Source organism: Cyrtonyx montezumae, unplaced genomic scaffold (genome assembly GCF_038088225.1).
Source record: "Cyrtonyx montezumae isolate F1298 unplaced genomic scaffold, pur_monq_1.0 scaffold_2, whole genome shotgun sequence".
Lineage (NCBI taxonomy): Eukaryota > Metazoa > Chordata > Aves > Galliformes > Odontophoridae > Cyrtonyx > Cyrtonyx montezumae.
Genome location: NW_027071936.1, coordinates 54,867,688 through 55,156,045, shown reverse-complemented (window position 1 = coordinate 55,156,045; position 288,358 = coordinate 54,867,688). Strand labels below are relative to the sequence as shown.

At 37.9% G+C, this 288,358-nt stretch overlaps 2 long non-coding RNA genes across 2 annotated transcripts; both read left to right on the top strand.

Moving 5' to 3' along the window:
* The first annotated feature begins 133,538 nt into the window (after positions 1-133,538).
* LOC136048233 (uncharacterized) lies at positions 133,539-137,097 on the top strand. The gene is made up of 3 exons (XR_010622160.1): positions 133,539-133,664; positions 136,312-136,422; positions 137,057-137,097. It is a non-coding gene; the product is annotated as an uncharacterized LOC136048233 (long non-coding RNA).
* Positions 137,098-139,850: 2,753 nt separating this feature from the next.
* LOC136048235 (uncharacterized) lies at positions 139,851-144,275 on the top strand. The gene is made up of 3 exons (XR_010622161.1): positions 139,851-139,932; positions 142,533-142,576; positions 144,257-144,275. It is a non-coding gene; the product is annotated as an uncharacterized LOC136048235 (long non-coding RNA).
* Positions 144,276-288,358: the final 144,083 nt, after the last annotated feature.

Sequence of the window (288,358 nt, the reverse complement as noted above, 5' to 3'; positions counted from 1 at the left end):
ATCTTTGGACCTTTCACATCTGAGGAGGTTTGAAATGTGAATGTGATTCCATGGCTGAAGTAAGTTCAGGATGCACTCTGTGAAGTTAAGGTCACAGAGACTAGATGCTGAAGAGAAGGATGAGTCTGTTTGGGGTCAGTCTGTCCTACTAGTTCTGAAATATAAGCAGTGGTATTGCATCTTTTGCTTTAAAAATTTCAGCATGGAGCTGATGATTCAGTGCTGCAGAATCGGGAGCTATGGAAATATATGAGTGTGGGCCCATGCCAACTGTTTTACATCATTTTATAAAACTTGTATGTAAATGCATGGTAGGGTGTTTTCACTTTTTTTTTTTTTTTTTTTTTTTATGTTTGGCTTTCGGATGACACCCAAAGTGAGAGTCATCGTGCCTAAGTTTAGTTATCAAAATCTTGCATATCTAGCCTAAGCCAGTCACCTCATCAATGGAGAGGAAAAGGCACTCACAAGCAGCAATTAATCTAATTCTAAAATTGGGGCCTGAGATAAGTGATCTGAATGTCCCTCTAGAGGGATCTATCTGACAAAAGACAGAGCACAGAAAAGGAGTGTAGACAAAAGGCTTAATTTCAGTCCTTTGAAGTTAGGGGAGACAATTCCATTCAGAAATTCCATTTGGGGCCATTGATGATCAAATAGGTGTAGAAAATATAGATGGACCTGGATGTCAGTCTGTGTAAGAATAATTTCAGACTCAAGCAAAAACTGGTAACTAGAACTGGAATCTGAACAACCATCGTGCTTTAGACATCAAGAAATCTGTCCAGCATGCTTTGGAATTTTGAAATAGCTTATTGTCTTCAAATGACTTCGGATATCATAGTGGTTATTAGAGAAAACACAACTGGATGACATTTAATGCAAAAGATAGTGGAAATAGTGCCAAATTGGAGGTGGAAAGGCATACAACTTCAGGTAACCTAAAATACAGTTACTGAGGAACTCTTCCCTTCCATCTGTTGCAAGGGCCAAAAGTGTAAAGTATCTCACAAAGAGATCAGACTAACTCATGGAGATTCAGGCAACTCTTCCATAGGCCAATACAACAGAACTTGGGATGTACTGGAAAGCCAGTAGCAATGTCCAGCTCAAGAGAGCCCTAAAACCTTGAAGCTGCAAAAAGAAAATCTTCAGTTCAAATATTTCTTGTTTCCTCTACTCCATCCTGATCGCGTTCTGTGGTTAGAAAAAGCCTACTGAATTAGCTGCATCTGTAAAAGTCTTCTCATATCTTTTGTATAACTCCTTAGACTCTTACAAAGTTTATTATGTGGTTTATATTAATGTCTTCTGGAACAGGTTGCTCAGAGAGGTTGTGGAGTCTCCTTCTTTGGAGGTGTTCAAGATCTGCCTGGACGCCTACCTGTGCAACCTGGTCCAGGGAGCTGCTTTGGCAGGGGGTTGGACTAGATGATCTCTAGAGGTTCCTTCCAACACCTACAATTTTGTGATTCTGTGATTCTTTAGGCTACTTTTTGCAGATGCTGCAGGGAATCACAGAACATGCTTAAGTTTTCTTCTTTTGTTGGCAAAATGCTGCTCTGTGCAGCAAAGCACCTGTACAATGATCAAAATGTAATCTGTGTCATTGTCTTTTCCCATGCTGCAAAGTTGACAATAAAAGAAATCAAGATGATCTCAAAGATTTTATATCATAAGACATGCTCAGTGAATTTTTTGATATCCATTTGTAGCTATCAGTGTCTCCTAGCATTGCTTTTCCTTCTTGCTTTATTTAAATAGCAGATCAGAAGTTCTTTTAGAAATATACATTTGGTGTTTCTGGTCAAAGTTATATTTTCTCTAATACGTTATACATAAAAATATAAATCTCTAAATAAGTTATATTTTTTCTAATTTTGGAAACAGAATTCCCCATTTAGAAAATAGCAATAGTTGATTTAAAATAGTTTTGTCTGATCTTCATAAGCAATGAATCTTCTGAAACTTTAACTGAATGATTCCTCTGGTGTGCCATTACTTGGTGTTTATCTTTTCTCAAAAAGAATCTGAATTTGTATTTAGAGGGGAAAATACCTATTTTAAAATCCAGTCTTTTCCCTCACATATCTGTTGTCTATGAATAGCAGTATTTACTGATTCTTCTCTAACTAAGGTTTATTAATTAGAGTGGTATTTACGAAGTAGCATGGTGAATACACTGCCCTTAATTAAGATTAGAGTTGTCTACAAGTCATTTCATCTACAGGTCTAAACATGATTAATTTCCTATAGTTCTCTACACTATCTTAGTCTGACCATCCAGTTTCACCCAGCATTTCTCACTTTTCTCATACTGGGAAATGAAAAATAAGAATTTATATTTGTCACGAATGACACGCTCTCTCTGTTTTTTCATTTTTTTCAACTAGATTTCTGTTCATGGACCTGGAGCCACCTCACAGAAGTTACCAAGTTACCAGAAAGGAGCTGTTGAAAACAGTCAAGGCAGACAGAAAAACAATCTATGTAACCATGCAGCTTACATGCTGCCTCTGTCTCCCACCTTTTCTATAACATAAACCTGTGGTTTGACAAATGTCCATAAAGATGTAGAATTTTGAAGCACAAGTGCTTAAATTGGTAGAAGTATATAGTTCCTAAGTACGGACCACATAGATATTTAACTTTTACTGATATGCATTATTGCATACAAGGGTTCTGGCACACTAAGTTATTTAGCCACCTAGTTCTCAGTGACTTTTGGATGTTGAGTCTGATTGTATTTAAAGGCACTGAAACAGTTTTAAAAGCACAGCTCCTCTGTGGTTTTCAGACTGATCTATGGGAGAAGAGGGACCGGATGGGGAGCTCAGGGAAGAGGTAAGCCTGTGCCCTGCCTTACTCCAGCACTGGAGCGTCTCTGATCTCAGGCTGATTGCTGCACTGGGTACCTGGGAGGTCAAAGAGCTCCTCAGGGACACATGCAACACTAGAAGAAGCAAAAAGCAAAATTTAGGAGTGTTCAGGGGACTGCAGCACTTTGAAGTGCTGAGAACTGCAGCCTTAAAATTGAGTCAAGGGTTGGATCTCGGCTTGAACTTAGAGATTTAGCATCATATTTCTTCTATGTAGCTCTGTGTTCAAGACAGGGCTGCCCACCTGACCACACATGGACATTGGCTTCGTGACGTGCTGGGACTGGGTGTCCCCAGTGCCTGCCCAGGGATCCCAGCTCAGGTACAGGCATCTGCTCTGCAGATATCTGAGTTTCATCCAGCAAATCTTGAGGTCTGGCTTTATGCTAGGTGCCTGAAGTCACCCCTTGGATCACCTCCACAAACACATTTCAGGATAAAAGAAATCAACAAGGATCAAAATATGTGTGGAATTTTTTCTTTCAGCCATGCTAAGCCCTATTTATTTTACTCAGGTGTTAAAGATAAATCTATCAAATTCATCACAATTTGAAACAACCTGACATGGCCTGAGTAATGTGTGGTGGCCTTAATATAAGGAGTAAGGAGTGTGCCCACTTGACACGCTTGTTTTCGAGAACAACATCCAGCCTCATATGGCCTTCTGCCTTGTTGAACCTGCTTATAAGTGTATTTCTGCACCTCTGGCTTAATCCCAACCATGATTCAGAGCACTGGGAATCTGACACATTCACTGCCTGTCTCGGATGAGTAAGTCAAAGAATGACCATTATCTGTGAATGTAGGATAAGTGGGAGGAAATGGTGTGAGGCTGAGCAGCACTCAGACACTTATCTTCCACCTGTAGCTGTGGTGAGAAGTGAAATCAGGTAATGACAAGGAGCAGCTGCTGGAGACCCTGCACTATACCATGGTAAGAGCCGTTGTCTCAAAAACAGGTCTGAGGAATGAAAGCTGGAATACATTTATGCTGATGAAAAGGAAAAGATGTCTTTTTCCTCCTCTTCCCCAAATTTGGATAGGCTTTCTGGTTACTAAAAATAAGAAAAGCAGGACAAACTGAGAATGTGATCTGTAACTGAAGCCTGTAAGTGGAAAATGACTAGCATTAAATTGTAATTGTACAGACAAAGGCTTATTTATTGCCACTGACTACATTAAAAATCTGCAGTGCACACAGAAGCCAAACTTCAGATCTTGTCATGCTTAATAAAATATTGAATTAAGCAGAAGTGAAACTACCTGCCATATCTAAAAGATAGTCTCAATGCCCTTTCAATGCTTTATTTTAAGACCAAGTACAAAAGGTTTTCACCTTACTGTAATTAACTTTTTATCATTAAGATTCAGAAAAATTGAATTGTGTTGGACACAGGTCATCATAATGAGAATTTAATGGATCTGTATTACTATGCAAGTTAAGCTTTGAATATGTGCTAAATGCATTACATTACCATTGACCTATGCAAATTTCCATCTCTGTGACTCTTTTTCTTCACTGCTGCTGCATTAAGACCCCCTCTCTCTCCTCATCTCCTTAAACAATGATTTCCTCATTTTCATATTAATTGCATCAGTTAGCTGAGATAATGCTCCCACTGAAATGAGCAATAGGATGAATCAATGAAATGGTGCAGTTATTCTTTTTGCTTAACCAATTTCACAGGACCTTCACAAAGAACTGCCTTAATTTGACTTTATATAATTGCTTATCATTAGGCACAGCAGCCCCATGAAGTACCTTTATTTATTTAAGTCTCATCTCTGATTGATGGAAAATTAGTCACTTGCATATCTGAGGAACACAGATTGTTCTGCTACCAGGCAACTTCGTTGTAGAATACCCTAGAGAACTTCAAAACAAGCAGCTGCTAATGCATGCTGCATATAAAATACGGGGAAACAAAGTGCAACAGCTAATGACATCCAGGAGTTCCTGTAGAACAACTGTGATGTCACCAAATTGCTTTACCTGCTCTTACTAAATTTCCTACGTGAAGGGAAAAAGAAAGACAGATGTTGTTTAGGGAGAGGTTATCTATCTGGCTGTAGGCAGAGATAGACCCTGTGTGGCTTTAACATGGATGATGTGAGCACTGAAGATTATAGCATTCCTCCTTTTAACATTAACAAAGCACCCTACACGGTTTGGAATTCGGTCAGAAAGCTTTAATCCACTTCTAATTTTTAATATTCTTAAGGTATTTATGCAGGACAGCTCAAAGGAAATGTTCACACTTCTCTCCTTTGTAAGGAAAAGGGTATGTGTGGGGTGGAATTAAAATTTCTAAGGCAAATTATGCTGTTATCATCAACTGACATACTCAGAAAGGATCTAGAAAGGATGCCACCTCCAGCATAAGAAAAGCCATAGCACATTATCCTATCATGGGATTTGAGTTGAAGGATTGCCTCCAGGTCTGCTTGCAGCACACTGTGTACTTTTGTCCCTACGGATGAGACTACCTGTCACCAAGCTAGATATCAGCAGTCATTAAATCCATATAGCCATAATATTGTTCTTTCCAGACATCAATACTGTGATTCATTTCCCCCCCTCATATTAGCTTCCTCTCTAACTCCACACACACTCTCCCCCCGCCCTCCAGTAGACCTCAGCCAACCTTCCCCATCTCCGGGCTGCCCTGGTCCCAGCAGCGTAGCATCCTCCAATTTATGCCTCAAGTCAGCTTCAGTCACTGGTTCTGGACTCAGAGAAAAACCCTCCTAATGAGCTGAAAGCAGCAGCTAAGCATAATACTGATTATTTCTTCAGTGTGCTGTGCTTGGAGCTGTATTAAACACAAACTGAAGACAATACTGCCTTGGGGGCTTGCAGTCAGAATTATTAACCTAGCAGTGATCGCTGCTTTCAGCAGTTTGAGAGGGTTAAATTTTAGTTTAATTCTGTCCTGTTGAAACTCCAGATAAATGAAGAGCAACTTTGGCTTCATTTTTTTTCTCCTGTTTTAAGCCTACCTATGACCTTTCCCTCCTGGCACCTTCTGTAACACAGGATCAGAAAAAATAGCCTGCTGTTTGCAGAAAGGCTGAGGCATAAGAAATTAGCTTTCTGCATTTCTAATGAAATGTTAGTGCAACTTTCTAAACTTTTCATGAGGCTTACCTTGAATTATGTTTGTAGGTTCTTGTGCTGTGATACAAACCAGGGCACACCCCAAGAATCTCAGAGGAGGAATAGAGGTGTTCCATGAGTTAATCTCCAAGTTTGCAATAACCTGTGATCTCAGTCCAACAGAAGCTGGCAGACCATTTGTTCTGGCCATCCAAAGGTAAATTTCAGAACTAATGCCAAGAAAAAAGCCTCGCATGCTGCCTCCCCAAAAGATATGTTACTCAAAGTTCATTCAAACTGAAAATAAGTTTTCCTTAATATTTGGCAAATTATTTTGCCTTGTGCCAGCTGTGGTATCACACATCAGGAATGATGTATGAAGCCCACAGTCAGCACAACCAGAACGTGGGGGTCAGCCTGGGGGCGTGTATGGCTGTGACTGTGCTTTGTACGACAAAGGTGCTATTAAAAATTCTTCTCAAAAGTCTTATGCCAGTTCATCTGTCCGCATACTATCTGCCAAGGAGTGCACTGCAAGCACTGGCCTCCCTTATGAGTTTTCAGAGCTCATTTTTTCTTGTAAAACGATTTGTCGTATGAAAGTAGAACATTTCACAAACTGAGAGCGAAATATGGAGCTATTCCAAGAGGCAAGTATTTGCAATCAGGAGGCATCATAGTCTTAGGTACGCTTAAGTACCTCACTGTATACTGTCATTTATCTGTAGCTGCTTGTTTTAGTCCAAAATAGCTAAAATTAATACAGTTGCAGGAATCTTTCCCCTACAAACCCTCAACAGCAGCAATAATGAGTGTGTTAAATCAAACTTCATTGCAATGTAATGAAGCCTGACTGACATATTGCAGGTATGATACTAAGTAATTTCATAAATTATTAAGCTGTAATTGAAAGTAATAGTGCAGATTACTTTTCGACACGCTTTAAAAAAGACCTTGGCTTGAAAATAAGGACTGTAGAATGGCTGATTGGAAATAATGATCAATACCTTAATTTTAAGAATAGACATGAGATACAAGTTTAAAATCAGAACAGAATAAAATCTGAATTTTCTACCACTCAAGCAGCTCTGACACTGATTTCTGCTTTACTTTTAAATAAAGAGGACAAACAGAAATGTATCTTTTGCCTTACATAATGGATATCTCTAACAATTTGGGATCAGAATTGTTGAAATAATAAGGGGAAATGAAAATCTGGGGGAGAAAGAACAACTTTTCTTGGAAAATCTTTACTTTTTAGGAATTTCATTTTCTCTTTGAAAGTGACCTCAAAGAAACCAGTTGTACTAAAATGTTGATGTTACACAAAACTCTATCATTTTACATATCAGGACATTTTGTACTTCCCACTTCACTCTGCCTAAAGGTTCATTGCCATTATAGGGGTTTACTTGTACACGTCTTATGAAACCAACCTTACCTTTGTACCTCTGGTCAACTAATCATATTTACTCCAGACCTAGTGTCTTGATGCATTTAGGCAGGAATTTGAAAACAAGGTCAACAAACTTTTGGGTTTATTTTCTGGATTGGTTATTGGGATATTGTGAGTTTGAACTGCATGACAGTAAGGGTATTTATCAGATTAACTTGATCGTTAATATATTTCATGTGGTACTTGCAAGGATTTTTCAGATGAAGCAGATGTTAGTTATATAATGTTCTAAAGGACAAAGTCAGAATCAGTAATACTTCTACCAGCATACTGAAAATTCAGAGGAAGTGTGTGTGAGGGTGAAAGCTGAGCACTGCTACCCATTGGTTAGAATACTTGGATAGCTACTGTAGACCACAGGCAGTCTCTGATGTGAATCAGGAGATAGAGTCCCACCTCTCAGTAGTATACATCAAGCTGAAAACACTCATAGTTAGATAGAGACCTATGGTATGAAGTGCCTGAGTATTCTCACTGAAGACAGAAAAAAATAAAGCCTATTTTAATGCAATCATGCTTTGCAGTTTCCTGCTCACTTTATTTGGTTTCCTAAAGTGAAGCACTTTCAGTTCAAGGACATCTCCATCTTTAGCTCTTGTTTATTTTTCTTGTCACTGGTCTATTGCTCTCTGGAGAAACATTAAACATCTCAATGGCATGGTTCACACATGAAATATACAGTTGAATCAGCACAAAGGGCTTCGTTTTAAGACTCATATTAGTGGGTCCCTTATGAGTTGATAACATGCCATTTTTGTCCTCAGATCTTCTGGGGAAAGCTATCATCCAGTAAATTGCCTTAGTCAGATAAACATGGCCAGACAGATCTCTTCCAGCCTCTCTCAGCAGTGGGCTCTGCAGAAGGAAAGGTCATTGTTCATTCTCTTTTGCTTTATCCTTCTCAATTGTTTCTCATTGCACCAGGTCAGAGACTATTAGTTTTTACCAAGGTGAACTTACGAAGTAATAGTAACATAAACACACAGCTTAAGTGAACCAAAATATCCAGTGATTTGAGAACAGTGACTCTTCCAGGATCCATTCTATTCACTTTAATTCTGCTTTGATTTCACAAGTGTATAAACATTTTCCAGTTTCTTAAGTTCTCTATCTTCATTCTTCAAAGACCATTGAAAAACTATTTTGAATCTTTTCCATGAGAATGATTTGGCTTTGATCCATATCTGCCAAGAGGTCAATCCTATTTGATTGTCTTTTATAGTAAGGAAAGGACAGAGGATTTCACAAAGACAAAATAGAGTTATCAGTTTCTAACTGGGTCTAGTTTGTCCACCTGGATGTCCATAGGCAGAAGAGTTACCGTTAGCATAGAGACCAAGTTATGGCATTTTCTATTATCCAACAAAGGGTGAAAGGGAGTGGAAGAATCAGTTTTCCTCTCTGTTTTGCTGTACCACCACCTACTTGAACTCCAGCTTGCTTCCATCCTTGGGTTAGGCAGTATTCCTCTCTGTGATGTTTCTAACTGACTGATCTAAAAGACTCCTTGCCCATCTTGCTGGCTTAACCAAGACATCTCTCCAAGATGGTGCTGTGCTTCAAAAGTTCAGGACACTGTTGGTTCTTGGACTCTGGTGGCAAAGTGACCTGTACTTCACTCCTGTCAAAATTCAGAGCTATTGTTATGAAATTCCCTACAGAAGCACCTATTTCATCTGACATTTGAGGCAAAAATCAGCATCAGCCAGGACCTTGTTAAAGTAGCTGATGAGCAAGCAATTGCCTTTATGGTAGGCACTATTTCAATTTTATTTATTTGTACAGCAGCCAACAGACATGCATTTGAATATGCTTAAATGTAATTTGGATTGGATCAGTTTAACCCAGAGACTGGTAGACTGATTCTTTAATATAATCAGTGTATCACATAATGAATGCATTGCACCCTAAATGTCTCAAGTAAAGCTTGAGATTGCAGTGTGTATTGGAGTAACAGATGATGTGACCACTGGGTAACAACTATGCACTCATCCAAATAAAACAGATCATATCTTGGCAGGGCTTGCAAATGGGGAGGAATTACAGAGGCATCCTCAAATGAAGCCTTGAATATCTTTTACATACTCTTCTCAAAGATCTTGCAGAAATTAAGCTGATGAAAGGAGGGAAAGATTCTAAGCGGAAGCTTTTCTGGTTGCTTCTCTTTTTGCTCACCCTCTTTCACTTACTTTTGATGTGACGCTGCTGAAGGAGTCCCTCACAGTTGTTGTGCTCAGGGTCAACCCTGGGATGGGTGTCCCTTCTCTCTATGAGAACCTCCCCAGTAGCTACTCCCCAGGCTGTTTGGTTTCAGGATCCTAAAATGGAGGGAGAAAAGATCGGTAATTCTAGTTTTGCATTTGGCTGTGCAAAACTTACTGTAATTTTATTGGGAAAGACTTCATTATATTTCTTACCCTTTCCATCAGCTTTAACACCTCAGGCTTTAGAGTTCGCTGAATCTGTTTTCCTCAGATTTGCTACTTCTGGTTTTAGAAGCCCAAGCCCTGCAGAAAATGCTTTCTGAACATTTTCAGATCTTTAGTACACAAACAGGAGCACCAACTGATCTAAGATGATGCAAGGTTCTTTCCCACAGGCAAATCTCTCTGTGCTGAAAATCCTGTCTTCAACCATTTAAAAATACAACAAATTCTGCTGTTTCACTTGCAGCTGTCAGGCATTCACTGCTAAGCCTGACAGACAGAAGGACCTGACCTCAAGCAAACCTGCTTTACTCCGAGTTCTAGCAACTAAAGCAATCCACCTTTCCTAAGATTTTCCTTGCTTCTAAGAATCTGAATAAAGCTAAATAACAAAAATCCCTATGCAAACTCTTGGCTAAAACCAACATAAATTTACATGCTGTACAATGTGTTCCTGATAGCAACGCTTTTAATCTGTAGGAGACAGAGTATGAAGCAAAGTTGCCTGCAGAATTGCCCTCATATTTGCAAACAGATCCGACAGGGTTCTACTTTGTGGCTCTCGTTCAAGACCCTGCGGCAAAGTATGTACAGAGTAAAATGTTGCTAATCATTACCAACATCCATATGAATCTGCCTGCCCTGCAGCATGCTTCTAATGCAAGAGGGATGCTACGCTGGATCAAGTTGAACATTTACTAGTGCAGTGTTCTGACACTGCAACTCCAGTTGCTCTGGAAAATGCTGGAACATATAACTGTTCAGTAACAGAAGCTAGATGGGCTGGGAACAGCTTTTGTCTCCGCCTGCTCCACTTTTTCCTCACAAACTCTCATTTTTCTTTTCTAGGAAGGGAACAGACTTTTTCTCTCAACATCATGTTGGAAAGCTCTCATCTGTGTCTAGAGTTCAAGGTGGACACTATTTATCTCTTCCTTCTTGAGATGACTCAGAGTTTCCCTCAGACATCCTGGAAAAAAAATAAGACATTGGAACACTTGTCATCCATGTGAGGAGTTGAAATGAATTTTCTTTCATCACAATAACACAAGGTAATTGCATTGCATGGGCTTGTGTGGTCTTAACTGCAAAAGGTTAGTCAGACTCTTGTGCACCTCCTCAGCCAAGTCTTGCCAGGTCTGTGACAAATAGTTGTGAGAAGCCTTTCTGAACAGTGTTAAGCTGTTTTTCCTATGCCGAGGAAAATATTCCTACTGCACTGCGCCTCATAGCCTGCAATTTTCTATCACTGTCATAATTGCTGTCCTTAAAAACCTTTGCCTCTGCTTGTCTGTATATGTCCAGTTGAGAAGGCTCCTGATGCTTCTCACATAACTGCTTCAGCACCAAAATCCTGTGATGACCGTTATCCCTGTACTCATTTGCTATCACTATAGCAACAAAGACTAATAGCTATAGCAACAGAAGACTCAGAGTTTTGCCTTCCAAAAGGACTTGTTTAGGTGTTAGGCAGCAGAAGCACTGCATAGGCTGTTCAGAATTTTGTCACAGCACTGCAGCTGCCCACAGGGTCCCAAAAGTTACTGTGCATACTGCCATTATCTCTGTCTAGATCATGCAAAACTGCTGCTTAGTACATGGCTTTTGAGAACACTACGAAAAGAAGAACTCAGCTACTGATTATACATGCCTGAGTGCCTCTCAGAAACAGGTGATGCTACGAACCCTTGTGTTTTATCCTTTTTTTTTCCCAATGTGAGCAGGTAAGCAGTAAGACAGAAAGATTGCCCAGAGAGGTTGTGCAGCCTCCATTGCTGTGCTGAGATCCAGATTCTGAGCAGCTTGGTCTGATCTTACAACTGACCCTGTTGTGAGTGAGAAGTTGGACTTCAGACTTCCTGAGGTCCTTTCCAGCCTGAGTTGTTCTGTGAGAATTATGTACAGGACAGAAATGCATGAGTACTTGCACTGCTCAGGTTGCCCAGAGAGGTGTGAGTGCCCTGTCTATTGATACACTCAGTGTCAGGCTGGACAGTGTTCTGAGGACCTGTTCTAGCTGTAGGTGCCCCTGTTCATTGCAGTACGGTTGGACCAGCTGACCTTCTAACCTTTTAAAGGTCCCTTCCAACTCAAATGATTCTATGCTTCTTTGCTTCTATGAGAGTTGGTTAAAAAGGAGAAAAAAAATACTTTGATGCAGAATGAGAAAAGCAGTAGAGAGCAACAAGACTGTAGTATCCATTTAGTAGAGAAGCTGGGAAATACTAATAGCTGAGGTCATAAAATGTACCATTTATGTCATTGTATAGATTGTATAGTTTAAGTTTGGTGATGCAATCTATTTGGATTGCACAGTGTGCTGGCTGCAGATGAGGTCCCAAGCTGCTGGAGAACTAATCTCTCAGGTGCTAAATAGCGGGAAAATATTAGGGAATTAAAAAAGGTGAACATCTGCAGCACTGTACCATACAGCAGAGCATGATGCTGCAGTGATGAAGATGCATGTATTCTTGGTACAGTCTCAGCTGTCCTAAGACCAATCTAGAACAGTGAAAGCAGCACCAGAGACCTGAAAACTCCCCTTCCTGAGAGGGAAATCAGTTGAGTTCGAAGTCAGTTTTTATTAATTTTGATTGAACTATATTTCCTAGAAAATACTCATTTACTTTCACAGAAAGAAAGCTTGAAAGCTTTTATGTTTACTTTTGATTTATTTTTTAAGTAAGTAATTTTGGAAATTAAGATTTAAGTTATGATTTCAAATTATTATTGTATGAAGAATTGTTTATCACAATAATTTTCTCTTGATATGTTTTAAATTTTATCGCTAAAACATTAAGCGTTTATTTTTATGCTCCAATCACAGCATAAGCATATTTGAAAGCAGAGGTGAAAATTTCATTCTGGGCTGCATACATGAAAATCTTGACAAGTGGGCAGGCAAAAAGCGCCAACAGACAGTTGTGTCATCTTGGATGATTTTTTTTTTTTTTTCCCTTTTCTGCTGCCATCACAGTTGCTAATTTGCTGTTCATGGATGCATTTCTGAGGCTGCTCTTTGAGCTTTCTCTATCCCATGAAAGTTCTCAAGTTCTACATTCAGGCTTGTTTTGAAGCACACTTATTCATCTGTTGTTTTTTTTTTCCCCAACTTGAACCAGAGGCCAATATTTCCTGCCGTAGGCTGAATACCCAAAAAGAATAGTACCCACACAAAATAATGAAGATGGACAGCATATTTTTTTATGGCTTATCCAGATGGTATAAAGACAACTGGTGAATAAGGAAAGACTCACCTCTCACTGATGGTTGAGGCTCACCCAAAACAAAAGACCCTTCCTCAGTTGTGGTGAGCCCTTAAATGGGGTCTGGGAGAGGTGGAGCCAGACTCCATCCCATCTGGTCACACAGGTGAATTGCCTTCACCTGTGCTCCTGTGGCTCACTCAGTGCTTGCCTCAGGTGAGCAGTCAGTGCTTCAGGCTGTGATTCAGCAGTTCCCATGCCAATATTTCTGTCCCCTCCAGGTCATTTAGGATGACTCCCTTGGCCTCCTCCCTATCATCAGCAATGTTAATTATTAATGTTTAGCACAAGCAGCTCTCAGGCAGGCAGCCCAATGCTCCTGCATAGCCCCATTGGGAAGTCACACTGCCTGTTGGGTTAAGGTCCTTCACCTATTCAGTCCACAAATACCACTGTCTAAAGGAGCCCAGCTTTAACCCAGGCTGTCTAAGCAGAGCACCTCAGCACTGTGCTACCCTGATGGAGTCAGGATGTGGCCTGCCATTCAGTTATCAAATTCATTCTGCAGGTGATGGGGGCTACATCTTCAGTGAGGGCTTGCTCTCCATGAGCTAAGAGAACACATGGCCCTTTGACTCAGCCATCTTTGTGTGCATGGCTCTGGGAGGAGCTGGAGTAGTGTGGTTACCTCGTTGCTGAAATACTGCTCAGTATCTTCATGGCTGATGAGGAGCATAGGTAATTTATACTGATTTCCATTGGTAGATGGAAGATTGTGAGAAGATGTGTGCATAATCGGTTGGCAGAGCTTACCTGCAGTGGAAAGGTTGTTCAATAAATTGCCCCAAAACTTTGTGTATAGTATCACCACTGTATGTGTAGGTACACAGAGCACGTAGTTAAGGGTCTGTGCATCACTCCCATAGGCACAGGCGGACACAAGGTGGAGAACTTTGAAAGAGAGATAAAACATGCACTCATTTGAAATTTATCTGCTAAGAGCACAGGGTAATGCATAAAAGGAAAATTCATTTTTCTGTGTTTACAGTTTATGTTAAATGCCATTGTAGATAGAATCTCAGTTACAAAGGCAGACAGTTAGGTTCAGGGTGATTCGATTAGTGGCTTTTCTAATGGAAATGTCACTATTTCAAAGCAGCAGCACTGAGTATTAACTCAGGCATGTCATGTGGCAACAAGTTGGACTAATCTCTTTTGCTGCAACTGGTTTCGTTGCTCTTTTTCTCATTTCAAGTTTAAATGCAGCTAATAACGTTCTTAGCAGCTGTGCAGAGATGGAAAAGATGGGGCACAAAGCCTGTGCCCCCTACCATAGTGCAATGACGATAGGATGAACACGCAGGTGACAGATATGACATGATGTGACAGCATCAGCACTGCTCCACCAAGGGCTCTGTAAATCCCTGGTGGCAGGCTTGGGGAAGCAACTCACAATCACCTGGGAACTTGGTAAACTTTGATTGTTTTCAGGTTAGATATTAGGAAAAACTTGCTCTCAGAAAGGGTGGTTGGGAACTGGAACAGGCTGCCCAGGAAAGCAGTGGAGTCATCGTCTCTGGAGGTGTTCAAGAAGTATGTAGATGTGGAACTGAGGTGTGGGAATACAAAAAAGACTGTTCAGAGAAGAAGCTATGGAGCAAGATAAACAGCACTGAGTGACATAGTTTAGTGATATGGTGGACATGGGCTGCTAGTTGGACCGGATGATCTTAGCAGTCTTTCCCAGCCTTAATGATTTTAATATTATACAATCACTGGAAATTTTAGAGGCAAACACAATAAAATGGTGGATATAATTAGTGAATATTTCATCTGAGAGAATTTTCTAATATATGTTATTTAGTGAGGAAAATGACTTTGTCAGCCTAAAAGCTTGAATTCTGCATTTCAGCACGGAATATACAATTATAGCCTAAGAAAACAAAATTGTAACAATATTAAAAGTCGTAGTTAATGTGAATATTCACTCCTCTGGCAAAGCTCCTGGAAAAGGATTTTAAAATGACCTTTTCCTTTTGGGTTATAAATAATAGAATACCTGCCATTGGTAGTTTATTTTCATTGCACATCTTGAGATTTTACTGACTTCATTTAGGAACACATCAAGTTAACTTTTAAGGGATTTCTCAGGACCGTCATCATAGCAGCTCAGTCACAAGGTGCAGCAGGAAGTGACAACCTTGAGGGTCAGATGCTCCCCCTGGTCCCAGAGGCTTTACTTTGCACAGATATTACACCACATTTATCTTTCCTTCCTATCTCGAGATGTGATCTCCACTCAAATATTGGCAAGTGGGACCAGGCTGTTGTGATTGTAAACAAGTTTTTAAAACACTTTTGTATAGTTATTTTGTAACTCTTATCTATAAATCCATTCAATGAAATATCAGAGAGTTATTCAGCTGTGAAACTACGTAGAAGGGTCATTTTCCTTATCCTGGGTCAGCATTTTCTGACTTTCTGTAAACACTCCCTCACATGATGCTCGTTAATAGACTTCCTCATGCAGAAAATTCTTGGCAGCCACTGGAAAAGTTCTCCAAAAGACTGATTACTTTCCCTTTGCCTGAGGCCAGCTGCTGATCATGGCCCTTACGTAGCATGACAAACACAATTAATATCAGAACATGCATCCAGGGCTGAAGTGCTCAGTCATGCGTCAGTTACAGCCTGGCCCACCAGTGCCCCAGGAGGTATATTAATGTGTTGTGACCTGTTGGTACAGGTTACCAAGAGTTTAAAAATAGGTAGGGTTGGGGAGGATGGAGAGAGAAAAGAGTGGATCTAGCTGGAGCTTGCCCAAGTGCCAGCTCTTGTGGTCTGGTTTGGGTGGATCATATGCATTCTGTGGATTAGATTGTCTGGATGGACTGAATTGGTTGGTTGCATCAGACGGGTTGTATGAATCTGATGGATTGGATGGAAGAACTTTCTAGAGTGTTCCTTGCCTACCCTTTCTGATGGGATGGAGTACAGCTGGCAAGGTCCTGCCTTACTGCCCAGAATTTCCAGCCTGTGTCACCTTTTTGTTTATTAATGACCTAAGAACACAAATTGCACACCTGGACCATGATGAAGTGTGTTTACTTATTTCCTGAAGACTAGCTCTAAATAAAATAAATACAGGTATTTCTGGGAGCATGTAGAAGATTCTTAACTATCAGTAATAGTAATGATCCTACACAAGCACTGTGCTGCCCAGATGGATCCCTAAGCACTTTGCAGATGTTGTTACTTGGATAAACATAAAAAAGAGTTCAGTAGAGCTGCAGAGAAAAATGAAACACTAATTGTAACAATGGGCAGCAGCACTACAGTAACCCAGGACAAATGCAGCCCTCTGAAGAATGTGTGGGGCAGGAAAGAGGGAGGAAGGTGTTTAGAAAAGCTCTGTGGAATTTGACTAAAATAGCTATACCATATAACAAAAAATGCTTTGTAACTGTTGTTATAAAGTAATTCTCTCTGAATGAGCTGTCAACCTTTAAACTACCACAAAGCTGTTTGATGGAATGCTATCGTGAAATAAAGTACTTTGTCTGGGCCAAAAGTTAGGGAATATAAGGATAAGTAAAACAGTGGAAAACAACACTCAACATAGCCTTCCCAGATTTTTCAGCGAGCAATTAATGGGTGTGTGCCAATAAAGTATTAAAAGGTATGTAGGTGGTAGTTCCCTTGCAGAAAATACCTAAAATTAGAACCAGAAATCATGCTTTCAGTCATAAATTGGATCATAGAACAAAACTGCATTACTGCACACTGGCAAAGTACCATGAGTTCATATAAATGATGCTGTATGTGATAATGTCTCTTCACTGAAGTCAGTACAAACAAGTTCAAGATCTCTGTTCTGTGTCTTCCCAGAAGGACTTCTCTAGTGATTTTCTGGGCTTTGTTTATCATGGCTGAAAAGAAATTTAAAGTTTATAATGGTATAATAAGAACTTCCTCTAATCTCAATTAAAAAAGCTATCAAAGTTTACAAGGAAAGCAGTGGCGCAGACTAGATATGCCAGAGGAGACTCATTGTAAGGACAAAATTTCCTAAGCCTTTAAAAGCACTTTCTTACTTACAGCTCTTAGATACAATTTCCATGCACACACACAGAAGCTGAATTTCACCTTCTCCTTTATAAAATGACCAAAAAGTTTCAGTATCAATTTCTAAAAGGAGGTGATTTGTTAATATCTTAATGATGGAAAGCTCTTTAAACTTTGTTCATGTATTTCCCTGTTCCAATTTCTTTTTTCCCCCTCAAGGCTCTCTGTCTTGGCTTTGCTCACACTGATATTTCAGGAAGACACTTCAGCTTGAAGCAACAGTGATACAAGCTTCTTTGTGCAGGCTTTGGTGTACTGTGCTCCTAGTAGATACTGACACATTGCAATGAACTGAATATAACTACAAAGACAGATACGAATGAAATTGTAGCTTAGAGCAGCCTAGATGGACAATGAAATTAAATGCATACATGAAGACATCATCCTAATTTCATTCATAATTCGAGAGGTTCTGACCTAACCTTTAACACTTTGGAGAGAGATTCTGAGGGTACAGTTGGTAATTCCATGAAAGTGACATCTCAGAGCTTAGTACTGAACAAAAAGAATCACAGATGTTAGGAACTATTGGTAAAGCAATAGAGAACAAAACAGAGTTAATCATTATGCCTTTATATAAATGCATGGCATGTCTGTGTCATTGTACTGTTCTGTTCTTTTCATCTCAGAAAGAATATAGTGGAACTGGAAAAAGGTTCAATTGTCCTTGATTGTCAAGGGCTATCAATATATAGGATGTGTTCTGTGCAAGGAATAGCTAACTAAGATAAGATTCTTCTTTCTGGAAAAGAGACAAATTACCGGGGACATGCTGGAGGGCTATAAAATCAGGAGTGAGCTGGAGAGGATGGATAGGGGTTGATTGCTCACTGTCCCTTCTGCTATAAGTACTGGGGATCATCAGAGTAAGATAGAGGGAACAAGCTTCAAAACAAACAGAAGTGAGTTGTTTCTCATGCAGTGGGTAATACATCAGCAATGCTGCCTGCTTTCCTTAGTATTTAGTGAACACTAAAGGTTTAGGAGGGACAAAGGGGAGACTGGACATATGAATGGAAAAAAATGGATCAGGGCATACCAACTACACAGAAACCATGCTTAACCCCTGAGCTGGAAAGAGATGGTGGGTGGGAGAGGGAGATAGTCTATTCTTGCCTTGTTCTCAGTCCTTCCCAGGTTACTACTTATGGCAACTGTGACCTCCAAGTCTGACTCCTGCCAACTTTGGTTCTCACCAGTTTGGCTGTTCTTATATTTGATGTGCAACAGCACCTTAATGTAGGGGGATTCTTGGCCCTTCTAACTTGTGTACATGAATGCAGTTCCTAAACTGCATTTAGCACCTATTCACCTTCACACTAAAAATTATGCCCTTATGTAGCAAGTCAACAATACTCTGATTTGAAGGGTGTTGTGTCCGTCAGTATAAATATACAGTTTGTATTCATGTCCAGTTCTTTTCTTTTGTCTTTTTTGTATCTGTTCTTTTCAAAGCTGTGTTATGTCATTTTTATTGCAAAATAAAGAAAAGGCCTTTGTAATACACAAGGAAATGTAATTTGTTTTTCAGAGTGGACTTAAAGCCAGTGATTGATGTTTTTCAGCAATTAAACTATGCTACCTGTGAAATGCTAAATGTAAGATTTAGGAGGACAAGCAAATGGGTGAAAACAGAAAATATATTTGCAGCTTTCATGTCTTGTGCTACAGCATTCAGTATTCTGCATATTTTATGTTTGAACAAGTGAGAAAATTTCACATACATGAAGCGAATCTTGCATACTGGGGAGAGAGAACTGATAGTCATTCTGCCTATTGAGAAGGAATGATTGAGCACCAAATGTCAGTATGTATTGTCTCAGGAGAAAAAACAAATGAAAACAGTGGGTACTGGGCAAGTTAGAAGTCATAGGGCTGTTAACAGAATCATAGAATCATTAAGGTTGGAAAAGACTTCCAAGGTGTTCTAGTCCAAACATCAACCCATCCCCACCATGCCCACTACCCATGTCTCTCAGGGCCACATCTCCACATTTCTTGGACACATCCAAGGATGGTGACTCCACCATTCATTCCCTGGGCAGTGTGTTCTAGTGCATCACCACTCTTTCAAAGAATAAATTTTTTCATAGTACCCGATATGAGTCTCCCCTTGCACAACTTGAGGCCATTACCTCTTGCCTTATCATTGTTATCTGGGAGAAGAGGCTGATCCACACCTTGCTACAATCTCTTTTCAGGCAGTTGTACAGAGTGATAAAGTCTCCCCTGAGCTTCCTCCTCTCTAGATTCAACAATGGAATCCTTTGACAGTGATGGTGGATTTTAGCTCCCTGTAGCTATTAGATTTCTTACTGTTCTCAGCTCAGAGGTTCTTTACACAGCAGAAAGCCATACAGTGACACTGAAGGTAAGTCTGTCAGATAAGCACAGGTAGGGGAAAGCCCAACCCTGAGACTATGCTTCTATGTAAGCACTGGCATATCTTGCCTCTCTGTCTTTTTTTGGAAGTTTGCTAAGTGCGTTCTGATCACTGCTTTCCTAATAAGTAAGGCCAAGAAAGCAGCCTGTGACTCATTCTTTTTCTCATCCTCTCTGCAGGGTTTATTAGAATGTGTATGTATGCACTGCATTATTTGGCTATGCAGTGTAGAGTTTCTTTTACATATGTGAACAAGTTTGCTGGTCTGTGGAAGATGAATTTCAACCATCTGAGCTGCTTAAAGAAAGTTAGATGTATTTCCAAACTGTACATTAGCCAGAAGTCACCTAAAATTACATACTTGATGCAGATCTTGCTGCATGAAACCCTCTGACCAATTCTACATTGCAGACAGCAACTGGATAAGCAGGGAAATCCCTCCTTGCTTTAACATCTACGAATAGCTGAACCAACTAACTGTCTGAAAAAGAAGATGAGCAAAACAAATGTCAGTATGTGCAGTTAATTTTTAAGCACTCTTCTATTGAGCTGCATTACCACCAGCTAAGATCTTCAGCCTTCGTTTATATGCTTACCTAGCAACACATCATCTATGAAGCTCTGAGCTCTCTGGAGTCTTGGAGGTTGAGAGAATGTTTCTCTTGCTTTTGCAGTTCTTCACAGCCTGGTCAGCTTGAAGCAGGGGCATGTGCAGCCAGGCTGGAGAATGAACCCAAGAACAAAGCAGGGGAGGATGCAGTCTGCAAGCAGGAGTCTTCCCACTGTGCTAACATGTTTACTTTGTGGTACCGTAATTTTCTAGCTGATGAGCTGATCTAATTAAGGCCATTGCTATTAAATTAAAAAGGCATGATGATCTGACTGCATTTGGGAGGCATAACAACTATAATATCTGACATATGGGGATATGCACACCTTGGAAATACGGCATTTTATGATAAGTAGCAGTTAACAGCCAGGATGTTCTTGTTATGGGCAGAAGAAAGGCAACACCAAAAATATCTCAGATGTACTTGGAGTCATGACACAATCTTAACATCTTGTAATGTACTGTGCAAGTATTACTTTGAGATAAAAAGTGGATCTGTATTGCATTTGTTACTGAGCTCTTTGCTTTGACAGTGAAATTCAGTCATCAAGTGATTCTACAAAGCTGCTGTGTTTAAACCACTATCAAACAGAAGGTCAGCAAGATAAAAACATCACACTGACTTTTTCACAATGGCAGTGGCCAAAACAGGACTTCAGGTGTGGTTCATTTTTGAGATTGGTTTTAATTTCAAGTGTTCAGCTTCCCTTATTCACGACATGGCAGTTGTTCTACATAAGAACTCCTTAAATCTCTAATGTAGCCACCAGCTGCCATGGTTAGGTTCAGGCCAAAAATTATAATAAGAAATTAGTTAGTGGATAATTAGGAACGTCACATATATTACAGAAAGTTCAAATTTTCTTGTAAGATTTTCCCAAAATTTCTTTACTCCTTTCCCTTCTCACCGTAAAGATAAACAGCTTTGTGATAATCTGCTTCTGTTTTATTGCTTGCAGAGAGCAGTTATGTTTCTTTCCAATTTGATATGTGGAGTTTTTAACCCTGCTTAGCCGAGCAACAGAAAAATGTATTTTGGTCCTGAGTTTTGTTTCATGTTTGCTTATAGACCCATTTTATTTTACTTTATCTGTTATTTTTAATATCACCTTCTCAATGTCTCTACACTTTAATTGGTTCAATAAAAGAGACTTTATGTATGCCATAGAACAAGAAAGGTCACTTCTGATATATGTGAAGAATACTACAAGTCTAAACAATAAACATTTCTACTCATTTTTGCAGTTTGGATTAAAGAAACCTTCCTTTCAGTTTCTTTCTACTTGCAACAGCAGTTTCATATTATTTCTGCCTTCTCTCTATTTTATCAAATCATCACTACAGCTGTCACAGGTGGTACTGCTGTAATAACGATTATTCAAATGAGAGGAAAAATATTTTTGATCTAACAAGAAAACAAACAAATGAACAAAACTAAATAATATGAGAAGCAATCTTGATTCCCTTCCCAAAGAAAGATTACTCACATTGCATAAGCAATGAGGCAGGTCACTGAGCTTTTCCTTTAATGTTTTTTTCAGGAAGGATTTTCTGCCCAAACATTTATTTCATTTGATAAATACAGTGGTGAAAATTGGTTCTTGCTTTAAGAGGGAAGTTATTTCTCTGAGACCATTGCTCTCCTCTTGCTGGAGAGGAGTTCAGTGGATATGAGGTTCAGTTAATGGGGGAGGTTGAGCAGAAGCAGAAATGCTGTTGATTAACCATGCCTTTTACTCAGTACCTTGCAGGGGAAGTTCTCCAATGCATTGGTCTTGCCATTTGAAGACACAGATTGGTATACATAGAGGCAACTTTAAAAACCCACATGATTTTATGTAGAAACGTGAAAACATAGGAAACACCACCAAGAGAGAAACTGCTCTGAACCATCTCATCCTGAATATCTTTCTAGCCACTATGGAGTTTTTGTTCTTGTCAGCATTGCTACATTAACTAATTTTTCTTCTTCCCACACTGACCCATCTCCAAGGATCTATTTGTTAAATATAAATGCATTAAATGTCATTTCAGACTTTCTTTTTACCAATGTGAAGATGGCCAAAGACTTGGGTCTCATCTTGCTGCTCTCAGATCCTTGGCCAACAGCACTCTGGATACATTCTGGATAGTTCCATCTGCACCAAATCTTATGGTGCAACACCTGCAGTTCATGCACTACTGTAGGACTTCCTCTGAACCTCTGAGGAGGCCAATGGCATCTGAATGAGAAGCCTCAGAGTGTCATGGAGTATGGCAGTCTCAGTTTGCAGAGTTCAGGTCACATAGTGTGTGATTTCTCTTTTCCAAATTCCTTAATGACAATATATAATAAGATATGCTGACTAAGAAAGATGGTGGTATGTATTAAAGATGTTTTCTTAATGGCAAAACTTTTCAAAAATCTCCAAAAGATCATGGAAACCCAGGGAAAAGATAGATAGCTGGAAAAAAAAAAAAAAACAACACCTAAGTTTATGATGATACTTGCAAATCAAGAAGGATAAATTAGAGTACACAGAGAGTGGTTAATATGCCATCAGTCAAAGGTGAAACAGCAGAGAATCTGATGAAAGATTATCCTTGAAAAGTAGTAAGAGATAAACAATAAAATGTATAAATGCAAAACAGCGTGAGTTTATGGCAGTGAGGTATTCTGAAACAAACCTCATTGATTGATCCAGATAGCTGGAAAGATTTATATAAGATTTTTGGCTTTACAGCGCATTTAAAATTATTTACAAAATTGTTTCTTAAAATATCATTATTGAATAAGTGAAATTGGATTTAACACTGGCTAAATAATAGGTCTCAGTATATAAATGAGCAATAATAAATAATACATTTTGCTAAATTGTATTCTTCTGTGGATTTAGGGGTTTGAAAGTCTAAATTCCAAAACTGTTTTCACAACACACCAAAAAGTGCACTGGAGAACTGATGAAAAATGAGGAAGAGATTTAACTTCCACATGTTAGAATGAGATTAATGCTAGAGTAACTCTCTTTGTTCTGGCACATTCATTTTTAAAAAGTTGATTTGAGACAATATTACAGAGACACAAAAATGATGAGAGGACATGGAGCAAATGCTTCACATACAAAAGCTCAAAAACCTCAGTCTCTTCAGTTTATCAGACAGAAGAAGGAAAACTGACTCGGAGACAGTGTATAAATACTTTGCTACAAACAAACAAAAAAAAAAGGTTCTCTAAAGGGCTCCTCTAGAATCAATGCCTGGAAGCAGAAAGCCAAAAAATTAATCTTAAAAAATAAGTTACATATTTTTAATAGCAATTTCCACTTAAGAAGATTATTCACAGGATTTTTTTTTTCCAATCCTTAGGATGTTCATCAGGATTTGATGTCTTTGTAAAAAACTGCTTTTGTTAGAAGCAAATCATCATGCTCCGGGTAGAAGTGATCTATAATTAACCAGTGATAAAAAGAGCAGACAATCTGAAGGCCTTGAATATAATGAAGATCTGGGTGACTTAAAGAGAATTTCTGTGCCTATAGTATTCAAATATGTATATATTACCCACAAAAGAATATAAAAGGCTGAATACAACTCAAACAGGAAATGAAATGCCCCGAACTCTCAAGAGGATGTTTACATAGAAGTAGCAAGAAACATCAGCTTCTCTTTCCACAGTTTCATAAAAACCAACTATTCAAAAAGATGAAAAACCAGCATAGTCTATTGCTGCCACTGGGTGTGTGTTATACCTGTAGTACAGTGTCAGCTCATCTATCAGTCAGCTGAAAAGACCATCAAGAACAGTCTCGAGCAGACTGTTCATGTGTTAAAGAAACTTTTAGATGTTGGTCTAAGGGACATGGTTTAGTGGGGAAATATTGGTGGTAGGTGGATGGTTGGGCTGGATGATCTTGGAGGACTTTTCCAACCTTGGTGATTCTGTGATTCTATGAGTTCTAGGCATGCAAGTAGGGAGACCATGCCTCGGAAGACCATGGAACATCACTGAGATGACAAATGCCAAATTTACATGGAGATGCAGTAGGAAAAAAAGATAAAAAAAGACGATTAGATGAAAAGGAAAATGTCTTTGGAGGTATGAAATGACTGATTAAAATGAAAACCTTGAAGCCAGTTTAGAAGGACATTGGATTTAGCAGTAGAATTACTAAGAGTCAAACAAACTCGTATTTATGTAAAGATACACATCAGAGTGACTGAAGGAACATTTGTTTAAAAAAAAATTGATTTCATTTCCATCTTTCACCAGGAAACTATTCCTTATGAAGAAAGAAAAATGTGAGTCCTTTGCAAAATATGAGATTCATTCAATATCCACTCCCTCCTTGAAAGTCTTGTCACACTTTTTAGCTATTAATCAATGATCTGTAAGATGGCCAGGCTTTAATCAAAGGGAATGTTATTATTCTGCAGGTAAAAGTGATTGCAACATGCCAAAGGATGTTTGTTTGAACTTTAATGGATAAAGCCTAGAGAACAAGTTTCTTTACTGCAGAAAAAAAGCATTTATTTATCATTATGTGTGAAGCCATGAGTTTTCTTCATTGATCCTGACAATTTTCACAATTTTCAGATAAAATTATAGGAATAATCATAAAAAAGTCCCTGAAGCCTTAGAAAATTTCCTGTGAGGAAAGGACAGACTGTTTTTATCTGGTAATAAAAAAAAAAAAAAAAGAAGATAAAAATCTAGTATTTAAATTCAAGTTAAATAAAAATCTTCAAAGATTTTGTCTTTTCTGTGAGCACAAGAACACAGGGCATTCACTAGGAGATGTTTAGATTCTTGTTCATGAGCTTAGAGACCTGAACAATTGTGTCCCCAAAGTGGTAGCTTCCTGCAATATTAACTGAAACATCTAAAGCTTCCAGCTTGTGGAAGCCAGGCTGGATATTTTGGAAGAAAGATCTTTCTCCAGAGATTTCAGACACTTTCACTTTGGATCACAGCTATATCACTGACAATTTTATTTCCTCAGTTCCTGTGATGGTCTCAGTTGGTGAGTGCGAGTAAAACCCTTACCTACCAGATTATGAATTTTATGAAAAGTTTTGTTATATTTCAGTAGTGGACAAAGGTTCACAGAGAGCAATCAGAAATTATAAGAAATAAGTACTTACTGTGCTAGAATGTTAGAATATAATATGATGAATCCTGGTTGCAATTTAAGGAAATAAAAATAATTATGTGCAAAAAATAAATAATGCTCTGAAAAACCTGCTTATTTCATTGCATTTCACCTATTTCACTCCTACTGAAGAAAATCCTAGCACTATATTAACTGAAAATTACTTCTCAGACTCACTTGCATTTACCATGCTCAACTAGAGACTCGGTAATTCCCAGCAAAATGCTAATCTTGGGTCTCCTAAAACCAAAACTCATATAAATCCTCAAAGACTGACAAAATACTTATTTACCTATATGGCAGCAGTGCTACCAGGTGAAGTCAGGAGTTCTGAGCTATAAACATTGCTCACAAACAGAGAAAAAAAAAACACCGCACTCTCCAAAGTACTTACAGACGAATTTGTCAAGGCAGAAGAAATAGAAAGCTGCACGGAGAAAAAGGATCTGGGGTCATCAATCCACAGCCAGCTGAGCATGAGCCAACAGCATGCCCAGGTAGCCAAGAAGACCAATGGAATCCTGGCATGTATCAGAAATAGTGCAGTCAGCAGGAGCAGGGAGTTGAACATCTCCCTGTATTCAACACTGGTGAGGCCGCACATCTCTGTGTTCACTTTTGGGCCCCTTGCTACAAGAGGGGCCCTGGAGTGTGTCCAGAAGACAATGGATCTGTGAGGGTTCTGCGGCACTGTTCTTATGAGGAGTGGCTGAGAGAACTGGGATTGTTTAGTCTGGAGAAGAGGAGGCTCAGGGGAGACCTTATCACACTCTACAACTACCTGAAGGGAGGTTGTGGTGAGGTGGCCTCTTTCCCAAGTAACAGTGATAGCATTGGAACAGGCTGAAAAGGGTCACTGTCCCTGGAAATGAAATGCTCAAGAAATATGAAGATGTGGCACTGATGGAAATGGTTAGTAGACAAGGTGGGGATGGTGGAACAAGATGATTTTAGTGATCTCCAACCTTAACGATTGTATGATTTTACAAAATTATTGTACAAAGCAGTGTATTATTCTTATTTTGCAAATGAAAACCTGAAGAATGCAGAGAACTAAAGGGTTTGTTTTTAATATTGCTATTTATGTGATATTCATGTGAGTTCATCTGGAGCCAAGCCTGGCTTTCGTATAATGAATAACTATTCCAGCACCTCATTGCACACCCTACCAGCCCTGCTTACACTGAATTGCTGTTCAGTACCTGTTTATTTCCTGTTTCTTTCAGAAGAATGACTCGCCATTGTGTAAAAGGATATTGCCATCCAATCCGGTCACATGCAGCCCCTGCAGCAAGACTGGGAACTGAAAGCAAGCTCCCACCCCTGGCCAATCCCTCACACACAAGGTCATTTTTCCCTATGACACGTAGGAAAGACTAAATAGTAATGCAGTGGTGACTCAGGATAATAATGTTGGATGGCCTTTTGACCATGCTAAGCCATCACTGAAATTATCAACCCACTTACATGCTCAATTCATCTGCCAGTTTCTAAGGAATAGTTGAGCTTGATGAGAGAATCTTGAGCACCTTTACCAACTTAGATGATTCTTTGATTCTATATTTCCAAATGTTTGTGTGTTCACATGATATATCCCATCATTTGTTACTTTTTTCCTGTATCGAAAGCAAAAATGACAAACTTCCACTCCTTTCAGCCTTGACCTGATCTGACACGTCTCAGTTCAGCTAGCTCATTGGCAAAATTCTGCTGAGAACCCACAACATGTGTGCTGTGCTGTAAATGCTGAGAAAGCATTGTGATTTAGATGAAACACAGAGCCTGGGGCTACAGCAAGCTGCATGGATTATCTAGACCAACTGAAAATTCACTCTTAAAGGTGTGGCTATAAGCTGATAGCTGTGCAGCAGCTTCTGTTCTCTTCACTGTGTTTCCTCTAGTTTACCTATTAACAGCTGGCTTCTCTGTTAATGTCTCCATGGAATGGTGACCTGGGTAATGAAAAGCCCTACACCTGAATACTTTATACCGTTACTGGAAAAAAAAAAGGAAACTAAGAAAATTGCCAAAAATTAATTAAATCAAACTTATTCTCAAATGAATAATTTAGCATATTTGCGATAGATTTTTTTTTAATCTTTTCAGGCTGTAGGATTAATCAGCCCTGCTGGTGAAGCAACACCTCTCATGAAAAAACAAAGAACTAGTTGAGACACAAATTAATTAATTAATTAATTAAATAGTGAAGTAAATTTATATCAAACTTATGGCCCAGACATTAACAATGGGAGACAACTCTATATATGTTGAGATATAATTAAAGTACAAAGCTCTGGGTACATATACCAAATACATTGAGAAATGAATGTAAATTGGGCAAAATTCAACACTACATTCTGATCAAGCTTATTCATACCATGATTGCTCCCCCACAAGAACCTCATTCTTAGTTTTCTCCCACCAAAAGACCAAAGAAAAGGGTTTTGTTAAATAAACTGACACTCTAAAGTCAATACTAAACTTAGGCAAAAGTGTATTGCAGAACTGAAGGCATAGGCAATTAAACCAACCTTACTTAGATGATAAAGATGTAAAACTTCACCTTTTCATACAGTGAAGCCTCTTGTATTGTTGCCAGCTGTAGAACTGTATCTCCACGTTAAAAATGCTGTGATTAAGCCATCTTCCTGGAAGTGAAGAAGTTCCTGCCTGGCACAGACCTTGAATTGCCATCCACGTGTCCTTTTTTTTCCATATAGTTCCAAATCCCCCAAACTATTCAGAGTGAGTTGGGACAGGGAAGAAAATTGATTAAAACAGGGAAGACTGTGGGAAAAAACTGAGTTGGCCCCAGTAAGCCCTTCAGGTGTCCGTAAAATCACGGCCTGAAGGTTGTTCCACAGGCACACACACGTGCCAAGGAAGATGGATGTGCTTTAGCTCCTCCATGGCTCATACCTTGAGAAGCATTCTGTGGACTTGAGGTCTGCAAGAGCTGGGGTGGACTTTTCTGAGGAATAATAGATAGATGAGAGATATACCATGCCTCTGAGTCTTGTAGTCAGCATCCAGTTTCCTTCTCACCAGCATTTCAGTGTTATCCCATGACATTTCTTCACTGCAGTTTTGTTTCTGGTATGGAACATTACAGCCTCATGCAAAACTTTGCCCAGAAGAGCCTGCTTTACAGTGTGAAAACAGTCTATCCATCAAGGTAAAGTACCCCAGCTTAGTGCAGGAATCTTTTCTTAAACACAGGAAAGTGTCTTCCAGTGATTTAATGATTTAAAGGATTCAAAGTAGCCCTTTATTTCTTTAAAGCAAACAAAAGAATTTTGATTGTGTCTTAAATGACCCTCAACTTAATGGCTGGTAAATGGGCAGAATGCCAGACTATATTACAGATCATAAATGACTGTGCTTAATTTGTGCCAAAACTTCCTTTCCTTTCCCTCTGAGTATTATCCGAGTTCATTACTTTATTTAGCTATAGTTTATAAGCTATAACATTATTTAAGCTTGAAAATAAGTAGATGAAAAATGACTGCAACAATCTGGGTATTCATTCTGTTATCACCTGATGTACAGGTTTCATGGGCAATGCTGTTTACCTTTGGCTTCTTCTGACCACATTTAATATTAAAAAAAATTTACTGTAAAATGCGTATACCTGTAATCACAGTGTGGTTTGGGGGAACAGAGAAGGTCAGAAGTCACCCGAGGACATATCATTCCACTCATGGGCTTAAAAAAGTCAGAGATGCAAGTAATTTAATAAGATTACTAAGATGTTCAAAAGCTGAATATTTCACCATGAAAAGACTGCAAGAAACTTCCAAATGCATTTATGAAGTAAATACTGACACACATTGAAAAAGCTTTTTGAAGAAATTCACAGCTAATGCAAAAATTTAACCTTTTGCACAGGAAAGCACAAATACAAATTTTTGGAGGTCAAGAAATGGTCTAATTAGGAAAAATTTCCATTTCCTGTCCTTTTTAGTTTCTCTTTTTTCCTGTTAAATTGAAAGCACTAGAACTTAAGTCTCTAAACCAATTATCTACAGTACATCTAAATCATAGTAAGTCACGTAGGTGTTTGGCACAGTAACTCTGCTTACTCTGCAGTAAAAGCTTGATCCTGGATAGGATGAACTCAGTTGAACTGTTGCGTGAACTTAGTTGAACTGGAAAAGGTGAACTCAATAGCTTATGGAATTTGAGAGCTGTCCTTCAACACAGATCTTAAAGTATTTTCAGACAAGTTAGCTATGTCTGTAGGAAATGCTACTCCCTAGCCTTGAAGGTGCCTATGGGCAAGAAGTGAACAGCCATGGTGTGAGAGAAGCCAGGAGAAACACAATACGAGGTGTCTTGTGAAAAATCACTCTGCACTGCACCAAGTGCCCTGAGGACAGAAACAGTGTTACTCTTCTTTGACCATTTCTCTCAAGAAGTGTTTTTATTTATTCATGTTTTGTGCATGCTTATGCCCTAACTTTATTCTGGAGTTTCTGAATCTGACAATCCAATCCTTCTGGACAAAAAGAATGATTCCATGGTGGCTCCTACAGTGCACAGATCACAAAGCATTACTGAATTACTCCCTCTCCTCGACCGGCAACCTGTGTTTTGCTAATAGATATGTTTTATAAAAGTATCTAGCCCAGACATACAGAGGGATAAAAATGGATTTCCCTACCAGTTTGTTTCATTTTTGCTTAAAAAAAAGTATATATTTGAATGTTCTCATCCTAGTTTCAACAACAGTCAATGATTTTTTTCCCCCCTGCATTGAAGTACAATTTAGCACCAGGTACTTCTGCAGGAATACACTCACACATTCATATATCATAATCAAAGCTGAGTATACGATCATTTTCCCATATGGAATGGGGCTGGGTTTGAGGTCTGCAGTATTTGTCTATGACACCTGCAGACTTTCTCTCACTGGGTTAAAAAGTGAGTAGCAGTTAAGTGGCCTGGTATATGATATACACTCCAAATTCTGAAAATGACCTTCATGGATGACTATACAGAACTCATGACCACTGATGCAGTCACTGAAGATGAGGAGCTGCTGAGATTAGTAAAAAGATATTTCATACCCATATTCTGTATTCATTTTTTTCTAATGAGTTTTTCTTTCCCCATTTACTTTCAATCTCTTCTTAAGAAAATAACCTGAGTATGGTGACTGACACAAGCAGACTGGCATTCCTTAAAGCTCTCTTTATCTGAACACCAAGCTGTTTGGCTTCAGGCAGGTTTTGTGAAGCCTTTCTTGTTGCTTGACTCACAGTAACAAAAATAAGCTGAGATGTCCCCAGCTATGCAGGGTTTTGTGTCACCCTCTGAAGTGTAAGTGAAGGAGAAAAAAGTGTAAATGTTACATATAAAGCAACTTCTGCTCAGGTCATTGCAGGTAAGCAGACATGTGCCCAGCCTGACTTCCTGTGCCAACAAATGCAGGCTAACACAAAGCTGAAACTGCTCTGATGCTTGGCAATCCTAGACATCATTTTGATTAACAGGAAGCTTACCTTCATTGACTTAGATTATGTAGAATCATACAGTTCAAGGAGAATTGCAATGCAGTACACTTCATCTCCAGTCCTTTTCTTTGCCATTATGCAGAACTATTAGCATAAACTTGTGTATAGCAGTCACAAAGCTATAGAAAAGGTTTGGGGTGTGGGTGATCCAAACATCCCCCATTTGTGCAACACATTTTAAAGCATTTATAAATCAGTATAGATTTTTCTTTATGCATGTGTATGCCAATTTGAAGGTCCATCTTTAAATCCTAAGCATATCTGTGATGGAATAAATAGAGAAAACCATTTTTGACACTTTTTTTTCTGGCTGATGGCAGTATTCTCTCAGAGAAGAGGTTGTTTTTGACATAAGACCACTGCCACACAGATACATGGGTCATGTATTTAGAGATCCACTTTTTCTTGTGTAAATCTGTTTTCCAAACTGATTGCCAGGTTACAAGGGAAGATTTCAGCATGTAGACTTGCATCTGTACCTAGGCCTAGCAGTATCTGTTGTGAATGTAAAAATATTCATAGTCCCAGGTCCCATTTTTTTTCTATATGACTTTCAGGAAAGATACACTGCAAGTGTGCTGTCACTGGGAATTATTGGACCTGGAATGTCTGCTGAGAAGAAGACTTGCACCTGGACATCTGTCTGAGGCATCCTGGGCACTGATTATTATGGTACAAAGCATGCTCGTATGTGTGCTCAGTGACCCAGGACTTTCAGATACACAGAGGTAGCTCTGACTTGGCTGCTAGACATCTGGAAATCCTGGACACCTGACCAGACTTCAAATTCAACCTAAATAAACTATCAAGGGGAAAAAAAAAAAGAAGGTTTTTCAGATAAACCTGGATATGCAACACCTCCCTCGATGCTTCACCATAAAAAAAATCAAGGATACAGAAAAACACTTTTTAAATTTTCTTTAACATTAGAAATATATTCTTCCTACAAGAATAGCTTATCCTACTGAGGAAATTGGCATAAACTGTAGTAGGACTCCCCAGTGGGGCCTGCTGATATCAGCAAATCCACCCAAAAGCAGTCACTTAAGGAGTTCCTAGATATTTTCCAGAGTCATTTGAGCTTATGGGATTTTCAGTCTGGAAAAAGGATTTCAGACATCTAACCTCTGATTACCATACAGCCCCTGAATATTTTGAATGAAGAGGTTCTCCTGACTGAAGCTACTGGAGGATTTCTGTACAGCAACAGTAATCAACAGTTCTCTCAGAGCAAAATCTAATACTTGCCAACTGCTCTAGTGCAAGACAGTGTTTGTGTATGAATTATAACTACTGCAGAATTGAAAGGAATTGCTCTGTTCCCAGGTTAAGCACTGCTAGTGAAATTAGCAAATGTGATTCCTTTTTCCCCCTCCAGGCATGAAGCTGGAGAAAAAAAGCAGGAGAAGGAAGCAGCTTCTGCATTTTTCTTCTAATCAGCCATGCGTATTAGCGTATAAGGCAAGACAGGAAGGTAATATGAGAATCAGGCAAGCAGCCAGATGACATTGTGTAAGGCATCTTTGTATAACTGCCAGCTAGTGTCTTATAATATTGAACACTGAAGTTTCTATTTAGCACTGTTGATTGAATGGTTTGAAAAAAAAAAATCCAGGCAAGGATAATGTCTGTAATCAGCACTGCACGATTGCTATTGTCTATGCTTGGTATACTTAATGGAGAAGCTAATTACCATGTGTTCATTTTTTTTTTTTATTACATTTACTATATTGTATGGAGAAGTAATATATATATATATATTTTTTTTTACCACCCCAGGTTTACAGAAAACAAACAATACAAACAAAAACATGATGCCCCTCCCCCCCGCCCTAATTAATTCTCATTAGGGACACTGTTTTTATTTGCAGGAGGAAGTCAGAAGGCAAGGATAGCATGCCTGATGAGCTCTCTAACCTAGCCCAATGTGTGCTTGGATGGGGCTGCTGATGTGTTTGAATGTGACAGGAAGGAAACTGCATCAGTCCAATGCACAGTTGTTCCATTTAATTTCTCTGAGACACATTCATTTTACCTAGCACTTCCCATGCAGCTTTAGAAAAACAAAAGGGCAAAGTACTCCTGAAAGGTGGTGGATTGACAACTTCTTTTTGCATGCCTGGAGAGGAGCAATACTGTGGAAGCATGCACCCAGAATGACATGACCATACCCTAAAAATTTTTGACTGGATGTGAGAACTTTCATCCCTCTGTTCCTTGGACCATCCCTCTATGCTACTAAGTACAATCAATTGAGCTAGCAGATGGTCAGTGTGGGGCTCCTGCCACAGGTACCATGCCTATGGCAATGCCTTCTTCCAACCACTGACTCCATGGTTAGAGCCTTCTCTCAGGTTAAAACCTACTCCAGCTGAGAGACAAAATAGCCAACAATCTTCAATAGCTAAGTCTTCCTTGGTAGAACTAGTTTACTTTGTGAAGAATACTTGAATAAGTATTGTAATAAGGAGAAGCTTTTCCCTGAAGGTGAATCCCCTGGTTACAAATCTACTCATTGTTCTCCTGATCTCTCCCTTCCAGTGAATAATATTTAATGAAAAACCAGCATGTAGGGCCTTCTGTGAATTAGGTCCTTGGGGATTTATATCTCACCTAGAGTCAGTGTATGGCTATGCTCAGATCTGTGACTCTAGGGGTCTGATTTTTAGGCCTGTTTGGGAACAGGGAGATGTAGATGATGATACCTAGTGGGATTTTTCTAAAGTGCTTTTATGTTTCTAACTCCCATTGCAAAGCAGCTCCAGCTAACTGTTGAATCCTGCAAAATATCTGGTTTGCATTAACTACGCTGAGGGATAGCACAGACATTAGCATAACTTACCAAACTCATGTCATGCTATGGAGTCCTGTGAATTGATGAACAAGCCCTGGAAAAGGAGGTATTCTACTTAGGTCCCATTACTTCTCCTGGAAGGATGAGGTTCCATATTCACATTACATTTAGAGCACGCACAAGGTACAGTGTCCCCAGAGACCTGAAAAAACACACACACATACACAAAAACAGTCATCAGGTGCTGATTAGATCAATATTAATACCAAGGTAGAGGTAAAAACAATGTCATTCAAACTGAACTCAGCGCTGATTTTAACAAGCAGGTTTATGTAGTCTGGTCTTCCCACACTGGAAGAAATAGGAAGATGTTACAGTATTTATAGACTGCATTTCAAAAAGCAGAAGCAGCTAATGCACTCTCTTTATTAAGCACACTCCCTAGTGCCTGCAAATTGCTGTGTATTTCAAGCCTTATTTAATTTTTAATACAAAAATCTGTTACGTAATCAGATATATTTTGAGGGAAACTTATTACTGCATCTTGCAGTCTGACTGGTTTCCCTCTAAGAGGTTGGCAAGCTATTGCATGTGGCTTTTATGGGCAGGAACTCCTTTTCTACTACCGAACCTGAAGTTAGAACTCAATGCATGAGGTATGTTAAACACAAAGGAGCAGTGTCTGACAAGACAGTGTGTAAGAGGACAGGTGAGTTCTCTATCACACAGAGATTGAGTGAAAACTCCTCTGGTAGTGCAGATGCCTACATAAAAAAATGGGCAGCTGCCCCATATGGTCTTCTGAAGCTGCCACATGCTTTAGCAGTGTAAGTAGTAAAGATCACAAGAAGATAAAGTATTTCAGCACTTCTGAGGAGAAGGTTCCTGAAGAGTTTGCCTGCTCTTAGGTTTATAAATCTCAAAAATAGGAAAATTAGTTACGTGAGGACCCATGCTAAGGGTCCTACATTCCTGCCTTGCTCTCTTATGCTATGTGAGATGGGGGCTTTTGGAGGAATGGGTTTAAGGTTAATACACAAGGGGGTACAATTTCTTCTACATTAATTATAAGTAAGGTTATTCAGAAGTAATAAAGGATAAATACAAGATAAACTTACACCATCCCTCTACTTATGCACCAGTGTGTAGTACTTAACAAGGAGCAAACCTTCCCATGTCTTACTCTTTCCACTCCAAACAGAGCAAGACTGCAGAACAATTTCTGGGAATGCTGAGTACTTGCAGGGAGCAAAACATTCTACTCTTTCTTAATCTTCCAGCAGTATTTATTTGAATAAAACATGAAATTTTGTTGGAGCTCCACAAGGCATGTGGCTTAGCTCTTTACAGATCTTCTTGCTTAAACCCTCTGCATCTCAGTGTCTGAAGTCAGGACACTCAGTCAAACTCAGTTCTGGTCCTGTTTATACTCTGGGTGTAATCTACTTCCTAAATACCTTCTCTAATAAAAAGAAGAAAGTGAAATGTCTTTTCTGGAGATAGCACTTCAAAGTTTTGAAATGATAGATGTGCTCACATACAACAGATCTGCTTTTATTGATTAGGAAATTTAGAAAAAAAAAACCAACATTCTGTAGCTCTCTGTTTCAGAGCATTGACAACTTTCTCTGTGTTTGGACTCACAGTAATAACAAAGGACACATTGAAGAAAACAGCAACTGAAATTACAGAAGCAGATTTGTTTGGGCCTCTTGTGCAGGAATAAGCTTTCTGCTGACCCCCCACAGTGACCTTCCTGTATCTTCTATCAGAAAGGTGCTCTCAGCCTTTCTTCTGAGTTCTTCTCTAAAGTGCACGAGGAAAAGAAGTGACAGAATTGTCTCAGGAAACATTCAATGTATGATATAGAAAACAGCTTATAAAGCCAGAACAACTACCTAACATCAGCTAGCTAGATTGTTTCTCTTATACATAAGTTTAGAATAAGCTTGGTCTGCTTTCAACCACGTCACAGGATGCAACAGTCCCTTCACTGAGATCATCTCTGCAGCATTTTTTAATCAATGCTAATTTTAGACAGTATTCTTCACCAAGCATTTCAAGTTGATCTAGCCAAAACTTGAGGCCCCACCCTATGACAGTGGAGTAATGCTATAACAAAATGTAAATTATAGCAATAATAGCAGGGTAGCAAAATCTTCAGCTGTAACAAATGAAGTCAAGCCCAAATACAGTAGCCATAAACACAGAAATGAAAGAAAAAGAGCTACTTATCTTAGAGTGACCTTAGGTAGGCTGAGATCTCAAGTGAGGTACCCACACCTTCATTGCCAGCCCTTAAATGAGGTCTGGGAAGGGGTGCATCCCAGCTCCACCCCTTCTGGTCACTCAGGTACATTGCATGCAGCTGAACTTCAATGAGCTGTCCCTGCCTTCTCACCATGTGCTCAATTTCTGCCTCAGGCAGGAACTTTGCATTTCTGCTACAATTCAAAAATGAATACACCTTTCCCTATCCTCTTCCTCTTTATAAGATAGTTCCCTAATGTGATCAGAAAAATACTGAGATAGCAAAAAGATTCCACTCTGCAGAACTGCAAGTGGATATTATCTTTCTGACTATTCCTATCTGTATCCTTAGATATCTCACAAAATGTCGGCAAGGGACTATCTATTTCAGTAGGAATTAAATCAGTGGGAATTAAAGGCTTAAATGCCATTAGAATTGTATATTTTTTCTTTATTTTTTTCTTGCCTTGGAGCCAGACAACCTATTTCATGGCATAGAATGTCAGAAGGAATTGCTCTCTTCTGAAACATAATATGAGATTTTCCTGAAGTACACTGTAAAACAATACACTCTTAAATACACTCTGTCCAATTGGGTTTTCTGGAAACTGTGAGCATAGACTCTTAGACCTGAATTTCTGTTTTTCCTTACTAGAAGTTCACATACCTTCTTATCTTGAGCTATAACTGTATCGATTTATAGCTCTGCAGTGATCACGTGAAATCACTTCAAGAAACATTTTTATGGATGTTTTCTATGCTTAGACACCCACTTGTAGTCCTTTTTAGAGATGGTCATAGCGTTAATGGAGTTCGTTTATCTACCAACAAAAGATTGTAAATGAGTACTTGGAGAATTTACTGTGACATAATTGGTCAGGAATCTGGAGAGCACATATTAAGTTTAAAGGTGGAGACTTGGTTTGAGTCTCCACTCAATCCGTTAGGTTGGCAATAGAATGGAGCACTGTAATTAGACTTAAGTGCTCAAATGAATTATACATTTACCTCATTTTTTTTCAAGTCACATTTACATCTTCAGTAACTCTTCACAGGTGGGTTCATGGTACATGTTTTTTAAATACCTTTTCACTAAAAGACAGGATTGATGTAGCACCTGATGTGGGCTAAGAGCTAACAAACTAGTATCATTGATACTGTCATCTATTGGTGTGTGGTAGTATTTTAGACTGAAGGCTGCTTATCATCAGCTTCTCTGCTTTGTAATGCCCAGTACTCGTATTTCAGCAGAAAGACTTCTTCTTTGTTTCCCACAGACAGGAAGGCTTGGCTCTGAAGATGTATTAAAGGGATAACAGACTCTGATACCAAATAGAAAAAAAATCCTTCCTCATTAATAATAAAAAAATTACTCCAATTATAGATGATCCGGTCATTTGAAATTTCTTATGACCAAACTATTTTTGATTTCCCTTTCTCTGAGGTCTTGCTAATGCTGCAAGACATGTTTTTAATCAGATTCCAAAATAAATACAGTTTATGACAGAGCTGGTACCTCAGAAAGGATTAGTTCTGCTCTGGCACTTGTATATCTATTAAATTTTATTCAGTCATCATACATCCGAGTATACTGTGTCTCATGGATATATTTTAAGGCAGTAAATTAAAGCAGTACACACTAGTGGTCCCATTAGTGGAAAGTGGCAAATCCAGTGCATTTCTAAGCACTCCATTCTAATCTTCCTACCTCTGTACTCTATAGAAGACATTAATGTGTTCTTTTAATTTGAGACTCAGACATTCAAAAAGCTCTCATCAAGAACATTTTCCAGGCCTTGCAAGATAGAGGAGATAAAACAAAGCACCAAAAATAAATAATTCAAGACAAATTTTATTCATTATGCCATGTTTTGTGTAATTTTTTCCTACGGTGCCATTCTGAGAAGTATCTCCTTGTGCTTCTTGCTTCATGAAAAATGTTTATGTACTTGCATCTTATTATCAAGGTAAGTTTAAAATCTGATTGTCCTTGTTTTTTTTAACATAAAAAGAGGAAAAGACTACAACATGCATACAACATGCAGTCACTCTTGAGAAAGTAATCCTTAAGTTCTTTGCAATTTAATCAAACATATTTGATTAGTGCTATTCATATGACTTATGAGGAAAATGGAAATGCAGTTGTTTTTTTTTTAACTACTGTGAAATGCTGAGGTTGTTAGAAATCATAAAATTCTGGCCTTGTCTGACCTTTTCCCTTGAAATTTACCTTGTTAAGATCATAACTGCCCTGTCTTGGGTGGGAAAATTGCATGTATTTTAAAATGTGTTGGATACCACAGTTTTAATTTTTAAAAGTCAATACGTACACTGATCATAGTAAATCATAAATTAACACAAGAAATACAAAGCAACCCTGTCTTCTTCTGGAAGGATTGTATCTCAGATCCTTTTCAATGTTCATAGTCTTTTATGTTGTCCTATCTCCTTGAGACTTCTTGCCTTCCTCACATACTCTTGCCAGGCCATTTGAAGCTCTTTCAGACATGTAGAAATTACCACAGAGTAAGTCCTGTAGATAACGGCAGAGCTCATTAAACTTAAGCGTATTTCTTACCAGAAAAATAGCTAAAACTGACATTCCACAAAGACAGAACTGGAAATATTTAGTCAAGAGCAAGTCTGAAACATAAGAGTGAGGAGGGCTTCTCAAAGCTAGAACAACATGTGTCGCAGGAAGCAGGGCAGCACTGGAGAAAAAAAGTCAGAAAAAGCAAAATTAACAACAGAATTAGTCCTGACTGCACAGCAGGAAGCAATGACGAGTGTAGCCGCGGGTGAAGCTAGCAAACAAAGTTTCTTTTGGGCCTAGTGGTTGATGATGTGACCTGGATTTCTGCCCAAGACTGTTCCTCTGTCTGTTTATTTCCAATGCACTCTGAGAAACAGGACTTTGTAAGGGCCTGGGTATTAATTACATAGACCTAAAAGAAAGAATAATAGCAAAGAGATGGGGCTTTGTCTTAACAAGACAAAGGATAGGATGAAAGGGATAACACATTGCTTTGTGGCAATGCCACAGTAATGAGTTTGCTGCAGAATAAAAGGAAAGTGGGAATCTACAGCTTCTACTGAACAAAAGCCTTTATAAAGACAATCCCATTCTCATTACAGTTTCAACAAAACAGTAACTTTCACTGTCTGACCAGATAAAGAAAATCAAGCACTTCAAAAGATTTATCTGTAGCAGGTGAAATGGCATCTAACCGGATCCTGGGGTCACATTTAGGAAGCAATTAAAGTACTTTAGCTGAGAGCACATGACCTTGCATCAAACTCGATAGATACAGTGGAAATCTGTTATCTTCTTTGGGACACGCTCTCTATGGTGCTGATCCAAGGAGGAGTCCTGATGTCTGTGTTGTGATGGAAATGGGCAAGATGTGGTGCCATTTCGTCCACCATCCCAAGGCTTTTTTTTTTCTTTTTCACAGACACTTCATCTTTGATGAAATAGTAAGTTGGTCGATTTTTTTATATGGGTTAAAATACAAACACAGTCTCAGAACTTCTCTGTCTTAATTTCTTTACCTCAACTCAATAACTTGAGCAAAACTGCTCCCTTGGTATTCTGACTGAAGCATTTGATGGTCTTTCTTGGTGAACTAGTAGTTGGAATATAAATAAACTTAGTTACCTTAAGAAAGACACTGCTACTCTGCATCGATATCCACTTCCAGTATGGAACAGAGGCGGATATGCCACACTTTGCTCACAAAGCCTTCTCTCAGAATACTAGAGAGGGATTGGCAACTTAAGCCAGCATTCAAACCTCACAGTAATGTGTGAGTTTTGTTGCTACTGAAGAAGCTGATGACTAAACTATTGGATGGGCAAAGAAAGGGAAGTATGAAGTACCCCCATTTCCAGCAATGTCACACTCATTGTGCCTTCCTTCACAAATGCTGCTTAAGTACCATAGAGTCTTTTGAATTGTAAGGGACCCTTAAAGGTCATCTAGTACATCTCCCCTGCAATGACAGGGACACCTACAGCTCGATCAGGTCGCTCAGAGCCCAGTAGGTGGATGTTCACCTTGTTAATGACAGTGGTTATGGCTCTGATAGTTGCCAGTTGTGGCTTTAAAAGCCACTGGGGAGGAGAGCTCCAGATCTCAATGACAAAGAGGTCAACATCCTTACCTTTTAGTGGATGGTATGAAGGATGGTAATAGAAACAGATTTTCCTATAATGCCACAACACAGAATTTCTCACATGGCAATTTGAGAATTACTGTAATTTTCACAAAGACTGTAGGCATAACAAAGCACTAATTGGGGTTTCCCGGTCGACTTAGGATAGGCCTGCAGGGTGCAAGTTAAAATTTAGTTTTATTCTGTGATTAAACATAAAGGCATTTCTTAAAACAAGGATTGGGAAACCAGTGTGGAAAATCAGCATTAACATGTTGGATAGTGTAAATTATGAGACTTTTACTGTAAGTTTGTCATACAGAAGACAGAGGAGACATCTCTTCCATTTGTCCTGAGAAATTGTTACTTGGAATAATGCGTCCAATTTAAAAAGCTGTGGAATGCTGAGAAAAGAACAACACAATTATCAGAGAGTCAATCATCATGGCCTGTGAATAAGTTCAAAGAATTTGGTTTATACAGACTGCAAAAAGCAGGATTAATGTGGGATGTGTTAACAGTCTTCAAATATGCAAAAAGCTGTTATAAAGAGACAACAAAATACTTGCTATGCCTGTTGAGTAATTTGGCAGCAATGGAGATTTAAGTTGAGCATGAGAAATAAAACTGAAGAGGCCGCCAGGAGAATGGCCTTCGGAGGGGGCACGTAAAAGTGGGGTGTACACTTTGTTTAGTCTGGCCAAAGTGTGAGCTTAATCCTGCTTGCTGAGGAGAGAGTAGGTGGCCACTTGAGGCCCCTTCTCCCTGGCAGGTTTATGAGTCACAGTGGTATCTGGAGAACAGAATTAATGGGAACCTGCCAAAATTACATTTGAGAAGTGCTTTTCTTATCAATCATCCAGAAATATTATTGCTTTTTAGTCACTTTGGTACAGTTTTCTTTCTGTCATTGACAAAAGCTCTGTGTTTGCTCAGTTCTTGGAGGATGATAATCCTTATAATTTCAGAAATCCAAAGCAAGTTCTTGGTTAAGTTCCACAAATGCTTACAACTTGTTTTGATCTAGGTCCTGAAACAGCTGAGAAATGTCTCTCACAGGGACTATTCCTGGTACTTGTCAACCGAGGAAGTACAAGATGAATGGGACTAATGAGTATTCAACAGCAAAAGCAAATAAACCAATATTTATTACCACAATCTTAGTGGGAGGCAGTGTCCTAGGCCCAGATCTGCCAGGCTGATGTCTTGCATTCACAGGTAGGCGCTTCCGATAAGAAATCTGTAGTGTAGTAAGAAATACAGAGCCTCCTGGTTTGAATTCAGACAAGATCCCACTATGTGGGTAACACTGGTCTCTGTAATACTAAAACATAGCTGATTACTATATAACATTACATAGCAATGCAGATATTTAACCATGTTGTTTCTTAGGAGTGGCCCTCAACTGCAAATCTGTGCTCAGCTTAATGAAGATAGTAGCATTTTGCAGGATTGCAAAACTGGCAAACCTTTTATACACACCTGTGTACACTCATACCTTTCTATAGCCACAGCTGCATATACACAGAATGCTAGGCAAAGTATATAAGAAGATGTGAAGTATTATTAGGCCAGTCATTATAATTTGTAGAAATCCTCCTCACGAGCACTACATGCTTTCGGGCTCACCGGTTACCCTTTTTCAAGACAGTGCCATCGCTGTATTTTGAAGGCATTATTTTTCGCTTTCCCAGCTATTAGTTTTCTTTATCTGAAGGTTATTCAGACTGATAATATATGCTTGACCTTTTGTTTCAGAAGGGGAAAAATTGGCCCAATACTTCCATCTTTATTTGTCTACTATTAGCATTTCCTTGCTTTACAAATCACTCACAGGTCTAAAGCTGCCCGAACTGTTGAGAAAAGACAGGCTGGAGAAATCAGCGGGTGATCAAGGAAGCACTTAAAGGTGATGGGCTGCTGCTTCAGAAAGCACTTGCATAAATAAATCTGCAGCACAGGGCAGAAGGAAAATCAGGCTGGAGATCTGGCCGGCTGCCTGCAGTCCCCAGGCCCAAAACAGTGTTGCTGCTAAGTGAGAGCAGGCAAAAGCAATTGTATGTTTTTGCCTTCATCTTTTCCCTTTGGACATGCAGCAGGAAACCGATGAATCAATTCAATAGGAAACAGGTGAACACTGCCAGAAAGAGTACTCCTTTTTCCCAGGAGATCCCAAACATGACATGGTTAGAATCACAGAATCACAGAATTGTAGGTGTTGGAAGGGACCTCTAGAGATCATCGAGTCCAACCCCCTGCCAAAGCAGCTCCCCAGCCCAGCTTGCACAGGTAGGCGTCCAGGTGGGTCTGGAACGTCTCCAGAGAAGGAGACTCCACCACCTCTCTGTGCAGCTGTGCCAGTGCTCCGTCACTGCACTGTGAAGAAGTTCCCATGCACATTTGTGCAGAACTTCCTATGCTTCAGTTTGTGGCCATTTCCTCTCGTCCTATCACTATACACTACCGAGAAGAGTCCAGCCTCATCCCTTTGCCTCCCACTCCTTAGATATTTATAGATATGGATCAGATCCCCTCTGAGTCATCTTTTTCAAGGCTGAACAGACCCAGGTCTCTCAGCCTTTCCCCAAAAAGAACAAAGCTTTGCTCCTCCTCTAGTTCTGCTACTGCCATTGATCAGAGCTGGCATTCATATCATACCCAGTACATTCACAGATCAGGATCTCAGTCTTCCTAAAATATTTTCCAGGCTGATCATGATTCTGTATTTAAAGAAGAAAAAGAACAGGCTTTTTTTTTTTCCCCTGAGATTTGAAATAATGTAAAGTCATATCACTTTTTTTTTTTCTTTTTCTTTTTCTTCCATGGCTCCCTTCTGGATGACTTTTAAAAAATATTTTAAAAAGTGCTAGGGTTTAATGATCTAACACTGCCCTCACTGAAGTCGCTACTGAATTTTCCATTGGCTTCAGGCTTTGACTCCAGGTTCTAAACAAGCTAATGAATAGTGTGAGAAATAAGTACAAGATATGTGAAAGTAAAGCTATGACCAATGGAAATTTTCATTGCAGTTGCAGGAGATCAAGGTTTAAAATAATAGAAGCCAGGTTTCCCATTTACTAGTTGTCTATCTGAATACCACTTCCTTTCTATCCAGGACATCAGGTTTGGGGCTACATATTTACTTTATGCCAGTCAAAATAAAAGAGTTTTCCTGATTTTATAGGATAGAATGCAGCATTTTTGCAGTCACAAAAAAAATTGCCAGGATGAGCAAATAACCTCCACCAGCTCACACTTTATACTTCGTTTTGCTTTTATTTGCACTTGTCCTAGTACACTAGGTGAGCACATCCTTCGGGGCAAAACACCCATTGACTGAGGCCTTGGATAAAAGTAACATTTGGTCGCTCAGCGCCTTTCAGAAGCGTTTCTATGTATCCTTCTTGTCTTTGTCCCATAACACACACAATGCTGATTGTAATACATGTGAGGTGTGATAAAACAGAGGAAATGGAATTTAAATTCAGAACCTTTCTGAAAGCTCTGGATTTCTTATTTTCTAAGTGAGTGAGGTCTCCCCTCAATTTCAAAGGAAATAAATCTTACCTGCATATTTAATTTGCTGAAGTCTTTTGATTAGCACTCTCTCTGTCGAATGTTTTATATGAGAGTTTTCACAGCAGGTCTCATGGCTGGGTTTTGTAACTTCTTGTGACAACTATCCCCACTTTCCAAATGAATTTTATTCATTTTCCCCCATGCCAGCAACTTGGGATTTACATTGGTCACCAACATATGGTCATTTAAAGATACGATAACGATTAACAAATACATTTCAAAGTCTTAATGACTAGTTAAGACTATTAGTTAGATTCTGCACCTCTGCTCTCTCTTTATCTACTCAGATCTAATAAACTGACTGGAAAAATGTGCATTCTTCATTAAAGATTTCATGTGTCTGCTGTAAACCATGAATCAGGGAAGAAGAGAGTGTCAAGGAAGGAAAGTGCCTGAGGACATGAAGAAGCAGGATACTAAACAAGAGAAGGAATAAGTGCACTGAAGAAATTCATTAAAAATACATGCAGGGAGCATAAAAAATCAATAATTAACAGGCTGAAAAAAATTGCATGCAGAATTCACACCTGCTGTGGTTACCAGCTCACTGACTCTGTTAATGCAAAGTGTGATTTCTTTCTATATTACCTCTTCAAGCAACAGGCATTACTCGATAAGAACAACTCCAAAATGGAAAGCATGAGTGGAGATTTCACAGTGTTACAGTGCTAGAGAAGCATCAGCACCATTTTAAAAGTTTCAAAAAATGATGAATATTGACAGATGCTGGAAAGTGACATCAGTATTTTGCTGGTCAAGCAATGTCTGGTTTCCCTATCTGGCTTCAGGCCAGATTCAAATTCTCTGCAATTCACTGGAAGTCCTTCCATTCACTTCGCTGGATGGTACTTCTGGTCCTCAATGATCCAGCAACATGTGCCTGGGAAATGTGTTAGATTAATGATAAAAGTTGTCATGTATCCAAAGGGTCATTTACTTCTCTCTCATGTAAAGAGAGTGGTTTTCTGAACATGAATAGACTGGCCTTGTGAATATTAAAAATAACCATTATATGTTCCATAATTTATGACTCAAGTTGCAGCTTCAGCTATATTGGGTATGCTCAAGTAGCCTACAAGGCTGTGTGATTAAGTACTCAGAAAGTTAACTAAGAACTGGGCTTTTCATTTCCACACATTAGAGGGATAATTTACAATGTTAGACTGATTATTTATTTCTATAGTGTCTACTATGTCATAGCACCTTACAGTCTGAAGTTATGTACATGGATGTAAGTTAACTAATATTTAAAAGACACAAATAGGTATATATATATGTATGTATGAAAATTGACGAAGTGGAAGTTGCAGGCTGGCAGCTTGGATGAGATGAGCAAGGAACAATTCTTCTGGAACTGAGTGAACAACAATAGGTTTGTGAATCATTTGAGATCCTCAGGTGAATGACAGAAAACTTCTTTATGTAGCTCTACACCACACATATTGACAGAATCATCATGTTCCAGGTGACCCCACCATCCCAGTAAACTTAGCCTTCTCTGTACCTTAGGCAAAACTTAACCCAAACTTCTCTCTCAACTTTATGGGAAATGAACCTTGTTCATAAGTATTCACTCTATAACTACTCCATTAACACCAAGGCAAGGTCTAGAGTAGATATATTATTATCTTTTGTTATCATAATTTAATGGCCTGCTATGTCAGCATATCTGCAGAAGTCTTGTCCTGTCATAAAAGATTGAGATTTTACTAGAAAGAGATTTTTTTTTTTTTTTTGTCATTCCTGAGGGAGGTGTTCTTGTTTAGCTTGGAGAAGAGAAGGCTTCAGGGTGACATCATTGTGACTTTCCAGTACATGAAGTGAGCTTAAAAGCAGGAGCAAGATCAACTTTTTATATGGTCTGATAGTGATAGGACAAGGGGGAATGGCTTTAAACTAAAAGAGAGGAGATTCAGATTAGATATCAAGCAGAAATTCTTTACTCCAAGAGTGGTGAGGCACTGGCACAGGCTGCCCAGAGAATTTGCTTGTGGGTGCTCCATCATGAAGGTGTTCAAGGTCAGGTAGGACGGGCCCTAGGCAGCCTGATCTGGTGGGTGGCAACCAGCCCGTAGCAAGGGAGTGGAACGCCTGGATCTTTAAGGTCCCTTCCAATCTAAGACATTCTATGATTATCATTCTATGATTCCTAAAGCTGCTCACCATAAGTCATATTGGTGACAGCTTCCCACCTTCCTTGTTTCTCTAGAAAAGCAAGGGTTATGGATATTCCTTCTATTACTAACAACATCAAAATTCTGATGCGGCTTAAAGTGTACTTCGCTGAGACTTCCTTCTTCTGGTAAGATCTGGGTGAAAGCTAAAAGCACTTAAGTGCTTAATGAGGTTTAGCTATGAGAGTGATGTACTTGGCAGGATTTCAGGTATCAAGCTTTGAGCTGCATACGGAGAGTCTTGTTCTGAGAGACAAGGTACACCTTTATCTTGCTAACAACGTAATGGTAGCTGTGGGTGCTCGACTTCTCAACTGACCTCCTTTTGGAGCTGCCCTCTAGAAAGAACCAACTTGTCAGATGGAGAGAGTAAGTGGTTTTTATGGACCATTATATAGACAAACATATTATTTTGGCTGCAAAAAGGAGACAGTGGGAAGAAAATAATTAGGGTAGCCATGCTGAGAGTTCTCATCAAAGTGGAAAAAAATCAAGCCCAGAAATACGAAAGGAGGTTTTTAATTGTTATTATTACCTTTTTAAGTTTTAACCTTCAGACTAACAGAGAGGTGATGAGATAGCAGAGATTTATGTCAGCCTGGAAGTTCTTATTATCAAGTCTTTACCTCGAGTTTAAAAAATATCCCTACTACTTGATTCTTCACAGCAAACTCTGATTGCTAATTATTTTGCTAAATTTCCCACTGATGTTCCCTGAGTGAAGTCAGGCTTCCTGAAAGTTTCTGACACTTGTCAGCAGGAGAAGAGAAACTGGGCCAGCTTCATTCAGAAAGGACCATGTTTGCTCATCACTTGGGCTTCCACTCAACACACACTGTCACCAGCTCACAGCTTCCTGTTTATCCTCCTTTTTCATGGCTGTTTGAAGTACAGATGCTCAGACTCTTCAGAAAACACAGAACTCCAAAGAAAACAAAAACTGATGTCACCAATTCTTTACTGTCTTGAGAAAAGAACTTTCCTGTAAGAAAATTGTGACAAGTGCTCACACAGTGACTTTTACATGCCTGTCACCACTGCTCATGCGAGTCAAACCAAAAGTAGTAAATTACTCCTGCTTGGTGTTATTTAACCTTTTTAATGCATGTTTCCCTGTACAACACTATCTGAGGAACTGCCAGGGCTATATTTTCCACACTTCTGTAAAAGTATTATATAGGTATATGTACAGGCTATCATATCTGCAGTATTAGACAGAGGTCAGTTTTTCAGTGACACTGAATGTTAATTGCAAAATTACATAGAAGGTAAATTACAGAGGAGGAGAAGAAACTTGAATCTATGTTCTCTGATAGGGAGGGGTCTGTACAGTCACAGTCACACCTTGTCTCCTCTTTCTCCTTTTGAATATAATTCCCTATAATGTGGAGGTAATTGGAGGACACCTCTTGTTCTCTTCTCTCCATTCTATGTCAGCTAACATAATTGGGCTATGTTATGTTTATCCCTTCTTCTTAGGAAAAATAAGCATCAGTGTCAGCATCTCAAAGTCCTGTAAATGTTGTAACTACCATTTTTAAAAGAAAAGACTTCCCTCCTCAGTAGTTGGTCTAAAAATTGGCAACACAGCAGCTAACACCACAGCAGCTGTGGCCTGTAGAGCAGTATGTAGCTGTATACAGCCTTCAAGGCTGTATGTAACAGAGCTGATAACTGAACAAAGACATTACGAATCCCACTGAAACACATAATGCAAGGTAAAGATTTTTCCCCAAATCCAGCTGAAAGGAGATCTTTGTTCCCAAATACCTATTTTTGTGTCTACCATTGAGAAGGAACAAATCAGGAATTCTCAAGAGTTTGTTCCTGCTTCCTTCTTCCTAAGTGCCTTGCTTTTGGAAACAAACACATCATCCAACAGCCCAAATAATGAATGTGAGGTGCTAGCCACTGCAGACTGCAGAGTGAGTTGTTACCATTTCAGTGACCTGTAGACCAGACGTCAATCTAACCCACTATCTTTCCAACCCAAATAACATTGAATTCTCATTGTACCTGGGAAAAAGCCAAATACCGACGTGTATTACTCAGGTACCTCAACTGCCATCTTAATTTGCCTGCCATCTCACTACTATTTCTTTCTTGATCTACAGAGGTGAGGTTCCACCACATGCTTCACTGCATTTACAAATACATGCACATTCTCGGTGTGTGCATGCAACAACATATACATACACCTTAGAAAAGAACCCTGACACACAGCCAATAATGAATCAATATTCATCATTAATGCAAAAAAAAATATTCTAAGGAGAATTAGTACACTTGCAGTAGTTACAATATTACACAAATTTAACTATTGCTCATCCTGACAAGCTTTCTTCTACAGCTTCAGTAGAAGTTTTATGTAGGAATTGTCACGGTTCTCTGATTGTTAATGTGACTGTTTCACAGTCAGGAAGAGCAAATTAAGAAAGGAAGTTTGTCATTTGATCCAAGAGTAGATTTTAATTATTTTTAAACTGTCAACTGATCACTTGTGAATTTTTGAGAAATTTCTTATAGATACTTAAGAGCTTCCAAAAATCCTGTCCCACACTTCTGCTTTTTTTGTACCAGTTACATTAGCTAAAGCAGATAAAATAAGCAAAAAAAAATTATACTGCACAGAAAGTGTTTAGCTACTGAGGGGTGATGATACTGTGAATTAATGACTTAGTTTATTATGACTTTTCATTAGAGGGTCTAGCACTTTAGAGCCTATTTATTCTGATTGCATATTTTTCAGTGTATTAGGTTTAATGGACTTACTTCAAATGAGATTAAAGAAGTCATTTTTACAACAAAAAAAGTATATTGGAGTGGATAAAATATCATTAAAAAGCTAAATTACTTTTATTTATATGTTTTTTTTTCTGGCATGAGAATGGAAGAGTATTTGTAACTTAACAAGAAAAATATCACATATTTTGAACCTTTTTAAGTATTCTGAATTTCCTTTCAGTGCCATTAGTTATTTCTGGAGGAATCATATTAAAACCAAATACCAAAGCATGAAGTGAGTTTACCCTGTTTGCTATATGAATTTACTGACATTAGAGGACCATGGATGTAGGTTATCAAAAACTACTGAAAATTTCTTAACATAAACATCTCATGAAGGTCTGTTCCTGTGGTGAATTTAAATGTAACCTCTTGCAAACTTGGATTTCTGCAGTTCTGCCAATTTCTCATTTATCTCTGCCATATTTAAAACTAGCATATTTTTCATGACACTTGAAAGTTAAATGGGTAATTACCAATATTTGGCTCTGCATGAGGTGGATACTGAAATTTATGATTAAAGATCTTTCCTCTGGACATGTTTAAGGAGAAAAAAAGAAGGGGAAATAGTGATTTTAGGAGGTTGATTACAGAATGCAGGTTTCCACTATAATGTGGATAAAACCTAAGCATTAAAATTCACAAGTAGGTTTTGTCTTTAGGCTGCTTTCCGTAGCAAGATGCCCTAAGCCATAACAGAGGCCTTGAGCAAATTAAGTGCATTATTGCAATCTGACTTTGTATCAGGTATTGCATTCTTGAAAGTCATAATTGAGAATTAGTGGAAAATACTGCAGATAAGCAGTTGGGCTCAATGTTTACTGGAGCACTGTGGACATCTTGTTAAGCCACTGCTGAAAAAATCAATTTGCAAGACAGTGTGCTACAGTGCAACCACAGCTAAACACTGAAAGCACAGTCCCAGGGATAATCACACAGTTGGAAGACTGTTAGTAGTTTTTCAAATCTTCAAAACACATGCACTTGTTAGTTAAGCTCAAGGAAAAAGATAACATATTATGTGTCCTCATACAAAACATACCATATCCTTATGTGCTTTGTTGGTCATTTCTGCCAAGAGAAACTTTTTCTCTCATGTGTTTCAAAGCTGAACAGTCAAGCATGTGTGTATTCCTCCACTTTGTCCAGATAGTGCTGAAAGAAGAAGAAATATTTGGCTCACTTTTCCATCCATCCCTTTGAGGTGCTGAGTGCTGCCATAGGACTTGTAGTTCCTGGACTACCCTCAGGAACACCTGGAAGACCTGTTTGCTATCTGAAACACATTCACCCAATCAACCATTTGGCCAAAAGATGTGACATAGCACACTGAACAATCCTCTGATCCAAAGTGTGTGTGGCTCAGCTGTCCTGAATTTGTAATGTTCATTTCAACCATGGTCTCAGTTGTTTCTATAACGATAAGTCTGTCTCCCATGCCAGATAAGGATTCTGTACATGACTTTGTAAAGGAATTGGTAAGAAGCTACTTCTTTCGCTGCTACCACAAACTTTTAGTTTATTTCCTTTGGTGCCCGGAGGAGGTTTTGTTCCAAGCTAAGATCTCAGATCCCGTTATTTTTGTCCTACATTTTCCCCTCAGGGTTGATAAAAAACTCAGTGCCCAAGATCAGGAAAGCCACAGGGTGCTTGGCAAAGCTGGCCCAGCAGTCACTGCACAACAGCAGGGTGAGAGACGCTTGTTTGCTCATTGCTGGGCTGGTTACATACTGAGTCATGCCATTTGTAGCACATAGCAACTAGAAAACTATTACTGTATCTAAGAGGAGAGAGCTGTGAGTTCTTAATTTAAAGACGACTTTTTTTAAATTATTTTATTTTGTTTTAGGCATTTGACAGTAAGGATGAAGGACTGGAGCAGATAAAGTGTTGGACTGGTGAAAAAAATCATTTTGTAAATATGAAATATTTATTGGGCATATATTGTGTGAGTACTTGCTTTATGTGTATGCTGAGTTTCAAATGTTGCACACTCAAAAAAAGTTCAATTAGAAAAATCACTCACACAAAGACAGAAGTCAACAATCAGTGCTGTCTAGAGAATATGAAATATTTATGGGGATTGCTCTGAAAGTAATGCCTCTTATTTTATTACGTTGGCCCACAGCGTCGGAGTTGGATGTTGGTGGTATGGAAGTAGAGGTTGAACATTTCCACCAATATTCTGTTACATTTTGTTGCCATGTGACAAAAGGCAGCAGTGGGGCACTCTGACAAAATAGTTCCTCACATGGAAGTGCAGATGAAGGAAAGGAAAGGTGTATCATTGAATTCTTCCATGTGCAAAAAAATGGCACCCAGTGACATTCACTGATACTCGCTGAGCATCTATGGTCACTGAGCAGTGGATGTGAGCACAGTGAGGCAGTGGATGGTGCAATTCAGTAGTAGTGACAGTGATGTGAAAGGCAAGCCACATTCCACATGGCTATTCAGATTTTTACGAGCATGGCATGCAGGCACTTGCTCATTGCTGGTGAAAATGCACAGCTAATGGTGGTGTCTATGTTAAAAAAATGTTGTTTTATAGTTGAGAATTTGCTCTATCAAATAGTGTTATTGTGTTCTTTGCATTTGTTGTAATTTCCATGGAAATGCATAGGAAGCATTACTTTGGTAGTGATCTATGCATTGGACTTAGAGAAACTTCTATCTAATATTGCTGAAAAACGTTTTTGTGACCACTAGTTTTGTCTAAGAAGGATTTAAGACTATCTGAAGTATTGTTAATCTGCTTTTTTATGCTTAATTAATAGAGCTGATCTGACAAGTGCTTTCATTAGAATCTGTCTTCTACTCTTCTGTTTCTTTTTAGCTTTACTTCAGTAGAAATTTCCTTTGCAGTTCTGCAAATGAGGACATGTCTTTTTAGAACTACATAATTTACATGTACTGGCTCTCATTGTCATTACTTTCTGGCCCCTTTGAAACCTCTTTAAGACTTCCCTATATTATCAGAATGACATATAATAGTCTAAATGCACATCAGACTCAGAAAAGCTTAACTATGGAGGTGCCATTACAAGTACATTGATTTTCACTTAAGAAGAAGATTCATTCATTGCTTTTTATAAACAATGTAGGGCAACTTGCTCAAATTTACAGCTCTACCTGTTTCTCTCTCCATTGCCATAAGAATAGCTAAATAGCATTAAAACAAAGAGATGTAAATGTTGCAAGTCTTACAAAGAAACACAAAGAGTAGATTAAATACAATGAATATATTCTGGCAAATTTTTTAATTCATAGATCAGTAAAGATCACATTAAACTTTCATGAGTGTATATTTTTGTCCCTGTTGTACTAAGATTGATATAGGCTAAAGTATCAGTTATGCAAGTTTTATACACAAACAACCTGAATCAACCTTATGGCTACAATGACAGTAGAATCACTAATTTATAACAAGTTTGAATCTGCCTTTTTTGTCTCATTTGAAAAAGTTTGCCACCTTTTAATAGATTGTTGCAGTTACAGTGATGGTTATCTAGCAATCAAGATAAATATAAGTAAAACATAACAAAAAAATGGCAATCAAATGTATAGAGATGAGAGCTGAACCAAGAGAATATTCTGACTGTGGCTAGGAATAAGAAAGAGTTGGGTGAAGAGAGGGATGCAGAGAGAGGTGACCTCAGAGTTTGCTCTGTACCGTTGCTATTGTTGCTGACAATGAAAAGGAGACATTTGCACCTCCCTCTGCCATCATGCCCACTGCTCACACACTTCTGTGGGCTGGGGACATCAGGCAGGAATTTTCCTCCTGGAGGAAAGTTCTGTGCTGTTCTCCCAGAGGCAGCATGGATCCTATGCACATGCAGAAGGAATGCTTTATGCTCATTCTCCTGGGAAAGCCAGGTGGGATGTGAGCCTAGGATACTTCCTTCCACCACGTTTTACAATTGAAATGGAGATATGGAGCAGAGATGCCACAGGGCTGTACCTCTGTTAATGTTGGGCTGTCACTAAGCAAGGCAGGGCAATTCTATCTAGCTCATGTATGTTATTATTTCATCATAAATTCACAGATGAAATGACATTCATGTTTGTGACTTAAAAGTCATACTGAAAACAGAAAGTATGATGTATCCTTCAGGTCTGAAAGCATTAACACGATGCTTGAAATGAACATTCTAAAAGTTAACTCAGACCAACACAACTTAAGCCACCACCACACATTGCCCATTGCCATCTTAACAATGATGTCCAAAAGCATACTTTCAAGTAACTCGTTATTATAGCAAGCTGAGTTAAAATACAAAAGTGAAGAGCAGGAGAATCTGGTTGAAAGCCAAACACATTTTCCATTGAAATTTGGAAACACAGAAGCCTTCCTACACTGCTCCAAAGAGAATGTCACATGGGCAACTTTTCCTACCATTAGCATGAGATCAAAGTCTGCCAGAACTTGGGAGACCCAGTTCATTGTTTTGTTTTGCTATAGAATCTTCATAATCTCAGATGAAAAATGTAATCTTTGTCCCCAACACCTAATCTCTTCTCACCTCAATGTTCTGTCTAAAACTGGAGTCCTCATGGTGGTGTTTAGCTAAATAACAGTTTTCATTGAGATAAACAGACAAATAGGAAACTATTCCCAGAACCTGCCCATTTCTGTTTGGGATGTATCCTTTCCACCAAACGTGTTCCTAATGGTACCCAGTGAATTTGTTGTATATATTATTCCAAAATGGTTCTCTCTCTGATTTTTCCCAGATTTGAGACTTTTCTTCCTACTCTGAAATGAAAATGTTCTGTAAATTGTAACTTTTCTGTAAAAAGGAAATTTGTCTGCCAGCCTATAGCTATGGGGGTAAGAGTATTAGTGTGAAATGCCTACATACTGTGGAAATGAAGGTATCTAAGAATAAAGATTAATTTGAGACTGCACCATGTATAAACTCATTCATTAAAATAAAACTTGCAGAATAAAAAGTTGTCAGTATGACTGGCAGTAGAGACCTGCAAAGACCAATTACATCCTCAAAATTGCATGCAGTATCACGTCGCTCATTTAGATTGAAATTAATCAGATTTATTCCCAAATTCTTACCTTCAGTGTTGATTCCTAACTATGTATTATTTATATACTTGATTTTTCCATACTGAACTGAGTTTAGGCACTCAAATCCTCACATACTTGAACACACAATTCATATATGTAGCATATGTGCAGCATTTCTGATGAACATCATTAAAATGCTTGTTCTTTTGAATCAATTGCTCAAAAATCAATGTGATCTTGATCTATAACACTGTTCTCCCTTGCTTAGTCAGATAAAACTACATGGGGCAGAGAGTATGTAATTATTTACACGCTTATCCCAGAAATAATTTTCTAAAGAAGTTGCTATGTTATGAGAGTATTGAATGAAGTACTTTCAGCTTTTGTGTAATTAATGCAAATTTATGCAATGATCTAATATTTTAACAATCACTGGCTGTATTTAAATTTTCTATCATTTCTTCTTACTGAAAAAAGGTTGTTTGCATTATAATATTGACCAAGTTTAAATGCAGCTGTTTTGAAATTTGCAAGTCTGTGTTCTGTGGGAGGACCTAAAATTTGAAAACAAAATGAAACTCAGAATGAAAATGAGAATGTCTTTCAATTTCCCTTGGAAAAGAAGCCTGGATGGGGAGAAATGTCTGAAATCTGTATCTTTAGGAGTCTGGATGACAGGGCTACCTCAGACCACAGGTATTTTTCTTTTTGTTTTAGTATACATCAGCAGAACTTGGCATCAGTGGGCATACTGAATTGAGAAGGGTGCTTGAGGAATAACCCTGTGCCATATCAGAGCTGGTGGCTGTGCTCTGTAGTAGAGTGCAGCATGGGAATAATTTACATCACCTGTGAAACCAGGGTCTTTCAATGTGTGTGACTCAGAGATGGTTCTTTTTTGTCCTGTGGGGTCCTGTACCCCAAATGGGAGGCAGCCAGGGAGAACCTTCCTGAAGACTTCTTCTGCTGCTCCTTTCCCTTCTCTCACTGATAAATTAGAACCTTACAGCTCTGAGCAGTAATAGCAGAAGGGGATATAACTCCTAAGTTAATTGCTTCGAAAATGTCCTGTGGACAGACTTCAAAGAATTTTGATGATCTACACATAACTAAAGGTCTGTATTTTATAACAAAATTCATTACAAATGAATAAAAGTCTGACAGAAGGTGCAAAAGGACCAATTTTCAATTAGCTTTAATGAATGGGTTTACATGTAAATTCTCAGTAAGTACTATAAATTTAGCAATGATACAGTTTTTTTGTGCACAGCAGAGTGACTGAACTCCTTTCAGTACAAACTTCAGTTCAGCCTCAGCTTTGGAGCAATGCCCGCTATGTTGATAATTCTCCTCATTCCCTCTACCCACAGTGTGAAAAATAAGATGGATATACAGAAAGCCTGCAAGGAAACCTGATATATCATCAGGGAAAAAGTTGACAGATAAAGAACATTCCATGGATAATGGAACTACATTTCAATACATAAGCTGGAAGAAAGAAAGGGAAAAAAAACCTTGATTGTCCAATCATAAAATTATATGTGACTGTACTTCTGAGAATGTTCAGACAGCATCAGTGGAGGTTTCTAACTTAGCCTGATGGAATCCTGTCCTGCTTTTGTCAGTATCTCAGTGCAGATTTCCCATGCTGCCTGGCAGTGCTGTTAAAAAAAAAATGCATTAAAAACTCTTCTGGAAACGCACGTAACTTAATTAAACAAAATGAAGCAATAAGTTGAAAAATGCTATGTGTGGCAATCCTTTGGATTCCTTCCCCACCTCACCTCATTTTCAGGACAGTCTTTCAAAAATATTTTCACCAAGAGCACAAGAAATCATGTGCATGCATAAAACTGATTATCTTGCAGTTTTAGTATGTTTCTATATTTCTGACAGGCTCTGTATATTCTAAGCATTTATTTAATCTTTCAAACAGTAAACAATAAAAGATCAAATGCTTTTCCACTGTTGTGCACCTATTATATATGATGTTTAACAACATGAATGGAAGTGTGGTAGACTGCAGATTTAACAGATTTAATCAAGGACTACGCTGGACATGTAGCAGAGGTTGCTGTTTCTGTGAGAATCATAATATCATTTCCTGCTCTTTCAAGTATGTCACCATTATATTTAATTAATGTATGTCCTGACTGAGATTTTTTGTCATTTTAGCCTCATTTCCTAGGAAGATGCATTAAACCTCTATCCTTGTGCAGTGTCTGTGCTTCGCCATTCTCTCCTCCTTCAAATGCTCCCACCCAAACAGGAAAGAGCCACTGAAGGCTGAGAGCTAGCTGTAAACCCAGATGTTACACAAAGGGCAGTGTCTGAGCTGAGGGACAGAGAAAAAGAATGGTTGGAGGTTGCTATGATGCATCCATTTTGGCTGCAGTCAAATGAACGTTGTGTGCATCATTGAGCTGGCAGACACTGTACAGGTGTCCCTTGCCCAAGGGCATGCTACAGAAGACATGGAAGGATGAAAAGGGAGGGTAAGACTGGTGAGTAAATGGTGCAGACCTTGGGTGAAGCCAAGTTGCATTACTTCTTTTTTTTACCCACTGAATGACCCGTCATGTTTTGGGTTGTTAGCTCCATTGGGCTGAATGGAGCCATTGGCTTGTCTCAAAGCATTTAGGATTCCAGTGAGATCTCCCATCCAAAGAATTGCTAGATGCTGATCCACATAGCAGACTGGAAAGACTGGAGTCCTCCATGGCTGTGGGCTGTATTCTGCACTTAACAGGAGTTAAATATACATTTACTGTGGAGCTGCATTTTCTCACTATTATGAAGGGGTTAAAAAGAAACACATTTGCAGCACTGAGGCAGAACGACCTTGCAGGGAGCACCGTGGCGTGTGCCAGCAGTTCTTTCTTCCTTTGCACACAGCTTATAATGGAAAAGTACTGCCTGCCCTCTGTAAATTATTAATTTCTTCATGTTATCAGATATCGTTGATAAAAAGACAAGTGGCCCCTGTACTGACTGTCTGGGGTAAAATGAATACTTGCAGATGCCCTTTAAACTCTGTATAGGTTTTCATCTACTTTCTCCCGAGGTCGGCTTTGCACTGTGCAATGGACTGTTACACACTTTTAGCTGCTCACAAGTAACTCCCTCTGGAATAAACCATTACTGCTTTCATTTTAGGTGCTGACTTAGATGAATGACTTTAAATTACTTACAACCTTCAGCTGATCTAAGATGTCAAACAAACTTTAAACTAGTATATGTTCAAGGATGTGTGAACGTGAAAACAAGAAAAGGCGGAGGTGCTTTTTCATTAGCCATTGCTCTGTACAGGAGAGAAGGTCACTGCCTGGAGAGGCTGGGCAGAGGCAGCAGACAGCACCGCTCTTAGCCAGTGCTCTTAACTATTATTAATACAAACAACTCAAAACAGTACCTCTGATAAAAAGCTTGATAAAAGCTACTGAGATTAGGGATCATGTTAACTAGTGACGATAGCATAAATTATCAAGTGGAACAGTTCCAAATTGCAGCATAAAGAGAGCTATTTACAAGGGATTATACGTCAGGCTCAAAAAGAATGAGGAATTGATGAGAATAAAAGAACATACCATATCCAACAAGTGGTACCTTTCCAGGATTGCTGCATCTCGGATGGCTATATTTAACATTTCAAGATAGACGGTGGAAAGGAAACTGCAGAAGGCGAGACAATAAGTGTGAGCAGCTGTCTAAAAAGCTGTTATGTACTGAAAATGGCACTTAACGCATATTCATCAGGGCCAGCAGAGTATTCTCCACTGCAGTTAAATGCATTAGGACTAGCAGCAGACAGTCTAGCTGCCGAGGGTTGTCTCCATGTTATTCACTTTTATTCCTCAGCATCCTCTCAGAAATTCCTGTCTCATGTTTAGTATGCCATTGCTGAAAAGTGGGGTCCATTTCCAGGCCAAACTGAACTCATGAGCCTCTGGAGAAGACAAATGACAGGTAGTTAGGTTGCACTCATGTCTTCCAAAATGGTGCTTAAGAATGAATGGCAGATCTTAAGTGCAAACTGAATTAAGCTTTTGCTTGGGTTTATTTATAACTCTACCAAAAATACAAAGAACGAGGACAACATCTTTCACACCAAACTTAGGCCTATGCAACAAACTCTTGCAGTGCTGTTAATAATTTTACCATTCTCCCTTTAAAGCATGTCAGGTTTCTGTAGAACAACAACATGCATGCCTTACTTGCAACAACCTTACTAGAGCTATTAGTTCCTACTGTTTCTTGTCAGCGCTTAGTAGAACTGGATGCTCTACATTTCTGCAACCACCTCAAACACTGTGATAAAAATGAGCCATTTGAATATCACCATGGAGGACAAAGTCCTAAAGATATAATTCTCAGAAACAGGATCATCAGATTGATTGATGTTTATATTACTGATGTATACACTATGCCAACCAGGCATGGTCTGGGAAATTAAGTATGTTTGCTGACAATTTGTAAACTCATAGCCAAACCAGCTTTTTTAATAGATGAGTTGATGTTATTTTGATAGAACTATGAGGAGCAACTTTAGCATTCCCACAATGTCTGGTTTGAGATCTGAGTGAGAACTGGAGTAAAAAACTCTCTTCCAGCTGTTTATCTCCAGCGATGTTTAGAGAAACATGGTTTTAAGTGTTTATAATGTATGCAATCAACACTATGTAACTTTTTTTCAGTATTTTAATTTGGCTGTCCACTGATGATGAGGAAAATTCAGACTATCTTGTTGTATTGCTTCAACAGTAAAACTAAAGTGTTCTCTACCTAGTTTTAAACTTCTCATGAGCACTATAATACTATATTTGGTTATCTGTCAGACAAGGCTGATGATGTTGCAAGTGGAGGTATGTAGGCTAACCTTCAGACAAATTGGTTTGGTGTCCACTGCAGGAAGCAAACACTACAGTTTGTGTTAAAAGTGCAGAAGAAGGCTATATTGTCACCTTGATAAAACATAGACAAATACTACTCTGCCTCTGAGGAGGATCCCTGGAAAAGAAGATGAGAAGCTGAGTGCGTTACTGACTGTATCATGTAACAGATGGGATAGAAGCTGCCTTCACCTAGAAATACTAGAAGCTTGTAACTACCTTCTCCAATGCTCATCTGTACTAATCACAGGACTAATTAGTAATGAGATGATCTAGCCAGATGCTGCCACTAGTATCTGCTGGATTCCTTACCCCTTGATTTGAACAAAAGTATGACAGATTAGAAAGCAAAGGAGACCCTATTGGATCTGAGTGTCACTGTCATAAGACATTATTCTTAAATTGTTTATGAAGTTTAGAAAGAGAAAAATACATGACAGGAAGGAATAAATGCTGCCAACATTGATTGTTTCACATTTCAAGGGCAAATTTGAAACTGTACTTTCACAGTGACTGAGCATAGACTGTTGGAGAGATGTTCTCATAAACACCTGTGAGAGATGAAAATCTGGCTGCTGGCATTGTGTATTAATAATCTAGAAATGGCTACGTGCTACATGTGGGAGAATACAGGTTAAAGAAGGAAATAGAAATATAAGGAAAATGAACTAGTAGGGACACAGAGGATTAATAAGCCATCAGAAGAAACATAAATTTTCATAGCATTGTCCAAAATTTCCTATCAAAAGTACGACTGGAAGGAAACTCTGTAAGAGAAGTTCTCTCTTCTAATATGTGAGTGGATTTCTCACATTGCAGAATCCCAGATATGAAGATGGACTTGTTGCCCATGCACACCAGCCTTTCCCTTTCCCTTTCCCTTTCCCTTTCCCTTTCCCTTTCCCTTTCCCTTTCCCTTTCCCTTTCCCTTCTTTCCCTTTCCCCTTCCTTCCCATCTCAGCTCTCAGCTGAAGGACTTTGTTGACCTCAATACAATCACAGCAGAACTCACCTCTTTCCCCATTTTCTATTCCTCTTGCAGCTGCATTCCTAATGCTAAAACTTTGGTTGGTTGGTTGGTTGGTTTTTGTTTTTCTCATGGAAAGCCTCCCCATGACTGGTATTCTTTGTATATGTACACAGATAAAGGAGAAGTTTCCATGTGAGAACAAGTGTAATATATTCAAGATGAAAACAACAATTATAAAGGTTATTAGAACATTTAAAGGAAAAACAAAGAATTAAGGGAAAAGAAAGGAAGAAGGAAAAAGTAAAGAAAGAGAGAGAAAGAGGAGAATAAAAGAGAAAGAAAAAAGAAAGGAAATAGAGAAAGAAGAAAAAAATTAGATTTAACATTTCTCTCTCTGAAAAGCAAACAATCTACTAAGAAAAACATCAGCTGTTCATAAATCATTCTCTGTGGATTTTGTATAATCTTCACTGCAAATATTTCTGATTATAGCATACATTTCCTTGATTGCTGTATTTTTTGTTTGTTTGTTTGTCCTTATTCAAATCCACTAAAACCTTCCCTTCTAACACATAAGATTTGTTATGGAAGTTTCCTTGCTCAACATGCTGGGTCTGGCAGCACTTACACAAGCAGCCTTTCTGAGTTAATTATTCCAGGTGGATTAATTCTTCATGACAAATAATAGAAAGGTAGAAAAACAGTTATTATTTTTGTAACCCTTACAGAAAGTCCTTGGAACTATTAACTCTTGTGTAGCTTTTTGGATTTCATAGAATCATAGACTTGGATTGGATGGGACCTCTAGAGATCATTGAGTCCAACCCCCTGCCAAAGCAGCTCCCTAGCCCAGCTTGCACAGGTAGGCAGGTCTGGAACGTCTCCAGAGAAGGAGACTCCACCACCTCTCTGTGCAGCTGTGCCAGTGCTCCGTCACTGCACTGGGAAGAAGTTCCCACACACATTTGAGCAGAACTTCCTACGCATCAGTTTGTGGACATTTCCCCTTGTCCTATTGCCACATACTGCTGAGAAGAGTCCAGCCTCATCCCTTTGCATCCTGCTCCTTAGATATTTATAGATATTTATAGATATTTATAGATATTTATAGACGTGGACCAGATCCCCTCTGAGTCTTCTTTTCTCAAGACTTGGACACTTTCATCCTCCAGTGTGGTCTAGCTTACAGTCTGCAACAGGAAACTGAAAAAACACTTGTTCTGAAACCAATGGCAGACCTTCCATTGACTCTCTGACATGCTGAAGCTCTTCAAGCTAGTCAGTCCAGCAGCCTAGAGGTGGCTTGGCCATCGTCCCACCTCAATAAGCAAGCGCTTCCTCCCTAATGTCATGTTGTGACTGGTGCTTCCTTAACTGTGCCACCAGGAGAGAGTGTATTCCCCCAGGGGATCTGTAACAGAAGCAACCCAAATTCCAGATACATATGAGATCATACCTATACCTGTATATCCACAACTTGGATCTAATGATACTGGTGATCCAGTGATACTTCTGATCCATGCCCCACTCTCTCAGATTTTCTCTATTTTATTTTTTTAATTTGATCATCTAAAAAGGTTAGAAAAAAATGGCAGTTCAGTCCATAATTCACCACAGCTAATTTAAAAACAACCATTTTTTCCCCCAACATTTTTATTACATTGTTGTTCACTTCATTGTTGTTATTTTATACGTAGGCAATTTATATTTAGATTAATAATAGTTAAAAAAATTAAATGTGACACTACTGTAATGTTTCAAAATGAAGTTGTCAACTCAAGTTGACATTGCTTGAGATTCTCAAGATTAAATGCCAGAACAATGGTTTACAAAATATTTGTTTGTAATTGTTCTCTGAATACTTATGAAAAAAAAATAAATGTTGAGCTCATCAGCTTAAAACATATGATGCACTTAGTGATAGTATTGTCCTATTACCCAGAAAAAGTTAGTGTGGTTCAGATCTCAGATCATTATGGAATATTGCTGCTATAGAAAAAAAATGAAGGAGGCTTTGAAATAGGCCATGAAAAGAATTCAATACAGGAAGAATTTATGGGAGGCATCTGAACGAAATGAGGTAACATCTGAATCCAAATTTAGACAGAAATAATGAGGGATAAGAACCTTAAATTACGGAGGAACACAGATATCTCTTGGCCTAAGATCTACAATAACCAGTAAATGTGGGAGATAAGCCTTTGTAACTCTACAGTTAACTATTCAAATATTATTTTTACCTGATTTTAAATAAGCCCATATTAGCAGTTATCAGAAACAGGTCAGTATATTTGATAGGCTGCTGGCCTTTCATCATATCTAATCCCTGCTTATTTCACTATGGTTTGACGCACTCAGAAACCTCCACCATTTATCTTCATCTCAACAGAACACTTGTATTAGATGGTGATTTAGAGTGTCTAATGGAGCGTCTGTCTATGCATGACATTGGTGCTGTAACATGTTCCTTAGAACATGGAGAACAACTGCAAAGATAATAAAATTATGCTGGTGTGTAATAGCAAGTGACTCAAAACATTTATGATAACTGGTTATAACCTCTCACATCATAGCTTTGTATAAAGAAGAATCAATCATTAGGTGATCTTGGGAAGGCCATATCGATTTCCATTTCAGTGAATCTCAAAAAAAAGCAGGAGCTTTGAGCCAATCTAGACAATTGTATAAGACTGAATTTGAGGATTCTTAAGTTGTGGAGTGTGCCTTGTGCAGTGACAGACCATGAAGACAGATACATTTTTGAACAAGAGAGGTATTTCCAAGCAACTCAGAAACTTATAAGTCGTCTCAAGTTTTGGCTTAACTTCTGTTGGAAACTGTTTCGGCCCCCACTGAGAACAGAAAATGGAGAGCACAGCAGTAGGGAAAATCTGCCATCCTTGCTTCTCCCTCAGGTTTGTATTTCTGTAGAAGTCAGAAACTATCTCAAATCCATGCTAAATATCCTTTCCATGAGAGTCACAGAGTTGTATTAAATCTGACTAAATGTGAACATATTACACCAAAGCTGTTTTTCCGGATTCCTTTAATAAGGAATTCCATTAATAAGGAAATGTGCCATTGAAACATGCCATTCACACTGTCCCACAGCAAGTATCTAATGAAACCAGATTAATTGCATCCCAAAAATGCACATCTCTTTTATTCAAATATAAAGGTAGGTCATGGGGATGTATTGAGACATAAACATCTCGAGGACAGATATGTCAGTCTGGATGGTATAAATGCCATCCATAGGCACAGGGTTTAGGAAAATTATGGTGCACACATTCCACCTCAGGGCAATAGTAGTCTTTGTGTTCTGCTCAGTTTTTGTGGGCAGTCCCAACCTTGCTGTGTCTCTGTGATCTGAAGCTAAGAACAGCTAGGCCCTTTGACTTAGAATGACTCTGAGAAGAAAATTTGTTTTCTAGTTTTTGTTTCTGATGAAGAAAATAAGTAACAGGGGCTTCATGATGCACCTTGCTCTTACCTCATTACAAAGCGTTTTTAATGTGCTTTGCTTCTTTTTGTCCTTTTTGGTCACAGAAATGTAGCATGGAATAGCTGAAAATCCACATATAAAACTGTATTTGAATGCACTGCCACAGTCCTAAACCTCATTTGTTTTCTTTTCCCTTTTAATTAGGTTTTCTGCAGGCTCCAACCATTAACTCTGTTTTAAAACAAACTGTCCAAGGCTTTTCTTTGATAATGGTTTAATTTTAGCTTTTTCTCCAACCTTCGAAACACAATTAACTCTCATGCCTGGTATCTCTCATCAGATTTCCCTGCATCTCTTACCTTGGCAGCCCTCCAAAGCAGGTTCATTTAACACCCACAAAGTTCCCACAATTTAATCCCATCTCTACAGATCTCACTTTCTCTGCACATCAGCTCACTATGGAGAGCGTTGGCTTCCTGTTTCATTTACATCAAAGCCGTCAGATGCTGTGGGTAGCAGTGCCGGTATGACACTATTTAATCCAATCTTCAAAGCTAAAGTGCCCAGCTAGGACATGGAAGGAGACTGCTGCTACTTATTATAAATGAACAGCACCAATACATTGCCAACACCACCAGTACTAAGGTAACGGTGTTGGTTTAGGCTTGGAGTTAATTACTTTCCCTCTTCCTCCCTGTGCAGGCAAGGGATGAGATAATCATTGAGGCTGCCCAAAAGATCTTGACACAGCTTCATTACGAGGTGTTTGCTGCTGTTTGCAGCCAGAAGTAGCAATCACTGTGCTTGGATGGACAATGCATCACCAAACCAACACTGCTGCTTCAGAGGAAAACCAGAGATCTATTGGAGATGGGAATATTAATCATCATTCCCTGCATTTCTCAGAGAACCTTTTATCTGCGAGTTTGAATGAATATATGCTATTCCAACAGTATCACTGACATGCAGTATTTATGGCTTGCTGAATCAGCAAAAGAGTTACCATCGGCTCCAAGTAAATCAGATTTGTGTCACAGAATCGTGATTTGAAAAGGCCCTGTAAAGGTAACGTAGTCCAACTCCTATCCAATGAACAGGAAAACATACATCTGTATCAGGTGCTCAGAGTCCCATCCAGTCTGACCATGAGTGTCTCCATGGATGGGGCACACACCACCTCTCTGGACAATTTATATCAGCGCCTCACCACCCTTATGGTAAAAAAAACTTTTTTCATTATAAGCAATCTAAATCTTCCCTCTTTTAGTTTGAAACCATTTCCCCTTGTCCTGTTGCAACAGAACCTGCTAAGTAGTCTGTCCCTTTGGAGCTTGTGATTTCTCACTACTACGGAATGTAGAAGTAGCCTCCTTCAAGCCAAGCAGTTCTAGGCAGCAAGGACTGAAAATGTAGACCACGTGTTAGCTCAGGTACAGTACCAAGTTTTGACATCATGAAGCCAAAATCCCTTTGATTAAGAAGGCACATAAAGCCCCATTGTAGAAACCTGTGTGTAAACCTTCTGCTGAGGACCCATTCATCATTTCTGATCACTTTCAGTTCTAATTTAGGAAATTCATCACTCCAGAGCCCTGCCACAGCAGCAAACTTCATGCCTCTAGCCTCAAACAATCCTGATATTTAGCAGTGTTATTTTTATGGGGTTTGACTCCTTCCTGCTGATGTTGAAGGACTTGATGGACATATTTCTTCTCCGGACTTCTGAAACTCTAAAAACCCTGCTTATTGTAAGACTAACTTCCTCTCATTATTCATTGCAGAAACAAATAGAAAAAACAAAATAATACTAAAGAAAGGAAGAGAAGACTAGATAAAAGAAAATGAACACAGGTCCAAAATGCTACAGAGAATAGCATGACAGAATTTACAAGAGCATCTTTAGATATACACTTGGGCAGCTGCCATCATTTTTAGATGCCTGGCCACTTTAACAAATCTGCTCCAAAATGAGTTGAAGCATAAAATACTAAAACAAGATTTTTTTTTTCTTAACTCTGTAAAGAGTTGTTAGGCTGGTACGTTAATCTTTGTATATGGGTTTTGTATGCCTTGTACACCTATGTTTAAGTCTGTAATTTAAATCAGTCCAGTCCTGAATTGCTGTGTGATCTTAGATAAGTCTATTAATAATCCTTCTCTCTACATTTTGTGTACTTAGGTTCTAGTCGTGATGTGCTGGGACTCCTGACTGCAGCACAGTACTCAGTATGCTCAGAAGAATAATGGTAAAATTCTTACCATAGAATCACCAATGTTGGAAAAACCCTCCAAGATCACCCAGTCCAACCTCCCACCTCCCACTAATATTTCCCACTAAACCACATCCCTTAGTACAACACCTAAATGTTTCTTGGATACTTCTAGTGATGGCAATTCAACCACCAACCTCAACAGCCTGTTTCAGTGCCTGACCACTCCCATGTGTTACCTGTCTTATCTGTGTGTTTTTTCTATTCATCCTTAAATACCACGAGCATTAAAATGCCACCTTTGGAAAACAAGAGAATCAGGAAGTAGTATTTATGCTGAAAGGTGGTAGAGCTCTATTTCCTTGGAATGAAAACTGTGCCACAGAATGAGGGACAGAGACAGTGACTGACACAAAGACAACTCTGAGGCATGCCTATGCCTGTTGGTGCAGATGGAAAGAGCGAGCTCTGTTAGAGAAATAGGTTAATGAGTCAGTGTAGATGCGGTGATTATATTTGTGACTGGGAGATTGTAACAGAAGGAAAGGAGAACTTGGTGGATCCACAGAGGATTTTTCCTACTCTGAAGGCAGTAAAACTGAAGAAAACGCAAGCTTTCAAGAAGGCCACAGCTGGCAGTTTTAGAAGTAGCTGCCAGGCTTCAGAGAACAAGGCTGGAGTGCTGGGGAAATAGTAAGACAGAGAAAGTTTTAGAAAAGCTTTGTCAAAAGTGGTCTCACAGGAGTAAGAAAAGAAAGAACTGGACTAGAGGATGAGGAATCAAAAGAAGGTATTGGAAAAAAAGAATGAATAGCTGGGGTTAGGACTGATCACTGACATGGAAACAAATAGAAGAGGGAGAGAGATAGCCAGTGACATATAGGGAAAATAAAAATAGGTAAAAACAAACTGAAATGTTTTTGTGAATCTGAAATGAAAACTTTTTAGTGTTGTCTTTTCCATATTTTATTATATTTCATTCAGATTCAGAACAAAATCAAGATTAGAAACCACAAAATCCTTTGTGAAATGGAACATCTGTCTCCTGCACAGTTCTCATTGCAAGTCAATGAGTTCTGGTTAAAATTGCTTTCTGCTTCCCATGTTTATCTGATAACAGATTGCTAAATAACTAGAATATTCTGAAAACTTTCTGAACATCTGAAAACTTTGCACTTTTCTATAAACTGTTCTTGAAGAATTCTGAACCACTCAATGATAGGACAACTCTTGAATTTATTTCTGAATCATTCAGTGGCAAGGTGGAAACAGGGAGTTCTCCAATAAAACTTTCAGATTTGTAGGGGAGATTTTGTTTCCAGGAAATGCAGGAACAAATTAATTTCAATCTAATTGCTGGAGATTTCATTGAGATACCATGTATCACTTGGCACTTGTAAGCTTCAAATATATCAACGTGTACTTTTAAAAATATGGTATGTTCTTTTCCAGAAAGGCAAGACACTTTGCTTTTACAAACTCATCACATATCAGAGCAGTCAGCTTCCATTTTTTCCAAGAAAAGCTTCAAATCAGAGCAATTTTAACCAGCGATCTACTGACTTTCACTGTTGTCATGACAACATCACTGAGAATTTTACTGCACATCTTTTGTACACAGGTTTGGCTGGTATTTGTGCAAACAGTTCTCTTTTGAGATATTTCAGATGATGATATGAAGCTACATTAAAACATACTATTGCATCTCTAAAAATACCATCAAATTTAGGTACATGCAAACTGAAAAAAGCCATACGTTTCTGCTGAGACTTCCTGGAGAGAAACAGTATTTTGTTTTGTCTCAAGTAGAAATCAGAATATAAACTTTTATGTTACTCTCCCAGGAAGAAAGACGAGCTTTTCTGCAAGGAACAGATTCACATACCATGAAAAGAAGGTGTGAAAAATTCTTTACAGCCTTCTGCATTGCAAGTGACCACATTAGGTGACCAACTGTCCATAAATCTCAAAATTTATGAATTCATTTTTCCTTTGTCATAGGGAAACTATTCCTACTGTGAGGAGATGTCTATAAGGCATAGCTTTATGGCTGAGCAGCATGGATATCAGGAAGCAATCAGTGACCATTGTGTTGTATGGACAAGGCTATTGCCCACTGACCAGTGAGCAGCATGGGCAAAAGAAACAGCCCTTTGCCAGCGTGGTGAAACACAGACTGGTAGTGCCTCATAGCACAACGTCTCTTCAAATCCTCTCCTTTTGTCAAGGCGAGTGCTGGTTTGCACAACAAAAGACGGCTCCTAGTTTGTCACAGCACATTCATGTCTCCTGAAACGTGTTTTTCTAACTTCCGCACTCCTTACCTCCTAGCATTCTGCTACACTGCAGGAAAAACGCACTTTCAAAATCACTCTCCACTGCCAGAGATACATTGTTGAGCTACTTTCCCACATGCTCTTAATATGCTTTTTGCTCTTCATAGCTGGAACAAGAGACCTTTCCTTTTAACCCTTTCAATCCTCAAATCTGATGAAAATAGTTACAATTGGCAACGGTTTTCTGCTCACAGTTTTGCATGGTTCCTCATCATTGCTCAGATTTTTCTTCGTCAGATACAACATGAACTGGATAAAAGATCAAACCCACCATTTCCTAACAGCACAGCTCCTTTCCAAATAACACCCCACTTCCCTTCCTTCAGGACTTTTGGTAGTCCAGAGCAATGGCCTCTGATGCCTGCTAGTTTCTTGATATTTCCAAACATTTCACAATATTTCTAAATGCATTGACTCCTTAATTTATCAGCTCCCTGCGTCAGGAGGAGCTCTTGCTCCCTGCTGATTTTCAGTTTCCAGCAAAGTACTAACAAAGTTTCATATCTTCATTCCACTGGCAGCTGCAAATAAATGCTTCTATTTTCATCTGCTCTTTGGGGAACCTCATGCAACAGTTCCTATTCTATTCAACATGGAAATGCCCCAGTTTTCTTGCGCTCCCTCAGAAAGTGAAAAGAGTTTATAAGGAGAGGCAACAACTTTTATTAGATTAGTGGAGTGAGAAGAAAAATGCAGAGGAGCTTTAGAGCACACAGGCTTTTCTTCACCTTGCAAAGACAGCTGTGCTCATGTTGTTAACACATAGCCATGATAATTGCTAAGCTGCCACACATCAAGAAATGACTTTAAATATGAAAGAAGCAAGAGCTCATCCTGTTGGGACTGTCAGTGGAAGCTCTCCTGGAGGACTGAGGAAGGTGTAAGCCATTTCTAACGAAAACACAAATCCTCTCAGGTAACTGAATAGCACAAGTCTCAAAATAATGAATTTTAGAAAAAGTGATGTTTTATGTGAAAATTCATGGTCATATTCCCTTGTTATTCGGCTGTTTAAAAATCAAATAGCAGAAACTTAGGCAGCCAAGTCACACAACGGGAGTAATGAACACTGATAGCAGGAGTGAATAGTTTGTGAACAGTCTATAGCTCGAATGTTACTCATCCCGATTATTCAGAAAATACCAATGAATAACAAATGCTCAGAGAAAATAAGGGACAATTTAGTCAATGGTCCCATCTGCACTTCTCAAAGCTAGTTATTCCGAGGCAGCAGTGGCAGTGGTGGGAGTTTGACAGAATTGAAATCACTGGAATAAAATCTCATCTCAGAAGTAGTGATGGCAATAAAGGTAAACTATATGGAAGTGCAGATGAGACCCAGAGGAAGGCTCTCACTCTCATTAGAGATATACCATAGTGCCTTTGCTGTTAGTTACTCACTTCAGAATAAACTCAGAAAGCAGCTGATAGGTTACTCAACACTCAGGAGTCCTTTATGCAATCAACAAGAAGCAGAGAAAACTTCACAGAGGTTTTATAAAGGGATAGAACAATAATGAGGATGTATGATCATGAGCGTGTACACTGAAGTGAGGTAAAGAAATAATAGAAAAAAACTTCGGTAAAGTGCAGAAATGAAATTCTTGCCTGGGAATAATGAGGGACAGAGTCTATACAATTTCACAGTGAGTGAGATGCTGGGATCTTAAATAACAGCAAACCTTTGAACTCTGGGCCAAGAAACGACATAGCTACATCAGGGTGATGCAGCATTTCAGCTAGTTAACAGCATTAGACAGTACTGACATATTTATGCTGTTTACAAATGCCCCTAACTGCTGCTTTAGGTATTACACACACAAAAAAACAACAATATAGAGGAGTCAAGTACACAGCTCCAGCATGTGCCCAGAGAAACACCTTTCTGAGGGTGACCAGGGAAAGGGAGCAAGTTTGCTCAGAGAATCTGAGCAAGGCTGGGACTCTCACAAATTGAAAGCCCAGCTATTTTCTTTAAGTGACACAGCCTCCTTTGCATCCATTAGTCCTTGTGTTTGGAAACTAAATAGATGTGGTTCCTGCTCTGGGCATATGAGATAAAACATCTCAGTCTACCTCAAGCAATAGGCACTCCTGGATTGAAAAATGCCTTCTCCCACAGCCTAGCAAAACTGTAAATACTACCAGTTCTCTGGTGCTGGATTATTTAATCATGGAATCATTTAGGTTGAAAAGAAAACCCTTAAGATCATCAAGTCCAACTATCCTCTAACACTAGTCCACAGCACAAGCCCACAACAAAACTATGCCCCTGTTTATATCAACTGTACTTCAGCCTCCTTAGGAAGTAATGTATATTCCTCCTTTTCTTACTTTCATTCTATTTTTTTCTTGCCTGAAAACAGATTTATTTTTCTTGTCTCCCCTGCACAAACTAGTCCATAGAGACTTTATCTGGTGGCAAATCTAGAAAATTTAAGAATATGCACTGATTGTCCTCCTGTAACCAAGGTAGAAGTGTGGCATTTTTTAATGCCTGTTTTATCCTGGTGAATATCAGAGCTGCATTCTGCCAAGGAGGTGAGTAAATCTGTCCCCAGGCAGTTACTTTCTGCCTGGTGCAGAGCCCTGCCCTGGGGTCCCATGTAAGTGAAGCCACCTGCAAGGGCTACTGGTTTCAGCTCCAGAAAAACATAGGATTTATAACAGACTGTGTGCAACATTTCTTTTTACCTAGTACTAAATTGTTTTCTGCTCAGCTGGTCATCTGAATCACTAGTTTTATGAATCTAATTCTCTCTTGAGCTTTAAGAGGGAATATAAGCATCTTCCATAGAGTTCCAGTTTCCCTCTGAAGAGCAGGAATAGATTTGTGTCTAGCTTAGTATTTTATTGCAGTAGCTCTTTCTTAATACATAAGGTATGAGCTATCTTCACTAATCTAAGCAATTTTATGAAATCTATGACTAAAAAAATAATTAAAAGCTCTACATGAAGGGAAAATTAAGCATAAGACAAATACCACAATGAGTGAGGCAAGAAAATACTCACATAGCGCTCCTCCGCACCTTCCCCATGATATGCCCCCAGAAACTTCTCCAACCACTCACCTGCATAACCAGGTTATTCTTTTTTCAGCACGTAGCAGTGTTCATTTTTGCTCATAATCTGATAAATAATATGTTCACACAAAAGCTATGTCTGTCATGTTGTCATATTAGTCTTACAAAGTGATACACCAGAACTTTCTTACTTCATAGGAATCAATCTCTCTGCACTACCAGAGGCAACCCAAATCCATTTGAAAAGAAATGTGTAAGTATAGTCTCATGTACCAGAGAAGAACCTTGTAACAAATGACATTCATGTTTGTCTTCTAGTTTGCGATTCCAACATCTTGCTCAAAAAACTGGACAATAGCACCCACGTGAAAAATTGCCACCTTGATGGCCAAGAAGAAAATGTACATTATGTAGACATTATCTAGTCAATGGCACACAGAATGTCTGCAAGGCTTTATGAATTGTAGCCCCCAATTTGTACTCCAAACAGTATACCAAATATTTTGATCACTGCTGTTCATTAAAATTGTATCTTTAACTCCTCGTCCTATCTCACTATCAGCTTCCACTAAGCCCATAAGATAGATGAATAGAAGTAGGAGCCCATGCTGTTCTGAGATTAAATAAAGAGATGATGAAAGGTCTTACAGTGAATGAGGAAATAACCCAGGTGTTGTAGACAAGCAATAATGCAAATACTTGGGAAATTAATGAACTCTCATTTTCTGAGCTAGCAATGCTTACGAAAAAAATATAAAATGCTTGGATGTTCACAGATAAATTCTAAATTCTATTACTACTCATTTTAAGCTGGTGATTCCCAGTATGGTCATCTGAAGGATTATCTTGTTTATAAAGAAATTTCTTGTGAACACTCTCATAGAAATATCCATTTATCTGTCATATGAGTTTTATCTTTCTCACCCTGTTTCCCAATTACGTCTGATCTACTGAACTAAACACAGAGCAGTACTTTATCTTTTCAACTTATCTGCTTCTATAATAGCCATAATGATGTCCCTTCCCCCTCTCCCCCCAAAAACATTAGTAAAATACATAAATAACATAAACTGAAGACTATGTCATCTCTGTGATGATGAGAAAATAACTATGTAGAAGACACAGATGGCTCTTCTGTCTCAGCCTATTTGCATCAGCCAGCCCAGGTCCCCTGGTTCCTGGGTATTAAGATAGGACACTCTGTGTCCCATGGACAGAAAGGTTCAATATAAAGAAACTAAGTCCCAGATAATGAAAAGATATTGATGGATCTCATACCTCTTAAATTGAAAAGTAATCAGCCACCTAAAGACAGTCAAAGCATAGAATCTTGTGATTTTCCCAGCACTGCTGAAGTGGTGGGCCACAGATTGGAGACTTAAAACTTCTGTGCTACTGCTTTACCTACTAGACAACCAGCTCTAGGCAACAATATGACAATCAACACTGCCCTCACCCTACCCAGCACCTCTCTGCCTGGCTGCTACATTTTCTTCCCTCTTTCCACAGAAGGGGGGCAGCCCTAAGCACCTCACGCTGGTAGTTGACTGGGGTGATCTGTGCCTTACTACTTCTTCCATGGGGTGGTATTGCTCTGTTTAGCACGGTGACTTAATGACTCAATACTGGCATTCTATTGGAAGCTAGCTCTGAAAAAAATAAAATTCCTTGTGTTGAAATAGTGGTCTCCTTATAGAAGACTTCTTTTTCCCTTCTATTTTCCAAATAAGAAGTAAGAATCTGGGTAAGGCCCATGTTAAAATAATAAGGCATAACCCATGGATCTAGAAGCATCTGTTCTTTTGAGTGTATTTATGTAAAGACACTTTTCAGTTACAGCAGTTCCTATAGTATATGTTCCCATGCTGCCATTTTACATCTACTCTCTAGAACTCTGAGGAAAACAAAGTTAATTTTCTTTAAATGCTTTCTTTTGCACATATTCTCCCTTGTGAAAGGGCCTTTCTGAGGGCTCAATGTAGCTCCTGAGGAGTTCAGCAACAATAGGAAGACATTGTTAGTTTGTATACCCAGGATGTGGATCCATTATTTATAAAGTATTTCAATTGTCTGATGTCATTCAAATTTTCTCTTATTCAGTGCAGACTACCTACCTCTCTGTGGTGGGAGAAAGAAAACAACACTTCTTTGCAATCAAACTGTGCAATATGATTAGGTCTGCCCGAGTCCTTGGTGCATTCTCAGAACATTGAAATAGTGGTCTCTGAGGACCGGTCCATTGTGTATCATTCCTCTCAGTACAGGCAGCTGATAGAAGCCATAGCCTAAAGAAGTTGCACAATCTGAAAAACAAACACACTAGCAGGGGAATGAAGTGGAAAGCAAGAGCAAAGAAAAACAGCATGAAAGAAAAAGATATATAATTGGAAAGGGGGAAAACAGTCCAAAGGAAAAATAGATCAAGTAAACAGAAATGATTGAAGAAAAAATAATCTACAAAACTCACAAATCTAGAAAAAAGTCAATAAAACAAGGAAGACACGTAATGCTTGCTATAAAAATGAAGGAAACTCACAAAAAGAGTAAAAAACTTTATCTCCAAAATCAAAAATATAAAAAGAATAGAGCAACCAGGGAAGATAGAATAAACCAGAAGAAATTCAAGATTAAGAAGAAAAATATTTGTAAAATAAAAAGATGTCTAGAATGATATCTGAAATAGCCTGAAGGAGTTAAGATGCTACCATCCTTGACATCTTAAAAGAGATGTATCCTGCCAAATACATAGATCAGAAATTCACCATTTGTTAGCTGAGTTTCATATATTTTTGTCATTGAAGACTGATCCATTTTTATTGCACACAATTTATATGATTACATTTCTGTTTCTTGTTGGATAGTTTTACTCTTCAAAGCAAGCTTTAGGTGCAAATAATTGATCATGACTTTCAATCAACTCTTCTCTAGCATCTGGGAATGTAAAAAAAATAGGGCCACACTGTCTTCTCTGACTTCTGAGTTTTCACCTATAAAACTTACTCTTTCAGCAAACTTTCCCACCAACAGACAGATTTTCTGGAATATTCATGAAAAGTAAACACAGATAAGACTAACCCACAGCTAAGTTGAAGGTTTTTGAAACATCAAAAAGGGATTGCATTAGTTTTTTGCTACTTCACTGAGAGCTACCTGAGAAAATAAGCAATTGAAGATGTAGCTTTTTTTTTTGTACGCATTGCTTATTCTTCCTACCAATCAATGTGTTTTGGGGCTGATGGTTTTTAACTCAAAACTAACTTCAAAGTTTAGAAGTTCAGCAAGCAGGCCACCCACTAGAAAGATAATTTCCAGAAAAAAAACCCAAAACAAAACAAAAAATACCCAAAGGTATTGTACACAAGGAAACATGTTGTTGATACCTTTTAGGGACAAAATAATTTGAAAATAATTTTATTACTGCTGAACTGAGGACTTTGTGAGCAGTCATAGTAATACATTACTTGGTGCCCAAGTTACCATTTTTAGATACTGTATAGAAAGCCCAGGAGAGAGTCGTCCTATTGTGACAAGAAACACTTTGTTTTCAAATATACTATTGTAAATGAAATGATAGTAACTCATTTGGGCATGACCATTCCACCAGTTCTGACTGCTTTGGTTTAAGTATTCCCACAGTAACACTGAAGATCAGCACTCCAGCTGTAATTACCAAAGGTATCTATATTTTTCTCCCTGTAAGTAATACATTGGCAAAGTGGTCCAAGTCTGGCAGAGGGCAGCCCCAGTGGAGGAAGCTGGAGCATGTGCCTTATGAGGAAGGACTGGGAAAGCTGGACTGGCTCAATCCGGAGAAAGTGTGGCTTTTTGGGACACAGCAGCAGCCCTCAGTGACTAAAAGAATGACATCAAGGAAATGGAGCCAGGCTCTTCACAGTGATGCATGAAAATGAGGAACTACAGATACTGAAACGAGAGATTCAGAAAGGAGAAAAGAAGAAACTTTCCCCCTGAGGAAAGCCCAGAAGTAGTACATACTGCTCATAGATGCTATGCAGCCCTCATCCTCATATGTTTTCAAGACATCTCTGATGCAGAACTGAACAACTGGGGCTAAACTCACAGCTGCCCCTGTTTTGAGCAGGGGGTCGGTCTAGAGACCTCCTGAGGTCCCTTCCACCCTGAGATTTCCTGTGACCCTGTGCTTTAATGTAAATGTCTAGCAACCATATTACCATTGAGAATTACAATAGACTTAATAAATAACTGTGAACAAAGCTGCAGCACAAACATGCTTCTGCTTAGAGCAAAGATGACAAAGCCCTAAGTTTGTCATGCATGTTGATACCTATTTAAGACATTTCATGACTTGAATCGCCTCACACACGCAAAAATCTGCAGGACCTGCAGGTTGCAGCGTTCACCTATACAACTGTAATATAATAATCAACTCCCAGGGCTACAAGGATATCTGACAGAAGTGCTAAAATATTCATGAACGCAAGTATCACCAGGAAAAGAGAAACAATGAACAAAAACAACAAATTCAACTAGAGTTATACATCACAGTTACACATTATATACTAGCATAAGTAATACTTTATACAGAAGACTAGACATACAACCTTATGCCATGTTAAAGGTGAAATTATTTTAGAGTTAATATGAATACCTGAATGATCTATGATGTTCTATTTACCATTTTAGTGTTTTTTTTCTCAACCACATTTTATGTGCTCTGTTGCAAGCACTCTTCAACCCTCTCTCTAGCTTTAGACTAAGGACTGCTGACTTCTTTGTAGAATTCTTATGTAGAAAGGTTTGAACCGCAGCCCTAAGCTATTGCTACCACTCACAGTGAGGTACAACCTGCAAAGGGTATAAATCATGACATATTATAATCCATCCAGCTTCTAGGCTTGCCTCCAAAGAACCATGAGTGTTACAGTAGTCACCTTTGCAGACAATGTAATAACCTTTTCCTCAGCCTGTGTGCAGCTTAGCTTTCCTGGTAACCAACAGACTGGCAGAAAAATCACTTCAGCCATAACCATAATTAGGTTTCTCTTCTTTTAGTTTCTTTTCTAACAAGCAGCTATCATTGTCTTCAGCTGGGCACAGAAGGGATTATCACCTTTACTCCCAGTCCTACAACTGATGTAAAAGGGGACAAGCAAGAGCTGCTTTCCACCACTGTTAAGATGACACCAACCAGGGGCACTGTGGGCAGTTTCCATGATTTTTCTGTAGCCCGGGAGGCCAGTATTTACATTCACCCTCCCAGAATGTTGGTCCTAATTGTCCTTCTTTTAGCACTTTTTTTTTTCCTTTTAGAAGTAGCTTGCTGTCCTCTGTGAAAGCTCTGTGAAAAATATTGTCCATACATCTGGTTAGCTATCACAGATAATCTGCTATTTTTGCTAATGGATACAGGTCTCTCAAATTGTTTTGCATCTCTAGGCTCACTGAATAGAAATGTTGTTTACATTGTGCTCATTTTGTATTTTATTACTAACGTAACGGTACTGTTATGATGATTAACTGAGTCTTAGGGCCTCTTAATATAAGTAACCACACAGCAAAATAAAGAAGTTGGTATAGTTTATCTGCAATCTAAAAAATTCTTTAGATATTTATTAAGTGAGCAGTGGCATGAATGCCTTAAAAATTCCCACTGCGCAATGTCAGAAGAATGTCAGAAAAGGCAAAATGAAAAAAAAATATTTCATGAGAAATAGTTCATATGATACGAGCATTATACCTTTTTTTTTATATATATTTACACATAACTAAATTCACTATTTACAAACAAAGCCCTGTCAAAGACTCCTCTGATTTGTTCTGTGGTTCAGACAAGCATGCTTGGCCATCTAAAATGCAAAGAAACAGACCATTTCATTTCCTGAGGAACCACAGTACTCTCTAATGCTTATAAGCCATCCTTATGCCTAACACAATAACAGAAGAGACTGAGATTATGTATAAAACAATTAGAGCAGATGTGCCTGAGATGTCTTCCTGCAGCAGATCATGCTATTCACAGTCCCTGCTTCACAATAGTCAGGCTGAGCCCAAAAGCAGAATAGTTATGTTCTTGGATATATGCTTTTGGGTCCCCAGTAGCTCTTTGTGCCATACTTGGCTGAGTGTTGACATGCTTTTAGCTGCCTGAGATTTCCAGAAGACCTTACATCTTCAGGAGAAAGTACTGATGGAAAAAAACGGATCTCCATCACACAGTGCTCTTTTGACCTGCCAGGCCTAACTTTCTCTGTGAGTGCTCATTCACCAGGTGAAGAGGGACATTCCAACACAACAAGCAGTCCCCAGTCACTGGCTTTTGTTCTTCCTATTTCTCTGAGACTGATGTAGTAACAAATAGTCAAGGAGTTCCTGGCTGGGATTATAGTATAGCTTTTCAGTGTCATCAGCTATTTAAGGCCAGCAAACAGGCATTGGGGAATTCTGGTGGAGATGTCAATGTTTAGACAGTTATAAGGAAGCTGTTGAGAAACAAGTATGATGTCTGAATTTTCATGTATGATACTAAAGTGACAATCAGATACCAAACCCTTAATTCTTAATGTGTATCATTATTCTACACCACAAACTATACATAAATGAGAAAACACACACATTGCTAAGTATCCAAGCTAACATAGCTACGATGGTATACAGTGCTGCTTGCATGTTTTTTTTTTTTAAGGAATTTCAGTGTTATACAATCTTTATAGGAAGACTAAAAAGCAAAATAAATAAATAAAATAAAAATAAAGGGGAAATATTGAAGGGAAGCATTGAGATCCTAGTTTTCCCATTTGCAACAATATTTTTGGGAGACTGGAAGATTTGATATGCTATAGCTGGAACAGGGAACAAATGTCCACAGTTTTAATGTTGAACAAAGTGAGGAGCTCAACTGAATGGTTCAATTATAGAGAAGACGTGAGAAAAACACTTTAATTTTCCTGTCTGGATTCCCACTTACATCAAAGGTTGGACCTTTTATAAGAAGCTAAAATTAATATCCATATGTAATAGTAGTTGACATTTTTATGCCTAAGAACTCCACCTGGCATCAGAGGATCTGGTTATTTTGTTCTCAGTGTTCATGAAGGCTACATTATCTTCCTTTGCCTGTCTCATATTTTAAGTACTATAATGATACATCCTTATCATATCTTCATTACATACCGGTATTTCCATATACTGTGCATTCTCTTTCCTGAACCTTTGTCTTAGTACAGAGTCTGAGGCTCATTTAGACAATAGTAACTCAATACATTTTCATCTTTGCTCTTTATTGTGATTCCTACCTTTTTTACTCTCTTCTGCAATCAGAATAATTAATTTATTTTAAAATTGGAACTTATTTGTATATACTTACAGCTCTTCACAAACTTTATTTTCATCGTGCTACTAAAAGATGAGTAGTATCACATGCATTCTACAGTTGGTAAATAAAGATGCAGAGAACAAGGTAAAAGACAGAATAATTGTGTAATTTTCAAACACAATGTGATGCAGTATTTTACACGTTCAGAGGCCTGGTCCTGTTGATGTCCATTGCAGCTGTGAATATTCAGTTTCTTACTTTCCTGCCAAATTTCAAATGCCTTCTCTAAGGACAAGAGTTTATGAAAGAAGAGGTCATCATTTCTAACACACATGAACCCTGGCCTAATTCTGAGAAATGCAATGAAGTATCCTATTAAAAAAAAATCAGTTGGAGGCAGTTATCATCATACATTATTTCAGTTTTAGGATTTGACAATCCATACTCAAGTCTTATGGTGGTGTTTAGCAGCAGCTGATGCTTTCAGAAAGAGAGCACTCCTCTAAGAGATAGTTAAGTACATGATAACCTAAGGGTCATGTTGGCTTCTATTTCAGTCCTGAAAGGAATGTCTGGTGCTTTGAATCCTTCTCTGTTCCATGCAACCAGAAAAAAATACTGCTTCTCAGATCGGTAACAAGATGTCTTTTTATATGAACTTTCAGTTATAGACTAGATTTGGAAATTTTATTCCTCAAAATATTTCAGAATTTGCTTCCTGAAATTCAAGCACTTCAGCAAGAAAAAGACCAGGTTTAAATTTCTCCAAAATTTTTGTGCAAGTACGAACAAGATTGAGTAGTGTTTGTATTAGATTATTTTTTATGTGGAGCCTCTTTCCATACCGTGTTTTCCCCTTTTTCAAGGAGAAAAAATGGTCTTGTAATTAAGGCATTCAAGTGAGATTCAGAGCACATGAATTCATTTCCCTTGCTTGCATGGAAACTGCTCCATGTGGTGGATTTGTCCTGTCTTTTATGCATTTTCCCATGTCAGATGGCTATTGTAGTGTAAAGGCTGCCACCTTCCAAGTTCCTAACTGGCTTACAAGGATTTACTCTTATCATCTGCTGGTGAGGCAACTCAACCTGCCAATTTCACACCATTTATGACGTGACAGACTCAATGGACATATACTTAGTGGGTGACTTGTTTGTGTACCACAACTGCAGTGCAACTTAAATGCATCAGATACACATAATTTAGTCTTTCCAACACACCTCATGTCCACTGGAGATGAGTGGAAATGCAATACATGCTCCAATAACTCATGAAGGTTTCAGGTACTGTGTTGTTTTTTTTTTTAATTGTTAAAAGGATTGTTCCACTGACTTTTGAATTCCAGAATATTTATATTGCTGAAAGTATTTCTATATTTATATAAAACAAAACACTGTATCTCTATTAAAAACCTATGCTCCTTAAACTTAGATCACATTGTTTGCATTTTGATAAAAATCTCTCCACAGCATTTATTTATAACCATTCTAAAATCAATCTACACCACTTTTGTATGTACTGTATTGCACTACTGCTCTAACTTATCTTGATATAATCACCAGGAAGTGCATTACCTTTTCACTCTTTTGTGTTGAATGGATCCCAACTCACATTTTTTGTAGATAATGTAGACGCAATGAGTACTCTGACAATTCTCTTTATATGAGTCTTTCTTCATTTCTACACTAGAAATAATGACAAACATTTATACAATCCTAAATCTGAACTAAATAGATGAATTCATCTATTTCTGCTCTGAATTTCTGCTTACGAAGCCATGAATATATTTCCTGTTCTCTTTATTTCTCCAAAGGGATGCCATCCATTCTCTCACCATAAAAGCTGTAATCTAAAGACTGCTGATTGCAGTGTGATTGGTAGCACAATGTTATTTTATTGACATACAGGGTTAAGAAAGTATCATGGAAGTGAATAGATTTTGAATACATCTAGTTGGTTGATGTCAATTACTAAGAAGGACCAATTATAATGTGAGCAATTATGGACTTTTTTATTTGTTGCTCTGCAAAACAGGCTTGATTTTTCTTTCATTTATCCTGGATGTGTTCTGATTGAACTTCACCAACTTCCCTGAAATTATACTTTTTCAGCGTAAATTGACTCTAATCCTTAACTTACATTTGCAAGAATAAATTACTCTTGAGTGACATGACTTAAGTTTAGAGAAAAGGAAAGACTATCCTTTAGTATATATTAGATCAGGTTCACTTCAAACTTCACAATACTTCCCTGTAGAATTCTTGAGATAGCCTTTGAGAAAGATCATGATCTGGTGAGACCTTACAAGAACGCTTGGAACGCTGTGAGTCACAACTCACAAAGATCTGAAGAGCAGCCAAGAAACAATTAGCATTATGTATTAAGAAAGAAGAATGAGTATACAGTGTATTATTATCTGATATTAATTCTTAGGGCTGCAAGAAATTGGCTAGACTGTGAACTGTGCCCTAGACTGAGGGTTAGACAACCACACCAGATATAGAAAACTAGTGGACATGACTTGAGAAATTGTTGGATGTGACAGATAGAAGTCTCTAAAACTCACAGAGGTTACAGACAGTGTTGTGAGACATGGCCAGATTTCACAGGATTTAGATGGGAATTTAGAGGAGAGTAACAGGAGCCTTTTGAGAGCATTGCCAGGTCAACAGTACCTGTCAGAAATACCACATATGGCTGAGATGACCTAGGAAGCCATAAAAAAGACACACTTTTGACTTGATATGACAAAAATAGGGACAATGGTGAAAAAAGTTACATAAATTATTAATTATCAAGGAGACTGCATTGATAAAAAGAAGGTCCAGAGAGAGGTCTGAGAAACCAGAAAAAGGGATAAGGTGCAAATGATGAACCCTGGCTTCTCTGGGATACCCACAAGGCAGCTTGAGCACTGCAGAGTAATCAGGACAAATGATACCAGTTTCATAGACTGTGACACGTCTTTCTTACTGCTGCAGTCAGGACTAGGGTAGAAAATGGGTACTTTCTTTTATGTGCTGGGGACCACATGAATTAGGAGACTACAATGTGTCAGAGCCCATTCTAACCCTCATGGCATCAATGTCTATTCACCACTTTCTGTCATTAACATTTTATTAGATTTTTAATTAATATGTTTTGTTCAGTCAGTGAAAGATTGGTGAAGACTTTGACCAGAATTAATGTTGCAGAGCTTTAGGTGCTGTGTACATCCAAACATTCACATGGTCAGTGAGAGCCAGCAGTCATCACTTGCATCAAATGCATTATTCCTTTGCCTACCCTGGTCAAGCCATAGTTCATCACTAAGTTTTAGACTGTCTTTAGGGAGTAATGTTTATTGATTTTTCCGAATTCAATCCACATTGCAAAATAATACATTTTTTTTTAAAAGGTTGCTCAATAAGAAGTCCTCTTCACAGTTTAAGTGCCAGTGTTTAAAGATTGACTGTCCTGTGACCAAGTATTTTTACATTTAAAAAAATAATAATTCTGATTTCATGGCTCTGCAGTTTTTCTAGCTCCTTTGGAAGCAGACAGTGATCCAGTAGAGGGAGCAAAAGCTACCTTAAACATGACTAAAGAGCAGTTGAATTCTATTAGTTGAATAATTTATTGTACAACTCTTGTACCTTTTGAATAAATTATTCAGAAAATATATATTTCCATTATTCACCAGTGCCTGGTGCTCCTGGAATAATTCACAACTATATTAACCACAAATTTTACCCAGTGAATTCAATTATTTTGTGAAATAAAACATCCATGCCCCAAACTGTGCAAACCAAAATAAAGCAATATTGAAGGCAAATAAAGACATAATCAGCTAACTATTCAGATAACTTATATTTTAACAGAGCATATGAGCAACTACATACTGACTTTAATAGCAGGACAATAGAGCAAGACAAGCATAAAAAAATAATTATTAGAAATGCAAAAGAAAAAATAGAACAAGACATTGAAATAGCTGCTTCTAACAGCCATCCTTACTCAACAGAAGAAATACTCTACATATTAAGATCAAAAGCATAGCACAAAATGGTAATTGAAAAGTTTTAGTATTAAGTGATGTCAGCATTAGGAAGGAAAAATATTTCACAGCATTATTTGAGTTGGAAGGGACCCTTACACATCACCTAGCCTGACTTCCCTGCAAGGAGTAGGGACACCTTCAACAGGTTGCTCAGAGCCCCATCCAGACTGACATTGAATATCTCCAGAGACAGGGCATCCATCACTTCTCCAGGCTATCTGTTCTAGTGCCTCACCACCATTGTTGTAAAAAATTTTTCCTTAAATCCAATAGTTGATTTTTGGAAGCAGAGAAACAGCATCTGATAAATTCTTTGTAATACTGGGCAAAGCATCACACGTAATATCAATAACCATATGCAAGAAACAGTTGACTCACCCAGCTAGTAACAGGACTTCCAGCTACAGACCACCCCTTGTTAGGAAACAGCATTTATCCAGGACGTGTTTTCCTTTCTGAAGCTAGCCTTAAATCAGCTCAGGAAGGTCACATGGGAAGCACAGGTGAACTGCTAGTACCTCCTTCACCAGGTGCTCATCATCAGTTCAAGCCATGATATAACAGTTCTATTACACCAATGTTAATCTTCCTTCTGAAACCTTTTCCCCTTGTCCTGTTGCAAGAGAACCTGCTAAGGAGTCTGCCTCCTTTTTTATTATACTCTCCCTTCAGCTACTGAAAGGCCACTCTCAGGTCTTCCCAAAGCATTTCTGTGGCCCTCCTCTGGACACAGTCCAACAAGTGCATATCTCTCCTGTGCTGAGGACTCTACATCTGGATGTAGTTCTCCAGGTGATGTCTCACCAATTTGGAGTAGAGGGGCAAGATCACCTCCCTTGACCTGTAGATCATGCTTCTTTTGTTGTGGCCTGGGATACGGTTGGATTTCTGGGCTGCAAGTACACATTGCTGGTTCATGTCCAGCTTGCCAACCACCAGTACCTCCAAGTCCCTTTTAGCAGGGTTCTGCTCTGTACTTACATACCCCAGCTTGTACTGTTATTGTGGTTGCCACTAACCAAGTGCAAGACCTTGTACTTGGCTTTGTTGAACCTCATGAGGTTCTCCCTGGCCCCACTGCTCAAGCATGTCCTGGTTTAAATAGCATCTTAGTTGTGTCAGCTGCACTACACAAGTTGGTGTCATCTGCAAACTGCAGAGGGTGCAATCTATCCCACTGTTCATAGGTTCATAGGTTCATTAGGTTGGAAAGGACCTACAAGATTATCTAGTTGCTGTCATTGATGAAGATATTAAAGAGCATTTGTCTCAGAACTGGCCCCTGTGGGTCACCACTTATTACTGACCTCCATATGAAAACTGAGCCACTGACCACCACATTCTGGGTAAGATCTTGTAACTAGATCCTTCTCCACTGAACAAGGGTTTGAGGGCCCCCATTAGCATCCTTTCCCTCTAAACTAGATATGCTGTCTCACACCTTAACATGGGTGAATTTGCTATTATTTCCTCCCCCTTCAATTCTAGTTCAAAGCCCTGCCAACGAGCCATGCTGGTTTTTCCCCAAGGATCCTCTTCTCCCTTTCAGAGAGGTTCTTTCTATGTTGTTGCGAATTGATAGAAATAACAGTTATGTCTTAAATCTTCACTGATACTTGGGCTTGAACAGCTCATGTAATGAAAGCTGTATTAATCTCATTGGATGAGGGAAGGAGAACTGCAAGTAAAAGAAAAAAACATGCCCCTTTCTAGCTTCTTCCTCAGATTGATATGTGTCACAAAGAATGACTGAGATGTACAGCTATGGAAAATTTGAAACCCTCAGCCCAAACCAAAGGCCTATACTTCTAAAATTCCTGGAAGCAAACCTGTTTTGAGAGAATGTCATTTTCAGTGTGAGTGCTGTCAGTAATGGTAGGATATTAATTCCAAGAATCAAAATAACTACTTGCATAGCAGATATACATCATTAGCCTATACATCATTATCAGTAGACCAAGAGAATTGTTCTACATTTATTTAAACTTTGTTGCACTTTGTGGCAAAGCTAATTAAAACTGTATCGGATCAGCTTGCTTTAGTATTTTATATGTGCATTTATTCAATCACTTACCTTTGTGTCATGGCTGGTACTATTTTTTTTCCCAGGAAAACAATGTCAGCAGGCAGTTGCTATGAAGCAGAAGGCTCAGAAGTTCATGCAGGCAGGGGAAAAAAAAAAGGGATAGATGGTTTTCTTTTCTGATTTTGGATATACTAAATTTATGTGTTTCTGGCATACTGTAGTTTGGCTGAGGTAAATGAGGGTATTAACTCATGCTGAATTCAAGATAACAAGCATGTTTGCAGTACTCTCACTGAAATAACTAAGCTGTGTGATGAACAGATTTGGGCAGCACTGAGACTTTTTTCAGTATCATGACTAATACAATCTTGTCTTTCACCTGAGACAGATAAAATCTGTCCCAGAGTTGTACTTAACATGCTATCTGTGCTAGATCTGACCTTAACAGTGTCATAGACTGCTTTCCCTTTCATGCTGAATTTGGAGTAGGATAAGAACCAGTATGTCAGAGTTATTTACAATAGTAACCTGTGCAGGTAAGTGTTGTTTATTAAACACCCTCACCTACCCTATGCTGCAGATGCTGATGTTCTATTTTCTTCTGGTTAAAACCAGTGCTGATCATACTTGTCTTGATTTTGCTGCCCTTTCTCCAGCTGGTTTCTGTATGCAGGCTGTGAGAGCAGGCTCAGAAATCACAGATGCAAGATGTCGTCCTTAAAAAGGCATTGGAGAGAGGGCTGATATGCCTGGCACATTCCAGCTATGATGACCTTGCAGTAGGGCTAGCATGGGACTAGTGAACCAAGTCATTGTATTTCAGGCTATTGAACACTGCCCTTTCCTTCACAGTTTCAAAGGGGGAGATTTGTATTTTAAATGAAGCAATGACCTTTGACCTTGTTTTTTAATTAAGCACCTAGCTAGCAGGATTCACAAGCCATGTTATTACCTGTGGGTTTATTATTAGATATTAAGATAAAGCATTCAGAAAGTATGTGGTTTTGAGCCTTTCGCCTTAAAGCCCACTCTCTCTATCTTTAGGTTTAAAGATTTTATACCAGCGATAAAATCCAAATTAGAAAAACAATGGCTCATCCTTCTAGGAAAGTTTAATCAAATGGTACCAGTGGGACTTCTTTAAAGATAGTAAGCAAAATTTGTCCTGTGGCATCTCAAGGAAATAGGCAAATTAGAAAAGGCTTGGTCATTGAAAAAAGGCAAGCTAAATGAGACACCAGAGCAAACTTTCACCTGCCAAAGCCCTTCCCACATACAGAAGCTTTGAAGTGGAATGAAAAGACCAAGTGAAGCCATAATTATGTCTTATTTAATTTGATCCTTTAAACAGCTAACCTTTTAACATACTTTTCCACACATCTGTATATGGCAGAACTCTTTCAATCAGCATAGAGTTTAATCAACAGATGATTAAAAATCAAATCTACGCTTTATGTTTCTGCTTTACTCAATATTCCACATGTACTTAAAGTTAAGCATATGTTTAATGGCTTTTAGAAATCAGGACTTTTCTCCTTTTTCTTCAATATGTCTTTCTTTGGAAAATGTGGTTATCATCATGTACATTATGCCCTTGTGGGAAAGAATTAATCTTGAGCTGGAATGTATGGGGATCATTCTAATAGGATTTAACTGCTTTTTTTCCCCTTGCTTTTCAGTATTCATGGTGACTGGGAAGAAATGAGTTTGTGTGACTATTTCCTATATTAGCGTCTATTAGAAAGGTGTTCTAATGGCCATTTACTTCATGGTGATTACTTGAAGTGCAGAAAAAAGGATTAGTACTTTTGACTACATTTTAAAAGATAAATGACTTTCGTCATATTTTGGTGCTGAGTGAATTTTTTAAAGAACATTAAAATAAAATTATTCTGTGTAAAATCTCTTTAAATCTCAAAAAGAATGAGACTGGTTACTGGAAGTTCCTGACTTTTTTGGTTCCTCTAACTCCCAAGGGATCACTTTTCACAGTAACTGGAACTATCTGAACTTTGAGGTATTGAAATAGTGTTAGTAAGGTGCTGGGACAGGAGAAGAAGGTGAGAAATTAACTTCCAAGAAAAACAGCTTGGTATTTTGCACAAATCTGTATAGAAACTTCATTAGCATAGAGGGGAGTGATGGATGTGTACTTGGGTTAAATAAGCCTTGTCCCACTGACTGTGGTTCTCCATGCTGTACTCCTGGCTGCTGCATTAGTTACTTCTCTCACAGAGCTCTAAGAGCCATTTGCTTCTCTCAACTGAAGCTTCTGCAGCTTGAGCTCTCCCTGTAGTTTGAACATTACCAATAGCAGTATATCAGGCTCTCAAAAAATAATGCAATTACTTCACAGCACTCCCATTCTAAAACTACTTCTCACTGAATTGAATCTAAAATCCCCTCTCATCATTCAGCACTTTAGTCTTGCTTCTTTTGAAATCAGACAGATTTTTTTATTTCCAATTAAAAATCAGAGTTCCAGAGTATCAAGGGAAATTCTGACACATTTTCTGAGGCTCTGTGTTAAATATACCAGAATATGATGCTTGCAGTCTGCCCTGCTTATACCAAATTGCATAAACATGCACGACCTGTATACAAAATAATTCAGAGCCTAAGGAATGCATTCCTTTTCCTAGCCACCATCTCTTTGTCATCAGTGTAGCTTGCAAAGGTGAGAGGAGTCAGTGAATTAATTTGACTCAGAGAGAATTTTAAAAGCAAGAGTGTTTTAAAAGCACCCTCTCATTTTGGTTACTCTTGCCGACTTCATTAGCTTTTCACCCTGGCAAGTCACAGGTCAATCTCATACTGAAAACCTGCTCCCACACAGTTAGGCAATGCCCTTGGTGAGAAAATGCAATTAATAAATAACAAACAGTAATATGTATGAGACAGTGCATACCCTGAGAGGAAAGAGTCTGAGATTCTATAAACAGCTGAACAACTTATTTTCAGATTCTGGAATGGAAACTAAGACAGATCCCCTCTGTCCTATGTAGCCATATATTGCTTCACAAATTTATTGCAAGAAGTTGTTTTTTCCCCTCTGTAAACAATTCAGATAGATGTGAACAACTTCCAAATAGCAACATAAGTTTAATTCATCTGTCTCAAGTGACATAACATATGTCAGTACTGCCTGTTGCAGAAGCATGGAAGTCTGCTACATTGTGTGGTATTATGCTTTATAGCCATGCAAACAGTGTCATTAATACCAGAGCATTTTGAAAAAGAAATTTATGTGGCAACTACAGCAATCCTTTCTGCATGTATCTCCCTTCTGCAGGTTGTTGAATTTTGATTTTTTTGGGGGGGAGAAGGCGTTTGTTAGGAAAATTCAAACTCTTGAAAAGAATTACTTTTTTCTGCATCTTTTCTAGAATAAAAGCCCTTTTACAGACTAAAAGACAATGTTTTCTTTTTCCCTCCTTCCATTTTCTATTTGCTGTGAATATAAAACAAGATCTGAATGAGAAAAGTAAAGTAAACCTGCTGCTGATTCACTAAAATGTCTAGCTTCAGCTCTGGATATTCAAGCAATTTTCAGTATAATTTCTCCCACTTTACTAGTCTGCGTACTATAGTTTGGTATTTGATGATGTAATAATTTCAACCATAGAACATAAAATCTGGATTAGAGAGAGATTATAGTGATATAGTGGAGACATTTTTCAGCGGTGTCAATTGATGACGTAACCATTTGTATTTCTGCCTTAAAGAAATATAAACTCTGGCTCTTTAGTCATGAAAGAATAAGCTATGGACAGCTATGAAACCAAAGGCTTGCCTGACATACTTCTTTTCAGAGAAACCAAGTAGGTGGGAAAACCTTGGTCAGCCCTGATAGCATTAATTGTTCAGATTAATGAATCTTAATTATTAAAAATAATGCCACCAATTCTGTAACACAGTCAGCCAAGAACCCCAGTCTGTTTTCCAGCTCTACAAACAACAAAGGATTCATAAATTTGATCAAAATTTCAGAGCCTGCTTGTGCAGATAGTAATACTAACTCCCTAGAAATATCGTATCAAGAGTTTTACTAGTAAGTAAAGTCATGGCATGTGTTATCTATTATCTATAACACAGACTGTGATATTTTAACTTAAAAAGGTTTTCAAACAATTTAAAAATATTGAGACCGTGGAGTGGAAACAAGCCCGAAGACATGGCAATTGCACTTTTCAGAGTCAAACAAGGCACTGAAAAAGTAAACTCTCCATTTCACAATTCCTATACAGTGAGAGCCCCAAAACTATTTATCAGCCAGAGATGACAAAAACAACTCCAAAGAACATATACAACCTTCACATTGAACAGATGTTTTACCACTTACATGCTACAGTCCTGAAATTTTTAGAATTACTCAGATGCTGCAGAAGCTGTGAGGCCTCTCTGTTTATTGCTCCTGGTGGATATAAAATCAAATAATGATTTGTTTGTCATTTTATTTTATGGAAAGTTTTACACTGTCTAGTCCAGAACAACCATGTTGATCTTTCAAATGAAACATAAAACTTGAGGTTTTAACCACTTCTTTTCATTAATATCCCTTGAGGGTGTAAGGGGATTTTTTTTTTTTTTGCAAGATTAGGAGTATTAGCATCCTGACTAAATTACCACTCTGGTAATTACATTCTTCGTATCTACATATCCCCCTGCAGCTTCAATGGAATATGGTTTGTTCCTCTCCCGATATGTTGAGTAGTGCCGTTATGAGCTGTTGAATGGTTTGCTTAAGTATGCCCAAAAGCTGCCACTGACAACATGTAGCCTAAACTTGCTTATTGGGTACTTGTTATCCCTTCCTTTTCTGGCTATATGAGCTGAAGCAGAGCTAGAGACATTCAAGAGATGGGTAAGGTAGGTGTTGTCACCTCACATGTGAGCAGCACCTCTCCTGGATAAAGCCTTAGGAACGAATGTTCGCTGTTCGTGGAGAAGGAACAATTTTTATTCCTCATACTACACATGCTCCACAGATTTCAGAACTAAATGCTTGGATAAATGAAAACCTAGTGCAAAACCTTAAGGGAGAGCATAGGAAAATCCTCAGCCCACTGTACTGCAAGCTAGCAGTTTCTTAGTTTCTCTCTTTGGGAAGAGATTTTCAGAACACTCTAAGGAATAGAAGTGCAAAAATTACATTCGGTTTCAGTGAGAGCAAAGCACTTGGAAATCCAAGTTGCTGAATATAATAGCAGGGAGCAAAGCCAGAGACGCCATGTTGTCCTCTGGGAATTAGATTAATGCCAAACTTTTTTATGTACAAAACGTTTAGATACTGAAATGAAAAGAACAATAGAGTACCCTAGGCAGACAGATAATAAAGGATGATTAAATATGAATTAGTGTCTTTTTTGCCCAAAATAAAGGTCGATTGGTTTTGAATGATGTAAGAACATCATTGGCTCTGCTCTTGGGGCAGTGGAAACTAGTCATAAAACAAGGCACACATCAGAAAATAGTGTGACACTGACCAATAGAGGAAAACTCTGTTCTAAGAGATACTTTGGGACAAACAGAGAAGTCAACCCTACCTAACTGTCGAGTGATGACATATGAAGCTAAGGTAATGGCAAGGAGGACTGTAGTGGGGTTGTGATTAATTTCACTACAACTAAGAATTTGGCCAAGCAATTTCTGTCTTCCATTGTGGTGAAATGCTCACCGAGAACTGGTGCTACTTCTGTATTTTAAGCTTTAAAACCATTAGAAAGAGCTATCAATATAAACCAATATAAATATAAATTGGTGAAGACAATTAGTGGAGGGACATATAGCTAATTACAGCTATATATGAAGTATTCCACGCATTGGTGCAACTCTTTGTTCCCAGCGCTCTTTCTGTAGTTGCTTTGTTAGATGAATTTTAATGAAGTAAACATTAAGAACAAAAAAGTGTTGATTTCTCTATTGGTAGCTTCAGTTCTCTCAATCACAATCTTCATGGATAAATCACTTTACCACAGCTCATTTTGAACTTATGAATGTAGTAGTTACACAGCTGATATAACAGAAGAAAAGTAGTGTAGTTGTATCTGGTCAGCTTTCCTTGTGGAGTTCATTTTGCAATAATATAAATAGTATGATTAGGGAATAAAAGCTATTTTATTCTAAAATGAATGACAAATAAATGGTTGGTTGTACAGTATTATTTCATTTGGCCTGAACTGCTTTTGATGACATCATTACCTTCTACGTTAGAGGGATAGGAATGTAAGACAATTTTCCTGGCAAATTAAACATCACTGATATTGGAATGCAAATAAAAAGTTAAAGCAGATCCATAATTCATCTTTCTAAGTAAAAGTAAAATACAGCATGTTTTCTGTTAGTATAGTTTGGATAAGTTATGAGAAACTGCCTGCAAGTGGGTGATCCAAAGTTTTTTGAACTTTGTCCTAGGAATGAGGGTCATAAACTCCCAGACAGCATGTGGAACTAAGAACTGATAACCACAGAATGGAAACAGGATTGAGGGAGAGACTCTTTTGGAGAATTACGTGAACAAATGATGATTTGTCCAAGCATTGGCTACTGCAATTGTCAGTGAAACGAGGGAAATGGAAAATGAGGAGAGTGATGAGGTTAGGATGCTGTGCAATTGGGTCTCTGCTGGGATTCTTGGTTAGTACTAGGAAAGCAATGGGAAATTAGAAGAGCTCCAGAGAAATGTGACAGTGATTTTAAAAACTCTCTGGGAGAAAAAGATGCCACAACTAATTTATTTTAGTTTATAAAAACAATGTTCCCAGAAAGCTGAGCAGAATCTCTAATAGCTATGCAGAGAAGATAATTAGTTCTTCAATTTGAGAAGCAATAGTGGAACTAAAACGAAGAATTGGAAGATAAGGCCAAGCTAATATTGGGTATTTTCTATAAAATACTCTATATTTAAATCAAATAAATTGGATCTGTTACACTGTGTATGGTAAACATTAACAGTCTAGCACAGGTATCCCTTCTGGATTAATTAGACAATTAGGTGTCCTGGAAATCAACAATACTCCTTGTAATTTCAGTAGAAAGTGATACAAGCTCCTCATCAGGTCCCCACGTGCATTCTTAGCAGTCCTGGGAGCCCCTAACTATTCAATAAAATTTGGCTTTCAGTACTACGTCACTGTCAGTGGACATGAACTCTTTGCTCTTCCTTATGCATGATCAGTTCAGAAAGTAAATCCTGCTGTTCCTGGCACTTTGGTTAATAGCCTTATGCTCTGATGCAGAAAATATGCGAGCACAGTCAGATTTTACCTGAATTCACATAGGAACAACTTTCAGATTTGTTAAGATGCAGGAAGGAGATGGGCATGGGTTCTCAAATGCTGGAAGCAGATTTCCACCTGAGCTCATCACTCCATGTGCTGTTTTGATTCTGGCCTTTGAGAAAGAGTGGGTGAGCAGGCAGGCAAACTCCTCTTGCTCATCCTGCTGGTTGAATTGATTTTCCAAAGAAAATATTTGTGGAACAAACACTATTTGAGAATCTATTGCATGTGCTTGACTGGGGATTGTTTTCAGAAGTACTGTCTGTTTAAGAAAAGTTTTGTACTTACTAACTGGCAAGAGAAATTTTTTGGTAACTTGGGAGAGTCTTTAAAGCTTTGCACAAAAAACAACCAACCAACAGACCAAATGAAAAAAAAAGCACAGTTAATGGAGCAAGAATGAGTCTAAGCAGTTGAGTTAAGCAGAGTGAAAATGGGAGCCATTCAGATTCTGGCACTCATTCTCTACTGAGTATCTAAAATCACATAGAAGAATTCTAGGATAATATGGTTTAATAATAATAAAACAAAATAAATAATTCTGCCTGCAAGAGATGAGAGTGGATCCACTCTTCCAAGTAAATTAATGTTATTTCTTCAACATTATACTGAATCTATATGAGCCTCATAAATCATTCAAAATTATTTTCAATAATATCTTTATAATGATTAAATCTCTGGCAGCTGAGAAATGAAGTCAGCTACTTAACATATACACTAAATACTTGAGATTTATCTATGTGTTTTGTCTGGTGTCTGTAAAACTCACTGTTTCTGAATTTTATGGATTTGCCTGAAGCATATGTTTTCTATCAATACAATGGGATCAGATAATCATTCCAACGGGGGTTAGCTAGTAAAATTCAAACAGATGAGCTGCTGTATTTTAAGGACTGTATATTATGTCCTAGTACAGGAAAGTACTTACAACCAAATCCAAAAGGACTTTGATGCCTAACAAGGGATCTAGGCAGAATTTAGGTTTCTAAACAGAAAAATGTAGTCTTGAAAATCTTTTCTCAGCTTCTGTTTAACCCAGGTGGTATCAAAAATTCCCACAACAGCTTGTTATTTTAAAGTTTTCAAGGTATCTCATGCTGAATAATGCACTATGAACTGCTTTACTAGTGGGCCTCGTCCACGAGTTAATTAGTGCTTCAGCACTTAGTTCATTCCCCTAGCCAGCCTTAATCTTCAAACTGTGTTCCCTTGCTTAAATCCTTGGGAGTGAGTCAAGACAGTGAAGCAGCTTGACAGGACCAGGAGTTGTGATTATCCTATTTAAATGCAACACATATCTTATTTAAATGCAACACAAACAAGACTGCTATCCCTATTTCTTTGTCATTATTATTAATTTTCTGCCACAGTAATCTTTCAGAAAGTTACCAAATCAGCCATTTTTCTGTTCTCAAACTCTCTAAGAAGCTGGAGGACAGAAAGAGTAAAGGCTTTTTTGGAGACGCAAAGCAGTGCATGATCACTAGGAGGTAGTCTTTTGGGGAGTGGACGTGCTCCTCTCAGAGGAATTAAAGATCGCTTGGGAAAAAGAGAATGAGCAAGAAGGATCTTGATTATTTTCTGTAGGTTATAGACATCATTAACTTTATGTCTTATGTCATCAGAGACTTTGTGGTCTTTAGCGAGTTGACAAATCCTTCTTGGGACCAAATCCTTAAATGTTAAATATGAAAGCACATAAATATTAAATGCTTGGTTTATCTCTGTCTCCCTCTGAAACTGATAAACATCATTTGTCCAAGACATTCAGTAAGGAGTCCCCAGTCTAACACAATGCAGGTAACATTTGTAGGAGAGGATTCCAGACCATGGTGGAGTACTCAAGCTCCACCAAATTGTCGTTTCAGTTTACAAGATTCAAGGCTTCCATTATTAGGCTTTTAGCTTACCTGTGGATTCTCTCATACAATGAATGTAAATTACGCTTATTTCACAGAAGTATTGCTTTCCATTTATAATAGTAAAGCTAACAGCTAATGATCACACAGTCCTTTACATTTTCAAAGTGTTGAACAAATATTAATTCATTTTCCTCATAAAACCTTGGGCTCCTTGTGATATTAATAGGCTGGCTGAATCCTACCTTCATATTCATAAGCTATAGTTTCTTTCTCATGTTTTAGATTTAATACAAATTGATTTTGCAGTCTTCTATTTAAAAGAACTGCAGCATCTTGAAAGCACAGGTTTATATTCTTGTAGTTAACTTACTAAATGAAAGTTGTAACATGAAACTGACAAGATTTTTAAAATTTTATATAGGGTTGAAATATTTCATAACATCTTAGAAAACTGTTTAATTTCATTGTGCTGAAAATGTTTCTTATTTCACATTTTTGAAAAGGAATTGGAAAAAATCTATTCTAGTCTTTCAGTTTACAAAAAACAACAACACACTTCTCCGTAACTTATGCAGTAGAATAACCTTATGTAAAAGAAAACAAAATCAAATGCTAAACAACACGCCCTACAATGACTTAGAAGGAAGAATAAAGCAGAAACCATGCCAGCTTTTTATTGTAGTCTTCCATTTCAATTGATAACCAGAAGAGCAAAAATATGTGCCTTGCAGATGGTATATTTCCTCGAACAAATGACTTCACAATTCATTTATTTTTATTCAGAAATGTGTGAAAACACTAGGAATGGTTTATAAATATGGAGCTATGACTCAGTCTACTAGCGTCAGAAGGAGCCTGAGGTTTTATGAAGAAGTGAGACTGACTTCTTTCATCCTTTTCCAGTTTAAGTCAAGATTCAGCTCTGAGATATGCAGTGCATACAAACAGCTGTGTAACCTGAAATCTCCTTTGCTGTGTCACATGTAAGCAGGGCAATCACATTTTCAAACTCTATTGTAATCTATGCATTATGCTCTTCAGTCTGTAATCTAGCACTCTCTGCTCTTTAGATAAAACATGACAATTGCTTATTGGTTTTAATGTAACACAACTGTTGGCTTTCAGAACAAGCAATACACAGCATGAATTCTGACAGGACTGAATGATTATTCTATTTCACATTAGGAATGTTTTTATTCAAAATTAAACAGCTGTAAGATCCACAGATGAAAGAATGCACAACAATTGTACCATCTTCATTGGACTAGAAAGTTTTAACTAACTTTTGTTCTATTTGTCTATTGAAGAAAGCTATTCATTGCTATGGGATAAGGGAAAATTGGAGTTTAAATTCAGGTTTTGCACCCAAAGTTGTTCATGTATTCTATTTTATTCAATGGTTTTGGTTATGAAATGCATAAACAAGATTGTTCTCAATCCTAGGACAGTACCTACATCAAAGAGATGAGATAATCAGACTTCTTCTTTAGGTCTCTCTGGATGTAATGCCGCCTATTTATTTCAGGAAGCAGAGTCAGCAGTGTCCTAGACTTTCTTTCACCATATTGTACTTTGATTTTGCAGGGAAAATTATTCAAACTTTGTTGTGAAAAAAACAATCAAAATAGCTATGGAATTTTGTAGGATCCTTTCCATGAACTGCTCTAAAAACATTCAGATCTAGTTCACCTTGTACTCTCTGAAAAAAAGTTTATTGAAACACTGTTTTTCAGAAATTAAATCATTTAGATATAAATCTGGAAGGCAGAATAAGGAAGTTAGATTTCTTTAGCAATTATCTGGATGGTTGAAAGATAAATATTTAACAGCTCCTCGCTTGTCTTTTGAAGGAAAAGATGAAATATTTTCTGTTAAAGTTATGCAGCAAAGTTAACGTTTTCTGTGGTTCTTAAAAAAATAACTGTATGTGCTAAAGTCTCATTTGCTTCTCTTTGCGTGGATGTGTTTACTAGTAATGAAGTATACATTCAAGTGCCTGAAGTCTGTTGGAAAGCATTAATGTCCAGAAAGCACATTTATACCCTTTCAGACAAACACATCACATGAAACAAATCAAAGTGACATAACAGGCTTTGTAAAAAAGGATGAAAATATAGAGGAACATTTTACTCATTAACACAAAAGAACGTACGTAGGTTACTCTTAAAGCAATGCCTCCTATTTATTTCCATGGAAACTACAGTGGATACAAATGGCAAAATAGCACAACCAGACAGACAAATTCTCAGCTATGAAACACTATTTTTCAAGACAGTCATCACCATTAGGTGTGCCTTTTTACCAGAAATGTACAAAAGCCTGCATGTCAAACTCATAAAAATCTGCATGGCTGTCCTAACATGACTTGTCTTTCACATTACTGTCACCACTGCTGAAAGAAACCACTGCCACCTCAGTATGCTAATACCCACTGTTCCATCACTGTAAATATTCAGCAAGTGTCAATAGATGTCAATGGGTCCATTTTTTCTGCATGGAGGAGTTCAATGACACACCTCTGCTTCATCTGCATTTCTGTGTCATACACCATTCTGTCAGACTGCCCCTCTACTGCCATCTGTCACATGGCAACAAAACATAGTAGAATTTTGGCAGGAAGGTTTCAGCCTCTGCTGCCATACCACCAACATTCACCTCTGACATTGTGGGCCAACATAACAGAGTATGAAACATTGCTTTTGGAGCAGCGCTCATACATTTAACTTGAACTTTTTTGTCTTGCACTTCTTGCTGTTGTTGCTCAAGACATCCTGCTTTGTCATAACATATCATTAATAATACCACTGGCACTGTATTTTGCTAAGCTAAGGCAGTCCCCTGGGAGTGTGAGTATTTCCAAGGAGGGCAAGTAAATGTGGTGAGTATGCTAAATCTGCCTCATGGTCTATGTGCCTCAGTGTTTTCCTCAGCATCTCTCTGGATGAAATCTCATTGTTTTAGTTAGGCTCCATTTGCCAGAGGTTTGAAGAAGCATCTCCTTCCAACCACTGCTTCTTCTCATCATAAGATATTTCCAGAAGGAACCTGATGGATCATAGCCTTGTGGTTCCTATCCTTTGGGTGTGTGGATGCTTAATAAAATTCACAGCTCTCAAACGACAGTCAGAGGCTCCAGAAATGATGCATCAATTAAGCATGCATCAAAAAGCTGCTCCTAGTTGGTTGCCAGAAGGTACACACTATGCAGGAAGAGAAATATGTGACCTAAATGTAGTTTACTTAACCAGGGCTGAGGGGAGATGCATCCCACTGCTTAGGATTCACAATCTGCGCATGCTCCTGCATTTAGGTGCCTAATGCCTTCTTTCAGTCTGCCACTGAGTCAGCTAGAGCTTTGGAAGATAGCATAATTAGTCCCATGGTCCCCTTTACTTACTACAAGTAGAATTTTCCCAGTTAAATTATTCACAGAAGATGTAGGAAACACATCTTCCTCTTACTGAGAGTGTGTTCAAACCTTCCATATTAAGAAAATCTGTGGATGGGAGCATTCTTGCTTCTTTGCTTTGAAGATAGTCCAAACAGCATGATGTAATTAAATACCCATTCAATCAGATTAAAAATAATAATAATAAAGCTTGAATATAAGTCTCTAGCTATCTTATTGGGGCATTCACCTTGGCAGAAGAAATTTTGATTTCATTCTCTGCTCCTAGATGCTCCTAGATGCATGCAATAAAAACTAAGATAATTGTCTTTTGACATAGCACCTAGTAGACTTGTGTTCTTTATCCTGTTTCTGTAACTTTCACTGTTAGCCAGGATGATGGTCTCTTCCCATTTCCTCCCTGTACCTGTCCAAATTAATACCTTATTTATTTATTCATCTCCCAGACTAAAAGGAAAGGTTAAAAAAGAAATGTAGGGATTTTAAACTAGTTTAGTTTAATTCTGCCTGCCAGAATGATACTTCAAAAGCAATTAGGTGACTGAGGAGCCTAAATTCCTCTGAATTTCCTAATCAGAAATTATTTCTTTGGGGCTTGAGTTGGGCCTCCTTTACCACTCACAGGAATAAAATACAGCTTAGCATGCCAGGATTACCGCAGGATGGCCTCTAGTTGAGAAGTGTTCCAATTAAGCCTCCAGAACATTGTGTGAGAGAGGAGACATGTCACAAGACATGACACAGCTGGCAGGTGCAGGGGCTTTGTATGAGCTTGCAGGGTACAATGGCAATCCAAATCCATCAAATTGAGATGAAGAGCACAGATACACTGTGACTCACTGAAATCACATGAGCAGCCCTGCCACAAGCCTACTCATCATGAGGAATACCTGTTCGAGGACTTATTGCATCCTCTTTTCTCCCCCAGGATTTTTCAAGAGCATCTGAGCTGCTGGAGAGGAGTTCTGAGGAGAGGGACCTGGTGAATGACAGGTTGGTCACGAGCCAGCAGCATGCCCTTGGCCAAGAAGGTCAATGGCATCCTGGGGTACATTAAAAAGAGTGGCCGGCAGGTTGAGGGAGACAATCCTTCCCCCCTACTCTGACCTGGTGAGGTCTCACCTGGTACAAAAAAGACAGGGATCTCCTCTAAAGAGTCCAGTGGAGGGCCACAAAGATGATAAAGGGCCTGGAACACCTCTCTAAAGAGGAAAAGCTGAGAGACCTGGGTCTGTTCAGCCTTGACAAGAGAAGACTCAGGGGATCTGATCCATAAGCTGATGTATCATTAGATTCAAGTGCGTGGATATACCTAAGGATCTCAGTCATTGATACTTTCAGAAGCATCCAAATACATAGAATAGGATCACGCTTCCCTGTCTCATAGTCATGATCTATGTTCTAATGATGCACTCAGGTGTAAGACTGATGAAGCAAACACCTCCAGGAGCACCTGTATTCTCCTCAACAACAGCTGAGGTTCAGTAGGGTTTTTCTCATATGAAGCTCGAATTTGGGTTGCTTCTGTTACAGATCCCCTGGGGGAATACACTCTCTCCTGGTGGCACAGTTAAAGAAACACCAGTCACAACATGACATTAGGGAGGAAGCACTTGCTTATTGAGGTGGGACGGTAACCAAGCCACCTCTAGGCTGCTGGACTGACTAGCTGGAAGAGCTTCAGCATGTCAGAGAGTCAATGGAAGGTCTGCCATTGGTTTCAGAACAAGTGTTTTTTCAGTTTCCTGTTGCAGACTGTAAGCTAGACCACACTGGAGGATGAAAGTGTCCAAGTCTTGAGAAAAGAAGACTCAGAGGGGATCTGATCCATGTCTATAAATATCTAAGGAGCAGGATGCAAAGGGATGAGGCTGGACTCTTCTCAAGCAGTGTGTGGTGATAGAATGAGGGGAAATGTCCACAAACTGAAGCATAGGAAGCTCTGTACAAATGTGTGTGGGAGCATCTTCCCAGTGCAGTGACGGAGCACTGGCACAGCTGCACAGAGAGGTGGTGGAGTCTCCTTCCCTGGAGATGTTCAAGACCCACCTGGACACCTACCTGTGCAAGCTGGGCTAGGGAGCTGCTTTGGCAGAGGGGTTGGACTTGGTGATCTCTATAGGTCCTATCCAACCCTACAATTCTGTGATTCTGTGATCACGGATGTATTACTGTAAGCTGCTAAGGTGTCAGGCACTGTGATAGGTAAAAGACCCATAAGACATTCCAATTTAATGATCCTATAGCTTGCTCAGAGAAGACAGAGAGATAGAAAGGCATACAAATATTAATCACAACATCTACAAGATATTTGGCTGATTGTTACAACTGATATTGTTAGATGCATCTGGATGAACTTGATGTTACTTGGTTCACTTTTTCTAACTGATATCTGAACTTGAACCTCTTTGAGCCAACATTTCTTTCCATATTTTAGGTAACACAGGGTATATCACAACAGTAATCTACCTCAGGCCTTGATGTGCTTTCTCAGTGCACATAACTGGCACTAATCCCATTAGTTGTTCCAGTTGATCCCAAACTAGGGATCTTAAGAACTACCAGCATATTTAACCTTGCATAAATTCATCCACCACTGACGCGGTTTCTGGGCTGCATGAAAATAACTGCAAGATAGTCAGAATCAGAAGGTTGATAATTGCTATATTAGTCTGTCCCTTCTGGAAACTTTCTATTGGTATTTTACTTCCAATATTCCTTATTGTTCTTTCGTTTCACTCCAACATCTTAAAAAGCTTCTTTTAAAAAAACAGAATGCTAGAAAAGCCCAAACCTCCTCTCCTTCATTGGTTGTCAGAAGGTACTTATATTAAAAACATCTGCTTAGGACTTGGAGAACCAGGAAAACATTTATACCTCCCTTTTCATGTACCAATCCTTGATATTCCTTGAAGCACAAAAATATTCCCTACTGACTTTGCCTTTTTAAAATCTTTCACTATAGAAGCTCTGTTAATGCCAGTATAAACAGCTTAGATGAGAGACCCACTGCGGTGTCTAGAAAACTGTTTCTGGGAGGAGTGTACACTTAAAAATCATCTTGAATGAATTTATTACCTAACATATGCTAAAACTTAAAACTGCCAGTGCTGCAAAGAAAACTGTCTGCAGCATCCACTTGCTTTTATAAGACCAAAAGAGATAAAATTTTATTCTAATAAAGTGTGGTGCATTTGCAGCTGGGAATGAGGTAGAATCAAGATACATCAAGTAAAAAAGACATTAGAAGTACAATAGAACAGATGGATGCAAATGTGAATTTTTATCATGATGATCCATTAGTATTTTGAAGCTAGGCAGAGAAAAACAGTGACCTGGAACAAATCAAGAAGAATGATGCTTGACTTATATTTCTTTCTGCAAAGTGTGACCCATAAGCATAGTTTTTAATTAGGAGTATAATTCCTTTACGGGACGATGAGCTAGTTTCTGTCCATTTTTGTAATTCATTAAGTACCTAGGCTAAATTACAAATAAATGAGGGAAAAATAGGGTAGTTGTTGGATCAGTTACAAAAAAGCTTCCCTATTAAATAGAGAAAGTGATCAGCACGTTCCTGAGTGCTGACCAGTTGCATAAGCCACAAGCAACCCCATCCAACCTAGAGTAAATTGTGCTATCAATATTTAAAATAAAGCTAGCACTAACAGTTTTTTTGTTTGTTTATTTTTTAAATCCTTAGCTTGTCATCTAGAAGACTGATTTTTGTCCCATAAATAACCTCTGGAATAAAAAACACATGCACAGCACTTTCTTCTGCCAGTGGAAAGATGTTCTCCACATGAAGGACTTACCAACACCATGAAGTACATTGACTTTAAAGTCCTTTCAGGCAACTTCTGAGTGAACACAGCAGTGCTATCCAGAAAGATAAAGTCCATGGGGCCAGATACCCCAATTTGAAAGAGTTTCTGTTACTGCTAATTTCTTGTCTAATCTGATATCAAACACAGTATCTGGTTGTAATAGCTGATCTGCTCAAGCACAATGCCAATTGCCTGACACTCTCCCTATAGTGGGACACAATTGTCTACAATTTGTAAAGTGAATCAGTGCCCACAATATGGTCACAAAAACCTTGACATTGCACTGTTTAGATAGGAAGATTGAAGTCTGCACCAAAAGTGCAATGACACTGAATGCTCCATCGCCCATGCCATGAGTACAGTCCTGTGCACAGTCACTAGGGCCTGTGCTGAAAGACTTTCATGTCTGAGCAAGCAATACTATTTATGTTCAGGTCTTTTGAAGGTCTGCAAAAGCAAGACCATTCTTCTTATCAGTTCACATGCTAAGTGTACATCAGAGCAAGCCGATGTTAATCATACTGGTGACATAGGATCAGTGCAAGGTCTGGTAAAAGTTAAATGGTGGTGAATGGTGAGGAGAATGAACCAGAAGATGGGCCTTCACTGAAAGAATGAAGTCTGTAGGAACTGTTAGAGAGTACAGTACTGTGATTTAATGTTGTGAAAGAAATGCTGGATCTTAGCGAATGGTTGCTGACTCTCAAGGCACAAGGCAGCGCTTAACAGACTAGAGCTGACATGGATCTGATCAAGTGGACTGAGAACTGGCATTACCCAGATCGCTATGAGGGCAAGCTGAATCTTACATGTCCTTAGGATAAAGGATCAGTCAGAGTTCACCTAGGTTTTTGGGGAACAGTGCCAGCCTAAGCTACAAATATACCAGCTTCTTGATGGAGGCTACCAATGGATCCAGTCATCTACTTTATAGATATTGTAGATTGTCACAACCCTTCAAGAGCTCTTTAATGTGAGTTTTAAAAGTTTACTTTGCCAGAGATACTTGATAGGAGCTACATAATGTATTGAGAAGTATTGCATAGGCTTCATAAGCATTATTTTCTTCATATGAATGGATATATAAATTCCAGATGTCAACAACAAATTTTATGTACATATATTTTACTATTCAGATTCCTCAGCTCTTGAATTTTTTCAAGATGCTGTCAAATTATACTCCAGAATCCTTCCTTTATAGTCCACAACACATCCTCTGCAGCCCAGTATCTTGTCAGCTTTGCTCATGCATGTGCTGAACTTTCCTGATCCCAGCACTGAGGTCGGTCACTTGACCTAATCTGTTTCAGTATTATCCAAAAATTTCCGTGACTAACTTTAGGTTTCCTGCTTAGACTTTGTGTTTGTAGGCTATCCTGAAAATGTCATAGACTACCATTCTTTTTTGTTCTACTTTTAGTAGCTTTCTATGTTTCGGTGTCAGTTTAACACAGACATGGCCAAAGCAAATTGATTTATTTGAACACAGTCTGTTTGGAAAAGGTCTGACATATACACATTGGATTGCTGTAATTCCTACTTTGAGTGGAAAGGGCGTGGTTGTTTTTTCTTTTTTTTGGCCAAGAATAGTGGATATCCAAAACAGTCTTCCAAGTTCCAGCAGTTTTTCTCTACAAATCTTTTCAGTGTGAACTAACAGTAACCCAACAGCAGATGGCTTGTGATGCTGGAGCAGGTTAGGCTGAAATCAGCACCCAGCTACTCCATTATCTGGTGAAAGGAAAGTGGATTAGCAGTCTGCTCTCTGACTGCAGAAATAACACTTAATCATGTGAGCCTAAGTTGTTGTATATGTAGAGATTGGTTGACCTTGACCTTTATGCATTTCTATGATTGAAAAAAACAGGTTTCCTAAATTGTCAGCAATATGAATACATTACTGTTTAATCACCATTCACTTGAAATGGCAACTTTAATTTAATGGCAATGCTTTCTGTTCTAGACTCACTAGATGTGTCAGAAATCCAAACTCTAGTGAACAAACCCTTCAAACTTGACTGGAAAAAGCTTTTGAACTCATTGCCTGAGATGAAAAACAAACCTTAAAGCTGCCAATATTTATGTTTTGAGGGAACCAGTTGAAAAAGAGAAAGAGATTTCCTGAGTCAAGAACAAAAATAGTCCATTAAAAAAAGTTATTTTGTCTTCTTCCTTTGAAAATTCTTTTTTCATTTTAATTAATCTCTCACAGGATTCATGATGTTGGCAAGCTTTCAAAGAAACAGAAAACTTGCTTGCCAGTTTTTTTTTTTGGTCTTATTTTTTGAGTATCTCCTCTCTTCTTCCACCAGCTCTAACAGCTCTACTTGTTGCAAATATTTATCTGCTCTGAGAATAACATTTGAAGCAAACGAATGGCTGGAAGTGTTCAGAAAACTCATGTACAGTAATTTTAATTGCAACTTCTACAACTTCTACATATCACAGATAGAAGAGCTCTCAATATTCTTCTATTGTAGCTAATTGATCCAAACTGCAAAAAAAATGTTCCTTTAACTTTGTGTTACTTTATAGTTGCTAACCTGGATCACATAAGCTTGATTTTTCTTTTAGGACTAGAAGGATATAGCTGTTGCAAAAATAAAATGATTTGTTATAAATTCTGTGCTGCTTTGGCCTCCATCCTACAAACACCAAGCTGGTCATTTCAGATATGGGTTTCCTGAGGGGCTGACAGAGGCTTTATCTCCTTCCCAATAGCTTTGGCAGCTCCTCTGTTCCCAGGAGAAGATCATGACTTTTCTCTACATTTCAGAGCTGGGTACTGCATATGTCCAGAGATGCTCAGGAGGCTGCTCAGCACTTAGACTCTTGACTCTGGCCAAGAGCACTTTATCTTCTGAGCCCTGAGCTGTACTGCTGGGTTCTGTCCCACTTTTTGTCCCCTGTCATGGTATGCTTATATACCATGCATGAAAAAGTTCTGAACTCTCTAGTGTGAAAGCCACACTTGCAAAGTACATGAGAGACCTGAAATACAGATTGACATCCAGTAAGATGATTCAAGTTAAGCATCCCAAGCATCAATTTTTATATCTAATGTTACTTAGACATAAAATATTTGTTATACAACAGGAAAATTGATCACTGCATCAGTTGCTAACTGTATAAACGCTCTTGCTCACCATTTCTAGTATGACATTATAAAATAAAAAATAACAAAAAAAAATCCACAGCATAAAGCATGCCTTTCTTCTGTCTTATGACATTTAACTGAATTTAACAGAGACATATTTGTAAAAGTAAAATTTGGCCTAATTAACCATTAGAAATATGTACCTGACACATAAGAAGTCTCTAGCTTCCTCAGTTCTCAAGGCACTAAAAAAAAAAAAAAACAGCCAATAGAATAGTATAATCACCCTCTGCCAAAGAGAGGAAATAACAGAAAAAAAGGTAATTAAATCACCCACCTCTTCAGATTCCATTTAATTGTTCATATAACAAGAGTTGGTTTATTTCAAGATAAGGGAAAAATCAATATCACATGGTCAGTTTATGAAAATGTAGGGTGAAATAACTGCTGGATATAAAAATTGGTATTTGAAAGTGATCTACTTATGTCTTGCAAAAAGAATATGCATGAAAGTTTTATACCACTAAAGCTTAAGTTTCCAAAAAAAAAAAAAAACACCCAACATATTTTGAATGTTTTTCTTTCCAAAGATCATAGAATTGAAGTAGTTTGATGTAACAAGCATGAAGGAGTCCAGATACCAAGAGCTTTATCTGTTTGAAGTTATCCCAGGCTAGATGTTGGTCTTACAAAATGAGAAGGTATAATATGTTGAATGATTTCAGGGCTTGAATGAATGAATCCCCAGGGAACCCAGTGCAATACCACACCTGACCCTGCTCTGGGCAGTATGTTGTAGTAGATTTCCCTCAAATGGTTCTATCACTCAGCAAAATTTGGCCTTTAGGATGGCAATCAAGCACGTGCTCAGGTTTCTCTTTCTTCAAAATATGTCCATATGCATTCATACTTTCAACTGTACTTTCTAAGTCATTTCTCAATTTGGATTATTATTAATATTTGTGTTCTACAAGATCTAAAAATAAAACTTTTTTTTTGCCAAGATGGAAAGACCTTCAAGCACTCTTAAGCAATTCACTGTGTGCTGCAGCAAATAAGTATTGACTGAAGAGTATGAACCTCCAAACAGACCTCAGAAACAAGAAGAATAGAGCAGCAGAGCATATTTACTGGAGTGCTTTTTGTATGGGTGAACATTGTTTGAAATATATCAAAATGTACTGCTGCAAGTTTCACACTTCTTACCAGCGAGGGAAAAATGTATGCAGTACCCTGCTTTTAAGAGTTGCAAGACAAATAATGGGAGATAAAACTCCTCAGAATATTAAAATGAGGTTCAGAAAATGCATATATATATTTGGCAGCTGAATGATATGCCAGCAGCAAACAAATTGGAGAGAGGAGGCTGAAATTAATTCCTTTTTCTGCTAATACACTGTCTATAATAAGGTCCCAGTTTTTTCCCCTTTGTTTGTTGTTTAGCAGTTCATCTGAACAAATATCTGTGCTTGCATAGCATTCATAAACGACTGCAGCCCTTTGTCTGAGCGTTTGCTCTTTGGAATTTGCTCACTGCCCAGGCTGGTTGGTCACCTAAGGACACGTCTGTGTTACACAATGCTGTGCCATTGGAGACATAACCAAGATAGCCCAGGAAGTACAGTACGTCTGCATGGCACACTGCCACTCTGCATACTCACTTGGGTTCCAGAGGCTGCATAAATGAGTTAGTTCCATTCAGTTGGCACAGCTCTGTGCTGACCTGGCTGCCTAGATCCCAAGACTGGAATTTCCACATTTGGAGGTAGGTCAGCATACACAGATTTTCTCTCCTTTGTTTGTCTGACATCTACTTTGCTTCAGAAGTTTATTCCCCAAAGTATTTTTTCTCATTGTTTCTTTGTTTCATAACTAAAAAAACAAGTGCATTCAGCATTATTTTCCATATACATTTGTGTAAAAGTATATTTTCTGGGTTGGCTTGCTAGAAAAATTGAACAAAACTGGTGTGAAAATAGCTATTCAATCTGCAATTAAGAATTTACAAACATTCTTGGAAATACATTTTCTCTCTGTTCACACAAAACTATTACTTTTGCCAAAGTCAGATGATATCTTTCATTAATAAAAGTACTGCAATTAAACAACATAAGATAATTATGCTAGTTATGAATTAAGTTCATACACTACATGACAGATACCTGAATTTCTTGCATTTTCCTTTCTAGGTTATGATCCTTCCATAATCTCACCAGTCTAAACTAACTGGAATTATTTTTTTAACATCATAATTGACACTGTACAAAGAGTGAACTGTTGGAATGCTCTGTAAAGCATCTCATCAGACTGTTCTAACATCTCACTGCTCCTGGTTTAAATGATTTACACAGCTGTCCAATTATTTGTATATCTTATTGGATGGTAAAAGACTGTATGAGAACTGTGAAAGAATGTATAAAACAGAGCTAATTTTATTAGTGGTCATGAAATTACAAATTTTGGTGGGCTTGAACAGTTTGGTACAGAAAGTGGCCTTCCTCATTGTCAGATGGATAATCATGTAGGATAGGAAGATCTGAGGCCCTGTGTTCTCATTACTGATGATCAGTGTGTGTGAAGATGCCACCTGGAAGCCTACCAAGAGCTTTCTTTTTACCCTACACTTCTGCTAATAGGAGCCATCTGCATAAAAAAAGAACCCAACATAACCACATTAACAAAATATTTTGAAAATAGTATGAGAAAATCTCAGACTATTTCTCTGGTCATAATCTGTGATCCTCAACACAGAAAACAAGAAGCCTAAACAAAAAGCATAAGAACACAAAGTGAAGGCATGGCAATAAGAGAAATATTACATAAGATTTGAATAGAACAAAAAAGAAACATTTCAGAGCACAAGCTTTCAAAGAAAATTCCTTCACATTCTTCCAAGAATATCCAACACAATTAATGGTGTACAGCACAACTGCCTTTTACTGCAGGACAGGAATAAGTAATTCAAATGAGAGAAATTTGTATCCTAGGAGGGAGGGATATTTATATTCTCCCTGAAATCTCATGCTGTAAATGTTCACAGAACTGTTACTGAATGGGCTAACAAGCAAGAGGAAGGAGGTTGTTAAGAAATGGAAGCCTAATGAGAACATGCACAAACCAAGAAACAGAAATGGTAAAAATGAAGAGCAAAGCCATAAACACTACATCTCTGCTTCTCTCCATGTATGAAATTAAGTTGATGGTTTCATGAACACTTCAAGATGCAAGAAGAGTTGCTACTGCTCATGACTGTGTCTTCCAGATGCACGGACTCACTAATAATCAGTAACAACAATACAAGCCTGTGCCCATGTAATTGTATTAGGGCAATGCTGAGTGAACAAACAAGCCCTGCAGAGGAGCAGTTATAACATTCAGTGAGCTCAGAACATGTGCAAGATGAGCTCCCACCTACCACAGTGTGGGTGTAGGGTCTGTCTGTACTTCATAGCTCTGAGTGAACATGGCCTAAGGCAAAAAAGGAAGGATTACGTACAGAAAGAAAAAAAGAAAGAAAAAGGAAAAGAAGATAAAAAGGGGGAAAAATAATATGTATACGTAAGGAAAATTAATAACAAAATAATGGAATGAACACTCTCCCTTCCCTCAGTCCTAATAGTTTATGTTTTATATCACCTTGAATATAATGCACACTAAAGGGATTAAAATATAACATGCACTCATGGACTAATGCAAGGCCTTTTCCAATGAGTAAGTACCAAAACAGCTGGAAAGTAAAGGGTGATGGACTTGTCTAGTGTTAGCTCCATTGTTTGCAGTTAATGTTGAGTTATATTGGAAGTGAACTTGGACTGTTTGCAAACACTTCAGTGTCACCACAGTCAGCATTTTCTCACCACTCTTGCTTTCTTTCCTACATTAAGCAGTAAAACAAATAACAAAAAGTAGTGATAGACAAAGAAGCCACCTCTTCTCATTGAGAGTTTGACAGGCACAAATTGCTGGACTTCAGCTAGCAGGTCTGTTGGCATCTATCCACCCTTGCAACGTCAGTCTTTTCTTTGTTCCCTCCAAGATTTGTGATTTTGGAGCACATTTTCCAGGGCCCAGACTCAGATCTCTCAGATGTAACCAAGCTCTCCCTCAAAATGGTTTGTTTGCTAATGTGTTTTCCTAAAGACAAGCATGTAGTGTGCTGAGTAAGACTGCTTTATAACACTAGGAAAGATGCGTTATAGCATAACTTGGTTAAACTCTTTTTTTTCCCCCTCAGGAAAACAACAACAAAACCAAACAAAACCAAGATGAACCAAACAAAACAGGACCCTTGGTTGCTGAGACTTCTGCAGCCTTTCTAGCAACAGTTGAATGACAGTTCACACTTCACTACAGAGACATTTGTCAAGCACAAATATCATTTAATCTATGGGAAGCCACACAGCATACGAGGGCAAATAAAGTGTTGCAGCTTTGCAGCTGGTGAGCAAGTATTTCAGGACAATAATAAGACCATTATTAAACATCAGTATGACTGCACTGTATAATTCTGGATCACAAATAAAAAAGAACCCACAGAGCAGATTCAGCATTTTGCCCGTCGGAAGCAGTACACAACAGCTGAAAATGCTTTATTTTTAAATCCCTATCAATAGAAGTCTGAGTAGCTGCTAACAGTTTTGCATCCATGGATTTACAGCTGCAATTAATAAAAAAATCACCTACCACTGTCCATTGTGTAACTCTAAAAGATCTGTTGGCATGATATCTTAAAGGTTAGGCCTTTTCAATTCATTCCTGTTATACATGTGCATATATCCCCACCCATCTTCTCCCAGGCAGGAAAAAAATTAATTTATAATATTAAATTCAGTACCAATCTCTGCATTTAGGTTGCTCATCAGTACTGATTATAATGGGATTGTTGTGGACTTTTCATTCTTTCTCTACAGCTATCCAGCCTTCTGCCTTCAGAATACAGCAGCATCTTTTTCACTTTCTGTGACATTTCCTTTTTGTAGTGAAGTGGCTAAAATAGTCATTTCCCTTCTGCATGTTGCTGACTTAGGGCAACTTCAGATATTCAGCAAAACAACTGACAAAACACAAACACCATGCAGTTAACTTCCAAGGCCACAGATATTTCTCAGTTGTCTTGCACTTCACATCTCAGGCAGAAGTATGTTACACAGAACAAGTCAATCCATGAAAGACATTCTCATTGCCACTGTGTAAGGATACTTTTGCATGTTTAGTTTTCATGTAAATGCACATCCTCTGAAAACAGAGCCTTGAAATACCTATTTTCAGTCTGGATTAGGAGAAGTAGAGAATCCCACTCTGAAAGTTATTTGCTTTCTTTTCAAACTTTCCTGTACTTTTTGTCTGCTAAAACACAGATGTTTCACTCCTCAAATATCTCAGCTTCGTCCAAGGTGTGACACATATCCTTTACATGCTCTCTTGTGTAAATATGCTTTTTAGCCATAGTAATATCTGCTAAAATAAACATAATAGGGTCTCATGCACATATGCAATTAAAAACAAAATATTTATTAGTTAGATGCTGAAGCACTTTCCATCATGCTAAGAAAAGCAGCTTAATAATCCCTGCTGTTTCTTGTCCTTGTGTATTTCTAAAAATGAGACATGATAGAGAGGAAGTTTTCTCTAATAAAAAATGAAATCATAATATTAAATGAAATGTTGGTATTTTCAGCACAGCCAAGTATTAATTTTATTTCAGCATAAAAGCCACACTGTATGAACATGTGTATGTTTCTCATTGCATATCAACATTCAAAGGTATCTAATCACCAAGGCACTGTCTTAGTCAGTGAAGCACTGAGTATGGCACCTATTACAGGAACCTAACATCACACAGAAGTCATGCAGGACAGGTAAAGGTGAAGCCAATCCTGATAAGGGATATAAAAAGAGCCTGGTAAATTACCACAAGTTTCTGTTCTCATAGTGGATGAGAGTCTGAGAGGTGGTTTCATCAACCACAGTAACAACTGTGCTCTTTAAATAATCAATGCTCAATTAAAATGATGACACTTGCTGCACAGCTTTATGCCGGCCTCTTCAACAAAGACCATGAATCAATGAACACGAAGGTAAGATAGAGGGATTTTAGACAAGCTGGTGGAGACAAAGAAGGAAGACTGAGATTCCAGTGAACACAGGGAATCAAAAGGTTTTCTGAAAATAAAAACAATCAACAATTCTACTGAATTCTGTGTACATGAAAAGAGAGATGAGTACCAGTGCAGCTGCACCACATTTTAAGATCTTCTCTGCATTACTGCCTAGAGTATTGGTTGGTAAATACAGGAAACATTATTTTAAACTAGAAGAGGGGAAAAGACAGACATTGTTGTTTAGCTTTAGCCAGAAATATCCTTGAAAGAGCTAGAAATTTGCTGTCCGATCATGAAGAAATCTATGCTAGGTTTTGATAAGGAGTTGATAACCACTAGTGTAGAGCTGTTCTGGACCAGTGGAAGAGGAAAACACAATTATCTCCTGATGAAACTTAAGTATGAAAAAGATGATGCAACCTACTGTTCCATTACAGAAATTACTGGAAGATTTTTTTAGGTAGCATTTTGTGATCTTTACCAGGTTTTCAGATAAAGATATTTGTGAAAACTGTATTAAAAACTCCTTCAACTTTATATAATTATATTAATTGTCTAGATCTTTATGGGCAGGGGTGTTGGACTAGATGATCTCTAGAGGTCCCTTCTGACCCCTACAATTCTGTGATATCATATTAGATCTCTAAAATCAGAGATGGGGTCTGAAGTTGCACATTGCATGTAAATCTGAGATAAGATGTGTAAAACCAAACACTGTTAACTTCTTGAGAAAATAAATTTAGTGATGGATGTTGGAACCTAGGAGAACAAATACGTCCACTGAAAGCTCAGCACTACACAATACTTGTGTCAGTGTGGTCAACATTATGGAGGAATATGAGAAGAGCAATGCGTTGTCTGACAGCATGGAAAAACTACACAGCTCTGCAATGGAGTACCCTTGAACTCTGGCACTAAAAAATACATGCCCTTCAACTGTTTACCAAACAGCTAACTGTCTCAAAGCCACATACAGAAATTGCAGACGAGTCTTCATTTTGCAGATGGTGGTACTGGCTGAAGATGGTGCTACCCTAGTTGTCTGTCACTGCAGCACTACTTCCTTTCCCATGGCTTAGCTAGCTGAAGTGTTGTTAAGCATATCTTACCTGACAGTCAGCCTGCAGCATTAACTGACCAATATAAGCGAGACAGCTGGCTTGTCTCAGATTGGGTAGGAAGCATCCAAGGAGCCTGGAACCAGAAGAGCCACAGGGCAGTGACTGCCATGTGGAGAGATAGGCACTGAGCCATCTCCCATCAGCAGAGAGAGACCTGGAAAACATCTGACTATGACCTTGCAAACCCCATGAATGCATGCGTACAGCATGGCTTGCTGTGTACCTGGCAGAAACAACTGCTAGAAATACTTTGATTTGTATGAACATTCATGACCTATGCTTCCTTTCCAAGAAAAGCTATGAATTTTAAACAAAAATGCCTCTGGTTCTACATTCCACATTCTACTACTGCAAGACCCCCCCTGCTCAGTTGCTTCTGTGAATTACTTTGTGCTTTCCTACATCACCATGGCAAGGGCTTATCTTCTGAAGAGAGTTAAGGACTATATTCTGTTATTTTAGAACAGCACAAACAACTCATGATGCAGTTTATAAAACTAAAACAGGACATGCCTAGACTTGATTGAACACATTTCAGCAAGCCAGAACCTGTGTTCTCACAGTTGATCTTTTTATCATATTTCTCACAAAAATGTCTGCGTTCCAAGACTGCAGGTGCCTTTCTTTCACTACCACCATCTTGCCTTATAGCAATGGACTACTTCCAGAAGATGATATAATCAATAAAAATTCACCTTATTTAATAAAAACATTTTAAAGTATCAGATGTAGACATTAGAGCATGCAAACACCACACACTGAGTTTGAAGACTTTGTGATTTCCAGCTTCTTAAAAGAGAAGACAAGAAATGCTTTAATTGGTCTCCAGTCATGTTCAGTGTCCATGTTATACTTTTTTCATAGAACCACAGAATGGATTTGAAGGGACCATGATGATCACCCATTTCCAGACTCTCTGCCATGGGAAGGATGGCCAGCTGCTAGATCAGGCTGCCAAGGCTCCATCCAAGCTGGCTTTGAGCATCTCCAAGGATGGGGTATTCACAACTTCTCTTGGCAGTCTGTCCAGAAGTACATTTTTTGTAACATTTGGTCCACATATCTAACTTAGGAAGGCCATTTTTGCAAAGTTTCCCAGGCTTCAGTTCTGAAAAGAGCTTGGGTAATAGACCAAACCAAACTCAGTATTCTAAAATAATTAGCAACTAAGCCTTTGTGCACAAAGCCTCATTTGTCATTCTGAGAAGAAATATAATTGAGATCAGCACAGCTTCTTAAGTAATACTTCAGTGTTTCTTTGTCTTGTAATATTTATTCACACTTCCCAATATTTCCTGGACAACAAAACTGCAATTATTTGGCATTTCTTAAGTTTGACAGTTCTTGTGTCTTTCCTGCTCTGCATAGACATGCTCATTTTTCTTTTGTGCAGATCATCCTGCCTCATATACATCCAATATTTACAAAGCACAGAGGTAAAAAAAAGTTTGGCTTCTATGCATTCAGTGAAATTTGTTCTCTGCAGACTGTTCTCTGTTTCAGCATCCAGAAGGTAAATGCCTGTGTCTCTAGTATTTTCCTCTGGAAAAGAAGTGGCCTGAATCACCCCAGGAGGAAGCAAGGTCTCAGACAGGCTGCTTGTGCTCCAATCCCTGCACTCTGCCACTGGCTGGTTGAAAATCCCGCTACCAGAAAGACAGCTAAAAACTAGCAGTCCTGATAAACTTTGCTGGCTATTTAAAAATCATTTTCTCTAAAAAACTACTGTTCTCCCCCCCAAGTGAATTTGGGTGTGTGGTTGCTTGCACAATCTTGTATCAAAAATAAGTCCCCAAGAGCTCCCTCTGAAGTCACTCATCTCTCTTTTGTAAGTGGCCACTACTGAAACTGCCAGGAGCTGAATGCTGTGGCTTTTTTTAGGGCCTAGATACAGAACTGTGAGAGAAACAGATTCTCATCTCTCAGCTAAGCCATGTTTTCATGGACCCAGGAGCCTCCAACAAAGAAGTTCTCTCTTTTGATATTCTATTGTTGATTTTTTCAAAGCCTCAGCTCCTAGTTGGCCTGAAGGGAGCAGCTCAGTTCTTAAGCCCTAGAATTCTCAGTTCTGACACGGAGGAGCTATCTGGCTTGTTGCTATCACCTTCAGAGCTTCTGTAGAGAACTCAAGATTGACAGCTACACTCACTGATCAGGGTTGTGATCTCCACCTTGTTTCTAAGGATTTTTACAAGTGGGATGCGCTCTGTGCTTATCTTCTGCAGATTTTTCTTTTGTTTCCTGAATATGTGTATTCCAATCATACCCAATTGATTAAGTGTCTTCTCAATTTCATTGCTTTCTAAAGCAGCATCCAAAGTCACCCACAATTAATCACATTTCACACACAGAATGGAAACAGTTGCCTTCCCTATAAGCCCTCCATAAAACAAGAAAACTCCATTTGAAAATAGTTCCTTATGCCAAAGATACTAGCGGTTGAAATGCTGAATCCATACTCACAGGCAAAATGAACATCACGTTCTTATTTTTTAAACTTTATTTTCTCTGTAGAGAAAAGTTTCCCATAGTTCCCTGACCTTCAAAAATGCCTGAAAATGGATACATGTTGGAAAAGTCCTTTAAGCTCCTGTCAGTGCTGTCTTCTATTCCTGATGCTGGCTGGTTGTGGGATGATTACTTCTCCACAGCACTCCTGCAGAGGGTCTAAGCAGCAGACTAAAGCTTTCAAGTTTTCAAAGCTGATATTTTCACTAGCCTCTCCAGACACAATAATGCCTTCAATTTTTATGCAGGCCATTCAGTCTTCCTTAGTTTGCTCACCCCGCTGACACTAATGTTCTGATCTAGCAGAATATAGCTTGTCAAGTCCTCTCAATAAACAGTGTGAGGAGGCTCACAGATGTCACAAAAGCTGCATGAAAGTTCAGACACTACTCTGTAACAGCTCTAACAGATCGCATAGGACTGAGTGCATATAAATAACAAGAAAGTAGCTCTGAGAAAATAGTCCTTCCAAAAACTTCCTTGAGCATATCTCCCATATATAAACTATTTGCAGATAGTATTGGAAGACAGCTAGAACAGGCATAATTCAAGTAAGGCATTGAGGCGAGCATCAAACAGGTTTAGCCCCACCTGAATTTTTCCATTAAGGAATTCTGAAACAATATCACAGAAATCTTAGACAACGTAATCATAAATGACATTATTTGTCACAGAAATAATTTAAATATTATAAATATAATAATTACATATTGTTTTGTTTACAATGCAGAAAACCCTGACCTTTCCTGCCTTCATTGAAGATCTACTGCAATGTTCTTGGTCAGCAACTGGCTGTCCTTAAGAGTGAAAACTGAGGCTTCACAGGCTGTTTACTTTTTACTAACTGTAGAAGTTGTACAGAGGCTCAGGAGTAACTCAGTTCATTGAATAGATTACTAAGTGTCCAAGATAGTATAGCTTAATTTTATCTTCACAGAATTTCAGGCATGTAAAATCACGACTATAATTTTCCTTGCTGATCTTGAGTTTGTTCCACAGAGGAATAGCATTACTTTTTCCAGAAAGACCTTTAGGACACCAGCATGGTCAGGTTAACCTGCAGCATCCCAGTCATGTTGCACAAATTCTACATTCTGAATAAATCAGCTTTCTCCTTAATAGTTTTTAAAGGTAATATATTTAATAGCAGAAAAACCTAGCCTTATGACTAGCTTTCAGTACAGCTGATAAATGCATTCATGGAAGAATAAAGCTAGTGGATAAATTACAGAGTCTAAAACTTTGCCAATGAAGACAATGTGAAAACAAGAGACCTATTGACATTCCAACAGCAAACTCTCACTGAATATTTACAGCAAGTAAATAGCAGCTACCAAATAGCCTGGGCAGAATCTCACTTTTTCTGCCTGAGGTAGTTATCTGGTGAGAGAATTTTCCTGGTTGAGGGGGTAAAAAAAATGTAAGTGTGAAACCAGCATGGAAATCTTTGTCCAAGGAAAACCTCGGCTTGTTTTCTAAATACAGCTGCCACAGTCACTTTCATTGCTTTCTGTAGAGGATGCAGGTTTCTCAATATTTTTACATCCTGTTGGTTGCAATGAGCCATCTCTTTTTGGAGGTCAGATACATTATTTTGATTAGCTTAACACCCCTTCTGAAAACCTAACTTCCCAGCATCATACAGTTAACAGCATCCAGCACCATTTCAGGCATAGTCCCAAGACACTTGGCTTTTCAAAGTGTTAAAAATGTGGAAAGCAGCCTCTCAAAAATCCATAATTTGTGTCATTTTCCTGAGCTTTATGGGACTTAATTAGTCAAAAAATCCTCATACTTGTTAGTCTGCTTTCCCAGCTCTGGGGTTAGCATCCAGGTTTTTAACCCAGTTCTTAATGTGGAAATCCACACCTTAGTCATTGGCATGGTAAAGCCTCACATCCAGAAAAGTTTTGCTGCAAAGATTTTGGCCAAGTTTCTAAGATATTCTTAGCTCTTAAATTTTCATGAAACCTTACCTGGAACTAAGTTAATTCATGTTTGTTTCTCACTTATGCTCAACATCCAGAAAAAATACACTTCCCTGTGATTTTTGGATGCCACCTATTTCTGTTATCCACTGCAATGGCATAAAAATGTGTTAAGGTCCATAGCCTTCCTCTCTTCCTGCTTTATACAGCTTCTGTTTAATCAGCCTAAGATCATCTTAAGAAACAATCAAACATGACTATGACTCTGAAGACTGCATTTTCTTTTTTTTTTTTAACAAATTCCTTGCCCTGCTTAAAAATTCTTTTTGCTTCATAACGTCCATATTCAGTGTTCAGTTTACCAATACAGATCTTATTTCCCCCCACAAATGCATATATTCTTCATTTTCTGGATCTCTCTTTACTGTAGAGTCTTTATCTGTCACTATTTACTAAAGAGAAATAAGATATATAATAAAGAGATTTACTCCTGTATTTTCTACTTTTTTAAATGAATTTTTCTATGAATTCACCATAGAAGTTGGGGTACAATTTGTACTGGACAAAAAGAGAACCAAAAAGTTGCATTAGCATATTCTGTCCTGCAACAGTAAGATATTCTTAGGTAGAAGCATGCTTATTTTCCTCTGTGGGGGATGCCTTAAGTCTTTCATCTCATGTAGGGAAAAATATTTCATGAGCGTGTATCTCGGCAGCATCAATAACCTATCAATTAACTTTAAAAAGAAGCATATGAGGAAATTTTCTTTCTAGAATACAGCCAAAGCAGTACATAATACGCAGTGTCTCAAAAAGTTAATAATCACACACTTAAAGCTAAAATTTACTGAGAAAAAATTTAACATAAGGAAGTTAGCAATTTTTTTTCCTGCTGAAGTGGCTACAATGCAATAGATGTGTGACATCATTAGATGAGATGATGGATTGGCAGAGAAAAAATATTGTTATGTCTAGAAGTCTAAAACAACGATGGAATCTTCATATTCCCATGGCAGTAGTCATTGTTCCAGAATGCTCTGTGATATAAAAGTCTCAAGAAATAAATTAAAAACCAGGTACAACAACATGCTTTTGACCTGTTTCTCTTTTGTTCCCCCCAACCCAATCACTGTCTTCCAAATACCTGTAATTTTGCACACCCTATCTGTATTCTGACTTAGGAATCCGAGCAAGTAAATTTAATCTTGAAATCAGGTTGGTGTTTGACCAGGAGATCTCTGTTAATACCCATGTATTCCTTCAAAGGCAAGAAGATCTTTAATCTTGCAAAAGATGTGTCTTTTTAAGTCAAAGACCTCTGAATCTGAGAAATGTTTTGTAGATAACTAGTGGGCAGACAATGTCAGCAATTCATTTTACAAACTGTCATGGCTTCTTTGGCTGAACCTTCATATTTATGAAACTACTTAGTGGAACTATATTTGAATTCTCTACAGATATTGACTTTTAAAATTCAAAGATTTGTTACTTCAGAGACACAGACTTCAGTGAAGTTCTTGCTGATTATTTCAAAGATGACATAAACCTTGAATAGTATATGCCTTGAAAAATAATAGTACTACATTGTCTCTAAGCATAAGAGCCACTTAGAAACTTTTTATTTGAACTCATGATCAAGATTCTAAGGAAGTAGTATGCCTTCAGCTGGGAAGAAGCTGTAAAGATTTGACTACTACGTGATGAAGGATTTGCTGGTTGGGTGGATTCACTGTCATATTCTCAAAAGACTTTCAGCATTTGACATACTTTTTAAAAATGTTCAGAATAAAATGCTGCAATCTAAAAGTGTAAGTTCCTATTTCACTATCTCTATTTGGTTCTCAAGTCTCTGAAATTTTGTTTATTCTAGTCTCATTAAAGTGAATAATCTGTGGCATTTGTAGGTTCATTTCTCAGTGTGGAGCATGAAATAAAACTGAAAGGTTACAAATTCAAGGCAAACAGACACAGATGCAGCTTTATAAGATGACTAACAAACTTTAGCAGGAGAATACTTAGGACACTAATTCTGTTAAAACATTAATTAGTCTACTAGATGAGTTCACTGAAGAGATGTTTCATAAAATATAGGGAGAGTATTCTTAGGCTTTCACTGCATCTTCCTCTTTATATTTCATTTTGTATAAGTATACTTATACTTGATCCTCATAGTCTAATATCTATCCTGTTACTGAGTTTATTGAATTGTCTCTTTCTCCAGTGAAAATTATTTCTACTTTGCCACTCTCTTTGTTTTAGGGTCACACCCACTAAGTTGCTGCCTTTCCTCTCATTCTTAATTAGTTTGGCCTTATTAGTTAGAAGAGAATGTTTTCCTTATCTTTCAAGTATATATTAAAAATGTTCACAGTGTACTTGAAGAGCTTGCTGGACACTTTCTGCCTTCCTACATTTCTTCCTGAACAGATGACAGGTTAATTAAAATCCCCTTCTTTCAGTTTGTATGCTTTAATAAATAAGCTCTTGTGTTGCTTACAGAAAGCTTGCACTAGCAGATCTTTTGGGGTAGGATGTTTACCCTCAGTATTAACTTCTTGAGTTCTTTCATCTTTTGAAATAGCTCTTGAACAACACATTGCTGGAGATGTCATTAACATTTTGTCATACCTTATTAATCCTAGTCTTTTTGCAAGCACAGGTAAGCCTCCAGCTTCACACATTGGATGAGATTTCACTTAGAAGAGCTAAATGACCTTCAAAACTTAGATACTTTTGGGTACCATGTCTTATGTCCAATCCTATACCTTTTTGTGGTACAAAAGTTATTGGCAACCTCAAAAACAGAGTAATGGCACAGATTCTTTTCTGGCTAAACTTTAAACAGTTCATTCAAATTGCATTCATTTCATCTGGAAAATCAATTTAATATAAAGTTTTGATGGTGCTAGCTGTTTTTGTTGGCTTATGATAATGTTTCAGGATGAATCACAGTGAATGCTGCCAAGTGTTTTCTTGAAATCTTAAATTCACTAAGTACTTTTTGCCACTCAGTGGCAATCATCAATGACTATACTTAAGGTGAAAACCTGGTCAACATCTTACATTTTGAAATACAGGTTCCTCTACACTGGGGTTTTCTGCTTAACTGCTTTCTTTGTTCTAGGTATGCCCATTCTGTGGAAGATTTGGTTACTCAAAGCAATCTCAGTGTAAACTGAAAAATTATTCTTGCTTAACGAAGATTTTGTTTCAGTTGCTATGGTTCTCATCACTGTTAATTCATTACCAGAGAGAAGAGAAATATATAATTAGAATACTGTCGTCATGGAATAGGTAACAAGAATCTAATGGGAATATGAGACCAACAGAAAAAAAAAAACAAATAAAGGGCAAAATACTTGGTCTCATGTATTTCTGAATAAAAAGTTACCAAAATTCTTATTAAGAAAACAGAGAAATAGTGTAAATAGTTACTCTGGTAGACTAAGAAAATTCTCTAATTTGTTGGTTAATATTATCAATGCTACTGGATAAATAATATCTGAAAAAAACCAACAACCCTATTTTTTTTCCCAGAATACCTTGGACACATTCATCTTCCTCCAGGACTCCAGATTGTTAATAACAAACAGAAGAGAATATAAGATATGCTGCTTTCTTACAAACCTTTGTATAACCAAGACTGACCTTAAGTCGTCATTACAGTAGTGGATTAGATTCCTTTCTATTTTGACATATAAATGTCATAAAATTAATTTGTGGTGGTAGTGATACTGTTTCTGCACTCCTTGTCTGCAACACCTAGAAGTTGCAGCCAAGCGTGGTTGTCATTGCATCAAACAGTCAAACAAAACAAACCATATGATATCTCCCTTTATGGTTCTATTTAAAGATTACAAGCCTCAGTTCAGCAGGAGAAACAAAAGATGAAATGAGGCACCATTTTAAACTTCACTGGTGGCAGCTTCATTCCTATTGGCTTGTATTCAGTTAAAGATTGTTCTCTCTGTTAAAAGACTCTTTCCTTCAGTTCATTTGAATATGTTAGAAACATACAAATAAATAACCATTGAGCAGTAGTGTTTTTGTAACCAACGCACAAATTTAACCTTAATTTTTTCTCATAAATCTTCCCACAGCAGGTAACACAAACATCATATCAAACCTGTCCATTAATACTTCTTGACCTGGCTCAAACAAAACTGAAATAGCCTCTAGCACCATTTAGCCATATTCCCTCCACTTTTGAGATATTTACTCTCTAATATTCACTTCCTGATTTAAACTACTGCTTGTATCCTGCTCATACCTGCTGCTTGCTAGTCTGAAGTTTGGTTGAGTAGCCCTCATGGGAATTTGAGCAAACCTCTTCAGTCAAAGGTGGTACTGAGCAGAACGCAATTCTTTGGTCCTTGGTAAGCATTCTGATTTTGTCTGGTAAACATCACTGGCTCAGAAAACTTCGGTGAAAATAAATAATTCTCTTGCTTATGTAGTCTATTTACTGTAATGTAAGTGGAGAAAACCTGTATTTTGCTTATTTTTAGGGTATATAAAATTTTATCACCAGATATCTTCACCGAGGTATCAATTTTTTTTAATGATGTCCCTGTAGAAGGGGAAGATAAGAGTAGAAGCAACCCCAAATATGGAAATGTGAGTGCTCAGCTGAGAGACATGGAAATCAGCTAAGACCTCAAAATCTTGGGAGAAGACATTTATCTGCCTTATAAGGGACAAGAAATAGCTGTTCACTCTATTCTGTTGTCCCACTTTTCAGGATTTCATTGACTTCAGCCATTTTTTTTTTTTTACCCAGGCTAACGAATCCTAGTCTATTTGCACACACAAGAAAAAAAGTCAAACCTTTTAAACAAGTTGAAGGGATAAGAAAGAAATGATAGATGCCATGAATCTCAGGAAGTCTTTTGATACAGTTACACATAAAACTTGTTTATAAACAAGTCCAGAAAACTAAATGAAACTTATACAGAGTTTATTCAAAACAGTTTTAAATTTAGTATCAGAATAAAAAGATGTAAGTAGATTTCAGCCAGTTTGTTCTGGGTGCAGACTATATTTCCAATTATAATTCGGATGAAGGAATAGAGTGGAAATTTATTAAATCTTCAGATGATCTGGAACTGGCCAGGTTGTACTTAGATCGAAGAACAGGATTAAAGTGCAAAATTATCTCCATAAACTGAAGAAATATTTTGAAAACGGATGGGATTCAATTCAATAAGGACAAGTACAGAGTTTTAAATTTCATAAAAATTATGAGCTGCATAAATACCGAATATCATCTGGCTAGAAAGTAGCTCAGGAGAGAAGGATGTGGTGAAAACAGTGAGCAACAAGCCCAAAATGTCATAGCTCCCTTAAAAAGCAGTATTGCTGCTGTTGAAGGTGCACAAGGAAAACTTGTACTATAACGAATCTCCCAAATCTACATAATTTCTATATTCTACATTGATAAAGCTGCAGTTGGAGTAGAGCATTGACTTTGGGACCTTCGGTCCAAGAAAGACAGAAGATGCAAGCACATTAACAACTGCAATAGTTTGGACCACATCACTTATATTTTTATAAGCTTTCCTTTAAAAAATGTACGTTACGCAAATATCCATCAGCATGATTTGAATAGTCTTGGTACTTTTTTAAAATGGTTAGATGTGATTCGATGACTGCTATCTCACATACTTCTCATCCCTGTTTCCTTAAAAATTTATATACATTAGTAGAAATCTACCAGGTATCAGGGAATGCAGAATAAAATAATGATACAAGCTGACAAGTCTTGGCTGTATTTATCTGCTTAGATAAGATATGATAAATATCTGCAGTGTGAAGTTCCAACTAGAATATTATTCTACCTTTAGTACAAAACGGATATGAAAGTTGACAATGCACCCAAGAAATAGGCAACTGTATTTATGTCCCCTATGTCTTAAGCAATAAATAGATTGGCTTGATAACAAATGCTACAATTTATGTCAGCAATGAGCTACAGCATGAGTAATATTGCCGCTTGCTCAATAACAATTTAGTACACAAGTGATCTAGACTCAAGTTCTACACTTAAGTTTCCAACAGATCTCCATTGTAACCAGAGTAACCACTTAGCCACCAACACCAAACTAGGCAGTTCTAGGAACTGAATCTTGGTTTAATACATTCAGAGGAAAGATGACAACCACAGGGTAACTAGGCGTTTTAGAAACTTGTCAGACAGGCTCTTCTCTTTCTACTAGGGACATGTTTGCTCTGAGAACACATCCCTTGATTAGCTCTCAGGGATAAGCTGAAATGCTTTTTCTGAGAAATCATCACAGCTAACAGAGCTCCAAGCATCTCAAGACTTGGACAGTTTTTATCCATGTTAAATGTCAGAAATTTACTCAGCCATAAGCAAGTTTAATATGGGTTTCCCCTCTGATAGCTAACTTAAATACCTCTAGCAGCTCAACATTAAACTTGTCTTCCTAAACGAGAATTTGGACTCCAAAACTCCTGAGAAGCCATTCTGTAGCATAGAATTGCTATAACAAATTCTAAAATATCATTCCAACCTACAGGTGGAAAGGAAAGCAGGCAGTATGCACGCTCGCTCTTTTTTAAGATTGCAACCCAGAAAGGCAAGACAACAGTATTAAACACACTTTTCTTTCCTCCTGTAATGACAGAGACCAGTGCAATAAGATAACGCTACAAAAAGGAACACTCACCCAACTCTGTAGAACTAGGCTTGTAGAAAAAACTCCACAAAGAAGAGATCTCTAACGAAAGAACTTTTCCTAGGTGGCAATCAGCACTTAAATGAGGTCCAAAAGTGAATGAATTGTCTTCACCTGTGCTTCCAGGGCTGACCGGGTCTTTTCTCCAGGTGCTCCATCAGTGGTTCAGGTCATCACTCACCAATTCCCATAATCTCCTTTCCATGCTTGAGAAATACTGTGATATAATATTGTTTTCTTTCTCTATGAAAATCTTTACAAGATGTCACAGCCTTTAGATATTCTTTCTTCTGAATTGACTTCAAATGTTTTCTAGTTTCTTATAATTCCAAAGCTACTGTCCTAAGTAAGGGCACTGTGCGCTGCAACATAGAAGCATGAAGTAGGGTCTTGCATCTGTCCTGGTTGAGCTGAGAGAAAAATATACATGTACCATTATAAGCAGTAGACCAATATGAAGCCTCTGAGAAAAGGCTTCAGTAATAAGTATTCTTTGCTTTAAGGAGAAGCTTAAATCGTCGTCATCAATCAACTCTACATGCATAGATTTAAATACAAGTATTTTCCATGAAAACAAATAGGCATTACTTTCAGAGTGACCTACCTAGAAGGCTCTGTAGTCAATATCCATACACCTGCCTACAGACAAACAGATTAATGACTCTGTTCTGTCACACAAAGCTGCACTTAAACCTAATGACAGCAGAAACTGAGGAGACAAGAAATTAAGGAATAGGGCATTTTTTCTAGTTTAAATCATTCTAGCTGACAGCTAAGGGGCTTATTGATGCTTTGTCTGATGGATGGATTGCCCCTTTATTTTCAAAGTTTTCTACTCAGGTTAGGAAGGCTATGATGACATAAAACTGATCCAGCTCATATTTGCCATATAGCAAAATTGTTCTTATAAGATATCAAGTACATACACAGCAGATGGAGTTTGTTCTCTTTGCAGAGGACAAATGCAACAAAGTTGAAACCATTTGGCTCTCAGTATGGCCAGCATTTAAATTTATAATTGCTGAATTTTTATCTTGTTTTTTGGATTTCAGCAATATTCATTCTCAAAAATCTTACAAGGATACATCAGCAATGTCAAATGACAATTTATCACATCAGAGTAAAACAGAATTTCCCCATCACAGCATGCCTTTTTGTCACATGTGCATTATGGGCTGAATCTTAAAGATCCCCTTCTGCTGTTCCATATTGTGATTTAGTGATCTATGTCAGACACAAACTATTACCCTATTTAATGCTTTTTGAAATTTGCTCTACAGATATTCAAGATCATTTACCCTTGTTACTTTGTGAGAGGTCATGATAATATGCCTTCCCTTCTCCCACAACATCTCACACAAAACAGAACTTGCAGTTTTAACATATCAATCATTTGAATCTTGCTGGATTTTAATACCTGTGACTAAATCAAGTACGTGCTACTAAATAAGCTATTAAAATTCCTCCTAGTTATTACCTCAGTTATTACCTGATGTCTTGAATAATTTTTGTTGTTCAAATTTGGCATTAAATAAATATTTTTTCTCTGCTCTTGACCTCTCTGGTACCTTAACTTTTTGTTGGTTTAATGCTTTTGTCCGGCCTCTTTCCCAGTGGAAAATTTTTTCCATACTCTAATGGACACTGCAGTTCTTCTTGTGCTGCAGCATCCCTATGCAGTTGTTTAATATGAGTGTCTTCAAGGATAGGACACTGTTGTGAATTTCTTCACTGCCAATGCCCTCCAAATTGTCCATATGTTATCACATACAGAAGTGTCATTTGCAGTAATGTGCAGTATCAGCAGTGGAACTTTTCAGTCCAGCCTCAGAAAGCCTTCCCAGAATGAAGTCATGAGACTTGGCTCAAAGAAAGTAGCATAGTTTGTTATTGTCTAGTCCCAGTTACGATCTGTTCTTTCCATTGCTTTCAGCATAGTAGTTCTGAATGTATGAAGAAGACTTGGAAAGGGCATCAGCGTCTGTTAGATGGGTCTGGAAGCTAGTCTTGTGCTTCTGTCACGAAGTTCCCTGTTCCCTGAACATCTGAATCTTCAGAGAGAGCCTCTCTAGTTTCTACTGGAAACTCAGTAGTACTTTGATATTTATAAGACTATTCAGTTCCTTTTGGGTATCTTTTTAGGGAAAATAATCTTCTAATTTTCATTTGCATCCAGGATATTCAGTACCATCCATTCTTTTTACCTCCAAAAAGTAATGAAAACCTTATCCTCTGTTTTATATTCCTTTCTTCAGATCCTTTGTTCCCCCTCATGCTGGTGACCAGACTAGTATCTTCTCTAATGTCTTCTAATTTTAGTGCCTGTGCTTCCAGTCTCTTTTCATTCCTAGAAGAGAGACCAAATTTAACAACATAGGTAGGAGATACCTTCTAGTTTCAGGAAACAAGGAAAGCACAACACAAATTCTATCTCTTTTCATCATGGCATTACATATTAACTGTATAAAGGCCAAAATATTCTGATATTTCCTAAAAGTCTTTCTAAATGTTTCTGTCTACAGAGCTTGTCCATCTGGTTAGGGTTAACAAAGCAGCTGAGAAGAGCTCTGAGGCTCACAGGTTTGTTCAACACACTATTTGCTTCTAGCAATTAAGAAAATACAGATGTAAACCCCAGTACTGATACTATACCCATAGGATCTAGCAACATTAACCTTAGGGAGAAACCCACACAAATTGGTATGTTTTCTTCATCCTGTTTAGAATCTATAAAACTTTCACTGTTGGCAAATAACTCTTGCAATTTCACTTGAGGGGAGATTGTATTTCAATAGGGGGTAGGGCAAACGCTTATTTTTTTGTTATTTCCTGAGATGTATTTTCACATTCCAGATACATTATTATGTGACATAAACACTGTGCATGTGTACTTCTACATAGCTACCGGAATCATGGAAATATGAAAGAGATGCACATAGCTGTAGTTTTTTGTAGATACAAGTAGCTATGCTGTTCTATGAAAGTCTGTCTCATAACTCGTAGTATTTGAGGCAGATTTTTTTGTCCTCCAGATTGAAAAATACATATAATTATCATAAGAGGCACCACTATTTCCATTGCATCTCTGTGAATAAATATCAATTAATTCATGCATCGTGGAATGATAATGAAATATTACAACTTCATCTATGATAACAGTGTAACTTTTCATGCCAGTTCACTTGCGATCATCCTCTTTAGATTGCTAATTATATGCCTCAAGCTGTACTTAGTAGGAAAGATTGAACCATTTGTTCTTTTGTATATTTTGTCAGAATAAGAATAAGCCTGGATGAAATATCTTTGAACACATATATCTTTGAAATATCTTGTTCACACAGGACAAAATTCAGCTCTCTAACGTACTGCATTGTTTATTTGGCATAACTGAAAAATATCTTACTTCCATGTAAATGACACTCTGGGAGAACATGGGTCTTCTAACCACACACTGGGCTGTTCTTGTGGATCTTTGAGCTATTATGCTGCAATTATGTCATGACACGGATGCCTACACACTGTGGCAAGTCTACTAATGAAATAGAAGCATACACAGATATTACAGGTGTTCACAATTTTTATTCATGAATCGGTGTCACAGAATTTACATTCTCCCATCTCCCACAGCATGGACTTTAAATCATATTTTTTCCCTAAAAAAACCTCAACCAAACACAGAAGCAAAATATTTGTGCACAGGATATATTTTATTTGTGCTGTCTTTTTAACAGTGAGTAAATCCTAAATGCCTTGGTCATCCTATATTGCACATAGCTACAGCCTTGTTTGTCAGTGCCCTCACTATGAAGGTCCAGGTTTGAGTCTCAAGCTTTATCTGCAGTGATGAAGCTCTGAGTTTAGTGGTATATCTGTCTATATGGAGACTTCTATAGAAACTGTGTTACTTGTGTTACTTGCAGTGTTAGAGAAGAACTGAGGTTGGACCCTGAACTACAGCTGGGCAGGAGAGATGGAGGAGGCACTGGCAAAATCCTGTGGCCCTGGTTACACAAATGGCACGAGAGAACATACATTAGATTTTGTCCACTCACACCTTAGTGTTTTTATATTTTGCTGAGACCACTTCAGTGGATATGCATGTTATTTGGTCTTCCTGTTGAAAGAATCTATTCTGAGGGATGGATTTGGTGGCAGAGAGAAGCATTTAAGGACTGTTTTCTGATGTAGCTACTTTTATGAGACAGCTGCCAAAAATGTGAAGTTCTTAACAGGACAGAGATCTCTCTCAAGTATTTTGTTTTGGTAAGAAAATCTTATAATGTCAGGTGATTCAGAAAGCTTCCAAAGTATCTATTGTTTCAGTCTCAGTGGAAATGTGTAAGGAGATCAAGTTTCTTGAACAGGTAACAATCTTTACAGGAGGGTGAGCTTTCGCATCAGTCTTCTTACAATGGAAATTCATGCATTTATGGCTCATAACATAATTTTCTCTGCACCTTAAGTGCTCTCAGCAGGTATAAATGCATATTCAATAGCTCATGTTGATCGATATTAGCCAGCTTGTGCAATATGAAAATGATGAATGCATATTTCCTAAACAAAGCAAAAGGCAGAGGAGTGGAAGGCTTATGTGCATGGTTTACAGATTTTGATCTTCGCTTGTAAGAAAAGTATTGTAAACCATGTCAGGAATGACTGAAAGTAGCTGTCACCTCTTTAGAATCTGGCTTCCCATAGGGAAAAAATCTGTGATCTTTACCCATTTCCTCAACATTTCCCACTACAGCTGGCACCAAGCAGATTATCTGGTGTTTTTTTAGCCACTTCATCCTACATATTGTGGAGGGCAGTATTAATCCACTTGTAGGTGGTTGCCCCTTTGTGCTATGCTCACAGCATTAGGAAGAGAAGGTGTAAGAACCCTTATAGTTCCCTATTCCTGCTGCCTTGGCATTGTGAGCAGGCAGTATCACTCTCCAGCCCCACTTCTGCATGAGCTCTACTAGCAATGAAAAGAGGGGCAACAATATTAAATATAATCACTGAGATATGTGCAAAGGGAATCTGTGCAACCATTTAGCTGGCAACTCTAAAGGAAAGGGAAAGAAAACCCAATCTTGTGGCAGCAGCAGACCTCTTTGAAAGCCTTTTTTTTACTTTTACCTGCTGATTTTGAGCAAAATAATTTTATTCTGAGCAGGCTGTTCCTGGAAATGGCCTCATAATTGCTAACTTTATCTTCTGCTGCCAGTGTCTATTTAATCACCTCGTTGCGTTCACAGCCCACACACTGACGCAAAATCTCCTCCTGTTCTGATCCCTTACCTATTAGATCCTGGGCCCAAATAATGGGTTCTCTAATGCTGAATGAGCAAACACTGAGTCAATGTAAAAGCCAACCAGGCATAACTTGCTGCAGAGAGGATTTCTGTGAATATTCCCCCTTTGCATCTCAAATATAGTATAGCCTAACATTATGGCCTGAAGGATGCTGGAATTCAATAGATGCCGAGCATTTTCTAAAAGCAGACACTTCTAGCTGTTGTGCTGATATATCGACAATGCAAATGAAACTAAATTTAGATAAGGAAAAAGGAATCAGAATGAGATATCAGAGCTTATGGCTTCCACTGCATAGGTGCTGAACACCAGCAAATCCGTGCCGCAATGTACAGACACTGCTGAAAATTCACTGTTTTACAAGTGTTTCATTGCAAGGTGAAGGTTGCTGAGACCTGAGTTAGGTTCTGGCATATCCAATTATGCCAAATCTAGGGCCAGTTCTGGATAAGCGTGCAAGGAGCTTCAGGCACCTGGAGAATTTCTAGTCAGAAAGTAAAGCAACCCCAGGTTTTCTGTAACTCTAGGGATAGAAAATAGTTGAACAACAACAATTTTCAATGGTTTTGTGATCATTTGGCACTCAGGTGCCAGAATTCCATCTGAAGTCCACTTTAGGTACCTAAGCCCTTGTTTAGATAGGGCCTCAAAGCTTAATTTTAGGCATATTGGAATTTTGGCTTGAAGCCAGCACTTCAATGTGGCGGAGGAATTTCTGCACTAATCCAAGAGATAAGACAGTGATACGCAGCCTGGAATTCACAGGGACATGCACTTTGCCAGCACGTGGCTCTTTTGGAAGACATGCGTTGCCCAGGCACTATGGGACCAAGCATGGGGCCAGCCTCCTTTCTGGGACTTGGGAACTATGTGGGAGGTTGGCAGAATGGGAGCTGGATGTTACGGCTGCCAGAAAAACAGATCAGTAGAAATCATTTTGGTACGCATCTGTGCAAAACTGAGGCAATGCAGAGGGAAATCAGGCTGTTGTGTTTACCACATGTGTACTTTAACTGTGTGTGAACAAGCTGCGTTCCATTGTCTTGCTGCAGAATGTGTTATTTCCCCAGGAAGAGGGTAAATACTATATTTCCATGCAGGGAAGCAATAGTTTGCTGGATTGGTAGGGACGGCTGGCATGTGTCTGTTGTGGCAGTTTCCCTCTGCGCGGATGTCAGGATGCAGCACAATGCTGGCTGCTGGAGTAAAACAGAATTTTAATGAACAAGCTGCAGGGAAAGAAATAAAACAAATTTGTCTCTATCCAAATGATCAGCCACCAAACATGCACATAAAATTTAGACATGGCACAATAGCATGTAAGCGTCTGTGATCAGTTTGGGATTTTCCTTTCACTGACTTTGTCATATAAAATCTTTCCTGGTGAATCTACATGAATACAAATTTACCCTGAAACTATGCCTAAATCCCAGCCCATTAGTAAACAGCTTACCGCTGCTGCTAGCACTGTCTGTTGCTGTTGCACATCTCACTTTTTTTTTTTGTAGTTACTTTAAAAAATGCATTTTATGTAAACAATCAACTTATCTGGTGCAATGCATTCTAGCCTGAAATTCAGGATGCATTTACAGTCAGTGTAGTACAGTGCGGTCTCCACTTTTCTCTCAGAAAAGCAGCTCACACTTTCCTCGGAGAAAGCAGCAGAGCCTGAGGTTGCGTTCCCTTTCTGCACAGCCCAGCAGTGCCAAGGTACAGCCCCTGTGAGAACACCTTGGGAAGCTTCATCCATGGGTCTGTGGTGGGAGGTTGGCTTCAACTGACATTAAATCAAATGATTAGATTTTAAAATGAAGCACTGGATTTATTATTTTTATTTTTATAATTACTAATGTTATAGCAATATGCAAAAAGAGTTGGGGGCACTGTACTGTACCGCCAGCACTGCCTTATACTCACTGCAGCAGTGGGGCCATGGGGACCATGTCTGGGGCAGTTCAGAGCCACAGTGGTGATGGGGCAAGTTAGAGAGAGGAAAAGCCCAAACACTGGGTTTTAGTGCTTCTTTTTACTGCTTTGGTATTATGAATTCAAAATGCCCAACACGACCTATGCAGAATGGGAACAAAGCTGAGCTGAAGTGGGAGGATGCAGGTGAAACCCAGAGCTGATGTAGTTACAGTAAATTTGTCACAGACCAAGAATGGGCAGCACACTGCAGATCTGCTTCTATTCCTACGTGATAGCAGTGCTATTCACTCACAACTTTTTTTTTTCCATAAGTAGTGACAGTGGGCATCATAAAATAAAGCTGAGCCAGGAAGCCGAAGTACAGGAGGGCAGAAGGGAAACCTGATGCATTTTTCATGTTGACATTGGGCTTTTTAGTTTGTTCTGATTTCAACAGATTTCATAAAACTCGCTAGGAACCAGGCACTGAGCTGTTTATGCCTTTCAACACTGCAACTGCAGCCTTAGAAAAGTAACAGCTCATTTGTCCTTCTGCTCAAGTTCCCATCCCTACCTCAGGCCTTTTCCTGGGAGCACCTATCTCAGTCCTTTGGATCTCATGACTTTCATTTCCTGAAGCCTGTATATACTTTCCTAGGAACACTCAAAGGCAATGAGAAAGTATTGACATTTTGATAAGAAAAGTGCAGAGGTATAATATGCCCTACACAGCAATATGCAATCGTCAGTCCACCTGGCATGGAGGCCACACTGCCTTCCGAAGGGGTGACTAATTTCTTTTCCAGTAGCACACAAAGCGAAAACGAAAGACCTGATCCAAAGTTTATTGATGAAGCACAGAGAAACCTTCTATGGCTTTGCCAAGGATTTTGACAGTAGTTCAGCCTCTAACATTTTCTACCTTTCTTCATTTCTACCCTCCTAACAATTTCTGCCCAGTCAGAAACACTGACTGCTGTTAGTCACGGTGACAGACTCTTTTCTTTGCTTTCTAAACTGTAATTCTTCTTCAAATTGAGTTGTCTGTAAGATAACTAAGTTAACACCAAACTCTGGGGTGGCATTTTCTTTTTTAGAGTGAAATCTTGTAATGGAAAAAACTTACAGCAACTTCTCCCTCCTCTGTCTTCAACTCATACACAGGCTCCACAGCTTCTTTGCAAAATGTGGTGGGCTTGCATTCTACCCCATGAGCTTACATGCTCTCTCATATTCCAGTATTTTCTCAACAATTCTTAGTTATATTTAGTATGTGCAGGTAGGTGGATAGACAGGAGTACATCAAAGTCTAAGTCAGGAATGAGCCTCATTGCTCCCAGATGTCTACTTTAATGAATGGGTCTCTCAGAACAATTGTAACCCTATTTTGTGATGCTGTAGGACATGCTGCACCAGCTGGTTTTAGAGCAGGGGAGGTCAAGACCTCTTCAAATTCCTTTACTTCTTCCTGTAAATTTGTATGTGGAAAGCACAGTTTCAGCTAAGGATGATAAGCTACAAGGAGAAAAGGGGAAATGGTTTTCTTGGTTGCAAAGACCAGTAAGAGATGTGATCCAAGGCTCAGTAGGAATCTTCTAATACTAATACTCGTTATATGAGGGCCTAAATTATCTGTGCCTCTGTTTTTTCAAGTGATGTCTGATCCATATCCTTCACAGGGGGATGATTCTTTCTCAGGACAGGGCATTTTATTAAAGGTTTTGCCAAGACAAATCAATTTCTTGCACAGTTCATCTTCTCCAAGACTTTTGATATATCTTAGTCTAAACTTCAGCTGAGTGTATTTTGCCCTCTGTTTGGAGAACTTGCAGAAGTTGCACACCCACCCACCCACCGGGATTTAGACTCCGCGATAGCAAAAAGAAAGAGTACAGGAAGAAAAGAATAAGGAATAAAAATGCCTCTATGAAAGGTACTGAATTCCAGTGTTCCCTCTCTGTTGTTCATGTCTTGCTGTGCTATCTCTGATGTAGTTTATAAACTACTCAGTGCAGACACCTGACTGCTTTATTTGCACTCATAAGACGTTCCTTGAATAAATTGCTAGCAACTAGAACAATAATGATTTTGTGCAACTGTGGTATTTACCATTGCTAAAGTAGACAATGGGGAGTTCCTCAACCCAGAGCAAAGATGTAGGAAGGATCTTACAAGCACAATTGAAAGTTGTTAATATCATTAACTATTGTTAACACCTGTATCTCTGTAGCAGAAGGAGATACAGGTAGATTCATATCCCATTGCTACACAGTACAAATGTATTATAATCAAATGTATTATAAAATCATTCCTGCCTGGAAAAAGAATATATTGAAAGGTTTTACTCTTATGGTGTATTTACAGATGAGGAACAAACGTACCTCTGAAGAGCTGCTTGCAGGACATCTAGACAATGCAGACAGAGGTAGAATAACTATTCCCTTTGTACAGATGGGAACATAGAGTTTTACATCAGCTTGCAAAGAAAACCTGCAGCAGAGCAGTGAATCCAATTCCCCTGATGCCTAGCTCTATACTTCACCACATGGCTGTCCTTAAGTTACTGCTTAATAATATCAAACATTTCCAAAAATTTCTTCAGTAATGAATCTTACAGTCATTCAAAACTGAGCAATCTAAATTTAATTCTCTTGAACTGATTTCATTTTCAATTTCCTAAAAGTTTAAGATATAAAACATAATACTATGTCTACAGAGAGAAGAAAAGAGAAGTCTAAAAGATAAAATTAATGAGACAAAGATAGAAAATGATAGTACAAACTTTCTAACCACCAGCTTAATAAAGGAAAATTTTCTGGTACACTGAAAACTGTACCAAAATTCTCTAATGGATCAAATACCGTGTGAACTGCAGCACATACGTGACTCTTCAGGTGACAACAGTTCTTGGCTTTTGGGAACTCTTTCCCAGAATAATTTCAATTATCATACATAATATTATTGTATATATAACTTACCACATGTAAAAGGAAACCATTTTCACACTGCTCATTTTCCTCTGCACAATAAAGACATTTTCTACCTCTAGCTGTAATGTATTTAATCATCTCATATTGGAAAGTCTGCTTACTTTGCTGCTTGTTCCACACTGTACTTCCCCTACACTGGGTAGGAGTGAATTTATTTCTGCAGCACTGTCTTTGCAAACTCACAAATTCTGAAGTGCCAGCTTTCTTCCCGCTGCATTCCCATTGACGTTACACTCATCAGAGGTCTGTGCACAGTACAAAAGCAGTCTGTGAAATTCCTCCAACTCAGTGTCAGTGTTTGCTATGCAGTGGTCTACATCTAAGTCCCTTAACAGTCATCTTACTGGAGAGAAACAGGAACTTCTACGTAACAGTGCAATTTCTCTTAAGCAGGTAAAATAAATCAGACAAACCACTATTAGAAAGTGTCACACAATATAACCTGATTCCTAGATAACTTGTTCAGTTACTGGCATCTGTATTGTAGATATTCACATTTGAATGAGTTGAAACTCATTCCCTGAGCCCATTTAAGGTATTTACTCTCCTAATCAGCTGTTGTCATGTTGCAGCATAGGACAACTGTTGATGTCCACTAGCATGCTTTGAGTTCAGCGCCCAGTGGTTTCCTTATGAAGTTTTCAATGAATTATCATAATCCCACATATCTTTCATAACCCCAAATTAATCAGATTAAACAATTTTTCTTTCAAAAGTACAGATGATAACTCATTTCCTATGAGAGTTAATTTTTCTGAAGACCTACAGGCAAATGGTTTAGCTTTCCGGTTATTGAACAGCACAACTGATATCAGTCTTGCTTACGAAGTTGGGCTCCTTCAGCGGAAGAAATAAAAGATTTCTGGGCACAGATAATAAGCAGAAAGTCACTAGTTCCTTCACCACCAGGGTTATACAACAGCTAGAAGTGGTTATAGATGTAAAAGCATCTCTTTTCTTCCCCAGATGAGCTTTGTGACCCCCTTTGGGTGATGCCTGCCATGTCAAATTTCAGCTTGAACAGCTGAAGCTTGGCAGAGAGTAAGCAGCAGAAGGTGGGATTTCTTCAGGGCATGGGCTGGAAAACATTAATAATAGACACTGCTACCAGCTCTTTTCTAGTTGCTCCTTACTGATAAGGCCTTCTTTGTGGTCTTTCCTATGCTCAATTTAAAAAGAGAGATTCCTCATAATTGTTAGTGATTTTCTTGTTTCATTTAGATCAAGGAAGTTAAGTTGCAATCTCACTAACAGTGTTTTTTCTTTAAAAGAGATCATTTCCTTCCCTTTGCTTTGACTTACAGTGTCATATTTTTACCTATGGAACTTATGAAGAACCACAGGCAGACTCAATCCTTGTAGTCATAAAAGTGAAATTACTGAGTTCTTCCTTTCCTGTTCAAGTCCTGAGCAGGTGAGTAGTACTGAAACTTTCCAGCAGGACCTAGATAGTGCAAAAGGCTTGGGCTATCCCTTTGTGCCTGTGTACTTTTCTCTTTACGAACCTAGGATTGATCAGTTTTTAATTCTTAAAGGCTGGCAAACAAACAGTCCAGTGCCCAGTTCTTCCTCTGAATTTCATCAATACAGTATCTCCAACCTCCGAATATCTTTGAAAAATCCTCTGCTAATCCTGACTTTTATTTTTTATTTTTTATTTTGCAGCTATATGACTGATTTATAACAGTTTCAAAGGGAAGTGAGCACCCCACCTATTATCAATCAAACCTCACCTCTTGCTAAGCTGTGGAAAGACCATTCCAGCTGTAAGGCTGTTACTCACCAGGCACCATGTACTAGTCTAGAGATTAGAGGTCTTGAACTTTATGGAGCACATTCTCAGAACTCTCACTGAGTTATGTACTGACACCACAAATTCCCATGCATCATGATGAGAATATGCTATGCTTATGCAGGATATCATTATTTTCAATCAAATCCAGGGATGGGGGAGGTGGGAGGGGTGGGAACTGATAATATATTTTCATGCTGCTCTATTACTTGCAATACTGCATGTATGAAGCAGCTGGAGAAAGCTTCAGAAACTAAGGACTTCCCTGGTTTCCATAAATGACTTAGGGTAGAATTCATCTTATGTGACTTCAATCTCAAAATCAAGCATTTATTCCAAGGTAGTTTGGGAATTTCTGTGGCAGGTGGGATGAATGTCTCTCTAAAGGTGCTTGTTTCTGTCTGTAGACCACAGAGGGCACCTAAACAACAACATAGATTCATGCCTAACATTTAGATGGTTGAAACCAGATGAGATGAATCCCATTCTAATTGTATGGTGACACTCATTATTCCCTAATCTATGGAAGGAAAGAAAGGTCAGTATTAGAAAAATGAGTAACATATCAGTGTCTCTTATACTGACCAGTATCTAACCAATGTATATTTAAAAAATGGAGTATCACTGCTTGTTTTGGTAGTCCAGTTTACTTTTTTGCTTAGTCTTTCACAGCAAATCAAGAAATAAGGAAGAGTTTCCTTCCGGCAATGAGGAAAGGGATCTGACAAAGCATAAAATCCCAGATACATGTAGCTCCATACTCAACTGCCTTATTCCCACACCACTGTGCTACATAAACCACAATTCCACCTATTATCCTACTACTTTTAATTGGTCCAGTGTTGGTTCCTGTTAGAAGGCTGCAGAGAATTACAGGTGTGCATAACATGTGAAGATGAAGAGATGGCAAGTAATGCTTTCTTAGTCCCTCTCTTGCAACTCTCTATGTGATATAACATGACACAGTGCTGAAATGATAGAACTGCAGCAGAGTTCTGTGTTTTCTGTAAGCGAGCCAAACCTAAAATGACCTTACTGAAACAAAGCATAAATTAAAAAATGCAGTTTGTTCATTTTCATACTTGTAACCACCCATTTATTTTTCCTTAGAAAGCATTATTTCATCAGAAAAAAATGACAAATTTCACTTGAAATTTCATTTTAAAGAATGCTTTTTTAAAATTCCTTTTTTTTCTTCTTCTTTTCTTAATGAAATAAAAATTCCAACTTGCAGCAACAGGATCCGGAGATTTCCTGGTGAAATCTTGCAGAACAGAAAGTACTAGCATGATTAGTCTGAAACAAAAATTGCACAGTATTAATTGTTCACCATTTTATTCACGTGCTTTGCCATATACAGACTCAAGACATACAGGTACAAGCTCACAGACCAGCTTCCCAGAACTCACCAGCTGCTATGCAGTGACTGGATTCTGCCTGAGTTTTCTGCCCTTAACAAATGGAACTTGAGTAATAAAGCTTATCCCGAGCTTATACACTACATTTAAATGCAATGTGGAAGCTTATTTTTGTTACAGGACAAATCCTGCTTGATTAGTCTGCTGGTAAATTTCATTGCTTTGAACAGGATTTGTCGTTTGGAAGAGCTATTGGACAAAGAAGAAAGCGCTGGCCCAAGTGCAAACTGTTACCCTCCTCTTCTCACCAGTAAAAATGAGTTTTTGCAAGCAATCAAAACAGGTTTCAATGACATTTGACTCTAAATCTTTCTATGATAAAGCAAACCCATAAAACTGCACTTTCCCCCGCCTTCTCCCCTCTTGATTTACAAAGGTGGAAACTTTCCGAATGTCTGAGCTGGAGACAATAAAACATTTTTCAAAAACACATTAAGAGTGTCAAAAACCACCTTTGAGATGAGTAATATCTTTTAAAGTAATGGGCTAAATCAAACCAAAACCTTTGCTGACATTTTGATTGCATTTTTGTTAGTCGCTATAATGAAAAATTAACTTTACACATAAAAAATTTATTTTAGCTTCTTTTATTGCCTAGGAAGGAAAGTTTAGTGTAGCCAACTGAACCATGCCTCTTCATGGGTTGTCACTTTATGCACTTTATTATTGTAACTTATGGGGATGTTTGTAAGCAAAGGAATGTTATTTATTCTGCAGTACTCCCATTTGCTCACTCGTTACACTCATCATGGCTCTCTGTAATAAACTTTGTAGTATCACACATTAATGGGGTTATTTAAACTATAACTGCTAGAAGTTAATGTGAGAATGCCTTGCAGTTTTCCCATGTTTACTCGCAATCTTGAAATAATGTTCAGGACGTGCTCTGATTCTGGGACAAATCACACACTTTTGTGCAGTTATATATGGGGAAATGTACACTTATTTAATAAATATTGAAGAGCTGACATTAATATCTGTGTATCATTGGGAATATCTGTTCATTAAAATGATTGCTTGCTACTTACTTGTTGCAGATAAAAAAATACATAGTGCCAATTCATGCAAATTACTCTGATAAAGACTTGCCCAAACCAGTGCAAACTTTGGAAATCACTGTTGAAGACTTCCTCATTTTCCTAAGAATTATCAGAACTGAGGAGCAGCCAAACTGCATTTGCCTGAAGGCAAGAAATCTGGAGATTAACTTTATTACTGCTTACTATATATTTTCTTTTGTATCCCAACCAGGTCCATAGGTCTGTAATTCTTCTGCATGCTCTCTGCCTGAAGGGTCTCTTGAAGCAAGAACTTGAGTCCTTAGGAAATAAGTCCCAGAGAAATCATTTTTATAAGAAACAGGTATTTTCTGATTGACATAAAAGCTCACTTCGTATTTTTATTCTTTCTTTAAATGAGAATGTTCATACTTCATCACCGATGTTGGGAAAAATATCAGAGTATTGAAATCACACAGAATTTCTATTGCCTAACAGAGATAATCAAACTTCCCATGATAGAACAACTCTGTGCTAAATTTGATAAACTTAAACCTGATTTTTCATAATCATAGAATCATAATCATAGAATGCCTTGGGTTGGAAGGGACCTGAAGGATCATAATGTTCCAATAGCCCTGCCACAGGCAGGGCTGCCAGCCACTAGATCAAGTACTAGATCTGATTGCCCAGGGCCCCATCCAACCTGGCCTTAAGCAGTTCCAGGGGCAGGGCATCCACAGTCACTCTAGGCAATCTGCTCCAGCACCTCACTATACTCTCAGTAAAGAACTTCCCCCTGACATCTAAACTAAATCTCCCTTTTCAGATGATAATTATTTTAATTCATGAGTTACAGACATTTTAACAGCTCTTTAAATATTTTTAGTCATCTAACGGAGTATAAACAGTGTGTATTAAAAATTTGATCCGATGAAATTACATCACTTTCAAAAGCAGATGTTCCCATTATTCAAAAGAAGCCGTTGATTTTTCAGAGTACTTCCTGATCCTCCTGAGAACGACAACTAGTGATGAGGAAACCTCTTGGTAAATGCCAGTGAGGTAAGTTTGAAACACCATTTTACATGACAGATGATAGCTATTAATTTGCAAAGAGATGTGTGTGCTTTAGTGCATATGCCTGTAAGTGAAAAGTCAAACATCAGAACAGCTTCAAGCTTAACTAAAGAAATAAATGGGTGGAGGGGATGCCTAGTGTGCCTTGAAGGTCAACTCCTCTCCGTTTTAAGTAGCTATCCCTGGCTTGCTTGCAACTGCACTGCTTCAGATTTGTGTTCCCCCCTGCCCTTTCATTATAACAGATAAAAGGACAGGATCTTCTGTTTCAAAATGACCCTGAAAAGTTCAGACCAAAGCCCTTTTAAATTCCATTATCTGAAATGCAGAAATCCTCTATGAAATTCTGCCAAGCATTGCCATGGCAACATTATGTCACCCAGTGACAGAACAAGCATTGTAGCATTTAGCTGAGACCGTGTTGCTGCCTCCATAAGCAAAAAGGTGATTTAAAAAGCAGGGGTCCAACTGGGCTGAGGAACATCTGCCATCTAAACATCTCCTTTCACCTTCAGAGGGTGAAACATTGCCTCTGTTTGTCAATTCTGGACAGTGAGCAAGGTCCAGATCACAGAATTTCAGGATGGCTGAGTTTGGAGGGGACTTCTGGAGTGTTACCTGCTCCGAATCCTGCCCAAAGCAGGGACATCCACAACAGGGCATCTAGGTCTGCTTGGAGATCCTCAAAAACAACCAGGACATGAGCATGGGCAACTTGCTCCGGGTGGCCCTGCTGGAGCGGGGCTGGGCCAGATGGGCCCAGAGGTCCCTGCCAGCCTCAGCCATCCTGTGATTTTCCCTCAAGCTTTTATTAATCTTCAGAGCAAGATAACAAGCGTAGAAACTAACCACAGAATCTGCTGCAGGATGGGAAAAATAAGATATTTTCACATGAATTGGAAGTGAAGAAAACTGGAAAGATGTCTGGAGAAGTCTGACTGTAGTTCACATACATTATCTTTTTTTTTTTTTTAATATGCTTCTGGCTTCTGTAATGCCTCCAAATTCTAGAACCCAGGGCAGCTGCTCAGAGGTATCAGGCAGAGCCAAAACCATGCAATGCTTCACTGCAAATATTTTGCAAATGTGCATGTCAAAGTTCTCACTAGTTTGAATCTGAGTTCACAGTCCTTGAGGCATCAGTGAAACTAACACCTCATAATGAAACCCGGGCAAAACTGCAAGGCAAATGTGATTTCAATATTTACAACAAATCGCAAGCACATTTCAAAGCTGTGAGCCAGCCCAGCTTTGCTGGATTTTACTTGGTTTTATGATGAGAACACTTGGAAAAGTTATAATTGGGATATTCATTTCTTCCATTCCTTCAAAAATAGGCGAGATTGCTTCACATCGGTTGTAGTATAAAGAAAACAATGTTTGACTGGCAAGAAACTAAAAACCACATTTAGAAACACTTGAAATCATGCAAGATTTTAAGTATTTTTAAGGTTTCATTCTTTCTAGAGAGATCTTAAAATGCCAGTTGAAGTAGTTTAATTCTGGTTTAATTAAAAAATAGTGTAATTAAAAATTATTGTATTTGTTGACCTAATGCAGGATGTCCAATCTCTTTACATCTCTCTTTGCTCTTCTCTGTTGATTTAAATACAAAGTAAATAATCTTCCTTTCACTCAGTATGAGTGAGGTCTGTGAGTCCACCACATCCACATTCCACACCATCTTGCTCATTTTGTAGGCCTACTGAACTCCAGTTTAGTTGCTACTATGGTGATTGGCATACCCTTCTAATAATTATCAATGGTCTCCTAAATTCTAGTCTATGTGTATTCACATTTTTCCAGCTTAGTTCTTCTGAGATTTTTCACCAAGACAGATGGAATTCAAAGCTTTCTCTAACCCTACCATTGACAATCTTTCTTGCCTGACTGTAAAAGTATTTTTTAATAAACAATTTGCTGCTATACATTTTAAAAAAGACATCATCCATAGTTGCATCCATAGATGCATGGCTAATTCTGTGTCTGGACTTCAGTGGAAATTATTCTGCAGCAAAGCTGAGTTATTTTTTCCAGGACATAATATATTTTCACACCACAACCATCTAGAAGTCAGTGAAGGATAACCTTATCCCAGTTTTCACTTTGGAGGATACTTTTTCCTCTGGAATCAATTATGATTGCTCCTCACTTCTTGAGGATACAGCTAAGATCAATTGCTGTTCAGCATCTGTCAAGTGCAGGTTTTGTATGAATATACTGAACCTTGGATGCAGGCACAACCTTTAAAATCTCACCTGGAAACTCTTTTACTGGGGATCTGGTTCTGCACCTCATATGGTATTTGTAGTGATATGTTCAGTTACAGTGGAAAAAGTGAATGAATCAGGTAGCTGAGATCAGGGGTTGATCTGTCCAGCTGATGCTAATGGTACGCTGCAAGTCCTGTTCCACTGGGCATGTGTTAACTGTTTAGCTGCAGTCATATTTCACAAGACAGTCAAGTTAACATTACATGAATTATACATGGTTTATAAAATGATTATTTAATCAGTGGAAAATTAAGTTCATAGATGTTTTCCAAATCTGAACTAGGACATTCATCAGTGGAACTGCTAAATTTTTAATCAACTCTGCTGTGCTTGATGTAGCTATCATTCTAAATTTCCCTCTCTATGCTTGTCCTCTTGTTGCAAAATGTATCTTGGAGTTATCCATTCTCATTGCTAATTGATTTTTTTTCTCAGATCAGATTTAATGCAGGATGGCACACCACCCAGTATTTTCTTCAAAGGACAGCTTTACTTTTAAAAGAAGTACTTTAAATATTAAGGTCATTGTGTTCAAATGCTGCTCAATGCCCTTCAGTTTCTTCTAACTGCTTGAGGGTGTGGATGTGGAATAAAAGATATAGTTTATTGATGAGTTTCAATAAGTTGGGTTGACTAGTGTTCGACCTGTTGATCTCTGAAGTCTTTTCCAAACTGTATCATAGACTGATAGAATCATAAAGCTTGGAAAAGACCACGAAGATCAAACCATTTAACCATCAACATTGTGCCCACTAGACTATGTCCCTCAGTGTCACAAGTCTATGACTCAGTGATTCTATGACTGAGCTCTATGACAGGTCTAACAATGAAGCGTGTGAGTGCTTTGTAACCTCTGGCTCCCAGCAATCTGGGCTACATAATACCTCTACATATTAACAGTGAAAACTTGAGTATGTGTCTCATTGTAACACCATGTGAAGTTATGGTTCTGGCAGTGCAGTGTGTGTTTATGCACTTGCAGAGACCCTGTATGAACACCAAGCAAGTTCAAGAAGGCAGTCCTCTAAACCTGTGCTTAACTCTTCTGTAGTTCAGCCCATGTGGCATCTGGAGGCAATGGCTGTGCTTCTTCAGCTGGTTCTGTGCATAGTTAACACCAATAGGCAACAGAAAGTACATCAGAAATTGATGGTTTCTGAGGCACACTATATATTAGAATAGGAACAAGTCATATTCTGGATGTTAGAGATGATGAGATGGATGTAAATTTTGCTATCAGGTTCCATGTAATGATCTGCACTCCTCAAGTTTTCCTGTTGTCCCTATTCTCTTAAATTGTTGTCTAACATGGCAATATAGGGCAGGACAAGGGAAATCTTTCGTCTTTGTAATCCATTATCTGTTTTGATATAATTCTTTTCAAGCAATATATTTTGAATACCATGATCATTTTATGAACATATTTCTTCACAGTTTTGTTATTTATTTGACTAATATAAAATCAGTGAAAATAAGGACCAGATGCTCAGCTGGAATAAAATTTACACCAGCGGAAGATCTATTCGGAATTATAAAAACCTCCCATGGTGAAACACAGATGAAAGTGTCAAGCCACAAAATGTTATTTCATATCACTCTGAAACCACGCAGAAAAAAAAAAAAAAAAAAAAAAGATCTGCATGGGTTCAGTGGAGAATTATAAATATACCTTCACCTATTCAAGACATTTCACAAACCATTTTCATCTCCTGACAAATCTGAGTTTTAACTTTCTAACAAACCTATAATGGTTTAAGGTTTGGTAACAAAATATTTCTATTGGATTTTTTTCTTTTCTTTCTTTCTTTTTTTTTTTTTTTTTTTTTTGAGGTAATGATCCAAGCTTAATTTCAGATTCTCATCCACTTTCCTACACTTGAAATCTATTCCAAATACAGACAGAATATATATATTTATATATATGTATACCTAATGTTGTTTGTTCCTACTGAACATCTCAGATCAGATGGGCTCAGATTAAGAAAAAGTTTTCAAATGAATTAGCTTAATCACTTCCATATTCTGCAGGTCTATTTTTGGCAATAATACTAGACTCTGTTTTGCACATGTATTTATTTAATGATGGTCTCTGTTCCTCAAATTGCCGATTGTATTGCTGATATTCTTTTCATGGTAATAACTCAAGTTCTTTCAGAATATTTGTATTAGCTTGTCACCAGGGTTGTTGTTTTCTGTGTTAGTGAGGGTGGGTGTTCTTCCACTTTTTACAGGGTGTTCTTCACTTTTGTTACATTTCATAGAACAGGCAGTTATAGAGATTGTTGGTTTTTTTTTTTTTGTTTTTTTTTTTTTTTTTGTGATCAAACCTTATTCCTGCTAAGACTTGGATTCATGTTCATTACTTTACACATAATCTGGCCCACCAAGTCCAGAGAATTAGCACTGAGGACAAATGTCAATTTTGTCATTTAGGAACTTAAAAGCATTTATATATACATGTGGGTATATATGAATTAATCTACTGATAATTACATCTTAAACAGATAGTTTCAAAGTGTACAGTCAGTTACAGAAAGATTCACCTCCGCACAGAGTTCTGAGCTGGGCCATGCAAGGTCTGGGACAAAAACAGGTTCTTCCACAGCCTCATACAAGAGTTTGAAGTAAATCACTGAAGTTCAGATACCCAAAGTCTTTCAGCTTCCTAAACTCCCTGGTTTGAAATGTCTCTGATTTTGATTCCTAGATGTTCTTGCATAGATAGACAAAATGTCTTACAGCTGCTTACAGCAAGGCAGAGTGCTACTCTTGTAAATAACACCCTTCTCTTTGATGTATGCATGTCTATTCCTATGCTTCAATTTTTTACCCTTTAAAAAAGAAAGAGCAAGGCTGGGCCCAGGTAGATCCTGAGTCTGTCAGAGTAAGGTTCACTGCCTTTATATTTAAAGGTGCTTACAGACACCGCCTTTTTAAAGATAGCTTTGATTATATTTATTCTAGACACTATGTAGACTGGTCATGCAAGTTAATAATTAAAACAAAGAAGAAAAATGTTCATCACTGTTTAGATACTCTTTAAACTTGAGCTATCCTCTATATCCTTTTACATTAATATACCTTCAGAAATACTGGGTTCATTATACTATTTGTATTTCAGAGAATTTTGGGAAGTTGAAGCAATGTTTCCTGAGTTCTCCCCAGGTATGTCCTCAGCCAAACAGAAGTCAGAGCTGCACTGCTTATTACAATATTATTAGCATAAGTTGCCTTAGCAAAGTAGTAAATAATTCATAAGAGAATCTGCAAAAGCAAATGTGTTTGTCTTTTCCCCCTCTTTCATTGGGTTTGAAAAGAATTGTTCACTGTCTTCAAATATTTGATTTAAAAATGCAGTAACAGTATATTGTTTCCCACCTGGCTTCTGTCATTTTTCTTTTCTGAGTAAAATGTTTGAAAAGTTGTTGCAATAGCGAAAGCAAGGAAAGTGCACAGACAACTGATGTTCTCACTCTGTTCTTAAAAGACAGTAGGACATATAAGTTGGAGTGTATGTCTTCTTGTGAGTACCTGGCGCCAGGTCTGCATGGCATGTAAACAGTTAATTTCCTCTGAAGCTTCATCATATGCTTGCACACTGGTTTATAACATGGAAATCCCTGCACTGTGGTTGCACAAAGCAATGAAATGTTACACAAAAATTAATGGGAGACACTGTCCACCAAAGTCTCCCTTTGCCTCTCACCCCCTCTTACTCCCTCTCTCACCGGTTTTATCCAAATTCTCTTAATCTATTTTCTACCAATCTAGCATTCCAGGCAGGTACACGGCTATAGAAGAAACCCTGAAATGTCAGCTTAGAAGAGGTCTGTATCCTCTAATGGAAGAATGCTCTTATTTTTACAAAGTTTCAAAAGGTTATAGCATTTCCAAAGAGAAGAGATTCCTCCAGACCACTGAGTTTGACAACCTAACATATGTCCAGCCTTTCTGCAAGCCTCACACAACATGTTATCCTTCTGCAAAGGAGGAGGCAAGTGGCACAAGCGAACTTTAAGTAAGCAGAGTGGGAGCAGATGATATTAATTCCAGAGTCCAGTCATGTTCCTAAATTTGGTTCATATCAGGAGGGACAAACACAAAGGATGGCTGGGTCAGTTTGCAGTGTTATTTTCTAGAGGCGGTTCATCAAAACAGGGATGAACCTTTCTGTTTCAGTTTGAAACATCAAGTTTAACTAAACCAGTGTTAAACCCTGCCATAATTGAGTCCAAGTCAAAGCTAGAAGAGGAATTTATTCTGCCAATGAGACAGCCAGTTTCATATTGGCTTTTACATACCAAATCCTCACTGTCAACAAAAGCATGAAGAATCTGGGAAGAAAAATAAAAATGATGTTAGCATTTTAAAAGACTAATGTATTCAGATTCCACCTGACATGAGAAAGAATTTTTAAATGCTGCTAAAAGCAAAAATAGCTTATGGGAAGGCATTTTTAAAATGGAAGTTTAAAAATTGCCAGAGAAATTAGTAGTCAAGGGAGGACTCTTCTCCTTTTTTTCTAAAATCTTCTACTGATTTTAGAAGTTGAGAAGGTAAGCCTCCAAACTAGGTTGGCTGTCTAAGCTCTCATGATGATGAAGAGAGAAAAGAGTCTCCTGAGGTAATCAACCCCACTCACGATGTGACTTTGGCTGGAACCATGCCTCATAAAGCTTCTGTTTCTTTCTGCTGACTCTGGAAATGAACCACAGTACTGTATCACTCTAGAATTTATTACATGACCAAAAAAAAGAAGTGTGTTTTACCCTCAGTAGAAACTCTCTATTCTAATTAATAAATCAGACTTTCATAAATACAATTTCTGTTCTGCTATGTCCTCAGATGAAGCCTTGTATACATCTAAGCTGAACTTCACGGCTTGAATCTTTGATGGCTTCTCTTCCATTGTAAGTTCGTACAGCATAAAGCACACTGCTATCAGACAAATAAAAAGAATAATAAAACTCAATCATGCTTGTATATATAGAAGGCCAATCAATGTAAACACAGGGTTTCTCTAAACAGGAGAAAAGCGGAAGCCAGATGGCATGAAATCATTGATAGCTGTTTCATAAACTTTTCCTGCAATCAAATCTAATTGAAATAACACTAGATTGTAGGCTTTAGCAGGTGGGCAGCACACACAGCTGTTTCTGCTAGATGTTTTCCAAAGAATACATACATAAAACATTTCACTGGAACTTACATACGGGAAAAAAGGTTTGCCCAGATGGAATGCTCTCTTACAGGCTTTATTTTACTGACAGATTTCTGAAGCTTGCCACTTTAAAAATATGAAAAGGAGCATTTCTCTGATATTGCTGAACCAATTAGTCATATATAATGTGGTTGGGAGCTATGGCTTGGTCATGCAGTTCCTTCAGCTCTAATTTATATCTCGAGGAAAGGCAGAACAGAGAAGAAACTCCTAGTGTCCAGTTCAATGCTTTGCACTGAGGTAGGATGAATATATCTGAATAATTCCCAAGAAGTATTTGTTTCATAAAAATTCCCAGGGAAAAATTCCACCAGCTTCCTAGATTGTTTACTGAGGGCATTTCCTGAACTAATCTTTAAATATTTTCCTAACCTCTACTCCACTTTTTAATACCATTAAGCTAATGTCCACACAGAGTTAAGGAGAAGATGTATTTTTTTAATTGTTTACATATTGGAGGAATTATCAGTCACCTCTCCTCCTTCCATCCCTTTCTGTAGACTCCCACTGCAAGACACACAGATGAGTTATGAGAACTAGATGCGTCTTCACTGTGAAGTCTGGTGTCATTTCACTTTTGACTTTTGTTTGCACTGAAAACTGAAACTCAGAGAAAATGAGAAGAAAGCAGGGAAAAATGGCAAAGATCAACTTATGTGGTTCTAATGGGAGCCTCTGGGAAGGAGAGTTAACTGATATGAACTATATAGGTCATTCTAGCTAAGTGACAGAGTAAGGCTTCTACTCTTCACCAATAATTATTCACACAGCTCATGATCTTTATAAAGATAAGCTACATAAAGACAAACATGTTTTCTTTTTCTATTACTATTTGCATCAGAACCTGTGTTTCTTAGGGATCAGGAGCTGCCACTCTCTCAGTAAAATCCATCCAGAGGAAGATAGCATAAATGAATAGCAGGATTACATGCAAAATATGCTATCTAGTAATAATGATCTGTTGGAATACAGGAGTCTATGTGGATACTCCTTTGAAAATGTTCATTCTGAGGTTAATAGCAGCCAACCTTCCCCTCCTGCCCAGGATATTATAAATATACACTGCTAGTATATTAGTCAGGCCAGGAATCAGGAGAGAAAACATCATTATATCACTGCACTGCATTTAAAACCCTGGTTTTAAATGATAGGCATGACAGTGATGCCCCAGCTCAGAAAGGATAAGTTACAATGAAGGGCTGAGAGGAAGAGGTTTGAGATGGGCTCTGTCCAAAACGATATTAAACAGAATAGCACTTTTCAACACATTAAAAAAAAAGAGTTTTAAAGAAATTGTGAGTTATAAAATGATGAATGGCAAGAGGAAAGGGAGGGAATGATGGCTATTATAGCTCATAAGACAAGAACACGGAGGCACCAAATGAGGCTATCAGACTGCAGGCTTTACAGAAAAAGTATGCCTTCACATAATGCACAGCCTGTAAATGCCATTACAACAGGATGCTTTGGAAGCCAAAATTATAAATGAGTTCAAGAAACAACCTGAGAAACTCAAGGAACAAATGTCTGCTGTGTGCTGATAAAGATAGGAGTGTGGGTCACAAAGACCAAGGTGTCCTGGGAATGCCACCAAGGGCCAAGGACATGGTGCCACACAGACCCTTGCTTTTTCTTATGCTGCTGCGAACATAGCCTTTAGGTTTCTTCAGAAATCAGGTGCAGTCTTACAGTGAAAAAAGCATTCTCCTTGGAGAGGGAGCAGGAAACCAGCAGTAGCACCAAGCAGCGTGAGTAAATGTGCAAAGGGCAGTGAGAATCGGCTGTGGGGTAATGTGACTCTGCAAGAAATAAATCAGTATGAAGCAAATTATTTTAAAGGCACTCATTTCAGCTCTGTGATAGACAAACCAGGAACACTCAGAAAGTATCAGTGACAAAAGATCCAAAAGAGGCAGTTGATTCCCTGCAGGGGAGATAACAAAGTGTTTACAAAGATGCAGAACAGTAAATCATCAAAGTGTTCTCTTGAAGATATTTCAAAAGTAATGTTCATTCCTACTTTTATATGGAGACACAATAAAGATAGGAAAAACATACAGCCCTTGCCTTTAAGGGCATTTGGACTGAAGCAGATATAGCATGTCAAATAACAACAGAAAAACAAGGAGGAAAAGAGGAAGGACTGCAGAAGAAATAGGGTATGAGGATTATACGTAGTTTTATAGGATTGTTTTGGGTTGCGGGGCAGAATCTTCGTCAGCTTGTTTATTGACTTGTTCTCTATCTCTTTACTTGCCTTAAACTGAAGTGATTATTTTAGGCTGCTTATTGCATCTGCTTTGAGTGCAGTCTCCTGAAGGTTGAGTATGGGAATAGATTTGTGGGAGGAAAGGAATGATGACAAAAGGAGAAGTGAAGATAAAGAACAATAGATCCTATATTGTCTGAGGGGGACTTCAAACAGATCCTCACACCACTGGGTAATAATAGCTGGTTTTCACATGGAGTTTTTCAGGCATAGATTTTAAAGTGTTTTAAATTGAAGAATGAGTCATTTTCCTAATATTATAGCTGAAGAAATGATTTGCTCAAGGTCACTCAGCAGAAAAAAAAATGCACTGTGCTCAAGTACTCACAGCCCATGAATACTACTGCCATGGTGCCCATGAGCCACACTTGTTGACTTGGACTTGTCATCTGAGACATGAAGGTGATGTATTAGGAATGAATTCATCAACTTCTCCCTACACAAAATATATGCTGAAATACCTTATCAGCCCATTCATAGGGAGAATTGACCTTGGTGTGGTCATTCATACCATGCAGAGATTTACTAGGAAAAATGAAGATTTAAGCTCTCTTCTCACCCTTATTATGAGCTGACAATATAAAATGGGTACCCAGACATGTAATATTGTTGCAGCAAAACTGAAGGTATATTAAGATGTACATATGCTGTCTGTTCTGGTCCGTAGCCAGGCCACCTTATGTCCATTCTGACAATGATATGCAACATAACCAGAGAGAATAGCTGAACCCCAAAGTCCAGAGGTTTATTAACTTGCTGGCATGCTTGGATTAAGGGAGAGTAGAAGAGTGCCAAACTCGTGAATTTATGAAAAGTGATCTCTTGGTGTTGTACATGTGCTAGCAAGTTGTTACACATGATTTTTTGAAGGGCATTTTAAATACGCAAATTCTGTTGACTCCTAAATCATACAGAATGTTTCCAGACCTAAAACTATCATCTAAATTATTCCATGTGTTAGTGTTATCACTACATAATAGTTTGAAAGGGTAGAGAAACAGTTTGATTGTGCACAATACCCATTAGCACTTTTTCTTAACAAAAAAATGCCAAAATTTTAATCACAGATGTAGTTCAATACTTTTTTCTAATAATGGTGAAAATTTGTGGTTATAATATTTAATTGTCATCATGGAAAGGTTATTTATTTTACCAGCTAGATAATGTAATTAGTCTTTCATTTGTCCTTCCTTCTAACTAACACAATTATATTATGACCTCAAAGGGTAGCATCCTCACAGAAGAAGTAATAGTTTTATGCAGCTCTACCATGTACATTTATGGTAATAATATTACCTTAATTCGTTCTCATATTACAACAGAATTTCTGCTTGCCTGGTTCATTGCAAACTCAACTCAACAGCTGCCTTACAGATGTAGGCACACACATATATGCAATTGCTGTTTCCTAGAACAACTTGGTCTTCTATACCTTGGATGATGTTCCTGTTTGTTTTTCAGAGTGAAATCTTGCCTACTTTAGATCTACCAGCTTTAAATGAATAGATCTATAAGTAGCAAACATTAAGTTGCATTGCTTATACAACAAATTAATTAAATTGATTTTATTGGTCACAGTAACAATTTAAAAGTCTCTTTCTTTCTACTGCTGATGCTACTCCTATAATGGAGCAGTTTATTAAAGGGTATCTTTTAATAAATGTGAAATATCAATGGCTTGAAACCTTTTGAATTATATTTGCTTTAACATCATGTACTAGAAGCAGGAATTTTCTAAGTATTGCATGAAACTGTTTTGAATAACTATGTAACATCGTCATCATCATCATTATCATTATCATCGTCACATCATTCACTGCTAATCAGAAAACAAGTAGATGCAGCAACATACAGCAAACATGAAAGGCGCAAAGTATAGAACACCTATTGTGTGGAGCAACAATGATTTTCCCTCTGTGCTTATCAAAAGGTAATTCTAATGTGTTGGCTAATGAATTCCACCCCAACTGTGCTTGATCTTATAATTACATGGTTCAGAGTCCACATCAGCTAATCAAAGAGTTTCTGAAGTCACATTTTACAGTGATTTAGACCACAGCTCACTGGAGTATTTACCTAAAATCAGGAGCATTGAGCGTCCAATGGATCGACCTTCTCTTGTTGAAATGGATGTCTGAATACATACAGGATAATTCCCATACTCCTCTTTAAGCAGATCCTGGTGTTAGTTTGATGAACAAAGATCATACTGTGGAAACCAATTGATGTATTCGGAATTAATGTATTGATTTCTGCTAGTAATGATTATTTAACATATGGTGTCAGTGGCACAAGACCTTATTTCAGCACATGCAGTGTATAATCCAAAGAGAAAGAAAATGAATGAATCAACCCCCCAGAGCTAACAGCTAGTAAACTGTACTGTAGATAAAAATTCCCAGTCAATAGCCATTTTTTTCTCTAAAAGCTATGGATTATTGTATACCTCTGGATTCTTGTTTTGCTGTTTTGTTTCCAGCTCTCTCCTTGTAAGAAAATACAGGAATAATGCATATCTGTGCATCAGCCATTTAGCTGTTAACAAACAGAGATAATGGCTAGTGGGAATGTAAAAGCTAGACTGTTTGGCTGCCCTGACAAATGAAATCCAGGAGTAATGAGTCACACTAGATGTGATCCTTTAAAAAGAAACATTGGCAAACTCTCAGATTTTAAAATAACTTTGCTGAGATCAAGTGGTGCTGTCTTCAGCCACGATGAAAAAGCTAAAAATGAGCATCTGACTGCGCACATAATTCCAGCAGCCTGGCAGCATTTGTTTGCGAAGCAGCCCGGTCTGATAAGATGCTCATGCTGATGCTAATGAGAGTTGGACAGAATGGATACATATTGCATAATCACCACATGCATGGCACCTTCGTTCATACACCATCGGCTGTGGTTATCAGCTCAAAGATGTGATAATGTGCGTGTCTATGAGGCAGACTCTGCCTGGGCTTTGTTTTGCTCAGCAGCTCTGGGCAGACTGCAAAGTACTCATTTTCCTGAGGAGGAAAAGCCATCTGAATGCAAACCAAGCCCAGCCACCACTCCACAAGTTTGCAAAACAATTTTTAATGTGAGGCAGTTGCTGGAGGAAATGCTATTTTTCATTTCTGTGCACCTCACTGACAGCTCATCCCCAAGTTGTCTGTGATTCAGGTATATAAAAAAATATATTAATAATATAATATTCCTGTCTGCAAAAGTAGTGCATGCAGAAGTTCACAGCCACAGAAAGACTTGCTTAGTTTTCTGGATCAGCAAGAACATCTCAAAGAAACAAAGTTCAGGGCTGTAGGAAAAAAGCCTACCTGTCATACCATATATCTTTTAGGCTTTGAGGAACCACGCATTAATCAGTAGGAGCAGGGCAGTGAGCAGAAACAAGTACTGTGAAAAATCCCAGACACATTCCCATTTTGTCACAGTGGATTTCTTACAAAGTTCTCTTCAGGCAGACTTTCTTCTGGCTCCCAACTGAATGATCACTGCTGGATGAAACCAATGTTTGCACTTCAGTGCTCTGCTTCAGCAGTGTGCAATGCAAACCACTAACACTGCTGTCTGAAATCATGTTACGAGGCAACAGAGAATTTTCAAACGCTTAAATTAAAATTGCAGCTGTTCACGGTTTTCCAGTATGATATATATATTTTTTCTATCAGTGAAGAAATTGCAGTCCTGTGATAGTGCCGGGCAGTGTTGTGTAAAATATTGGTATTTTACAGATACGTCACACTGCAGAGACTTATTTGGGATACAGAGAAGTGAATGATGTATAAAATGCAAAGCAGAAATGTCACTGATCACTGATATAACTGTTATAGTCAGGAGCAGGCAAAGATACCATTTTACTGTCAGCCAAGTTTGCAATACTTCCATTTTATCTAGGCTACCCGTGCTTTCTCAGCAGAAAATTCACATTAAATAACATTAAGCAGAAGAGAAGAGAGTATGCGGTAGTGCAGTTCTGTGTAAAGGTTTTATCACTGGGAGACTGGGATGCCTTAGTCATTTATTAGCTGGAATAAGGCACACTTTTCAAAGGGAAACAAATGGTAGCAGAAATATTATTCTTAAAATATTCTTCCACTGTTTTTTTTTCTTTTTTCTTTTTTCAGAAATAAGTCTCTGGATTCCTTTATTATTATGGATCACAAAGGCAGAAACCAATGCATAGTCAGCACAGAAGGGAGATTGCCTATAAAGGGTATGTTTCAACCTTGCTGAAATCAATGGAGACCGTCCTTTGATTTCATAGACTTTTACATTTAGTTCGAATTCATTAAGAACATTTTTAACAGACTGGGGTATTATGTCGCTAAAAAGGGTTCTCTGCATCCTTTTGTAAAGCTGAGGATAAACCCCCTGTGTGACCATAAAGATAGCAGTATGATCACCGGACATCAGAGTGAAGGTTTTAATGGCAGATCAGAGGCATCTCCTGTGTCTCTAACTGAGATGTTACCTGTTGCCCACAGAGGGGAGAGAGGATATACTTCCATAATGAGTGTTCTTTTGTTTGCTGGATACAGATACCTTTTGGTAACCACTACTCAGCTGACTGGATTGTGAGAGATGTCCCCAGAGAAACAGATGGCAGACTGAAGGCAAGGAGAGGATGAAATGATCAAAAGCTCAAATCCATCAAACGTATATGAAGTTTTTAACATACATTTATAATTAATCAGGAAGAAATGGATAAAGCTATCCTCTGATACATCAGGCACATGTCAGATGAGATAGTTCTTTTGTTTTGGACAAAGATTTGATGGGAATGAAGATATTTCATTGTGTTTCAAGTACAGAAATATTAAAAATCCAGTGTAAGGCCGTCTCAGCTAATGGAATACAAATACAGTCAAATGTGAGTGTAATCTTGGAAATACAGATAACTAGAATGGAAAATAACTCATGGAGTCATCCACTCTGTTGTCTACTCTGAGACTGGATGATCTATTATTATGCCATTCTTGATAGGAATTTCTCCAAACTGCTCTTAAAAATTTCTCAGGTGGTATTTCCAGTGCAGCCTTGAGTACTTCTCCAGAGCTGCATTATCCTTCTTTCTTGTGCCTGCATTTGTCTTACTATAACTCAAGAGCATCTGTTCCTATCTGACAGGCAGACAAAAGGAAGAGCTTGTTCTCTTCCTCCTTTAAGGTGTCTGTTATGTAAAATTTCTCTTCTCATTATTGAACCAAAAATAAAGAACACCTTCATTTTTCCCCCAGATGTCCATCCTTAATCTTTATCATTTTCACTACTGTCCTTTGGTGTCTTTCCAGCAGCACATCCTTCTTGTTCTCCAGTACCAAGCTGGCCACGGGACATGCTGAAGACATAACCTTACTCAGAAATAATGCTGTTAAAACTGCTATTTTGAGAACACCCACATGCACTTGTTTGCCTTTTTAACAACTTCTTTTTCTTTTTTTCTGGTGACTCATTTTAAATCCCTTTTTTTTTTTCTGCAGATTTTCTGCCTTACTCTTATGCTTTCATGCAGTTCATTCTTTTTTCTGTAAAAAGACAGAACTTTGCATTTTTTCTGTACTGAATTGCAATCTATTTTTCCAGACTACATCTTCAATTTATCAGCTGTTGTAATTGCAGTCTTGTATTCTCATACACATGTTGCCCAGATGGTGAAGTTAATATGTGTATTGTCCAACTTGTCTTGCAAATCGCAAGCAGAAGCATTGCATAGTCTTCAGGATAATTCCTGTAAACACCCACTTAGTTCATCCCTCAAATTTAATCATGTATGAAAAAACACCTACTCATTTAATATATTTAGTTAAATAATACACTCATCTAATATTTTTTTTCATATAGTCCATATTTCCTAAATTTACTCATGAAGATCAAGCTGTGCAGTTAATTCATGATATGAGACATTTACTGATTTTCTACCTACCCAGAAGGCCTATTATCTTGTTGTACGATTATTCTTTTAATTATCAAAATAAGTTTCATTGCAAAAAATGTATGTGACTAAATTTCATTGCTGAGATAACCTGTAGAACAGCAGTCTATGAGAAGGAAGGTACAGATCTAAATCTGTGGTTTACTCCCCTGTACTCATGCTTTCAGAATAATTGCTAAAACTGAGTTGTATTGTCTTTCCTCATCATCAAACACAATTTTTGCTTGTCGAAGCAGGGGATGTACCTTCTTAACGTGTTTTGTGCAGCACAGTCTTGGAAGATCACACACTGGTTTGGAAGAAAAAACTACAACTGGAGGACAAGTTGACAGCAGGTGTCCTCCAATATCTGGTCATAGCTGTGAGTTTTCCCTCTCTTGCCTTCAGGTGTTGGAGCGGTTATACTTAAAATGTCTTTTGGGAGTTTCCACCCCAAACCCATTATTCATAACAGCAGGCCAAATTTTTGTCTTTGAAGTTGGCTCCTTAAGGCTCTTAAAAATATCATGGTGTATGTGGGGGTACCTGTAAATGGTGAAACATCTGTGGTGATTCTTTCCTATATCCCAGGATCAGCAATCTGGCATGAAGAAGCAGTGAATCTGTGTTTTGAGGAGTACTAAGAAGGATAGGTGTTCTACCTCTGTCTTTCCCAAGTGTCAACAGCTCTGGTGTTGAGTCAACAATTTCTGGGCATTTTTCCTTGTGTCAGCACAACTCCTCACAGATGTGTCATGTCAGTTCAGCTCTGCTCATCATCTGCAGAGGCTTTGATCTACTCCTAATCTCAGCAAGAAAAAATATTTTCCATTTTTAACAAGCAACAAGTACAAAGCCTTTGCAGAAGGGCTATTCTTATGGTTGGATGAAGCCCCCTTTCTCATCCCTCAAATACATTCTGCCACATCTCCCGAAGTAACCTCTTCAGCTGAGGAACATTTTATGTTTGTCTCCTTATTACCATAGAGGGAGAATAGAGTGTAATAAAGAATACAGTTTTCAGGTTACAAAAGAAAATAAACAAGAAAGTGGCTTTGTAGATCTTGAGATATAACTACTCCAGGTGAATAGTGAGAAATAGGAATACAGAAATATTTGGAAAACTTTTGCAGTCATCTGTAACACTGTATCCATATAGCAGATACAAACCAGCCTGCATTTCAGAAACACTTGCTACTTTGCCTTACATTTGAATCTCAACTCCCTAGCTTGCTCAGTGCTTCTGATTAAAGTTGGTTTTCTTTCTACAGTTCTCTCCCAAAATTACTTCTTAATCTCCTGAACTGAAAATAGTGCCAAGAGTCATAAGATTTGGAGCGTGTCCATCGTATTTAACCAACACATCTTTGGAATGAAATATCTATTGAATTACTTCTTTTTCATAAGCAGATTAAGCTTGCCCATAAGCAAACTTTTTTTTGGAAAGTATTGGAACTGACCATTGCTTAAAGTGCCAATATTTCACAAAACAACAGAAACCATAGAAGTGAGGATATTCTGATTTGGGGGCATTAATGTATTTTCACAGCCTTTCCTCATACCACCTCTTCTCTAGAAGCCAGACAGGTTAGATAAACACAAGGTCCTCTCTGCAGCTGTTTTTTCTTATGTTGAAAGCATAACCGACACCTCCACAGCTCTGCGGTCCATTGTATCCTCTTGGGCATCAGAGATGATTCCATTCGACAGCCCAGAGTGAGGGGGTGAAACAAATCTATTACAATACAGAAATGGTACTACACTGTGATTCCACTATCAAATATTCTTCTTTCTTTTTAAACAAGCAAAATCTTCATTTTCCAAATACATTTTCAGTGAAGAAAAGAGGCTCCTCTTTCTGCTAATGGTAATTATGACCACATACCATGGAGTCCCTAAAGAAAGGAAATAGCGTACCTCCTCACTTTTGATGTATTTTAGATCCATTACACCCTTCTACACCTAATGATGGTCTATAAAATTATCTGGTTAAAAGTAGGTCAGTATGACACTGGTGGTGCTGGTCTATCTTTTGCTGGTAGTAAAGATATTCATATTTTCATTAGTTACTCCATGAGTGCAAATATACAGATATCAGAAGTAGCACTGTTATTACTGGTTACTGTACCACCAGAAAGGCATCTCTGAACATATACATTAAATATCTTCACTATTTCCAGGGATAAAATAGCTGAAAACTGCTTTCTGTATATCAGCTGTTGACTCTTGTGGGATTATGGCAAGCAGTAGTAGATTTTAATATTCAATGACCAAACTGAGAAGTGAATTTATGCTGGTGAACTTATGCTGTGAAGATTCAAAGAAGTGAGATATTGCACATTCTTAGTTTGGTTCAGTAATATTAGACTGTTATTCAAAAAAGGGAAAAATAAATGTCAAGGCTGGGGTATTAGATGACAGGGTGTGTGTTTGGGAGAGTTTATTGTTTTTTCCTTTTAGCCAGTTCCAAACCCTTTGTGCTTTACTGTAGGAATTGCAATCAAACTTTACTCCTCTCAATTCTTTCCCAAATGATTCTTCACTGCAGCAATACAAGATACATTTTTCAGTTTTGTTTTAGGTTGACAAGGTCTTTTTGCTCTTGACAGCTGATGACATATATAATAACAACAACAAATCTCTAAGACAATTCTCCCACACTCTCTGGTTTACTGACCAGCCCTTGAGGAATACAGGAGAAGAGTCAGGAATATAAAATGGTTTGGCCACATAGCAGCAGCCCTGGATCCATTTGCTCCTGAGACTTTTCTCCAGTGTGCCCTTAGTGAGGGGTTAGAGCAGGCCCTGAAACACCGGGAAAGACTCTCTCCAAATTTTTAATATACACAGGCTGTCCACTTTGCCAGGACAGTGGGAAATAGTGGGATCGCAGAAGAGGAGATTTTTATGATAGTCTCCCTTTGGGGAATGAAAGGAACATGATTTTCTCTTCATGATCTTGAGAATCCTACAGAGAAGAAATAATGAAAAATAATTACTAAGTACCTTTGTGTCCAAAGTTCCTTTTTGTAATTTTTAGAAGCATTACTTATGGCTCCCTCCTCTCCAGCTGATGTATTTATGCACACTGGCTCTTTCAGATGGCACTGTTTGCTATCTTCCTTGAGGTTATATCAACAGTCTGATAGAGAAATGCATGCCAGTAAATATTTCTTCTTGGCAACGTATTCAGGTTTCCTCAGGATCAAGTCATCTCACAAACTTTAGTTGCTATTACTTGGGTAAAGTTTAAAGGGACCTGCCATTGCACTAAAAAAAGTTTCTAACACAGAACTAAATGTCACCTACCAGAAATCCTGCTGACAGCGGAAAATGAAAGAATATACTCTGTGGTATACCTTCCTTGTTAAGGATGAAGAACATCTGAAGTGAAGTGAGGAATTTTATTTTTGGCAAAAAAAGGATCATAGGCTGTTCAGTTAAATATTTATCACATTGCAGCTTCTCAGTCTGCAACCTGTTAAGAGTTCTGGGTAGTGTAGTCTAAGTTAAGTCTTGGACTAATTTTATAACTCCTTACAGAAAACACTGAAAACACTACTTCCCAGATTTGCCACATGAAGAGGTTAAAAGAGAATGTACATCTAGTGCAGCAGCTGTTGGGAATCACAAAAGTCCTGGCTAGCTCATTCTGGAAAAGTTAGTACAAGGCCTTATATAGAACATAAAAGGTATGAAAACCCATTCAAGTTGCTTCTTGATAAACTCCTCAGGATGCAAGAAAAGTTTTACATTTCCAGTCATGGGCATAGACAAATTATAGTAAATAAAAGCTTAAAGAAAAATTAAGAAAAATATATTTTCCTGATATATGTGGCTTCCCACATTAAAGATTGTTTTAAAGTTTCAAAGGTTTTTACAAGATTCAAGACAAGCATTGTTATATGACCCCAGCTGAAAACCTTTACTTTCCAGGTAACTTCAGATTTTATGAATATAAATTGCAAAGGTCTGTGACAAAGACTCTATTAACTATAACTTTAAGTTTTGTTTTGTGATGAGTCAATGCCCTCGGATATTTTAAGTGCCAAAAAAATAGTTTGAAGAACAGCAGCACTGACATTTTATATTAAATATCTGCAACAGGTTTAGCAGCTGAAACTCATGGGATTATCCAGCTTTACGATCCCTGCTGAGTAAGCTGAGCAAGTAGAGAGCTTTGTTTCTGATGGAAAAGGTGCCACTGCAGCCCTGCAAATCAAACATATTAGGATTTACGTTCTTGCCTGTAAGCTAAATGGTCACTCACTGCACTACATAAACAGCAAAGAAAATACTCTTTTGGCAGATGCCCTGACCTGTGTGAGTGGAAGGCTACATAAAAGCTTCTGAGAAAGACCCGATTAAGGTTGATCACAGAGAAATTTTCCCTTGGAGACTGTATGTGTCAGCAGTTGTGGATAATCTCTGTCATATTAGAGGCATTTGTATTGTATTCATGATTTGCATAGTTTAATACAACATTAAAAATGAAAGCACTATCTAAGTGGCTACCATTCTACATCTGATATCTCCATCCTGCTACAGACATTTACAAACTATTAATAAAAATGTGAAATATTAGATTTTTTTTTTCTGATGAATAAAGTGGAAGTAAAAAAAGTAGAGACTTAAAAAAAACAAAAATAAACGAAAAAAAAACCCACCAAAACCAATGAAGACTCAAATAGATTCCGAGGGGAAAAAAAAAAAAAGTATTTTTACAGTTGAGTGGTACATAGGAGCACAGGCTTTTGTCAAATTGTCCGCTGATTTCTTTCACTCTTCCCAGAGCTCATAAAAGTCTATGCAATATGACCTGAGTTATGGAATGGAACATACACTTATTAAATTTGCAGCTGACATGAAGCTAGGAAGAGCTGCAAGTAAATTGGAGGGTAGGATTCAAATTCAAAAATCATCTTGACAGGTTGGAAGAATGGGCTGAAAAGAACAAGGTGAAATTCAATAGAGACAAATGCGACTCTCAGGCAGAAATTACCAACTGTGGGAACAGAAGATGGGAAACAACTGGCGAGGTAGCTGTTCTGCAGCAAAGCAGAAAGGCTGGTTGTGAACTATAAGTATGGTCAGGTCTCCTCCAGATATGCCACAGGTTTGCTTTCAGGCAATAACCTTCTAGAATGTTTCTGATCTGTTGAAGAGTATTCCAGAGATGAGATAGCAGTCAGTAGTCAAGGAAACATGACCTCGAGATCAAAAGGGTCTAAAGAAAAGGATAATGAGGGTCATGATAACAGTTTTCAAATGTATATAAGGTTGTTGAGAAGGGGTGAGGAGGAACATCTGGTGCTCATGGCCACAGAGTGCAGAACAAGAAGCTTCGGGTTGAAATAACAAGAAGAAAAATACAGGTCAGACTTCATGGAAAGTACTGACAACGTAGGGCTAAAAAATCAATAGAATGGCTTGGCAGAGGAAGGCCAGGGGATCTCTAATATTAGAGCACCTTAAGCACATCCTATTGTTGCAAAACAGCCTGTCCTAAGAGATCTCCCTCTGGAATGACTATTCTGGGGAAATGGACTAAATGTCCACCTGAAAGCCTTCAGATTTGTATCCTTCTGTATGTCTATAATTACAAGAAACCATACAGCTATTAATGTTTCATTACTTTAAGGGAAGGGTAGCATATCTGTGATTTCAGAAATGCAAAAAAACTTATCAGTGACTTTTAATGATGCAAGTAAGTAAGAAGGGGATAGTGCTGGAATTTCTGGCATCTTTTCATCACTGGCTCTGCAGTCGTTCCCTCTGCAAAAATAACGCAGTTGCTTATTCTCTTGGTATCAATCCTCTACCTTTTAAATAGCTATAACTCAGTGTTATCATGAGGCTTCAGTTAGTGAATGCTTACACTGCATACAGAAAATACTGTACGAAAAGGTTATAAAACTGCAAGTAGCTATCTCTTATTTATGGTTACCACGCTTCAGTAAATGTTAGTTGGTTCTAGTTTTGTTAAGTAGCTCTGGTTCCTGATATTACAAATTCTGGGTAAACTGGAAACCAAATACAACAATTTTTGTTCTTCAGAACAAAAATGTTAGTAGCACTGTGATTTCCAGGCTTCTGCATGAAGCACTTTGTTTGCAAGGATTAGCAGCATGTAGACCAGAGAGCTGGAGAACCCTGACCTCTACAATGATGGAGTCATAACTCCTCACTTGTCAGATGCCCCCTCTCCTGTAACAACCTTCCACCTACAGCAAACACATGCCATAGTGCACGTTTGAGCAGCTGTGACCTATGCTGGAGGTCAGCTGCATTCCCAGGAGCTCATAGGCCATGAGAATTAATGACAGTGCAGTCTCATTCTCCCCACTCAGTGGTCTTCTGTGGGTGCAGTGTCACACTGTCTTTCTGCCATCCAGCAGATCTCAATGTTGCACACCTGTTCTTGACCCTACCATTCTGTCACCTACAAGAATAACTTTTGTTCCATAGGTTTAAGTGCAATTGTGTCTGTGTCACAAATAAAACTGTTTATTTTCTTTAGCTGTAAGTCTTAAGGATGTAAAAGTGCTCATGATTTGTACTATGTATGATGCAGAGCACTTATTTACTTTTGTGATTTTTACAGCAAAGACCTTTATTTTAAAAGAAAACAAAAACACATAAAAATATAAGATAGTCTTCAAGGAGACACTTTGACACAGAATAGATAAATTATTTGGCTTTCCTGGGGCTGAAACCTATAGCACTAGGTTTCTAGCACTACCAGAGGTAGATTCCTCAGCTTCTTATGCAATGTTGAGGAAAAATATGCTACATTATATAGGCTTTCAAATAAACTGCTCTTTCTGCAAAGAAAATCCCTAAGGCAAACACACTGAAGAGGGAATTGCCTATAATGACACAGCAGGAAAACTTTGGGAATACAGCCGTCTCCTAAATACAAGTTAGTGTATCTGCTCAGAATCTGTTGAAGCAAAGAGCCTGTGACCTTTCCTAAAAGAAAGTGAAATGGTTTAATGCTTTATCCTGTGTGTAGAGATAGGAATAATATTCCACTTTTCTTTAGTTGCTTCAGGGTTTAGGGCTTTAGTCTAATACTGATGCGCAAGCAGAATAGATTCTCACCTGTTCTTGAAAGAACCTGCCAGTAACACCAAGGCAGAATAGGATAGTAACTCCCATCCCATGGCACAGAGTTGACTGCTTTCAGCCTCTTGAACCTGAAGCCATACCTCTGTGTTACTCTGGCAATCTTAGAGGTGCCTCTTTGAGCAGGAAGTTTACCTACAGCAGATTTGGCACCACCAGATTTCAGTGTTCCAAATACGAAGAATATCGAGTATGCTCAACTACTTAAAAGCAGTATGATTGCTTTTAACAGAGGTCACTGCTCCTCTAACCAACCTCTTCAATAACATTCCTGCTGATAATTCATCACTTGAGTGTACTGATAGCCAGTGTTAGTAGCCCAGATTTGGTCTCTATGTTCACCTCTTCTGTAAATATTAGGTTATAAAATCCATTAAGATGGAGCGGTGTTCTGCATTTTTTTTGTTCAAAACTTAGCTAAAACACAGTGTGTATTTTCCATGGAATCCAATTTGATATGTTTATAGCCAGAGCCTTGATGGAGAAATACATATATCTTCTTTCTGGACCACGATGAATTTGGTTATAATAGATAAGCCATGTTACAGAACCATCAAAACTACAGTGCTTCTAGGAATGGGCTCAAGAGAGTTCTGGATGCCTGGCAGATGGCACTTGGGTGTCCATAGAGTCTGAATTGCCTTCAGGGATAAGTAACAGCTGAAGAGAGGGCTCAAGGTTATAGCTTTACAACGCAGATACTTGTTCTACATCTACACTCAATTTTATTCAATTTACTTATTAAATCAGCCCCTAGTAGCGTACTTTCAATTAAATTTATCAGATTGGGAAGTCAAGGCAGAAGTGGGTACGTAGCTTTCTGAAGACCAGTGTATTTAGGCAACAGCTTCCCAAGCTAGTCAGAGTCTCATTGGATTTAGATTTCTCATTTAAGGATTTAGGCCTAAGGATCTTGGTGAACAAAGCTCAGAATAATCAAGAAGCTCTTGATCTTTGAGCTAGCATTCTGTTACCCTGCTGGTACCACTGCATGGCATCCCTGCAAAGATCACATGAGTGGAACCTCTCTGGGAAACTGAACTACTAGTATACATTCACAGTTTAATTTCCAGGAGCAGGATCTAAATATAAAACACAAACAAAAATTTACCCTTACTCATGCAATTTCCATGAGAAACCAATTGGTTTCCCATGGTCTTCTTCACATAGACTGCACATGACAATACCAACATACACAAATTAAGTAGATACTTGGTATTTAATCTTTAAGGAAATTAATTTTCATAAACTATTACAAAGTATTTTATTGAATTAACCCTTAAACATCTTTCCTGTAGTGTCCTGGTCCTTGTCACCTTCACAGAATCAAAGAATTGTATGGGTTGGATGGGACTTCTAGAGATCGAGTCCAACCCCCCCTGCCAAAGCAGCTCCCTAGCCCAGGTTGCACAGGTAGGAGTCCAGGTGGGTCTTGAACATCTCCATAGAAGGAGACTCCACCACCTCTCTGGGCAATGTGTTCCAGTGCTCCGTCACTGCACTGTGCACTTTTTCAACCCACAAATAATGAAACTGAGCACTTACATACAAGTAACACCTCCTGCATCAAAAAGCAGAAACTAATCTGTTGGTGCTTTTCTGTCTTACTTTGGAAAGTCTGGGCACTGCTGAGGGAAAAAGGTGGTATTTACCTTTAGTAATATGGGTAAAAGGAACAGTGAACATTTCACAGCATTCCAGTTGCTCACTTTGCTTAACCTCCTAAATATTTTATAGACTCCTAATGGGGATGCAAAATGTGGAATTTCCAATTTTTTTTTTTAACCTACTGCTGTTGTAGTCACTAATGAGGAAATATCAGTATTTATTTATGGTACTGCAACACTATATGGTTCCTTCATGAGTTATGTAATTCGAGTACTTTTTACCTCATTTAAAACTTGTTTCAAAGAGACCTTGGGTAAATTTTGCAGAGCTGCAGCTGTGAACACAGAGGTGAATCTACTGACATAGCTAGAGCAGATGCTTTTACTACTGTTCATTAACTTTAGCTCTACAACCATCAAAATTATATAAGGAACATAAAGGAAATTAAAAAAATAATGACTCATGCAATTTGATTTCTGCTGTGTCATTTCCCTCTTCTTTGCTCTTTGTACCTCAATACTCTGGCAATCAAACAGACCGTTGAGGTCATGGTACAGAAATGAATGGCAAGGGTTCAAAGTTGAAAATGCAATTATCTTTTCCACTGCCAAATAGAATTACAAGAGGAACATCAGTGAGGTTATAGCAGAAAACTCCTTCCAGCTTTTATTCTGTATTGATTTGGCAAAAAAAATTCTCCTTTCTTTTTCCTTTCTCCTTACCTTTTCCTTTTTCTTCTCCTTTCCTTTTATTTCTCTCTTTTCCTTTCCCCTTTTTTTTTAACTTTGTTGTGAGATTTGGTCACATTTATTTCAGAAATGGGATATATTTCATGTGTTCTCTTTGAAGCCAATTAATCCCTCATTTTATCTTTATGTCACGTGTTCTACTTCAATCTTCAGATATTTATTTTCTCTAGTTTTATAGATATTCCCTTCAACTAGAAACACAGTTAAACTTTCTGTTCTTCTACAGGATAAAATATCAAACACAGTAAAACCAGCAAACAACAGAACCTATCCTTTTACTTTATCCTACAGTGTTCAAGTTTGGGTAGGAATTGGTAAAACTGGGGAATGAATACATAACATTTTATTTGTCCAGTACTCATCTATATGCAGCAGAGCTACCCAGTAAGTACTTGTTTGTGTCTGAATAACAAAGCACTCATTTGCCCATTCACCTATTGGATTATCATAAAAAAATGCAAACTGAAGCTTGCAGGTGCTTCAGTAAGTGAGGTTTGAGTACAGGAAGACTGCGAGTGTTCAGGATGACTCTAATAAATAGATGATACAAGAGATAAGAGGAAAGTTTTGGATTGAGTTTACTAGAAAACAACATTCCAGCACAAGTTGATACTGTTCTTGGATTTAAAATGCACTTCTTTGTTACTGTCTTTACATTGATTAATTTTTTATTATTTTCCTCTCCTGATTTATGTTTTCCTATTTGTTTTTGTGTGAATCTATTTACAATGCATTTACATTCCTTCAGCAAGTCTCTCTCAGATGTTCATTAGTTATTAAATTGCTTTTCCTACATCAATCAAGAGCTAATTGCACTTATTCTGAAAGACTTCATTTAATGCAGTTATGACTGAACTACATCAAATCTAGTTGGAATTATTTCTAGTTTATTTCGGTGAATTTGCAAGGACAAGCAGCCAACAATCTCTTTTTGGACCAGGTAAACTGAAATACGTGGGTGCTTACATGTTAGATATTACAAAATGTAAATTCTCAGCATAAAATTCAATTTTGAAGCCAGGTGTTAGGACATAAACTCTTTACAAGAACACATGGAAAACTGCTTGAGAAGAGTGTCCTGTAAAAAAAAAAAAACAACAACAACAAAAAAACAACCTCCAAACTATACATGGGATTAGAAAAATTTTTAACAGGAAATAGTAAACATGAAAGTGTATATAGCCTGACCTTACCTCTGAAGGTTCAATTCATTTTGCAGAACTGAGGATGCATAACTTGAAATAAACTCAAATGCTTTTATATGCAGCTATTAGAGGAGGATTTGTTACAAAAAAGGCCTAAAATAGAGCATGATCTTATGAAGATCTTGCTTCTGTTTCTTTCTTCAACTGAAAATTTGAATCAAAATTCATGTCAGAAAAACAATTTTCTTTATTTTTCAATAAAGAATAATCAAGAAGTTAAAAAAATAACGAATGTTTTAGCATATACTTCAAAATAGTCACATTTAGAATAATCATCTTCCTTTCAAGGAAGAAAAAGTTGTGGATCACCTCTCAGGGTCATAGGCTGACTTAGTACTAAAAGATTAACAGTGTTCATTTAAAACATTTTGGCTTTGCCAGGTATTGCTATCAGCTTCACACTCAGTGCCATTGAATTTCAAAACTTTATGTTCAGCTAAATCATTTGCAATCACCTTGGTTTCAACTGTACTGCTACCCGTGTGGCAGAATAGAGACATATCAAATAAATCACCATATCTTTCCTTTCAATCATAGCTCTCAGGTTCTTAGGGGACACACAGATGGAAAATGAACAAGTAAAAGGAAAGAAGGAGAAATAAAAAATTCAGGTCTGTTAACACTCATAAATCCTCAGGCTTTTCTACAGATTAAAGGCTCAGGCTAAGGGGATAAAGTTAATCTTAAATTTAAGGCAAGTCACTTTTCTTTTCCACATCAAAATATTTTCTGTAGCAATAAACAAACATTCTTTCATTTGTTCCACGAAAAATTTTCTGTGTTGAGTGATCTTTGCAGAGCATTTGTTGAAAATCTTTTTAATTGTTATTCTCAAATTCCTCATACAAGTCCATGCTCTAGAATATTCAAGACACACCACACTATATGATAGGCAGAAGACATATAGACAGACAAATTAGTTATTTAAAAGTAACTAGCATTTACTATTGCTGCTCAAACTTCAACAAACTCAAATGTGAAGTAGCTTTAATATAGATTGCATGAACCATCAAATTTCTGATAGCTGATCAAAAGAAAAAGCAGAGAAATCAGGTTATAACTTTAAAATTACTTGGTATAAAAAACTGCAATGAATCAAAACATTAATAATTGAGTTAATTTGCGGACATGGAGGACACTTCGGTGAAGATTTCATTTCTGATACAGCTTTCCCTTTTCACACGTGCCTTTTAAAGTTATCTTACTCAAAATGCAAAACACTTTACTCGTTATATTTAAATTTATCTCCTCCAGGATGATTTTAAATTGCACATTAGTTTGGACTGAAAAATGCATATCTAAGTTCTGAACCACCATACAGATCTAATTTTACGTTTGAATTACATTTCCCAAAAGTCTGGGCGTGTTAAGTTCTGAGATATTAGTGCTAGCATATCCCCAGCCTTTTCACACCAGGGAATTTTAGGACAAAATTCCCAGCTGTGTTAGCGTTGGTTCAGCTGTGTCAGCAGAAGCTTGATGATTTGATCATCTTTCCGGTTTTAATATAGAAGTGAACTGTGTGAATCCATACTCATTAAAATGTTCTTTTCAAGTGCAGATATTAAATGCATTTATGTTTGGTGGGTATTCAAATGCCGTCATTAAAATGTCCTAAAACTCCATAATATTTTTTCAGATAACCCAGATAATTTCATAAGGAAAACCATTGTTTTCTTCACGAGACTGTTATTTTTATGGCTTCAAGTTTTGCCATTTGGTTCCATCTTGGAGGTGGAGGAGTCATCAGCCCTGTAGATATTTAAAAACAAGATGGTGCACTGAAAACATGGTAGGTTAGCATGGTAGGAATGGGTTGGTAGTTGGACTAGATGATCTTAATGGTCTTTTCCAACACTGTTGATTCTGTGTTCTTCCTCTATGATGAATCATGGTTTCTTTTTCAAAAAGTCATTCAATATAAGGACTCTTGGGAGCAAAGAATTACCAGAGATTATGTAAGTAATAGAGAATGAAGACCTACATGTCTATAATTTCCTGAACCCTCCAGGCGTATCGCTGAAGAAGAAGAGAGGACATTTGACTATTTGGCATCCTTTTCTCCACAAAAATCAGAAAACCAGGAACTATTAAAAACATTGGTGATGGAGAATTTTTAGCCACCTCTGAAGACCTTATATTCTAACACATCCAAAACAATGATATTATGAGTTTAATCTTTTCTCACAATTTTCTGACCTACCCAAAGCCAGTGATATAAACTATACCTATAAACACTTTATAGAACTAAATAATGCAGGTTCACACCTGCTTTCATTTTAATCCAGCCTCACTATACAGCTTTACAACAAGAAAACAAGAAGGAACAAGCATGATCTGAAATGCTGTTTCCCAAACTACACCAAGTGGACCAAACTGAAGAGTCAAGAAAGATGACCCTGAAGTTCAGGAACTTCAAGAGGAAAGGCACTGTTCTGGTGTTGCTCTGCAATCACATGAAGCCAAGAAGTCTTGACATGAGTCTGACATGTTCACTGCTGGAAATCTCTCTGTTCAGCACTGAATAATGTGAGCTTTGGCAAAGCAACAGTCAATTGTGGGAGCCTTGTGGTAATACCATTCTGCGCAATGATAACGCAGTCTGTGAGGATGGCCCTGGAAAAACAGAAGCCAGTGCCTGTGTGCCCCATTTTGCTATCAGTCTGATGTTTTATCATCTCATTCTACATGTATACAGAGGCTCTGATTGACAATACAGAGCAAAATTGAATTAAAGATCAAATAAGCAGGCTGTGTGGGAAGAAGTTTTCTTCAGAATAGTCTTTCCTTATGTCTTTAATTCCAAGAATATGTTCATTCTTTTCCATCGTGTATCTCTTAATTTCTCTTAATGTATGTAATCATGTATCCAAATCAACACCAATCAGCCTGGAGAGACAAATACATTAGAGAACAGTACACTAATCAGAGGCTCAAAGTAATATGTACGTGTTGCTTTTGCTGTTAGCAAGCTCTGCCATTTTGAGCAAGATGCTGCTTATATATTTTGTCCATCTTAAGAACACTTACCCAAAGAAATCTCTTCTCTAAATGCAAATAGTTTCCTAAACTGCAGTGGAACATCTTGAAGTTAAATGTGTTAGCTGGAGGGTATGGGTCTTGCGATGATTGCTAAATGCTTGTATTGTTGTTTATTTCTTCATTCAGCTAGCACAAATTGTTGTACTCTTAATAAGGCAACAAATAACAAATTAATAGAAGAAATGCATGTCTAAGACTCAACAAAGTTACAAATTCTTACTTTTATGACCATTCCGTTTCATGCTAGCAAAGTGACATGGATAAGGGCTTTTTTTTTTTTTTTTTAGTCTAATGGGTATATCTATGCTCCTGCCAAACACACTGCATGCCAGATGAACTAGTGCCAGGTTATAAACTTCGAAGGACTTGTTATCCAGAGGAATAAAATAGTTTGTTCTCAGACTACAATTTCAATTTTATAACAGCTTGTTGCTGCCTTATAGAGCAGCTTCACTGGTAGAAGAGCACCTTCAGTGCTGTTCAAATCTCAGAGATGGATCCAAAATTCACTGGTTACATAAAGGTTCCAGTTTCACCTCAGATGGCTCTGGACAAGATCAGTGTTCTATTCTGGATCTAACACCATGGCTTTGCTAGGAAGGTGGCACATTCATGAGCACGGGGAACTAGCTGTGATTTGATCTGACAAAATAAAGGAAGAGAAATGCAGTCTTCTGTAATTATATGAATTAGAAATTAATTACATATATAAAATGTAATGAAAAAGGACAATATCTTGTTTGGACTTGGATCAGTATGGGAAAATTTTTAAGAACATGCATCCTACTCTAGACACTGTCTCTCTTTACTAGAGACATATTTATGAACTGAGATCATAAAGTATTCAGACAGCCATTTACAATCAATGATAAACATGAATGTAGGACTCAAAGAATCTGCCTGAAGAAGTAAATTTGAAAAGAATGTCCTATAAAATACATACAAGTTAAAAATGCAGTGTATTTCAGGTCAGTCTCAAATTATTTTCAGAAAAGAAAAGATAAAGTATTTTACATTCTAGAACTTTTTTACATGTAACCTCATATGTTTTAGTCAACTTAAAAATAAAATTCAATGACCATTCTGAGCTTTTTAAACCATTCTTAAAAATAGTTTTGAAAGAAAAGTTGAGCAGTTTGATAGGTCAATTGTATTGAAAGTTCATGATTTTTTTAAAGCATTCCCTGGTATATACCTTACAGAAAAGATAGACCTGAATTTACTTAAATTTTCAGTGGAAAATATTTTGAAAAGCTAACATCACCCCATGTCATTGAGAAACTTTAGTATATACAGCTGATATGGAATCTACATAATCAGTTAACTTCAAATCACGTTTTTATGAAGTAGATTTTCTTAAGAAACAGTTTTAGGAAGTATTCACTGATGTCCTACAAACATATCTGCTTCAAGTCATATCTTTAGGTATATCTATCCTCAGGATAACTCATCTTTTCTAAAGTATACACTATCCTATGGGATATACTGTTCTTCATATATGTAAAAGCTGTATCAATTTTATTATTTTAGCAGTCACAAGTTTTGTGGGAGATGCTGCTTTGATACTACTCTCCTGTGTGATTTGAAGCAAATCAGCCTGCGGTGCTGTTTTTCTGCTTACAATAGCAGGTCTTTGAGAAGAAATTGTCTTTCACATATTATTTATATATTGCCTCTCAGCTGAGACCTCCAGATGCTACTATAACACATAGATTAAATAGCAGTGCTATCTGTTAAATAATGAATCCTGAAAGCATGCCAATGAGGCATCCATTCGGGATGAGAAGACTAAGCAGAGAGATTAAATAAGTTTCCCAAGGTCATATGGTTCATTATTGCCAGAGAAAGGTTCACAAGTGCAAGAGCCTTGCATTCAGAACAAGGGTGCACTGGAGGACTCTGCTTAGCCTTGCAGTCTTTATGCTGGAATAACACACTATTGCTGTGTCATATCAGTTATCTGAAGATGGTGAGAACCTCAGGCCAAATGGGATCTAGCAGTCACCTGAGAAGAACATATGCAGATTTGGGCCTCCACCTCTCTACAAGTGGAAACCTAGACTAGAAACACAGAGGAAGCAGTGTCATGGTAATCTGATATTAGCAGTATCTATGCTAATATACATGCTAAGGAGCATTCCTGGGCACTAGGCATCTGTTGTTTAACTCTTGAAAAGCCCAGTAGACTTGCAAAAGGTTCTTGACCAAGGCTCATGAGCTACCAGGAGTCTTTCCCACTTCACAGTTTGCCTACCAGCAAGTACCCACTTCTGGAGGATAAGAGGGGTGTAACAACACATACCATCACATGTCAATTGAGCCCAGTGACAGAGATCTGCCCCAGGCATGATAAAGCTTCTCATTCATCCACTAGCACTAAGAAAAACTGATGAACTCAGTCCTGCATTTATGATACTTTAAAATTCAGGCCATATTTGGATGCAAAAAGCTTTTCTTTTAGGCTCATTGTGCTGATTGGTGAATTGCTACTCCATCTCTCTCCAGCTGGCCTTCAGCGGCTCTCAAAGAACACTCACAACCAAAATAGAGCTACTTGCACCTCGAGGCCAGATCTGCTAACTGTGCATGGCAGTGCATGGTGGTAAATCAAGCTGCCCTTTTTTGCAAAATACTCCTTCAAGTGAGTGCTCGTGCATGCTCTGGCTGCTTCCAAACCCAGGCAGTTGCCTGGCAACATCAGCAACTTCAATATTCCCTCACTGAGGGTTAGGTAATCAGCTCACCAATAGGTCTCTAGCCAGTTAATATCCTTTGCCATTTGCAGCAGAGGATAAAGGGAATCTGTAGTATCTTAGTGATATTTCTAAACAACTACAAATTGAATTCCTCTGTTTCATCTAACAGGTCCTTTAACCCTAGTCAGTGCTTTTGTGTTTGGGAATAAACAGAGTGAACACCTGAGGAGCTGCTGCTTCTATTTACACATCAACATACCAAGCAGAGCGCTATCTTGTAATCAGGGGCTACATGCCTGATGTTGCACGGGATGCAAATTCCAGTCAGTATTTGCTGGACAAAGACAAGCAGTGCAAACTGTACTGTGCTAAGGGACAAGTAACTATCATATTTCCTGACTGTACTGATGGTATTGTTGGAAAGAGTGACACTTTGAGAATTACAGGACATCTTCATCTAATGAATGGAAGAGAGTCTGAGCTGGCAGACTCCCCTCTAGCCCCCCCCCCCCCCAATCCTCTTTCCATAGAAAAGGATTAGATCATGTTATCAATACCTACTGAACTCATTTCTGTGAAGTGGTAAAATGAACTAATTGATCATCCTGTAACCATTTGCAAAAAATATGGCTTAAAATCACACAGAGTGCTCTGTGATCTCCTGCTGTAGGTTTGAATGGGAAAATTTCATTATGTCATAAGTGGGATTTTGTGCTTAATGGTAATACTGGATAATTCAATCCGCTCAAGACACACAGATAAGGACACACAAATAGGCAGAAAGCAAACTTCATATAAAATTAAGGAAACCAAATGAAGGAGCAATGGATTGGAAGAACTTCATATAATAATCTAGCCTGAGTTACTCTTGCTTTCTTCGTAAGTCAGTGGATAAGCTGAATGATGTGCCCTAGAGTGAAGGAGTCTGTCTCTCATTCCTGGCCACAGAGGGAATCTAAATGAGGACTTCAGCCTGCACACCTAACCTTGAGCAGCTAACATTAGCCAAGTTGAATTCTCTCCAAATTTCTGTAGGCAACATATCAATCTTTGGTTGTGTCAAACTAGTTTTTTCAACCAAGGTCAGTAGAGAAAGAGTAAAGTTTTCTGAAACATATGCTGTCTATGTCTGATTTCATGACTTCAGCAGAAACAGATATCTGGAGGTATGATGAGCAACGTATTTAAATTGTGTCAAATGGATCAACACTTGTGGTCTGCTGTAAAGTCTGGGTTCTGTTCAGACTTTGGGTCTTACGTATTTGAATGATGCACACAAACTTAAGGACTGCTGTAGTGAGTCAAATTAAAGTCCACTGATTCATGTTTCCTCTTCCTAGCAGTGACTAAGAGCAGGCACCTAGGAAAATGATGCAAGAGTATGTTAGTTATAATGCCTGACAGCTAGAAATTTAAGGACTTACTTGGTCAGAGGTTCTATCCTTATGTTTATGTTTAGGAATTATTGATGGTCTTTTCTTCCAGAGCAATTTTTTTAAATTGTAATACCATCTAGGTTTTGTCAAAAGCCATTTGGGATTTCCCAATTTTGAATGCTACACAGATTAATGAGAGAAAAAATGCACATGGATTCTAATAGAAAAGGTAGTGAATTCCTACCAGAAATTGTGCCTATCCTGCAGGGTGTTGGCACAGGGAGCTCCACTCTGTTGGGCCTGTGGGTATCAGAGTTGCAGAGCTTTGTTTAATCATCTAATTTCCCACACAAGGTGGTGGACAGCAGGGTAGAGATGGAGGTTCTGAGAAACAAAGAGGAATGCTGATGCAGAGGTAGATGTCCACATGGTCACCCCTGAGAACACTGTGCACAGCAACCACCTGCCAGTGATTAACTCCATCTTGTCAGGTATGTAGTCTGATTTTTGGGTGATCCTTTGTGGAGTCAGGAGTTGGACCTGATGACCCTTGTGGGTACCCTCCAACTCAGGATGTTCTATGATTCTATGATTTCTGTCTACTACTTAATTAAAAAAAAAAATAATAATAAAAAAAATTGAGGATGCAAGTTGCTGTGTAAATGTGAGTCATTACTAATACTAACATAAATATGCCATTGTGACAGCTATTTATTATTCAAACTAATCACATGAAAAATGTACTGCCCAGGATTTCACTAACTATGCTGAACAGTGCCTGCTGCATAAACCAGAGTTACTGATGCAGGCATAAGGAGCTGTGGTAAAGAAAAGAAAGCACCACCTTTAAATACTGATTTTCAGGCGTGTGTTGCCAACACAGATTTTCTTTCCTGATGTTCAAGGAACATAATTCAAGCCCACAGAGGTGCTAAGCTTGAAAGGTGTAGCTACTTCTGAATGAAGGTTACTTCAGAGCTCTGAAGTCTTTGATACACTCTGACTACAACCCAGAGCAGGAAGACAGTGCGCCCCTACCAGTGCAACGTGTATCTAGAGAGATCTGTAAAAGAAACAAGTTTCACAGACATCCCCAGTAGTGGATGACTGAGTATCATTGCTTGTAGAAGATGAAGGGAAATGTCAAGCCCCGTCAGTGCTTAGCTTATGAGGATGGACAGCAACCTGTGCCTGTGCAGCCCAGCAGAAATGAAGTGTCATTTAAATCAGTTACATACAGAAATGAGCAATGCTGTCAGGAGCTACTTCCTATCTTTCAAGTACCCCACCACATTTAGAAACCAAGAACCAGCTTTGATAACAGATTTACAGCCACAGTTTCTAATTGCTTCCCAAGCACCCACAGATGCATTTACATTTGTCTCACATAAAACCTACCCTGGAGAGTATTACATATAACATATTAGTTAGATTCACTGGGATGGCAATGGGAATATATAATATTTTTAATTTATTAGACTCAATTTCTGTCAGAAAACAAGAAAACTCTTGTTATGCAGGACTTTACTTGTATTTGGAAGGACAGTAAAGGAAAATTATTAACAGAAGCAAAAGGAAAGTGTATAGAAGAGGACAGAGGGTTGAAAATGACAGTTAGGGCATTCGTATTGGTTGAACACTTTTCAATGACATCAAGAATGGCATCTATTTTTTTCCACAGGGATATCAAACTCATATCAGTAGACAATACAAAGTGTCATGAACCATAAGCATCCTGAGAAATCTACACACAAACAAAGGTAATAGATTCACTACAGAATTTTAATTTTTCTGAGTTTTGTTTTATGAACAATCTCCTTTAACATTATTTTTAGCATAGTGTTTTCAGAACAAATAGTTACTGAAATGTGAGATTTAACAGTTGAAGTATTTTGTTTTGGGAAATTCTTACATCCATTGTCTATCACTGATAAAAAATGCCTTTCTTTCTAGAGTAAGGTGTCACCTATTTCCACTGCAATAAAATAATACAGTCCTTTTACAAATATAATAATAATAATAATAATAATGAAAAATTGAACTACTTTTTTCATTAGCAACTTTGGGTTATTTTCAATAAAATGGAAACAAGCATATATTTTTGCCAGTAATTCTTTCCCCAGTAAAATGATTTTACATAACTAAGCTTTGGAAGAACAGCTTTTCTGATGACAAAGCCTTTCTTGAGCTGGGAATGGAACTGGCAGTATTGCCTAATATTAAAATATAACATAATTAATGCAACACTTACAGAAATGAAAGTGAACCATTAATTTCACTTGCACAGAGAAATCACGTACATTCACACATACAGCACTGTTTAAAATGTAGAATCAAGTATACCTTTCGGAAACAAAGGGGGTGCTGATTTAGCTATAAAGTATTACCATACTCATATGCCAATCATATATTCAGATCTACTGTTCTCTATCAAGACTTGCAAAGGAAGATGTAAAAAATATTCCATACCACTTGGGAATCTCTCCATGTTCTTATAACAGGAAAAGTTTTTAATTTAGGCATGTTACAGGTGAGCACTGAGTAATAAGAAACACAAAAATCAGTAGAAAGAAAACTGCTGTTTTACAGGGCATGGAGAATTGGAAATTTTTGATTGGTGACAAGTTATGGAAACTCACTGCTCCTCAAAAATCATGTCTGGAAAAACATACATAAGTTGCTGACTCCTGCTCATATTCTTTGCTTCTATTATAGCTTGTTAATTAAATGACTTGGAAAATTCAAGTAAATTAAATAACTGATAAATGAGAGGTCATAGATATATTTATCAGCCTTCAGAAGAATGATATTGACAAACAGCTGATAAAGATTAAGCTGATATGTTCCAAAGAGAAAAAAGCTAAAACCAACAAAAACTTCGTCAGCTGTGAGGGTAAAGTACTTTGGAGACTTGCAAGGCACTCATATGCACGAACAATAAAATGTTTCTTGATGATAGCCTGCCTCACAGTTCATTTGCCTGAAAATCTCTTGGCAGCCATCTGGATCAGGTTTAAATAAAATGTAATACTAAGCCCCTAATCTGACAGTGATAAGCTGGTGACAATGATTATTCATGAGTTTACAAGGAGAGTAGACCTTGAGAGGCAGATGTGAGTGCTTTCTTTCAGGCCCAATTTTAGTGCTTTGAATGTATTGGAACCACTTCAGAACATAAGGTTTGTTTTATTTAAAGGAAAAAAAATGCTACTTTAATTAGCTTGACATCTAATTGTTTCCTAATTGTCAGAAGTTACCCTAAAAAAAAAAAAATTCCCAAGATCTGCTGCACATGTACTCTCATAAAATATATGTCATTTCTTTTAAAAATCAATGGTCAAAAATTATCGAAATTGCTTGGCCTTGTTTCAGAGGATACTGTTCTGAAGCAGAGAATGCTTCTATTTCAATAAAGAAGTAAACTTTGATAGGGTGTTTCAGAAGCATTTAACTTTGACTGAACTTTGCTCTCATGAATTAATCTTCAAGGCTTGGCCAATGTAAAAAGCCTTTTAATCCTCATGGGCCTAATTCAAAGTCCATTCAGTTCAACAGGCAGTTTTCCATTGACTTCCTTGCCTTTTGGATCAACCTTTAAGCTTCCTCATGTTAAGATGGAAATTAGGAAATGGGTTTCATAGGAAGTATTCTAATTTCACCAGTGCTAATCTATCACCTGCTTCTAGCATCTTCACAGTGGAGTTCTAGCACTGTTCCACATTTCTACTGCAAACCAAGTACAGCCACAGAAGCCATGTCATTCTGTAAATGTCCTTCAGAAGCCTGTGATCTCTGTATAAGCATAGTGCTGTTTTTTTTTCCCCTCCTCAAAAGAACTTCCAATTGTTTCTGAAAATGTACACACAAGGAGAGCTTCAGCCCAAAAACAATTGCAACATTTGCAGAATCTCCTGTTTGATCCTACTGCATGGATTCCATGTGTCCTCTGGACAAACTTTATTCTCCATGGTACTAAGAATCTGGAAATGTATGGATAATTAAAGTGACAGTGGTCCATGGGAGCAATTTTTACTTAACTAGGAGGGGGAACATTCATACTGGTTAGAGAAAACCCTTGAGGAGAAAATGTCTTCTCAGACTGGAGGCTGTGCACACTCTTATCTAACTCCAAGCATTATCTCTGATAATCATTATGTATTTTCAGCACAGAGGCATCCAGATGATCCAGTTAAGAAGAGGAGGTAACAGTTCCACATATTGCAATAATACCCAGAAAAATACTTCCTGCCTAAAGATCTTCAAGAAACTCCAGGCCTAGACATGCTCTCTGTGAAGATGAGGTAATCAGTTTACTGTCATTCAGCTGGGCTAGGATAACCCCTAGTAGAATCAAAATGACCCTAGTTGCTATATTCTCCATTCACGATACTTCCCAGCTATGCTGACCCTTCCTTTGCTTCTTGAGTTTCCTTTCTCCCCTCTTTCTGCTTGTTTTACTTTAGGACCCAGAGGTAAAAGGCAAGAGCTAAGATGAAAGTTCAGAGTAATCGAACATGCATTCAAGGATATTTTCTCAACTGTTTGCAAATGTGAGAATAAGGGGTTACAGAGTCTAAGGCAAAAAATGTTCTCTTGGGCTCTAGGAAACAATGGGAACATGTCTGGATTCAGGCTGGATGTTTTCCTCTAGCAGATGAAATTATTGTCACACCATGTAAATACTCTTATCACTGGAGCTAATGAAGGACAACATCTCTTTTGGCCTCCCTAGCAAGTCCACACATACACTGGAATTACTTCCCCCCCCCCCCCCCCATCACCACAGGATTTGGGTTAAGTTTTAATCTCACTCTGATGCATGAGATTGATAGAAGTTCTGTCCTGAGCACTCTGAATATTAGCAATACTAATGAAATTACTCTGGAGCTATTATTTTTCACCTTTGTATTTCTCCTGACCACCTTCCTGTGTTGCTGATCTGCATTGCAGTTCTTCTCTTTGCTCCCAAGGATACAGACTTTGCTTTGCAGTTACATGCCAAATCAGGAATGGCCTGAAGGCTCAGGCACAAAAGTGTCAGCAGGGCACTGAACTTTAACACTCTGGGAAAGAAATCTTCAAACCAAACTTGCTTCTTTAATACAGAGATGGTTGGGAAATTATGCAAGGTTACTAAGGGAGCTCGGTTAAGTCTAACTAGATCACTCCTCTGAGAAACTCTTCATCTACAGTTTCCCATAAATTTAGTCAGTTTGAGAGAAGTTCAGCTGGAACCAGTACCCAGAGACAGCTGGCTTCAAGATTGTCAACAATCTGTCACCGGTTTGCGGGACAGTTCGACCCGGTACCGTGACAATTGAGGCAGGGGACCCACAGGCCCACACCCCGGGGAAGGGGGAAAAGGAAAAAGGAGAAGGGAGATGGGCCTAGGAACAAAACAGCGGCAACAATCTGAGGAGGAAAGCTAATTTACTAAATAAGATATCAGAAAGGAAAATAACACAATATACTATAATTGGAATTGAGGCAAATGAATCAAATAAAATGAGCAAGAGAGAGAGTGTCCAATAAACCGAAGGCCTTACACTAACGCTGAAGGCGGATGGCTGCAACAAACACCCACTGCCGAGCTCGGTCCTGAAGGGAAGAGAGTGTCCCGTGACCGCAGACAGTTTTTATCTTTCCCTCTGGGCGGAAATATGTAAAAATGCAAAGCATCGCAAAGTCCTCTGGGAAATGTAGTTCTTCTCTTCTGAGACAGGTACACCCAGAACTATCGAAGATCCACAGAGCTGGAGCATTAACTCTTTAACTCCCGATACACCACATGATGCTATGATGTGGAATATCAATAATACAACAAAAATCATAAAACCATAACACAATCATAGCATCAATTCAACTACACTGAAGTAAGACAGATTAATAGGGATCAGGATGAGCATCTTCCTATGTCTATGTGACACCTCTCACTTTCATAGGTCACTTGTATGAGCGCAAGACTGATGACAGCATAAAGCTATTCCTATTATTTCACCAGAGAAACAGTAGCTGTTTTTCTTGGTTAAATACTAATTTTGACTTTTGACTTCAGTCTTATAGCTTTCTTGGATTTATTCCTTTGAGTTCTGCAAGGATCCATGTCATAGGCATCCTAGGAAGGCTAGTAGCTTGGAGAGAAATTACCCATTAGACTTCAGAGTTGTTGTAGCACTTTTTTTTAATAAGGGCAATATATAAATTTCACAATCAAAAATAAATAAAGAACATGATTCAGAATGAGATAAAGATAAAAGTGAGAATGGAAAAAAAAATGCTACCTCTATCGAGACTAAGGAAAATGTTTACATCCGTGGTAGAAGATTTAATACTTGCATACTTCAGCTTATTTAGAATTTTATGTAAATAATTAGGGAAATTCCCTAAAGTAGAAATAGAGGCAGTGAAGAGACCCTGTATGTTAAATGCAGTATGTGCCACGGTGCGTGCAGCCCTCCCTTTATTTAGCGCTAAGCACACTGTGTGCCCTGTAGCACTTTGCAGGAAAGCAGACCTACCTGTCTAAACAATATAGCTTTCTCCTACAGATACTGCAGACGACACCAAGTTGGTTGGAAGTGTCCATCTGCCTGGTGGTAGCAAGACCCTACAGAAGGATCTAGACAGGTTGGGTAGCTGGGCTGAAGCCAATGGGATGAAGTTCAATAAGACCAAGTGCCAGGTCATGCACTTTGGCAAAAACCCTAAGCAATGCTATAGGCATGGGGCAGAATGGCTGGAAGACTGCGTAGAAGAAATGGATCTGGAGGTATCGGCCAATGCTTGGCTGAACATGAGCCAGCAGTGTGCCCAGGTGGCCAAGAAGGCCAATGGCATCCTGGTTTCTACCAGAAACAGTGTTGCCAGCAGGAGCAGAGATATAATTGTCCCTCTGTACTCAACATCGATGAGGCTGCACCTCAAGTACTGAAGAGTAACGAAGCTGGGGAGGGGTGTGGAGTTCAGGACTTATGACAAGTGGCTGAGGGAGCTGGGACTGTTCAGTCTGAAGAAGAGGAGCCTAAGGGGAGATGTTATTGTCTACCTGAAGGGAGGTCGTAGTGAGCTGGACATCAACCTCTTCTCTCGTGTAACTAGCGACAGGACAAGACAGAGTGGCTTTTAGTTGCACAAGGGGAAGTTCAGACTGGACATTAGGAAATATTACTTCTCTGAAATAGTGGTCAGGCACTGGAATGGGCTGCCTGGGGAGGTGGTGGAGTCACTGACCCTGGAGGTATTCAAGGAACATTTAGACATTGTGTTGAGGAACATGGTTTAGTGAGAAGGATTGGTGATAGGTGGACGGTTGGACTGGATGATCTTGTAGGTCTTCTCCAACCTTGATGATTCTATGGTTCTGTGATACTCAGCCACTACTTGGCACTATTATGCTCTGCACTGATTTGATCATGAGTCCTCTAGAACAGATTTTTTTGTACTGCTCAGGCATATAGCATTATCTCCCTCAGCCTAGAAACACATCTCCAAAGCTGACCTCACTGCAGAGTCACTCTGGGAACATCATGGAGTACTCATGGACAAAAGTAAAACTTGCTGCAACTGATAAAACAAATATGAGGTTGGTTTTTTTATTAATATTATCATTTTTCCACATAGACCCACAGTTGGAACTCTGATCTGTCATTTAAATTGGTAAACTAGTTGTAAATCCCTGAGCTGGAAGGCTGAGCAATAGCAGATTCTAATTTGTCCAATTCAACAGAGAAAAGGGACAGCCCAGGTAGACCAGTTTCTGTAAAGTTAATTCCTGTTGCAGCTTTAACATGACAGATGATTACTAATCCTTGCTATAATATGTATTTAGAAGATATTGGGATGAAGGTTTCTGATTGCAACCAACTTCTGATGGCTACAATGCAGTCACATAAAAAAAAGATGGAGCATCAAGTTATGTGTTGCAGTAATGGGTATGTACACCACTAGAAGGGTCCCAATAGTTACTAAAATTCTTGTTGAAAAAAAAAAAAGAAAAAAAATGAAGAAAAAAGAAAGAAAGAAAGAAAGGAAGAAAGAAAGAAAGTGAGAAAAAGATCTAATTTTCTTGTCCTCTGCCTACTTTTAAACTGGCACACTTCCAAGAATCAATTGGAACCAATGGAGCTGGCTATGATTAAAGAGCCCATACACGCACACACACACACACAAACAAAAAACAGATTACACAGTGGAAGAACAAGACCAAAGACCATTTGAAATGGATTGCTTACTCAAAAGGAGCTACTTCTTGGAAGGGACATAGCTGTGCCATTTAATCAGTACTGTTGAAATAGATGTCTCTATCAGAGCCTGTTATTTATTTTGCATCAAGACAGAAATAGCACCTGTTGAAGTTTGGGAAGAAAATACAACATTGCAAATAGCTTTTCTAGAAACGTAGAGAACAGATTTATGGTGGAGACTGCTCCAAAAAATGCACTGCAATATAACATAAGGGGTGAAGGAAAAAAGAAATGTATGTGCAATATTGCTGACTGTACTGCTGACAGGGCAGTTGTTCCAGAGGAAATAATGTTTACAGTGTATCTAAAAAAAACAAACCTGGAAACCAATCAACCATCTCTTGAGACACTGGTTAGAATACAAGATCCTGAACACAAAAATACAAAGGAAATTTTTCTATGGCTACAAAGACAGAAAGAAAAGAAAAAAAAATAATTAAGTACAACAACAACAAAAGCTCAAAGCGAACACCACCATCAACAACAACAAAAACAATGCCAAAGAACAACAGAAACTAAACTAAAACAAATGAGGAAAAAAAAGTAAAAACAAATGGGAACATTAAAAATGAAATAATAAACCTTTACTATGAAGCCTCAGGTCATCCATATGGCATTACGTCATTAATAAAGAGCCCTAGCTTCCTCATAACTACAGATCATTCTCAGATGAAAATTTAGATGTTCATTCCACTCTTGAAAACAGTTCTTTATTCATTGTCTCTCTTATTTATTTATTTAAATCCCAACCCTAACTCCCTTCTTTTACTTCTTGAGTTTTCTAGTGTCACAAGCTAAAACATCCCTTAATATCTATTACTCCTCAACCAAAAATTTATTAGAAGGAAGACAGAGGCAATAGGTTGTTACACTAAAACTCCATCACACTGGTCACAGCCACAACTGAGAAGAAATTATTTTTGGACTCTATAATTGTAAATTATCACAAGTATTATCAATACAGTTTGTTTAAAACACTTGCTTTACTATGCTTTTTTATCCCCCCTCCACTGTATAGCTACGTTTCTTCAATATATAAAAATGTATTACCATGTTCTGTTTAGCAATGCTTTGAACTTAAATTTTCCAATTTAACTTTTCAAAACTTGAGTTCACCTAAAATGAAAATGAATCAACGAATATATTTTTAACAAAGTGAGAGCTGCTTTTCTAGGAAAAGAAAAAGATGAGGTAATAGTAAGGGTTTCATCAATTCTGGATCACTTGTTAAAATCAGCAATTAAAGTCTTGTTAAATCCTTTGAATGCTGTATAGACAAGATGTTGAAAAGACTTCCACAGGCAAAACAAAAAAAATTGCTTACCATGAAATTTTTTAATTCAGTACTAACCAAACTGGGAATTATCAACAAATTCATGTAAAACAAAGAGACCTTTTCTTAGAATCATTAGGCTTCAAAAAGACACAAAGTCTAGGTCAACCATCAACACACCTCCACCATGCCCACTAACCACATCTAATCATGTTTCTCAGTGCCACATCCACACATCTATTAAACACCCTTACCAATTCCCTGCGCAGCCTGTTCCAACGAGTAACTCCTTTAGAGAACAGGGGAAACAACACAACTTCCACCCCTGCTAAACTGGTTTATTTTGGTGAAATATGGAAGATCAAAGCACAGATCCTGGCATGAAGTCAGAGTGGAGATCAACTGCAGCATTTTCAAACTCTTATTGTAACTCCCAAGTTTCGTAAAAGTAAATACGCATTGCAGTGGAGCCTGAAGTGAGACCTTAATCTTCCAAACCTCACTTGAATACCTACTTATGGAAGGATAAACCTCTGCCATAGGTTTGGACAGTAATTCTAGTTTGGTGCTGGGTAACCTAAAATAAGATATCTTTTCATACAGATGTGTATGAGCAGTATTATTCTGGAATCCTGTGCCCAGTTCTGGCCTCCCCAGCTCAAGAAAGACAGGGAAATACTGGAGAGAGTCCAGCAGAGGGTCACAGAGATAATGAAGGGCCTGCAGTACCTCCCTTATGACAAAAGGTTGAGAGACCTGGTACTGTTCAGCCTGGAGAAGAGAAGGCTGAGAGGAGATGCTAATAAATATCTAACGAGTGGATATCAAGTGGATGAGGTCAGGCTCTTCTTGGCAGTGTTCAATGACAGGGGGAAAGGGCACACACAGGAGCACTGGAAGATCTATATGAGAAAACATTCTCTACTTTGAGGGTGACAAAGGACAGACTGCCCAGAAAGTTTCCTATGGAGTCTCCTCTGAAAATATTCAAGACCTGTCTGGATGATTTCCGTTGTAACCTACTGTAGGGAATCTGCTTCAGCAGGGAGTTGGATTAGATGATCTCCAGAGGTTCCTTCCAATGGATGAGAGTCTATGATTCTGTGATCGTAATTTGAAGGAAAGACATTTCAAGAAATACAATCAGTCAATTTTACACAATTATTGTGTACTCATGTAACCATGTCTATTACTTGTTGCTTATTAAGTTCCAACGACAAGTAATGCTAAAGCCTGGGGTTGAGCTATAGAAACCACTGTGCCTGAGAACACATTACCCTCTTTCCCTCCCCTAGAAATTATACACTTTTAAAAATCTACTTTTTAAGGATGACAAAAAAAAATTGCTTAATGATTTCAGGTGAGATGAATTTACTGAGAGTTTGTATTCCCCCCTCCTTTCTATTTTTACTGTACTTAAAAATCTTTTTTTTTTTTAATTTAGATATAAGATTTTTTTAAAATACCTTTGAATAAATATGAACTAATCCACAGAATTTTTTTTTCTTTCTTATCAAAACCTCATATTAAAAGAGAAAATCTCTACTAGCATCTAGCATCTTTCACCAATGACATTGACTAGCCAGGTTCTCATATTTGTCAGCCTGTGATTAGCAATTTCTGTATTTCTCTGTTATATTTTTCAAAACTGCAAATTAGTTCTGGTAATACCAGCATAAGCATACTCTCCATATTACAATGAGAGGAAGATTCAGAATAAGCTTTAGTTTCAACAGAATCAAAAGCAGCAGACATTTACTCAAATTATTTTTTGCCTTTCACCTTTCTCCCACTTCTCAAAAAGTACCATGGCCTTGGACATGCACCACCTGCACATCATAGAGAACAGCTCAAAGAATATGATCTTTGCATATTGTACAGAGAGAAGAAAATTCAAGGATAAACACTCAAAGACTAACAGAAGGAGACAAAAAAAAAAAAAAGGAGAGGAAAGGAAGTCATGAAGAAGAGCAATTATGAAATACAAATTGAAAATACTCAATACTCCTTAGTTCCTCATTAAGAGGTCACCACAATCAAGGTATCAATTAGAAGCAAGACATAATTCCTAGCATGTCTGAAATTTAGCTGGAAATCTATATATCACTAACAGCTCTGAAATTAATTATAGGTAGGAAAAAAAACCCTACAAGTCTGCGTATCCTCAAACTCAACAGGGTACATTTGCTGCTTTAAAAAAAAAATCAGCCCTTTATTAACTCTTTCCTTTAGTTTATAAAAGACACAAGACTGCAGTACACTTTAAAGTTTTCAGGATCATGAAAAAGGCAGAGGACTGCAATGCAGGGAGCGAGCATGGGCAGCACAGAATGAAAAGCAGCCATGGGACACCTGATTCCATCCCATCCAAGCATGGGCTGCATTTCAGCATCTGCCTGTATTCCTAATAATTCCCAGAGACACCTCAAGTTGAGGCATTTTCTTGCTGAGGACTTTGGATGCTTTGAGCAAAAAGGTCTGGACTGGATGGATTTTTTTGGAGAAAGGGGTAATAAAGCATGAAAATAAAGATTGTCAGATAAGAAAATCCAATACAACTTGAAAAAACAGCCTCTACAGCCCTTCTGAGAGAAGGCTTTCAGAAACAAATTGAAAAGGATCTATTTGAAACAAATTTGCTGCTTATAGTTGAAAAACTGCCTTCAGGATGTTTGAATCTTCAGATTTCTGAAGATGGAAGTCTTTTCTAAATATCTAACATTTCTCATCATGGGAAATACTATAGATACTATTAGAACCTATCCCCTCTCTTCTATTTGCCACCAGATTCCAGCCCTGACACTTATTGTACCTCTCTCCCACCAGTCCCCCAGGGTGAGGAAACCTCACCCACACTTCCCTAGACTCCCAAGGACTTTATTTAGTTGGGTGTCTGAAAATCAGTTATTTTTTCCTTCAGTGTCTACTATAAGAACATTTATGCCTTTCATTATTGTAGAAAAATGTCAGATTTAAACTTATAGTATATTAATTTAAAGCATGATGATTATTTTTGGCTAAAATATTTCTTGGGTAAAATAATTCAGTAATCAGTAAGTATATCAGCTACCCATCTTCTGATTTTGAGCATAAACTAGTTATCCTAAAATATGTGTTGATAATTTCAGAAAATGAATGGTTATGTTTTCTTCATTCAAAATATTATTTCACTTAGAAATTTTCTGACAAATTATTTTAAAACTGCAAAAATTACTGAATACAATTTAAGCAATTAATTTTGCCACAGATGAATGAAGCAAGTAATTTGAGCAAATGTGATTTTGTTTCTCAACACTTCCTTCATGCTCAATGCAGAAGCATTCTTTCTTTACTTTTCAGAATTACCAGCAAAACAAAAGATTCACTATTTACACAGCTGCATTTCTGACACATACACCCCAGTGTCAGGACTACATTTCTTATTCCTGGCTGGGATTCCCAAGAACATTCCACTAGTTAATAGGAATAACATGGGTCAACTCAGGCTTGAGATAGGTAGATGATGTATATTGGATTTTTGACCACATTCATTAGGTCTAAATTGCTGCCCCTTTATAACTATCAGTTTCTCAAAACTGGGATAAGGTTTCAGGCAGCAGTCTATTCTGTCATTTTGAAGGAAAAAAAAAAAGTAGTTAAATTTAAATTCTAGTAAAAGGAAGTGCTAATAGACATTTTTCTTCTTCAGAAGGTTTTGTTTACTTCCTTGAAATTCTCATTATTTTTCTTTTTTCTTTTTCCTCTTCTTTTCTTTTTATAATCACTGTATTAGAAATCTTGGCCTGGTTTACTTTAACAGCCTTTCACATCCTAATTTTTGGAAATCCACTGCAGTTTTGGACTGCTGTAAAGTTTGCCCACAAATTTTGCTTAGTGTGCTTTGGAGAGGTACTTCAGGTTGTTTTTCCATTCTGGAATTTACTTCTGCTGAAGCTATGGAGTTGACATTGCTTCACTAGGGCTTAATCTTACATTAAATAAGAGACTCAAAGTTTTCTTTAGCATTTAAAGATTTTCACACCAAAAATTCTCTTCCTCTTTGCATCCTCACAACTAGTCCAGTATTTACTGTGTTTTCTCTTTCGCACCTTTTCATTTTTATGTCCTCTGAACACTAATTGTACTCCAGTAATTCTTACATTTCACTTCCCTACTTACCTTCTCACCCTTTATTTCATCATTTTCCCTCCATTCATCCACTCCACATGTTTCTCTGACAGCATTTTCCCTTCCTGTCTCACTGAACGCTTTCCTTGGTTTGAAGTTCTCTACAAGCTTCCTATGCTTTCCCTGTCAGCACACATTTCTGCTTCTTGGACCATGAGGAGGGTTGAGAACAGGCTGACTGGCAGAGCTCAGTGGGTTGTGATCAGTGGTGCAGAGTCCAAGTTGGATTCCTGTACTTAGCAGTGTTTCTTAGGGGTTGGTGCTGGGTCCAGTTTGTTCAAAATCTTCATCAATTACCTTGATGAGGGGACAGAGTTCACCCTTACAAACTCTGCTGATGATACAAAACTGGGAGGAACGGCTGGCATGCCAGAAGCTGTGCTACCATTCAGCGAGACCTGGACTGGCTGGAGAATTGGGCAGAAAGGAGCCAGATGAGGTTTAACAAGAGCAAGTGTAGAGATTTGCACCTAGAGAGGAATAACCGCATGCACCAGTACAGGTTGAGGGATGACCTGCTGGAGTGGAGCTCTGTGGAGAGGGACCTGGCTGCCCTGGTGGATAGCAGGTCTGTCACGAGACAGCTGTGTGCCCTGGTGGCCAAGGCCAATGAGATCCTGGGGTGCATTAAAAAGATCATGGCCATCACCTCAAGGGAGGTGATCCTTCCCCTCTACTCTGCCCTAACAAGGCCTCATCTGGAGAATTGTGTCCAATTCTGGGTTCCCTGGTACAAAAGAAAATAAAAATTAAAAAAAAAAAAAATCTCCTCAAAAGAGACCAGCAGAAGGCTGAGAGACATTGTCAAAAGAAAGACTCAGAGGGGATCTGATCCGTGCCTATAAACACCTAAGAAGTGGGACGCAAAGGGACAAGGCTAGATGCTTCTCAGTAGTGTGTGACAATAGGACAAGAGGAAATGGCCACAAACTGATGCATAGTAAGTTCTGAATAAATGCGTGTGGGAATTTCCTTACAGTAAAGGCGATGGAGCACTGGCACAGGCTGCACAGAAAGGTGGTGGAGTCTCCTTCTCTGGAGACATTCAAGACCCACCTGGATGCCTACATGTGCAACCTGGGCTAGGGAGCTGCTTTGGCACGGGGGTTGGACTACATGATGTCTAGAGGTCTCTTCCAACCCCTACAACTCTGTGATTCTCTAAAGGGTCTCCTAACAAAGTTTCATGGCTCTGTTATTTTTACATTTCTTCCATGTTTGTCATACTGGTGTGCCTTTTCTCCTTATTTTCTCATTCTGAACCCCTTACACACAGAATTTGTTCAAGGTCTCCATCTCTCCCCTTCCTGGTAATTTTATGCTCATAACAATCACCAGATGCACATATACTAACATCACCCTCTTTGACCAAAAGTTAGAGCCACTTCTTTCATGAGCAATTTGAGTAATAAAGAAACAAGATACCAGTCTGCCTTTGTTAACTATTTTGTGATGCTTGTTCTCAACCTTTTCTGCCTAACAATTATTTTATTGAGTTTATAGATCAAGAAAGTGGCTTCAACAGCACTGCACTGGAAAGGAATTTTGAATAATAAGCTTATCTTTAAGATATTCTTCCTGCCTCTCATCAGAAATGTGACTTTGTTGCCTCAAGGGGCACAAAAATGTGAAAGGATTTCTGCTCCCAGAGCCCATGTTCCCCTGGCTTTGCCAGGCCAATCTCCAGGTTCAATCCAAGTGATTTTACACACTGCATGAAAACAAGGACAGGACCATTAAGTAGACTTAGAGTGTACAATAAAAAGATGCAGTGGTGAAGCTTAACTATAACTTCACCATGGTAAGTAGTAAACTGTTATTTACATGCAACTATTGAAAGGAGGAACTTGCTGTATCACATAAAAAAGGGGGAAAATGTTAAAAAAAAAAAAAGATACTGCTATGCTACAGCTTCCATCTGTTCAGACATGGAAGGACAACTTTTCATGACATTTCAAACAAATATGATGCTTGTTTATCCAAAACAGAGACTATCAAGTTGTGTAGCCCATTCCTCAGGCACATCTTGCAGAATGCCTAAGCCACAGGATACTACTCAAAGGTGACCTCATTCTGAATGCTGAATCTAAAGGAACAAAAAATATATATTTGTTTCTTGAAATGTGTTACAACAGCTTTCAAAAAGCAACACAGTGAGACTTGCAGAAGAGGAGAAAAAGAAAAATCTATTTCAGTTACTCTTCAACTCAGTATATTATGCATCAATCTAGGACTCCTTCTGCTATGGCTCTAAATTATTTTAAGGGGAAAACAGAATGAATAAAATACATAATATTCCTACAAAACTGGTTTTTGATCTCACAGCAGGCTAAATTCAGAGTAAATCCAATGAAGTCAATGGTTTTCTAATAGCGTAAAAGCAAACAAATTGAGCTCTGAAGCTTCTCATGTTTTATCTGCCAAGTGTTTTCATGTTATGCTGGCAAATGGACAGTGACAGGATGTACAGGTTTTGGGAGCCCTTTGGCAGGCAACAAAGAAGCCCTATTATATCCCATGACAATGCAGCCATTTGCAAATGCTACCAGAACCAGACTTCATAGCCAGAAGCATAGAAGTTCCTCTCACTAGTTTGTTATCCTCACATGCTCACTTGCTGTATTTGTAAGGCAAAAAGGCATCCTGGATGTTCCTGGAAGTGGCAACTGCGGTTGAATGAGAATTTTTTCACTGAATTTTAAATATGAAGGAGGAAAATGAAGCAGAATGTACAAACCTCTGTCATGGGCTCTTTTCATCCTCCCTTTAAACATGGGCTCTCGCTCTCCTCAAAACCCTCTAACATGCAGGATCACAGATCTTTTATTCAGTCAATACAGATCATTTTCTTTTGGAGATGAGCTTTCAACCTAACATTAATTTACTTGCATTATTTATTAATGACCTTTATATTTGCTGAAAAAAAATAGAGTCATTTGTCACGTTTAATTTTGTTTGTGCCTTGTAAAAAGAAGAGTAGATCCAGATCCAGAAAGAAGCCTTTAGCACCTTACATAGTTCTTCTAGACAAGTCAGGCTCCTAAATTTGTTTACTGGCCTGGAAGCCAGACTTGCTTCTCAACATAAGGGCAGTGGTACTACCACATTACCTCCCTGTAAGGTTCAGAGAGCCCTGGCTGTCACGTTGCCCTTTCACCTCTGCACAGAGACTACCCAGCCCAATGAGAAGGTAATATCTTGGCAAAGCAACCTGAAGGCCTCAGCAAAAGAGTAGTAAGTTTTGCCCCAGTGGTGTCTGCCTGCTCCTTCTAAGACAGTTGCACTGTGAGTGCAACTGAGACCAAATGGTTGGTATGGAAAGGGGAGCATTCAAACAGCTGGAATGTACACAAATGTCCTCCCTACAGGTTTCCTCCAGCAATTGCAGTGTAATAATATTGTTTTAGCCACTCCATTGTGATTTCAGGCAACCACACCCCTAGAGCACCTCATGAGACAGGCAAGAGAAATTTTGCTGTAAGCTACGTGCTTGCTAAGTTGCTGCTCAGGAAACCCTGCCAGCTGGCTACTGGCAAGCCAAACAGTGAATTGAAGAAGAGTCCCAAACTTATTATCACTGAATAGGTCTCTTTCTCTCCTATGAGGCCTCAGCTATTTTTGAGGCCCATCTTGCCCATTAATGGCAGGTGAAGTTGGTCAAGAATGCTCAGAAGCTATTGGAAGGGAAAAGAACAGCTTACTTACCTACAGGTGTATAAAACCTCACTCCAGATCAACAAAGTCAAAACATCCATAAGACATTTTCTGTGCTATTTCTTGAGAAAAAACACAAGAGATGATAATCATTGAATGTCCTTTCTCTCCCAGACCAATCTCTCTACATAACTAAATTTTCAGTGGGGATTCATGAGGAAGGCTAAAAGAGGGGAGATTATCAGCATTAACTCTTGTTACCATATCTGGGCAACAGCTTATCACTTGCTGTTAGTGTACTGAAACACAGAATAAAGCTGCATTTCTGAAAGAGATATTGGGTGCAAAATTGGACAGAAGAGTGTCAGATTGCAGTTATTCCATTCTTTCACACAAAATGTGAAATAACATGTTAACTGCCTTCTGGGCATACAGTAAGCATCCATTAAAATAATCACCATATGGCACTTTTTGGGACACAGTAACTTTCACGTTATTTCACAAACCATTCAGAGGAACAATTTCACAATGGACCCTGCAGGACCTTGAAAGGATTTTATCAGGTTTCTGGATTAAGGATTTGATAGAGATTCTGAGGAAAAAGCAGGTGGAAATAACAGCTCACACAGTACCTCTGCAGAATGATTACTGGGCTATATTCTCTGTTCAAATGGGAAAAGGAAATCCCTTGAAATAAAAAGTCTGTCTGCTGCTGATTAGCTGACAAGAATGAAATTGAACAGTATGCGCATAAAAACCTTATATGTGCTACCAACTGATGCAATTTATTTTCTTATGGTAGCACGGGCTTGGAGAGGAATCCATTAAGGTCCAAATAAATTAATAACAGAGAAGAGAAGCATCCCCTACCTTGCATGACACATGGCACACAGGTCTAGATTTGGGTTTGTATTTTATTTTCATCTCTTTCTTACTCATTAATTTTACTGCATGATATAGTCAGGGACTAAATTATTCTGCCATCTTCTGTTACCAAAATATACCTTCCATCACTTTCACTAGCTATAGAAATAGTGTAATAAGAATATTCTATATGGAGTGGATATCTCTACATCTTTGAGAAACTACATTTGTACCTGGAGTTTCTAACAAAGCTAAGGCCATTGATTGAAGGCAAACTATAGTTAAGGTTCATCTAAGAAAATTGTACCAAATTCTCTCTTCTTTTTCTCCCAGTCTTTATCAGCTTTATCTTTTTTCCTGCAGTTTTACCCCTTGCAGAGTCATTTAAATGCATTGCCTGTTGGAGGACTCCAGTTGTGGTGGTGATGGTACGTTAGGTGGCAAGTCCCATGAAGCATGCTAATATGCGCTAATCTTTTAATAATGATGGATATTTGACTCTTTGTAATGGGGGTCTTTCTTTTTTAAAGAGGCTTTCCACAAAAAAAAAAAAAAAAGAAAAACAACAAAAAATCATCACAATAGTTGTCACAAGTAAGCTTCCCTCTCCTTTGAAAGAACTGACTGTAGTGGAAAAGATAATTACTTAGTTCCTTTATCTCCAAATTATTTGTAATAAAACCTGAAATCGCACCACAAGGTCTTTCATGAGGATGTCATAAATTAAGATGCATCGATGTATTTGGTGCATCTGTTCAGCTCTGCACTCCTTTGTCTTCTGCAAATAGCGCAGCAGCTTCAATACCCAGCAGACAGCATTTACGCAAATGATGTCGTGGTCTGTATCATTAATATTCAGCGATTGTCTGTCATAGACACCTTACTGTACATCTGTTATGCAAATTTATGTTAATTTTCACTCACTGACAGCTGCCTTGGTTCCCTCCCTAAAATGATCTTTTCCATTTTGAAGTTTGCAATCTGTTCCCAAAAATGTTAATCTAACAATTAACTGAAATTGCTAAACAGAAATTTTACGTGTTATGTCCAAAATAGAAACCAGTGTTTTTAAATAGATGGTGAATCTTCTCTTCACATCATTTGTTTCATATGTGATTCAGAGAAGGGTAAACATTGATCTTTGCACAGCCTGTGTTGGGATAAGTGACAATCTCCCTATACAGTAGTAGGTTTTGCAGGAAATGATGCCATCTTGTTTTCACACAGGCTATGGTCATAAATTTTACCTTCCGATTAAAAGTTGATCTTTGCATGATTATTTTCTATTTGGACATTTGGGAATGGAGAGGCCACTCTTTATTAATACAGTAGTTATCTAAATTTTTATCTTAAGTAATATAAACATATTTGAAATAAAGACAACAAACATTGTTGAAATATTTCAGAGCAAAGCACACATCACAACAGCATATTGTATCATGAGAAGTGAGATGCAGAGGCCTCAGAACCTGGAGACACATTGTTGGACAAGAGACTTCAGCCTAGCACGCCCAAGACAGGGCTTCTGCTTCCAGAGTCATGAACCAATCAAGTTACACCAAATATCCCACATGGAACCAGCAGACATTTGGACAGGTGGTGTACAGGACAGATTTTAAGGTTTAGACTTCTGGGAGCATATGCGAAGAGTGCCTAAATGGAAAACAGTCTTCAAGTTAATCCAAAGTGGAACCAGATTGCTGGCATAGAACATTTACAAGTTCCTCACAAAGTGAGGGAAAGTCTGACATGTGCCAAAGAGAGCTCAAGTCAGGCAAAAGTGCAAGAGATGTCAGAACCAAAAAGGTAACTGTGTCCCAGAGAGGATGGCTTTGAAAATGGGAATGAACTAAACAGGGTCAGGTTGAAGCCACAGATCAGGCTATTATGAAAGGAAGTTAAATAAGAAGAGTCATATTCTCTACTTTGCTGGTGGGAAAACAACAACAAAAAAAAAAAAAACACACCCCAACAAAAATCCCACAACAACCCTGCATGACTATGCAAGGATGCCAACAACTCTGAAGAAGAAACTAGTTAACTAGGCTACCTGGTAGTGTAATAGGGTCACCCTATAATAGATTTTTCAGAAACTATGGCCATAGAAGAATTTAACAAAATATAGCACCTGGCTATAACCATATAGAAAGAAAAGCTGAAAGACATTAAGTTGTAGCCATTAAAAATAGCATTACAATGTACCACAGATTCAATATCAGTCTTCACCACAAAAAAATACAGCAGAGATACCTATCCAAGCTCTACTCTTATCAGGAAATAAAGTGCAGCCTATGTCAGGCTGAGCTGTCAAAATAAGAAGAGTAGGAAAATTAAACTGATAAATTAAAGAGCAGCATGTCACCTGACTGATGGCATACCTCCAGGAGATCTCTTAGAAGCAAAGCCGCAGTTTCTAACAAAGAATACAGAAGAGCTCATTAAAAAACACAGAATGTCTGGGTAGCAAATATCATTCTTTCCTTCCAAAAAGAGAAGCAGGGGAATTCTGAGTTGTAAACTACAAATCTTCAGAAAAGTTTTTGGAACAATAATTAAGACAAAAGTATAAAATCACCAAAATGAGAATTCTATGAGACCAAGCTGGCAGGGCTTTTATTAAGGAAAATTGTTTGTCTCTAGTCTATTGTAATGCATCAAGTGTGTTAAACAATGGATGATGAAGACCATTTGGTAAATAAGTTCACTTGAAAGCTGAAGTACTTAATTGAAAAAGTATTTCCTGAGGAACCAATTAGGAGAGAAAAGTAATCATGTAAGAAGAGTGAATATTCTGTTGTAGTTCAGAAAATGATTGACAAAATCAGAGCAAATAGAAGGATACAACTTATTCTTAAATTAGGAATTTACTAGAGAAAAACTGCCAAGCCATTTTAGCAACTGCAATTAATAAGATTATTTATAAAATGGCTGAACAGTCATATCAGTATTTGCAGGTGTCAGCACTTGGTCCGGGTTTGTCTAGACAAAGGGGAGTGCTTGACAGACTTACTAAAATATCATCATTAAAAAAAAAATCACAAGGCAGCACTTGGACAACTAAAATTCAGGGTCAAGTGCTAGCTAAATCTAGGGACAGAGGACATAACATTGAGGAATCCACTGAAACATCACATTATACTTTTGAATATTGCAGGCCACTGTATCATATAAATATTTATTGTAAGTTTACAAAGCTAAAAGTTTTGTTCTAATCAGAGTTATCATGTATATCTCTGGTTATCAGTCTCATCAAAACAAATTTAACACTGTTTATAGAGACACTCAAGAGATTACAGCTAAAGAGAATAATTTGTAAGTGGATCCATTTGTAAGTAGATCCCTAAAAAGGAAGGCTTGGACTTCTGTTACCTTTTTTTTCCCCCACCTCCATGAGGTACTGTTGCTGATAACTGTCTAATGTAAAACTTGAATAGCTGTGGGACTATTACACTAACTCAACAGAAGAAAAATCCCACACTAAGGCTAACTTTCACTAACTGACATTATTTACAGTGAGTCATTCTACAGTCACCCCATGCTGTTTCCTGTGAATGTACACTATAAATAACACATTACTAATTACAAAAAACTTGAAGCACCCTTCTAAGTTTTTTTCTTTATTTCAGGAGACACATGATAGCACACCAAAGGTTGTCCCTCTAACACCATCTGTAATGTTGGAGTAAAACAATGAGATGACAGCCGAAGAAACTGAGAGCAGTGTACCAGGTCACAAGGTTACTGTACCCACCTGGCAGCCCAACCAGAATAGCCCTGCCTGCTGGATGCTCCTCCTTAGTCCCAAAATGCAGAGCTCTACCTGTGCTGTCTACCTACCCCAAGACCAGGGAAATACACAAAATTTAGGTCTACAAATAGATACAGTTTTAGAGATAGTTTCCATTGTTTGTAAAAATATCACTCAGTGTAATTGGAAGAGCAAAATGCCAAAGAGCAGCAGCTACAACATAACTAAACATAGAGCTCTGTTGGTCAACAAAGCTCCCACCAGTGATTTTTTTTCCCCCACCATACCATTTTTTTTTCCTGTTGTCACTGCTGCTTTTCTTCTTTAAATACAATGTCACTTTAATGTCACATGGCCAAGTCAACCATAAGGAAAAGGAACGTGAAGAATTACATTACTTAACTTTGACAGTATTTTTACACTGTGCAAGCCTCAAGTTGCTGCATCAGGAAGAGCACAGAGTGTATGCTAGAAATTTACACTTATAGGAATGAGTTGAGGTAAAGGAAGTTTTCCTTTTTGATTTTCTTCTTCACATTTCAGAATGTAAACAGGCACTTCAGTATTTACTGCTAAAAATGTCACAGTCGTGACAGTCTGAATAGCATATTTTTCTTCCAGAAAACAAATATTGGAATATGGATTTCAATTCTGTGGCAATTTTAATTGTATAGACAAAAAAAACTTCATCAGAAAGAGAATCTTAAAATGAAAAATCAAAACATTTTGCTCTGAAATTGGTAAAGCTTTTTGGTTTTGTTATTGAAAAAGGTGTTTTTCCAGATTGATAGAAGGAAGAGTAACAATTATTTCATTATATTTAACCATTTCATTGGAAGAGGTGGGAGGCATCTTTGAAGAAAATTTCTTGAGAAAGAGCCAGAAGGAGAGGAACAACAGAAGGTAAATGCCAACACTGCCACTTTAAGCGTTATCCGCCTTTTATCCACCTTTCATAAATGCAGACACAAGATACTGGACAAGAGAAACCTTCTCTGTAGGCTTAGGATTTCACAGCAGGTAAAGAAAATATCTCAATTCGATCCACAAAGTAAATGCTCAGATTAGGAGGGGAAACAAAGCAACAACACAACACAAAACAACACAACACAAAACAACACAACACAAAACAACACAACACAAAACAACACAACACAAAACAACACAACACAAAACAACACAACACAAAACAACACAACACAAAACAACACAACACAAAACAACACAACACAAAACAACACAACACAAAACAACACAACACAAAACAACACAACACAAAACAACACAACACAAAACAACACAACACAAAACAACACAACACAAAACAACACAACACAAAACAACACAACACAAAACAACACAACACAAAACAACACAACACAAAACAACACAACACAAAACAACACAACACAAAACAACACAACACAAAACAACACAACACAAAACAACACAACACAAAACAACACAACACAAAACAACACAACACAAAACAACACAACACAAAACAACACAACACAAAACAACACAACACAAAACAACACAACACAAAACAACACAACACAAAACAACACAACACAAAACAACACAACACAAAACAACACAACACAAAACAACACAACACAAAACAACACAACACAAAACAACACAACACAAAACAACACAACACAAAACAACACAAAACAACACAACACAACACAAAAAATAAATAAATAGAACACATACCTTCAAGTTTACCAACAATTTGTGTGCCTACCTGAGACCAAAATTCCACACTCTCCTTGGCAAATACAAATACTGAAGAAGCTATTGGGCATCTGCTCTCCACCTTTAAAGGCTACAGCTGTGAACTATAACAAACCAATGGGTGAAAGGCCCTATCCCAAAGAAGTGCTCTGTCATCAGATCTCTAACTTCTTTTTCCAGCTTTCCAAATATCATGTTCACAAATGAAAGACATTTAGTCTACTGTGTCATCATACAAAACATTTCACCCTGGAAAAGCATTCTCTTTGGTTGAGGTACTGCTAGAAGCTTCTCTACTTCTCAGCAGTACCTCTATCTCATATATCAACTCTCTCATTTCCAAAGGCATTTCAGCTACTGGAAATGTAAAGCCATAAGTTTCCAAACAGACCTAGTGAAACAGTAACTATGGTAATAGAAACAACATCACTATAGATTGCTAATAAATGATAGTCTGTGAGAGACTTTTGATCCGTAGATTACATTAACCTCTTCTATTCACTCAGTTTCACTTAATCTAAATCCAATTAATCAACCACACTTTTAGAGAAAACTCACGTTAGTCCTGCAAGTATAAGTGGCTCATGTGCAACAGTATTTCATATGACGTTGTTCTGTTCCTTTAAAAATGCTATAGTGATAGAGAACATAAACAAAATAGAGTCAGCATAATTAATTATGTCTGGAGAAAGCACGATAGCTTAAATTCATGAATGTGCATATGCTGATACTTACAGAGATCTTGCTGAAAATGATACTATTGCAGTAACAAAATGAAAAGCAAAATGATGTGAGTTCATTCAGTAGTCTAGAGCAAGATATGGGTATCTGCTGAGGACACATCACCAATGCTGTGGTGTAACTGTGGGTGTGACTGCAAATAACTGAGACTGAACCATGAAAAATGGTTCCTGTAATATGAGGACAAAGCAGCTTTAGACACTCATTTTAAGTCTTTCTGTATTTGGGCTTAAAATAACATAACATCTTCCCATACTCACTGGAAAAAACTTTCATTAACCTGCATGAAAGAAGAAGTCAAGCTCTTAGCTGAACAGCAATAAGTGACATTTTGATCCAGGTAATATGAGGCTATACAAAGCACGAATGGAGTTAATTTAGGTATGCAGCAGTGTATGTAAGTTCAGAAATTTGCCTAGCTATTTTTATTAAGATGAAGTTCTTTTCAAATGCCAAATATTCCTTTGGGAATAAGTAGAGGTGCCACTTAAAAAGAAAACCAGATAAACTTCAGGCTGAATTACTTAAGCAGGTGTGCAGGTTAGAGAAACTCACCTTGAAAAAATGCATATATTCACCTTGTTAGCAGCCTGAGATACTACATTCACATATCTTTGGTCTTTGTTTTCTGTTAATTCTAGTAAATGAGGCTATTAGTATAATGTTAAATAAACTTGCATCTATAACAAAAAGAATAAACCTGAAAAGCTAGATCACTGTATTTAAAGCTCACTCTTGGATGTATTCCAGCATGCAGACCCTACAAGCTGTGCTCAGTGCTTTGGGGAGGGAGCGTTTGGGCATACTGTGCCTGGAGGAAGAACACAGCACTCTCCAGCCATGTGCATGTTTGTTGCTCATGGCCATTTTCACAAAACTCATCAAACTTTCAGCTGAATGCAACTTGACTGAATTCAAGGCTTAATGTAGATGTCTTGTACATTTCCATCGCCCATATTTACATTGAAAAGGTCATACGCTGAACTTTGTAAAACATCGTAGATTCAATATGGTGAATCACTTTTGCATATGACTAATCATTGTTGACTAATCACTTTCACATATGAATACACTTAGTTTTCCTCAGTGGTGTTTTAATACAAGGCTTGGGGTAATATCTAGCTGGCACCCCATCTGCTGAGCCAAAATCAGCTTCAGTGAAGAGGATACTTTGTTTTCCCCAGGACCTTTCAGTCACACTATCCTTCTACACGGAACAACTAAGTATTTCCACAAATGTATCTGCTATCTTCCTCTCTGCAAATTTTTAGGCTTGGATTTCCATGGTCCTGGCAGCTAGACTTTCCCAGGTAGACTGATTTGGGCGGCCCTGCAGCAAGTAGTAAGAAACAAAATCACTGACGAGGTGGTCCCACATTTTTTCCCATCCTCTTTTTGCGTGGCAAGATATGAATTTTCAAGGTATTCATTCCTGTGACATTCGAGGACCTGGATATAGGCTATACACTTTGACCTGTCAAGCTACTGAGAAGTCTTACTCACTATAAAAGATTGTGAGCCTCTCCCACATGATGTCTTCCTTTTTTTCTTTTTCTTTTTCTTTTTCTTTTTCTTTTTCTTTTTCTTTTTCTTTTCCTTTTTCTTTTTCTTTTTCTTTTTCTTTTTCTTTTTCTTTTTCTTTTTCTTTTCCTTTTTCTTTTTCTTTTCCTTTTTCTTTTTCTTTTTCTTTTCCTTTTTCTTTTTCTTTTTCTTTTTCTTTTTCTTTTTCTTTTTCTTTTTCTTTTTCTTTTTCTTTTTCTTTTTCTTTTTCTTTTTCTTTTTCTTTTTCTTTTTCTTTTTCTTTTCCTTTTTCTTTTTCTTTTTCTTTTCCTTTTTCTTTTTCTTTTTCTTATTACCCATCACTCAAAATCTCTGTATTCTCTGTTAATTCTGTTCATGTGGAGATTACAACCTGGAAGCTGTTCTGTAGAGACATTAGCAAAATGAGCATTGCAAACAAGAGATGTTTTCCATGTGGAATTTTTCTACTGTCAGCTCTAGGTATTGTCACAGTTGCATTACCCACCATGCTGTGCAAAGTGTCAGACATAAAAATAAAGTAGAAATCTGTAAAAATGGTTTTAAGCTAGTAAAGAATGTCAATTTTGGGGCAGTCTTTATTAATCCTGTTAACAGCACTACACTGAAATACATAGGATTTCATAAGGCTCATAATACAAACAGTGTTTGAGTAAATGTAGATGCAGAGAAATGCCCACAAATACACAAACACACAGAAAGTTAAAGAAATTACTCAGTGACTGGCATCCAATTATGTCAATGCTGATAAAGTTAAGAAGACTATATGCTATCTTGTTAGACTAGTTAACTTCTCCTTGGTACCATAAGAAATTTTAATGTCAGTAGTTTCATACAGTTGAATAATACTGTCTCCCTCATCTACAGGATGATCTGACAGGATGAGCTGTTTCTCCCTCTCCATAGCATGTCATACTCTTAATGAAAAACTTCTGTTTTCATCAGGAAAGATCTTATCCACCTAATCACATGTAATTACAAGAGTATTGTGCACAGTCTGTGAAGTACCTTTCAAAATATTTTTTCTCTGCTTTCAGAATTGCTCTTTTCTCTTTTTACTTCAGGTGTTGTATTCAGATTTACTATTGCTACAAAATAATTCAGCTAAAGTAATAACTGGCTTAAGGGGTAGAAAATAAATATTTTTACAATAAATAAAATCTGAAGAAAATAGAAGAAAGTACTCCATCTCTTCAGCAATGTACAGGGAGTGCTCTGAAAGTAATGCCTCCTATTTTATTATATTGATCCACAATGTCAGAAGTGGATGTTGTTGGTATGTCAGTAGAGGTTGAACCTTCTAGCCAGTATTCTTTTAGATTTTGTTGCCATGTGACAGACGGCAGCAGAGGGGCAGTCTGACAAAATGATGTCTTACATGGAAGTGTCCATGAATTCGTCTGAGAAACAACTGCCCCCACTGGTATTCATCCACACTTGCTGAATGTTTATGGAAACCAAGTGGTGGATGTGAGAACAGTGAGGTGATGGGTGGTGTGTGTCAGTGGTGGCAAGAATTATGTAAAGACAAGGGCAAATGCAGAGTCCTACACTTGGAGAGGAATAACCATATCATCATTACAGGTTAGGCCCTGATGTAGGGGAGCTCTGCAGAGAAGGACCTGAGTGTCTCTGTGGACAGCAGGTTAACCACGAGCCAGCAGTGTGTCCTTGTGGCCAAGGAAGCTAGTGCTATCCTATGGTGCATTAAAAAAAGCATCAAGAGGTCATGGCAGGTGATCCTCCCCCTCAACTCTGCTGTGGTGTGGCCACATCTGAAGTGCTGTGTCCAGATCTAGGCTCCCCAGTTCAAGAAAGACTGGGAACTACTCAAGAGAGCCTAATGGAGGGCCATAGAGACCTGGAGCATATAAAAATCTATTGAGTGAGAATCCAGTGGATGGGGCCAGGCTCTTTTCAGTGGTGTCCAGCAGCAGAACAAGGGGCAATAGGCACAAACTGAAACAGAGCATGTTCCATATAAACATGAAGAAAAACTTCTTCATCTATGAGGATGAGAGCACTGGAACATGCTGCCTAGAGAAGGTATGGTGTCTTTTTCTCTGAAGATATTCAAAACACACTCAGAAGCTTTCCTGTCTGACTTAATATAGGAAAATGTTTTAGCAGTGGGGTTGAACTAGGTGACTTCCAGAGGTTCCTTCCAACCCCACAAATCTGTGATTCTGTGAGTGATATTTCAGTTTTGTTATAGTCAGATTCATAACCAACATGAAATAACAAAACTTAGTACTTCAATACTGCTTTTGATATAGGAATGATTTGCTTGTATAACCACTGAATTATTCACTTATCCACTGCTCGGCTCTGACTAACAAACAGCTTTATTTTATTGCTGTAATTTCTGGCAATCTCACAGACTTTAAAAATACAAAATTAAACACTCATTCCAGGTGTGGTCAAAAATATTACTACGTCCATACAAAACTGCAAGTGCTAGATTTCTTTCACAGTTGAAAATTAATTCCTCTGACTGTTTAGAGATACACCTATTCCAAAACAAAATTACAACTTTAGGTGGTCAGAAAATATCCATGGCTTATGTCCTTGCCTGCTTTCAACTGATAGGAGAGATAGCCTTTACAAAGAAATTTCCTGAAGTTTTCATAGAAATATCACCCACATCACAGTGCAGGTGACATTGTTGGGGTGCAGGACATTAACAAAGGAAAGAGACAGTTTTCATTAACAGGGTCTCAATTAAATGAGATATGCAGGTTTGATACTAGGCATGTTGACTTCCTTTGTGCTGTCTGCTCTGTACAGAACTCCTAATAGAGAGGACTTCCTTTGAGGAGGAAAAGCTCTTCCTGGAGAACGATAGAACTTCCAGGGAGCTTAGTGACAGTGAAGACACCTGAAGTCTATAAGGTCCACAATAAACATCAGCACATTCAGCTAGAAGTGCAAGGCATAAATCTTTCCACCTGCCTTCTCTAAAGAATATGCACATTTAAGGGGAAAAACAAAAAGCCTCACATACCTTATTGCCCGCATAAACCTACATAAAATATTTAGACTCTCTGACAGTCATGGTGATAGGAACAGTGAAGGTAGAGGAGCTCCATGGTGTGCAGTCACACAATGGGTGCACTGTGGCTGAAGATACCTCCTGCTCTGAGGATCCCTCACACATTGTGTAGACTTCCCTACCTGAGCCAGGGCAGAGAAACTAAGTTCACCAGCCAAGCTCAGAAAAGGAAAACCTAATAATTTTGAGCTTTTTGATAGCTTGATCACTTTTTAAAAGCCCTGGGAATTCTCTTCCTAGTTTCATCTGCCGAGCCATCATCACTGATTTGGGCGATAGTACCGACTGCAGCAATGAGAGTGACAATTTGATCGTAGCTGTAATAGATATCCTGTACTGTACACCTTGTGACTATCTCTTAGAATGGGATTTGTGCTGTTAATTGAGCTCATATACCCCCAAAAAGAAGCCAATCACTGCAGACAGGAAAAAAAGAAAAGCAACAAAGAAATTGAACACCAAAACCCCTACACTATTTACAGTACTTGAATCAAGATGTGAGGAAAGAGAGGGCCTAGTATAGAAAACAAGCCAACCACATTTCTTAGCTTCCAGGAAAGCAGCATATGTAGTGTGTTAGGTGCAGGAAGACAGACTCTGGCAGCCTCACAGCCTGACCTCCTGAGTCACCAGCTCTGTAGCATGTATTTGGCTTCCCTGCCCTGGTGTGAAGGTATTACCTCAGTCTCGCAGCAGCAGGCCAGTCAAGATGGACCTAATCAAGTCTCCAACCCTCTAGAGAAAAAGGATTGGTAAAATTGCACACTATGCAATCTAAGAAAAATAATCCTTATTAATTTTAAGCTTACCATCAGGAAAGGAAATAAGAGTGAAGAAGGCAAAGAAAATTATCACAGAAAGTATTTCACTGCCATGGCCAGATGAGCTTAAGGCCATGCATGCTTTCACTGGTTTGGTATGTTCTAAAAGAGGAAGAAGGTTCCAAATTTGTTATGCTCACTGCGTGACCCGGCGCAGGCTGCTCCACCCCACCTCACACAGCACAAGGCTGCCAAGTCTATTGCTGAGATTCCCTCACCATCACCTTAGGGATGGAAAGGACAGAACAGCTTCTCCATTTCTCTCCTCTATGGGTTGTCAGCACCATGATATAGCAGTTATTTTATTGTTTTTCTTTTTCTCTGTATCCTAAGTTACTTCCAGCTCTTCCTTAGAGGATATATAAATCCATTCTAAACAGTTTATTCCTCAAGCACTTGGGACAACCAGATAAAATAATGCAAACTAAGGAATGTAGGCCAAGTATCTGTCCCAATACTCAAAGTGAGTTTCACCATGGACTGTGAAGGGACTCAGACTTGGCCCCATTTCCGCAGATATGGAAAACATTAGTGAAGCTTTAGGACATGCCTGGGATTCTGTCCTAACCTCTACTGAGCAGCCATAGGAAAAATGTAAGAAACATAAATTTATCCTTCGGTCACAAGCCAGGACAGATGACTTGTCCAATGAGCCATTTGTCTGAGCACATTTTGAAGATGGACTTTGTTTTCCAAGCTACCAGAAAACTAATATATATGCAGTCTTCTACAGCAACTACAGACCTCAGGGAAACATGGGCTTCTCATGGAGGAGGATGGCATGGCCCAGAAGTGGCTGCAGCCAAGATACAAGGTTGGGGTATAGTCAGTATCTTCAAGTCACAGACATATTAGACCATAATTTTCTGTACTGCTATAACAGCTAAACAGTTTATAGAATTCATAATTACCAATAGTGATTTCTTATCTCATTATCAAAAAATCTGATGAACGGAAAGGTCATTAAAAGGTCCAGATTTTTTTCAGATTGAAAGACTCTGGTTTGTGTATTCTGCTATGTATTTGGAGTAGAGCTCCTCAGTTCCAAAGTTTGAGCAGAAGTGGACTTGGCAAAGGAGAGGTTCTAATCAACTTCATTTGTACTTTGCCTTCTCTCACAGAAACTGGGAACATATGTCAAATCCAGCAACTGCAGAAGTGTCCAGGATCGTGGTTTTCATTTTTCTGGAAAAAAAATGGAACAGATGGAGGGCCAAATAACCACATCTATTCATTGTATGTGATTTTTGATCATGGGTGTGTAAGAGGCTAAAGAGTTTAAACACCAGTCTTTCTCCTGCTGTTTGTCAATTCAGGTTTAAGGATTTTTATGTGGAATTATTATTAAAGACTTCTGCATGAGAGTGAATAAAACAGATAAGAAATGGAAAAAAAATCACAAAAAACAGTACCACTTGAGAAGTACAATGACTGCAAGACAAAGAAGTTTAAAATTACTATGGAGTACTGCAATTTTGCTATAGGAGGGAATTTAAAATCTCTCCATATGGCTTGGACTTACTATAGAATAATGCTTATAGATACTGTAATTTCATACTCAACAAGTGAAAAGGTGATTTCTGCATAACAATATGTCACTTCCTTCTATCACGGGCTGTTCTGTATTCTGAGCATTCTGGCATGACCTTTCTGGTGCTGAAATCAAGCAGCTCCCTGATAGCACATGTGAAAGGCTTAGTTATGTTTTGTGTTCAATATAAAGATTCAGGCGTGTCATTTTGCCATGGCAAATTTAGAGCGAAAGAATGGATTAGTCATGGCAAAAATGCTAAGTATAGATGAAATTCTGCAAAAGCCATGGGCTTGTTATCTAGCACTTTGGTGAGGGTTGTGTCATTCTATATATTGGAGAGTTTTTTTTGCTGATTTGTTTTCTGTCGTTTTGAATTAAAAAAAAAAAAAAGTAGCTGAGAGTGTGCTGGATGAGATAGTGCTGCAGCTGAAGGGGAGTGAAGACCACTGTAAGAACATTGGCTTTCCATAAAGAGAAATGATTTATTATTTACATCCATGTTGCCTCAGAATTCTAGCCACTGTCAGGGGTTCTCTACATTTCATGACTGATAAAGCAAAGCCCCTAGCATGCTTAAAAACTAATTACAAGATGATTGTAGGCTATAGGTACAGGGTGATACAGAAGGAGTGGCATGGAGGCCATTCCTCAGTAGTATTTCCAGCAGCCCAGCGGCCTGCTCTTCAAAAATGCTGGGAGGCAAGGAAGAGAAAAATGTGAAGGACGATTGTGACTGATAATACTAAAGTATAATGATATGAGTGATCCTATTTTAAAGTATGAATTAGTTAGAAATAGCTCCAAACGTATATAGATCACACCTAGTGAATTTCAGCACAGAACCTAGGACATGGCACTGAGCAGTCGTGATTGCCTTCATCTGATATGAGGGTTTCCACTAATGCATGTTTGTTATATTATCACAGACAAAACAGATTGATTTCAATTCAAAACTAAAAGACATGAGTTTCTCATACTCACCAATAATTACAATATTTTTCTCCTTGTTTTTATTTTTATTTTCCAAAAAAAAAAATTTTGTTTTCAGGTTGAGGTTTTGAACACTCAGAAGTCTAAGCTATGCCTAAGAAATTCTATTGTTACCACATTAGTATTATTATACATACCAATTAAGGATACTAAATAAATATAATGACTACACAGGGAAATATCAATTCCTATAGAAGGAATCTCCATACTGGCTAATAAGAAGCTGTTTTCTGAGTTTATGGTTTTATATGAATAGAAACACATATGCAAATAATGACATTTCTCCAAATGAAAAGCCTTCCAGTTAAATTACTTTATAAACTTTTTATTGCAGAACTTTCTATTTTTCTGGCTACATTATCCCTGACTTTGGACTTAGTAGACAATAGTCCTTTACCCAAAAGCTGGAAATCTAAATATAAAAAAGAATTCCTTCAAATTTTAAACAATGAGATAATTTATATCACAGTTACCTTTGGCATAGTTCTGCAAATCTGATTGAAAACCTTGTGCAGCAGTGAAATTTGTCTTTTACTTAAAGCAAAATCTTACATATAAAAACATGTTAATACTGAACTGGTTAATTTGTCTAGTAATATGCTGTCAGTTTATCACCCTGTACCTAGAACGAGGTGCATAACTATATTAAAAAATATAAAAATCACAAAAATAGAAACACAAGCTTTTAACAAAGAAACTGTATGCATAGGATGCTGACTAAATTGGAAAGTATCAATTATATATGTCCATACCTGAGTTACTTACCCTATACCTCTTTCACAATCATTGGAAAGTAGCAGTTGTTACTAAGATGTTATTGGGCATCTACATGAGGGAGGAGACCTCCAACCTATTCTTTCCATTGACTTTGAACACCCAGTGTCTCAGACACATTGCTCAACTAGCATACTGTCATACCTTTCTGGTGCTGTTTTTGAGAGCTTCCGACATATATCAGGTGTACTCCTTACTCTCTCAGGATCATAATCCTGGAGTAGATCATTAGGAAAGAACTTGGGATTGTACAGCATCTCCACTACAGCCATTTCTCTCAAAAATTGGACGCCTTTCTCCACAGTGTCCCATCTTTTCAACTTAGGCTCCAGATTGTCTTTGTAGGGATGTCTCTCCTTTACAGCTACTAGTATTCATTCCCAGAAGGTGGCAACTCCTTTCAGACATCTACTAATCCCTCTGTCGATAGCTAGGTCTTGGGCAATGCTTCCTAGCTGGCGGGCTTTGTTATCATCTAGGGGCACACTGCTGGCATGAGGCAGGTAACCCCTTCAGTGCACTAAAGTAGTTGTACACAGACTACGACTATGGTACTGAACATGAGGAACTTAAAAAGAAGCCAACATGTTCTAAGGTACATAGAGACCCTCTTCACACTAATTTTACAATGGAGTATAGATTCAATATTGCCCGCATTCTCTACCAATAACTGTCAAAAAAACTGCACCATTGGTGGCCACATGGGGGGGAGGGAGGGGGAATGGTAACTTCACTAAATCTAATAAAATTGAACAATTGAGAGTGACGAAGTTTCCAAACCAAATCTGAGAGCTTATGTTAGGGAGCAGGGGAAGCACACATGCTAAATGTCTGTGGCAGCTGAGAGAGAGCGGGCCTAGCATCTGGTGCAGAGCTACAACCCTCTGCCGCTCCCCAACACACCAACTCCTTAACTGCCTGCATGATGTTCTGGTGTGGAATACCGGCATCAAAACCACAAAACCACAACATCAACATTGCAGACATCACAGTTTAGGTGAGCTAAATCTCACCCCATATATCTTTTTCCCCCCTTTCTTATATCTCATATGTATAAATCTCATATGTCCCACTACTACGGTAACATTTTTATGAGGAATTTATCAGGAATCTTGAGATGTATAAAATATCACGGGATTTAAGTCCAATTTTGCAAGAAGACCATAGAAGATATATCTACAGCTTAGCAACAGTGATAACAGCTGCTCCTAATGACCAGTGGGTGCTTAAAAACCTCCTTTATCAAACCATATAAAGAAAAACATAACACAAAGGAAGGAATTACTTCATAGAACTGAGATAATTTTAAAATTGATACTTATCTAAATCAGTGTCTAGCGATCTGATTTTGTCATTGACAGCAGGGGCTCTTCTGAAGAGCAGGCAGTCCTAGGGCAGCTAAAGTATGTGGAAAGCATCACTCTGGAAGAATGAAACCAGAACCTAACACTTATACTGTAAATTTGGGTGAGATTATTATTATTATTATTTTAATAGCTGATGCACTTTTTATAATTGTTGGAAAGAAGGCCAGCTTCAAACCGACCTCTGAGACTGGCCTCTTCATGCAAACCCATGCTTTAAAGAAAGATAAAGCCACTGAGACATTAAGAGTATCCCAACAAGTGGACCTTTGACATTCCTGTTATTTATTCTATAACATTAGAAGGAATAAGAATATTCACTTTTCAGGACATAAGCTAAGAACGTGGCCAAGATGGGCACCACAAAAGGTGACACACATAGAGAGGTGACACACTAGAGATCACCTAGTTATGTCCAGGTGGCTAACATCTCCATACGGTGTCTTTCAGATTACTAAGGCCATATAGTGCATTTGCAGTCTATATGGTTTAGTTTTGTCATGTATAAATACGTCATTTTGTGTTTATATACATGCCAATGCTGAGCAATTAAAACTGCTGAAGATGACAAGCCTATGCCACTGAAATAGTATTAAGGCATACTCGGTGATAACTGAAGGAGAAAAAATGGCTTTTAAATGGAGAGCTGTGATAAATAATAAATGTTCAAATTTCAAAGAAAATTTTTAATCAGTCAGAGGAAGCAGTGTCGATATATTTTAAGCATAAAAATATTAATAGATTTCAAAGGCAGGAATGTACTTAAAAAAAAAAAAGTGTTTTATCCACTAAATTTTCACTTAAGCTGTCATCTCAAAATGTTTTGTCTTTAACATAAACCAATAGAGGAAATCCAAACTGTAGCTATGTAGAATTTCTAAACATTGAGCTTCCAGTTTCTGTCTTTCTGGATCACCACATCAATCCTGTTTGTAGTGACATTTTTATCTGTACTCCTTGAGGGAACTCCTGTACCTCCTGATCATAGGAATCTAATAAACTAAATTTTCCCTGCAAATCACAAGAATGACTGAAGATATTTCAATTCCAAATCATTGAAACCCTTAACATCTTGAGATGTTCAAGAGGTCATAGAATCATTAAAGTTGGAAAAGACCTCTAAGATCATCTAGTTCAACCATCCATCTACCACCAATGTTACACAAAAAACTATGTCCCTAAATACCACATCTACACATTTTTTGAACACCTCCAAAGACAGGGTCCACCACCTCCCTGGGCAGCCTGTTCCAATATCTCACTGCTCTTTTGGAGAATTTTTTCCTAATTTCTAACTTGAACCTCTCCTGGCTCAACTTGAGACTATACACTCTCAAAGGTAGCCATCTTCTAGGTGGATATTTTTCACCATCCAGAAGCTGACAGTTTCACCTGTTGCTAAACAGAAACATCAGAATTTACTCTGAATCTCAGAGAGCCTTTTAGTGATTAGTGCCAACAGTGAAGAAGACCAGCACGGATGAACAGGGAGCTCTTCTTGAGGCTCCAGGAGAGAAAGAGAATCTGCCTCCTGTGGAAGGAGAGACAGGCAACTTGGAAAGAGTACCAAGAAGTTGTTAAGATGTGAAGAGAGAAAATTAGAAAGGTAAAAGCCCAGCTTGAACTCAACATGCACACTGGAGTAAAAGGGAACAACAAAATGTTTTACAAATATTTTAACAAGTAAGAGGAGGACCAGGGAGATTCTCCATTCTTTAATGGATGCAGCTGGGAATGTGACCACTGAGGATAAGGTCACTTAGGTTCCCTCTTGAGTCTATGCAGAGAAAGTGAGAGGCATGCACATCCAGAGGCCAATTCACTCACCTGCATTAGACAATCAGAATGGGATGAATCGGACTTCAGAAATGCTCTTCTCTCTCCTTGACTGCAGAGTAAAAGAAAAAATCTTGCCCAGTGGCAGCTAACTGATAAAGTTAGAAAAAGTAAATATCACTCCATATGAGGTTATACCCTGCTTTTGGAATCTGTGTGTTATCCTTTATTGTGATTTATCATGCTGACAGAAGAGAATAAATCTTTCACTGACACAAACCAGTAGAGAGGTTGGAAACTAATCTAGGCTCCCATTAGAGAGAAAATGTTTGGAAAGTCAAGTCTTTATGTACTAACATGTTTCCTGCTTTTTGTAAGAATTGGAGATAGTGAAAAGCAGACATGTCTCTGATGCAAAGTAGTTGCCATGAGATTTATTTCCAAATTGAAAAATTAAGGATGCTGGGGCGGTTCAGTAAAACTCTGAGTAACAGTTAAAGACCGCCTAAATATCATCTGCAGCTGCAGGTTAGTGTAATATGTAGCAGCCCAATTATTATGCAAGATAGGGCATATTGAGAACACAAGGCACAGTGCATTAACTACCTGTGTAATTCGTGGACACAGTTATTATTTACTACAGTTCTGAAGAGGCTCCCAATAGCCCCCTCAGGAATTAGCACTCACTCTCTGCTTGTAGCAGTAACATACATTCAGTTAAAACCCAATATACCTCTCGTAGAGGATGAAGATGAGAGTTACAGAGGAGAGTTGTTTAATATGTGGCCTCACACAGTGCACTACTCAAACAACTTCTGGAGAGAGGACTGCTCCTTTCCTCCTGGAATTCCAGCAGTGCTTTGCACTGATTGCTCAATCCACTCTGCACAGCAGCAGAGGTGGAAAGGTCAAAATCTTCACTAGCATTAAGTGCTCATCCTTAGGCACCTAACACGTGATATTTTTGAAAGACAAAGCATTCTGTAGCATTTAGAATGCAAAAACAACTGATTTTTGTAATTTAACTTCTGTCACTGGATTCTCAGAATTAAAAAAAAAACACATTTTGGGAATTAAACGTTTAGAAATTGGAACAAAGAAAAAGAGAACAATTAAAAACAAAAAAGAAATCAAATCAGGAATTCTTGTAAAAATATTCAGAATTTTGTCAGTGTGAAAAGATAATGTAATGGTAGATATATACAGACGCTTCTTCATATCAAATGCTTTAATTTAAGATTCTCCCTCTTATTGCTGTTTATTCTTTGTTTCCTTCATGTCCTCTGAGTTTTGCAGAGGTCCTACAGAAAACATTTCATTAAACAAACCCTTCACTCCTTACCCTATCCACTGCATTTTTGAATGGGAAAACTGAAGACTTCATCTTTTGAAATTGTATGCTGCAAATCTTAATGAAAATAAAATCTTGCTTTTTTTTTTTCTTAGTTGTTTCTTGTTCCAACCAGACAAAAGTATTTAACTTCCAAAAATTCTTTGTCCTTTTTTTTTCAGTTTTCAAAATACTTCAAATCTTTTCTTCCTCCCAGATTCATTATCATTTATATTTTGCTTTATACAGTTGGGAAAAATTTTTCTAGTGAAAGTCTGACAGTGTAGCCAGGTCCCAGTTCAACAGAAGAGTGCTTGTACTGATAGTCCTCTCTTTTTTAAAGGTAAGAATACAGACTGCTTATGAGAAGCAAGGTGTTTGTGGCATACTTTGGTCATGTCTATATTAACAAACACGGCCTATGAACTACATACAGACTATCATCACTAAAATTGACCAAACCGGAAGAAAATCTAGGCATTAATTTCTGGTTTCAGTTCTATTTCTGAAGGAAGTCTCTTTCTTTATAATTAAAACCTTGGATGTGCGAACTGCTAGAAAACTGATGCAACCAGATTGTCAGGATGGAAAGAAACAAGCAGCTGGGATCCCCATCTGCTGCAATAAGGAGCTAAACTAAAAATCCTCCCAACATACTCATCTGAGGTAAAATGAGTCAATAAAACTGTATTTTTATCCATCAAATCAACCCACCAATTCCTGTCTCTTTCTCTACTTCCCTTTACCCTCCCCTTTTACAATATACCTAAAACAGTATTGTCTGATGCTGTCGGCGTTTTTATCCAAGTCAGTGCACTGCTATATGTGCAAAAGCTGTAGCACATAATTTATGTTTAATGTCAAGGGTATAATTTGTCTCATTGTCTCCAGCAACGCTACACAAATGTGTCAATTTTGTTACTTCCTCCGATCTGTCAATAGTTCCCACAATTGCCACTCTAGCACGATGGAGTCACTGGTGTCAGTGAAGCTGCATTAAGCATCTGATGCAGTCATTTTATCTTGAATGCTAGTCAGCAATATAAATAAACTATAACATAGCAATTCCACTGCCTGTGATTCTGGAAACTGACACATAGGAAGTACTATTTTCTATGATTGTTTAAAATACGATAATGCACTATTTTAGATGAGTGACGTTGATTTCATACTAGTGTAGGAAAAAGTCAACAAAGAATAAATGACAGAGTTTTACACATGTATCTTTTTTTTTTTTAACAAAATGGCCACTCAGTATCTGACATCAATAAAAGTAAGTCTGAAGTCATGTGGCATGTTTGTCTTTGTTAGTATTATTATCCATTTTTCATTACAAGAATGCACTATCTTTCTTTTCTGTTGTTTTTTTTTTTAATATATATTTTCAAAATTCTTTTCCCTTTGTGTTTGCTTTCATATTATCTTCCAAATGAAAATGTTTTATTCTGTGAATGTAAAATCTTACTGCTTTTCTATTTCTTGATTTTGTTTTGCAGACTTTTATCCCTTCTTATTCTGGTTATTATTTACTGGATATTTGACCCCTCACCATAGCAGGGGCAGCTCTCTGATTTAGACAATCTAACTTTTTTTTCATTATTATTATTTTTACTAAAGAGAAACTTAGAATGGCAGGTATTTTCTTTCAGAAATCTTTACCTTTCATTAAGAATGTTAAGGTATTAATCATGCAAATCATTTGAATACTCTATATGGACATGTAAAGTTACATGAAAATGTTTATGACAGAGTACTAAATGTTCTCCAGAAATAACATTTTTAGAACCAGAGTATTACTGTATTACTAAATAATGTATTTTAACTACAGTAACTCTAATTACAAATGTCCTTCACCTGTTTCTTAGCTTTCAAAACAAAAATCTTTTTTTTCTTTTTTTTTTTTTAACAGAGAAAAGTACAGTAAAAGGCATGAAATACAAAAAAGGGAGGAAAATGGAAACAGTTTAAAGGTTCAGTTTACATCTTTATTCTAGTATATACAAACAGCAACAAAAAGCAAAACAAGGTGAATGACCCATCCTGTTTTGAAGTATCTTAGTTACAATGACATTCTGCTGTTTGACAAAAATGATAATTAGTTGCGTGCATTCTCCCATCAACCTACTCGGTGTTGTTAGCATCTCATAGCAGACACAGGCAGCGCTCATAGGAACAGGGCATAGTGGCTATATGAGTTCATAAATAGTGCCACAGAGGTTACATGGATCTTGGTGCAATGATTTCAAAATATTTTTCAAAGTGCATCTATCTTTCTGCCCTTTGGTATATTCCAAAAGACAGTCTTCCCATGTCTGTGCTTTATTTCCCTATTTTCCTGCATATTCAACAGATTCAGCTATACACCTTCTTCAAGCACTTTGTCTTTGAAGGATTGCTTAAGGATCAACACTTTGTATGTGTTAATCAATATTAAGAATAGATCATCAGTAGGTGCCCTCGTCAAAGCCTTAATACAACAAAATCTGTTTTTTGTCAGGCAACATCCCCTGCCCAGAAACCTGTCAGCTGGTGACCCACCATGCACCGCAGCAACACACCCATGGCTCCACTGCAGCTCCATTTGTGGCATCATGCCATGTACCAGCCACTAGGCCCTTGACAAAAACACAGGCAATAAGCACAGCTGAATGGACAGAATGACAAAAAAATAAAAATAAAAAAGACAAAAATTTTCCTAAACAGGCATCATTCCTGTCTTTTTGGGTATGGTAACAAAAAAAGTTTAAGGAGTATAAATAGAAAGAACTCTTCTCTAGTGTTGATGGTGCGTGGAGGGTTTTTGGTTTTTTTTAAGTGCTCTTCAAATTTGTTGAATGAATTATCACCTCTAATAGCTGATAATTAAACTACTTCAGCAAAGCTGTGAAATAGAGTAGACTGGCAATAAAGCCTCTATCTCACCTGGCAATTATTTTGAAATTATGCTCCAGATAACCAGATAAATAAATCTGTCTACGTCACAGACAATTCTCTGCAGAGTGACAATTCTATAAATAAACACACACAGATGCACCCATTCATATCTATATGTATAAGCCTAAGTGAGATATTGAATAGTTCTTAAAATCAATTGTACAATCAAGGAGAAGAGTGTTAAAAAACTAAAGTACTCGATAACCTCTCTTGAACACTGTGTAACTGGCTTGAGAACATAATACAAAAACTAGACTAAAAAAAAAAAAAAAAGAGCCAATAAGCAGATATTTTTCATTTGTGGAATCTGAAAAGCTACCTGGCAGTCCTGCTCAATGTTCTGTTTTACAAGTAAAACAAACTGTTCTAGCGACAAGTATCAATTTCACCATTAAAAGAAAACTACCCATTCATAAATATGAAGTGATGATATTATCTCTTTCCATGACTGCGTTCTTATATGCAACAAAAGAAATCCAATCCATATTCAGGAAAACAATAGCTTTAGCAGCTACAGAATCTACTCATCCAGCACATCTCTAAAATGGAAAACTGGAAGAACATTCTGGGAAGATCTCCCACTACAGAAAAATGTAACAGCATACCATAAGAGTCCCTGCAGTGCCACAGACAAACTTCTACAAACACAGAAGGGACATTTTTTAATATTTCAAGCCTTTTGATCTGATGAAAAATGCCTCTGTATTTCTTATATTCTAAAAAAAAGTTTTTGTGCTCTTTAGTAGACGGATAAAATAAAATAAAAAAGCCTCGTAGTGTAATGTCAGAACCTTTACATATGTACAGAAACTTAACATTTAGAATCTCTTATAAAAATTATGGTTTAGAACTTGAAATTTGCCTGTGAACTAGAAAATTGCTCATCCTTCCTTAGCAACCAGGAGGTCGAGAATTTCAAATCCCTTTAGAGTGGGAAGTAAACCACTTGAAAATCCTTGATGGTTGGCAGTTAAGTTGTAATAGTTAAGTTTCTTCATCCTCTTCTAAGAATTATGAAATTTAGTTAATAATTATAGTATATTAAACTATTGACTTTCAAAAAGGGACTGGAGAGATGTGCATTGTTACTTTATATTCAAAATGTATATTCAAAATGCAGAAGCATTTGAAAACACTTACTGTGGAGAAAAGTTTTATCTGCCCTGAAAAACAAGTCACTACAGAACTGAATGCTAGCAGGGATTGCCCAGAGAGGTCATGGAGTCTTCCCGTGTGAAGATCATCAAAAGTTTCCCAGGCATGGTTTTGAGAACCCTACTCTGGGTGTCCCTGCTTGAGCAGTGGTTGGACCTGTTGACCTCCAGAAGTCCCTTCCACCTTCAGCCATTCTGTGATTCTGTGAACAGGGAGGATGAGGTAGAACCAACTGTACAGGAAACTAATATACTCAGTTCCTACTATACAATACCATTGTAGAGCAAGGTAATTAGTACCTGAATGAAACATCAATTTTACCTCTGCATGAGATTGTCCTCCCTTCTTTATGTTGTGCTATGTATTTTGTCCCTAGAAATACTTGAGGCATTTGGCTGAAGGCAAATTGTATTGGAGAGTAGGACTGAAAAATGAGGGATAAAAATAAGAATAGGAATATGCATGAACAGAGAAAAGGGTGAACAGACAGAGAGATAAACTAGAAATATATTAAATTCATCAATTTCTCTTAAATTATTCCTAACTTGCCCAGCAGGAAGAATATCAGGCCCAACAATTCATAGCTAATACTTGATTCAGAAATGTCAGAGCAGAAGGGAACATTGCTAGTGAATAAAGTGTTTTCCCTAATGAATACATACATATCATTAGGATTGAACTCTTTATTTTATAATCAGTACAGTCACTGGAATTAAATATAAAACCAACAGCTTCAGATAAAGCCATCATCACTCATGATAGTCATGTTTCATGCAGTAGCTTTCATTATAGTTTAGGCAAGCAATGAATTTGCTTTTGCAGCACCAAAACCTCCCACTCTATAATCTACATCAGAATAGAAGTTTTCAACATTTTTCCAAAACTGACAAGGAAAGAACAGCAGCAAGAACTGCAAATAAAGAACATTTCAGTTTTGAAAAGCTTCTGCAAAATGTGGAATGTTATGAGAAGTGGGTTTTAGAGAAGTCCAAGTGCACCAGGTAGAAATTTTTGACTAGAAAAATCATATCGTTGTAGAATTTGGATAGATTTATGCATTTTAAGTCCAAAGTCATAATTCAAGTATTGTCTCATCCTTGTGAAAAATGAAGTAAATGCAAATTCTATAGTTATGCAATTTATGAGGAATGTTTTTGTCTTTGTCCAGAGGTTATGCTGGGGAGGGAGATAAAAGCTTCTTTTCAGAATATTAGTTCTAAAACTGTGATGCTAGAGAAAGTACATGGAAGACCCTCTGGTCATTTAGTTGCTTTCTGACAAGTGACCTGTAGTTATCTAACTCACCTTCCTCTTTATCAAATGTTCTATCCATTTCACATATTAATGGTTTTTGTACAATAACAATGTTTTACATTTCACTGTACTCTCTGGTATAATAGCGACTCAAAATAAAAGAAAGTGAAGTCAAAAATAGTACTGAAAAAATGTACCAAACAGTACGGGTTTGCTGATTTCTCTCCTTGTCTCAAAAGATCAAGCATACACAATGATGAAAAAGTAACACTACAAAAAAAAAAAAAAAATTAAAGGAATCCCTGAGGCAACTTACAGCAAGGATATGTGTCTTCAGACAAGATGCAATAGTACAAAAATTAACAGCAGAGAAAAATTAGACTGAGATTGATAGGTGTTACAGATGGAGCCATGAAAAGTAGAGAGTGAGATCTTAGTCAATCCTAACCTGACTGTGAGAAGTCACAGACGGATCTCACAACTCCAGTCATCCAGGTGGTTTAAAGGAAGATGAAATTCAATTCTGGTAAGTTCAGTATATGTGAGAAAACATTTTATCTTCATGTATACATCATGGGTCTCTAAATAGACTAATAACCCTCAGGAAAGAAATATTAGACTCATTGTAAAAACTGTCAGGAAATGTCAACTCAGTGCCTAGTGATGGTCAAAAGAGCAAACACCACAGTCTGAACTGCCAGGAAGAGAAACCAAAGTAGAATAGAAAATACTATGCTGCCATAGAAATCAGAGATGCACTTATTTCTTGAATCGTATGTGTAGTTCTTTTATTTTACCCCATGACAAAAACGATACAGCAGAGCTAGAAAAGGTGTGGGGAAAAAGAAATAAAGATCAGATTATTGAATGGCTTTTTGGGAAGAGAGACTAAATAAGACACAACTCTTAAACAATCTGTGTGGGTGCAAGACGACAGTTTATAAAATCAGGTTTATCAGAGAGACAGAGGTTGCAAGTACAGCATATATTGATAACATGTGTCACAGGTCATACAAAAATATCAGTAGATTGTCGGCTTATACCTAACAAAAGGAAGTAGTTTTCTGAACAACATTTGAACTGTAAAACATGGCCACAGGAAGTTCTGAAAGCCAAAAATATAAATGGGTTAGGGATTAGACAGCCTTTTAAAAGCATCAGTATGGGTGTGACCCCCCAGTTAAAACAGTCCCCAGGCTGTTGACTGCTGGAAGGCAGGAAGGCAAGGCTGGAGAACATGATTTTCAATATGCCTTTTTAAGATCAGAATATTCAGGGGGTGATATTTTCTTTTCTGGCTTGTGAACAATAAAAAACATTACTGTGTATTTTCATTCTCTCTTTGGAAATACAAAATAGTCCTGTTCTCTTTAAGTCAGACAAGGTAAATATCTGGTTCTTTCATTCCATTTCAGGCTGAAACAATCTTATGCTATTACGTCTGTCACAGAAAAAGAGATACCAAAGTAAATGGGGCTTCTTGACTGCTTGCTAAATATACAGTAAAACAAGGCTCACAGAATCACAACTTTCTTAATGTTTTAAACATTTTAAACATTTAAGGAAAAATAAAACCCAAGGTACATCAAAATGTAAGTTTCTCATAGTATCATGTAGGAATTTTCTTCCTTGTCGTGTCAGTTTCATCAGTTTTTTTATGACTCACTCTAGCTTTGTATCAGTCACAGAAAACACATCTGATCTGGAACTCAAAATGCTCTGGTATAGTACAGAAGATATGTCTAAATTAAGAGCTTGAGAAAAGGACAGTGGGGAAGTATAATAACTTATTCAATAATTGCATCAGGCAGTTTTATTTCAAGGGTCCTATAATGTCTTGTTTGCATCGTAGATAAAGTTGCATAGCCAGGAATACCTTCAGAAATTGTATCAGAAAACCATAGTTTAGCTTTCCTGTTACCAAAAGAATAGATAATTTCTTATGATTAATATTTCCATTTCTAGAAGTATTCTGCGGTGTCTATGCTTTTCGTAACATCAGGTAAATAACAGATTATCTGCCATTTCTTTAGTCTTCTTAGTATAGTGGTGTTCATGGAGACTCTAATGGGTTTGAACTGTACTTCTGCAATAGATATGTCCTACCAGATATCTGCTGTGGGTTGAATTTCTCTATTTTAAGACATATTGTACTTTTTCAAGCCCAGAAGCCACGGAGTCTGGACACCAACCCAGCTGAGTGCCCTGCCTGCAGCAAATCTGGAGAGCTCATTCAGCAAAAATGAACCACTGGAAGGAGGCAAAGGTAACTGATTGAAAATGCATTTATTTGGGAGCTATAGTTGGAATGCTGTATCATTTATAGCACCTGAGAGTTTCTTACACAGTTCTCTGTGTAAATAAATTATGTTAATTTAGCAAAATGTGTACTGAAATTCTATTATATTAAGCAGCTATACTTCTATTTTAAGTTTTTATGTATCTAATAACCAACAAGGATCCACACTTTTTGTTTTGTTTTCTTTGAAATAAAACTTGCAGCAGTAGAAGTACTGGGCAGTTGGTAGTAAAGAGTAGTTGGTAGTTAGGTTTTTCACAGGTTTAATTGCAGATTTCCTCCATATCTGCCCAGCAGGGAGCTGAATGGGAAGAAAGATGACCTTCTGGATGCAGTTCAACAACAGAGCAGAAGTTGGAGCTCTGAAGCCTATCACCTCTGTTCTCCCACTGAAACTTCAAGGGGTGATCCATATCTCCCAGTTCACAAAGCTAGTTCTCATACAGATGCCTTGCACAGTTAAAGCAGAGAAACAGACACTTCTGAGGTGCAATTCATCTCCCAAATTTTAGTTGTTTACTTGAGGTGAGATGAATTGCACTCTAAAATAAACTATTTATCTCTTCTGACTTTAAGAAGAGTCCATATGACTTGCTCAGGTACAGCCATTTGTAGTGAAGTGCCTACAGTTAGGTGAGATGAATCTCTTCAATTTTTCTTGCTTGCTTTCCTGCCAAGGCTGCACTCACCAAATCCCACACTGGTCCACTGGTCTCCTTTGTCTATATTCTCTTCCCTGGGAGAAACTGAAATTATTCAGATCTGGTTTTACTTTGGGTCTTGTTCATGAGACATACAAAAGCTAATGATTACATCTTTACTTTTCACTCTCAAATCTGCAAATGTTAAGTCGTAATTTTCACCTACTTGTCTGAAGTCAGTCATGTTAGATTGCACTCCAGTTACATCGATTCCCTCCCATATCTTCCAGGTGGCTTCCTATACCCATGAAAGAAGAGACAACAGCATGCCTTGTAATCACTTCTCATTCCCCTGGGGAGCCTGGTTAGACAGTCTCTGCTTTTTGCCATTTTTAGCCCATAATTCTTCTGTCCTCAGTCATGGACTCAGTCCCGGTAGTGTCCAGGAGAATTACTCCCTTGAGTTAATGCTGCTGAACCCATTTCACTTCTCTTTAATGATGCTAATCTTCATCTTTTATTCACTACCTGGTAACAATGGAATTGCAAGCTCTGCCTTACCTTCATCTAAATTTTAGACAACGCTGTATAATCCAGTCAGAAATTCTAGAGAATATGGGAGATTTAACTCTTTAGTAGTGATTCCATTGGTGAGTTATTTACCCTGTGGATCACAAATAAGGAAAGAAAAACCTGATAGGCAAAACAATTTCTTTTCTATTGTTGTATTTTTCTGGCTTGGAAGTAATTTCATCTGTTTTATACAATACTGAAAGTAAAACGTCCCTGCTGCTATCACAGTGTTTCTCTGAGTGACACAAACAAACAGGCTGGTTTTTAAATTGCTGCTATGGCTACTCAGACTGTCTGTCAGGAAGCCAATACTATTCAACACCTATATGACTGATTATACCTCAATCCCACACCAGACAACCAAACAGATGTCACCACCAAGGATGCCTAGTGGTGGCTGAATAACATTTCTGCTGCAGTGACACGGCCTCAATCAGGAAGAGTGGGGATTTTCTCAGGGAGGTAATTACCTCTTACTGATAAGAAATCTGGATGCAGAATACAATGAGAGTCCTGAACAGTGTGGTACAGGGGAATAAATTCTAAAAAGAATAGAGGCATCCAATCCTATGTACACGTGGTAAATATGAGCCTAACAACAAATATTTTACAGAATCAGCTTGAGCTCTATTCAAAAGAAGATCTCAAAGTGCCAGGGATGTCACATACTATATTCTTGACTGCACTAACACATTATTCAGTCAACACAACATATTCTAGTGAAGAAATGCTCTTTGCCTTGAGCTGATATGCAGGAATGCTACCAAGGCTCAGACATGACATTTAAATATGTTTCTAGTGAACTTTGCATAAACCATTTCCAATGAAGAAAAAAGTGCTTCTGAAATATGGAATTCACACTAAAAACAATGAGTATGTTGATGGTTCCATGACTTACTGCAGAAATACAGCAGTAACCTGTGTTTTCCACCTCCCTGAAAAACACCTTCATAAACACAGAGAGATAATGGTAGTGATATGTAGTCCACTCACACAAGAATAAATACATTCCAGATATGCATTCATCACAGCTTTAGTAAGCCCTGGAAACAGGGTATGTTTGCAGTCAGGTTTCTTGCTAGAGACAAGAGCAGCATTTTAACTATCTGCTGAGTCTCTGCTTCATTTTATTGTACTGTAACTTTAAAATCTCTTTACTTCTGTCTGACCCAGCATGGATTTTTGTTTTCAGGGGGGCATTTTTCTTAAATTTAGCCTCCCAGGTAAACTCAATATTGTCAACTGTTAAGTGTGCAAGGTTTATTTATTAATTTATTTAGTGTTTTGGCCAAGTCCCAGGTCACTCATAAAAATGTAACTTTTACTACTTTATTTATACTCAAAACACCTATTATTATTTACAGGGTACTGGGTTAGAGCTGTTTAATGTGAATGCCTAAAATGGTGTATAAATCTGTACTGAGACACTCATAAAGAGGCTGACTCTGAGGAAGGAAACTTCCTCCTAGGACAAAAGCTGTGATCAAAAACTCATCAGCAGGAGCAAGCAAATAAAATCCCTTCAGCTTCACCAGGGTGACTTGTCCAATTGCAAACTAAATTCCTAATCCTTGTATCATCCTTTGTAGAATTATACAATTGTTGTTAATATTTTTCATCTGAATTGTAGTAATACTTAAACATGATGTCTCCAAGTATTGACTATGCCTTCAGATAACTGTTGAAGAAATCTGACTCTAGATAGCACCCAGGGACTGACAATGCTCAGGGCTACTATTGCCTGTGCTGAATTTGGGGCTTCCTTGCAAGGGTGGGAGCACCATCTGATCCAGAAAAAGAGGATCTGATGCCTCACCATGTAGTTTGGGGGACACTGGAATCCCTTTGAAAATTTATACCTGCTGTATAAAACCATGGGAACTTCTTGCTGAGTTCTCCATGGGGAGAGAGCTTGCACCATGGGGAGGTCAGGGCATAGGATGCCTTGCCTTATTCATTTTATATTCTGGACAGGCCAGACACAGCATTTTTTCTGTTTCTATCCCAGAAAAATAGGAGATAAAGGTTTCCTTGAAAACAAGTCTCTGAATAGGACTAGCCATCCTTCTAGTGGGATTTTTGTACCTCAACCAGGCTGAAGATTGAGAAACACAGACAAAGGAAAAGAAGGACTCAATCAGGCCTTACATAAATGTGTGGCTTATTTTACTGTTGACTTTAACTGGTTTTGTACCAGGCCCAAATTGCAGAGAGTTGTTTGATGAATCAGATACTTAAGTGACGCCAACTGAGAGGACCAAAAGAGGTTATGTGAAGGAGACATTTCAAAATTCCACACTTACAACAAAGTAAGAAGAAGCCAAATATTTCTTAAAAATAAAAATAAAAAAGAATTATTAAAAAAAGTAAGAAAAAATATATAGTAGAAAGCTGATCTGTGTTATATGTTAGGCATGACTATTTCACTCGACTAGCACAGAAGAAACCTATAGCTATCTAATTACACATTTCTCAGCTCATCCACACTGCTTAAGAATCAGACAGTGATAAGAGATGGGCCAAAGACCGGTCTTTCAGCTAGTACTTGAGAGGCTTTGTTAGCCTTCCTGATCTGATAGTGTGATGGAGAGGAGCGAAGAGCATCTGTCACTTTGGGCTGTATGTCAAGGCACACAAATGGCAGGAGTATTAAGCTATAAATGTGACAACAGAGAAGGTTGAGTCCAGCTTTTACCTCATATAAGACCAAGGGAATACATTATTACCTTTTCAAGAGGTGAGGTTCACTCAGTGTGAGAACATCACTGTCTTGTGGCCACCACTTTGCCTGCATGTATGTGTGCAGCAGTCACTCTAGACTTGAATATATTATGAATATATCATGCCGCTATGGTTTAGTTTGAGATAACTGTCCATGTGGACTTACAGTCATTTATATACTTCAATAAACATCAATTTATTTCTAGTAAACTTCTGTTTCAGTAAATATCTACAGCAGATTTCTACAGTGAATTCCATTAAGATAGTTGCGAATCTGTGAACAGGAGTTTTTCTTGCCTCTGTTACAAACCTGTTAATAAAACATGTTGTCTTTACTGATATCAGTACAGAGAGGCTGTTGAAAATTAGATAATGGACTTTGTGTCTTTATTTACCAATAAAACAATTACGACTTGACAAGGTGGAGAAGATAGTCAGCACCCATTATTTAAAATTAGAAACTGCAGCACTGGAAGACATCTTCACAGAACAGAACTGTTTTCGGGTTTATGCAATACTATTAAAGAACTGTAAGGAACATGCTAAGTCCAACACATTCATTTTTAATTCCTGGAGGGAGAAAATAAGAAAAATAAAAAAGAAAGATTCAAATTGTGAACTCACCTTAAGGGCTTTATAACCTGGGTAGAATGTCATACCCATCTGTGAAGTTCTCTTCTGAGCTTACCTTTAATTCCCTGGTGCAAAAAAGGATAAAAAGAATATGTCAACTTTCAGATAGTCCTGAGGTCGAATAAAAAGACAAAGAGACCACTGAAACATATGTCTAAGATACACAACCAGCCTGGCACAGGACCTCAGGTAGAAAAGTATTTCAGCAGAGAACAGTATTACTGTGTAATATAACCGTTCACCATAAGACATCTTCTTCACAAGAAGTGAATTTACTTCTTTCAGAGTCAGTATTTTTTAATTGTAGGCTGAGGAAAAATGATGGTCAGTTTTAAAGAAGATACAAACTCAATATGACATGGTCTTCCTACAAGATCTGAAACCTTGAGCAGAACAAGAAGTTACCCTTGCAGAAAGCAGTCCATCCAAAAAAATGCGGATGGCTAATACATAGAATTAAAATTGCAGTTACCTAGCTGAGGGAGTTAAAAGCTAGCATGAGGTTAGTTGGTTTGACTCAAGTCCTAGTTTGGACAGTTTCCAAGACAGAATATGAAAATCAATGATTTCTTCATATTATTCTGGAAAAAAAAAAAAAAAAAGAAAAAAAAAACCACTAGGAAAAATCAAACAAACACACAAAGTTTTTCTTCTTTTGTTTTCCTTTACTGAAAAAAATAAAAGGAATGATACAAAGCAAGTATTTCCAGTGAATACCGGAGAATATAGATCGCACTTTAAAACGTGATGATAAAAACTCATCTGATTAAACATTAAGCCCATACTGAAAAAATGTTAAACTGTGAAATAGGTGCTGGGACTAAGTGCACTAGTAGTCCTAACTCTAATGAATCTGCAGTACAGATCAGGATGAATCCATGAATGAAAACTTTGCTTTAGCTATATTCTAAGAAATTCAAATGTAATTCAATAAACAGAAAGGGCTTATTTCCAGTTATTTATTCTTTATCATTTGCTTGGTGCTGACAATGTGTTCTTTACTGCTCATGACACAAAGACGGCTCCTTTCCTATGGAATAGAAGGGGCTTGTGAAATTTACATCTGTAATGTATAATTGATCCTCATACACTGTTATTAACTTTGTTCTTATGGGCTTTGCATACAATGGGGAGCTATTAGGAGGGCTTTGAATGTGGAGTCATGGGTAATTTGGCAAACTCTGAATGGGAATTTGGCTTCCTGCATGTTTTCCATTCATATATGCTATGTCCACATCTAGCTTTCTTTTCTCATTAATCTAATTTCTTTCTGATTGTTCTTTACCCCAGAGTTCCAAAACATAAGAAAAAGAAAAATGAGAGATTTTGAATTAGTTCCATCTCATCAAACAGAAAATAGGAAAATATTATACAGTACCCATAAAATAACAAGTTACTTTAAAAATAAATAATGAAGTATTTAAAGGCTGTTGAAACTTCTTTGCTTCACTATTATTTTTATTTTCATGGAGCCACTGTTTAATTTACAGTAAGTTGGGAGGCAGGAGGAGTGGTAAAGTTAAGCTCATGCTGTTGAGAACAATTATCCTGGCCCAGAGACATATGTAGCCCCAGAAGGTTGAACAGACCACCATGGCTTAAAGGCACTAAGATAAAAGGGCACGTGCTGCGTGGGCCCAGTGGGACCAAGGCCACATTCTGCAAACAGAGCCCACTCTGCTTTCATTTGATTTGTGCCTCATTTTTTTTTTTTTCTAATTTTGATTTATTTAATAAGACCCTGGTGCATTCATATGAAAGAAAAAGAGAATGGTAGCTGGGACAGCATGACAATATCAATCTAACATTTGCTCCAGATAAAAATAGCTGGCTACGAATCATGGCAGTTCTTTTGAAAAGACTGAAGATACTCAAGCAAGATGTGAAGTAAAATAGATTAAGTCACGGGACATTTAAATTCAGCACCAACAGAATAACAGCACCTTTTCTTTTTTCCCTGTCTCATTAATCATGCTGTTTAATTGCTGGGATAATGATTTCACAAGTTTATGTAGTACACAAAAGGATTATCCTCAAACTGCACGCAGTACTTGGCATTTACTTCTACATATGCCAGCATCTCTGCATTAAAATATGAGTGTTTTTCATTTTCCTTTTTCTATTATCCAGTTTTTCTGAAAAATTACTTGAATGCTTTTCTCAAAGATGGAAATATATGAACAGAAGACTTCAGATAGCAACTAATAAAGAAAAGAAAAACAGTAAAGGACATAAAGAAATAAAAGTTATGTGATTTAAAAGCCTAAGAAGCACCTCTAACAGGGGATTCAGACATTTGTTAGGGGTCTAGTTTGTTCTGTTTTAAATTGAAACTAGTGGAATTGGCAGCTGAATTCAGATTTCTAAAAATAACATAATATCAAAACTTATTTTCAGTGATCTTACTCCGTATTGTCCAGAAAAATCTGATACTTTTCTGTCATAGCTGCCTTTAAGAAACAGCATACCTACCTGCATTCTTAAGCACTTAACATTTAAAGCCTAAAAAACTGAAATATTTTTACCAGCTAAGTGAACAATTATTTTCTTTGTTGTTCCTCTCATTGCTTTTTGGACTGGTAATATTTTGTTGCTCTAGTCCTTTTCCCTTTGTTCCCATATAGGTTTGCATAAGGAATTCCCAATATTTTTTTTTCTTTCCCTGAAGAACACTGCCAAAACCATGCTAAGTATTAATGCTTCTCATGTCCAAAATGGAAGAAAGACACATAAGGTTTCAGTGTTATGATCCTCCAAAATGTTGAAAACTTCCAACGAATTGTGAGGCATTACTTTTCCTTATGTAATCATCCAGGGAGAGACTGATTCCATAATTTGACAATTCCAAATTCCTCCCTTTAAATTCTGAACTGTAAGGTATTTGTTTGAGACAAAAGCTATCTACCAAAGGAAGAGCAGATAAAATAAGAGAATTCTCTTTCTCATATTTGCACTAATTTTTTTGCCCTCCAAATTGATGCTTAGAGAGACAAAGAGTGAATTGTTGCTATAATAGTATTTAATGATGTCAAGCATGTACTACTTGCACTTTGTTTTCTGCTCTTGGTGGAAAAGCAGCTCAGCAGTAATCCTCTTGGTTTATCCCTGCGTGCATCATGCTGCAGTACGAAGAGCTATTTTGGGCCATTTTCTGAGCTGACTGTTTGTAACTCCTTCCGATAAAACTTTAGTCCCATATGAGGCAAAGCAACAATCTCTGAGGGTGAGATCATAGTCACATATTTTGCCATGGCAAGGAATGAAAAATTGATAAAACACAGCTCAGAGAGACCTAGTTTTGTAAGCTGTTTTATAAAAGAGATGTCAGGAAATTCTTTACTTTTTTCATAAATGTTTGGTTACAGTGCAATTTTAGAAGGTGCAGTTTACTCTGGAAGAGGACTCCCTGCTACAAGCAGTGCCCTCCCTCATTTGAGACCCTGAATTTAAAGTCTAGAATTAATGATACAGACAGTAATAGCCATGTCTTTTCCCACAGTAATTCTATTTTAGCCTTCCCACATATAAAATATCAAGATGCTAATCTTGTCAAAAGGAAAAATTCATGTTCAGTCTCAAAATGACAGCTTTCCCTTTGCCTCCTCATATCTGGTGCCACTGCAGCCATCAGATCACAGAGGAGAAGCAATACTTCGCAATCAGTTGGGAGCATCATAACACAATGATAAATAGCTCTTCCTTCTCTTCACCCCTAAAAGTTGTGTGATCTTGAATTACAAATAAGTTTGAAACCACTGCAATCAGCACATGGGGACTCCATGTGCAGAAATGAAGGTTAAATTCAAAGGCTAAATTATTTATTGCAAACTATTTGCTTAGCACTTCCACTGAAGAACAGTGGAACAAATGAAACTGTTAGATGCAACACATATTAAGAACAAAGGCTGCAATCCCATTTCTTGTGTTCTGTGCTTAAATTTCCCCTGTGCTTTAAAAAACTGCAGTGTTAGCTTTCCCCTCTCATTAAAATGCCCCTTTTCTAGATTGAACCTAACTTGTATACATTTTTTTTCCATTTTCAGTTTACATGAAAATTGTGTGTTGTGAGAAATTCGATGGGTGCAATGATGAAAACACAAGCACACAATGACACAGTGCATGCAGCTATACAGATACTGGATTGTATGGGCAAAGGCTACAATTCATTCAAAATGTAGAAGCTGCTTTTACCATGCTGCAGGAAAACTACAGTGTTGAGAAACACAACTGCAGGTGTGCTGCATTCAGAAAGGAACAGTGTGGAGCAATGAGCTGGGGGCACCTCCTGAGCCTCTGGCCTGCCCTACCTGAGGAAAGGGTCTCCAAATCTCCTACTGTGATAATCACTGGAGGTATCTGCAGTTTTTCATCCACTATAAATACATAGAAGTCCTGCACCGACAGATATGCTCAATCCTACCATTCTCCATCCAAGGTATTGGCACAGTATGTTTGGTCAAGAGGGAATCTGCCATTAACTTCTGAGTGTGGCTTCTACCCCGCCTCATGCTCTTATCTCTGAGTCAGCTTGTGTAGTGCTCATAAAGCAGACCCACTGAAGGCACAGAAACATTCCTGCTGGTCCCCTGGGAAAGAGGCAGCATGCTATGTTGGCTCTTTCTGCTACATTTGAAACTTTCCTGCTCTGTTATTTTTATGTACTCCCTCAGCATCTCACAGCCAACGGAGCGTAGCATTTTAGTCATTTAGAGCCAAGCTCTGCCCTCACTTACACCCATGCAACTCATGGCCCTGGGAGAGAAATAAATCTGCCAACAAACCATCGTTCAAAGTTCCTTTTCTTAAGAAAAAACAACACCAAAACAAATAGAAAGATTTTGCAGCAAACGAAGTGTGGTCAGTCAAGTAATACAGAGTAGAGCTTTGAGTGAGTTATGAACTAATTTGCTGTGATGCAGTGCATTACAAACCCTGTAAACCATAGGAGCTTCAGCAAAACTGGCAAGGTCTGTAGTCACTCAAAGTTCAGGAAAACAAACAGCCTCATCCCACTTTTACATGCACACAGGTCCTTTCTGCCTCTGCTCTTCTATATCAGCCAGTAGTCATAGTTACAATGCTAAATTTCCTGTAGAGTGGCGTGAGTAGTACCACGCATCTTCCAAGTTAAAGCATCTAAAACCCCCCATCCCAAGGATTTTTAAGTCATACTGATACTCTTAGAGCAAGTTCTCTCAAGTGTCCTGCATAAAGCTTCCTTCTGAATTTCTGCTTAGGAAAAAAACCCATTTACTTCAATAAGCTTGCCTTTAATACTTCAGTCAAATTGTAGATTTTGTGACAATTGTAAGAATACCTGCAGAACACAATGTAGCACATGAAATCATTGTAGTTACATTTTTTTCCCACCATGTTTAAAACAAAGAAACATTTATTTAGCCTTCACTGCTACAGAAAAAAACACAAACATTAATGTCACTGCTGTAGGTTATTTCACAGGGTGATGGTTTTGCTCATACAAAAGCAATCTTTGAAAATATTTTGAGCTCTGGTTTCAGGAAATTATTTTGAAAAGCCTTCCATATCTAAAGGATGGAATCCAAAGCTTCAGAGCAATGTTTTTTAGCTCTTCCCAACACTTAGATATTCCAAAACCCCTACAGGTCCTAAATCAATTTAATCTTTAGTTCTATTTCTCTCATTCCACATTTATTCACTTTATAACACAATCTGGCATAATGCTAACATTCTTTCTAAATTAACAGTATTTATTTTCATTTTGTTCTAAAATTTCTAGATTTTAAAGGTGTTGTAAACTTAGTAGTTTTTCATAGAAAATGTCCTCTGTGACTCAAATGTTTATTTTCATAGTTTTCAAATACTTCATAGCTCAGGAATAAATTAATTAGAAATTGAAAACATTCAAAATTTCCTGGTTAAAATTGTTCTGATGCTTTAACATGTTTGGGCTTGTTGCTTTTATTTTTTGCTGGCACTTGGGGCATTTGTAGCCTGAGTCAAACAGATTTACAGAGTCAGAGAAAGTGTGGGAGGAATGGACTGCTTTGGAGGTCACAACGACATCTTTCTGCTGGGAGCTGGTCTCTTTACTGCACAGGAGCAGATTTTCTGATTCTATGTCTGGCTGAGCATTGCAAACCTCCATGGATGGAGACTTGATTTCTTTGGGTAATCTGTTTTTGTCTCAAGCTACAGCCTGCAGCAGAACTTGGACATAAGTACGTATACTGTGGTAGATATGCAGTGAACATTTCACATACTTCAATGAAGACTGTTCATGTTTTCACAAGACTGCAACCATAAAGGAAAAACAAACAAAATCCTAGCTGGATAGTGGTGGTTACATCTAAGTGCAAAAAAAGGAGACCGTCTTTTTTGTAATTCCACTTGTTTTGGTTTGATTTAATGTCCAAACAGGACAAAACCCTGTAATACATTGGTAGATTTTACTCCTTTAGAGTTGTAATCTCCAATGGAACTGAGAAACAAGGGCTTTTCTGTAGTACTTTGACCATAATAGCCTTACTTCAGCATAACATTCTGCATTTTCCTTCACTAGAGAATGTATTCCTCTTTCTTTCTTTCTGAATTTAGTTCAGATATAATAGAAAACTAATTCCAGCATAGAAGCAGTTGCATTTAGAGATGGAAAATTAATATGTATTTACTTATAGAGTGTGTACATTCATATTCATATGTTTGTGTATATATTCTACATATATACATACAGAAAATAAAGACAATTGTTGGAAGGAGCTGTAAATACACAATTAAAATTATCATCTAATTTCATATCTGTAACAAATCATATTCACAGTCATTCTTTAATATCTTCATAAATGACATGGACAGTGAGATCTAATGCACCCTCAGCAAGACTGCGTATGACCAATTTCTGTTGTTTGCTTGACCTGAGGAATGGAATGTTGTCCAGAGAGACCAAGACAAGCTCAAGCAGTGGGTCCAGGGGAATCTCATGAGGTTCAACAAATCCAAGTGCACCCAAGTTGTGGCAACTCTACTGCCCATACAAGCTGTAGGACAAAAGAATTAAGCACAGCCCTGACAAAAAGGACATGGGGGTACTAGTGTATGGGAAGCCGGACACGAGCTAGCAATGTGTCCTCACAACCCAGAAAGCCAACCGTATCCTGGGCTGCATCAAAAGAAGCAGGAGCAGCAGGGTGAGGGAGGTGATCCTGCCCCTCTACTTGGCGCTGGTGAGGCCTCACCTGGAGTACTGCATCCAGGTGTGAAGTAGCACAGGAGGAACATGGACATGTTGGAGCACATCCAGAGGAGGCCAAAAAAGTGCTCAAAGGGATGGAACCTCCAGGCTGAGAGAACCAGGGCTGTTCAGCCTGGAGAAGAGAAGGCTCTGGGGAGACCTGAGTGCAGCCTTTCAGTATCTGAAGGGGAGGGCATACTTGTAAGAAAAACTGTAGTTTAAAAATATTCCCAGCAGCCACAGAATTATTCTAATTGATTTCTTCTTTTTGTTTTAGCTCCTTCTTCTTCCTCTCTTTCTTCTGCATCTTCCCAGACATAGGCTCATGCCTCCCAAGCACACTGAGCCACATTTTAAGACCATTACAGACATTCTTAAACATCCAGCATCATTAGGTGTCTCTGATGGAACTATAATGAGATGGGACTAACTGATGGATTAGACCTTCAACTCAAGATGAAGAGAATAGAGTAACCTTTGAGGTGAAGCACACCACAAAATAGCAGAGTGTAGGTGATATTTCAAGATTAAATGTCTCTGTGCCCTGCTGAGCAACATACTGATTTATTAATATTAAGCCAGATTGTCACAAAATGCATGTTATCAGTACAAAGTTTATACTGTTCATATTGTATTTATGTTTCAGTATATAAGCTTTTGAATATATTTTCAGTAATTTTGTTATTCAGAATGGCATTTTTCTTTGTACCTCAAAAAGCTGAAGGGCTCTCAATGAACACAGTTGACATCTCCCATGCAGATTCCATAGCTCACAGAACACCTTGTAAAGACAAATACTTTTTTTTTTTCTCCTACAAAGTTAATTTTCTAAAGTACCATCCCAGAGTACTGCTTTATCTGGGGTTAAATGTTTACTTTGGGACTTCAGTGAGAAGCATGCTCACAAGCTACACATGTTTCTCTGAAAGTAATGTCTCCTATCTATTTCTATGAAAATTGCAACAGATACACAAAGCACAATAACACTATTTTATAAAGCAAACATCAAATTCTCAGCTTCAAAACATTATTTTTCAACATAGCCACCACTGTTATCTATGCACTTTTTGCCAACAATGAACAAGAACTGGCATGTTACATGCACAGAAATCTGCACCAGCAGAGGCATCTCACTGTTTCACAGTTGTGATGACTATGTTGTTATTAGGAAAACGTTGCCCACACAGCCCAACTTCCATTGGCATGAATGGATGGAAGCCAGAAGGCACCAAATTCAGACTATACAGTGAGTGCTGCAGGACCTCTACTTTCATACCTCCATCATCCACCTTTTGTTTCATGGGCCAAATTAATAGGATAGGAAGCATTACTTTTGGAGCAGCACTCACACATCTATACATACAGATGAACATGGGAGAGACCTGTTTGTCAAGCTAAGACTTGGAGATGCACTGCTTGGAGCTAGCTGCCTCTAGTGCACAGTGACCACATCCCTCTCATAAAGTGCTTGAACTGTCTCTTCTATGGGTGCTTATTGTCCTGAAATATAAAAATTATTGGGGCAAATGGGATCCAGCTAAAAGCAGCTGCTTGGCATTCCTCAAGGGAAATGGTGCAAGCACAGACCAGAAAGCCAAGGTCAAGGTGGAATTTATGTAAAAAAAGTCAGGAACCCTTTTTTATTCATGAAAATCTTCAGGGAGAAGAGCTGGAGACAATGTTCACCTGATATATTCTTGACTACTTAATTGAATCACAATTGATTAGGTAATCTGGTTGGGAAAGGTGAGATCTGTCAAATGTCAGATTCTGGAAGTGCTTATTAACATTTTGTTGAAGCATATCTCATTTATTTATTGCTCAGTGTTGCAGCAGTAAGTAGACTGCTGGTATGTGGGTTCATAGTGATAACAATAATCAAAGCAAAATGTTACCTGAGTGAACATGTGAATAAGGAGACCATTAAAACCATGCTTCTGCTCAAGGTGAAGTTTGGAAATGCTCATTCAGAACCTCAAGTTACTGGTTAGACAGAAAAATTCCTTAAGATGTATTGAGATCCATGTGTTAGCAACAAACCCATACATTCTTTTTTAACATGTGTTTGGAGGTGCTCATTTTAATTACGTGAATGTGACATTGTGACTTCTGTGGTGCATCACTAACTTGGAACCCTGGGATTTCTATCTCCGTAACAAGATCCAATATATCTATGTCAAGAGAAACACCATGGAAGATTATTTCCACAGAATTAATATTTTTCCTTCATATGAAAATCTCAATGACTTTTCACACAGAAATACATGATTTTGAATAATAAATGATGAAAAAATAACAGAGCTATGAGGATCACTGTACTGCTCATTTTGTCATACTCTAATTTCTTTCAAGACTTTTCCATAGCAATCTAAAACTAAGAGCAATACAAAATCTGACAGCAATTTAATCATATTTTCAACATACTGTAACACAGTATTTCTACTTACTGATATGGGTATTGCTCATTAAATCTGTCCTTTCAGGAAATAAATGTTGTTCTGCTAAACTTCACCCGATCCCTTAAAGCACAATTTGACCTAAGTCCTACAGGCTCCACACTGACAGAGTTCTCCTCTCAGAGATATATTTCAAAGAGATTCTGGGTCAGGTTTTATGCTTATGACTCATGAATAAAAGCTCTCATTCCTTCCTGTAATATTTAACTCAAGGTTAATCATTATATAATACAGAGACACCTGAGAAATAGATTACCCTGCCTATACACTCTTCAGAATACTTTAAATTCTAAAATCCTTGCCTTCCTCATCAAACTCTCTAATTACTTAATTGAAGTTACAGTACGTATCTAACAAGCTACTGTGGGCTTTCAGAAATTTAGTTTGCAGTAATTAAAACAGCAAAGACTTTATAACCTTATAAAACTTAAGTCTCATTTTTCTATCCCTTTCCTCCTTCTTACCTCAAAACATTATCTCTGATTTTATTTTATTTCCATTTAACATCCTGTTCATAATTTCCTTGACCATAATTGCTACCACAGCAAGTACCAAATTTGCAAAGCCTTTGTCTACACCTCTAAAAGCCAGTGCAGGGTGCTATACTGGCCTGCTTCCAGGCTACCAGAATCACCCAGGCAGCAGAGTAATGCCAAGTATTTCCAGACCCAACTCAAAACAGATAAGATTATGAGCAATGTGAATTGTGAATTGCTCCCTACCTTTTTATCTTTTCAACATTATAGAAGAAGTCTTCAAAATTAGGAAACAACATAGCATTTGAGAAGCAGCTCAGGAAAGCACTACTTGTGCTTCCTACTTGTGGCATCCATCAGCCACCAGGCTAATGAGACCATTTCCAATTTCTCAGCTCGCTGCTGAGGTTAGTGTAGAACAGCACCCCAACATATACTAAGGTAATTACCAATCTACAGGAGCAAAAAGTTAATTGAAAATCATAGGCTTTTTCATATGATATCAAGCCTGCAATCCTCCAGTGGTTCCAGAAATGGTAATCACTCAGAGAGCACTTTTCCCTATGCTCTCACCCCCTGAGGGTGAACTTACTCCACAAAAAAAATCCATCCATCTCTTGCATGCTTTATGTATCTTCCCCATGGAGTATGTATTTTATGTAACAGGATGATTAATTCTTCATCTTTACATCAGGGAAAAAGAGTTCCTTGAAGAGGTAAAGCTAAAGGATTGGGGTGATGCAGTCCTAGCTGAAACAGGCTTTCATAAGGTTTTACTTCACTTTTGTGCTCTAAGGTGTTGTTATTTAAATGGATTTGATGCTGGTATGTGAGAACAGAGAAGGCTTTTGCTATGCTATTTGAAGATAATTGATTTTCATCTTATCCCCTGAGTATTTAGTGCCTGCTGGGCATTACATGATATACTGTGCTCTGTATCTGCTCTTCATACTAGTTTTACCTGTTTACAAAGCTACAGATGTACCTGGCTCTGGTGTTAAAAGATAGTCAGCATGACTGATACCTGGGAACTTCAGCCCTATGTAAATTTTTAACTGTTGCATTGGACTTGATGTCACTAAGGAGATGCTATTCTTGTGTGCTCTCAACTCACCTTCCCTCCCTTGATCTTGAATGTTTAGCAAGGAGTTTGAGTCACTACTATCTATAGCCAGTGGGCTGCCTTAATATCGGAGCAGCATCTATAGCATTAGCCCATATAATTAAAGGGACTAAAATTAGATACCTATATTTACATGTCCATAAGTACTCTGAATAGAAAAAAATTAGTCCAGTCAAAGCAAAAAATAAATGATGGTAACTACTTACATAGAGGTTTGATGTCCATCTCTTTCTTCATGTAACAGAGAATTTGTAGCTTACATTTTGTTAGTAGAAAACGCTGATCCTGTACACTGAGCAACATATTAAAGAATCTAACTAGTTCTTTCTTTGTACAGTCCCAGAGATCCATTCTTTCTGTCACAGTGCTTGAAAGAAAATCAATTGTTTATCCTGAAGTTACTCCCTGCTATGATGAACAGACCTTTCTTTTCTTCCCCTCCTCCAGCAAACAATACATCTTTTTGTGCATACTCTCAGTTCCCCAGAAATGTACTGCCTCACAAGTGCAAAAATACTGATGAATGTTGCTGATGGGAGCTCCTGTAGATAACAATTCACTGTAAAGATACTGAAAATACTTTAAATAAGTATTTCTGCTTATATAAGTTTCAGTTAGGTTTATTTCCAGTACCTCATCAAACTCGCCAAAAGAAGAAAGGACTTTCCCAAGTAATATGGCAAGCCTGTGAGAGGCCACAAGTTTAAGTTTTGATCACCTGAATCTCACTGCATTCTGTTAACTCATGACTGCTACTCAAAAACAAACAAACAAACAAAAATCACCAAAGGGAAACAGGCAAGGAGGAAAATTCGCTTGGAGTGAATTCTAAATATATAATGAAGTCACTGGAAGCTTGCTGTGCTGCTCTAGTGACTTAGCTCATTAAGACCTAGGTTCTGTTCACTTATTCATTCTTAGTCTATACCATCCTTTTTTTTGCTTTAATACCATGGTTTTTTTACTTAATTATGTGGAGAACTAATAGCAGGTTGCCAGTGCATTTATACTTGAATTACAGGCAAAAAAAAAAAAAAAAAAAAAAGATAAGTGTCACCTGTCTTCCATGTCATCACTATGTCTGGGAAATCTCTGCATTCTTCACCCGTGAGTGCTTACCAGGTGGCACATCTCAGTACAGATAAACATACAGGAATCAAAGTGAAGCCCTTGTTCAATCGTATCAGCTCAGGGTAAGCGTTTGACAGAGTCAGGACAAACTTTAGATAGATCTCCCTGTTACAAATGGATGAAGTATTTATGAAAAATATGTTTTTCAGTTATTTAAAAAGTCAAGAATTCTCGTGCCACCCTGCATAATGCATCCATTGTGCATGTCCAATCCTGCAGTGTAAACTTCTCTGTATTTGATCATGGTTTCTTTTAGCTTCAACTTACTGAAAACAATGAATCTTCCAGACATTCTGCTAAACATGTCAATTGAATAAATAGCAAAATTTGAAAGTGAGTACAAAAATTTGGAAGAAAATTTACAAATTTTGTCATATTTTATTTGGAATCTTGTTTGAAAAGATTATTATAACCTTATTGTTTACACTTACAGCAGATAAACCATTAAAATCTGAACAAACTATTTTGGCAATACTGAAATAAATTATTGGAGGATATAGCTTTAAAAAAATAAAACAAACAAGGGGAGTTCAGATTACATTAAAATTCACAAACTCATGAAATATAATGAAATAGCAGCATTCTTGTGTGATTGGAATCCTGTTTTTACTTCCAATCTCTATCAATACTAGGCTGAAAGCTTACAGTATGTAATATAGGAAGCTAGATAGATGAAAAGGCTGCAATTGCTGGGCCTGTTTTGAGGAAGCTGATGTAACCATGCTGTGGCCAAGAAACAGACCTTTGAAAAACAAATACAATTTCAGGCTGAGATAGCTCTTAAAGATGTCAAAGTTAAAAGAGCATTATTAGCTGAAAAGATCATGCATAATTTATCATATTGTTGTGGAATATCTCTAAGGCTATACTGACCTAAAAGTGCCTAGCAGTTCTGTTCTAGAAGCCTAGATTTAGAGTTAAGCCAGACTTCATCCTCCAAGTGGGCTTTGATATTATGGAGTGAAAAGAAAAGAAGAATTTCTCACCTAGAAGTTCTGTTTCATGGTGTTTCTATTCAGCGTTATAAAACTCATTTATACTTGGTAGGGTGCAAAGCTAGCTTTAAAACTTTTCTTTCAAAGCTCTGGGATAACTGAAGATGTGGTCCTAAGAGATTGTGAGACATCATTAATTTATTTGAGGAGGAGTTGTGAAGGTTCAAGATGATGTCCTATACATAATAAGTCTCATGACTATTATTTAATTCCTAGTAGATTGTCATAAGCATTATTAATGAGTCCCTATTAAAGGTTTAAGAAAACCTTTGGTTGAACTTTACTTGCAGTTCTACTCATTAATTGCAGTAATTAACATTAAGAACTGTAAAAGCTTAATACATTTTTTTTCATTAATACATACAAGATATAGTGAAATCAGGGACTTACAGAGCCATAAATGTGAACTGTATTTGAAGGAGAAGCAGCTTTCCAATAGCAAATGAAACCTGTAGATTATCTTTTGATATTTGCTTAGAAAGAGAAATCATATGTCAGAAGGAAGTTTTCTATCAGACTAGTAACTTGTCAGAATTTATCTTTCTGTGTGAGTCATCTGTTTCTATCTGTGATGGTTTTTTTTCTGGAATTTTTGCGGTTATATTTGGTTGGTTGGTTTGGTGCTTTTTTGTTTGTTTTTTTTTTTTTTTCTTTTTTTTTTTTTTTGCTAATACAGTTAAGATTCTGGCATGGTTTGCATGCTGTTCATTTCAGTAAGTAATCAGAAAAATGATGACGACGATGGATCAATTGTCATTTGAACAGAATACAAAGCCAAGGTACAAAACAGCTCAGCTGAGAGAAAAAAAAAGTGAAACAAAAAAACTTTCTTAATGCATTATTCCAGAATCTTCAAACAGGAGTGGAAATAATTGAAGAATACCTTACCAGTTTTCATTACAATAACAAGAGAAAACAAAACATAACCATAAGAATGAATCCCCCAAACAGACACAGAACACATTAAAAGAATTGATACAATCAGTTCAGTCTTTTTATTCTCTCAATAGCATACAAAATTTGGAAATGGACCCCCGTGGGAAACGAAAGCATCAGGTAGAATTATCACTAGAAAGAATAAGTAGGTGGTCATATTCCCCATTTTTTGCTTAAGAGAAATGCATAAATATCCATCAGAATATGATTACAGAACCCATAGGAGGATACTTGTAAGACAAATTTAGAAATAAAGATGTTAGAACTGAATATTTTAGTTGTTGATTAATCAAACTTTCTTCCTGGTGAAAATAGGATGGTATGAAGCTGGTTTATTTCAATGAAGACAAAGCAAGAAGCTTGATGTAGCAAGGCTCTTTGTATCAAAGTATTTCTCTGTAGGATGTAGATCCCAAAATTCTCCATAGAAAAATCATTATGTTAATTTTAAGATCCTTCTCAAATTCCAACCAGATAATTGCACTTTGTCTGATTATATTATACCACAGCTGCGACAGGAAAAAGTTTATTCACCTGCTGTTTTAAGCTATCGTGTACTTCTACAATTAATTGGTTGCTGCATTTCACCCCAGAACCATCTGCATTTCACAGTCGGTTTCAAAAACTCCTGGAAGTTCTTTGCACATATATGTGTAAAAATACTTTGATCCTTTTGAGTACATGATTGTAAGATTATCCTAATTAGCTCATAATTCTGACAAATATTTATCTAGCCCTTTGGAGGTCTGGACTGCTTCTCTAAAATGTGAGTCAGGTGAAATCTACAGGCAGATCCCAGCTACTGGTAGAAAGATGAAGTATATACTCTGGCTTTTATTCAGTTACTGTGAAAAAACTATGGGAGCAAAATATATTTACTCTTTAGCTCTAAAATTCAATACTAAGATGTAGCAAATTTTTACTCCATTAGTACAGGATACTTTTTTTCCTTCAAGCCTGGAGGGTTAAATATTTACAGATTCATCATAGGAAAAGAAAGCAGGTATCTCTTTCATTAAAATTGATTCACGCAGTGTTCAGAATATAATGTCATAAAACCATTTTTTGACTACTCTCTAGAGAACCTTGTGTTCTGGGCCTTCCAGGCAGCATCATCATCTTTACCCTCATTCCTGACAACCACCTAGAAATCATGTAGCTGAAGTGGAGCTCTTCTATGCCATTCAGAAATCTTACTGACTGTAAATTAGAGATGAAACGAGCATAGGAACCAGCAGACCAGTTACAGCCATTATCAGATTCTTATTAAAACTACAACTAATAATATAATATATATTGTTATATTTTGTTAAAATTAACAATACTGTTATATATTGTTATAATTATATAATATATGTTAATAATATATATTATTCCCGCATATTATTTACTATTTGTTAAGGGATTACTGTTCCTTTCTAGGGTTTTGTGTTTATAACAATGTTTTAAGATGCTAAGAGAACACTATTTCCCTGCCAATGTGTTTTAAGGAGCAATATATGAAGGGCCTTTGAGTCAGGAAAATTATTTCCATGGTCTGGCAAGATGGTAATGTCTAATCTCAGTGCATGCCTACAGGAGCCAGGATTCAAACAAAAGCACACGAAATGAACGTTCCTTTCATTGCTGCCTCAGGTAATACCATGATTTAGTACCAGCTGAATATTTTTTCTGGTAATCCTTGACAGCTTTGCCTAGGGCCTGCCTATGGACATGATGAATCTTGTGTGTTATGTATGCAGGTTTCATAGGCAGCTAACAATCACTATGGATAAAGGCACTGCTCTTGTTTTATGGTTTTGGCCCAGGCTTTTTTGGTTGTTTTACCCAGAAGGTATTCGGTGCTCCAAAAACATTCAACAATGTGAATACAAGTGCACAAAACAAAGAGCTATCAGAAGATATGTTTCCAAATCTGCTTCTTCCCCAAAGAATAGAATTAAAATGCTAATGCAGATGCACCCGCCCTTGCTGTTTATACATTGGAACACTGTTTCTGCAGGGTTTTTTTCTAACTGATCTCCAAAAACTACTTAAGTAACTCTGATGGCCAAGAGAACAGCTCCTTTTTTCCTGCTGCCATTAAATGCCAGACTTCCAAGGCCATTTTTGCATTCTTGTCTATAAGCCTAAGGTGCCAAACTCAGTTACCACTGAAGTTAAATCAGCTTCCATTTAATTTTCTGCCTACCTCCTGTCTGGGCATAAGGTCTCTTTCTGTGCATACATGCAAGATCTTGGGACACAGGAGGCTCTGAACACAGCTGGCACCTACCTGAAACAAATACCAGCATCAAAACACAACTTGGAGAGCACTGCAGTTCCTCTCCTCTGAGTCTCATTTGAAGTTTCTCATCCCATGAGAAATAAAGGACTAGTGTCATGCAGGAAAATAACCTGTCACCCAGGAGAGTCACATATTCTGAGATTTATCTTTCATTTATCAGTGCCAGTGCTCAACTAAGGCTATCTGGATGCTGATCAGTGGTAGTGAAACTGCATAGATGCTGTGGGCTGCATAACATCATTTTACTCCAAAAGTTATCCAGAGCTGTATTTATTTTAATCCTACTTTTCCTTCCTCTTCATTTTCTTTAATGGCTTTTATTCACTTGTGAGTTTCTGGCAGTTTCAATATGTTAAAATCCATTTAGACAACATTAAAACTGAGAATTCTCCACTGTATAAATTTAATTCCAATTACTCTTATTCCCTTGTTATCTGCTGGTTATAATGTGAAGTACTTTCAAAATTGGCATGTTAAAGAAGCTATAATTTGCTCAACAGCTGTAGAAACAGTGATAATTAAAGGAAAAATTAATTGGTTTTATTTTGATGTTTCTTTTATTATACTGCAAGTATGAGAATTTTATTTTCAAGGTAAGAAGTCGTAATTTCTTATCTGTTGATTTATCAGTATATGTACCTCAGCATCACATTTCTCTGAACACCTTCAAAAAATGAAAATATGGAAATAATTTTTATCTCTTTCTTCTCCCCTCAGACTGTAGGAGAAATAGATTGCTAGATTTTAAAGTCAACAAGGACCACTAGGTTATTTACTGTGAGATCCTCAATCAAGTATTGCATCTAGGTATGCTTTTATTGAGCACAAGGATGTGATTTCAACTCAGGCAGTTCCAGACAGGCATTCAGTTATGATATGAATGCTTCAAGAAACAAAAAATTCAGCACTTCCTTCAACAGTTTGTTCCAATGACTGTTGAGTACCTTGCTGCTTCTGCTCTACTTGAAACACTCCTGAGTTAACTTCTAGCTGTTTCTGCACTGCTTTTCTCCAGGAGATTAGAAATCTCTATTGTGTTGACTGTTTTCTCTGCACAATGTAATGTATGCCATAAAATCAACAATTATCTCTATCTCCTCTAAATAAATTAATTATACTTAAATCTCTATGTTTTCCATTATAAGAGATCTTCTTTCAGGTGATAGGTGAGATGCATCCAATTTCTAACATCCTTTGAATACTATTGCTTCCAAAACCAGAACAAGGCTTGTGCAGATGCTGGTTTACTGGATGAGAACTTTCTCAGGAGATGTCTGAATTTCTATGGCATGGTGATTCAACTGATGCTTCGCATTCTTGACCCTGCCTATCCCAACATAAAATTGCCTTTAACACTTGAAGTTCCGAAGGTATTTGCAGCATTGCCGGAGTTCTATGTCGAAGATGTTGCTGAATTTTTATTTTTTATAGTACAATATGCTCCTCAGGTGCTTTATGAGCCCTGTACTCAGGACATAGTGATGTTCCTTGTTGTGATGCTGTGCAACCAGAACTACATCCGAAATCCTTATTTAGTAGCCAAGCTGGTGGAGGTGATGTTCATGACCAATCCAGCTGTTCAGCCCCGAACACAGAAGTTCTTTGAAATGATTGAGAACCATCCTCTCTCCACTAAATTGTTAGTCCCGTCCTTAATGAAATTTTACACAGATGTTGAACATACTGGAGCAACTAGTGAATTCTATGACAAGTTTAAGATCTGCTACCACATCAGCAACATTTTCAAAAGCCTCTGGCAGAATATAGCTCACCATGGTACATTTCATGTGTATTTGGCAAGATTAGTACCAAGTTAATTTGGCAAGATTAGTACCAAGTGAAGTGACAAAACCACTCTCCAGCCCTTGACCCCTTCTTCCTTATTTGCACATTTACAAGGCATAAAGCTTCTGACATGGTTTTGCACAGATTTCTTGCATGGAGCTGCTTTGTCAGCATGGCTCCTATATGATTCACAGTCTATTTGCAATGTCCTTTCCTGAACTGTATATGTGAAGGACATATTTCTAATGGCCTGATTTTTAGTAAAATCTCTACCAAGTTCAGTTCCCCAAACCAATGTTTTCTATATTGTATCTTACTACATGAGGTGCTTTATTCTCTAGAAGAAAGTTATAGGGAACACTCAGCTCATAGAAGACTTAGCTCTGAAAATACTTACAGAGAAAAGCATAGAGTGAACCTATTTGACTAGATCCATAAATAGGGCAGTTCAGCTCAATTTTTAAAAATAAGTGGTGTGAATCCCTTCAATATTGAAATTAAAGGAACATTGACTAGTCTTGCAGATATTGGCCTGAGTCTTCTAATCGATACAAGAAGTGTACAAATATTTATCTTTATAAGTACTTTTCATTAAAAGCTAATTATAGTATACTTCTGCAATTAATTATTATCTACTTTAAGTAGATATGTTTCAAGACTATACTTAATAGAGAGAATAAGTCATTCCTACACTATGCAGGTAGGGGAATTGTTTTAAAGTTAAGTTTAATTCCAGTTAAAAAAGATGTACTGTAAATGCTCTCTTAAACATTCATTTGACAACCAAGCCTCTAGAGAACTTTTTGCTCTTTTTCTACTTTGCTCTGTGCCCATTTTACTTCCCCCCTGGCCATCCATTAAAAAGAGGAATTGGGTTGCTGTGATCAGACACCATTGGTGCAGCACTCCCCTGAGCTATCTGTTTCTCTAGCACACAGATTCAACTCTGGTTGTTTATTGACTTTCTGTAGCTTTCTCAGAACTCCTCCTTATGGCTGAAGGCATATTGGCCATGCTGCCAACCAGAGACCTAATCTGGATAGGAGAGGAAGAAGCCTGTCCTTATGCTTAAGGAGCCCAGCAGCATCACAGATACATTAGATTCCACAGCTAAGTCCACAAATAGTAGGTTACAAGTTACATTTTCTTTCCCAATATAAACCATCAAAATAAACATAATAGTATGTAGAAAAGTATACAAAATTGAGTGATTCTATTCCCTTAGTTATTACAATAGGGAGAGAAATAAATGGAAAACTTGCATTTATCCAAATTGTCTATCTTGATAACTTGTATAGTGGAAGATTTTTAACCAATAAAAAGCAAAGCCCTGTGCTTCATCTAAAAACAAAAACAAAAAACAAACAAAAAAAAAACCACCAAACAATGGTGAATGAAACTTTATGTAAACAAGGGTAGTACATCCTTACCACCTGGTAATCTATCCTTAAAGGGTTAGAAAAGTGAGTGGTAATAATGTTTGAACATGCCTAAACTACAGCAAAGGAGAAACAGGTTCCATTTTTTGCCTCTACAGATAAGATCGAAGAGAGTTAATCTGTAGAGAGATACAAGAATATCTCACTTTCCAAAGGCAATTACTTTCACTGAGAAAAGTTGTTATAACAAAAGCTTTCTACTTTCAAAGTGTGAAATCAGCCTTCAACTGCACACATCTGCAAAAGGGGGAAAAAAATCATTTATTTACTAGATGAGTGTTACTGAATTAACAGAATTTACAAAAATCTACATTTGACTTTTAACAGTTTAGAATCATTTCCATGCTAAATCATGTCACTCTTCTTTCAGTTTTTAAATCAGTGGTTTACATATCATACAGCTTGACCAAATCAAGGCACAGAAGAATCTGTTAGATGTCAAGAATCTGCTAGGTGTCATAGGCAACTTACCAACACTGAAGGGCCCTCCTACACATTTCAGTGAGATTTCAGATATAGCTCTATAAGTGTATTTGAAAATGAAGCTGTGATCTTAAAACATAAAGTCATAAAGAAACCAAGGTATTTTCCTGATGGCTGCTCAGCCTTTTTCCTTTTGAGCCTTGGAAACAAGTCCTGGAAGTTTCTCTTTCAACTGTTTGAGTCTTTGCTGCAGGGTAACCGTATTAAGGTTTTAAGGACAAATAAGCAGATGTTTTATACAACAGAAATAAAAACAATCCACTGGAAGAACGTCATACATTTCTTCCATTTTGCTACTTTTTTTTTCTTTACAGAAGCAAACTATTGTATTTCTTCTGTATCTAAAGGAGGAGATACAATCAGGTAGGCTGCTCCAATAACTCTGAAGACCAAGTATACTACAGTGTGCTGTGACAAATGGTATGTGCAAAACAAACTGCAAACCTGTTGTAAAGCTGTTACATTCCAGCTGGTCTATATCTATGCAAAGTGCAGGAAGCAGAGCCAGTTGGGTCCTAGTCTTTCTTTCACCATGTTATACATCTTTGATTTTGCAGGGAAAATTACCCCAACTGTTTTTCAGAAATTAAATCATTAAATATATGACTAGAAGGCAGAATTAAAAAACTAGATATTTTTTAGCAGTTATCTGAACAGTTGAAAGATAAATACTTAATGGTTATTCACTTGTCTTTTGAATGAAAATATGACCTCTTTTATGCTAAAGTTTTGCAGCAAAGTTAACATTTTCTGTGGTTTTTAAAATATCACTGTGTGTTTTAAAGGCTCATTGGCTTCTCTTTTTGTGGATGTGTTTACTATCTATGCAATACACATTTAAGTGCCTGAAGTCTGCTGAAAAACATTAATGGCCAGAAAGCACATTTATACCCTTTCAGACAAACACATCACATGAAACAAATCAAACTGATGTAATAGACTTTGTAAAAAAGGATTAACTTTAGAAGGATTTTTGCACTTTAACACAGAAGAATGTACATAGATTACTCTTAAAGCAATGACTCCTGTTTATTTCCATGGAAACTACAAAAAGCACAATAACACTATTTGATAGGCAAAATCTCAGCTACAAAATGCTATTTTTCAATATAGTCATCATTATTAGCTGTGAATTTTCACCAGCGTTAAACAGGAGCCTGCCTGTCATGCTCATAAAAATCTGCACAGCCATCTGGAACGTGGCTTATTTTTCACATTGCTGTTACCACTGCTGAAACACACCACTGCCACCTCACTGTGTTCACATCCACAATTAGATCCCCATAAACGTTCAGTCAGCGTCAGTGAATGTCAATGGGCACCATTTTTTCTACACGGAGTTCAATGATACACCTTTGCTTCATATGCCCTTCCGTGTCAGACACCATTTTGTCAGACTGTCCCTTTGCTGCCATCTGTCACACAGCAACAAAATGTAACAGAATATTGTCAGGAAGGTTCAGCCTCTGCTGACATAGCACCAACATCTGTGTCTAATGTTGTGAGCTAACATAATAAAATAGGAGGCATTGGTTTCAGAGCAGCCATTATATTTCTGACTTTTAAAAATATCAACACTCCATCTCTTGCTTAAAGTGTAAACAACAAAGTAATTCTGAATTGTGCACTGTTAGTAATGAAAGCCAAGTGGACAGTTTGAATCATTCTATGCATTTCATATGCAGATGAATAGTTGTTGAGGAACATCCTTTGAAATAGACAAAGGGTATGAGATGGTTCCCAAATTGTTTGATTATATATAAGCACCTGCTTGCTGTTATGATGATCAGTGAAGAGCGATTGGGAATGTTTTTATGACTTCTGCAAAGTCATTACACAATCACACAATCATAGACTCTGGAAGGAACCTCTGGAGACCATGTAATCCCACCCCTCGATAAACTAGGTTCTCTCCAGAAGGCCACATAGAAGAGTGTCTAGGCAGATTTTGAATCTCTCTGGAGAAGGAAACTCCACACCCTCTCAGGGGAGCCTGTTTCAGTGCTCTGTCATCCTCAAAGAAGTTTTTCTTCATGTTCTTATGGAATTTCCTGTGTTCCAGTTTGTGCCCATTGCCCGTTGTCCTGTCACTGGGAACCACTGAAGAGCCTGGTCCCTCCCACTTGACTCCTGTGCATTAGATGTTTATAAACATTGATAAGATCCCCTCATAGTCTTCATCAGGCTGAACAGCCCCAGGTCTCTCAGTCTTTCCTCATAAGGGAGATGCTCCAGGCTCCATATCACCTTTGTGGCCCTCTACTGGACTCTCTTCAGCAATTTCCTGTCTGTCTTGAACTGAGGAGCCCCCACTGGACACAGTACTCTAGACCTAGATATATGTAATTGACATAAAAACATTATGTATGTAATTTGTTGATGAAGTTACTTTGAAGCCAGTGAGCAGACAGAAAATTGGATGTTGTCATTAATATCATTAAACTATCACAAGATGAGTTCCACCATGAATAGAAGTTCTGAGGATGTGAGAGTTGTGCTATAGCTCCTTCTTAACTGCACATTCACCTATGGTACAAAAAGCTTTTACATGTTCAGCCTATGTCAGTGATAGTTGTGCTGGTAATTTGACAAATAATTTTATCATAGGCCTCATCAGATAAAAAGCCCTAATATTGAAAAGAGTATAAGACAGATGGACACCAAATCAGAACATGAGGACATTTGTATCTGCCTTACTACTACGACATAAGTACATAGATAAAGAAAGCTTTAGTTCAGTGAAGACCGCCTGTCTCCCAGCCACGCTGAAGGAGTGAAGAGCGATTAGCAGGAAGACAGACTGGTGTCTGCCTTTATCACTCCTTTTCCTCTTAGATTTCACTGTAGTAGCTGAAGCTGAGGCCTGCACAGCCATGACCACTTTTCCTACCCTTCCCTTCTTACCACTCCTTTAAACCGTGGTGGGACAAAGATGCTAGTGACACCCAGATCAATTATATATTTCAAAGTCATTGAGTTGAGTATGTAGAATTCCTCATGTCAGCTTGCACTTTGTAGCATACATAACCATGACTGACATGTGTGAAGTGGTTTGGTGAGCTGTGATCATCTAGGGATTAGTTTGATCTTGGGATTCATGTACAAACAAAGGGGTTGGATAAGGGAAGACAGCTGTGGTTTGTTTTCTTTCCTGTTTATTTATTTATTTATTTATTGAGTGGAAATATAAGTCTTTGCAAAGGCTGTAGGCAGAGAGCTTGATATCAACCATTTCTCCTGTGCTGAAAAATAGGCCTGGGAAAAAAAGCTTCTACTGCCTGTGGTTTGCTGCTCTTCCATTCTGAGACTGTACTTGGCTGCTGTATTGACACAGGCATTCAACCTTGTGTTGGATCCAGCCAACCAGCAACTGTTTACACACTAAATTACCTCACTTAGAGTAATTCCTGTTCTCCATCACTGAAGTTTAATTGCAACCTGAGTAAATATACCACATCTAGTTTTAATTTAACAAGTTTGTTTCCTGGTGCAGCAAAGATATGCCAACTAATGGACAAGCTCCTGAAATTTGTATCAGCTTCTCTTCATTTATTGACCACTGTAGTTTGATTAAATCTAGCTTTGCGTTGCACCTAAAAAAGAGTGCACTCATTACACCAATTGAAAAGTAAGTTTACTTTTGCAGGGTGGAAACATTTTCAACCTCAGCAACAAGTTCATATGAAGTCCATGTAGCTGACTGCTGCTCCACCATCTTGACACAAGCATAACATTTATGTATTCATACTTTCCTGGTGCCACAATTTCTGCTGGAGGCCCAAAAGATCAATCTCAGTTTTTTTTCTGTGAACAACAGAGAAAATATCCCCAGAAAAGGTCAAGTAGCCATGTGCTAAGTACCATTAGACATCATTCTTTCATATGAGTGATAATGTTGATAGAGTAGTAGCACTGTTGATAGAGATGGGTTGATGTGTTTGGATGAGTTTGCAAAAACCTCACTGTAGACCTACCTACTTACTAGGATCAGTCCTTTACTTACTGCATAAAGGCAGGCTTTGATTCCAATGTGAGCAAACAGAGCAGGTGAAGAATCAATCTGATATAATATTTTTTTCAGTAACAACTTTTTGTTCACCAAGATGTTTGGAAAAAAAAAAAAGGATTTGACAATATGATCACCAAAAAATGCTATTAAAACATACTATCTACTTAATGATCCAGATTCAAGCCCACGCCCGCAGATGTGTCCTAAAAAGCTGGCTATTTTGCAGAGTATTACTCCAACATCATTAGCCAAATTCAAGATGAAATATATCTGAAATAATAACAGTAATCTTAGGGCCAGAAAGCTGTCTCCCAGTGAGTATGGAACATGTCTATATGCAGAAGGGTGGAGGGAGGGGTTCTTGTTTTTAGCTGATTTTAGCCTTTTTATATTTGGTGGGGGTATGGGTAGAGATAAACTTTAGAGCACACTAGCTCTAGATAATCCCAGATTTTGCATCCAAGATTTTTTATAAAGAGAGTAAAGTACTTGCAATTTTTCAGTTAACTTTATTCTGTACATGCACACTTTAACCTTCACTTTATTTGCTGAATGGGTAGATCATGACTCATTGACATAATCTCTTCAAAGACTGCCAGCCTGGGTGCCTTCCTTAATGATATTGCTTGTTTTGTGCATTGATACAGTGACAGTTGAGAAAAATGCTTATTCTTTGAAAGGTCAGTGTACAGCTTAATCTACATCATAGCAATCACTTTCTGCAAAGTCTACTGCTGAAACATAGATTTTAACCTTTTTACATCTCAACTTTTCAGTCTTCTTTTCATTTATAGGGCTCTGGACCGACACATCAGCTATTTGATGTTAAAGTTTGAATTCTTTCCAAAATGTGAAGTTTGGTAAGGTCAAGAATATATCCATTCTACCTTATCCACATGAGTATTTTAATGAAAGGCCAGCATTACACAGCTCAGTGCTAAAGGGATTATAGAAATTGCAGAGCACAGCTTTCCCAACTCTGTTTTATGAGGAGAACTAAGGACAAAAATAGACTATTTTTTTTCTCTACAACTCAAATTCACATCCCATCATGGCTGAACGAAACCTCAAGAGCTTGTTCTGTCTGTCCCTCAGCAGTATTGTCCTCCTGCCATTTTCTCTCAAGCTGTGTTCAGTGTATAACTCAAGGCAGAACTGTACTTCCTCAGTGTGTATTATGCAACCTACATTGCTAGCTACTACATTAAATTAATATTACTCTGCATAAAGGCTTTCAAGACAGCATTGTGTTTTTTTGAGTGTTTCAAGTTACGCATGCTTATATACACATACTCAACCAGAGGGAATACAAACTGTTGCAAAAATAGAGTCTTATACTTTGGAAGTTTTTCAAGACAACCAAAGAAATCATTTAGGTCGGCCAGATGTAGAAGTGCAAACATCTAATGAGACAATCAGCAAAAAGGCAGTGAACCAAATAGAAATCTACCTTGTGACTTCAGTTTAAGTTTACTGTGTGAAATAAATAATACAGTTCGAAACCTTTTTACATCACTTTGCTGTTCCCCCTCGGCACAGGAGAATGAATTAGACAGCTGTCACCTTGTCTGTAAATAATGTTCAAAGCTAATTTCTCTGAAGAAGTTCCTTGATGTGCATTTCACTAAGATGAATGTAGATAATTAAATATTAAGATATTTAAATCAAGTTGAATATAGTCCACAGACAAAGTAAATTACTATCTCGTACTGAATCTTTATCACACGAATCTCCATGTTTTTTTTTGCTTTGTCTTCCTCCATTCAAAAAGAGATAACGATGCATTACTACTTGTTCTGTATACAGTGCTCAGATTTTATCATGCAGCCAAACTTTTCCCTGGCTTATACTTTACTTGACATGATTGTGATGTGAAGTACAACACCTTGGGATCCCACTCTGATGCAAAATATCGTTCTGTGATTCTGAGAGAAATGCCAAATATTGAGAAAGTTCTACAAGATTTTTATCATCTACTGAAAAGAAATCAGGATATGGGCAGCCAATATCCCACTTCCACAGTATCAGAATCAAAAGGAGAATCACATGGACAGCCCCCGCTTAGAACTGAGCTATTACATACCACTGAACTACGTTCATGAATTTATCACTTGTTTGTCAAAAATGTAAGTCATGTGAATATAATGCAGTGACAAGGAAATGATTTGATACAAACTCAGTAAAGCAAATATGGTTACTTTTTATTCTGTGAATTTTATGTTATGCAATAAAGCAATCAGAGATTAAGATATTTCAGAGTGATACAGCATTTGCAGCCATCATCTACACTTTAAAAATGTGGATTGACTCTACAGAAAACAAGTACCTAAAATGAAATGTAATTAATACTTATTGATGTCATTGTTAAAGCACTGTGGAAAGGAAGGTGGACACATGTGTAAGCTCTCAACTGAAGCCAAGATTCATGGAGATGAGGACAGTAGAACTGTCTAAAAGTGGCACTGTTTTTTCTTTCCTTCCAAGCTGTTTGATATACCATACACTGTTATGTCAAGTCATCCCACATGCAGTCTGTTTTGTTTTGATTTTTAAGAGTCTCACACTCCCTGGGTCAGGAGAACACTGCTAAAAATACACCTTTAAGAGTGATAGGGGAGAGACTCTAAGTTCTTAGTCTGCATCCCTTTTCTATACCTTCAGCCTATAATTAAATGGAGGGGAATGAAAGTGGATAATTAATTGGGATGGTGAAAAATAAAAGATGGTATGTAAGCAAAAAAAAAAACCAACCAACCAACCAGTCAACCAAACAAACAAACAAAAAACCCTGTATTACTATAACAGCTCATTTCCAGACATTCTAATACTAAAATATAAATATTTTAAGCATATATTTTTCTTGTAAGGAAGATGTAGCTTCATTTTAGAATGGCAGTGCTCCACTGCATCACATATGCAGCCTTTCCATTTCAGTAATTAAGTCATTTATTGGAGAAGTACTCTATAAATTCTCCCACAACATGTTTTAAAGAAAAACATATACACACAGAGTGCATAAGTGATTTATAGGGACTGGTTGCCTTCAAGTTGCCTAGCAAAATAACAATTCCTTCAGGTTAGATGGCTAGTTTCAGTGACATGTATACTAAACAGTTGCCATGTAATACTTCCCTATAAACTGATACATGGCAAGTTGTTATTGCTCCTTGCACTATAAAAATTGTGACAATCATCCTGAATGAATGGTCTGTTTTCTATTTTAACTGACTGTTCTTTCAGGATTGTGAGGGGAACAGCAAGCATATTTGTAATTAAAGATAGCACACAATTCTTCTGTGTTATCATTTTTACCTACAAAACCCCAGGGCAAAACAGCTTTAGTATGAAAAGAAACACATATGGAGCTTCTGATGGGATATTCTCTGCTTGAAGTGTGGCTTAGAGAGAAGAAAAATTTTGAGCACAGATCTTAACAACAGAAAAATAAATAGGATTCCATCTTGTGCCTCTATCTGCTCAGCATTCTCATATATTTCCAAACAATCTTCTCCTGGATGGCAATTACTTGCTTTTATCACCCAGGAAGGTGGGGCTGCTTGTAAAAGCACTGTCTGCACTGGTCAGAAACCTTCGTAGTATGTGGAGTCCTTCAGGAATTCCTCTTCCAGAAAGGGCAGCAAGAATGTCTTCTGCTGACTTCTATGGGCTCAAGGAAGTAATGGAGCCAATACGAAAATGTGTGCTTTCAAGAAAATATCAGAAAAACAAGTAAAACATGGAAAATTAGTTCTGAAAAAGCAGGATGGGTATAGTCTTTCAAGCACAAGGAAAAAAGGCATACAGATTACCAACAGATTTTAATCAAAGAAAACACGATTAAGATCTGCTTTTTCACAGAAACTAATGAAAACTAGTGAACATTTTTCATCTCCCTGCCACATCTTTCCTGCAATCCAGATGTTGCCCAATCTTTAGGGCAGTTGTGTGTGGGCTTCTGAGACCTCACTCTTCTGTAGAGCCAAGGTTGCATGACACGTCTAAGAAAATAATCACTGGTATTAAATCTAGGTAACAGACTAGTTCTTAGGAAAAAGGATTATCTTAACATTGTAACAACTCACTCCTCCCACATTAAACAATTCTTTCTGGTTTTCAAATTTACTAGCTGATGATCCTAGCTTTAAAAATTTTCAAGGCTTTGTAATAGATAGATCAAGCATTTTTGTTGTGATCAGTGTTTAAATTTTAATGTAGCACACACACAGAGTTTTGCCAGTTATGGAAACAACATCCATACCTACGCCTTGACCAGAAAAACCAAGCATCAGTTCATTACACTCCAATTTATTAACATGCCTCGGTAACTTTCGATGGGAACCAGGCATAAGTTTTCATGAGAGCATGGAAAAATATTTTGAGAACACAATAACAATCTGCTATGTGACATCTTATAGACACTGTAATGGAAAAGACCATGGCAATTTTATGTGGGCTTTATAGAAAATAATAAAGTATAGAAAATGTATGAGTAGAGCACTGTCAATGAAACTCTGCAATCAGATTATTTTTCTCCAGGCTGTAACTCCTGCTTCATGATGCATAGCATATATCACAACTAGTATTTCCCAGTAGAGCCCATAACAGTGAGAACTATTGATTACATGTTAACCCCTTGACTCAGAAAGTTGAAATTTCACAAAGTGCATCCCGTTACCAGCAATGGTAATATGTCAGAAAGATCAACAATTCTGAACAGTTGCTGCACCATGAATCTTTATACATGGATTGGAATTTAAATTAAAATAGTTGAACCTTACTTTTCACTGTATATAGTAGTAAAACAAATCCACATCAAAAGATAATATTGGATAGTGTCTGTGCAACCTATGAACACAAATACGTGTATTTAATTATATAGTAATGATAGAATATGAAATTACCAAATTGCAAGTTACTAAATTAAAATTTATAAATATAATCTGCATATGCAATTCAACATACTACTATGTTAAATGTTTGATTTTTAACTACCACATTAAAATTGGCAGTTTCTAATAATTGGCTATTTGCATATATAATTGTAGGAATTGTACACACACTGTAAGTATATAAATGTGGATTTCTTTTTAACATGAAAGTAAGTTGTTTACTTTGATTTTTCACTTGTTTTCTTCCTTGAATTCAACTTCTTCTTAGCAATTTTCTTCCAAAAACTTTGACATCTGAATTGTAAGACAAACTCACATTTTCACTTTTTTTCTGAAACATTTATGAGAAGTAGGATGATTTTCTTTATCTGAAGAAAATATATAATCAGAATGCGTTAATCTCCTAAAAGCATAATTGGCATATTTAGAAACAGGCAATTCTCAAAATATTCATTCAGACAAAAATCTCTGGGGTTCACACAGCAGAGAAAAACCTCAAGGTGAAAAATACTGGAATTCTCTGTAACTCTATTCTCTGAGTGGATACTTTTGACTCCATGATGCAATCATGATTTTACTCACAGTGACTTATACTAGAAATGCAGTTAACAGAGAGAGCTTTGAGACAAAAAACAAAATAAAACAAACAAACAAAAAAACAACATAAATTTTTGGGAATTATAGAACTGGGTCAAAACTATGTTTCTGTCCATTTACTTGATTTAATTCTTTTTTTTCTTATTTTCATTGCTTAAGAAAATTATATCAATTGCAAGAGTTGCTATTAGCTTCACTAGTGCTCCAGAAGCCAATGCTTGAAGACATGTTCCTGTTCCAGTAGTAGAGAGTGCCCAGAGAAGTTGTTGATGCCCACTCCCTGGAGGCATTTAAGACAAGGTGTGGTGGGGCTTCGAGCAACCTGATCTAGGGGGAGGTCTATATCAGGAGTCTGGAACTAGATGATCTTAAAGGTCCCTTCTAACCAAAACCATGCTATCATTCTATGACATTTAGATGCCTGCTTTCACTAGGAGTTACCTCTGAAATATACCAAGAGATTGGATACATCTACATTACCCAGTGACACAAAATCCAGACACAGCGTATCAGCACGTAAAGCACTGTTATATCCGCCTCAGAAGTATTTGTAGAACATTATAAAAGCATCTTCAGAGACACATTGTCTTACTTAGGTGCTCTATATCAGTGTTTACGCAGTAATCTGTAAGGCTACTGCTTCGGAAAGTCCTTACCATGTTGTAGTCAGTGGTAACAAAAGGATGGCTTACATTTGTTAGGAGCAGTGTAAACCGAGATGCTGTACTAAATAAGGTGAGAATGTAGAAGTCCTCTAGAGCTGTACTTTTCATTATAGGGGAGTTACACTGCAGTGAATTTTATGGAGTTGTGATTTTATGCAGCATTTTTTTGATTCCTCATTTTTTATCTAGATCTATTCAATCAACTATTTCAATTTACTCTCCAGGCAGGCTGCTAGTTACTATGAGACACGCTTTCGCTTGCATGCAAACAACATACAGCAATATTCATGGTAGATATAAGATGTGCCTTGAAATGCTTTCTCATTTTTTGTTTTCTCCTCACCTCACAATGCATTTCTTGGGGATGGGGGTTATTTTTGACACTACAGAAAGAAGGTAGTGGTCAGGTTTTTTTAAAATTTTAGAAGCCATGGTATGCTACTCATAATGATGCTGTGATTATTCAGCAGTACACAGGTCCAACTTAATCAATGAACAAATTACAATGAATATCAAATCCATAGCCAAAAATACACAAATGCACAAAATCACATGGAGGCTATCATAGCAGACAGCTAAAATTCCTTACTGGATTACTTTAAAGTCTGAGCTAGCTAGGCAACATCGCACATGCACGGAAATCAGCAAATGGTGCCTCAATTCCCTTTGCTATCTTGAGTGCATCAGCCTTGCTGGACCTTCACTGTGCAACAACTAGAATAAAACCAAGTCCCTCAGCCCTCCCTCTCTCAGAGGAAGGCTGCCCAAGCCACGACACAGGGCCAGATGAAAAAAAAGGCCCCAAACATACAACATATTTTGTGTGAATTTCATGCAGCTTCATGCAGATTAAAATGCAACTCCTTCCCCTGCCTGAGGTGGCATAGTGTCATTGGGGCTGCTTGGAACACTGTTCCCCAAATCATATGGTGCCAGCCTGCTCTGTACCATCCAGCACGTGTCTTTGTACCAGGCTCAGGCACTAAGCAGAGTCATGCTGAGACCAGCGTGTCCACACCAATAAATCAGCATATGGCATTTAGAAGGGACTGGCAGCACTGGGCTCCTTACACGGGCAAGAGGTAAGTGCCTCCTTTCTCTGCCATGGCCATAGCCACCTCTCTCCCATTGTGCAATGAGTAAGGTTTAAAGCGAGCATACAAGTGGAAAGTCTGGATTTTTAGATGTTAGGAAGAAATTCTTTACTCATTGTGGTGAGACACTGACACAGGCTGCCCAGAAAACCTGCAAATGCCCCATCCCCAGGAGTGTTTAAGGCAGGTTAGATAGGGCTTTGAGCAACCTGTCCTAGTGGGAAGTGACCCTTCCCACAGCAGGGAGTTTGGAACTAAATAGTCTTTAAGGTCTATTCCAAACCATTCTATGATTCTATGACTCTCTTAGCCAGTGGAAAACCAACTTTTTCCATTTCCATGGGAAGTATTCAGACATGACCAGAAATGTTCCTGGGAGGTGCCCAGCCCATCAGGCCGTGACTCAGATAGGATGGTTGGTTCTTCGGCTGAGCCTGTGATTTGTGAGACAGGCATGGAAGACTGAAGGAGCTGGAATGAGAAGGTAATAGGCAGGAAAGAGACTAGCACTCTGAACTCACTGCTGTCATGCTGCAGAGAGCAAAAGTACAAATGTGTTCCAGAAAGGAAAAGGCTAATTCATAGACCAAAAGGTACATCAGTAGATATTCAGTAGAAAAGCAGAGACAATTTCATCTTGCTCAGAAAGTCCTCAAATCAACAATAGGTAAGGGAGGATGCATATAAGAATATTTCCACATTTATCTTCCTTAGTATACTCTTCCCTGGACACTGTCTCAGAGCAGGGGGCTGGGTAAAGCAGCCTTTAGCTGTGAACCAGGAGGAATGTTCTATTGGACCTTCTTCAAGGTAGGTGGTTCTGTCTCCTGACCCTTTTTATCTATTTTATACTAAATATTATTTGATGAGAGGGTGAAAATGAAAGAAAAAAAAAAACCAGAAACATTCCCACAATCTGGTTCAAAGCAGGAGAAATACAACTGTATACAAAGGGACTAGATTCAACCTTAACACTACATTAGAAGATAGTGCTCCTGTTGTGCTTGCAAGTTGCCATCACATGCCATTTTGTGTAGCTGTAGTTGTGGTATTAGCATGTTTCTCACAAGGAACAGAGTACCACACTCATTTCACAGAGCTCCTAAAGAGCTGACAGGTAATAATGACCCAGTTGACACACAGGTGAAGGTCTCCGTATCTCATTTCGCAGTCCCTTTGTTGTCCAGTAATCCCAAGTACCTTCTATCAGGGCCACAGTTTTATGTCAGGGAAGTAAACTTCCAATCATGCTGAATATTTCTCTCCCTTTGCCTGATCCTTCCTCCAGGACTGGTAACCCCTCAGGCTTTTCAGGTCTGATTTGCTGTATTGGGAATGTTATTTTCATCAGCTCACAAAGCCTGAAGCAGACATCAGAAGTCCCAAGCTCACAGTGCTCTAATTGAAACCATTCCCAGCAGCTCTGTATCTACACTTACACATCCTGATTATGACAAAGCTCATGAATAATCACTGGTATGAACTTGTTCCTCATTGTCACAAGTTCAGGAAAGCAATGGGGATCCAATTGCATCACCCGATCCCTCTGCATGGCAAAGATGACAAAGTTCCTGTTTCTAAAAATAATTACATAGCCCAATGTGAATTTGTGCTGCAAAGAACGCCAGGATGACTCACAAGCATGGAGATTATGAAAATGTATTCGTGCTGCAGCATTAGGATTAAGACTGAGTGATGTTGTAAATATTCAGCTTTACTTCAAGTTTCACCTCAGCTCTTCAAACTTCTGGCTAACACCATTTGATGAATTAGTGTTGGACTGTTGTTTCCTTAAGCATCCAAAAGTATTCCCTTCTAAAAGCTTTTACAAGAATGCAGCAAATTCTGCTTTCAGTGCTGTGTTCTCCCTCTGTTGTTAACATATGTGGTTTTCAAAGGGGGAAAATATAAGCCAGGCAATTTCTGTTTTCTGACCCTATGAATCTAAAATGAGATGGTTTCATTGTCTTTCTTTATCCACACTGTAATTGCTGTTCCTGGTGTATTTCCAGAATGCACCTCTCCAGGGATCCACACACAATCACAGTATATTATAATATTTCAATGCTTTTGTTTTCTCCGTGGCTTTCGCAATGCTTTTCTTTCAAATGTCTGATCATCAGTGGTACATTCACGGAAGTCAATGAAAAGTCATTTAATTGCACCCATTGAGGATTTGATCAGAGACCATTAGCTTTATCCATGCTCTATCACAGATTAAAAACTTTGCTCTATACTTTGCTCACTTGAAGTCTATAAACAACATTTTTATATGCAAAATAAGGTTACATGTTGAACACTCAAATAAAATTTATATGATTAAAAGGTATGAAATACATTTATTTTTCTTGAAGTTTTTAGCTGATATGGGGTACACACTGCAAAACTTCTTAGTACACTTATACACTATTTTCCAAAAGATTCTTTTGACAGAATTTTTAAACTGAGTCTGTTCAGGTGTAGAAGACAGTCATTGATAAGTATTTCTGATATAGCAGCAAGAGACATTAACTCTTTCAACATGAAGACAGTTGAGCACTGGTGCACACTGTCCAGAGAGTGTAATACTCACCACTGGAGGTTTTAAAGACCTGTTTTGATAAAGCCTGAGCAGCTTGGGCTGATCTCATGGCTGGCTTGGGTTTGGGCACTAAATTGCACTAGAGTCATCCTGTGATGCTTTCCAGCCTAAACTATCCTACGGAATCAAAAATCTACTATCATAGAAGAAATACTGTATTGTTGCTATTTTCATATTTGCAACAGCTAAACTGTATGTGTTCTGTGTTATCTAAAGTTTACTGTAAGACCACATGAACACCTTTGGAATTACTTATTATGATAAAATTAATGAAATAAATACAGAAACACAGAGGTATATAAATCAGAAAAACAGCACTGAAGCTGAGTTGCTTTTTGTCCTCAAACTTTTGTTTTCACCTGCACTCTCAGAGACTTAGGATAAAAGATTAACTCCAATTTTTGCCAGCTCTTCTGAGCAACACATTTGGGATCCTGCAAAGTATTTCCTGCATCTTGCAAACTTTTAGTTTTTTCAGTTGTATCTTACTACTAATAAGTAACTTTGAAGATGAAATTAAAAGAGGAAGTAGTTATGAATTACCTGTACCTACTGAATTTTGGAAGCTCAGATCCAAGCTTTTTCTTCTTTAGTTCAGTTCCAACCATACTGACTATTTTATTTTTGGCCCTTATATGTTTTGCTTCATGTTTACCTATCTTGGAATAAGGCAGATATAGCAAGTGCTGTATTCATTTGCAGACAACACATGCCAAGATCTCTTCCCTTGAACCAGACAGAAAAACAGAGAGGAGTTTGGGCTCAGGGAGAGACTTCCAGCAGTTTCTTGATCTTAGTTACTCTCCCTGATGTTCCAATTTAATGAACTTCTCATCTTCAGAATCTGTATGAAATGCGTGCAAAAGAATACAAAACAGTAACTATTTGTTTAACAGTATTTTGTATTTCCCCTAATCAGAATCATGACCTTGACATGCTAAGAGTTGTGAGCGCACACAAATGAACATTTTGTGCTTCAAGAATTTGCAGTCTAATGACTATGGAGCGGGTCACAATTACTTCAGCAACTACAAATACACAGGCATGCACACTGAGAATTTCAAAAGCAAAGCAAGATGGAAAGCTCTGTTTCTACTTTCAGCCGTCTAAATCATGACTGCCTGATTCAGAATTTTCCTAGGCTTAGTGTGTTTCCAGCAGCTGATGGAAAGATATAGCCACCACTCAAGGCAGACTCACTGCATCCTAAATTCATGTCAGGTGGAATAAATCACATCATGGGGCACCTACCTGGTCTATAGGTATTTCAATTCTGAAGCCAGATCCAGAAAACACATCCTAATCTTGGAAGAGAAGCACCTAATACTGGAATGGAAATTTCTTTTAACTCTTCCATCTGAATTTTTTATTCATAAAATAAAATACTAAGTTCCTATTTTACCGTAGATAGAATTCCACTTTTGTACCTTTCCCTACTTTTCTTTATTTCTTTGTGAAAGATTTTAATGGTAGAAAGGAAATAGATGATTTTTTTCTATTCAAATTCATTTCATTTTTTTCTGCCTCTCTGCCTTTTTAGAACTGGTCTAGTGAGCCTTCTTTGGCAGGGGGTTGGACGTGATGATCTCTAGTGGTTCCTTCCAACACCTACAATTCTATGATCCTGTGGACTGTTCACAGTTTTAAATTCTCCAAGTGTCTAAAATTTTGAAATGTATTGTTGGGATTTGTAACAGCATCCACAAGTACACCTGGACCATAACAATTTCCAAAGAAAATGAGTAGGAGGGAAGAAAAAAGAAGAAATGTAAGGGAAATGTAAACATTATTTCTACAAACAGAAGTTTTTAAATGCACCCACTCTGTATTATTACATTAAGAAAAAAAAATAAAAGAGGTAAAAAACGTTTAAAAACATAATGTACTTCATTATAAATATTTTTCTTTCAATCTGATACTCTCAGTAAAATATTTTTTAAATCTGTCCTCGATCTGCAACCATAACCAATTGGAACATTTTTTTCCTGTAAAAAGATACTGCTTAGAACTAAACATTTGTAAGTAAGTAAATAATCTTCCTATCCAAAAACCAGACAGTTCTAAGAGATGTATGGGACCTTAGCAACCTGGTCAGCTCCACTCCGCTTGCAGACTTCCAGCAGACCGTTAGAGCAGAACTAATCACCTTGAAAACATCAAGGGAGAACTCTGGGCTCATACCGATATTGATCTACAACTCCCATGCATTTGACAAGTGCCTCTGCAGCAAAATAAACCACGATAAGAATATCTAAGTAGATATTTAGATTAGGGAACTATTGCCAGGGTGTGTTAAATTGACATTCAAATCACTGCCACCACTTGCCATTTTTTCAAGTCCAGTTCAACAATCTTAGTAATTAGGCATTGAGTAGATAAGGTGGTGTTCAAAACCACAACTGATGGTTAAAAATTGTCAGTTCAGACCTCTGAGGAAAGAGCTGAGCACAATGGGAACTAATTATTAATAGACCAGCTGCAGTGAATACGGGAAATTTAGAAGACGGGATCAGATGGGAAAGGGACAGTGTTGGGAAGAAGATGGCATAACAAACACTACAAGGTCCTCTGTAATTTGGACTTACCACAAATGAGATGCCCCTGTTAAGTTTTGTCACTTTTTTTTCTTCTTTCTAATCTGTGTTCTCTCTCACCAGACAGAAGTGGCTAATGTTGATCTATCTGCTGCAGTGCAGAGTCCTCTCAGAAAGTAGAGGGCAACCAAGGCAAATCACCAACAGGGCACACACTAGTTGCTGGAAATTGCTAGGCTAGAGCATTCATTTTAAATGCGTGTCTTACTTCTCTCACCCCGGTGCAGATTGAATGTTCATCAACGTACTGCTTATTGACCTCATTGTGCTCATATATGGAACCAAAGCAGTATCTTACCATGATTATTTTCTTGCCTTTACTGTGTTTTTAATACAGCTTGAGAAATGCACATCTCATAACAGGCTGTAAAGCTGAAATGCATTGTAAGGAGAAGGAAAATCATATAAGCTAAGCACTGAAGAGATGTAGAATTGAGAACATTTCCGAAGAACTCAGTTAAAAATACATTTTAGACATCACAAAAAACCTTGTATCATGTTGTTTCTTGCTCCGTATAAAGGTAATAAAGATTCTGATTTTAGAACCATTTAACTAAAGCACATTTCTAATACCATAGTCCACTGAGTTCCATAACACCTTCTTGCATTGATTTCTAATGTTCCACATTTAGTAGTCACCCATTTATTCTAGCAGGTAATAGGAATAGTATTTATGGGCCAGAAATGCTTTGAACAGCTCCTGTCCTTGAGAAGCCATTTGCTGCACTTGTATTCCTCATATACTGTGCTCTATCATATTTAAGAGGCTGCTCACATGTACAGTACTGTGTCTTCAATTCCAAGAGTAAAAGACTTTGCTCTTCCTAACCAAAAATCACTCTATACCTGTTTATTCCTAAATATGTTTAGGAAATTTTCTGTGAGCTCTGAGCGCTTAGTACACTGCACCTCAGCCTTGAAAAAAACATAAGATGTTTGAAGGATGAGGAAAATATGCTACAAAAACAGTTACAGTTTTTTTACAGCTGTATTTTTTTTAGTACAACAGTGGTTGGTACAAAGAAATAAACCAACAGAAATTATCTGTTTTGCACATTTACTTTTTTAAGGAACGTTCTTTGGTTTGGTGACATAATAGAATTGAATATATCCTTGATAATGTCTCCAAAAGATTGTGCCTGATGAAAGGTACTATTGTAGGAGAAGCATTTTAAGATATTTAACCTAAGAGGCTGTGTCTTGCCATGGTAGAAGTCAGTTATATCATGATATCCCACATTCAGAGACCTTGGCTGTTTTACCTCTGTTGGTTTTTTTTCTGAATCCAAATACCTTCTTGTTGTGTTGCTAAGCCTATTCACTTTCCTTGAGTTTGGATGAAAGGAAATCAAGCCCAGCCTGAGCAGATATTGTTCAAGAATATTACAGCACAACATGGTAGAAGTCAGAGAAAGCTGAAGAGAAGCAAGTTCTGTCAATAAATTTTATTTTGCATGGCTAATAGATCATGGTGAAAAATATTTGGTACTTTATACTTATGAGAAAGCAGATGCATCCCTCATACCCTCATCTTTTAAAAATAGAACTAGAGTGGTGTCCTTGCAGCTGGTTATTTTAAAGGAAAATATGATATGGATCAAGTGCTCCTTGTGAAGTCTTCAAGATGTAACTGATCAACATGAAAATGTCTTCTCCTTTCTAGAGCAGCTTCTCTATTCCTCCTGCTCAGTCTTACAAAGCTCTTCTGTGACTCATTAACATACAATGGACAGAAGCAGGAATAAGTCGTGTTTCTCTATGCGTGTTGTCACATCAGAGAAAACAGTGATGCTGAAAACCCAGAAACTGTCTTGACTTTACTTTTCTGGGAATTTTCATTGTTCCACTTGATCATTTTGAGATTCTGAGGACTGCAGACATTCCTGCAAACAGCCAAAAGAAAGACACCCCCACAATACACCTTTCTGTCACTGTATGAAGTGACAAATCTCTACAAGAAAATGATATGGCATAACTTAGGTTCGGAGAAAAAGCATATCCTGCTAGGGCAGCCCCACCAGTCCCTATCCAGTAGATCCATGGGTCTGTCCTGAGCACACGTGCATTTTCCCTTAAAAAAAATCAGAACAGAGTGTTTTGTACTTCTAATATTACTGAAAACTCTTTGCAGAAAGCTAAGTATAAAATGGGCAAGGTCAGATAAGCCTGAAGCAAGCAGCTGAATACCCTCACTGTAGAAGTCCTGAGGCCATCTCTTTTAGAGCAAATTCCATTAAAATACAGATTGTATCAGAGTAGAGATGTAGCTTTGTACTTTAAAACCTGCCTATTGTGCAAAAGGCATTAGGCTTATATCAGTCTAGCTGAGATTTTTATGGCAATTTAGATGATGGCAAATTATTAATGTAGAAGTACCTGTTTTATCGAGAATATCACTTTGCTTTCTGTCTGATTTTCATCATGTGCCATATGTACAGCAGTTGATCAAAGGCTGTGAATGCTTTATCTCTTGCTTCGCTTATCATTTCTGAGAAAAGATGAGAAGGAGGAGAAGGGAGAGACAGAAGATGATGATCAGAAATAGAAAAGTTTCAAAGTAGATCAAATAAGGCTGTCCGTAATAGTTCTCTTTTAATGAAAGGCATCATTAATCAGCTGTAATAGTGGCTAAGAGTGTTGGTGAAACAGCACATAAGCTGGAAAAAGCAGTCTCCAAGAATAAATGTACACCGCATTGCAGCAGACATGCTTCTCATTAGTTTAACTCAAATGTCACTAGTTAATGGGGAAAGCAATTTAGCAACTGTCCTACATGGTAACATTATAGTTTCCTCATCAGCCTCTCTCCAGGCACCTGACCAGTGTACATAAGCAACATCACAACAGCCAGACATGGATTGTTTATGAATACTTTCCAGACCTTCTTTCAACATCTCCCTCAAAATAAAAAGGGACTAGGGGGATACACTGAGCTCTACTACTGCCATGCATGAAAATACTTCCTTGCTTTAGACCTCTCCAGAGGGATTGCAGCACAGCCAGGGAATAGCTAGTAGACAGATGAATCAATGGTATCAATGGTGTAGGTGTAGAGCCAGCCCGAGGCTAGAGCACCAATTTGGCACCAGTAAAGGCCCTAAAACTACATAAAGGGACCAGAAATTAAACTGAGTTTAATGGTGTTCTAACTCTGTTTCTGGCAAAGTCAAGAAACAGCACCAAGGAAAATCCTGATTCCTTTGAGCCATCCCACATTTTCCATGTCTGCAACCCTTGCAAAGCCCATATTAATGGATACGAAAAATAACGTTAAAAATATTAACATTCGAATAGATGTTTTGTGTGTATTTGAATACAAAAATAACAGATGCTATACAGAAATCTGAAAATTCACAATAGAGCAACAATGGAAAATCCCTAATACTAAGTTCACAAAGGTAAAAACAGGCTTTCATTTCACATAGCCAGCAGTGTGCCCTGGAGCCAAGAAGGCCAGTGGTATCTTGGGGTGCACTAAAAAGAGTGTGGCCAGCAGGTCAAGGAAGGTGACCCTCCCGCTCTATTCTACCTTGGTGAGGCATCACCTGGAATATTATGTCCAGTTCTGAGCTCTCCAGTACAAAAAAGACCAGTATCTCCTCAAAAGAGTCCAGTGAAGGGCTACAAAGATGATAAAGGGCGTGGAACACCTCACTTATGAGGAAAGGCTGAACGACCTGCATGTGTTAGGCCTTGAGAAAAGAAGAGTCAGGAGGCATCTGATCCACATCTATAAATATCTAAGGAGGGGGAGGTATAGGGACATGGCTGAACTTTTCTCAGCAGTGTGTGGTAACAGGACAAGGGGAAATGGCCACAAACTGATTCATAGGAAGTTCTCCACAAATATGTGTGGGAACTTCTTCATGCTGGGGTAATGAAGCACTGGCACAGGCAGCCCAGAGAGGTGGTGAAGTCTCCTCTGGAGACATTTAAGACCCACCTGGAAGCCTACCAGTGCAACCTGGTCTAGGGAGCTGCTTTGGAAGTGGGGTTGAACTAGATGATCTCTAGAAGTCCCTTCCAACCCCCATAATTCTGTAATTCTGTAATTTGTGATTATTGTATACAGTCCAAGTCAAAAGTTACTGAACATTAATTGAAATATATTTAATAAAATGAACTTAAAACAGCAAGGACAGAGGGAATGAAATGCTAACTCTGGTTTACCCTAATGTGTGCCTTCTGAAGGGTTTAGGAAACAAAAGAGATTTTAAAAAAGCGCAGGAAGTGTAATGACAAATTAAGCTTTGGATAAGCTATGGAATGAGTGTCTTTTTTCCACTGTTGAACTTGTAGAAATTTTTCACACAGAAGAGGACACTTTTCTAGAAGAATTAAGATCTCACACCTGAATAGTTCCTCCTGCTTTGCTTGTTATCACTGGAACTTCATTTAATTGACACCTGCTCCTCTGAATTTGCCACATTGTAGATGTGAAGAGAGCATGAAAAGAAGATTTCAACACATTAATTGACAATCATCAAACAGAATCTATTCCTCCCTTTCTTAAACAACAGAATTTACTTTCAATGATAATGAAACTGGAAAAACAGAAGTATATCTAGATCAAAATGTGGAATTAATGTATGAGGAATGACTATAGAGGAGGACATACGTGTACAGTTTTCCTGGTACATCCCTTAGCTATCAGAAATCCAGCGCTTTTCTAAATGAAATGTATCTATCTCTGTGTTGGCACAGGATCTTGGTCTTCCGTGCACATAGGTAAACGTTTTTTTGCATCCAGTTAGATTCCTCGCATCTACAATGTCCTGTGGCAAAAAGGTAAAATCTTCAGATCAGCTAAGTCATGTAAGCATTAGGACAGAGAAACTGTGAAAGAGTAAATTTTTTATATTTGATTCTTCTATCCCTTTTGCAGTTTCATAAAGTTTTAGCACCTTCCCTTCATCTACTCCTTTTCCAAGTTGCAAAATGCTGATCTCTTAACACATCAGGCATCTTCCAGAAGAATTTGCTGATCCTACATGGCACTGTCATTTGCCTACAGATTTCTAGGAACCATGGGAGGAACCAACTGCAGTATTTTTGCTCTGTGGCTTAGTTCAGTGTGATTCTCATTTCTTTCTCATTCTCATCTTTATTTAATGGAATGGAAGAGGGAATCATAGAATCATTAAGGTTGGAAAGACCTTTAAGATCAAGTAGTCCAACCATCAATCCATCACCACCATGCCCACTAAATCATGTCACTCAGTGCCACATCTACACATTTTTATTAACACCTCCAGGGATGGTGACTCCACCACCACCCTGGGCAGCCTGTTCCAATGCCCCACAGAGTGAGGGAAGTGACTTTTCATCCTGATCTCTGCAGGTGCCATAGTGCCTTGGGTGCCTGAGCTCCAGCAGGGGACCTTGCTGATGCTGTGGTAAGAAATAAGCATCTCACAGCCCACAAAGCTGTAGTATTTCTGTTCCATGATTTGTATAAGGGAAAATAACCTTCAAGAGCTCATTATCAAATTACTCTGCTACCTTCTAAAAACACTTCAGATAAGGGTCAAATAACCAGCAGTTCCAGCTTCCTTTATAGATACTTCTGATTATCCACCAAGCTTCCCTCTGAGAATGAGCACTGCTAGAGCAGCAAAGTGGCTGAAATGCAGTCATTCCACGTGCCAAAGCAAAAATGTACCCTTTCACCTCCAGCACTAGGGAACAGTTGGTTTTCACAGAGAACAAGCAAAAAGTCATGTCCTGCTGATTTGGTTTACTAACTGTGGAACTAAAAATATTCCTCTTGGCCTGTCAGAACAGCTGATCTTGTAATTCACTTTGAGAGCCAAGTGACTTGCTAAAAAAAATAACTGTTTTGTTTTTTATCTAAGTGATCTCTAAAGGCCAGTGCATGGAACAGATGAAGGAAATCCCTGGCTAAGCTGCAGCTGGACAATATACCTCGCTCCCACTCTCATTGACCACGTATTTGAAATAAGACTGCTGATATTTACAATGAGAACCAGATTTTCAAAATGTGTTAATGTATGATGCACATAGAAAGTGGGAGCTGCTGCCTGCACACAGTACAGCCATCAGCCTGTCAACATCTTTGCTCAGATGTGAGACAGAATTGCTTGCACCCATCTGCATTTATCTAGAAGCAGACTTCCTCCTGTGTTCTCTGGATTCAACCTATGAAGAAATCTTTACAGGAGGTGTTACTACCTTACTTTAAAAAGATTTCCCGATTTTTTTTAATCTCTGTTTATATCTTTACCAGTGAAAATTGGTAATGAGCACTGACAATAATCCCAACAGAAAAACTTTTCTAAGTAGCACAGAGGTAAAATCTGTCAAACTAAGACAGTCAGCACTTCAAAATGGTCAAAAGTTATGCAGCTGTTGGAAGCATCTTCTAAAGCAATGATACAACCAGTTCTACATGTAAGTGATGTGAAAGGTTTCCAAGGGCATGATTACACCAGTCTGGAATTAAAGCAGTGCCCAGGTGGCCTGGGTCCTCCCCTGAGATGCTGCTCTTAGGGTCAGCTGAATGCTAAAGCTGTGCATCCATACTGAAACTGGAGGCTCATTCTGCCTTGGAAACATGCCGTTAGACATAGCAGGCAAAATCATGCCTGTTTAAAACTTCATGTTATCTTATTCTAGGGCAGATTTATCCATCCACGCTGGATGTTGGACCAGCAGACTATTTTGAGAGCTATCAAGAAAGAGAATTTAAATCTACAAAACAAGAAAACTGAAACCAACTGCTACAATAATATCTGTTGAAAAACCGAACACAGATACATTCTAGTGAATGAGCAGCATGTGACCAACAGTGTACATGAGTTTTGCTGTAAGAAATTTCCCTCTTCCCTATGACCAGTGCATGCCCACACTATGAACCTCAAACATATGATCCTCTAGTTTGTCCATTTTCCAGCTTCTCCGGTGCAGTTAATAGTGCACCAGAGACCAGCAAGAAAGATCAGCCTGAGTCACAGTGCACCCAGCTCTAGTATTCAGCTTAATTTAGTTCCTCTAATAAAGAGGCTTGTTTTTGTTTAGTTGGATTTTATTCAATCATAGCATTGTCATCTGCCAGAGATACAGCCTGAAGTATAACACTTCCATTTAGACACTTTAAATGCAATGAAAGTCTTACCTAGATGCTTGCCTGATTGTTTTTTTATTTTTATTTTTATTTTTTTCTGTTCACAAGGGAAGAGATGCTTAACTCTATCAGTTTACAGTGGCAGAGAGGAAAAGGCACAGTGCCAACAAGTTTCAAATCAGATCACCATCACGAGTTCTGCGATCTCAGAATGGGAAAAAGAATTAATCTCGCCTGCAGGTGGGCAAAATTCAATGCTGCCAAGAAAAATGCAAGCAAAACTGCTTTTACCTCTAAGAAAAGTGTCTGCAGCTGACGCATTATGGTAGCAAACAAGTTCCACATGTCAGGTGAGGAATGCAGTGTGGTACTGAAAAAAAAAAAGAAATGGCAGGCACCATCTGTATTCTTACAAATTCAGCAGTTGCCTACAGAATTGCTGCCATTGAAAGAACTAAGATTACTTCTCTGCTATTAATAAGGAATCTTGACAAGACTGAAAAGGGTCTGAAGTAGCTGTCATTAGAGAAGTTTGCATTTCACAGCATCTCCCAGCAAAGCGAATACAGCACTGAAACCTGTTGGTACTCACCACCTTCTGACTGTTTGCCAAAAGTTTCCAGTAAAACTTATCCCTAGAAAAGGAAAAGGCTGTAGCGGACCTGCATCTTTTTTAAGCATTTTGAGGCATTGTTTAGCTTTACTCCGATGAAGACTTCAGAGCAGCTCCAGCAGTGAATGGGGCATCAAGTGTACAGCCTTTCATGAAGCAGCTGTTAAATCTGTACCATGAAATCAGGAAAGACTTGCTCTACAGCCTTGCTGTCACCGCACGCAAGATCTTCCAAGGCAAGGACCACCTGTCTGTGTCTACATGCTTCAAGCTGATGGAAAGCATTATGGAATGAAAGAACAATTAGAGTGATCACTAAGGAAATCTGCAGCAATTGCAAGATGCAGCATTTTGCATTGGTAGATACACATTTGCTTGCAGATGTGAAAGGATGGAAGGAGGTTATGTCATGTTTAATGAAGTCTGGGGGGGCTTTCATCCACCTGAGCTGCCTGAATGCCTCTGCCTTCACTGTGCACAGCACACCATGAAAGAGAAGGATTTCTGTGGAGAGGCATTGCAGGTGAATATGCAAAGCAGCTCATTAGTGAAATGCTGGTGCTTTGCTCACTGTGAAGATGACAATTCTCACTCTGAGACTGGAGGGTGTGCAAATGGCAGGTAAACAGTTAATGAATATGGTTCTTTCAATCTGGCAGCTGAATCTATGCTGAACTTTTAAATCTTTTATAGCTGTGATATTTCAGAGTCCTAAAAATGAATCAGAACATCTGACAGGTATGCCATGAAGTTCCATATACACACCATTCCAAGATTTAGCACTGAGCATTTACCTTCTGATGTACTAACAAAGGGAAAGTGGTTTTCGCAGAGGTCTTTAGGCTGTTTCACAACTAAAAGGAACTGGTAAATCTGAGCTTTTTTACTGTTTCTTTTCTCACACAGAAAAATTCCATTGAAATACATGAAGTAGTTTCCCAGTACTACCACAAGTAAAAGGTTACTTCATCAATAAAATAATGTTGGTGCTCCAAGGCTTAATATATACATTACTGAGAAGGTGGTGCTCAAGGTCAATATTGAAATACAACCAGCAATGTCCCAAATGTTAAGCTAATCCTCTGTACTTACTCTGTCCAGTTCATCTCAAAGCTCCTTCCTCGCTAAACAAACAGGGAACAGTTAGCCAGCCTGAATTACTGCTACAATTGCCATGAATCCTCTTAGTGGCATCTATTTACCATCCTTCAGTAAAACTGCCTGTTTTGATGAACAGAAAGTCATGTATTTCCCAGACAAGAAGTATCAAGCTTTACAAGGAATTTCTTATTTTTCCAGAGCCAAAGAAAATTGGAATATGTTTCTTTTTGATAAAAAGCAGCATTGCTGTTAAGCTTTCTACTTTTAAGTTTTAAGATTCCCAAGGCTATCTCTGAATCTACACGGATATCTCCTGCAACCATAGGACTCACTCAAAGTCCCTTTTTCCACATCCACACACAGATACTGTAAGCTTTTTTTTTCCCATACTGGAGCCACTAAAACACCAGATGCTGCCATCTCCATCTACTGCCAAACCGATGTGGAAGTTTTAAAGGCCTGTATGGATGATGCCCTGAGTAACCTGGTCAGATCAACTTTGTGAGACGGTTAGACTGGAGACCTCCTGAGGTCCTTTCCATCCTGATTCTAGAATCATGGAATGGCTTGAGTTTGAAGGGACATTAAAGGTCAAGAATTGTTGGCAACGTTGCAGGTGTGTTGTGCTAGGGCAGAGTGTGGGTTTTTTTGTTTTCATCCATATGACAGAATCACAGAATTGTAATTGTAATTCTGACCTGCATCCATCTCTGCTGGCCCAGAAAAGTTGCGGATTCATCATCCCTGGACGTGTTTGAGGCTAGACAGGATGGGGCCCTGGGCAGCCTGATCTGGTAGATGGCAACCATGCCCATGGCAAAAAAGTTGGAAGTGGATGGGCTTTAATAACATTTTTAATGACATTTATTTATGTTTGTGATGGGGTATTAGGAACTCCTGAATTTCATCTAGCCATCTTCAGTCTTTAGCTGCACCTAAAGCCTCATTGCTGCAGTTCAAGCTTCTCTTTCCATCACTGTACAGAAACATTCTCACTCTGAAGCAGATATTTCTGTTCATATGAAGTGATATGGAAAAAAAATACATTCACAACAAAAATCTGGCAAGGAGAAAATAAATATTTCTGCCCCTTCCTTGACTTGAGTAAATGTACACAAAGCAGCAATTAAAAAAGGCTTAACTTAAATTGGTTTTCCAGATGAACAATGGTTTGGATAGTAGTGATTGCATATATAACATTTATCCCTTGGGTTAATGATACTGCCTTCCAATTCTCCTTAATCCCATTACTAAGTTAATAAATATCTCTTTTCCCAATGTTCTTCTCCAGCATTGTTTAGAAAAAGGTGAGAAAGGGGAAGGGGAAGGGGAAGGGAATAGAGGTTTGAGGAAGCTGCTGTCTGTGGAAAATCTCTGCATTAAAACTTCTCACCTGATCTAAGAATACCTCTTTCTATGACTTTTCAGCATTTCACTCCAAAGAGTGTCAGATACAAATATGTTATGCCTCACCAAAGGACTCTTGGCATAAAGAATCTAACAGCATATATAAAAAAAATCCCATAGTGACCTCTGCATCCCAGTACAATATGAATACTAATGATATGAGAAGTCGTCACATCTCTGTGTATATTTCTTAACACTGCATTAGATTATAAAACATTTTGCAAACTTCTAGAGATCTTCAGTTCCTCATTTTTTCAGCTGCTGGTCTTTGAAATGACAAGAGTAAAATCCTGAGGTCATTAGCTGTCTATACCTATAAATATGTATGTATATCTGTATATATAAACATATACATGCATGATCCTGTTGATCAGATATACATTAAAATATTAGGAGATACCCTCATTATATATATTATTAAGTCAAATTTATTTACAGTCATAAACATAACACCTAAAAATAATTAATCCATCCCAAAGACAACAGAATGGATTGGACTTTTTTTTTGCCTGATCTATTTTATCTTAAAGATTTTGCTGTCTTTTGCTATTACCATTGTATTTAGTTAGTTTAGAAAATGTGCATCCAAAACAACATATTTTTGCAACATTTTTAAAGAATACCTCTATTAAAATACCATCAGAGCACAGTCTGGTTTTGTTATGCTCGATGACAATCCACAAAGCTTTTTTTGTTCCTTGAATTGCGCTTATCAGCTAAACCACAAGTGGGAAGCACAACAAATGCTCCAGAATAATGTCATCAGATACAGAAACTTTGTGATTGCTCCTGTCCAACCAGCTCTTTATGAAACTGCAGGTTGCAAAAGATTAAAATTCTGCATTGACTGAGTTCATTTTTTAATAAAGAGGGGGAAAAGGGGCAGGGAGCCTTGGGAGGATCAGAAGAACAGATTAGCTGTCTACAGAAACACTAGTTATGTATCATTAACTCCAGTGAAGCTATTCATAGTTAAAGCTGAAAAATGCCCAAGTTGACATTCCTTCCTCCCATGCTGTCAGGGGGGGAGGCCAGACACAAGATTTTCCACTTCATCTCCCAGTTTCTTTTTATATAGAGACTCTCAGCAAACTGCTTGTATTGCCACAACAGAGACCTTGAACCTTCAAAGCTATCTACAGAAACAGACCCTTATCCCCGATCAATATGGCTCAGCAAAGAGGCACTGGCTGCCCACAGATACCTCTTTGCAGAACTGGGACGTACATTTTCAGAGGCAGAATTTACTTCTCATAAAGGAGCAGCATGTCACTGCCAATTGTTGTCTGCAAAGCAAGCTAAAATAATCTCATTTTCATAGAACAATAAGAATGGGAAGGTGTGCTCTTTTGAGTCAGTCATAACTGTGGCAGCTAGCTATACACTCACCTCCAAATCCTTTTCTGCATCAGGAAGTAAGGCACAGCTAACAGGAGAGGAGGTGATTTTTGTCCAGAAGAGTTTGTTCTGCATTAGATCCAATCTGAATATCAACGTGCATGACCTAAAGGAGAAAAAGTCACATTATTTCATTTTTTATATAATGCTAAGCACTGACAAAACAGAGGGAATAATGCAGCAATTCAAAGCATGAACAGACTGAAACCAAATAGAAATCTGCCTGAAATATATGCCATCTGAGAGAAGAATTACTCACTCTGTGGACACTGAGGAGGTGTGAAAAGCAAGAAAAGTGTAACTGATGGAAATCAATACTGGAAAGTAGAAGTTAGACTCAACTGAAATGCTTAAAAGCAATCCTGAAAACCAAAGAGCCTGGGATGTTCCCATCAACTTTTTTCTTCAAAGTTTTTTTTGTTTTTTTTTTTTAAATTTCAGAGGTCCAGAAATCCTGGCTGACTCTGCAGCTGGGAGTAGAGGGAGGTGGAGGGGAAAGAAGAGCAGCCATAGCTCTGAAGACTGCACTGAAACTTAAGGGATCAAAAAATGGTATCTATGAAGTGGGAAAATAGGTAAAGAATGGAAGAGGAGGAGAAAAAAGGACAGGCTACAGAGACAGCAATGTAGCAAGGAGATCATGTCCAGAGAAGGAAGATGTAAACTGGTTCAGATCAGGGTGCTGATGGAAGAACTCTCTCCTACAGATGAGTCGCCTCTATTAAATATGCATAGGCCAAGTAAACAAGACCCATAGAGGATGCTGAAGTGTTGTAATAACTGGACTGTAAGGATGAAGTTGAGGGAAGAATGTAGGTACAAACAAATGGCAAAATTAAAATTAAATAATATGATAAAACATCTCTGACAGCCAACAGGGAGCAATATCGTATTTCAAACTGAAAATGTTTCCTCTGAACATCCACAGAACTATAACATAATCTTCTCAGCTTCTTTCTCTACATTGGTATTTATAAAATGGATATAAGATTCATACTGCAGAGACCACAATCAAAACTTGAGTTCAGGTCTGATTTATGAAACATCAACAACCATGAATATAGCCTAACATGTATCAAGAGAGCATGATTCTGCTGCATCATAGGTACTAAGTACCTGATGGCTGTCAGGAGAAATTATGGGGTCAGTATCCATACGATAAGCATGCAATATAAATCAAATACATTTGTGGTCTTTTCAGACTACTCTCTGTGTTTTGCTTCATGAAAAAATCATTCAGTGATAACTATTGCACAGCTGATTAGCCAGACTACAGGAAAGCTGTTTAAAGCTGAAAGGATGCAAACAGATCTCCTAAAATAGTCTAGAGACAGAAAACAAATCTCACTCCTTGACCCTTAGGGACAGAAATGTTTCTGTACATGACACATACCCAGTGTGACACATCACCACATGTGAGTTGGATAAAGGTCTCAACCAAGAAAATATTTCTGTTCTTATAACCTTGGAAGTAAATTCAGGGTTTTTTTTTTTTTTTTTGTTTTGGTTTGGTTTTGTTGTTGTTGTTGTTTGTTTTGTTTTGTTTTCTATTAGCCATATCAAATGAAAGGTTTTCAACCTAAACAGAGTAGAAGTAGGTCTACCTTATGTTGAGTCTTTAGGAAAAGCATAAATAATATATATACATATATATATATATACATATATATATCCTGAAAGTCTCTTCCATATTTCCTTGTCAGAGTGGAAGAATGCACATATACACAGTCTCACAAGTGAAGCAACCAGGGAACATGCACCATGCAACTGAATGCTAGGACACCTGCTGGGAAGAAGGTGCCCATCCATCTTTCCTGTCTGACACTGTACCCCTGAGCTTGGAAACAAGCAGCCCATTGCTTGTGGGGACTGCAGAGGCAGGGACAATATCACTTTCAAAGCCAATCAGCATGGAGAGGCCACGGACCCACTGTAGACATTATACATCTTCACTTGCATGAGGGAGTCACGCATCTCTGTAAGTCCACATAGTTCTCTTGAGCATAAAAAAAACACCCTGAATATCTAAGCTGGAGCAGTAACAGTGTAAGGAAGGTAAAGGCACTCCAGATCAAGCAGGAACATCATCCATCTTCACTTTCTTTGAGAAACCACAAACTCTTGAGACTTTCTTAAATTTTGGTTCTATCTTCATTGTAATCAACCACATACAGTCTCCATTATTCCTGGCTGCATGCTATTTTGAACCTTCCTTAAACACGTTCCATGGTGTCTCTTCCCATGTAGGTCACTATGTTGCACATCACTTTTTTTTTCTAAACAGGCCTTGAGCCCTAGAATATAAGGAAGTTGTTCTGTTGTTGCTGTTATTTTTATTTTCCTTAAGTCAGAAATGCAGATGATCTCCTTCCAAGCAGAAATCAATTATTTAAAAAAAGAAAAATCTTAATTGGATGGTTCCTTCTTTTTCTTATTTTTCCCTTTGACATAAGAAAAGAATTTCTGAATTTCAGTGTGATTGCGTTACATTAAAACAACTCATTAACTATAGAAAAAGGCAGGTGAGAAGAGACTTTCAAACTAAAAAGGAGTTTGTCATGTTCTCACAAAGAGGGAAAGAAGATATTTCTGGAGAAAAAAAAATGTAAAAGCACTTCTTCAGTGTAGCACTTCTCCCTTCCTTATAGGAAGCAGTAGTACTTCTCTAACAGTGCTCACTCCAAAGTCCCGTGTAATTCCTACAGAGCATCACATAATCGGTGTCCATCTCCCGTCCCTCAACAGTTCCTCAGCTGGTGACACAAGTCCTCTGGCTGAAGTCATGGGCAGTTTCACCTGAGCCTGCTAGGAATGAGGAAGAAAGGCTGTTAGAAAATGGGGATTTTTTTTTTTTTTTTTTAAGATTTTGTTCCATTATGTTATGGTTTTATGATTTTTGTTATTGGTATTCCACATCATACCACCATATGAGGAACTAGAAGTTAAAGTGTTAATGCTCTAAGTCCATGGACTGCTGAATTTCTAGGTATCTGGTTCTCAGAAGAGAAGAACTGCATACCCCAGAGGACTTTTTGTCCTTGCTTTCCACCCAGAGGTAAAGATAAAACTGCATGCAAGTCCTGGAGACTTCCTCTTTTGCTGTTCATCTCAGCAGTGAAGGTTCCTAGCCATCACACCTTCAGCTTTTAGCATAAGGCCTTTGGTTTTGGACACTCTCATGTTATTTGATTTATTAGCTTCAATTCCAATTATATTGTATCGTATTATTTTTGCATGCCAATATCTTATTTAGTAAATTAGTTTTCCTCCTCAGATCATTGCTGCTGTTTTGTTTTTAGTACCATCTCCCTAACCCTCTTCATTTTTCCTCCCTACCCTTTCCTGAGGTGTGGGTTCATGGGTCCCCCACCCACTAGCCATGGAACTGGGCTGAACCAGCCCACAAACCTTTAACACATAATTAACTGCATCTTACACCTCCCAGCATTAAAAAGTAAACATTCAGTAGGGGTCCAAATTTAATATCCTGCATATGCCACGTGGACAACTTGTGAAATTGAGAAGCAGGTCTTCTCCTGCTAAAAGGAACCAAGTGGGTGTTGAAATTACTACACTTTGTCTATGATTAAGTCTTGTAGCAATAAAAACGCATTCCCTGCAAACTGTCCTCACTGCATTTCAGAAAAAGTCTTCCCCGAAAGCCAGACAGGGTCTTTGTGGAAAATCTGAGGAGCAAGCTTCCCTTACAGCAGTAATTTCAGTAGCACTGCACTCTCCCCCACTGACTTCTTTGTCCCAGTGTTCTTGAAGCCAATTTCATTATGCAACTTTTCAAAGCTCTTGGGCAATCTGCTTCCATTCTCTAGCTTTCCTTTCCTTATCAGTATTTATATTCTTAACTCCAGTACCTCATTCTTTACACGTGGCATGTCCCTCTTTCCAATGCTTGATTACTTTTTGTGCTCACTTATTCAGAGTGACCTTTTTCACTCCTAGCGTATTTATCGCTAGATGGCTCTCATAACCCTTGAGCATACTGTCATTTATCTCTCTACCCCTTCTATTCCCTACCCTTCCAGCATTCCTTTGCTTAGTATCCCTTTTGTTCCTCCCAACATTGTGCTGCTGAAAGCAAAACATTTTTAATATTGAAAAAACAGTCACTAATTGTTGTCTAGCTGCTTCCACACACTCTCATTTTTCGAGTTGTTACATTTGCCTAGGGAAGGAACAGCCATATGCTTTCAATGTGAGTGACTTAAATTTTACATTATAGAAAACAGCAGAAAGGCAGAGCTGGGAGCATTGCAAAGAGTAGACCCTCTGCAATGAGGCTGGGTGGACAGATTCCAGACAGTGAAGAAGAAAGCAGAAAAATTGCAAATAACATCACACCCTTAATAATTCACCTGCTGTACCTTCTCCAGGACAAAACTATGGCAAGAGCTCATTCATTTTCTAGTGAGATATTGGAACAGGGTGCCAAAGGAGTGGTGGAATCACTGTCCTTCAAGGAAAGAGCAGATGTGTCATTGAGGGACATGGTTTAGTAAGCATGGTGGTGATTAGTTTATGGCTGGACTAGGTGATTGTAGAAGTCTTTCCAACCATAGCAATTTTATGATTTTACAGAGGAATCCTGTACACAGCTTCTGGATCTTAATCTTTAACATCTGTGAATCAAAGCTTCACAGAGCATTGCAATCCTTAACTCCATTCCTTACTTCCAGTCTTGCATTTGAAGGGAATTAACCACACATTATACTGGAAAGCATGTTGTTCAGTTCTTTAATACACCTTTTATATTTAAATCTAGCAAAAATGCTGCTTAAATGCTAATTTCAAGGTGACTTGAAAAATGGATTAGATTCTACATGAAGATGGACAAACATTTTCGTACCCAAAACCAGAATAGGCCCAAGACCTAGTAGCTTGGTAGTTTCAGTGCCTCAAGGAATTTCCTGGCCACAGCAGACAGTGTTTTTTAACCCCATTTTCAAACTCCAAGAGCTGGGTTTTTCCTCGCTTGTATGATTAGTCTGTCAAATCAGGCCTTTCATTCACTACCAGGAGCTAACATGAAATCTTATTTCTTTTCCACTTTAAGGCATAACGTAACCTTAACAGTTACCAAGAATTTTCCTGTTCAATCAAGATGCAAAGTGCAAAATGGAAACTATGACAGGGACTAAGCTATTGACAGCTATTGTTGACTGAGCTGAGGTGCAGTAACCCATCCACAGAAAATACATTTTCAGCACAGATAAACAGCAGTAACAAAATATCCATCATACTGAAACAGAATACCATGTATTCATTTAAGGATGTTTAAACCCTGAAAAAAAGATCTTAAAAATTAAGGCACACAGTAACAGATAAACTTGTGCAGTAGCTGACATCTATTGCCAGAATTTTAGTCTATCAAAGTAGAATTGCAAGGATTGTTAAAGAAACTTTCTCTACTAGGGAGCACGGCTGCTTCCAAGCAACCCAGCAATCTACAAGTACTGTCACTCTGAGTCTGCTTTTCCACTTGGAGGTCACTTTACCTCCTCCCAGCCCTGACAGCAGCTGTGGCATCACCCTTCCATCCCCTAGGCAGTATTTAGAGCCTTTCAATGTCTAGACTAACATAAGTTTGTGTTAAGCTTTCTGGAGTCTTCTGTGTCTGCTTCTGGGCTGGTGTTAGCAGATCTTCAGAAGCAGCAGTGTGCACCTCTCAGAGACATTGTTTCAGGCTGCCTGAAGGCTCAGGCATGCATTGGCTTACTATTACATTAATACAGTCAAGTTATCCCTTTCAATAGCAGTTTGCATGTTATTATGAATATAAGTTTAAATAATGCCGTAATCTGAGCTAGAGCTGTAAGCAAGGTCACTTAGTACCTGCGGTTTAACCAGCAGAGTCTGTTTGGAATTCAGCTCTGTAACAGATCAGGCAGCAGCAAATCCCATTACTACCAGTCTCATTTTCCTGCTCTTACCCTAATTTAACAGTTTTGCTGTAGCTGGACAGCAGCAGAGAGGAATTCACGTGACACTTCCCTCAAAACAAAATGAACAATAACATGTTACAGGCTTTTTTACTGGACAGCAACTCTTTATGTAGTATTTCAGTGGTTCTATAAACACATTTTTTGTTTTTTGGTGTTGTTGGTTTTTTTTGGTCAAATTTATTAAATGAGCATTTTTTCTTTTTGATCAGAAGCATTAATGTCTTGCACTGTCTCAATGACTAAAAAAATAAAGTGTAAGCAAAGTACCAGTGTAAAATAATGAAATATTAATATCCTGTTTGGAAACTGTGATTCAATCAGCACTACACTCACGTACTGAATTACATGCAAAGGATCTGGCAGTCCCTAATGAACTCATGTCATTCTCTGACTATGTCCTGTCTTCCTTTTTTTTTTTTCAGAGAGATAGAAATTATACCCTACAAACATCCATTTCTTTTGGTCATGGTCTGATGAGGTAAAATCCAGAGAAAATATCACAATTTTCCATCTTCTACCTGGTTTCTGTTTTGCTCTGTGCTTTGTGACCATGAATGATGCTGTTTTGGCTGCACCTTGAAGCAACCAGCTGCCCTTGGGCTTGGGAGCAGGCGGTTACCTCATAGCACCATTGGTGATGAACCTTTGATTTTGGTACCTAAATGAAGATAAGAGAGTCCAATTGGAGTTAACCCCAGAACCATCAGTTCCTGCAGCTCTCTCATCTTCCCAGGTCCTCATGGGCTAAGCAGATCCTCTTGGCATAGCCTGACACTGGACAGGTAAAAGCTCAAAGAAACACGATTTGCATGTTAAAGATTAATAATGGTGAGAGAAGCAAATTGACAGATATTTCACCTATTAACCCAATACATCAGGTTTTCTTGTCTTTAGGGAAAAGAATGAATTGTAAGGACTGATGGAATGAGCACAAGCACAGTGGCAAAAGCAATAATAACTACTTCAAAAGTTGGAGGATTTTCATATGTGTTTTATAATTTAAATAGAATATAATCTTAGGAACTTCCAGACTAATTTCTACAGGTTGACTTATTTAGAAGACACAGTTTCCTCTAATGGATTCTTCCCTTAGGTAAATGATAAATATTTATAACCCAGACTCCCCGTTAATGAAGATTTTTGCCTGGGAATAACAATTAAGAGTCTTTGTCAGAATCCCAAATTGAAAATAACTGTCATTCAATTGTTATTGTTTTTGAGTACATGTAAAATGTTGCCTTCCTAGATCCAAGGAAAAAATCTTTGTTGGCAAGTTGTTTGAAACAATGCCTAACTAAACGTGAAGGGGCTTGTCTTCACAGCATACCAATGAAGTGCAACTGGCAATCAGGTGTGACTTGTTTAACAAATTAACAATATGTTTCTCTAATAAGAAATTTGTTGCTCTTCATTCTGCATTGAAGATTTGCAGCTACTTAAAAAAAATCTACAGAGACTTTCAACATAATTAAGGTTACATTTACTTTGAAATTCATAATGGCTGCATAAAAGCAGTACTGTACATCTGGAAAAATCAGACTCATGAAATTCTTTGAGCCTTTTGTTAAGGGCAAGTCATTTATATCTAAAAAACGAGAATTAAGGTATCAGAAACAGCTGTATCTAAATCTGAGGGGTTTTGTTAAAAAAAATCAGATGTCTTAATCTTGTTCTCATTTGATTTGCAAGTACTTCTGAATACAAGAGAAAAGTGAATGTGAGGTTATACAGACAACTACAATTCATTCTATACTAAGCTGCCAATCTTATCCTCTTTGCTAATTCTGCAAAACACTGCAGCATGTCAAGTTCCTAGGAGTAGGCATTTCTGAACAAGTTTTGTCTACTCAAAGATTTCTGTGCCCACTCCTTCCCCATCTAAGCAGCTGAGATGTGGTGGCTTCTGTGCCAATAGGGTAGGTTTTTTTTGCTATAGCCTGTATCGTTCCAAAGCTGCAGAAATATACGATGAAGGACCATAGACCAGAAAAGCTTCTCAGGAAGCCATGATACTTTTTTACAAGCCTTCAAGTTCCTGCTACTGATGGCTTTTGTGTTTGGTTGTGGTTTTTGTTGTTGTTGTTGCTGCTGTTTTTTAATTTCCAAACATCTTTATGCTATATGAATTAGAAAAATACATACATTTGGTCCTTCCCTTTGTAGCAGGTAATTGTTGTTTAGCATAGATGTAAACATGTTTAAAGAAAATGCGACAAGTGTTCATAAAATGCACGCTTAACAGATTATCTTTCTGAACCTGTGTGAGATTACACATTTCTTATAAAAGATGCTTCTCCAAATAAACGTAGACATCAGAAAAACCTCCTCTATTGTTACAAGTACTTTAGGTTTTGCAGAGAGGCAATTAAGCTTATTTTTATATTTGCAAAATCCATATTATGAAGAAAATAAATAATCAAAACACAGTAAAAGCCAGTCTACTTTGGAGCATGCCGATATGATGGACCTCCTGAGAAGGAAAATACTTCGGATAAAGTAATCTTAAACACATCCTCTACAGAATAGCAAAGTCTTCTAGACACCTTTTTTTTTTTTATCAATGATCATTTCAATTTTGCTAATCTTTACATGGTAGAACACAGAGCAGTAAAAGAATTAAACCTCTCTTCCGAGCTGTTTTTATTTTGGTTTTTTTTCCTCTAGTTGATTTGTACTTCTAAATCTCCTATAGAACAAGCCAGCTTCTGTTTTGAGACTTTTCTTACCTAAATTTTCTTACTTTCTATAGTCAAACTTTTTCATGATTTGCATTCTAAATATTTCTTTCCCCCTTTGAACCCACTTTATCCCTTTACATACCTCCAAATTCCTACCTTCCTTGGTGTGCTGATTTCTCTTACCTCTCGTACATAGAATCTCACCATGTTTTTTAAACCCTTACCTGGAGCTTCTTGGCTCCAAGGACCTGGTTCATCACTGGCATCTTAGAATAGCTGAGGCTTTAACAGCAAGTTAAAAGAAGACATCTGTTTTTAAGAATGGCAAAAGTTAGTTGAATTAATCCCAGGACCAATGACCAGAAAGAATTGCAATATTATCAGCACAGCCCTCTACTTTCCCCTTTTAGTAAGACTTAATATATTTACTTCACAGTGAAGATTCCTGTATGTCCTAGTGAACTTAATAATAGTCTTGGTTTAAATTGATACATTTTTTCAGAGGAGAATGAAAGATCATATAAATACCTCACTGACCGAGCATCAAATATTTTCAGGAAAAAAAAAATAAAAGGAATTGTAGGACATGCAGCCAATCTTTAGCTTTTTAACAAAACCAGAGAAAATAATATTTATCAGACATGTCATAAGAGTCATAAACTCCAAGGTTGAAGAGTACTTACTACTAAGGATAACATATTTCACAAATCACAAAACGTATGCAACGTAACACGTTTTACTTTCTCTTAAATCAGTTTTCTTCAATTTGAAATGTTATATTTTTTCACTTACTTTTTAAAGCCAAATTCCATGATGGTGAATGCAATGTGGATGGAAACCAAAACATTTATGCCTTATCATTAAGCCAAAGACAACGTATCACATTCTGTTTCTAATTCCAGGGACAACTGCTGAAAGCTTACAGGGGTAAAACACTGCAGAATACCTAGCAGTATAAGAAATAATTTGGCACAGTCCTATTCTTTTTGAATATTAATACATTTGAACCAACATACAGAGAACAAATCTGAAACCATGTCAAGTCATAAAGAAAAAAAGATGTCCCACAGGGGGAGGAAAAAATAAAAATAAAATTAAGAGCCTTTTGTTATAGACTACAAGAAATATCCTGAGCAAAACCAGCCAGTGCAGATTCTTTTAGTATGGAAAAGACAAAGGAGTACTGCAACAAAACAAGTATCAATCAGAATTAGGTTTTGAAATCATATCATACCTTATTAAATCCTGGTGCCTCTGCTAAGTGTAGGAAATCTTCTAATTGTCTTCTAATTGCATTTTCCTACTGATTACATTATTAATGTTTATGATCTTATAGCTTCAATTTTCAGGTGTATCCAAGCAACTCTGACAACATCTCTGAGAGCTTCAGAAATAAAATACTTAAGTTTGATCACTGATTTTTTGACCACATTGTTACTTCTCTGTCTTGGAAACTCACAGAGGAGGTTAGGCAAGTACATCCAGTGCATATATATGTCTAGATACATAGAGATGTAGATAAATATATTGCTTATAACTCCTAGGTAAGATGAGTGCATCACACACACAGATAAGAGGTTCTGGAACTCTTGGTCTGAAGAGGTCAGGAGATGCTCATTGTGTCCTGCTTAACAACTTGTCCCTGAAGTATCCTGATCAGCCAACAGGACTGAGCATAGGTATAGCCTTCCATATGTCATGTTTTGGTCCCCAAGGCTTAATGCAACATGCTGCCACATTGCTCCAGACTGATGTTCTCTCGGCAGACATACTTGGGCAAAGTATGTGGTCAAAGTTTTTCATAATGTTAACTTATTGTTATCTCCTCCACAAATTGTAAACATACTTTAACTCACCTGTTTAACACTATTATTACATACCTATGCTAAACATACTGTTTAAACACACATTACAGCCCATCATTTTTAAGGGCAACATGATATAATCAATAAAGTGCAAATGACTCCCACGAACTGTACATATATATTTATATACATTTACATTTATTTTATTAATTATTTACATTTATTTTATATTTATATACATATACATTTATATATATATATATATATATATATGCGTCTGTTTGTATCTACGTAAGTTAAAAACCTTCACTCCAGTCTCCTTTTACAGTCTTTTTCTACACATTTGTATGGATTGAAGAATAAGCGTAGCTATTTCATTTTGTACAATGAAATCTCCAGAATAAATACAAGTTAAATTAATAAGATTGTTTTCCAAAGCATGCCAGAGGTCATCCCCATGTGATACTACAACGCCATATTAATGATAAGGTCAAATGGATCAATTCTTCAGGATCATTTAAGACTGCTGATTATGTACACTAGTCAATCCTTATACATTTCATATAGAAAATGAGGGGAAAAAGGGTCTTCCCCATAAATGCAGCACTTGCGAACTCCAATAAGCAGTTATAGGAAAGGTGAACAGTCTAGAGATGGAAGACTCATGAATCCCTGGATACATTAACAAAATGTATTACATTACAAAATTGCAACTACCTAACATCACAAAAAAGGAGAAGTTCCATAGAGGAAGGTATTTGTTCACTGATCACTGTAATTCTCTCTATTACAGCTTTGATACTGCCTACTTTTCAAACTCTTCACAGCCCACAGTGCTGTTCAGATTTTAAAAAGGAATTAAAAATTAAAAAAAAAATAAACAAAACATTTTGTCATGAAAAGGACAGAGGATCCTTAAAAAGGAAACTGACCATTTCTGTCTTCATCACAGCACAGAGTGTCAAGTGACAAATGCAGGGCATGCTGGTAAAAGACAAGACTTTAGTAATGAGCCAAATGAATCCCTGGTGTGACTTCACTCACTTCATTAGAGTTATCCCCAGGATAAATTTGTCCCAATGCACAGGGATTCTCAGAGTTTTGAACAGGAGAGGATAGCAGTATGTAGGAAAACAACAGTTCTTCCCTGAGAATTTAAACTAGATTGTGAACCCATTGAATCTAATTCCAAATTATTTTTGCTGCACATTTTTGATATAGTCTCTTGAAACTCTTATACAGTTTCAGAAAGTGTTGCATGGTCCAGGAAGCAACACAGTTCATTAAAAAGCAATGAGCAATGCAGTCCTGTCAAAACAAGCTCATTAGTAAGTTGGCTGCTGGGTCTTTGCAACCAGTAGCTAAACTCAGGCAATACAAACAGGGGCACCTACAGGGAGGTCCCACAAACCATCTGCATTTTACAAGATTTAAGGACTTATTTTTAAACGTATAAACAAACAGGACACAGCATCAGTTTTCAGTAATGCAAGTACAAAATAATTTTCCAAAACTTGCACAAAAGCTTTATTGCAGTGATTAGGTAGAAATTTTCTTCCCATGTGATAAAAAAATTCCCATAATATAAACAAAAACATGATACTTCCTAACATATAGTTAGGCTCTTAAAACCTGACTAGTTTTTCCAGGCCTTACACAGAGCAAGGCACCTTGACACTCTGAAGAGTGCAAAGGAATTAGAAGGCCACATGAGTTCATAATCTGTATGCAAAAAATAATGTTCAAAGTCCATACCACAGCGATCACTTCTCCAGTGACTCAACCAAGTTTGCCCATGAAAATAAAAGTGTTACGTGCCTCTTCTTTGCAGGACTCCAGGGATGTAGTCAGATTACCCTAGCAAACACCTTGCACATCCCACCAGGCAATGGAAAACTTCTAGGAACTCCTGCAACACTTGATTAAAAAGAAACACTCCCAGTACCAGAGGAATGTATTTCTCATTGTAAAGAACATTCTAAAAATACTAAAAAAAAATTAAAGAAATGCTAGATTTTATTAGCTGTGTCTTAGTTTCATCTGGGGTGGAAATGCTTTCTTCAGAGTGTCTAACATGATGGTTTCGTATATCTTGCTCAGCTATATGTATCGCACGAGTGATGCGCAAGCAATTACTCACCACCCTCCAGTCAATGCCCAGGTAACATCCTGAGCAGCAGAAGAACAAACTAGATGAAATTCTATCCCCTCCAAGCCTTTTCTGTATGATGTGATATGGTATGGAGTATCTCTTCGTTTAAATCAGCTGTACTAACCCTATTCCCTCCTACCTCCTTGGGCACTTCACTGAGAATGGCCTTGGTTCTGTACAACACTACTTAGAGCAGCAACTATAAACATCAGTGTGTTAACACTTGTTCCCCTAGAAACAAAAACAAAGCATCATACAAGTCACTCTAGAGAAAAAATTCCATACCAGCTGAAACTGAGACAAACTGTCAGCAGCCTTGGGATTTCACAGGGGCTGTTTTTATCCCACTTGGAGGCAGCATCCTCCAGTTGACACTGTAAGTGTCTAAGGACAGTTCCAGCTGTTCCTACATCACCAACAAACAGCAGGAACCTGGGTAGGTTTTGAAATCACCTTCTTGCACAGGAGGAAGGTGAGCACTTTCATGCTGGCAGCCTCTGCCTTCCCAAACACATCCTTTGCCATCTGAAAGTGACAGTCCTCCACCTGTAAACCTACCCAGAGAACTGGTTTCTCTCACTATATCATCTTCTACTGGTACAATTCCAGTCTTGAGGATGCAATACATTTGCTCTGTGAGCAGAAAAGGCTTGTCTGAATTCACTGCCTTTGATCTTCAAAGCTTGGAATTTATCTGCCTGCTTTAGAAATCACCTCTCTCAATGAAAGAAACACTATCTTCCGTATATGGACATCAAGCACATCTGGCTACAATAAGAAAACATTTGTGCCTGTGACTAATAGGTTCTAGTTTGAGATATTTCTCCTAGGCTCTTTTCCATATGACATTTCTGCTGCAGCAGTATGTACTGGGGATAGGACATCCTTAAAGGTCAGGCTCTGGCCTTACATCTAGGACAGTTAGATATATTAAAAGGAATTCGACCCTTCCAGCTACACTGAAGTACTCTACTCAGATTCAAAAGCAGCAACATTCCTTTTGAAAACAGAAATGAAAAGCAGCCTTTTGAGAAAGCCAGCTACTGTCAATACCACTTCCTAACTGCAGCTCTGGCTGTAATACTGTGGTGCCAGCAGTTCTTACAGAAAGTCCAAACTCCTTATAGTGTAAATGTATATATATTCTTTCAGTGGCCAGTAGTATAAAACTTATACCTACTTCTATTAGGTAAACTTCCCCATTCAGGTGACAGGCAATTTACTGCAACACATCAATGGATTGTAATGGCTGTAGTAACTGCACAGTTAAGTGCTGTTTCTAAAAAGTAGAACTGGCAAAATATTTAATGAAGCATTTGGCTTTCTGTATGATGAGATGAGAGCACCCTGTTGTATGCCAAATCAATCTGATTTTGTACAATACATCCATTCAAGCAGCAATTCTGGAGGCTGGAGAGCCAGAGGAGCTCAGACTAGATTTTCTAGGCTGTAGAGAAAATACTACTTCCAGATGTAATTTCCAAGTGCTAAGAAGTGCCATTTACTCTGGGAGCCATGGATTTGCAGCATGATTTGTACAAATGCTATGGAAGTTCTTCAATCTTTGCTGAAAGACTGCAAGAATTTTCTTCACTTTTGCTGCTGCAAGTTTAACCCTGCAATATGAATACTTAACACTTCTAATCCCTTTGGATATGTATGTACTGTGATTACACTTTACAACAGGAATTCACAACGTGAGAATCAATAGACAGTTCAACATGAGATGTGCAAGACTCACGCAGATCTGTTTATTTGCTTAATGCTTCTTTTTCAGCAGTTTCCCCTCCATGTTCAATTTCAAAACAATTCCTTTTAGTGCATTTCAAGAACACAAAAGAATGTCTCTGTTAAGTTCTATCTATTCTCATTAAGGAAAATATACAATTATCACTTTACCCAGACATCAGAAATCCTCCATAAGATTATTCCATAAATAATTTTAAGAAAGAGTTGAGCATCATAAAAATCTTACAGTGAATATCAGTCAGCAATGTGCCCTTGCCACTAAGAAAGCTAATGATATTCTTGGCTGCATTAGGCAAAGTGTTTCCAGCATGCCAAGACAGGTGATCATTCTGCTCTACTTTGCATTGATGAGACTGTACCTGGAGTGCTGTGTTCAGTTCTGGTCCCTCAGTACAAGGGAGATATGGGCATACTGGAGAGAGTTTGACAGAGGGCCACCAAGGTGATGACAGGACTGGAACATTTCCTGTGAGAAGAGGCTGAGAAAGCTGAGACTGAACAGTCTGGAGAAGAGGAAGGCATTATAAAAGTGGGGAAAAAAGTTTGAGGTCACCCAGAACTGAAGTTTTATGACCCTTTTGAAGGAATTTGAGTCAGACAACTGATGCAATAGTATTAATACGCTGCCTTTCAGCTTCAGAACATCACAGAAACATGAACCAGGACAAAAAGAACATCTTAGGAATTACAGTGTTAATTCTGAAGCCACAGCAGTACCCTGAGTGAAAGAAACCTAGAGCTCAAGTTGTCATGCGCGACCCAGGCTATGGCCACTATGAGGCTGGTTCATCTCCCCAGTCCCTTCCAACAAGCAGCAAATACAGCAAAGAGCATTTCAGCATTGCTACCTCTTGCTTTTTCACAGCCTCTAGCCTTTTTTTTTTTTCCCCTCCAGTGGTGGTGGCTTTCTTTGAATTGGAAAAGAGCTGGTATTTTTCATAGTCCCATAAATTTTTAATAATTCCAGAGCTTAATAAAGTCCTTTCTTCTGCTCCATGTTCATAACACCTGCACCTAATCAATCCAAATTCCCTTCCTCTGTCTTTTGTAAGGCTCTCCTGAGTGTTTTCACAGGGACTTGCTAACATCTTCCTTTGACTACGCAGCCTCCAACTTTTCTTTGCAGATATCAGCAGTTCAACTGTTGTCACTGAAGAGAAGAGTATTCCTGGATTCGAATTCTCAAAAAACAAGCTATCAACCATACATGCTTGATGATGAATGATGAATTGTCAGGAAAACAGAAGATAAAATGCAAAGTGTTCTGAAGTAAGTAAATTTTCATCTTGATGAAGAGAAATGTTATATATATACCTTGTGAGCCTTATAACCATTCCTTACTGGAGAAACCTACAGAAATATGTCAAAACTGCATGATCAGTTCAACAGTTAGCACTGTTTTGGACCATTTTTGTGCATTAGCACAGACATTTTCCTCTAGAGGGAACATATTCTACTATTCTACGTGTGAAATAAACATCACTGCAAGAAAAATTGGGGGAGAATAGGCAAAGAAGAGCTCTCAGGAAAAAAAAAAAAAGGGGGGGAGTCTTGACCTTCTCATCTGTTACACTACAATATGTCTCCTTAGTGAATTATTTTTCATATTGAGGGAGATACCAAAAGTAGAGAAACATGAGATAATTGCCCAGAGAGGCAGCTCTTTCCCTCTTCCTCATATGATTTTAGCAGGTAGGCTAGATGCAGCACAATAAATCTACAAGTGTATGTCAGATAAAAGGCATTGCTACAAATGAGGCACATGATGACTCCTCAGAAAAGGAAGATCACAAATGATTAAACTGAATTAATTCATAATGCTTTAAGTATAAAAGTGTTAATTACTATTTAAACATTAATAGAGATGAAAAACAAATTCAATGCAAAACAAAATAAAATAGTGGCTAGCTGAGTTCTCTCCTTCAGCCATGGAGTTAGAAAGCTTAGGTATAACTGGCAGAAGCATCTCAATCCAAACAGAAAGTAAATCCTATAATGGGGGGGGGGGGTCAGAAAATTCAAATTGGAAGTACCCATGTATCTATGCGCAATTAAAGTTGGTCTTTGTTCATCAAACAAGATGTGCCTCAAGCTGCTGTGGGCTGCTGGCAAGCAACACTACTTTCTTTTGGAAAATACAGACCATTTTCCACATATGGTCAGCCAGCTTAACAAGCTGCAACCAAAATTGGAAACAAGTCAGAAAGGAAAAAATAGCTGAAAATAAACAGACAAAAGTTAGAAGATGAATTTTGAAAAGAATATTCTAATGAGTTTCCTCTGTACTACTTCATACATACTAGGTCTAACAATGGAGCTCATTTCTGATTTGCGTTACTTGAAATTGACAGGTTGAATAGGAGAATAAAGTGCTCCTCATCATGACTGAATGTCTCTGAATTTGACTTTTATACTTTGCTTCAAGATCTAACAACCTGTCTGAAGTAATAAAAAATTCCTCACAAATGCAATTAAAGGATTTTAGGAATTTGTTTGCTAACTGAATGATTATTGCATTAAACAAATGACTTATTTCCACGCTCTCTCATATTTTTCCTCAATCATCACTTTCAATATTGGCATCTTTCATTTTAAGCCTAATATTGTAAGAAATCATTAAGATCTAGGATTATTTCAGCTTGCAAGACAATTTTCCTAGATTGTCTACTCTTTTATATACATGCAGAAAAAAATTGATTGTTAGGAAAACTATCACATGAACAAATATACCTGTCCCATTTAATCCCACAAACACACGCATTCAGATTGGGATTTCACAGTTAAATAACTTGATGGTTCCTACTGAATCAGGAAAGCCTCAAAGCAGGTGAGATAGATGGCATAGCTACAGGGGACCCACAAAACCTTAAAAAAACATAGTATCCTTTGTTCATTTTAGTTCATTGCTTATTCTTAGCAGCAGCTGTTCCTCTTCAAACCACATTTTTCTGCCCTTTCATTATACAGTGAATAGCTGCAAAATATTGACATGGTACGCTCAGAACAAGTGACTTATCTCACCTTGCTGGGATATCCTAGCAAGATGCATCTAGTCCTTCTTGAAGAGGATGTTGTCTTTGATGTGTCTTTACCTGTTTATTCAGAAGTGACTTTAAAAAATACCGTTCAAACATTAATAGACTTGCTGCTGCTTTACACCACAGATACAGAGAAAATCCTGTTTCTCCATATCTCACATAGCTTGGTGACTCTAACATACTTTAAAAAAATTTCTATTCCATAACACAATCATTAGTAAGAAAGCTTTGCTGATCTATTCCACAGATGAAACAGGCATTCCTGTAGCCATTTTCAGACAGGAAAGTTCTCTTCCAAGAGTTGTATTATTCTCCCTAGAAAATATGACATGCAAAAGGAACAAGGGAACCACAAAAAGGAACTGCAGACCAGTGATCTAAGGGACTCCTAAAAAGCATTTAGGATGAGGGATAAGAGAAAGGGAATTGAATTGAAATCAATTTTGGAGTGAAGATTTGGTAGGCTATTAGAAGAGATTATATTTGAATCATTCATCTCATGAAAGAAAAATATTCATTCTTTTGAGACATTTCTACTTTTATTTCTAGCTAAAGAAATATTAAATCATAAACCGCAGATTAATTGTAACTAAAGAAGTGAGCTTTGAAACTATATAGACCCCACAAATCTTGGCTAATTTTAAGCCAGATAAAATAATTAAATACCCAGACAAATAAAACCATTGTCACATATCCCATCTACGTTATTACACAAACTAACATTTTCTTTCAACTTTTCCCCCTTCATAATTAACTTTTCCCCCTTCATAATTAATAATAAAGTCTTTCCCATCTTTGGGGGGGGGTGTGCAGTTTGCTATACTAGCCCTCAAATTAGAGTAGCATTGCAGTGGAAGGAAACTCTCAGATCACATGGTCAAAATTCCTGCTTAGATAACATGACTGAGATTATCAGAACATAGACCACATCATCTCCACCTTATTCCCAGTGGAAGGTCCTTCTAGAACCTCACAGTTCCCATAGTGAAAAATTTTCCTCTATTTTTCAGAATGAACCTTTATTTCTCTGTGGTGCTTTCCCGTCCAGATGTATTTACAGAGTTCCCTTACACCTTCTCATCTTTCATTCTGTCAGTTTAAATAATCCTAGCACTGCTTGTCTGACATTCCTGTTCTTTGATCAGAGTAAGAGAACCAGTTTTAGAAAAAAAAATTTCCTTGTCCTCCATTCCCTCCAACTAAGCAAACCTTTTTTCTCTACTCTTTTTAATATTCTTTCCAACTCAGAAAGGATTTCTAGCACTAGTCTTCTTACATTGGTTGTCTTTCCCTTGAAAAAGATAGCTTGTGAGCTCACTGGACTTGTGAGCCCACCCCCCCACCTAAGATATGGAATATAAATGGAGGCTCTTTATTTGTAAGAATTGAGTCTTGAGTCTTACACAGAAAATAACTTTCTGAGAGTTAACATACCTCTGTCAGAAAGTTTATAAGTCTCACACATTTCCCAGTTCCTCAGGCTGAGTTATTCCTTCAACATATTGGTATCCCTCTTAGCACATGATATTAACCAAAGGTTTACCTCTGCACAAAGATTTTTGTTCATATCTGAATGACTTTGATGGAAATTGTTTCTAAGGATTTACATTATATTACAGGAGTAATTCGGATGATTAGATTACTTCTTTCCAGTACTCATCCTTCTAGGACTATTATGGTTATGAATACTGGTATTTCAGATATGATTGCCATTCCAGGAGGTTGCTGCAGTCTCTGAACAGGCAGTGTTGGATAAAACACAGCAGTATAAGTCCCTTTATTTATTTATTTTTCCTCCAGACTCTGGTGTTTAACACACATTTCATTTTTTGTTTTCCTTTCCTTGTTTTTACCTTTAGCCTTCGTTGGGACTCACAGTTTCCAGAAGTATTTCTTCCAGCTCTCTCAATCCATGAAATGGCTTATTACTGACATTACCTCACTGTACAGAAACATCAAGAAGAATGATTATGAATCTCTTCCAGCTTTCTTCCCTCCTACTTTCTAGTTTATTTTTTCCGTATCAGCTGGAATACCCTAAAAACAAGTACACTGAGAAAATATAATCTCCTGTGATTTCACAAAAACTACAAAGCATATTTCTTGCAGCAAGGATTGAATTCGCTTAGCTAAAGGTACACTTCAATCTAGTATTGAAGTAATCAAACACCACAAGACATGGAGCCT